The sequence below is a fragment of the Apis florea genome, unplaced genomic scaffold (assembly GCF_048593485.1).
Source record: "Apis florea isolate Af1SG1 unplaced genomic scaffold, ASM4859348v1 contig_3170_pilon, whole genome shotgun sequence".
Taxonomy (NCBI): Eukaryota; Metazoa; Arthropoda; class Insecta; order Hymenoptera; family Apidae; genus Apis; species Apis florea.
The window spans coordinates 2,755,505-3,043,862 of record NW_028256714.1 but is presented as its reverse complement, the minus strand read 5'-3'; the positions used below and the strand labels follow the sequence as shown (position 1 = coordinate 3,043,862).

General features: G+C 34.6%; 18 protein-coding genes and 1 long non-coding RNA gene across 40 annotated transcripts in view; 7 read left to right on the top strand and 12 right to left on the bottom strand.

Moving 5' to 3' along the window:
- The window catches only part of LOC100872292 (uncharacterized), a 6,056-nt gene extending 1,980 nt beyond the window's left edge, over window positions 1–4,076 (top strand). For 2 of the 3 annotated variants that reach the window (XM_086910391.1, XM_086910392.1), the window contains 5 exons: window positions 70–183; window positions 291–590; window positions 666–1,406; window positions 1,479–1,523; window positions 1,645–4,076. In XM_086910391.1, coding sequence (XP_086766517.1) covers window positions 70–183; window positions 291–590; window positions 666–1,406; window positions 1,479–1,523; window positions 1,645–3,683 — 3,239 coding nt within the window. In that variant the 3' untranslated portion in view covers window positions 3,684–4,076. Of the gene's footprint in view, window positions 1–69; window positions 184–290; window positions 591–665; window positions 1,524–1,644 lie in introns of all 3 variants that reach the window. The other variant, XM_086910390.1, reaches the window with a different exon arrangement.
- LOC100872410 (coiled-coil domain-containing protein 102B) lies at window positions 3,663–7,939 on the bottom strand. Of its 2 annotated transcripts, XM_086910398.1 has the most exons (8): window positions 7,813–7,939; window positions 7,039–7,163; window positions 6,058–6,779; window positions 5,731–5,956; window positions 5,412–5,621; window positions 5,074–5,321; window positions 4,887–4,972; window positions 3,663–4,811 (listed from the first exon to the last, which is right to left on the bottom strand). In XM_086910398.1, the coding sequence occupies exons 2-8, from the start codon at window positions 7,147–7,149 to the stop codon at window positions 4,789–4,791; spliced, it is 1,626 nt and encodes a 541-aa protein (XP_086766524.1). In that variant the 5' UTR covers window positions 7,150–7,163; window positions 7,813–7,939; the 3' UTR covers window positions 3,663–4,788. The 2 variants fall into 2 exon arrangements, 1 of the variants encoding a protein (XP_086766524.1); XR_015292632.1 differs by lacking the exon at window positions 7,813–7,939 and having other exon boundaries at window positions 4,197–4,811; window positions 4,887–5,002; window positions 7,039–7,498.
- On the top strand, window positions 7,860–10,864 carry NELF-B (negative elongation factor B). Of its 2 annotated transcripts, XM_086910397.1 has the most exons (8): window positions 7,860–8,311; window positions 8,469–9,034; window positions 9,134–9,301; window positions 9,390–9,515; window positions 9,602–9,871; window positions 9,944–10,228; window positions 10,316–10,516; window positions 10,606–10,864. In XM_086910397.1, the coding sequence occupies exons 2-8, from the start codon at window positions 8,591–8,593 to the stop codon at window positions 10,768–10,770; spliced, it is 1,659 nt and encodes a 552-aa protein (XP_086766523.1). In that variant the 5' UTR covers window positions 7,860–8,311; window positions 8,469–8,590; the 3' UTR covers window positions 10,771–10,864. The 2 variants fall into 2 exon arrangements, with proteins under 2 accessions (XP_086766523.1, XP_003692958.3); XM_003692910.4 differs by having other exon boundaries at window positions 7,996–9,034.
- A 104-nt stretch (window positions 10,865–10,968) lies between these two features.
- LOC100872526 (putative RNA polymerase II subunit B1 CTD phosphatase RPAP2) lies at window positions 10,969–13,545 on the bottom strand. Its single transcript, XM_031915987.2, has 6 exons — window positions 13,281–13,545; window positions 13,071–13,185; window positions 11,820–12,992; window positions 11,597–11,757; window positions 11,348–11,518; window positions 10,969–11,258 (listed from the first exon to the last, which is right to left on the bottom strand). The coding sequence occupies exons 1-6, from the start codon at window positions 13,337–13,339 to the stop codon at window positions 11,114–11,116; spliced, it is 1,824 nt and encodes a 607-aa protein (XP_031771847.1). The 5' UTR covers window positions 13,340–13,545; the 3' UTR covers window positions 10,969–11,113.
- Window positions 13,546–13,792: 247 nt separating this feature from the next.
- On the top strand, window positions 13,793–24,065 carry Not1 (CCR4-NOT transcription complex subunit 1). 2 transcript variants are annotated; one of them, XM_086910380.1, is made up of 14 exons: window positions 13,793–14,461; window positions 15,032–15,244; window positions 15,435–15,869; window positions 15,947–16,243; window positions 16,637–17,580; window positions 17,649–17,802; window positions 17,870–18,871; window positions 18,946–20,583; window positions 20,657–20,920; window positions 20,992–21,209; window positions 21,290–21,496; window positions 21,574–21,694; window positions 21,778–23,306; window positions 23,384–24,065. In XM_086910380.1, exons 1-14 carry the CDS (start codon window positions 14,360–14,362, stop codon window positions 23,460–23,462), a joined length of 7,203 nt encoding a protein of 2,400 aa, XP_086766506.1. In that variant the 5' UTR covers window positions 13,793–14,359; the 3' UTR covers window positions 23,463–24,065. The 2 variants fall into 2 exon arrangements, with proteins under 2 accessions (XP_086766506.1, XP_012340948.1); XM_012485494.3 differs by having other exon boundaries at window positions 21,574–21,700.
- A 41-nt stretch (window positions 24,066–24,106) lies between these two features.
- On the bottom strand, window positions 24,107–28,693 carry LOC100870862 (pyruvate dehydrogenase phosphatase regulatory subunit, mitochondrial). Of its 2 annotated transcripts, none has more exons than XR_015292631.1 (14): window positions 27,875–28,693; window positions 27,577–27,789; window positions 27,322–27,485; window positions 27,097–27,260; window positions 26,824–27,007; window positions 26,548–26,753; window positions 26,178–26,493; window positions 25,879–26,036; window positions 25,593–25,741; window positions 25,309–25,516; window positions 25,137–25,226; window positions 24,872–25,051; window positions 24,589–24,804; window positions 24,107–24,397 (listed from the first exon to the last, which is right to left on the bottom strand). XR_015292631.1 is itself a non-coding variant. In XM_003692915.4 (14 exons), the coding sequence occupies exons 1-14, from the start codon at window positions 28,120–28,122 to the stop codon at window positions 24,188–24,190; spliced, it is 2,691 nt and encodes an 896-aa protein (XP_003692963.2). In that variant the 5' UTR covers window positions 28,123–28,693; the 3' UTR covers window positions 24,107–24,187. The 2 variants fall into 2 exon arrangements, 1 of the variants encoding a protein (XP_003692963.2); XM_003692915.4 differs by having other exon boundaries at window positions 24,589–24,789.
- LOC100871416 (LITAF domain-containing protein) lies at window positions 28,514–30,981 on the bottom strand. 3 transcript variants are annotated; one of them, XM_003692919.4, is made up of 4 exons: window positions 30,835–30,981; window positions 30,183–30,327; window positions 29,945–30,101; window positions 28,514–29,862 (listed from the first exon to the last, which is right to left on the bottom strand). In XM_003692919.4, the coding sequence occupies exons 2-4, from the start codon at window positions 30,295–30,297 to the stop codon at window positions 29,757–29,759; spliced, it is 378 nt and encodes a 125-aa protein (XP_003692967.1). In that variant the 5' UTR covers window positions 30,298–30,327; window positions 30,835–30,981; the 3' UTR covers window positions 28,514–29,756. The 3 variants fall into 3 exon arrangements, with proteins under 3 accessions (XP_003692967.1, XP_086766507.1, XP_012340848.1); XM_086910381.1 differs by having other exon boundaries at window positions 30,746–30,856; XM_012485394.3 differs by having other exon boundaries at window positions 30,587–30,837.
- Window positions 30,982–31,291: 310 nt separating this feature from the next.
- Jarid2 (Jumonji, AT rich interactive domain 2) lies at window positions 31,292–39,259 on the top strand. Of its 4 annotated transcripts, none has more exons than XM_086910374.1 (14): window positions 31,292–31,374; window positions 31,612–31,639; window positions 31,730–31,822; window positions 32,041–32,210; window positions 32,356–35,941; window positions 36,108–36,333; window positions 36,417–36,569; window positions 36,651–36,849; window positions 36,938–37,086; window positions 37,163–37,472; window positions 37,541–37,947; window positions 38,026–38,124; window positions 38,199–38,501; window positions 38,598–39,259. In XM_086910374.1, the coding sequence occupies exons 3-14, from the start codon at window positions 31,737–31,739 to the stop codon at window positions 38,682–38,684; spliced, it is 5,775 nt and encodes a 1,924-aa protein (XP_086766500.1). In that variant the 5' UTR covers window positions 31,292–31,374; window positions 31,612–31,639; window positions 31,730–31,736; the 3' UTR covers window positions 38,685–39,259. The 4 variants fall into 4 exon arrangements, with proteins under 4 accessions (XP_086766500.1, XP_086766499.1, XP_086766498.1 ...); XM_086910373.1 differs by having other exon boundaries at window positions 31,316–31,374; window positions 31,712–31,822; XM_086910372.1 differs by having other exon boundaries at window positions 31,316–31,455.
- Window positions 38,761–42,350, bottom strand: LOC100871184 (solute carrier family 35 member H1). Its single transcript, XM_031915950.2, has 7 exons — window positions 42,093–42,350; window positions 41,581–41,809; window positions 41,294–41,508; window positions 41,141–41,213; window positions 40,819–41,071; window positions 40,544–40,719; window positions 38,761–40,444 (listed from the first exon to the last, which is right to left on the bottom strand). Exons 2-7 carry the CDS (start codon window positions 41,788–41,790, stop codon window positions 40,091–40,093), a joined length of 1,281 nt encoding a protein of 426 aa, XP_031771810.2. The 5' UTR covers window positions 41,791–41,809; window positions 42,093–42,350; the 3' UTR covers window positions 38,761–40,090.
- A 72-nt stretch (window positions 42,351–42,422) lies between these two features.
- Window positions 42,423–44,719, bottom strand: LOC147657361 (SOSS complex subunit B homolog). The gene is made up of 2 exons (XM_086910379.1): window positions 43,856–44,719; window positions 42,423–43,584 (listed from the first exon to the last, which is right to left on the bottom strand). Exons 1-2 carry the CDS (start codon window positions 44,309–44,311, stop codon window positions 43,351–43,353), a joined length of 690 nt encoding a protein of 229 aa, XP_086766505.1. The 5' UTR covers window positions 44,312–44,719; the 3' UTR covers window positions 42,423–43,350.
- Window positions 44,203–47,182, top strand: LOC100871301 (armadillo repeat-containing protein 1). Of its 3 annotated transcripts, none has more exons than XM_012485614.3 (5): window positions 44,203–44,298; window positions 45,323–45,427; window positions 45,486–45,821; window positions 45,908–46,117; window positions 46,200–47,182. In XM_012485614.3, exons 2-5 carry the CDS (start codon window positions 45,326–45,328, stop codon window positions 46,371–46,373), a joined length of 822 nt encoding a protein of 273 aa, XP_012341068.1. In that variant the 5' UTR covers window positions 44,203–44,298; window positions 45,323–45,325; the 3' UTR covers window positions 46,374–47,182. The 3 variants fall into 3 exon arrangements, with proteins under 3 accessions (XP_012341068.1, XP_003692966.2, XP_012341070.1); XM_003692918.4 differs by lacking the exon at window positions 44,203–44,298 and adding an exon at window positions 44,639–44,851; XM_012485616.3 differs by lacking the exon at window positions 44,203–44,298 and adding an exon at window positions 44,696–45,244.
- A 434-nt stretch (window positions 47,183–47,616) lies between these two features.
- Window positions 47,617–58,560, bottom strand: wnd (Mitogen-activated protein kinase kinase kinase 13 wallenda). 5 transcript variants are annotated; one of them, XM_003692916.4, is made up of 12 exons: window positions 58,219–58,560; window positions 54,980–55,146; window positions 52,412–52,686; window positions 52,147–52,333; window positions 51,870–52,061; window positions 51,307–51,733; window positions 50,974–51,200; window positions 50,588–50,906; window positions 50,115–50,509; window positions 49,794–50,006; window positions 49,529–49,724; window positions 47,617–49,454 (listed from the first exon to the last, which is right to left on the bottom strand). In XM_003692916.4, exons 2-12 carry the CDS (start codon window positions 55,117–55,119, stop codon window positions 49,335–49,337), a joined length of 2,691 nt encoding a protein of 896 aa, XP_003692964.1. In that variant the 5' UTR covers window positions 55,120–55,146; window positions 58,219–58,560; the 3' UTR covers window positions 47,617–49,334. The 5 variants fall into 5 exon arrangements, with proteins under 5 accessions (XP_003692964.1, XP_012341141.1, XP_012341142.1 ...); XM_012485687.3 differs by having other exon boundaries at window positions 52,147–52,330; window positions 58,219–58,358; XM_012485688.2 differs by lacking the exons at window positions 54,980–55,146; window positions 58,219–58,560 and adding an exon at window positions 54,161–54,615.
- Window positions 58,561–59,713: 1,153 nt separating this feature from the next.
- Window positions 59,714–62,044, bottom strand: LOC100871533 (tubulin delta chain). Its single transcript, XM_003692920.4, has one exon. The coding sequence runs from the start codon at window positions 61,674–61,676 to the stop codon at window positions 60,339–60,341; it is 1,338 nt and encodes a 445-aa protein (XP_003692968.1). The 5' UTR covers window positions 61,677–62,044; the 3' UTR covers window positions 59,714–60,338.
- A 1,388-nt stretch (window positions 62,045–63,432) lies between these two features.
- On the bottom strand, window positions 63,433–64,143 carry LOC147657360 (uncharacterized). The gene is made up of 2 exons (XR_015292629.1): window positions 63,844–64,143; window positions 63,433–63,746 (listed from the first exon to the last, which is right to left on the bottom strand). It is a non-coding gene; the product is annotated as an uncharacterized LOC147657360 (long non-coding RNA).
- Window positions 63,740–68,385, top strand: LOC100872726 (peptidoglycan-recognition protein LC). 2 transcript variants are annotated; one of them, XM_031916044.2, is made up of 5 exons: window positions 63,740–64,228; window positions 64,293–64,421; window positions 65,474–66,047; window positions 67,184–67,342; window positions 67,441–68,385. In XM_031916044.2, the coding sequence occupies exons 3-5, from the start codon at window positions 65,483–65,485 to the stop codon at window positions 67,956–67,958; spliced, it is 1,242 nt and encodes a 413-aa protein (XP_031771904.1). In that variant the 5' UTR covers window positions 63,740–64,228; window positions 64,293–64,421; window positions 65,474–65,482; the 3' UTR covers window positions 67,959–68,385. The 2 variants fall into 2 exon arrangements, with proteins under 2 accessions (XP_031771904.1, XP_086766491.1); XM_086910365.1 differs by lacking the exon at window positions 64,293–64,421.
- An 876-nt stretch (window positions 68,386–69,261) lies between these two features.
- On the top strand, window positions 69,262–77,335 carry LOC100871646 (transcription initiation factor TFIID subunit 4). Of its 3 annotated transcripts, none has more exons than XM_086910355.1 (11): window positions 69,262–70,968; window positions 71,101–71,854; window positions 72,087–72,299; window positions 73,626–73,742; window positions 73,861–74,193; window positions 74,584–74,733; window positions 75,125–75,387; window positions 75,489–75,655; window positions 75,741–75,871; window positions 75,995–76,177; window positions 76,276–77,335. In XM_086910355.1, the coding sequence occupies exons 2-11, from the start codon at window positions 71,141–71,143 to the stop codon at window positions 76,552–76,554; spliced, it is 2,550 nt and encodes an 849-aa protein (XP_086766481.1). In that variant the 5' UTR covers window positions 69,262–70,968; window positions 71,101–71,140; the 3' UTR covers window positions 76,555–77,335. The 3 variants fall into 3 exon arrangements, with proteins under 3 accessions (XP_086766481.1, XP_031771902.1, XP_012341054.1); XM_031916042.2 differs by having other exon boundaries at window positions 69,595–70,408; window positions 74,587–74,733; XM_012485600.3 differs by having other exon boundaries at window positions 69,595–70,408.
- A 4,409-nt stretch (window positions 77,336–81,744) lies between these two features.
- Window positions 81,745–120,360, bottom strand: twz (BTB/POZ domain-containing protein twz). The gene is made up of 6 exons (XM_086910366.1): window positions 120,271–120,360; window positions 120,111–120,193; window positions 97,350–97,433; window positions 96,630–96,833; window positions 84,523–84,728; window positions 81,745–83,808 (listed from the first exon to the last, which is right to left on the bottom strand). Exons 3-6 carry the CDS (start codon window positions 97,376–97,378, stop codon window positions 83,300–83,302), a joined length of 948 nt encoding a protein of 315 aa, XP_086766492.1. The 5' UTR covers window positions 97,379–97,433; window positions 120,111–120,193; window positions 120,271–120,360; the 3' UTR covers window positions 81,745–83,299.
- A 15,757-nt stretch (window positions 120,361–136,117) lies between these two features.
- Window positions 136,118–139,058, bottom strand: LOC100872963 (uncharacterized). Its single transcript, XM_012485680.3, has 3 exons — window positions 138,780–139,058; window positions 138,252–138,368; window positions 136,118–137,019 (listed from the first exon to the last, which is right to left on the bottom strand). The coding sequence occupies exons 1-3, from the start codon at window positions 138,838–138,840 to the stop codon at window positions 136,895–136,897; spliced, it is 303 nt and encodes a 100-aa protein (XP_012341134.1). The 5' UTR covers window positions 138,841–139,058; the 3' UTR covers window positions 136,118–136,894.
- A 2,355-nt stretch (window positions 139,059–141,413) lies between these two features.
- Window positions 141,414–278,465, bottom strand: LOC100871767 (discoidin domain-containing receptor 2). 2 transcript variants are annotated; one of them, XM_003692922.4, is made up of 17 exons: window positions 278,027–278,465; window positions 214,279–214,413; window positions 174,393–174,495; window positions 170,035–170,266; window positions 166,256–166,403; window positions 158,039–158,203; window positions 157,021–157,154; window positions 155,620–155,827; window positions 154,697–154,792; window positions 149,151–149,326; window positions 148,713–148,884; window positions 147,486–147,748; window positions 146,815–146,952; window positions 145,012–145,319; window positions 144,279–144,513; window positions 144,053–144,202; window positions 141,414–143,726 (listed from the first exon to the last, which is right to left on the bottom strand). In XM_003692922.4, exons 2-17 carry the CDS (start codon window positions 214,367–214,369, stop codon window positions 143,577–143,579), a joined length of 2,769 nt encoding a protein of 922 aa, XP_003692970.1. In that variant the 5' UTR covers window positions 214,370–214,413; window positions 278,027–278,465; the 3' UTR covers window positions 141,414–143,576. The 2 variants fall into 2 exon arrangements, with proteins under 2 accessions (XP_003692970.1, XP_031771800.1); XM_031915940.2 differs by having other exon boundaries at window positions 149,151–149,320.
- Between the last annotated feature and the right edge of the window lie 9,893 nt (window positions 278,466–288,358).

The window sequence follows — 288,358 nt, the reverse complement described above, 5'->3', positions numbered from 1 at the left end:
TATTTTTACTATTATTTACTATTATATGAATTAAATATAAAATGAAATATTTGAATAAAATATCTTTAGGTGGAAAATATGGTATGGGTCAAGCACAAAGTATGTCATTAGGTAATATTGGATGTGAAGATTGTCAAAAATATTCTGATGAAAATGCTCCAGATAGATATGTTCAAATTCCAGGTAATACATGTTAACTAACTTTTTATTATAATATAGATTTCAGATTACTATTATATGAATAATAAATAAAATATAAACATTAATCATTGAAATTAATATTATTTCAGCAACCAAACAATCAGAGGACACTATTGTTCATCCTAGTAAAATTATTCCAGGAATAAGCACTACTTATTCTGATAGAATACCTATTAGAGGTCATATACCTTACTTTAACAATATACATGGTACCAGTGGTATAACAACTTATCCTGGCAGTGTAGATGGTACAACAAATAGTAGAACAACTTATCCTGAAGGCGGAAGTATAACTTATCCAAGTGTGTCTGATACTATAACAGGTGTTGATGTAACTCATCCTGGAAGTATATCTGGTACTAAAACTGGTGATATAGCTTATCCTGCAGGTATATCTAGTACTCTAATTGGTAATAATATAATTTATCTTGAAGATTTATCTAGTATTAAAATTGTTGGCGTAGTTTATCCTGGAAGTGTATCTGGTACTACAATTGGTAGTAATATAGTTTATCCTCAAGGAATACCTGGTACTGCAATTAATACTCATTTAACTTATCCTGGAAGTATACCTCATACTGCTATTGGTAGTAGTATAGCTTATGCTGGAGATATATCTAGTACTATAGCTAAAGATAATATAGCATATCCTGGAAGTGTACCTGGCATTGCAACTAGTAATAGTGCAGCTTATCCTGGAAATATACCTAGTACTACAACTAGCGGTGATAGAGCTTATCGTAAAGGTATAGCTACTGGTGACATAGCTTATCCTAGAGATATACCTAGTACTATAAGTAGTGTAGTATATCCTAGTGGTATATCTGATACTACAACTGATAGTGATGTAATTTATCGTGGAAATGTACCTGCTACTATTAATAGTGGTGTAGTTTATCCTAGTGGTATATCTAGTACTAAAGCTAGAGGTGCTACAGCTTATAGAACTATACCTGGATCTACAATTGGAAGTAGTGTTTATCCTCAAAGTCTATCTGATGCAACAATTGATGGTGGTATTACTTACCCTAGTGTTGATGATGGAATTGCGCCTAGTACTATAACCAGTGGCACTATAATTTATCCTGGTAGTATACCTGGCACTGTAGCTAATGATGGTCATGGTCAAATTATAACAAATTCAAAAGCAATTGCAGATGCCAAAATTTATCCCACTGGACAAATACCTTCAAAACAATTCTTTGGTAAAAAACCTTACTTTATTAATAGACATAATAATATAGAAGAGAATATATATCATAATATTGGTTCATTAGGAACTTTACCTGGTCGTACTGCAATTGGAACTACAGATATTAGAGGTATTTATTTCATGATGCTATTTCATTATTTGATTGTAAAATCAAATAAAAAAATTTATACATTATTCACAAGAAACAAATAAGACAAATAGAGATATTATATTAGAAATTTCTATTACAGTTCCAAGTGGTGAAGCTTATTCGGGAGATATTATTCCAAAAACTACAGGACATTTTATAATAGATGATCAAGCAAAAGTTAGTGCTGATGGTAGACTTCAAGGATCTGATCGAAAAATTGAAACTGATCAATCAGGAATTTCTTATCCACATGGCATTGTAAGAATTCAAGCTCCTGAAGCAAGAAAATATCCCAATAGTCATACAGAAATACCATTAGGTTATCCAATGCAAGGGCAATATCCTAGGACATGGCATGACAATAGAGGAATTTTAACTTTAGGTCAAATTGATAATGGACAAAATATAGAACAATATCCAAGTGAAAAACAAAGTATCAGACAATATCCTGTTATACAATATCCATTAACTGGAGAATCTCTATCGAATATTAAAAAAATTCCTCAATATTATCAATCTAATACTGATTTACATATAGAAAATGATAATTCTGATTCTCAAGTATCTAGTTCTATAAAACAAACAGATTTAGGAACTCAAGCAAGTGCATCTGCTCAAGGAAAATTTGGACAAGGTACAGCTCAATCTCAGGTAACAGGTACTTATAGTGGTTCTGGATCATTCTCAGCTCAAGCTGGTAGTACTGATATTAATAAAAGTGCACAAACAGAAATTAATGGTGGTAAAGAAGGTGCTGTAAGTAATGCTCAAGCACATGGTGGTTATGGAAAAAGTCAAGCACAAGTACAATTAAATTCAGAATTAGGTGCTACAACAACAGGTGCACAAAGCAGTGGTTGGAATCATGGTACAAATTCTCAAGTACAAGCAAGTTCAAAAGGTGGAATGGCGGATGCTCAAGCAAACGGTGAAGGAAGTACTTCAAGTCAAGCTCAAATTGGTTTTCAACCATATCTTAAAACAGATGAAAAAATTGAAAAATACTTGAAACCATTTCACGGAAGTGGAACAGCTTCCGCTCAAAGTGGAACATATACAGGACAATCTCAATCTCAACTTGAAGGATCTTTTCAATATGGAATTACTTATACTGGTGCTGCACAAGCAGGATCAGGATCTGGTGCAGCAGCTTCTAGAAAACCATTTAATTTTAATTTTACAAATACTGAATTATTTAAGTCATTTAAACCATCTTATGAATCACAAATTGTATCAAAAAATGATAGTAAAATATCAAATATATCATTAAATACAGATTACAAATATAATCAAGACAAATTTCAAAGTTTACAGACTAGTTCTAGTTCTCAAAAAAAAGTTATTATTAAGTTAACAAATGATAGTTCACTAAACATTGTAAGCAAACCAAATCAATCTATTGAAAAATCACAAATAGATGATACAGTATATGATGATTATGAAGAAGAATATGATAGTGAAGATTATAATATCTCACCAATACAAACTTCAATAAATCCAAAAATTTCACAAATTTATACTCCAGAACAAAATAATAGTAATCATCAATCACAAACAATACAAGCATCTAAAAATCAATATAATTTTCATGTAAAACAAAATACAAATACAGCACAAGCTGAAAATATACTTCAATCTGGACAATCATTATCAGGATATACTATACCACATGGTTTTCGTGGCAGAGTAACATCTATAGCTGGTAATGAAACTATTGCTCATAACAATGGAAAATCTCAATCTCAAACAGTTTCTTTAATTCCAAAGGAATCAAGTGTGATTTATAAAATTAAATCACCCATTTCAGAAATCAGATCTCTTAAAACTAATCATGAAAAATTAATAGAAAATCATATTTCATCTAAAGAAAACCAAAAACATCAAACTTCCACAGAATATACAAAATCTGCTCCTAATATATCAATAAAACCAAGTTATTATACAATTACAAATAGTATAGCTGGTAAAATGGGTGATAAAAATTCTCCGAGAAAATATGAACATCGTTATTATACTAAAAGTTCAACTTGTGGATATTTTACATTTTCTTGTAATATTGTGTATGGTTCTAATGGTAGAACAAAAATTTGCAAGCCAAAAATGCCAACATATCCTGATGGTACACCTATGAAATGTTAGGTCAATAATGATCATTAACTTTGAAAATTTTTATATTATTTACAAAAACTTAATTTTATTTATAGATTATTTCATATTTTATTAATATTAGAGAAATTTTTTATTACAACTTAGATTACTCTCCTTGTTTATTTTTGCATTAATTTTATGATCATTCATATATCTTATGAATGTAATCATATTTTTACTATTTCTTTTACATATACACATATTACATATCATTTTTTATTGAGGTACTTGTATTGAGTGTTATATATTATAAATTTAATGTTACATCAATTTTTAATATTTATACTCTTTTATCAATAAAACATGTGTCAAACAAAAGATTCTATTTTCTATTTGTTTTCAGATATGAATTATATATCAATCAATAAATATGTATTGAATACATTTTTTCTAAATTCATTACAATCAAATATAAATTTAAACAATTTTTTAAAATAAAAATATTTTCTACATAATATAGATATATATACACTCATGATTTTTTAGACCTTATTTGTTAACACAAAAATAATAAGTATAAATATCAGGTATCATAGACAATACATATAATTTTCCATTATCTAACTTCACCAGTCTTTAGATAAGAGGCAAAATTTAAAATTACATTTATGATTTAAATTATATACATTATTTATATACATTAAGTAATAATATTTAAAACATAATACATTGGAATGTGAGTTTTTACAAATAAAAAAAATTTTAAATATTTATAAAAAATCTTTCATAAAAATATTAATTTTTTCATATTATAAAAAAATTAGAAAAAAATTATACATATAGTTATAATATGTAAAATTAATAAAAAAAAAATTATCTACTATATAAAAGAAAATTATATATAAATGTAAAAAAATATAATTTAAATAATAATACAATACTGAAATAGATAATAACTTTTCATTATTTAAGTTCAGTTATTAATTATTCTACCTATATATTTAACAAGATTTTATATAAAAAATAAATTTAAAAATATTGCTATATCAATTGATATATATATTTTAGAAAATGTAAGAAAAATTATTTTTCACATTCCAAATTTCATTTATCATTAGTTAAATTAATTTAATATAATTATTAAAATAATTGAATACTAGGCTTGCTGAGGCTCAAATTCTGAAACAATGTTTATAAAATATAATTATTATATTTATTAAATTAATATATAGAAGAAAATATATTAAAACTTACCATTTGTTAATTTACCATTATTGGTTGTACATAATTTTTCTTCAAGAGTCTCTCCTGTTCCTACACTAACTGTGTAAGAATCAGTACTGATAACAAATTAATTGTCAGTAACAATTCTATAATTTAATTAGACAAATATGGAATATATGATATATTAAGAATATTATTAGATATTTTTGTTACTTACCTATTTCGAAAATGTTCCAATTGTACATTAGCTGATTCTAATTGTTCTAAAAGATCTTCATTTGCTCGTTGCAATTTACGAACACTGTTAGTTGCAGCATCTACTTCATCTTGAACTGCAGCTAATTCTTTTTTCAATTCTTCTACTCTTGCTCTAACTCTTTTTACTTCTGCTTCATATTGTTCTGATCTTCTCATGGCATGTGAAAGTTCTGTTGTTTTTTGTTCCAAAGATTTTTTTAATATTGTCTAATAATTATTTAATTTAATTAGTATGTTTAATTACATATTAAACATCTATTATATTTAAAATATTATATTAAAATACATAGTACAAACCACATTTCTAACTAAAAATTCTTGTTGTAATTGTCTCGTATCATTATCTGATGTGGAAACAGGACGCGATCGTCGAGATTCTATTCTTTCTTGTAAATCATTTAATTCGTTACGAAGTTGTTTATTTTCGCGTTCTAAAGAAATTTTTTCTGTTTCTAAACGTTCTCGTTTTCCCCATTCGGCTGCATTTTCTGCTTGAAGTTTTTCTAACTAAAAAATCATATAATTATAAATAATATATATAATAATAATAAATAAAAATATATATGAATATTGTAAATATTGTGTGTATAATGCATAAATATGTATATTTATTTACTTCTGCTCTAAGTTCACACAAACGACGATTCATTCCTTCTCTACTTGAAGCTTCATCAATTATACCAGCTTGAATATCACTAAATTCAATTTGAAATCGATCTTTTAATTCAAGTAATTCTCTTGTAATTTCAGCTTTACTTTCCTCTAATTCCTCACACTGTTTTCTTAATTGCATTATTTCTGCTTTTAATTTTTCCATACCATGATGTAATGAATTTTTTTCTCTGTTAAAAAATTTTTAAATAATTTATTAAGTTTATTTATTAAATTTAGGATGTCAATAAAGAGTTCTGTATTAATGAATAATAATTTTTCATATTCTTACTCTCTTTCTGTAGATATAGTTTTTGTAGCTTCATCCAATTTATGCTGAAGCAATAATATTTTTTGTACATAAGATTCATCTGTACATGTTTGGTTTTTCTCTAAATTATTTTCTGTAGAATTAGAATCAACTAATCTCACAATATCTTTATCTAATGAATAAAGGGAACTATCTTTATATATTTCTACAGCATGCTTTGGCACTGCACCTTGTAATACATATTCTTCAATATCTCTATCTGGTAAAATATTATGGCTTGCTAAGCAAACATTAGATTCATCAAGTGAAACTTTACAAGAAAGTAAATCTTTTTGAGAATTTACATTTTCAGTTTGTTCCACATTATTATAAAATTTCAATAATTCGTTAATATCTAATGTATTTCTTAATTGTGGATCTGATTCTAAAACTGTAAAAATTTGTTGATCAAATTGTCCAGCATGTTTTAACAGTACCATATGTATTTTTTCCATTTCTTTTTTTAACTGCTCATTTTGTAATTCAAGTTCCTGACATTCATGTTTATAACTATTTGCATCTTTTACAGCAATTTCTAATTTTGCTCTAAGCATCTTTGCTTCTTCTCTTGCCATATTTCTTTCATTACGTACTTTACTCCATTTCTCACGCCAATTTGCAGTACAATCTGACCACCATCTCATTGTTTTTTCCATTTGTGCAGCTCGTGCTCTTGCTTCCTCAAGTTCTCTTTGTCGTAAAGCCTACAATATTATTATTAAACAAATAATTTATTACTATTTTATTATAAATTAAAATTTGTAAATTAAAAATTATAAATTAAAATTTATAATAAAATAATAATTATAATAAATAACATATTAAAATAAATATGTAACTATGTTCAAAATACTTGTTCAAAAATAAATTTAAATATTTTTAAATTTTCATATGCATCAAATTTAAAAGTAATTTATTTTTCAACAAAAATAAATTTTTGTAACTTAAAGATAAAAGTATTACCTCTTTTGTTTCCCATTCACTATCCACATAACGTGATGAAGATGGTACATTAATATCGTGTTCTCTTATATATCGTCGAGAAGATGTTCCACTAGTTGTTGATTGTGCCATGATAATTTAAAATGCTGTTTTTTTTATAAATGAATATATATTAAATGTAATTTATTTCTTCTTAAATTGGATCACTTTGCAAACTTATATTTTACTATCTTATATATTCACTATCTTTTGTATTCACATCATATTTATAATAATAGCAATCTAAATATAATTTTAATTTTTATATTATATCACATATTCATCTGAACTTCAGATTCTGAATTGACATTTATGTTATCTATATATAAACATATCCATGTATATATATCTATAGATATTTCGAGAGATAGAATAAATATACGTATTCTTTCTCTCCACAGACTTGACGGAGAATTCTTACAACGCACAGCAATCTACATGTGACGTCATTGAGATACAGAGATTAATAGTAGAGAGGAAACCATTGAGGTGGAGAAACGCGTTGCTTAGCAACACGATGCGATATGATGCCATCTAGTTGATGATACAATACACTATGTAGTACTATAAAATAACAGATAAATAACATCGATGCATAGCATTGTGAACTAACGCATTTCTTCTATTTTAATAGTTCTCTCTCTATTATCTAGATTAATAGCCAGGAGAAGATTATTTAAGAAAAAAATTAATATAGTTAGCATTAATCACTGAATTTTTGTAGATATTGTAGATAAATGAAAATAGGATTTATACCTTTACAGTTAGACACGATATGTAGATATAGAAGTGAGAGTGGATATGTCATTCCCTCGAAAAAAAATTTTTGTGGCAATGCTTTTAGTAGCCTAATAGTTACCAAAAGAAGAACGTAAAAGTTGTGCTCTGATTTTGATGTTCTGATTCTCAATATTTTATTGACGTCACGTATAAATCGATATAAAGAATTATCCGACAATCTTAATTCACATTTGATTTAAATAAATATATAAATTAAATATAATGTTATGTATTAAAAATAAATTATATAAATTAATTATACAGTGCAAATAAAAAAAATATAAAATTTAAATAATTTAAAGAATCAAACTTAACATTGCTAAATTTAAAATATTGGAATATGCAATGTTACACCAACAACTTCAAATTCTATATATAAAATTATATTAAAAAGCATTTGCAGTGATTCAGAATTATTTAAACAGCAAAAAATTATATTCAATAAATAATTTTATTTAAAAATGAAGAATATTTGGTAATAATATTTTTTATAATTATAAAACAGATCATAATTTTTAAGAAATTATATTATAAATTTATATATATTTCATTCACGTGTGCAAAATTATTAAATATAAACAAAATAATAATGAATACTGTAAAAAATAATTGTGAAATTGGAAATGGTTTAGATGATCTTGGTATACCTGGACAAGGTTTTTTAAGAGATGCCTTAACAAGTTGTACAGATCCATTAAAAGCAATTGAAGAATTTCAATTAGAAAATGGTATTCTACTTCCATCCTTAAGACCTATGTTACCTTTGCTTGATCTTCATGGAGTAAGAAGACTAGATTTTCATGCATCAGTTCTCGAAGAATTAAGAGAAAAATTAATAAAAAGAATCAATGAAATTGGGACAGAAAGAGCAGATAAAGGTTCATCAGGAGATAGAAGATTAAAAGAATTATTATCTAAAAGTTTTCCTGCTGTAAGAGTTACAGCACTAAGGCCAGTTGTTATGTGTATTTTAAGAAATACGCCACATATAGAAGATAAATATTTACGAGTACTTGTTCGAGAAAAAGAATTATATAATGATGCAGATACTGAAGTTAAACGTCAAATTTGGAAAGATAATCAAAGTTTATTTGGAGATGAAGTTTCTCCATTATTTAGCCGATACATTATTGAAAAAGAACAGATATTATTTGATCATCGTAATTTAAATAGTCTTTTCTTTATGCCTTCTCCAAAGGTATATTAAGAATAAATATTTATAATGTAGAAATCTTAATTTTATGATATTTTTAACAAAAATTAAATTTTATAAATTATATTTAATTTATATATTTAGGTAAGAAGACAAGGTGAAGTGGTACAAAAATTAGCACATATGATTGGACATAGTGTAAAATTATATGATATGGTGTTACAATTTTTAAGAACTTTATTTTTACGTACAAAAAATATACATTACTGTACATTAAGAGCAGAATTATTAATGGCCTTACATGATTTAGAGGTTAATTTATATATAATATTAAATTATTTATATAAATATTATGTAAAATTGATATATTATATTATATCTTAATATTCAATATTTTTAGGTACAAGATATTATTTCTGTTGATCCATGTCATAAATTTACTTGGTGTCTTGATGCATGTATTAGAGAAAAAAATGTTGATATTAAAAGATCCCGTGAATTACAAGGTTTTCTGGATAGTATTAAGGTATATAATAAAATTAATTAATATTTAATAATAAGTATCTTTTTATTTATTGATAGAAAAGTAAAATAATCTATAGTTTTTTACAGAGAGGTCAAGAACAAGTATTGGGAGATTTAAGTATGATATTGTGTGATCCATATGCAGTAAATTTCCTTGCTAGTAGTGCCATTAAAATTGCACTTCATTTGATAAATGGTGAAGCATTACCTAGAGAAAATGCAGTTCTTGTATTGTTACTCAGAATGCTTGCATTAGGTTTATCTGCTTGGCAAATGATTGATTCGCAAGATTTTAAAGAACCAAAATTAGATAGTCAAGTTGTAACAAAGTTTTTACCTGCACTTATGTCTTTAATGGTAAACTTGTTTATAAAATGTAATAAATAACTTCAAATAAATATGATAAAATAATAGCAATTTATTTTTTAGGTAGATGATCAAATAAGACAACTAAATTGTAAACTTCCACCTGATGAGAGAGAAAGTGCAATTGCTATAATAGAACATTCTGGTCCTCCTCCTGATGCTTGTCAAGCATATGCACAACTTTCAGGTGTTGCTGCTGTTTTATCTATGTATTATGCTTTACATGTAGGAGGTGGTGGTGGAGTAGGAAAAGGAAGAGGTGATGCTAGGGGTCTAATGAGAGTATTAGCTACTTTACCAAATTGTCAAGCACAACGTGCGTTTGAAGATCCCTTTTTACACACTTTGGTAAGCTTCAATCAAATTTAAAACTTATGTAATTATTAATAAGATAAGAAAGATAAAATTAAATTGCATTAAATTGTTTTTTTACAGGTATCTTTATTAATATTAAACATGGCTGATGAATTTTCTAATGAATCATTTTGTACAGTTATATTTGATGAATTTTTTCTAGCCGGATTAGGTAGAGATAATGTTACGCGACATTTACTAAAATTACTTTGGTACATTCATCCAAAATTACCACCAACTCGTCTTCATACATTAATGAAAGCACTCCAACCAACTAGTCAGGTAATATATGTTAATTGAGAAAAGAATATGATAGAATATTATAATAATCTTAAATATTTATTAAACCATATTAATTTTTATAATTTAAGCATAATGAAGCAGTACATAATCTTTACGAAGCTTTACGTGATAAAATTGGAAATCGTTCAACAGAAGATCAATTAACAACAACAGCACAAATGGATACATTAGGACTCGAATGTCCACCTTCTCCTCTTACTGGTGTACCTACACCATCTTCTTGTTCATTATAACTACAATATAATATATTATTTAATTTTATGTAATTTTCATATTATGTATTTTTTTGTACATTCACGAATATAACTTAACAATTTAATTTGTAAATGTGTAAATTTTTATTTTATATCTTATTGAATTACAAATTTAAAATAATAAAAAATTATATAATTTTATGTTTAATATAAATAATTATTAAAAAATTATATATATAAATTATATACAAAAAAATATATTTTTCATTTATATTTCATTTACATTAATAAATATAAAAATTTATATCTTCAATATATGCAATACATAACACATAAAAAATAAACATAATTTACATAGATTAATATTTATTATTATATATATTCAATCTTTATTATTAATTAGTTCCATTATTAATCTCTCTAAATAATTTGAATCTAATTTATATGACATTAAAATCATTGAAATATACATTAATGCTTGTTTGGTTGATAATAAATATTTCAACTCTGGATCTATCATACTCAACCTAAAAAAAATATGTTAAAGCATTAATAATTTATATAACAATCATATTTTAATATTATATTACATTTAACATTATATTACAATACTTGCATTTTAACAATAATAAGACCCACAAGAGTCCATTCGGCTGTCTTAAAAATAATATTTGAAGCAGACAATGAAAATGTATTAATTAATACTTTAATTAAAGTACTTTTTTCACTATTGTATACATATTGTGATAATTTATTTTTAGTTAAAGCATTAAATAAATCAGGTAATCTATAATAAGAAAAAAAATATATAAAATAAATATTAACATTTATGCATCTATAAATAAAAAATATTAAAAGATAATACATTTTATTAAGTTTATCTAAAAATATTCGACGTCGAAGTATTTTAGGTGCATGTGCATCTGTTAAAGGTAATACAGGAGTAAAATCATTATTTTGTTCAATAACTTCTGTACTATTTTTATGATTTTCTATAATCATGCTTCCTTTATAAAATGCTCGAACCTAAAAATAATAATTATATCAAAAACTATATATTTTTAATATAATTTTTAAATTTTATTTACTTTTAATTCCATTTTTTTTCCTTCTTCTTGAAGAATAGATAAATGAGGTAATGGTTTTAAAATATTTGCAGTTAAATCTATACAATCTTCTTTTTCATCTTCTATCTGTAATTTGTTCAATTTTTTACACAAATGCAAATATCGATCGTGTTGAACTATATTTTCTAATAATTGATTTTTAATATCTTCTATTCCTGTTAATAAAGCAATAGTATCTTTAGTAATCCATTCTTTTACATTATGTTCAATATGGATTGTAAGATTATAAAATTTATCTGATTTTTCTTCTTTAACAGAATTTTGTTTATATTTTTTATATTTATTTTGTTTTATTTCTTGTTTACACACATACATAAGATCTTTATCACTAGTAATATCATCTTGTGTTACAATATTATATTCTGTTACTGATATTTCAGATATTTCATCCTTTTCTTCATTTTTTATATTGTAATTTTTATTTTCATTTGAAAAAATAATATCATTATTTATATTTTCAGTATCTTGAATTATTGTATCTACTGTATTATCTTTTGAGTTATATATTTCTTTAACTATATCATTATTTATAAAGTTTTTAATACTGTTATCTTTTGAATTAATGGATACATTTTTTATATCTTTAGATGTTTCATCCAAATTTTTTGAAAATTCTTTGACAACATTAGGTTTTTTAGTGATATTGATTGTTTGTATATTTTCATTAATTTGAGAACTTTTTTTTATATATTCATTACATGCATTAAATTCTGAACATTTATTTAAAAGCATATTTTTTGTGCAATTATTATTTTTTTTTATATATTTATTTGTATTTTCAGGATTCAATATCATTTTTATATCTTTCACATGAATTTCATCTCCAACTACATTTTTTCTAAATTTATCTTTAGTTAATAATATTTGGAATTCTGGAATTTCTTCTTTATCTCTTAACCATAGAGGACTTGTAAGCATTTGTTCTAAAAGATAATTAGAAGCTCCATAACAATGTGAACTACAAAAATTTTTACGCCGAGTTATATCATAAACTTTGTTTTTCTTTGTTGATATGTGATATCGTTGATCTGTTATTGTCGTTAATGCATTATTACATAGCACATAACCACATAATTTAATTATGGCTCTTTCTTCAATCACATCTTCCATATGATTTTTATTAATATATTTTAACTAAAAAATGAATAAGTATTTTAAATAAATATTAAATAAATTACTCAATTAAAATTGAATATCAAAAATTATATTTACATTATTTAAAAGCCACTGGGAATCAATTTTTGATTCTAAAAGTTGTTCAACAATTGTGAGAGCTTTAGCATCACATTTTTTTTTTTTAATTATTGCTAATTGCATTTCTGCTTTACTTAAATAAAAATAAAATAAGTCATATAATTTAATAATATTTTATTCTATTATATTTAGATTATATTTTTAAAAATACTTATATAAAAATCTTACCTCATTTTTTTTTTTACTTTTTTTCTTTCAAATGTTTGATTTCTTATAAATATTTCCATTTTCAAATATTAATTATAAGAAAACTTATAAATAGAAATTTATATTATCACAACTTTCTTTTATATACTGATCTTAAGAGTTTCTTAGAGAATTTACAAATGAAAAGACATGCCTGGAAAAAGTTACAGTAAAAAATTCCTATCTTTTATAATAAAAAATTTAAAATAAAAAAAATAGTAGAATAATCAAAATACATATATATTATGTAAAATATTATATATATATTATATATATTATTAATATCTTCCTTTAAATATATAATATATTTTTAATAAATTTAAGAAATTTAAATATAAAATAAGTATTTTTTCATGATATTGATAATATATATAATATTTATATTATTGAATACAAAATCGCTATTATTACTTACTTTAATATATTTAATGTTAATTTTCGAACGCAATTAAACAGAAATTCATAATTTTATTCTATTTTGGAAAATATTTTAATAAATGTTTATTTACTAGTGAAATAATAATCATATTAAAGTTGATCGTCTTGTCACAATCATTTAATCAAAGACTAAACAAATTTAGTTGTTTTTTAATCGATATAATTATAAAATAAAAACATTGGTTTCACATATTCTTTATAATTAAATATATATAGATATACTTTATAACTATGTAAAAATTAATAATATAAAATATAAAAATGCAATAATAATTTTAGTTTGAATATTAACGCTCTCTAGTGATGATTTAAAGAAATATTCAACCGGTTGTCTTGTAGAGGTAGAAGTCTACCGAAGTAGATGGAAAAAGAGACCAGTAGAGTGTGACTGGTTGTATGGTGTGATCTTGAAGTAGTGTTACGTTTTCAGTATTATCTTGTTGTGCTCGCCATGACGTTGGTTTGAAATTGTATTTCAAAATATTAATCCCGATGTTGGTCGCAGGACTGTGCCAATGTAGTTTTCATGCTTTTAACGAGGAGAGAATCCGGGGAGGCAATTCGTGGATACCGAAGAAAGCTTCAAACACGTTTGAAGCTTTCGAGGTCGTATTCATGGAACTATGAACCTGGACTCGTTGTCTTTTACTTTGTCACAAATCAGTTATTTGGTTGCGAATTTAAATAAGAAAAATTTTCGGGACAGCTGCCAAGAAATATCAGTTGTAAGTAGAAAAAAAACCTGTTGTACTACTGCATCTCTTATGTCCACCCCTTCCACCTTCTATTCATCACACGCCGTCCTCGAAACAGCGCAATATGCTTTGTGAATATTATTATAAATTTTATTTAATTTTAGTTATTAAAATAGAGTATTTTGCTAAAAACAATAAATATAAATGTATATACAGATTAATAGATTTATTTTATAATTATTGGCAATTGAATATTCACGCGGCATGAAATACATCTTGAACTTAGCCTCTTTCCGTAATTTGTATGTGTTCCAACGTATTATTTCGAACGATGAAACTCTGTATATTTTTCAACTCTTCTTATTGAAAAATTATTAAGAATAAAAATTTAATTTAACAAATATATTTTTCAATATATTTAATAAAAATAAGAGCTCTGAAATATTTATTTTGTTCAAAGTTCAAAGTAATAATCTCTCATATTTTATTTTTTTACTGAACATATAATAATAATGTCATAGAAGTCATATTTAATATGTTTATTTTTATGTAGATATTTCATATATCACTCTATTCTAAAACTTTTTTATTGTATTATAGCTGGTGCAGTGGAAGGGTTTGGAGGCAGACAGACATTTGCTGCGCTCTTTACTCTCGTGCATCGACTTTTCAACAGGAGAACCTCCAGAATCAAGTGCAAAAGATTATTTTCAAGTGCAACTTCTAAAACAAGAGTGTACTAATCTTCTTAGCAAACCTTCTTTTATTTCTAATCTGTGCTTTGCTATAGATCATCCATTTCATCAACAAAAGGTTTATTTTATTTTTTATGTAGGTTAAGATTATATCAAAAGTGATATATGTATATTTGTATAGATTGATATATATGTTAAATATTTCTGTATAATATATCATTTTATCAAATTTTTTTATCAAACTTTTATCAAACTTTTATATATTAAATTTTTAAATAACCTTTATTAATTTTAATTTTATTTTTCAGACTTTGAATCCATCACCAAAGTTTTTTTTACGTTTAAAAAAGGTACTTGGTTTAACTCTAGTACAAGAAGTTGCATTTGCAATTGCATTATTGCATTCTGAGAATACTGAAATTCGTACATTAGCTTTAGAACACATACAAAAACAGCTGCCTGAATTGATAAAAAATTACATTAATTCTGAGACAAGCAATAGACATCACGAAGAAGGATTGCACGATTCATTGCCTGAAGTTCTTCATCTTATATTATCTCAGGCTTTTCATTCAGCCAATCAATTTGGCCTTTTATCTGAAGCAAAAGAAAAATTTCTCAAGAATTTAAGGCGCGATTTTCCCCGTGAACTGGTACCAGTGGTGCTAGCACCACTCTTGTACCCAGATAACGGGGAAACTCCGCAAACCAAAATCGAATTAAACATGGCTGTTAACCAAATGGTAATTAATTAATAGTAATAACTATATAAAATTATTATATCACAAATTAAAAATCTGTTATTATATGTGCATTTTAGGATGGGAATTCTCTAGTAGAATTGATTATGGAATTAGGATATGGATTTACTAGTAGTGTTGAAGAATGTCGTTCAGCTTTAGCTGGCTTAGGAGCTCGAGAAATTTCTCCAGCATGTGCAGCTAGAGTTTTAGCTCATATGGCACGTAGCTGTAATAATCTTGATGATGCTGGAGGATTACAATCATTTTGGAGTAATTCTGGAACTACACAAGATGCAAATAAGGAGAAATCAAGTGATAATTCCGCTCCTTCTACATGGAATATTGAAGTTTTTGTTCAAGCATTAAAAGAAATTGTAAGCATTAATTTTTTTGCTACGGGCGACTTCTCCGCCGCGGTGAAGTCAGTGAATTAGAAAAATGGTTTGCTACTCCGACTTCTGCTGAACGAGCCGCCGCACTAAAAATATGCATGGTGCTTGAGAAAGATCGTTGCTTTGACGTGTTTATTAAAAAAAAAAAATTGATAATAAAAATGAAATATTGATGCTACATTTCCAGAGAAAAATACTCGATGTGCAATAATTTTAATCGCTCATCATATCGTATAATACATGGCACCTTATGTAGAACGATTATAATCACTTATTTTGTACAGAGCGATTATAGTCGCCCGTAGTAGCGAAAGAGTTAATAATTAATATTCAATAATCTATTAAATTTTAATTTAATTTTATTATTAATTGCAGCAATCAACATTATCCTGGAATGAAGTAATAGTTAAATTAGATCATGCAGAATTCATTATTAAAGATAGACAAGGATTGAATTTATTAATCACAGGATTAAGGTTGGGCTTGCAACATCAAGGATATCCTCCAGATATGTTTCCTGTGGAACTTTTTTATCGTCATTGGGACAATGTAGAAGGACAGTTTTCTCTAGTACAACAAATTTTAAAGTGTCCTGATATATTTTGTTTTGCTGATTATCCATATCATTCTGTAACTGTTGATGTATTGAAAGCAGCACCAGAAAGTGATAGTAAAGAAGCACAAACTTGGAGATCTTTAAATGTAGTTGAATTACTCTTGCATATGGCAGAAAGAGGATTATATGGACCAGTTCAAGAAATATTTAAATGGCCCATTCAACACTGCCCTGATGTTCTTGTATTGGCATTATTACAGATTAATGCTCCTATTACTTTACTCAGACAAGAATTACTTAGTACATTGATGCCTATTTTTTTGGGAAATCATCCAAATTCGGCTGTTATTTTACATCACGCATGGCATGGAAATACAGTTAAAATAAAATCTATTATTATGCATGCTATGGCGGAATGGTATATACGTGGAGATCATGATCAAACAAGATTATCTCGTATTCTTGATGTTGCTCAAGATCTTAAAGCATTAACTCATTTATTGACTGCTCAATCATATCCATTTGTTATTGACTTAGCTTGTTTAGCTTCAAGAAGAGAATATTTAAAATTAGAAAAATGGTTGACAGATAAAATTAGAGAACAAGGAGAAGTATTTGTTACTGCGTGTGTAAAGTTTTTACAAAGACGTTGTCCTCAAGTTATGGGACCTGGTATAAAAGAAGATCTTACTGTACCAAAAGCAAGTCAACTCCCTCAAGAAACATTAACAACAATGCTTGCTTGCTTGCAAGTGTGTGCTGGGTATGTTGATTATATTATGAATATTTTTAATGTAAATAATATTTCCTTATTATTAATTTATTTTGCAGTAGTGTATCTCAAGAATGTTCAGAGGCAATAATGACAATGGTACAAAATTGTAGTCTAATGTTGAGTAAAAGTACAATGAATAGACCTCCTCCGCCAGGAGTTTTACGACATCGTGGATTGGAACCTTTTAATCCAGCAACTTTGGGAGGACAAGTATTGAAATTAATATAATTTTTTGCATCTATTTTTATTCTTAAATATATCTTACATAATTTTCTAGTTGTTTTCTTCAAAACAAGTGGATCCACTTGGAAATTTAAGTTCAAGTCTTGCATCTATGGGTTTGGGTTCCAGTCTTGGTCCACCAAGTAGTTCTGCATTTAATTTACCAGGTGCTCTTGGACCTTTAGTATCAGCACCTGGTTCTCCTTCTCGTCTCATGGGACCTTCCCCAAGTCCATTTCCGATGTTGCCATTATCTTCGCAATTACATTCAGGACCAGTTGGTACACAAGGACCATCTGTCTTACCTGGTAGTACAACGATTGGAGGATTAGGACGACTTGGGCCACCAACAGGCATTGAAAAAGCGAGAATACCTGAAACATCAAACTTATTTCCTGATATGGCACAAAATGTTTCCAAAGAAATTGAAGATGAAGCAAATAGTTACTTTCAGCGTATATACAATCATCCACCACATCCGACTTTATCAATTGATGAAGTTCTTGATATGTTAAAAAAGTTTCAAGATTCTGGTAGTAAAAGAGAGAGAGAAGTATTCAATTGTATGTTAAGAAACTTATTCGAGGAATACCGATTTTTTCCTCAATACCCAGATAAAGAGTTACAAATTACGGCACAACTATTTGGAGGAATTATCGAAAGAGGGTTGATTAATAGCTATATGACACTTGGATTAGCTTTGAGATTTGTGTTGGATGCACTTAGGAAACCAGAAGGCAGCAAGATGTATTACTTTGGCATAACAGCTCTGGATCGTTTCAAGAGCCGTTTAAAAGACTACCAAACATACTGTGAGCATGTCAGGGCAATTCAACATTTCAGTGAGTTCCCACCACATTTAATTGAGTATATAGAATATGGATTACAGGGGCAGGAGCCTCCCACGAGACCTCAAGGTCCAGTTCTCCCAAAAACTTTAGCAGCTATGTTGGCACCAGTTACTACGCCATATAAAACTATTACAACAACAACAATAACAACAAGTACTACTCAAGCGAAATCGTCTACGACTCCAACCACTTCTCTCTCAGCTAGAGTAAGTAAAAATATAATTTTAACAATCATATGTGCATTTTTATTATTATTTATAATTTCTTTATTTAATTTTAGCCTTCCATTGCTAATGCAACAAACATTGATACATTATTAGTAGCAACAGATAAAGAAGAAAAAATTACGACACCACCGGAAGCTTTACAAGATAAAACAGCATTTATCTTTAATAACCTTAGTCAACTCAATTTACAACAAAAATGTGATGAAATTCGGGAAATTGTCACAGAAGAATATTGGCCTTGGATGGCTCAGTATTTAGTAATGAAACGTGCAAGCATAGAATTAAATTTCCATGCTTTATATTCAAATTTTTTAGATTGTTTGAAATCGCCAGAAGTATATAAAATGGTTACTAGAGAAACATTTAGAAACATAAAAGTTTTATTGCGGAGTGATAAAGGAATAGCAAACTTTTCTGATCGTTCACTTTTAAAAAATTTAGGTCATTGGTTGGGAATGTTAACCCTTGGCAGAAATAAACCCATTTTACATATTGATATAGATTTAAAGAGTTTACTCGTTGAAGCATATCATAAAGGTCAACAAGAACTTCTTTATGTTGTTCCCTTTGTTGCTAAAGTACTAGAAAGTTGTGCAAAAAGTCGTGTTTTTCGTCCACCTAATCCTTGGACAATGGCAATTATGAATGTTTTAGCAGAATTGCATCAAGAACCTGATTTAAAACTTAATTTAAAATTTGAAATCGAAGTGTTATGTAAAAATTTAAGTATTGATGTTGGTGAATTAAAACCTGCACTTTATTTAAAAGATCCAGAAAAATTGCGAAATTTAGAGTATCAATTATCACATCCTAATAAAAAATCTGAATCAAACAACAATCAACAACAATCTCAAGGTCCTATTGAAGAATTAGTTGGACCTACTACAACTGGAACTATTGTTCCACAAACAGCTCCAGCAAATACAACACCATCTTTACCTACTGGTCCACCAGAACCGCGTTTTAATTATATGGATATATCTGTAACAGGCATTGCCAATATTTCTCAGCATATCACTATTAATAACAATTTGCCATTATTCCAAACACATCCACATTTAAAACAGTTTGTTCGTCCAGCTGTTGAAAGAGCAATTCAAGAATGGATTCATCCTGTAGTGGATAGATCAATAAAAATAGCTCTAACTACTAGTGAACAGATTGTGAGAAAAGATTTTGCGTTAGATCCAGAAGAAGTTCGTATGAGAACAGCAGCAAGACATATGGTTCGTAATTTAACTGCTGGAATGGCTATGATTACTTGCCGTGATCAAGTTTTGGCATCAATTAGTACAAATCTGAAACAAGCTTTTCTAACTGCAATGATGGGTACAACTCCACAGCAAAAAGAACTTGCAGAACAGGCAGCTAATGTAGTAGCTGCTGACAATATGGAACTTGCTTGCGCATTTGTACAAAAAACAGCTATTGAAAAAGCAATTCCAGAAATGGATAAACGTTTATTAAATGAAATTGAATTACGAAAAATTGCACGGCAAGAAGGAAGAAGATATTGTGATCCATTAGCTAAATATCAGGCTGAAAGAATGCCTGAACAAATAAGATTAAAAGTTGGCGGAGTAACTCCTCAACAAATGGCTGTTTATGAAGAATTTGCGAGAAATATTCCAGGATTTTTACCATTATCTGAACGAGATACACAAGCTTTACTAATGCCAAAACCTGTTACAGTATGTATTTTATGTATTATATGTATTATATGTCTTAATACATTACATTATTTAAAAAATTATTTTTTTGAAGGAGCCTGCTGTAACTGCATTTGCTGCTAATCCAGCCGTTGCAGTAGCAACAGCACAACAAGTCGCTGCATATGCAGCAGCAGTGAGTAATGATGAAGTTGGAGCCATGTTAGAAAAGCTTGCAACTGAAGTTGAAGTATTACTTGCTGCAATGGGTCCAGCCGCACCTCCTCCACAACATGCTGCCCTTCATAGTCTCTTAGAATCGATTATCCTAACACGGAGGTCAAGAGACGCTGGTGCTGCTATGGCATTACTTAAAAAGGTATATTAAAATAAAATTATATCGATAAAAATATATCGATAATTATAAAATTTATATATTTCTAATTTTAGGCTGTAGAAGGATTATTAGATGGCCCTACCATTTCTAGCGGCGTAGTAGATTCGGAAATTATATTACGATATAGAGAACTTCATTTACGCATTCTAAAATGTCTTCAAGATCCACGTGCTTATGGTATGCAATGGACAAACAAACACGTTACTCGATGTTTAACGGAATGTAGAGAAGAATTTCGATACAATTTTGAAGCTGTTGATTATCTTATTAGGTATTTTATTTTTCATAGAATATTATTGAATTATTAAAATTATTTGATTATGATCAAATAAATAATATTTATATTTTTAGATCTCATTTAATTAGTCTTCCACAATACGATTTAGCTTTGGCTCAAGCTATAGATTCTGGAAATGCTATGGCAACAGCATTTGCAATGCAATTGATGCAACTTTATTTAATTGATGAAAGACAAACTACACATGTTACTGAATCTGATTTATGTAATACAATTGAAATACTTGCAAGAATAGCTCATCATAGAGCACCACCTGAAGGGTGACTATTATTAATATAATAAAATTATTTAATAAAGTAATTAACATGGAATAAAATAAAATTTATATTTTTCTTAGGATTTTACTATTTAGACTGACAAGTTTAATGGAATCATTGCGTGCTAATCATGATCCAGCAGTATTAGCAGATAGAGCTCCTGCTGGTCCTACAGCACATATTCATTCTGGAATTCTACAGGTGAGAGTAAGTAAATTCTGCCAATTTTAAGGTATCAAGAACACACGTTTATATTTACAATTTATGTTGTTTGTTTTTTATAGGCTCGTGATTTTGATGATCCACCTGGATTGATGGAGAAAACAGAATATTTATTACGCGAATGGGTTTCAATGCACCATAACCCAACACACGCTCGTGATCCTACAAAAGCTTTTGGAATGTTTGTTCATCAAATGAACATTCATGGAATTCTTAAAACTGATGATCTCATAACAAGATTCTTTAAATTAAGCACTCAAATGTGCGTTGATCTGTGTTATCGTGCTTTAGCTGAGACAAATGCTGCACCATCAGTTGTTCGTGCAAAATGTTTCCATTCGTTGGATGCATTTGTTCGTTTAGTCGCGCTTTTGGTAAAACATTCTGGTGATAGTACAAATACTCACACAAAAATTAATTTACTAAACAAGGTTTTGGGAATTGTGGCTGGTGTATTACTACAGGATCATGAAATACGAGGAACCGATTTTCATCAATTGCCCTATCACAGAATTTTCATTATGCTTTTCCTGGAGCTTTGTGCTCCTGAACCTGTGTTAGAAGCAGTAAATTATCAAGTATTAACTGCTTTTTGCCATACGCTACATATACTTAGACCAGCCAAAGCTTCGGGATTTTGTTACGCTTGGCTAGAATTAGTTTCACACAGAGTTTTTATTGGGCGTATGCTTGCGATTACACCGCAACAAAAATGTTGGGGCATGTATGCGCAACTTTTAATCGATCTATTTAAGTATCTTGCACCATACCTTCGAAATGCTGAACTTGCAAAACCTGTTACTTTATTATACAAAGGAACTCTTAGAGTACTATTAGTCTTATTACACGATTTTCCTGAATTTCTTTGTGATTATCATTATGGATTTTGTGATGTAATTCCACCTAATTGCATACAAATGAAAAATCTTATTTTAAGTGCATATCCAAGAAATATGCGATTACCTGATCCATTTACACCAAACTTAAAAGTTGATATGCTACAAGAGATAGCTCATGCTCCTCGAGTATTAACCAATTTTGCGTCTATGATACAACCATTAAGTTTCAAAAAAGAACTTGATTCGTATTTAAAAGCGCGAGCTCCAGTTACTTTTCTTTCTGAATTGCGCAGTAATTTACAAGTATCTCAAGAAGCAGGTGTTCGATATAATATTCAGTTAATGAATGCTCTAGTACTTTATGTTGGAACACAAGCTATAGCTTTTATTCGCAGTAAAGGACATACTCCTAATATGTCTACTATTGCACATTCTGCACATATGGATATATTTCAAAACTTAGCAGTCGATCTCGATACAGAAGGTCGTTATTTATTCGTAAATGCAATTGCAAATCAATTGCGATATCCTAACAGTCACACGCATTACTTCAGTTGCACTCTTCTATACTTATTTGCTGAAGCTAATACAGAAGCGATACAAGAACAAATTACGAGAGTTCTTCTTGAGAGACTTATTGTAAATAGACCTCATCCATGGGGTCTTCTCATTACTTTCGTTGAACTTATTAAAAATCCAACATATAAATTCTGGACGCATGAATTTGTTCACTGTGCACCAGAAATCGAAAAGTAAGTAATTACAATTAATATATATGTAATTATTAATTTTTAATATATTACTTATTTTTTAACTTTTATTGTTTTAGATTATTCGAGTCGATAGCTCGATCGTGTATGGTTCAAAAACAAGTACAGCCCACTCCAGAACCGGAGATTCCAGAGTGATAGAATGCTTTATTTTTCATTGTCGATTTGTGTACAGTAAAAAAAAAAACATAAATAATAAGAATCGCGTGTAAAAAGTTGTTAATGTACGAATAGATGTACTATACTTTGGGCTTAATTTTTGGTGGATAGATATTGAATAACCGTATATTAAGTGTATCAATTGAACTAGAATAAGCGAGACTACTATGTTAATATTTTAATAAAAATATTGTTGCATCGATTAGAAAGCAACGAACATTCAACCTCACAAAACGTGTCTTTCGAACAGTGTACTTGAAACAGTGTGTTACCATGACATTGTAATATTATAGCACAAATGTCAGTATAATGCGTATCATAATGAAAAAGTTAAGACAACAAGGGTGTTCAAGAAGTAATAGTGAATTTTTGTAGGTTAAATTGAATATAAATATATTATGAATAAGTGGTATATTGAGTCACCAAAATTAATATGTTGTGCTATGTAAGTCATTTAGGGAGTACTTGCAGAATGTATGGTGCATTTGGAAATCTGTAATATAGTACATAATTACTAGTATACATTGATGTAATTTTTTAAGAATTGTAGCTATAAAAAAAGATAAAGCTGATTAATTAAAATGTGGTTTATGTGATCCTTTGCTCGAAATGTTAAGTAGTGATTTATAATTGTCACTTATTAAATAATTTATTAAACTTTATATACATCATTTATACATAATTCAAAATTTATATTGTCAAAGTTAGATAGCTTGTTGATCACGTGTTGCATGATAAGAATCCCTTTCCTTATCTGGGAATTTGGTTGGTAAATTTGGACTGTGTAAATGACATTTTGCAGGAAATTTTATTCCTGCTACATTTACTTCATAATCTCCTGATAATATATATTCATTCGTCACCTCTTGTGAGCGTCCTTGTGAATCAAAGTTTTGAACAAATCCAAGACAAACCTAAATACAAATTTATTACTTATTTTTACAAAAAAAATGTTTATATTTTACAATTTCTCAAAATTTACGAAAATAATAATAATATATGAAATATTTACTAATATATAAATTTATTAATTAAACATAAATCTAATATAAATACAATATATCATCTAATATCTAATATGTATATAATAAAATTAAATTTATACCTGTTTTTTGAATGTAAATCCATAACCTGTAGTAGTTGTCATTCCACAATATTTTCCATTTCTAAAAATAGGTTCACTACCCCAACACCATGTATCCAATTCAGGATCGTGATCATTTAATAATAATTGTACATATTTTCGTTTTACACCTTCTTCGCGTTGTTTTAAAAGAGCATCTCTTCCAATAAAATTTATTCCTTTCTATTAAACATATAGCTTTGAAAAATTAATACAAAAATTTATAAATTTATTTACAAATTATATAAATTGTAAAGATACCTACATCAAGTTTTACTCTCCAAGTTCGTCCACATTCTAAAGGAGTGGTAAAGGTATCTAAATCTTGACCCCAAAATGCATAAAATTTTTCAACTCGTAAAGCTCGAGTTGCATAGTAACCAGCATGTTTTATTCCATATTTAGCGCCAGCATCTACTAATCTTGTATAAACATGTAATGCAAACTACAAATGCATGATATATGAATCAATATTAAATAAAATAAAAATTACAATTTAAAAAAGATATTTCTTAAAGCATGATATTTACTTCATTTGGAATATATAAGACATAGCCAAGCTCTCCAGTATGAGTTAAGTTCATTGTACGTATTCCATTAGCAAGACCAACATCTAATTCCTTTTAAAAAAATAAATAATATATTTAATAAAATTGAATATGAATTATTATTAAAATTATTATAAAATTAAATAATGATTACCTTAAATGTAAAAAATGGGAAATTTTTTGGATTTAGATCAGTATCTGTTAATTCTGATAATAATTGTCTAGTAGCAGGACCCATAATACAAATTGCTGTATATGCTGATGTTACATCAGATACTGCTACAGAACCATCTGCAGGTAAATGACGATTAATCCAATATTTACATCGAGTTTGTTGAATGGTAGGTGCAATCATCATATAACTTAAATATCAAAAAAATAATTATATACTATATATTTTATATATATATATATATATGATTAATTTGCATAACTTACTGATTGAAAGCAATTCGTGCTAAACTACAATCATTTTCATAGCCTCCACGATAATTTTGTACACCTGTATGAATAATACTTCCTATTGGAACATCTACATCATTTGAACATAAGTATTGTAAAAAATCTACTACTTCCATTCCATTTGACTAAAACAACATATAAATTAAAATATTATTATAATCTAATTAAAATTTATAATATAGATATATTAGTATATATATTAGTATATTTATATAGATATATTTTTTATATATTTATATCTATTTATAATAATGAATCATACCCATAAATCAATTTTAGTAAAAGAAGAATAATCACTTAATCCAATAAATTCACGGCATGCAGCATATTCATTTGAAACTGACTCAAACCATGGAGGTTTACTAAATGTATTTGTGTATGCTACTTTACATCTTTGAAATCCATCAATTGTCTCTAAATCTGTATAGCAAAGTAATCTGTATAATAAAATCCAGTTTCTTTTTTTATAATACAAATACATTAATAAATGTTACTAATGTTAATATTTAAAATGTTATATTCATAAATTATATTTTTTTTTACAAAACTTAATAAACCTACCATTATCATCATTTAATTGGAACCAAGATGGTCGCTCATATCCCATTACTTGGCCAAATATAGCTCCAGCTTCTCGAAGTTTTGGATAAATTGGAGACATTCTTAAATTTCTACCAGTTTTAAATTCATGATGCGGATATTGTAAAGCATAATGCATTCCAGGAACTTCTTTTACTCGATCACGTAAAAATTTACGATTATTATGAAGTCCCAAAAAGCGTGATACATCTAATTCATATACATCTAAAGATGTTGAACCATTAACTATTAATTCTGCAGTTGCTCGACCAACTCCACCAGCCGCTGATATACCCACCTAAGAAAATTTTGTTATTTATTTATGAATAAACTTTAATTTATTTTCACTTACTGTTTTCATACCAGCAGCAATATAATAATTGCGTATTTCTGGTGCTTCGCCAACTATCCATTTGCAATCTGGAGAAAATGCTTCAGGACCATTACATAATTTTTCTAAAATTGCATTTCCTAAACTTGGAATTCTATAAAGCATTTGTTCAAGTAAAATATGAAAATGGTCCCAATCTTCTGGTAAAAATCTTTCTTCTGTACTTTCTAAATTAAAATTTATTTTATATTTTTAAATTTATATAAAATGAATAATAAATAAAAATCTGTAACTAACCAGGTATTGTTCCATCTTCAAATGCTGGTTTTGCAACTGGTTCAAAACCACCAGCTAATAAACTTCCATTATTTTCACGAAAATAAATATATCCATCTAAATCTCTTATAACAGGTGTCATAGGATCTAAATCATTAATTGGTTTTGTATGCAAATAATAATGTTCTACAGGATGAAGAGGTACCTAGGTAAAGAAAAATATGTAGAATTTAAATTATTTATAATTATATTTCTTTCTTATTATAAAAAGAAAAAAAGGAAAAAATATTTAACCTTTACATATGGTTCACTTAATTTGCCTACATTACGTGCCCAAAATCCAGCACAATTAACAAAATGTTCACATTCAATAGTACCATGATTTGTTTCTACAGCTTCAATTCTATTATTTTGTGTAATAATTTTAGTAACTTTACAATTTTCAAATATTTTAACACCTGAAAAGAAATTAAATATATCTTGTAATTTAATCATAATATGAAAGTAAAGTGTAAATACCTTTTTTTCTTGCCTCTTCTATTAGTGTTAAACAAATTTTATATGGATCTCCTACACCATCTCCTGAAATCCATAATCCACCAACTAAATCATCTATTCGTAATAATGGACATATTTCTTGTATTTCTTTTGGTGTAATTAAATTACATTCAATATTGTAGGATCTAAAAATATTTATATAATATTATGGTTTATTATAATTAATTATCTATAATTATAATAATTATCTAGTAATTACAGTTATTAATTACTCACATAGATTGTGCTTTCATTCGTTTAAATACAGTCATACGATCTCTTGTACGTGCTAAAGAAAGACTACCACATTGTTTCCATCCTGTTGATAAACCTTTCTCTTCTAATTCTTTATATAATGCTATGCTGTCTTGGGCAAGTTTAACTTGTGCTAAACTTGGCTTAAAAGCTCCTACTAATCCTGAAGTATGCCATGTTGTTCCACCTCCTAATCTAAATTCAATAATATATAAACATAAATTTTCATATATTCATAAAATATAAAATATTTTAAATTAAAACATATTATAAAATTTACCTGCCACTTTCTATTATAACAGTTTGAGATCCTAATCCCATAAGTGAAAGATGATAAGCAACTGCACCACCCATAACACCACCTCCACATATAACAACTTTTGTTTCCTTAGGAAGATCAACATTTTCATTTGTTTCTATAGTAGATTTTGAACTACTATGTCTTATTCTTTTATTACAATTATAAAAAACAAAGTTATCCCATTTAGTTATAAATTTATTACAAAATAATTTCGAATGATACCACATTGTTATAGAATATATAAGTATAAATCTAATATTTCTTACTAATATACATATAAAAACGATATAAATTTTTATATAACATAAAATTTATAAATTATCACATTTTTACTAAGGTTAGATTGTTACAGAACGCAAGACAATTTACTGCGATATTGTCGCTTCATACTTATTTTAAAATATCATTAAAGACATTAAAGACAAAATTTAAAATCTTAGTTAGAATTTATATGTTTTCATAAATGTAATTCTTATTAATTTTATTTAATATACTTTAATTTAAAATATGATTAATTTATCAATTTATATTTTATATTTATTTAAGTTGCAATTTTAGTTTTATATAAAAATAAAAATATAAAAAAATTGAAAACTTAATAGTCAAAAATAATATGGGTAATTCAGAAAATCAAATTTATTTCATTCATAGTAATATTATTTCTATAAAATACAATATTTATTTATAAAAATATATTATAAAGATTATATAATAATTAATTTTTGATTAATTAAAATATGCTGTGTATTTATAAAAAAAAATAAAAATCATATTATTTTATTGAAAATAAATATTTTGTACAATATTGTACTAACAAAATACTTTTATAAAATACTTTATAAAAAGTATAAATAATATTATATTAATATATAAGAATACATATATTGTATATTTATATTGTTACATTGTTATTTTTATTAAAAATTAAAAATGGGTATTAATTATATAATATGCAATACATCAATTTTATTTTATATTGACATTATTAATTAATATTATAATATTATTATTATATTTTATTTTTAAAATATAAACTTTTATTATATATTATATATTATAAAGTATTTATTTTTGTTTAAAAACATACAATTTTTAAAATCATTGTAAAAAAAAAACAGTAGTGCACATCATTTCCAAAAGATATGTATTTTCAATAATATATTGTTGTTAATATATTGTATATATATTGTGTATATATATATATATATATATATATATATATATATATATAGAATATACATACATTAAATTAAGCTTTATAAATATAAGATATAAATTGTATAAGTTCAATACTTTTAACAATTTAAAAAAATAGATTTTTAATTATATTTGCTGTCAGTCATTAATACGTTAAGTAAAGAAATATTTAATATAACATTTATGTATCCAACAAAAATACCATAGTACTCAAAATATTTTCAATTAAGAAATAATTTATATATATGTTACATATGAAAATTTTGTAATGTAATAATTATAAACAAAATTATTAATAAATTTTATAATCATTTGTACATTTGATTCAATTATTTTATATTTTTTTAATGAAAAAGTTTATAAGCATTTCAGCAAAATTAATCTTTAGGAACTTTTTCATTTAATATATTTAAATCCATATTATTAGTGACTTCTTTTAAAAGTATTAAGTATCAAATATATTTGTAATATCATATGCAACTTTGCATTGTGCATTTACATATCAAACTTCTATATGAAAAATATTTAAGTTTGATTGTGTGTATTTAAAACTTTAAAAATATTTTTTAATAAAGATTAAAAATTGTTTTATATTATATATCAATATATAATGCAACTTTCAAATAGTTTTAAAACAAAATGCAATAAATACTATTGTATTACTTTATCTCCTGTAACGTCCCAAATAAGCTTTACAGTTAGGACAACTATGATGAACATCCATACATTCATCAATACAGCATGGAATCAAACAGCATCCAAGCCAGCATCTGTTGAAAATTACATGAAAAATAACATATAAGATATTTAATCAATATTAAATTAATGAATAAAAAAAATAGTTCTAAATACCCCATTAATGCAATTACTACACCAGATATATAAGCAATCATTCCAGGTTCTGTTTTCGTTGTAGTATCAATTTCTGCATGACAATGTGGACAAATTGTATGTGTTGATCCTGGTCCAAGTGGAACAATTGTTGTTACTATAGTTGGTCCACTTGTATCTATAACAAATTAATTTTTTAATGTATACAATTTATCTTTAATATATAAATGTAATTACATAAAATAAAAATGAGACATACAAGTTTCTGCAGATGTAAAAGGACTAGCAGGTGGAACACCACCCACTGTTTGTGAATAACCAGGTGGTGCATATGGAGGTGATTCATAAGGTGGTGGTGGTCCAGTATTATACATGGTATATTATTAGAATTATTAAGTATCTATCTATAATTAAATATAGATATATATAGTTATATAATATGTAAATGAGAAACAATAATGAAATTATTAATGTACATTTATAATCCTAAGTATTTTAATACAAGTATTTAAATAAATATATTTAAAAAATTTCATTACATTATAATAAAATAAAATTTCATTACATCATAAACAAAATAAATAAATTTTATACAATTTATTATTGATTCATTTAGAAATATTTTCATACAATCAATATGTCATTAATAATAAAACAATTTACCTTTTAAGATTATAAAAAAACATGTATATTTATACTATTAAAATCTATGTTACATTATAAAATATGACTATTCACTAAGAACAACAAAATAGTTATTATATTTTTAATATCAATTGATTAATTGCGAAATTTAATGTCATAATCACAACTGACACTCACACATTCTAATTTATTATGTTAAGCATAACAAATGACGATAATGTTTCATTAACTTTTATCTAAAAGTAGTATATTATAATTTTTCCTACCTTAATAAAAAAAATAGTAAGTTATTCACTAATTATTTAAACAGTATATGAGTAATATCTAAATATATAATCCATGTATACAATTTTAGTAGGTTTGAAGTATAAACACGAAAAAGGTAACAAATATTTTTATATTTATATATAGATGGCAGGTCACAAGTTTCATGAACATTTCATTGAAAATAATATTGATTATTCAAAAGTTAAATGTTTTAATTTGTGTTTTATTTAAATTACTTAAATAAATAATCAATAATTAAATATATAAATATATATAAATCAAAATATTTAAAAAAGAAGTAATAATTTATTTTATACATGTTATTTTATATATTACTTTCATTGGTTGAATGTAATATGAAAAGTAAATCACACTATATGCAACGCAATGTATTGCTTGCAATGTGGATAAGTCTTGAGAAATCAATATCATTTTATAACGCATATCTATGTGTATCTAAACCATAGATCAGAACGTGGTATTTAATCATATTTGACACAATAAACAATCATTCATTCAGTGTAAAGAACAGATGTTAGGTGATTTTGTGTATCATTAATTCTTCATTATCTATCTGTTTTAAATGAAAAATATTTCAAATTATCTAAAACATTAAAAAGGTTTAATTATTAAATATTATTAAATTTTATATCATTAATTATTCGATATTAAATTTCAAAATTTTTTTTATATTATATATTTATTGTTTATGATAAGATTTATATCTTATTTCATGTAATACAGTATTTTTCAATATTTTTTAACTTTTTTTTTAGTTTTTATAAAAATGAAGATATTGATCAGGTAATAATTTAATCTTCTATACTCGAATATTAATAAATATATTTCTATCAATTTTTTATTATTAACTAACAGAAATACTTTTTAATAAAGTTAAAAAATGGTATTAAGTCGAAATGATAAAAGAAAAAGAAAAGAAGGAGATTTGGTGGATCTTATGGATCCACTCTCAGAATCTCCAAAGAGGTAAATACTTAAATATTTTAATATAACTATTTTAGTATAAAAAATATATATATTTCATACAATTATAAATATTCATATAATAAAATAATTTATAAATAAAATATATTTCTAAAATATACTTTTCAATAATTTAAAAGAATTTTTATCTATTCATAATAATTATAAATTATTTTATTTATTATTATTTTTCATTTTTTATATATATTTTATTGTTATAGGACTAAAGTACATGCACAAAGAAAATTTGCACAAGGTGCAACAACAGTTTTTAATCCTTCACATACTCCTATTAAGGATAAAGAAAAAACTAAGCCAGCAATTATAACAGAATTAATAACTCATAAGCGACCAAATACAGAAGATTTTTTGACATTTTTGTGCTTTAGAGGTTTTTAATTAATTTTAATTAATCTTTTATTTTATATTTCATATTAATTATAATTTATATATATTTGTATATCATTTATATATTTATATATATAAATCATAATTAATATAATTAATAATAATAATTAATTCAAATTTTTGTATAGGAACATCAATTTTACCTCCAAGTTTAAATTTTTTTAATGTTGGTAATAAAAAAGAAAAATTGGATTCTAAGCCAATACGTACTATGATAGATAAAAATATAACTTCAACTAATATATCTGTTGAAAATCAAAAGCCAGAATCAAGTCAGAAAACTACTACTAAAGTAAAACCTGTTATTGCTGATAAAAAGAAAGTTCCAAATACAATAAAAAAAAATATTTCAACATTTAAAAGTACAACATCTACTGTACAAGCACTTAAAAAAAAATATCAAGAACAGCGTCTTGCTAAGCAAAGAATTAAAAACAAATTTAAAACATCATGTGTTATGAGAACAAGATCTTGTACAGAACGAACATTGTTAAAATCTGTAAATAAATTAGCACCCAGAAAATTTTTACCAAGAATTGAGACTAAAAGACTTGGTTTAAGAAGTAGTGTACTTGCAGATAAAACAAAAAAAGGTCCATCAAAAGTTAAATCTATATCACCTAAACCAAAGAAAAAAATTATAATGAAACAAAAAGATAGTGATACATCAAATTCAGATTCTACATCTGAAGAAGAAGGTCCTTCAGAAAAATCAGTACCACAGATAAAACGTACAATTCAAAAAACTGTTCAGAAGAATATATGTACAAGAAGTAAATCCGAAATGAGAAGAATTACACGTTCTCATAGTGGTACAATTTCTCCAAAAAATCTTTGTAGAAGACCAACAAGGAAAACTAAAGAAGCAGCTGCAGTATATATGGAAATTCTGGGTCGAAAACTTGTAAGTCCTGATTTAGAAAATGACGATAATGTTTCTATGGATAGTTTTCCAGAATTACCAAATACACGTAAAATTTCTCAGACAGAAAATGAAGTTAAAAGTAAAGTAAAACAATCTATTACAAAAACAACTAAAAATAAAGATAATAAAATTTCTTCTATCCATAATACATCAAATAAAAGATTAGATAAAACTAAAACAAATAAAATTGCTTTTAAAAGTAAAAGATTAATAAGAGTCCATAAATATTGTGAAGTTGATAGTGATGAAGAATCTATTAGTTCCAATGGAACTAATAATACAAGACCTGTTACTAGAAGAAGTTTAGGGAAATTAAATAAACCTATAAACCGATATCTTAGATCTTCTACTAAAAATGTGACTACAAGAATTGAAATTGAAGATAACATAAACATTAAACCAAAATCTCAAGTTCAAAATAATTTAAAATTTAATAAGGAAAAATTTGTAATGAAGCGTAAACGAGAACAAAATATGAATAAATCATTATCTGAAAAAATTAATGGAATAAAACAAAAAGAAATAAAAAATACTGTAATTGAAAGTACAGATTCTGATGAAGAAACATTAGGTATGTTACTCAATAAATTAAAAAGAAAAAAGAATGATAATATACAAAAAGATATTATTAATAAAAATAATGATCATAAAGGTGAAGATAAAATTGAACAACCTTTAAAAGAAAATTTGATCAAAACTGATCTTTCAAAAATATCAGATGATGAAGAATCTTTTCGAGGATTTACAAAAAAAGCAATATCCAAAGTATTAAATTCATGTCAAACACATGTTAATGTTAATCTTCTTGTCACAAAAAAAACGAATGACAAATTAGAAACAACTAAAATAGAAGATGAACAAACTTCAAATGTAACTAATAAACAAGAAAATAAGAAAGAATTGTCAAATAATGAACCTCTATTAAATACAAATTCTTCTCCAATGATACATGTAACAGATAATCAGCATCAAAAACTTGAAAAAGATAAATTGGAGTTGCCTGATTTAATATCTGATGAAATAAAATATAAAATAATGAAAAATGCCGAAAAAGAATGTCATCATAAAACAGAAATTTCTTCTATAGATATGTCTTTATCAACATTGCATATAAGAAAAGAAAAAGTAAATATGTCAACTGAACAAATTGAAAAATGGTTGAATGAAAGTTCACTTGCTAAAGAAGAAAGTAAATTAGAAATGGAAAATGTATCTACTTTCAAATATGATGCTTGTGAAAAAAAAACTGATATATCGCATTTATCGATTTCAACAAAAATTCAACATTTGGTAAGACCAGTTAATGTCACACTTTCTAAACTAACAGAAAAGGCTAATATAAAAGATCGTATAAATATATATAATAAATATACCCCTATTATAGCAGGAGAATTGCAATCTGATTTAAAACAACACAATGAGTTATCTAATATTAATATTAATAAACATAACACAAATTTTAAAGACATAAATAAAGGATTAAATATAAAATTGAATAAAGATTCATGTTCTGCAGAAGAAGGTGAAATTGCATTAAAATCTGATCATGTTTCAGTAGATAATTCAAATGAGAAAAAATTATTAACAGAAAAGAAAACTATATTTCAACCAAGGAAACCATTTTTACCAAAAGTTAAAGAACGTAAAACAGTAACTCCTAATGCAAATGCATTTTCCCCAGAAAATGAAAGTAGTGTTTATGCATTTGAAAGTGATACAGAAGTTCCCGTTAATACTCCTTTTAGACGTAAAATTCGAGAATCTAATAAATCAAACACGAGTTTTAATTTATCTGAAACTAACACAAGTAAATCTGAAAATAATACGAATAAATCTAAGAATAATACAAATAAATTTGATAATAATGCAAATAAATCTGAAAATAACATAAATAAATTTGATAATTCAAATAAATCCGAAAATATGATAAATAAATCTGAAAATGAAACAAATAAAAATATTGAAAAAGCAAGCAAAAATAATTGTGAACGAACATTTAAAGAAAATTCCAATAATTCTTCAAAAAATGAAAATGAAATAATAGAAATAAAAAATATATCAAATACTACTTTAAATGTAAATAAATTTGAATTACCAAAAAATTTTGCAACTTTAGCAAATATACAAGTTTTACCACTTGATAAATTAACAACAACTTGGAGTAATGTAAATTGTAGTACATCAATAGCAGTACAAGTAAATCTTGATGATAATGTACAAACACAAAAACAAGTAGCAGAAGGAGATGTAAATCAACAAAAAAGTACAGAAATATCTACTCAAACTGAGAGCAATAATGAAAATGATGATGAAAATGATGGTCAACTATTTTATATACCTTTACAAGCTGTTACAAGAAATGGACCAAATTTAATTCAAGGACAGCAATTAATTCAAGGTGTAGCTGTAAAACTTGGTACCGAAGGACCAAATGGTCCTAATCAAAAAGTTCTTTTAAGAGCAAAATTAGTTACCAAACCTCCATCTTCAATAGCACGTTGTCCTCCTATAGGTACAGTGCAACCTACAACTCGTAGCCCACCCAACTCTACTCTTATAACAACTGATCATTCTATACCATCTACTTCTTCAAATATTACATCTATTGTTAGTACATCTAATTCTGAATTTCAATCATCTTCTCTAAATAAAAATGAAAACATACTACAAACAACAAGTAGACAAACTATTGGAACTGCATTAAATATAGGAATTGAAAAATTACCAAAATCCCCAAAAACGTCGAGAGAAAGGAAAACTTCAATTGATTCAAATAAGAATGGAAAACGGTAATGTAATTTTAATATAAAGAAAATTGTAATTTAATTTTCTTTAAATTATAATATTAATAATAAATATTTTAATAATATTAATAAATATTATTCTTATATTTTTTATAATAAATATTATATTATATTATATTATATTATATTAATAACAATAAAAAAATTTTAGATGCCAAATTAAAACAAAACATAAAAATTTTGAAAATTATTCTCCAACTAATAATGTAACATTTCCAAATGCAAAAGATGAAAATAACGAAGCACGATTAGTTGAAGCTCCAACATTTCATCCAAGTGAAAAAGATTTTCAAGATCCTCTAGAATACATAGATAAAATAAGACCAATTGCAGAAAAATTTGGAATATGCAGAGTTGTACCACCACCTAATTTTAAAGTAAAATTTATTGAATATTAATGGTTAAATACATATATTGTATTTATAAATATATATATTATGAATATAATTTTTTTTTTCAGCCGGAATGCAAAGTATCAGATGATATGCGATTTACAGCTTATAACCAATATGTACATCGTATGCTACATAGATGGGGTCCTAATGTAAAAGAAATGATGGCTATAAAAAAATATTTAGCTACACAAAGCATAACATTAACTCATCCACCTTGGGTAGAGTTTTATATTTATAATCTTTTTTCATATTATTTTATTTTATTTTTTAACGTATTTAATACAATCCTATTCTTATAGATTGGTGGAATGGAAGTTGACTTGCCTCATTTATATCAAACAGTTCAAAGTTTAGGTGGATTAAAAGAAGTTATTGAAAAAAAGAAATGGCAAAAAGTAGCTGATGGAATGAAAATACCAAAATCTGCTCAAGATCGTGTAACTAAATTAGATGATATTTACTGCAAATATTTATTACCATATGATACATTATCCCCAGGTATTTGTATATAAAATTAAAAATAAAGTGCAAAAATCTATATAATTTTTTAAAGTTATTTATCAATAAAATAATATAATGTAAATAGAGGAACGAGGTAAATTATTTGATGAAGTTGAATCTGAATGGATAAAAAGAGAAAGTAAAGCTCTACAAAGGCAAAATGCACCAATAAGTGAAAATGATGAAGAAGAAGATGATGATAGTTCTGATGAAATTGAGGAATGTATTGTAAAAGTAAGAATTCTGAAATTATAAATATTTACATAATTTGCAATTCTTTTATGAAAAACGTAAATTAAAAATATTACAGGGTAGAAATATGCCGTTAAATGCGTTTTATCGTATTGCACGGAATACACAACGTATGTGGTTCGGTGAAAATCAACGGTCTGGAAATGAATCTGAAGGTGCTTCTGCTGATGAAGTTGAAAGTGCATTTTGGAAACATGTAGCAGAAAGAAAACGACATGTTTGTGTACATGCTGCAAGCATTGATTCAAGTGGACGTGGTTTTGGATTTTCAGTTGCTAAAAATAGTCCATTTGCAAGACATCCATGGAACCTTAAAGTACTTACCAATAATGCTGGATCAGTCTTAAGAGCTTTAGGTCCCATAATGGGTATGAAAATATTTTTTTAAGCTTCTAATTATCTTTTCTTTTTATAAACGCTTTAATTTTATTTATAGGTGTAACAGTACCAACACTTCATGTAGGTATGTTATTTAGCGCATGTTGTTGGTACCGTGATCCTCATGGTCTTCCTTGGATAGAATACCTACATACTGGTGCTAAAAAAATTTGGTATGGTATACCAGATGAACATAACAATAATTTTAGAGAGGCTCTTTCAAAAATGGTTCCACGATATTGTAAAAATAAAACTATATGGCTACCATCAGATACAGCAATGGTTCCTCCAGAATTATTGGTTAGTAATGGAGTATCATTATGCCAGACTGTGCAAGAACCAGGACAGTTTATAATTGTATTTCCTAAAGCATTTACATCAAGTATATGTACTGGTTATGTAGTGTCTGAAAGTGTTTATTTTGCACAACCATCTTGGTTAGAGACTGCTGAACAAGTATTTAAAGTATGTAAATAATATTTTTCTACTTTTTATATTATATATTTTATAATATATCAAAATAATTCTAAGTAATTATTGTAGGATATACAAGATAGTTGTGAACCTTCAATCTTTTCATTTGAAAGATTATTATTTAATATTATTAATGACTCTAGATCTCATATAGAAGTATTAAAACAGGTAAATATTAAAGTTAATAACTCTTACGTAAAAAATATATTAAATTATATTATATTAATATATTATATTTATAGATTTTACCAAGTGTAATTAAAATTCGTGAAAAAGAAATAAATTATCGTAAACAATTAGAATCAATAGGTCTCACAAATAAAGAAAGATTACCCTTGCCAGACAGTGGAAAAAGAAAAAAAGGAAAAAAAGTGAAAGAAGATGATGGTGATTTTGAATGTGAAACTTGTAGAGCTAATTTATTTGTTTCATTAGTTAATAATTCACAAGATGATAGTGTTTATTGTTTATTACATGCATTACAATTATTTAATAGAAAAAAGCAAATTTTAAAACATTTTACTCTAATGTATACATACAATGAGGTAAATATGTCTTTTTTTTTAATAATAATTTTTTCAATAATATTCAAGTAGTTTTTATAAATAATAATTTTATTTAAATATTTGTTTTTTAAATAGGAAGAATTAAATGATTTGATTCATAAACTAGAAGAGAGGATTGAAGCCAAATCTAAAAAGACTAATCAAATTAAACAAACAAAATAACAAATCTACAAAATAATTTATTAAATTATATAGATAAAAATTATTTATTAATCTATTTCAAAATAATTATAAGAGATTTTTTGCATATATCATATTTATTCTTTTTGTCATAATATAATTGTATATAAAAAATAAGTTTGTTTTAATGATTTTAAGATGGATCAATTTAAATATTTAAAAAATTAAATAATCTTATGCTCATATGATAAAATTCTTAATTTTCAAAATAAAAAAATTACTTATATTTAACAATGTAAATCATACTTCTAAGTATGATATTTAAATATATATTTTCATGTGTTTTATTCTCATATATTATAGCGATAAATATAAGATATGTGAATACATACAACCTATGTTTCAATAATTATAGAAAATTATAGAAATATAATCTTATTAAATATTTCTTACTTCTTAATAGATGAATTCTACAATACTTGTTATTTAAAAATTAAGAAATAACACAATATTTATGTATGCAAAATTTATTATTAATAGTTTAAAATTATAAAATAAAAATTATAATATTCTCAATATGAGAATATATATATTAAATAAATTTCTTTGACAAATTATATCATTCATATTATTATGCAAATCAACATCATAAAATCAAATAAATATTATATAACATAAAAAAAATTTTTTCTTTAATTTATAATTATTTTGTATTAAAAATATTTTATTAAAATCACATATATAAAAAATGATTTATGAATGTAACAAATTAATCAATCATATATATATATATATATATAATCATACATATACATGTTTATGTATATTACAAAAAAATAAAAAATAACAAAATTGTCTCTTTATAAAAATTATGACTAAAAAATTGTTAATTAAATCTAGAATTTTTTTTTCACTAGAATTAATTTCATAAAATATGCACAGTTTTCATTTAATTTCAATTTACTTTATCTATTATTATGCTATTTTTTTCTGGAAGTTTTACATGTTTACATATAAGATATATATCATAAATAAGATCAATTGAAAAAAATATTATTAATAGTAATATATAATTATGCTATTTTTTGGCAAGAAAGTAATAACACAGACTATAAGTAAATAATTAAATAGTTATAATATAAATTTTTTTAAAATTTTTAAATTTTGTTTACTATACACATATTTATATCATTTGCATTTTTAAAATTTTTGTTTGAATGAAAAATTTTTTTTTTATAAAATAACATAAAAAATATAAATTTAGTGGAAATAATTTTGCAGACATAAATCATATTCTTAAAAAAGAAACATTTATGATAATTATTAATTAATTAATAATTAAAGTCATATATATAAAATATTTATACGAGAAGTATATAATTAAACATGGAATGATTTTTTTAGAATAAATAAATCTTATTAATAATAATAATATTAAAGTTTAAATTTTACTGTTCCCTACGTTGCAATATATTAGATAATACTTGAGTAGAATTCTCACCATGTTTAAATGTATCATCTTCATCTGAACTAAATTCTGCATTTAAAAGATTTGTTAATGATGTTGATTTTTGAGTTAATAAAGGTAAATTTGTATCAATACCATCTTCATTTTTTAAATTGTTACTTGAAAGAGAATTTACTTGTAATTCCAAATTTTCAGCTATTTTGTTTCTATTTGATAATATTTTTTGGATAGTATGAATTATGATTCCACAAAGGCACATTAATAATCCTATAAAATTAAGACCGCTCATTTGATCACCTTTCCATTCCACAGCTAAGATCAAAATACATATTTCCTAAAAAATGAAAGATTTTTATATAAATTATTATCATATATAAGTAAATTACACACACACACGCGCGCGCACACACACACTGTGTATTTTTTAACTTACTTTAATTATGCCAGTAATTGAAAGTGTAAGACTAGAAGTATATGTAACAACTAAAAATTCCATAATTTCCATATGGAAAGCTATAATAGCACTTCCAAATATAGCAGTTACAGTCATTGCAATAGTATGAATATTGTTCCAATCAGTATTTTTAAAATTATTATACAAACGAGGTCCTAAAAATAATATTTTTTTCTTAAAGATAAATTAATATGATTTTTAAATACAATATAAAATAATTAAAAAAAAAATAGTTATGTGTATTGTGTAAATACCTTCAAACCACATCATTACTGGTACAATAGGTAATAACATCCACAATTGCATATAGTACATCATATCAATTGGATTTTTCATTCCAAATTTAGATTTTTGCATAATTAATTGTGTCATAGTCCATCGAATACCACTTGAAAATGATGCTAAGAGACAAATTACAAATCCGAAAATTTCAAATTGTGTTGATTTATAAGTAAACATAAATAAGCCTCCTGATATCATTACTACAATACATGATAATGACCAAGACTATAACAAAATTATTATATATGTATATTTTATATTTATAATATTCATATAAAAAATTATTGTAATTACCTTTTTCTCTAATCTCAAAAAAAGTGCAAATCCAAGAATAAAAATGATAGTAGTTGATTTTGTCATTGTATATCTAAATCATATATTTCATTAACATTATCATATTTTATCATATTTTTATCATATTCTTAATGTAAAATAATAAATACATACAATGACATAGTAATTAGTGAAATTGCCCAGTTTGATAAACCAACATCAAGACCACTAGCTATGCCAACTGGCATAACCATTCCTATTATGCTTTGTAAAGGAAGTTTTAATTGCTGTTGTTTCTTCCAACATGCTTTAATGCATCTTATTAAAGCAGATAACAAAAATTTTAATAATAAATGACATATTACCACAGTAAGTGGAAAATGAAATCCCTAAAAAATAATTACATATGCAAAATTAAATTAGATAATAAATTTTTATAAATTATAAAATTTTTCACTTACGTATGTATTATAAAGCCATTGTACATAAAATGTTAAACCTACAGATAAGATAAAATAACAAAAAATTAATATAATAGTTCGAAAAATTTTTTTCCAAAGAGATATCTCCTTTTTAGATATATTTGAAATTTCTTGGACTGGTTGAAGAAAATAATCTGATGTATCATCTGCATCTTTTGCAATTTGATATTTTATATGTGATCTTGTCATATTTTGAAATAAATATAATCTGTAAATATAAATTTTTACAATATTAAATATAATATTATAAATATTATCATACATTATTTTTAAAAATACAAAAATAAATTTGTTTACTACATAACATAAATATGTGAAATAAATAATTATTAAATAATTTTTTTAATTTACAAAATATTATTTTTATTTCTTCTTTTTATTTTTCTTAATTTAAATCAACATTTTTAAAATTTATAAAAATTTATAAATTATGAATATTATGCAATGTAGTAAAATATAATTAAATATTGTAATAAATATGTTAAACGTACCGTATTATAATTCTTTAAATACATAAAAAATAGTCATAAATTGTTATATGTTTAATATTAGACATCTGTTATCAAATTATATATTTAATAATAAAACTAATCATATACTAATGTAGACAAAATTTTTGCATTCATTATGCAAATTTATGCTGTATTCAAAATTACAACAAGAACACTTAAAAGAAAATAAAAATTAAAATACATATCGTTATCACTTACTTCGATGTGACATACGATATAAGCGTTAAGCCATGTATAAACATAACCTAAATATTATTATTGAAAAACAAAAATATGTATACTACAATTTGATAAATATTATCTCAGAAATTTTCTTATTAGTTTTAAATTTATTTATAAAAAAAAATTATATATAAATTCTTTGATTAAGTTTTTTTAAAATTATTGATTTCAAAATAAACACAAATACTTAACATAATTTTACAATTAAATAATTAAAATTTATGCGTGATACATTTTTTTACTAAAAAATTTAAATCAGTTTTTATTTTATATATTAACATAAATGAAATATTATATTATATTAAATTACAAAATAGATGTATTATATTAAGTTATGAATATAAATAATATTAAATTCTTTATTTAATATTTTTAATAAAAATATAAAAAATTGATTTATTTTTATTTTAAAATATATTTTTATATGAGTTTTTTATAACATCAAATAAAAAATTCATACAAATATATATATTAAAAAATGTTTTAAAACTTATAATTTTTTTGAAAATTATTTCATTCTTATTTACTCAGTGTAAATTAAATATATAATATATAATATATAATTATTTTTTTATCTTATAAAATATATTTTAAAAAATTACTAAATAAAATTATTTATTACTAAACGCATTTTTTACTAAATGCAGATTATATACTCTATATATATTACATTCATTTATTAGCATAAGAGAAATTTGATATCTCTAATATGACTTGAAGACAAGCTCCAAATTATAAGGAAATTTATAAAATATAAAGAATTTAATTATATAAATAAAAAATAATTAAATAAAATATTAAAATATCATTGATGATATTATTTGTTACTTATTCTATTAAATTGGATTGTCTTCAATTCATGAAGATATATTCTAACGAGATTTATCGTATACATTAATTCATGAATATGCATATACAGAATTGTTAGAAAAACATTACAGTATATTACAGTTGACCTAAATATAATCGCATATTTTTATTACACATATATAATAAAACGTTTCTTATTTATATGTTATCTACGGTCACTGCGTCCACCATTTCTGTATCCCCCACGACCACGAGAATTAGTTTTTGTTGTAACAGTTGTTTTTGCTGTTGAATCACCAGAATATCTTGCAGATCCTCCTGGAAGTCCTGAAGTATTACTATTATTTCCATTATTATTTCCATTATTACTATTTCCACTTTTTGTTGTAGAACTACCAGATGTACCACTAGTAGGTGTAGTTGAATTACTTTGAATTGCCTATAATAAAATAAATTAATATTAATATTAATAAAAAATATTAAAAGCATATATATTATATTCATTTATTATTTATTATTATTTGTTATTAATAAATTTATTGCTAGCAATATTTTTTTATTTTCTAATTTCATATTCTAATTATATGTAAATATTTTTCTATTTTAATATATGTAAATATTTTATTATATATATGTGGGTTTTATTTGTTTAATAAATAAATAAATAGATATTTGATTAAAAAATACAAGTTTATTTGACAATAACATACTAATGGTTGTCTTGCAGGTTGACCAGCAATATTATTTGCATTTCCATTATTTGTAATACTATTGTTATTACTACCAGGTGGACCAGATCCACTTTGATTAATCATTTGTTGTGCTAAAGCAGGATTTGGTTCACTCATATTCAATTGTTCATTTATTACCATACAGAATTCTCCAATTTTTTGTATATCTCCATTTTTTCCTGAATATAATGTTAAACATTGTCTCCAAACGGATGCATAACCTTTTGTCAATCTTACAATATCACCTGGTACAAGAAGCTGTCCTGGCTCGTCCCAAATTGAAACATTCATACATGCTGTACCATCTGCTACTTTAAATGTTCGAACTTCGCGGTTTTCTTTGGTAATAGTAGGATGACCAACTTCCAGAACAATAAACACTACATTAATGTTTTTCTGTCCCGGCCGTATGTCTTTTATCAGTACGTATTCCATTGTTTTAACAATCAATATACACTTTACACTATTACTCTTAACGAATAATCACTTTTACATGTATATTTAAAAATACGTCAGATGTATGTTTTTACTTTACGTACTGTTTAATTTAACTTTTCTATTATCTTCAATATGCGTTCAATATTGTATACTACATCAATTTCTTTCTACCAGTACTTAGTATAACACTAATGGATGGAGTATTTAAGATATTTGTTTACGTAAAATAAGGAAGAAATTCATTAGAGAATTAATACGGGTGTTATGCTGTTGGTAGCTGGTAGAGTGAATGTCAGCCATCTTATTTTAGTACGTTATACAAACACTAGGTTCGCTACTGTTCAACAATATGCGCGTCATCGAAATAATCTGGCAGCAGCTGGTTGTAACATGACTTACCAGTGTTATTACTACATGAAGTAAAACTGATACATCAAAATATATATGTGTATTATGTGTATTTATACACATATATGATTATGTCACACAACTTGTGTATATATGTGTTTATATACAAAATTTAAATATACATTAAGTGTATGCATATATATAGATATACATATATTTTTCTAAAAAGCAACTTTATTATTATGAAAAATATATATTTTTTATATAAAAATTATATTTAAATTTTGATGTTATGCTATTCTTGTATTTTTAAAAATAATACAATTTTATATAATAATAAAAATTAAATTATTTCTTATTTAATATTATGTAGAGTATAATTTAATTGTAAATGTATAAAGTTTAACCTAATAAAGAATTTTAAATTTATCCTCTGAAATTTGTCATATCAGTTAAATCATAAATGTATTTCACTATCGTATAGCTCATGTTACAGTTATTAATCGTTTAAAAAAATAAAAATATTGACAGATTCTTTTAATTTTTATATCTATCAATGTTAATACAATCAGATAATTATAAGTAATAATAAAAAAATATTTCTTATTGTTTTTATAGTATTAATATAAAAATAAGTTATTATCAACATTACAATTTTAGATAATGGACGTGGGTGAATCTCTGGATCCAAAAGAATTAAAAGTTACCCTTGAAACATACAAAAAATTGGCAAATGATTTTGCAAACCATGACACAATTTTAAAGGTAATATTTTCAAATTTATTTATATTTAATTCTTTTTATTAACAATTTATGATTCCAGGATAAAACAGTTTTGTCATATGTAGCATACGTTTTAGAAGTACCAGATTTTGAAATTATTAATTTGAGTTTAGATATTTTGGAATTATTTGTCAAAAATGTGGATAACTATGTACATATAACCTCTACTTTTGGAGTTCGTGAAGCTTTAGATGCAATTATAAATAAATATAATATAGATGAACCAAAGATATCTAAACGAGCACAATGTATAAAAGATGATATAGAAAGAATGAAACCACCAATATATAATTTACGCAGCAGATGTCGAAGAGTTATAGAGCCTAAAAAACTAAAAACTCATGTAATAGTATTACACATTCAAGGTTTATTACCGGTATATTTAAATAATATATATGTATTAATTTTACGTAATTACTATTTTTATAAATTTAATATTCATGTGAATTATATGTGAAATAGGAAACTCGTGCAGAATTAGAAGGAATATTAATAAGAATCAATGGATTAGTTTCTCTTGTAGTTGATGTAGAACATCAACGTGTTACAATGCGTACTTTAAGTTATGTTACTGCAAAACAAATTGCAGAAGCTATACAAAAAAATTCAGAGAATATGGAAGCAAGATTAGTAACAAGAAATAAATACAATCAAGAATATCTTGTTAAATTGGTAAATCCATAATGGTTTTTCTAAATTTTAAGATTATGAAGTTTATTAAGAATATTTTATTAATAAAATATATTACTTAAAGATTCATACAGGAAATAATGGTGATACTGAAGATATGCCAGATTATTTACCTGAAGAAGATGAGCAAGAAAATGAAAAAGAGGGAGTTGTATCATTACTTACTGGATTAAGACAAAGTGCATCATCATTGTACAAATCCACTGCTGAATTTCTGCACAATTCATTTTATTGGTAAATTTATAAGCTCTAGTACAATAAATATTATTTTTTATTCTATTATCAATGAACAATTTAATAAAACTAGAAAATATTTGAAACTATAACTTTATGCAAAAATGTTTCTATTAAATTTATATTAAGCAACTTTAATCATTGATCTGATAATTTGATATTTTTTAACTTTTATTTATTTTATTATTATGTCAAGTTTATCTTTCATTATATTTAGTATTGTATAATATTTGTTATATCTATTAAAATAGATTAAATATACATTAAAAGCATAAATAAATTTAGTTTTTACTACACTTGATAATAATAGTAAATCTTTAATGCCTATATTTATTGTTTGTTTTTAATTAAACTGTACATATGTAATGTAATAAAAGTTATAATTGAAAGAAAAATGATAAAAATGTTTAAAAATTACAATATTTTAAAAGATTACTTGAAAACTTTTACATGTTCAATAATAGAATAAAAAAAATTATAACTAATTCGATAAATATGAACAAAATTTACTCACATAAATGTTCTGTGCTAAATATAAAACTGCATTAACACTGTAGAAATAAGAATTAATTTCAAATTAAGGTATATATTTTAATTAATATTAATAATAAATAATTATTTATAGTATATATTATGTATATTATAACATATATAAATTATTGTAAGTGGAAACTATTCAAAATGTTTCATTATTTTTATGTATTTATAGCAATTTTTCTTGCTTATAAGATCTTTTTACAATATTATATTATAGTAATAATTATAATATATATTTAATATAATAATATTAAATAATTATAATAATAATAATAATAATGTGTATATTTTATTATTAAAGATAGGCTGTGGAAATATTTATATTTTAATAAGTTAATATATTTATATATGAAGTAAAATCATATTATATATTTTTATTTTTCTTTATATATGTTAATTTTTTAATTAAATGAAAATTTTAAATAATATATTTCATTTTCAAACGTTAATGAATATAAATAATTAACACTTTCTATCTTATATAAAAGAACTTTTATTTTATTTTAACAAAATTATTGAATAACTTATATCATGCTCTTAAGATTTTTATTATTTTATTAATTAAACATTTTATTATTGTAAATCAATTATTATTGTAAATCAACTTTATTTATTTATAACACAAATTTTGTGTATCGCATTTATTATTAAGGAATAATAGAACTAATCAGTTTAGCTGCCACTGCACAAGAAGGAACAATTTATGCAACTACTCGCATAAATATAATAGATATAATATATATGATTATTATAAAGTACATCTTTGTATATCTTATTAATTACTTCGTCCAATGAGCACGTGTTAGATATATAATGTTATATCTTAGCTGCTATTTTTTTAAGTTCATATATTGTATTGTCTATATGTACAATGTATAATAATTGTCATTAAGGCAATTTGAGTTTCAAAGCAGGTACAATAGATGGATGCAGAACAGTACTTTGGACAATTGAGTTAACATATTTTAGTTTTGCATGTAAATACTATATACTTATTGTTATTCATTTAAAAGAATGAGTATGACTTTTACATACAGTCCAATACTATTAAGAGTTTCAGTTTGAAACTCAGACAACCTGCATTGTTTGTTTGACTACATTATAATATTACTTATATTAATTTTTTTAAACATAGTCATTAAATTAGATTGTTTCCATTTATTAATTAAGAAATGAAACAATAAAATTTGTGACATGTAGTACATTAATATATTTTATAATAAGATTATTGGTAAAAGTTTTAGTGCATCAAAAATATTTAATGACTTTATTGCAATAAAATTTTAATGCAATACCTCACGTTATTTATAGTTTAATTGTATCAGAATATTTGTTGAGTTGAAAAATTATTGTACTGATGTAATTCTATTTCCAATTACAAGCTTAATTATTTCATATTGCACATGACAATTAAATTTTGTTATTTTACTTTAATAATCACTATTTGGTATATTTTATGAAAATTGCCATAGGCACTTATGTTGTAACATTTATTTAATAATTGTCATTCCATTACATATTTTTTAAATCATTTTTGAAATTATGTTTTTCTAATACAACATTTATTATTTTATGACTTTATTGTATTTCTATATAAAACTTCTTTTCAAACTATTGTATAATATATGAGTTTATTATTTTTTTTTAATTGGTCCTACATTACTGTAGAGTTTCTTTATAAATATAAATGAATACAATTATTGCATTCATTGTGGAATGATTGATTCATTAATTGAATAATTTTTATTAATATATGAAATAAATGCTATCATTGATAATAAACTCATATTTAGGTGAAAATTTTATATTTACTAAAAGGAACTATAAAACAAAGTGAAACATAATGGAATGAATATTTTAAGTGTTAATTTTTTCTTTTTCGTATGAAAGCATGAGGTGCATATATTTACAAATAATACTATATAATAACATGTCATTAAACATGTTTTTATAAATTTTAATTTCTACTGAAAATATCATAAATCTATATCTTAATATTTTTCCTAGAAAAAATAGTTATTGATTTAAATGTCCATCTTTCTGTAGAATAATTTATATCATAAATAATGATAGAAAATATATTTTCATTAAATTAATTCAATTATTAAATTTGGATAATAAACTTCAAAAAAAAAAATTCTTTTAGAATGTTCTTTTGTTTTAGAATGTGTTTTCAAATTTTTTTCAGTAACTATTCAATATTTCGATAATATTAATCTAATATTTCATTGATAAATAATGCATTGCATCTAATATTTCATTAATAATAATGTATAATGCAAAATTAATGTACATATATCTAACATATCTTAAATTGATAAATATCTACAATATTTAACACAGGATGAAAACATACATTACAAAAATGCACTGGCTGTTAGGTACTGTAATATATCACTCGAAAATGAAATATAAAAAATTTGTTAATTTATACACTACTTTCTATTTTTAAATTTGCATCTACTGGTTGAGATGCAATTGTAATCTCACTGACTTCATCTGTTTCTGATTGACTTGATGTATCAGAAACATCATCTATTTCTTTTCTCTAAATAAAAATAAAAATATAATTTATTATATCTTATATAAAAATTACAAATAATAATATTTATTTTAACTTACCTTATGAGAATAGTGAATATTACGAAATACTCTTTGCATATCGGGATTACTTTCTAATGTGGAGGATTGACTGGACGGAGGATGTGAATATTCAGAAGTATTTTCTTCATCAGAAGCTAATACTCCTTCTATTCGTACTGTTGCATGTTTAAATCTTCTTAATCTACATCCAGGACCAATTGGTCTTCTTGCAATACTATAAAATAAATTCATTAAATTAGAATATAAATTAATTTGATGCTTTCACATTATATTAAAAGAATACCTTCTTCGTCTAAGAGAATAATTATATGTATAACTTGGATCTTCGCCCTCTTCATCTGACCAACTTTCTTCACATGCATCATCTTCACGATCACACAAAGTATCTATACTTTCAGAACAAGATCGAGTTTTACTTTCTGATTGTTCTTGTGGTGTATTGTTAATAATTATTCCACAAAAATGTCCAGGTAACTTTATAGATTCTTCTTTATTTCTAAAAGAAATTATTTGTTATTTCTAATAATTATTATTATTAAATTTTATATTTTTTAAACTTTTTTATTAATTTTATACTTTTAAATATATATATTAAATATTTTACCTGTGTTGTATTATATCATCACAATTTCCATTATCTATAGAAGAAATAAGACGATTAGCATTAATAATTTCACTAACTTTTCGGCCAAGCGTTTCTAGATTATCATCATCGCTACAGTCCTTTAAACGTTCATTTCCATTTGTACGATTTTCGTTTGAAGGTTCAGGACTGGAACATGGACTAGATTCTATTCTATAATGAGCTTCGGATAAAACTGAATTTCCATTTAAACACTCTGCTGCTTTATTTAATGATTGTTTATTAAGACTATTTACAGAAATCTTTTCTATTGATGGAATTGTTGTATGTTCAACAGGATTAAAATCAGTTTCATTAATATCCATTATATCTGTTTGTGTTTGATTGTCAACAAAACGTGCACATACCTCTGTGCTCTGAAAACAAAGATACAAAACATTCAGTGCTACATTTTTATTGAATAACAAATATATATTCTCAAATTAAATACATACTTTTCTTTCACGATGAGGACTTGATCGTGGACTAGAGTTTACACCACAACCAGATCCTACTCTGCGATGCCTATATTTGCGTTGTTTAAAACTATTATTAGGGGCTAAAATTGTTTCTGGTTGATTAGATTCATTTAGTTGTGTATACATAGTTGCTTTTATAGGACTTTGTGGACAATCTGTTGGAGATGGTGGAGTTGTTGGAGTAGATGATGTTGAAAATTGAGGATTACGTCTACGATGAAGTCTTTCTTGAGCTTTTAAAAGAGGATGTACAAGTCGTTTCTTACATTGCTTATATCCATTTTGTTGTTCTCGTCTAAGAAATAAAATATATTCATTATTTATTATCAATACAAATATTCCAATATAAATTTATTACTTACTTAATTACATCTCGTTCACGTTGTTCTAATTGCAATAAAACAGCACTTAATTCTAAATATAAATTGTTAGTGCGTTCAAGTTTGCGTTCATAGTGTTCTCGAATGTCTTGAGCATGTCTTAATTCATCCTCACGTCGTCGAATGAGATCAGCTTCAAATCTTGGACTGCTACAACTATTTGTCTGCATTTGTTTCATATGATCCCTAATTTCTTTTTTCCAAGATTGCTGTAATAAAAATAAAAATATTGATTATATTTTAAATAATATTTTAAATAATTTAAAGAAAAGAAAAATTAAACAAATTAAAAATTATTATTTCCAAAATTTTTACCTGCGTCTTAAAATAATCATCAGGTTTAGTACATAGTACTTCAACCGCTGCAATACCGAGATGAATTTCAATATGTTTAAAGGAAGGCCTATTACGTGGTTTTGCAGCCCAACATTGCTTTACAAGTAACCTATATCCTTCTGGACAACTTGCAGGAATTGGTAAATGAAGAGAATTATTGCCTACACCCCAAATAATTGCAGAAGAATCTACATCTTTATAAGGTATTTCTCCACTTAAAAGTTCCCATAATACCACACCATACGACCATATATCTACTTTCTCAGAACAAGGTTCATTTCGAATAATTTCTGGAGCCATCCAAGCAACTGTACCAGCAAAACTCATTCTTGTACTAATTTCATTCCATTCTCTGCTAGTTCCAAAATCACTAATTTTTACAACTTCTCCTTGTCCTATTAATACACTGAAATAATATATAATATTTAAAGAAAAAAAATAGATATATATTGCATTAACTAAATAAAAAAATTTATATAAATTTCATATTTTATATATATTTTATTTTATTTTATATTAAATTAAATGACACACACACATACTTTGGACTTTTAAGATCTCTATGTATAATTTTATGTGCATGAAGATAGGCCATTCCAGCAGCAATTTGTTTTGACCAGGATACTAATCTAGGTGGTGGAACTGGTTCACCAGCTCTAAGAAGATCATACAGTGGTCCATATGGACAAAATTCCATTATTATACAATAACATGGTGCTTGTGTACAGACACCTCTAAAAAAATAAACAAATTATTTATTTACAATAAATTATCATTATTTTATATTATATATTATAAATTATAGAGATAAAAACGTACTTAAATTGAACAATATTTGGATGATTTAACTTTCGCAAATGTCGAATATCAGTTTCACGTGGTTCCCGTACTTTTTTTACAGCTACAACTTCTTTATTTAATTTTCCACTAAATACTGCTCCTTGAGCTCCAGATCCAAGCCACTGAAGTTCACTAATTGATTCAAATGGTATTTCCCAATCATCTGCTAAAATAATTATAATTTTATAAATATAATGTTATTATATGTTATATTATATATGAATTTTATAAAAAAAATACTTACTTTGATGTCCTTTAATTTTTTCATTTACTGCTGCTTTTGAAAGCATAGTCCAAACTGGACGCATGCATCCTAATATGCCTTCTACCCAACTTGATCTTTGTGCATCTAAAGTTCCAGAAACTGGAGTGCATTTTGTTGCTGTTTCACTAGAATTACTATTGCTTTCCGAATTGCTATGATTGTTATTAGGTAATTGAGCATCACGTGAATCAGGAATAATAGGACCTCCTGCAATTCCACTCAACTGACCTAATTCTTCTTGGATACATAACATGCTAAAATAAATAATTAGAAACATTAAAAATAAATCATGAATAAAAATATGAAAAATATCATGAAAAATTATTAAATATTGAAGAAAAAAAGCAATTTTTTTTCCCATTTTTTTTCATTATTTCATCTTTTAAAGATGATCTAACTATTTCATTTATTTTTCATTTTTAATCAATGTATATATTATATATGATATTGATATTGATAGTGAATTACTGATATTGAATACTGAAATATTAAAAAGAATATACAAGAATTATAAGAAAAATAGTGCAAAGAAAAAACTATTAATATTATTTATATTAATTATATATATATATTCATTCATTATTATATATATTATTCTAAATTATTATTATATATATTTATTATATATTATATATATTATATATATTTAAATAAAAAGATTTATTAAAATTTATATTATTTATTAATTTAATATATATATATATATATATATTGTACAATACATATATTGTATATAAATGATATAATTAATAAAAATAAATTATTTAAACTATATTAATATTAAATATAAAATAGTAGATTTACAAATAGTGGATCATCTTTTTCAAATTTAAAATCATAATAATTGAATTTAGATCTTTACAGACAATATGATTGAAAAATATTTTTGATTAAAAAATTAATGAATTAAAATTAATTAAAATAATTAAAAAAAGATTTAATTTAAATAATACAATAAGTTAATTATATTACATTATGATCATAAATATATTACATATCATAAATATGATCATAAATATATAAATATATAATAAAAGTATATTTTATAGAATGATCTAGCATTTTTTAATGTTTTTATCAATTATATTATAATTTTAAATTTATAAGATAAATTTATAAGATAAATCTAATTAAAAAGTCCATTGATTATAACTTTTGTAATGTGATCACAACAAAGAATTTATTACATACATATGCATGTATAATCAACATCATATGTATATCAAAACATATCGTTATATTAAATCACAAAATAGATAAATATAACTGAAGCAAGTAAAATTAATGATATTAATGATAAAGAAGAATCATTAATTATTGGCATAAATTCTATAAATGATTTGTACACCTGTCAAACATATAACCTGTAAAACAAGTGGCTAAATAATACGATAAATGCAAATATTAATATCTATAATATACTAACATATCTATATATTCTGAAGTGTAATATATATCTTATTACTACAGCATTAGTGAGCAATAATATTTTGTATTTATCAAAAATGTTTAAATTATGTAATAAAATCATATCTGACAAAACTATAAATTCATGAAAATAATACAAATACACGTCATCTGATTAATTATAACATAAATATATGATAAATTAATAAATATTGTCAATACGACTTTATATGAATGTATTAGTGCGAGGACCAGATTGAAGTCGTCAACGATGGTGCCGTTATCGGAAGCGCATTCCGACGATTTGGCCTTCGTGCTCACCTCCTCGTACCGACATTCTTTGGAATGGCCGCATCGTCATTTTGTGTCTTCCGAAGGAAAAATCGTGTAAATACCATCGTATTATGCGTAGCATATGGATATAATAATCTTATCTCATGCACTGAGAGAAAGTGTCACAAAATCATGCCACTAATTGAACATTTACACAATAAACAAAAAAAAAGAATATGATAAAACTATGCAAGATGCATACGAGAACGAAACATATCGTAAACTAAGAAGTTCGTCGGTAGAGGGCTACATTTATCGTTTACTTCTAGATTCTAGATTAAACATCGATTAAGCGATATTGTTCGAAACTATGTATAGTATATTATAATTTAAAAATATTAAAAATTTATGATTATTCTATATTTTTCATCATATGAACAATTGAAATATTATAAAAATCATTATCAAGATATCATATATTAAATTAATTTCATAATAAATATATTAATTTTAAATAATACTCTTGAAATGTTTTATAGTGAGTAATTAAAGATACGCATGCGTAATAGTACGCGCGTAATTTAATATAAAGGCGAATATTTTAAATATTATAAAGTATTTATAGTGAAAATCAAAACTAATTAAAATTTATTGAATAAATTTTTTTTTAAATTTTGTTGCATACATTAAAAATTAATTGCAAAAATATAAATTATATATAAATTGGTAATAAAAAAATATTAGTGTTTTAATATATTATTTGAGATTATATATCTAATATTATTAATAATTTGACTCATTGTATAAGTAAATATTTTATATTATTATATAATATATTTAGTATAGCAAAAATTTTTATATTCTTACCTATTAGTGAATATGTGTGCTTCTGGATGAGAAGGTGACAAAACAACTTGATTAACTCCCGATGGCGCTTCTGTCTCCTGAGATTCAAATTTGTACATCTCAGGTTGAGACAGTGTCTCTGTTTCAGCAGGAGTGCGCATGATTTCTTATTTTTTTCTATTTCAATTCTATAACAAAATATATAATATGATAAATAATGTAATTTATGATCATAAATTTCTATTAATATTATTTCAAATAAAAAAATTGATTTTTATATGCATATTGCACATATATGATCAAAAGATATTTTCTCTCTACTTTACAGTACTATAAGAGTAAAACTGAACGAAAAAGACAAAAAACAAATAAGAAATCACTTAAGCTCTTTAATATAACATTGGGTTCAATGGAATGCCGATCTAGTAAGAGGCGTGGTATGTGACCGTCACATATCCAACAACTATAGATTTATTTTTCGTGCAAATTTCTTAATCGAATTCATTTCAAATCGAATTATATTTGAATAATTTTTAATCAACTATTAAAAAAATAATATAATTAGAAAAAAAAAATTAACGAAAAAAATTATAACGAAATTAACGAGAATGCAAAATAAAAGATTTAATAAAGTTTAAGTTATCTTAATAATAAAAATTTTGTCTCATGAGATATAACTTAAAAAGGCGAATATTTTTTTTTAATTATAAGACTTTTATTATTTAAAAATTTAATCAGTCTTATAAAAATTTCTATCAGATACTGGTTTAAACATGGCACCCTTTCGCGCTACAAAAAGGAAAAAAAGCATACCGAAGTTTTGTATAGTGAGTCATTCGTAGGCGTGCCTTGGATTAATCCTAAACACCTGTGCTGAAGTCTAGGTAAGCTTACATATTTAATACAACCCCCGAAATTCGGATCTTCAAAATGTGAAGATAATATGAATATAAAATCGTATAATATCATATTATTCTGACTAATATAAATACTAATAACTACTTTAAATATTTAAAATACATTAATATGTAATGTCTATATGCTTAAATATATATATCTTTTTATTATATGAAAAATTTCTAGAGATTTTCGCACTTTATAAAGTTATAAAGTTAAAAGATTTTGTTTAAGATTTTGCTAAAGTTAACAGATCAATATTATGAAAGAATAATTGTACTCTTTTTTTTTTTGAACAAACTCGTAACCGAAGTTAGGAAGAATTATATCTAGGATGTTCAATGATCCTATCCTGATTTATCGCTTTGCTGACCAAAATATCGTAATCTTGTATAAGATTATAATCGTGTATAAGAAAATATGATATAAATATTTATATTAAATATAATATAATATTAATATTTATTATAATATAAAGCCATTTTTATTAGATAGTAATTTATTAGTAGTTTATTATTAGAAAATAAATTTAATTATGATATTAAGAATAAGTAATTAATGCTAAAGTGATAAATTTAATAAAACTAAGAGAATATTACGTTAATTTTAATTTTTTATATTTTTGTTATACAAAGATACATGACTCTATTATATTGAGGAGATTCATTAAAAAATTTTATAGAATAATCTAAAAATATTTTTTAATATTGAGATCATGAAATAAGAGAAAAAAATTTTATATAAAACCAATTAAAAATAATTTAGGAAAATTTAGAAAATTATTTATCCGTCCGTAGAACGTAAGGAATGAATGTAATTACATTAAAGTAAGAAACATGAAAAAATATACATGATAATATTTTCATTATTCATATATTTTGTTGACTTATTTATATGAATACATACTCCTATTCGGACTAAATCTCCCTTGAGATGCAATGAGAGTTAGATGATAGAAGAAATTTCAGTTTCGCTGTCGTTTGAAAAACAAGAATTTATTACAATAAAATAAGCAATAAAAGTATGAACGAAATAGTAACAATATTAATTTCAATGATTTCAATGACAGAAATTTATTATAGGAATAATTAAACTTTTCTTCTAAATTCAATAATAAAATAAAAAAATTAATAATTATTGTATAATCTAATTAAAGACTTTTTGATCTAATAATTAAATCTAATAATTTATTAAGATTTATTAAGATAGATTTTAAATTAATATAATAATTTAAATTTATTATATTTATTGTATTTGCATCATTTTTATCAAAAAATTAAGTATTGTAAGTATTTGTAAAAAAAATTTAATATATTTATTATGTGCATATATACATATTTAATGTTCATTAGAATAAAATGTAAGTTTTACTGCACATCCTAGCGTTGAAATCACCCGATAAATTGAGTGATCGCGATGCTACATAGAATCAGTGATAGAATCAGTATACATATTATCTTAATATAAATTTAAATAAATTATATTTATTTATTTTACATATACTAAAAAAATTAATACTATTTTTTTTTAAATAAATGTGAAATGAAATTCAAAATATAAAGAATTCATTTATTGTAATATAATATATATTTTGTAGTATAATATATTAACTTCTATAGTATAATATGTCAGAACAATTCAATGATAAATTTCTATTAATTTCTTATGTATTTTGTATTAAAAATATACTTATTTGATATTATATTTTACATTTAACTCATAAATACAAAAATTGCATATGAATTATTGAGGAAAAAAAATTTTTTTTTTAAATTATAATATTTTATAAATATAAAATTTTTTACATAAATTAGATATTTTTTATTCTGCATACCAGTACTCAATTTTATTATTTTACTGGTTTTGAAAAATTTGGAATTTCATTTTATTATTTTGAATTTTATTTAACATTTAATATTGACAATAAAAAATTTTCTATTTCAATATGTATGAATTAATTTAAAAAACTTGTTTCAGTTTTGACTATTTATTTTTTATAGGTATTTCTTGTTTTTTTTCATTCAATAAAATTATGTTTCAAAATATCGACAGTTTGAGCCAAGTGACGCTATAATCTTTGAAAAAGACGCACGAAACGTGCACCACTGCGGACAGAATGAGATCCGCGTTCAATGCAGAACGATCGGGAACGTAAGCTTTCACTTTCCTCGAGAGACTTGCACAAGCGAGACACTATATCGTGGTTAGGGCGCACGACATTTGGTACGAAAAACTCGTCGAAGCATGAAGCATCGGATATTCGAATAAAGATAAAATAAAAAGTTTTATATTTGAAAATGGGGAAGAGGAAGAGTATGGGAGACACTTTATCGATTAAATTCAGACAACCCCTCTTCTCTCACCTTTATAAAAAATATCTGTCGACGATGACGGCGACAGTCGCAATTTCTTACGAAGTATCCATAAAGTTGTATCTGGCGCCATGCATTTGCAAAGTTTTTGCAAGTCTGAATCTAACACTATAAGCATGAGAGTTTTCAACTCTCTCAAGAAATGTATCTTTGTATTGTATGTCACAATAATCATGCAAAAATATACGTATACGTATTTCACTGTTTAAATAGTATCACTATTATATACGTTTTAAAGTGCAAGCGAGCTCAGAGAGCCGCGAATTTATTCCCGTTGACGGTCATGAAAACAACCCCACAACACCCTGACGCACGACGCGTCCAGCGGACACTAAACAAAATGGCGCGTAGCATCGTCCATGGCTTCGACACCAGAGTGCGCCTGCCTACAAATGTATAAGGACGATTATTCTATATCTAGCAGAAGGAAACAAAATAAGTAGATAGATGAACAGGTTCGTCTATTCAAACCACGCCTCTTGGTATTCGAGTCTCGTATACAAATACTATTGTGTGATGTATTGTACACAGATTTACAGGAATGAATATACTTAAGAAAATTTCTTTTAATAGAACATATTTTAAAATATATATATATATATATATTAAATAATATATTTTGATATCTTGTTTTTTATTATATCTTTGATTTAATTAAATAATTTAATTCTTAAATTATTAAAACATTTAATTAAAAATGTAAATACAACATAGATATTAATATATTGTATACAAGTAAATTTATACCAATTAATATATTTATAGAAAAATAGAATTGCAATTCTGTATAGCTATTAGATGGCGCTACTTTTATACATGTTATTTCTTTCAATCCCATATTATGAAAAATTGCTAACTTATTAAGAATACTATTTTTTTATTATTGAAAAAATATAAATATGTTGATTAATTTTATGTTAATTACATATATATTGATATATATGTTGATTATATATATTTTAAAATATAAAGAATGAATTTATAATCAGAAATTTGTTTTTAATATATATATATAAATTTAAATATCATATACTATATCAAATTTGAAAAATCAATATATTTATATGTATATTTAATTTTAAGATATTCAAATTAAAATATGCAGTGGAAGGTACAGCAAACAAATTTTAAACAATTGTAGCTGTATCTGTAACGCTTGACCGATGCTAGAAAACGATGTGGATATCGTTGTTTATATAGTATTCTCTACTGATATATTTTTTCTTTTTTTTTTTTATCTTTAGATAATATGTTTAAAACTAAAATCTTGAAATATCTTAACCATAATAGAACATTTTATTTTATTTAAAAATTTTCTTACTGATATAAAATTATAAAAAATATTTGAATTTGTTTATATAATATATGTAAATAGACTTACATAAACATATATATATATAAATTTTTCTAATTGTTTGTATTTATAATTTTATTTTTATTTATTTATTATTTCAAAAATCATATTAAACAATGAAAACGCAATACATTGATTATTTAATATAATTTTATTTAATATAATTAATAATTATAATTTTATTAATATTATTATTTAATTATAATTTCAAAAATAATACTGTATATTACTATATTTAAAAATATTTCGAAGAAATTTAACTTTTTGATTTTCGGAAAAAGAAGACAGAAGAATAATTATTAGTTCTTGGAAGTATTTTCTTAGAAACAACTAAGATTTTTTCGTTCTTCATTATATTCATCGAATTTGGCTGTCTCTTTGCACAAGCGCAAAATGTACTTTTTCATAGAGAAGGGATGTATATTACCACTAAAGACATTCTATTTTATTATTCTTTTTCTAAATTAAATTAAAAATCATTTTTCGTCTATTATCTTATTTTTTTTGTACTAAATTTTTTTCTTCTTATTGTATTTTTTTTATCATTGCATATATATATATATATTATTATATAATATCGTAAATTGATTGATTTTCTTATGACGTCATAGTTATTCTTTCATTTATGCTTTTAATTTTCAAATATGCAATATTATTATTTTAATTAATGTTTTTTCATTATTTTACAAAATCATAAAACTATTCTTTTTATTATAGAGTTAAAAAATAAAAAATTTAATTTAATTATAATTTATTATTAATCTGTATGAGAGACCAATTCTTTATATTCTTTTACAACATTTTCAAGCACTGAAAATGCTTGTAGAAAATCATCTTCTTCTAAACCAAATTGTTTATATTGATGTAAAAATGCAGAATGAATATAAGATTTCCAAGTTTTATTTAAAAATATATCTAAAGAATAAGAAGTTTGAGAATTATTGGTTATTAAAGCAAGAAATTTATCATGATTTAAAAATTTTCGATTTTGATGTAAATGAGTAAACCAATCAATTGTATTCCAGTTTGCATATAAATGTTTTTCTTTAAGTATATTTGTCATTATAAGATCTTGTTCTAACATTGTTCCACGTGTTATTAAAACATTTGATACTGAAGTAGCATATGTATGATGTATGGTATTACTTAATAAATTAGATGGCATTTTTAATTCAACATTAGTTAACTGTGAATTTAAATTTGGTATTCTAAGTGTTTGCTTTAAATGATGAATATATGAATTCCAATTATACATTGGTTCATAGCTTGTAGATGTTGCTGGTATATGTGGAGTACTTTTTATTATTGCTATTTTATATGAAGGATGACATGCTATTTGAGATAATAATGAATTTATGTTATGTTTTTCATAATTTACTGGTTGAAATGTAGCTAATAATTTTTCTGAAATAACTTTATTCATATCTTGTAGATTTATAGATGATTTTTTTAATAAACTAGTACATATATTATATATTTGTTCATTTTCAAATAAAATATTTATATCACTTTCATTGTAAAGTTTTGCTAAAGTTAATAATGTATTATAGTTTTGTGTACATACTTCACCAAATGAAAATGGTAATATTGTTGTATTAAGAATTGGTTTTTTATTATATTCTTCATGTAATAATTTTGTAATATAACTTCCAATACCAGATCCTGTTCCACCTGCAGAACTTAATAATAAAAGAAATCCATCAAAATGATCTAATTTTTCTATTTCTTGCCTTACACAATTTAATATCACATCACTTAATTCATAACCTTTTATTAAATAACCAAATGCCCAATTATTTGCACAACCTCCTCCAGCTTGACAAATTACATTTTTTGTTGAATATGTCCATAAATTACTTTTCTTATTATAAATTTTATTTATGACTTTTTGTTCTGTATCTATAAGAATTGCTCTTGCTAAACGGTCATTACTTTTAGATAAACCACTAAACCACCTATTAAATGTATCTTCTATATATTGATGATTAGTTTTATATGATACACCTGTATTTACACACTCCATATCAGTTGATATTTCTGAGAATAATGTATGCCCTAATTGATTTCCACATTGCCCAAATTGTATTGTAAGCATTATTAAAATATAATTTTATTTATTAATTTGTTATATTATTATATATATTTTTGCTCTTTTAATTGGATGTGCATATAATTAATGCACAAAAACACGTAATTTGATTAAAATAATTTATATTTCCAAATATATTACAAAGATTAGTACATTTAAATATTCATATTTTGTTTTAATAATAAGAATCTCTTTACTATAAAACTATTTATTTAAACAATAATATATTCGAGAAGTTATAAAAATTTATCACAAACAATATACAGAATAGAGCAGTAAGTGAATTTCATATTCTATATTCTAAAATACCAATTATGAAAAAGATTGAGAGATTGTCATAACCTTTAAAATATAGAGTGGCAATTTTAGGAACTATATTTAATCTAACCATTAAAGTTGGTAATGTTAATAGATATAAAAAAATCTTTTTTGATATCCCTATATCGTAATGTTAATTTACAAAGATAAACGAATATTATAAAAGTTTAAAATTCATTGATATGTCTTTGAATATCTCATTTAATAATTATAAAATTAAATGTTTAAGTATTATAATTATTTTATGATATAATAACGAAAATAAATTGTTGAAAACATAAAAACCCCCAATGGTATAAGGTTAATTTCGTTAAGTTTAATTAATCATTATAAAGATTATTTATTTATTATTATTTATTTAATTAATCTTAAAGAGGAAGTGTTGTAATAATAAAAAGAACATTATATATTTCATTTGTGCCATGTTTATGACTTCATTGCAAAAAGAAAAATAACAAATTTTAGAATAAAATTATAGAATAAAATTAAAATTAATTATTAGAATTAAAATTATATTAATATGATTGTTACATGACCAATTAAAGTAATAATTTTTGTAAATAATTTAATAAATTATTACGAAATCATATAACATGTGATAAAATTATTAAAAATAGGAAAAAAATTATGAATTATTATAACAATTACAAACGTATTAATTATTAAAAACACAAACAAAAATATTTTATTAATTTTAATTTTTGCATCAATTATTTTTATTTGAAATATAATTTTTTTAAAAAAATGTTTTGAAAACAATTTTATCGCGAGTATTCTTAAAACATAATTGAAATTTATCTTTGAAAGAAAATCAATAAAAATAATATATGTAACTTAAAATAAAAAAAATATTTTATAATTTTTTTTATGAAATTATAAAATTAGTTTTTAATGAATAGTTTAATGAATGCAAGATCATATTAAAAATTGATGAAAATGCTATTGATCGGAAAAAGATCCATAATAAAATATTACGTATTTTATTTTTTAAGTAAATAACATATTCTTTAATTATTTTTCTTTCTAATAATAACTTACTAAATATTTTAAACTTAACAAAATTCTATCATTTTCAATTATTTTTCACAAATTATTATTACATAATTATTTAAATTTTATTAGAAAAATTAAATGTTTTTTAAAAAATATATGCATTTCTACAAATAAATTTTAACAAAACTGAATGTCTTTTATAAATTGCTATAATTATTAATAATATTGATAAACAAAATATGAAAATTAAACATAAAACGAATATATAATATTTAATATAAAATTTTAAAAAATAATTTGTGTATTAATTTATAAAAAAATAAAAAATTCAAATGGAAATTTTTAATATAATATGGAAATTTATCTATTTATAAATCTAATATAGAGTATTACTATCATGCAAAAAAAAAAAAATATATGAAATGATAAATAATTATTGCAATGCGACGAATTATCATTATCATATCGTGTATAATTTAACGAAAAAATATTATGAACAAGTTGTACACTTGAACTCTGCAACCAACAGTTACAATGAAATTATAATACGATTATTAAATATACAAATGCACGTAGAATTTCTAGTTGTATGTGATGAAAATAAGATTTTGAAGAGTGGGGTTGGATACAATTTAGCGGCTTACTCAACAAATCATCAACAGTTCGTCATGACGACAAATCACAGACAGATAACGACATTGAAAAATTCTGTTTCTTTAAGTTCTTTTATTTTTTATTGATTATTGTTCTTCTTATCACACAGTGCTATAAAACAAAAAAGTTTTGCCAATTCGTATCTACTATGCTTGAAATTTTAAACACTCTTTTTTTATTTTTTTAATTTTTCAATGCTAGTGAGTACCGAGCTTTGAAATTTTTCTCCTTCAATCGTGCATGTAGCGACAGCCGCGTCCTTCGTAAAACTCGTTATACGTCATAAAGCAATGACGTAGAATTATAAAACGACAAAAGACGAAGCGAAGATTTCGAGTGAACTAACTGATATTTAACATTTCCGATTTGTTTACCTATGCTTGTGATGCACAGTAACGCTTCGTATATTTTTTTGTGTTATATGCTTTTATGGATCGAAGTTTCAATTGCGAACTTTAATGGCACATAGTGTCACCGGCATTAGTATCTGTGGTAGTGTTCGTACTGTGTAGTGTGATAGAATCATGAAATATGAAACGTATATTTTGTGAACAAACTTTCAAAGTCATAAAATTTGCGCATCGTATATTCTAGTAAGTATAATGTAATGAGTAATATAGCAGCAGTATAATGAGTAATATGTATAAACAATTTCAGAATTAAAAAATTTTGGAAGAATTTTCTTTATCGATATTATTTTTCGGAGTAGTGACAAGGAAAATTCATTCATAAAGACGCCATGTTATAAATTAATGGTGATCAAAAGCATTGAGAAAGTGATTGCAGGTAACGGAAATAATAATTTGTGAGATAATTTTTTTCTGATTTACTTGATATATGTTGAAAATCAAAATTCAAAATCAAAATTTATTTCATTGTATTTTCATACTTTTAATATTGTTATTATTAAATATTTTATTATTTTTTTGATTATAGTCTTCTTATAAATATTTTTCTTGTCAGATTTGAATTTTTTTAATTTCTCACATTTGACTTTTCATGACGTAAATTTTATTATATTTGATCTTTATTCTAATAATGCGATTAATAGCACAAGTAAAATGATAAATTACTTAAATAAAACATAATGAAATATAATCAATTTGTTTTGTTATCAAATTTTTTAAATAGAGAGAAAAAGATACGAATAGATGTAAAAAAATTTATGTTGTTTGTTAATTTGCAATTAGAATTAAAAATACCTTAATGATGTGAAAATTAATTTTAAATTTATGATTTTTGAAATGTAAAATACGATTATTTCTAAAATACGATAATGAATTCTCTAATTTTTTACTAAATAATCAAAAAATCTTCTAAATATTATTTATTTTATTATATTTTTTGTATAAAATAAAATATTCGCTTAATCATTTATAAAATAAATGCGAAATTTGTGAAACGATATACTTAATGTTCTGGATTACAATATATTTAATTATATTTATATTTTAAGCGTACGTTATACTGTTAATGAGAAACATCATTTAGATCACATCACATATTAATATAAATTGCAATATATATTAAGAAATATTTATATGTTTATCACTAATGTCATTATTTAACTTTCAAAATTAGATTTCTCATCAATGAAATCTTATGAATGTAATTAAAGAAATATTTTTTCTCTATCAAATATTATATTATATTTATTATATATTTTTTTTATCAGTATGTTATAATAATATATTATATATTATAATATATTAAATTGTTTTTGTTTTTTATGAATTATTACATGAATTCGTAAATAATAATTAATAATAATTTAAATATATATGTATGATGTATATATATTATTATAACATGATAGATAAACAAATTTTTTCCTACAGTGCGTTGGTATGGTGACATCGGTGCAACAACATCAGCGAACATTATCAGACGAGAACCAGGATAAAATAAGTAATATCTCCATTGAAGATTGTAACATTGAAAACTGTCGGAGCGAGATAGTGCACTCTGTCAAAGATAGCGCGGTCAGCGTTATTGAAAATGATAGCATTGCCGATTCGTCTACGCAGTGCAGTAACGTAGAAGATGATAATGACAATGAAACGGATATCGAAGAAGGAGATTGGATACCTGACTTACCTGTACCGGTATTTCAACAACATCAAGAAATGACAACCGCAGATGGTAATGTGATGTTACCTAATGCAGATATTTCAAATTTTGGAAATGTGCACGTAAAGAATTCGACTAATGTGCATCTTGGTAATAAGACCTTTTATAAGGGTCCAGTGACAATAAAACAGTTCGTTTATACGAACCCGACTTCAATACAGGACTTTGATACGGTGAAGAGCGATAATGTTATAGGATCGGATACCAACACATCTAACTTGTCAATTGCTAAAGGAGATTCGACTGCGAAGAACTCAATTTTATCACAAAATCCTGATCTCGGTAACGATATTTTTTTTAGAACTCTTGATGATGTTTTTATGGAGATTCGTAAAAACGTTTTATAATGGAGGTAAAATCCGTTAGGTTTTATTTGCATAATATAATATAACTTTTTAACTATTTTCTGAAATTAAATTTATGTAGATATTTTATACAGATACAACATTATTTTAGCATATACCTAGATTGCATTGTGTGTGTATATATATATATGCAATCTTTTTCATTTTTACGATGGAATTATAAGATAGATATTTTTTGAATGTACTGATTATTTTTTCATATTTTGAAAATTATTTATAAATAGTTAAGTATCTCAAATACTTTTATTTTAAATATATATAAGTTTTTTATTTTATCTATAATATTCTATTGGTTTGTAATGTTTTAATTTTAAATTATAATTAATCTAAATTATTAAAGAATATTTTTATGAAGATTATTTTTAAAAATAGAAGTAAAAGTTTCGAAAATGATCATTATCGGAAATTAACAGAAAATGCAGCTCGTTTTCATAAAAATAAGCAAAAAATATAGAATTCGAATATTTTATTTTAAATAAATTTGAAATCATCAAATAATAATTTAAATTTTTTCTAATTCTGTTGAAGTAAATTATATTTTATTTTGAAAAAAATCTGCGATATTAATATTAAAGTCAATAAAAGGTTAATGTGATATGTAATGATTCGTGTAAATTAGATCAAAACTATTTTATTTTCATATCATTTTAAAAATATAATATTTTTTATATTAATAATAAAATAATAATAATGTCTAATTTTTGTAATTATTTATATACCTAAATAAAAAGTATGTACTTATAATAATTTCAATCTTATTTAAGATTAATATATACATATGTATTTTTATATTAATTGATATGCAATTTTTTTTATTTTATTTAACATTACCCTTATATTGGCATAGATTATTTAGATATTGCATGCTGTGAATTTTATAAAAAAAATAATTATAATTATTTAATTATTATAATTATAAAATTTACGAAATACATTACATACATTTTTTAAGAAAAGATTAAAATATTTAAAAGAAAATCAAAATTATTTATATTAATAAATAACATATTATTAATATACTATTTCTTTTTTAATACTTTTATATTATTTTAGTAACAAAATGGTTGCGGACCTGGCGATATGCAGCGTTTTTGTGTATTCTAGCTTTAATTCTTGTAATTGTTATGGTCATCACCAGTATATATTTCACACGCAATTCTGCTATTCCGCCAGCCATAGTTTTTCCGGAAATACCAGATTCTTTATTCGGAGGTAATATTTATAATTCTTTCAATCATCATATTATAAATCAATTTAACTAAATAATTAGTTAATAATAAACTAATTAAATTATAATAATTAAATTGCAGATAAGATAAAAAATATCCGTTTCATTGAACGAAATGAATGGGGTGCTCAACCACCTACAACACCATTAATAAAGATGAAACTTCCGGTACCGTATGTGATTATAAGTCATACAGCAACACAATTTTGTAACACACAATCGGATTGTACATTTCATGTTCGATTTGCACAAACGTTTCATATTGAATCTAGAAACTGGTCAGATATCGGTTACAATTTTCTTGTTGGTGGTGACGGATATGTATATGTTGGTCGCAGTTGGGATTATATGGGTGCTCATGCATTTGGATATAATAACATAAGTATAGGTATTTCTTTTATTGGAACATTCAACACGGTAAAACCACCTAAACAACAGTTATACGCTGTGCAAAAACTTATTGAATTAGGAGTAGAAAAAGGGAAAATTGCGCCGGATTATAAATTATTAGGACATCGTCAAGTTTCTCGAACTGTAAGTCCAGGTGATGCATTATATAGTGTTATTCAAACTTGGCCTCACTGGTCAAAAGAACCATAAAAAAAATTATTTTTTTTGTATCAATGATATCTCGAATTTATTATTTTTTCATAAAAATTCCGATGGATATTTATTTGTTTGTATAATTTTACTGTGTAATGATAAAAATATTGTTTATTAATATATAATTTAAAATGTGACATTTTATATAATTTAATTATAAATGATATATGTTTAAATATATTTGATATTAAATTATTATTATTATTAAACATATTGATACATAAACATATTGATACAGAAATTGTTTTAAAAATTAGTTGAATGAATATATATAAAAGTTTTATATTTTTAATTGTAAATGTGATATATATTTTTTTATGTAAATAATTTTATATAATAATAGAAAAAATAATATATATATTGTAAAATAAAGAATTATCTAAAAAATATATAAAAAATATAATATAAAATTTTTTATTCTAAATATTGTTGTATATATATTAAATATTCATTCTTAAAAGACTTATTTTATAATTCATTACATTAAATAAATAATATATAGATATTGTAGATTCTATTATAATACGATATTGTAGATATATTATAATATTGTACGAAATTGCAGATATTGTAGATTCTATTATAATACTATTATATCATTTTCTGTAATTACATTAACAAAAAAACAATTCAATTTTTATGGTTAGAGGACGCTAAATCTTATCTTATAAATCATTAAGTCTTATTTTTAGTATTGATATATTTCGATAAAAAAATTTGTGAATATAAAAAAAATTTAAGTGTTTGAAAATTGATAGATTGGAACACATATCGTTTAAAGAAATTATTATTATTAACAATATTTTAAAATGAAATAATTGTACTCACAGTATTGAAAATTTTTACACATCTGCTTTTAAATATAAAATGAAGTGAAAGTAAATTCGACAATAATATCTAAATTCACATTTTAATATAATCAATCAATTTATTAAAAATTATTAATTTTAGATTAGTTGTTAAAAAATGTTATAAAGAATGTAATGACGTAAAAGAAAATAAGTTGGAGTCGATGGTAGGAACTGATGACGTGCAATGCAATACGATGGCGACACAAGCTTTCATATATAAGTACATGATTCGTGCATAGATTATGAAGATATTAGTACCATTAATTTTTGTGTGGTGTGCTTAAGTCGCTTTGACATATATAGTTTTATGTAATTTTAGGTACAGTAGGGAATTTTTCTCTTTTAAATTTTCGCGGTTTTCTGTAATTTTATGAAATGTGCTTATAGTAATATGTATCATGATGCATAAATATCAAAATGCATAGGTAAATATAATAAAACGATTATAATTTAGTATTTTTTAATTAATATTTTCTAATATATTTATAATAATTATTAAAATTTTTTTATTTATAAATAGTAGTATTATGTAGCTTTTTACATTAAAATCACTATATTTATTTATGATTAAATTATAATTTTATCTTTTAACATGCTTAATGTTTATAATTGATTTAATGATTTTTTTTTATTATTAAGTATTATTAACTATTCATTTTATATATTCATCTAATTCTTTCATTTAGAAATCTTATTTTCTTTTTTAATTTTTATTGATTTTTATACTTAATTATGCATTTTTTAATTTTATATATTTGTTTAAAAAATGTCTTAGATTTATTTTATATTAATATTTTTTTAATTATAAATGCTTTAAAATAAGTATATAACCTTAAATCAAAGTTTGTACACTTTTTTTATCACTTTGAATATTTACATGTTATTTTTATTTACTACAATTATAATATTTACGTATTATTTATAAATGAGTTTCAAGAAGATTGTGTATTAGATCAATTAATTAAAAACAATTAATTGAACTTCGTCTTCTAGTTTAGTTTTCGTTCTAATGTTATAATAAGACTCTTGTTACTAGCAAAACAGTATTGCCAAGTTTAACATCATGAGTTATATTTAAAGTATACATGTTTATAATTTTTCGATTTATATGTCAATATTATTTTGATATTAAAAGAGCATATTATATATGAATTTCAAGTTTTAAAAATAACTATTTTGATTGATGTGTTTTTATGTAGAGTATTGACAACCATATTACATAAATTTATGATACATGTAATATGGTCATAAATGCTTTTCTGATATATAAAAAGCGAAAAATTTGTGTCCGAATTTAAAAAAAGATTATTACAATTTTTTTATAATGGTGAAAAAACATTTATGAATTTAAATATTAGCAGATAGTAAACAAGAAAAGCCGCGTATAATTTTCAGTTGTGCTAGGAGGGGCAATGCACCATGGGAACAATTTGTGACAGGCGCATGCGCAGATCAGTTTACAGTTGGAGCTTGGAAGAAAATGGCGTCAGCTAAGTTTCTGGAGGAAGCTCTGAGCACGGACGTCGATGAATCCGCAGTGAACGCGATAGTAGGCTCCCTTGAAACCCAACTGGTAACATCGACGCCGGTTATCAAGTAAGTTCTGCGTCAATCAGTCAGCAGAATCATTAGGTGAACAGTGGTATTTCCAATGGAGACACCATCACCGCGGTACAGTCACAGAAACATGGGGTTGTGGTGCTGTGGCGTGCGGGTTGAAGGCGGCGAGCACTCGCGAGAAAATGCTCGTATGCTTGTCCCTCTGGTGGCGAGGATAGGAAGGGCCGTCAAAACACCCCCCTGCCAAGGGGTCTAAGGTACGGACCTGCCAGTAAACTTACTGACGAGTTCGCTGGCAGGCCCTGAACGAGACGATCTTCCTTTTCCCGCCTTCTTTGCTCTCTCTCCTCCTTCTGATTCCGCTCACATCGTATAAAAGTCAAATCTTCGTGAAACCCCTCCCAAAACCTTGGGGGAGTGGATGGCGGCTCCTCAACCACCTTTGCAAACAGCCGGTGAACGGCGCCACTTTGCAGACGCTGATTGCGCGCGCTTTCTTCTAGATTCTTCCAGATTCTCGTTTGCTCTCGTCGATTGTCCACGTGCCTTCATTCCCTTTTCACGCGCCGCAGCTTATACATATTCGCGTCTATACGGTCAGCTACTAATTTATTATTAGAGTTAATTCTTTGTACAGACTATTTAATAAATTATAATCATAATTAAATCATCGCAAGTCTCATCAGAAATAGTGTACTTAACCCCTCCTCGAACATGTGCATCCACAGGGTTTCAAACGGCGGCGGTGCTACTACAGTAAATAGTCTGATGAATCAAGAAGTTACAAAGTCCATTACTACGAGTACTCTCCTCCCTGTTAATGTGGTTACCTCAAACACAGTGGCGCCACAAGTTACTACACAACAGCAACAGCATACACAGTCAGCAGTCCCCCCTGCTGCTTATATTAATCAAGTTACTACGAATCAGGTGACCAGTAATCAAACAACAAATATACCAAGCCTTACTAAAACACATGAGCCTGTCAAGATTATCTATCCAACTGTTGGTCAAGTAATAGCAACCACAGGGGTAGCAAATGCAAATAACAAACTTTCTTTTCCTGCACAAACTGTTGGACAACTAGCCAATGGTACTTTAGGAATAACGTCGCAGGCAGTGTTACAGACAACATCAAATGTTTCTAATGTTGGTTCTGTCAGTGAAACAGGCAGTCAAACAGTTGCTAGTGTAAATAAGCAGACAGGTACAGCTTTGGTGATAAAAACTAGTGTAGCACCCAGTGGCATGGTTTCGGTTCCAATGTCTGTTCCTGTTTCTGTGGCTGGCAATGCAGTCAGCACAGCACTACAGGGTAAAGCTGGAGTTACATCTACAATAGTACCTAGCAATGTGCAAATTCTTAATGTTAATACAATGCGTCCTGGCACACCAGTGACAGGGCAACAAACAGGAAAACAAGTTGCACCTAGAGTAGTGATTGGTCAACATATGCTTGGAACAAGACCTGGAGCTCCAGGGGTAAGATATTTGTAGTTGATAAACAGTACATGTACTTTTGAAGGTCATGGTTATTCCATTAATTTGTATACATTATGTTTATTGGTTTTGTTATTTTGTTTTAAGAATATAATATATTATATAAAATATATTTTTTATAAATATTTATTTATTTATAAATATTTATTTTTGTTTAATATGCTATTGAATACTTTAATATATTTTAGCAAAATTTTATTTTTAAAATTTTTAGATAACATTACAAACGTTACATGGTCTCCAACCTGGAACTCAGGGTCATATATTATTAAAAACAGAAAGTGGGCAATATCAATTATTGAGGGTAGGGCCACCTCCAACAGCAGGTACACCTGGTACTGCAGTTACACCAAATAGTATAGCAGGAAATGCAGTGGTTGCTGCACCATCTCCAGGCACTACCTATCGCTTAGCCTCAGTGCCGGCTGTAAGTAGGCTGAATACACAGTTCACTGGCCCACCACTCGCCACCTTAAGAAAATCTGTTCAGGTGACGTCTTATACCTCTTACAAGACTCGATGTAGTGCGATAGTAGACTTTTAGTTTATGCTATTAGTTGGAATGGTGTTATTGGTAAGGCTATGTATTATGTTTATATTCTTTCATTCTGTCTTTATGTTGTTTCTGTTATATAAAATTTTCTTTAAACTGATTATACAAATATCATTTGATATGTATAAAAGAAATTTTATATTTATATACTATAACTTGAATTTGTAAAAGCTTTCAGTTAATATAAGACTGAAAGGTTTTATAAAGTATATAGAGAGTTTTGTTTTATTGGCTTATTTGTTGGGATGCCTTTTTATTGTAGAATTTCTACATTTTTAAAATGTGCAATTATTTTATTCAATTCAATGCTGTTATTATATGTATACATATTGCATGTTATATCGGTTAAGGGTATCATGGAATAATTATTTATTTTTTAAATTTTGAAAGATTATAATTAAAATTTGATACACATATTTTAAAATAATGAAACTTTTTTCATATAAATATGTAATTTTTATTTTTGTCTATCTTCACAAAATTTTATAAATTATTTTATGATTAAGTGATAATATTTATATCTAATATATTTATCATCAACAATAAGTATATAATTAACATCATAAATTCTTTATATACTAACTTTCTACTAAATTTTTATGAATTATATTTTAATAATTTAATATATGTATGGTTTAATAAGAAACAACTAAAGAATACTTCTTTAATAAAAAAGTTACGAGTCTGTATAAGGTACAAGTGCGTCTTTAATATATTGCATTTAATACATAATGTACTATATCAAATCATATAATTATATATATTTATTTTAAAATAATGAAAATAAATGAGAAAGCAATAAAAGATTTTGTGCTTGAAAAATCTGAAATTCAGCACGAATATAGACAAAGCACATAGTAGATTATAATTGTAGAAATAGAAAGAAAAAAGTCATATTATAAACAAACTATTTACAAATTTAAAGATAAAAGCATGCTATACAAAATTATTATTTGTAACAAATTTGCTATTTATATTTTATTTTTAGCAATGCTGCAAAATGCTTTGTTTTTGAATGATATTGTCATCTTGTAATTTATATAGAATTTTAAAAAAATTATGAATTTATAAATATTATTTTTCAAAAATTTTGTAAATATTAATCTTTTTAATGTAGATTTGTCAAATAAAAGTTTCTTTTTTTAAATAATTTTAAATGTTAAGAATATTATAAGAAATTTGTTCTTTTTATTTATGTAGACTGTGGCTGCAACTATTACAACAGCAACCACAACTCCAGTAACAGTAACTGCAGCTGTGTCAACTGCACCTACACCTCCTGTTACTACAGTTCAAACAGTTCAAACGCCTACACCAGTATGTATTAAAAAAATCATAAATATATATATATATATAATTTATTACTTATGTAAATTCTATTAATGCTTTTATTTATAATATATTAGTTTCATTAAATTTTATTTTTTATTTTTAGCGTCAAACTACAGATAATACCAAAGAAAAGTGCCGTAAATTTTTAGCAAACTTGTTAGAGTTATCTAGTCGAGAACCTAAAGCAGTGGAGCGAAATGTTCGAACTTTAATACAAGAATTAATTGATACTAAAGTTGAACCTGAAGAGTTCTGTGATAGACTTGAAAGATTATTAAATGCATCACCTCAACCATGTCTGATTGGATTTCTCAAGAAAAGTTTGCCACTTTTACGACAATCTCTTGTGACAAAAGAATTAGTCATAGAGGGAATAAAGCCTCCTCCAGCTAATGTTGTTTTTCCTGTAACATCTGCCACTCCTGTAGTAACACAGGTAAAGTTTTATATAATATTACAAATTAAAAATATTATTAAAATATAATGTTTATAGATATCATAGATGGATTATTTGTATGAATTACCAAATAGTTCATATATATTGTCATATTCATTAGTTATATATTAGTTATATATTAGTATTTACTATTTGAATAATATTTTGCAAGTAAATATTTACTTATTTTGATATATGATTTTTTATTTTGAAATATAAAAAAGAAATCATTAGATTTTTTATTACTATTCTAAGTCTACTTTTAAATTTATTATTGAAAAGTACAGATAAAAGTAATGTGCTTTTTACTAGTTATTTATATCATTCATTTATTTTGATTAGAATTAACTACTATTTGTTTAGAATTAATTTATTTATAATATAATTTAGCAGAATCAACTTAGACCGACCGTCTCTGTGACACCCACAACAGTTCCTGTAGCTGCAGTTACTGCAAGTACACAAGTAAGAGTAATGACTCCAATACCTGCAGCTACAACAACAGTCCCTAGACCAGCTCAGCCGGTTCAACAAAGGCTGGTAAGACATTTAATTTTGTTGCATTAAATATATTTAAATTTTAAATACATTGAATATATTTAAATATAAACTGTAGTGATATATATGTTTGATTTATATTTGTTCAAATTTTATAAAAATTTTTTTATTCATTATTTTTTTTTTAAACGTTTATTTTTATTATGCGTTTAAAAGACAACATGTACACACGCGTGTGCGCATACATATATTTAAAATTTTATAAATATAAAAATTTTATATTTTTATCTTTCTATGTAAATATTGCCAATTGTAAGTTTAATCAGATATATTTAACTACCATTAATCATTCATAACATAAGATTAAATGAATATTTAATAAATTATATTATAATGATTAATGATTATTATAAGAAATTATTTATTATTTTAGATACGACCTGTTACAACAGTAGTTCGTAGTCCTACAGGATATACTGTGAAATCAACGGTAGCCGTAACTGGGATTCGACCTACTGTTCCTACAGTTCAAAAACCACCTATTACAACAACTGTTGTTAAAACAGTTACGACTACAACGCAAGGCAAAACAGTCAACACAACTACTACTGTTAATAAAGCCATAGTGCCTTCTTTTGTTCCAAAGCCAATTACTAAGGAAAAAGAAAAAAAGACATTTTCATCTGCAGGATATACGTAAGTAATTATTTTTTCCAAATATAATTCGTTATCACGTTATTAATATTTATTCAATATATATATTTTTTATATTGCACGTATATTTTTCTTTTAAATAGGGGAGATGACGATATTAACGATGTCGCAGCTATGGGCGGTGTTAATCTTGCTGAAGAATCGCAAAGGATACTTGGTTCTACAGAATTTGTTGGAACACAAATAAGATCTTGTAAAGATGAAGTGTTTTTACATATGACGCCATTGCAACAAAGAATTAAACAAATCGGTATTATTTTTTATTAATCATTTTAATAATTATATAATATAACACATAAATATAAAGTTTAGATAATATAAATTTATTTTTTTAGTTTCTAATTATGGGTTAGAAGAACCTAACCAAGAGGTTGCAGCATTGATATCACATGCTGCACAAGAAAGGTTAAAAAATTTAGTAGAAAAATTAGCAGTAATTGCAGAACATAGGATAGATTTGATAAAGGTAAAATTCAAAGATTATAACAAATTAGATAAAAAATTTAATTTTATTCTAATTATTACTATAATTATTAACTAAATATTTAAATGGAATATTTAGAAAATAAATAAAATATAATAATTTTAGGTGGATCCACGTTACGAAGTAACACAGGATGTTAGAGCACAATTAAAATTTTTGGAAGATTTGGATAAGGTAGAACGTAGAAGGCATGAAGAACAAGAAAGAGAATTACTTTTACGTGCGGCTAAAAGCCGTGCGAAAACTGAAGATCCAGAACAAGCTAAATTAAAAGCAAAAGCTAAGGAGGTATTTTCATAATTATGGTCATATTTCCATTAAATATGATAATTAAAAAGTAAAAAAAATGTATAAGAAAAACTAATTATTCTTGAAATTTTATTTAGATGCAACGTGCAGAAATGGAAGAATTAAGGCAAAGAGAAGCGAATTTGACAGCTTTGCAAGCAATTGGTCCACGCAAAAAGCCTAAACTTGACGTAGGTGCATCTGCTAGTAGTCCAGGCAATAATTCCGGTTTGAACACTTCAGCAACTGGAATTAATAGACAAATGCCAATGAGACCACGTTTAAAGAGGGTGAATTTTAGAGACTTATTGTTTTTCCTTGAACAAGAGAAAGAAACGTGTAGGAGTACAATGTTGTATAAATCATACTTGAAGTGATGTTCTGTAAAGGGCAGGAACTTATGTGATCCGCCCAATTTCTGGCGCCCTACCTGCATGGTCTTGTGTGAGCTGGCCTCAATGGACCTTAATGAATCATGTAACGTTAGTGTACGTTGCGTTGTACAGTGTTTGATAAGTTACATACAATTCATTACGAATCACATCAGGATTCCACATACATTCAAAATAAGATTATTTCTATCATGTCGATAAGCTTCCCTAATGTAAATGACTGAAGGTTTTTTAAATGTAATATAATAGATTGTTCTTTATTTTTCAACACAAAATTGCATCATTGATGAAGAGTATGTGTATGAGCACATGCCTGATGATCAGTCTTGGGTAGTTTCTGTATGGCAAGGACATTGTATGATCATATATAAATGTTGTTATATGGTGCATGTATGCTGAATGAATGAGTGTACATTATCATTTATGTATATGCCTGCTGCATTGTAACACTTGACCTATACTTTTGGACACTGTAGCGCTAGTGTAAAGAGTGCAGGTTTTGTTAACATAGTAAATCGTATTTTTGCAAATTGTAATGTAATATACTGTGAGCACACTGTCCAAAAAGTATGGAATAATTTGTACAATATCTTACATATAAAATACAAAATAGTGATAATTTTAATGTTGGTACAACAGAATATAGCTACTCTCCATATAAGATGGAATTGTTATCAGTATATTATGTTGTAATCTACATTTTCAGTGTTTATAAAAGAATTAGCTGTTACGTTTTTTATTAAAGAAATATTTACAAAAGTAAAAATTACGGATATTTTTTCGATTAATGTTAATTTAATTATTTATATTTCCTCTTTGGAATTAATGCAGTTTTTGCTAATGTTCAAAAAAAGTGTGCTTCACATAATCAATTGAAAAAAAATTCAAAGCGTGTACCTGATTTATAATGTAAAAAAATTTGCTGCAGATGTACGTGGGTGCCTATTATCGTACAGAGTAATTAAAAAGATATCGATCTTTCCTAAATTGCTCATCACATGAGCATTTTACATGTGCCCGAAATAGATTTTTGTGGAATATTAAAAAAAGAAAAAGAAATCATTGTATATGTTTATTAAAGATATCGATGCATATACATATATACATATACAAGTATACGCACGTATCATTTATTGCGTTTAGATTTGATTTTTAATGCAATATTGGTTTAGAATTTTTTTTTATAATAGCTTTTGTTGTAAAATAGCTAATTTTGAATGATTTGTATTCATTCTTACAGATCTATATAGAGAACAAGAGATTGAATTTTCATCTCAAATGTATTAAATACTGTACACGATAACGATACCAGAAGCCATTGATTTTTATAAGCTATAGCTGTAATATAAATTTGATATAAGTTTGTTGACACAATAGAAATTTTTCTATTGTACTGTCATAGTTTGGAGTTTCAGAATATGATACGAAGTATACTATTTATTTTTCTTAGCAATCCATGTGAAATAGTTACTTCAGATTATCGGAGTATAAACACAAGAATTATAGAGAATCTAAAATAATCCTGATAATCTGGATTAACTGTGATTTCTCAATCATTTTCGTGCTTCCATATTTTTTTTTTGGAATGCACGATACATTTCTTGACAGGCATTCATAAAATAAAAAAAAAAAATAAAAATAAAAATAAAATATATTAAAAAAGGCACGTACACCTGTGAGTCTTCTAGTGTAAATAACGGGAGAATAAAAAGCGAGTCTACGTAACGTTTCAGTTACAATTACGTGAAACGTAATTGCTTCAACGGTTCAATATTGATTAAAATACGCGCACAAGACTGAATTGTGTAAAAGATGTTAAGTTAAATTGAACTATTAACATTAACTATCCATAGCGCTGATTAATTATGAGATGAATCAGTACAAAGGAAAAAGGAAAAAAAGAAAGAAAGAAAATTATTTAAAAGTGTAATAGGTGCAAAGTTATAATTGCAATATTGATCTCAACTATATAATTCTATTTGTTATTGCGTGCACCAAGAAACGATTGCCTTTTTATATATAAATATATAAATATATATATATATAATAGCAATTGATAAGTTTTTCATTACGAGAGCGAGCGAGCGAGCGAGCGAGAGAGAGCTTACAATTAAAAAAGAAGCGGATCGTTGAAGCAAAATTATTCGAATAAAAATGTAAATAATTCGTTTTTTTAGTAGTTATAAACTTTTATCGGAAAAGGCGCACATACCATTACTTGTACCATACTTTTTGCCGCGCACTTCACCATGTAAAAAATTTTTACTTAGCTGCGTGTTCCTCTTTATAATGATTGCATCGTTTTTTACGAGCTCGATATTGAAAAAAAACGCAAATTTCCGAAGTTAGTTATAATGTTCTCCTTACTGCCACTAGGTGGAATTATTAATATAAATATATAAATAGAAGAATGTATAAAGATACAAAAAAAAAAAAAAAAAAAAAAACAAAAAAAAAAGAAACCTAAAGTACATAGCAGTTTTGGTACAGTATGATATTTTTACAAATTGTAATTGGATAAGTCGTAACCGAGAGATAATAAAACACAAGAATAAGTTTCACCAAAGAATAGCCCGAATTGTTTATTCTTAGGCTACTAACTTTCTTTTTTTTCTTTTTCGTTCAAAAAAAATTTAATTTTTATGCGTGACATATTGAGTTTCTGCGAATAGGAATAAATTTTGTCTTGTTACATGGTTCAATTTACAGATATATTTTTCACGAAACTATGAAAATTCATAAAGTTTCGGGCTGTTAAATCTAAAAATCTAAAAAATTAAACGATATAATTTATAATATTAAAAGTATTATAGTATATTTGAGTAAATATTATTTTCATCGTATCATTTTTATCTGAATTTTATCATTTATATTTAAGACATCATGTTAACAAAAAAAAATATTTAACATATGTTTATATCGAATAATATTCTTTGAAATTGAATTAAAAATCCCATCAAAAAAATTGTAATAATCTTTATAACAATTAATGCAAAACTTCTACATCATTTAAGTTAAAAAAATCGCGAAAATACGTGGCAAAAAGGTCGATTATATAATAATATGTACAAGCGTGTTAAAATATACATCGGATTGTGATTATTCATCATTCGATCATTCCAAATAATGTTCGATATGGCGTTGTATTTAAAGAATTCACTAAACAATCGAATACCAGCGCATTTATTTTAATCACGATCATAAATTTTTTTTCTCAATTGTATCGAGTATCTTTAAAATTGTCAAAGATAGTTCTTCCATACTACAAATATAGTTTTGGTTTCCCTAAATAAATTCTATTATTTAAATATATAAAATTTATTTTTGCGATGTAAGAAAGTAATAGAACAAAAAAAAAAAATATTAAAAAATATAGATATAATATATTTAAAAAATAAATAAAGCAATAAGACGATGATTAAAGAACAAAGAGAATTAAAGCAGTTTTATCTTTAAAATGATTAAAAACTTGCAACGTTATGAAATTGCGGCAATTTTTGCGTATAGCAAAAAAGAGGTGATATACGTGAAAAATATTGTTCGCTTAGCCTTGATGCAGATATTAGTAGAGCGTTGCGTACCAGCGTATCCTCGAATTTCAAGCCCGTCTTCCATGTTGACGCCAAAGGCTACTTCGCCTCGTGTCGTGTATTGAAGGTCCTGGGACTGAGATGGCCCCGAGGCGATCCAGAAATGGAATATAATCAACATCGGAGCTCGACAGAGACGGAGAACGTTGGAGCGGGTGGTAAAATGTGCAATAGCTAGCGAGAGGAGAAGTAAGGATTTAAGAAACGAAGAGAACAGAGAGGAAAAGAGAAAAAGAGAGGAGGAGGGAGAGAGTAGAAAAAAGACGCACAATCGAGACAGAGTAAAAGGAAGCTTATGAATATATAGAGGGGGTGGAAGAAGTAGAGTTTTCGGTATGACAAAATAAAAGAAAGGATTATAAAAGGATTATAAAAGGGGAGAGGGCGGTGGAGGGGGAGAGGAGGGAAGGAAAAATATAAAAGATGGAAGAAGGAAAAATACAGGGCAGAGAATGATAGAGAGAAAAAGAGGGAAGGGGTTTTGTAGGGAAAAAGAGGAGGTTGTAAAGAGAATGACGGAAACAATAAGATAGAATGGATGAAAAGATAAAGGAAGGAGGAAAATAGAAGCGCGGATAGAAAGAGAGAATGAGAAGCGAAACGAAGCGAGAACGGTCGAGAGCGAGATAGTCGAAGGAGAGGGGGTCGAAGCGGAACGTTGGGCTCTCCGCTCACCAGGTTCGAGGGATGACAGCCCGCGGCCCATGCTACCCCGGGGCGTCGCGGATATTGAGTTCACGGTAACCATGGAAACGGGGCCCGAGGCAATGACGTTTGTGCGCTTTATCCCTTATTCCCGCGGTTACGTGATCAACGCGGTTCCGAGCTCTTTTGCTCTCTCCTGCTTCTCCATCTCCGCCTCTTCCTCTTCTCGTTCCTCCGCATACCGCCTTATTTCTCTCTTTATCCTAATACGAATAATTACGAAGGATCTATTGTTAGATGGATTTACAAATCTGATTATTACCTCTTCTCGTTCCTTGCTAATTACCAGAGATAGACAAGTTCTCTCTCGAGAAAATTATCGAAAAATTGGATGGTTCGTTGAATGGCATAGAGTGTAGGATTGCAGGATTATTTAAAAAACGAAACGTTGATTCGAGGATGCGACTTTTTATCACCGTTATTTTTATCTTTTGTCCCCGTTACGTTTAAAAGTGATCGGATCGATGGAAAGTCATCGGAGCGAAAGGTCAACGCGTAGGATGCACGAGTTGCTCGCAATCAGGTGGAAAAGTCGAAATCAGATATCGCGTAACCAATTTTCAACCTATTCCAGATTTTTGTGCCGGAAACGTTATTGTTGTTCGACTAATGGTTTTATTCCATTTGGTTGCTTTGCCAGATTTTATTTTTGCTTTCGAGACTGGACCAAACGCAGCAGATCTCGTCGCGACAATTTTTCTCCCTTGTATCTTGTACGTGTGCAGGTCGATACGAAAAACAGTAGTTATATTTAAACAACATTCGGAGATTCTCTCATATTCGTTTCGCCTATTAAATGGAACATTAAATGACAATTTCGTTCGGTGGAAGGGAAAGTGATTAATTTGTACACGAAATAAATGATGATCCTTTCTACTGATTCAAATTATAAACGTTTTATTTAATCAATCGAAACGATAATTAATCGTGGCAAGTGTGTTTCCTATCGAGGAAAGAAACTATTCTTTTTTAACGCGTTAAAAATAATCGAGACAATGAGATGACGCTGCACTTTAGCGAAGTCTCGAATTAAAATAAACGTATAAATTGTTCTCTTCTTTTTTTATTTTTCTTTTGTTGTAACGTTATTCGTCTTGTTTCTCTTCCATTCGAAGCCCATTTTTATCTTAATTTATCAATTAGGAATACAGCTTAAACCGATGAGATCAACGCGAATTATTTCGTTGTCCGAATGTTCCGCATTTAGATGTCGGCAATTTAAGTACATAGAATAATTATATTTATATTTATATATATATATATATATATCGATATAGATACACGTTTATTCGCGGTATTTACAGTAATTAGTATGGCATTTAAATACATATAGATACACCTTATTAAATAAAAAGCAAAGTAAGGAGCGGCTTACCAATATGCATAAGTGGGTCACGAGCATGCGTGATGATACGTTCGACGAATGCATAACTGCGAAAATTACGTTTGTTGGCTTTTAGATTCTTTTAGAAAGAATCGTTAATCGGTGATCCTTATAATCACGAATTTATCAATCTTTATAATCTTTCGTTACGTTATGCACGGTCGAACATTCTATAACTTAAATACGCATAACTCAAGGCACTCGATTTGTCAAATATTCGGAATTATCGAATAAAATTTAGCGTAAATTAAGTTCGATTACATTCCAAATGATTTCCAAAAATACGATGGCTAATCTCTCTTCTATTTTCAATGCGTAACACTCGTATCAGAATTGAAATACAATCGATTTTATCGATTCATAAGTACCACATAAGTTGTAAACATAAATATTTCCAATAAAATCGAACCGCACATGAACCGCGATTGGAAAATCTGGACGAGAATCGAAACCTTTGATCAAGAATATACCCTGCGAATTTCTTTCACATAATTGCCCCCCTTTCGCTCTCTCATATTATTTTTCAACGCTACGATCTCGAACAATCTCACGTTCAACGAGCGCAAGTATTTCACAATAAATAGCTCCCTATAAACCAATAATAAAATCCGAAAAACTATATCACAGAAATGTATACAAACTAATTGCAAAAAATAAATGAAATTTTTTTAACCTTCAATTCATTTATCTTTCATTATTTATCTCTCCTTTTATCCTTTACTATTAATCGATATCCCGGGAGTATAGTTTTAAAACAAATTAGAGAAAAAAAAAAAAACGATGGGGGAGCCGTTGAGTATCCCGAACGAGTTAATTAAATATACGCGTTATCCCTGACCGAAGGATCGACAGTCACAGTCACGATATCTCATCTCCTCAACGACGATAGATTCAAATCACGTCCGGTGTTCCGTTCACAATGAGAAGGGATCGTTCGTGACGGCAGTCTTCTGAATAAATGTCTCCTGGATAAATCTCACTCGGGGTCGTGGTCGCGTTGAAGGCAGCGCACCATCCTCGAGCTGGTCTTTCGCTGGTGCGCGGTGTTCCGTCAAGTGTTGACGGCTTGTCGAACAAACAGGTATTCCGAGAATTGTTGCCCCTCGACACCGCCACCGTTGCTCGCGACCACGCGAAATCCTGCGTTTAAAAGCCTGGTGATGGCCTGCACGGAGTTGAGCTTGCAGTACCCGTTCAACGGGAATCTGATCACGTGGCGCGCGTCCTGTTGGTGCCAGGCGACCCCCGATCGGGCGTCGATCACCGCCTGTGTCGTCTCGGGAAACACTTCGTCGAGGAGCGCTCGACCGCCCGACAGCATCACCCGTTCACCGAGATCCGGGCTGACGTGGAGGGCGACGCACTCGTAATTGCAATTTCCATCGTTGCCGCGGATCTTCTCGGAATCCCGGTTGCTCGGCACCGTTGTGCACCCTGTGCCGCGATTTCCTAATTGATTGGCCGGTGGGGGGCTCGGGGACGAGGAGGACATGGTCGTCGCGCTCGTGGAACCGTTCTTTATCCGCTCCTTTTTCATTTGCTCCAATTGCCTGCACATCGCTGCAACAGAACGAGCAGAGGGAGAGAGAGGAGATGAGTTCGTTGCGCGGCGCACGTATGGAAGAGGAGGTATCTCTCAAGGTTAACGTTTCGATTTTCCTAAATAGAAAAAAAAAAAAGAAAAACTAAGAAGAATCTCGATTCTCCCCTTTTTTTTGTCTCACGATCGAATTCCTGAATGTTTGATTAAAATATCACCCGATATACGCTTCTGTTTCCGTATTTTTTCCCCCTCGACGCGAGAAACGTCGATCATCGGCGAGACGTGATCGCGATCGAACGATATCGAGAGCCGATTGAGATTTTCGCGAGCGCGTGGCTTTCGTTTACTGGCATTTTAATGCGATCTTTCCCCGTAATGCTGCCGGTATTAATAGTTTAATGGGAGGAAGAATGATCCGAGATTCCGGGATCCAGATTACGTGATTTATCGCCGTTTTTTCGAACCATGATCTCTCCTTCTTTCTTTACAAGAAGCTTAAAGGAAGTTTGTTGGTCCGGTGTCGTGTGCTGATTTTTATACGAGATTATTGAGAGTAATAATTATAAGGCTCACGGGAATTTGAATACTTTGTTCCCGTTTTTAAGCTTAACTCAAGATAAAATCCCTCCTTTTTAAAATCGATGCCCAATTGGATGAAAATTAAAGAGTATCTCTATCGCTGGGTTACCGTATCGATCGAGGGGATGTACGGTACGATAAATTTCTCTTACGCGCGATGTCGAAGTATCGCGCTTCTTCCAACAGGAGATCCAGATCTGCGAAGTTGTCCGGTATCAGGAGACGGGAGTTTCTCATGAAGTTTAGAATGTGTCTGAACATGCCACCGTCCCTGTCGATGAAGTAGTGTTGCTTCAGGGAGTCCAGCACGATGGGGATGCTGCCGTTGAATAATTTTGCCAATCTCGACTCTGGATACCTGAAGAAAATAATTTGTTCTTTTAGAAAACAATATTTAATATATATTCCAATGAGCGTATTATAATATGCATGTAAACGAGGAAATCGGAAAGTGATTTCTTTTTATTCGCAATTTTATTATTGAAAATATTGTCAAATATTGGAAATATATTTTTCGTCAAATTCATACTCGAATACTTGAGAGAGGATCAATCAACGATTCGTCGTTTCATTCCGTTACGCGAAAAAAAGATAAACGTTCGAAAATATCACGGCACGACACGATTGTTCCGGATTTGGTTATCTGGTTACCTTTAATTTCACGATTAAAACGATGTCGTTCTTAACCACGTACACGGTCACGGTTTGTTATATCGCTTGTTGTTGAATCTCGTTGATCGGCTCGCTCGATAAATCGTTGACCAGTTTTACTTAAGGGTATACATACTCGTGTACACAGCCCGGTTCTTGGTCACCGATGGTTATAAATTACGCTTTCTTATTGAAGAAGTCGCGTTGAGGCGAGGCAGGTGCCGATATTTCGGTCACCTGCCAAAAACGCTTCGAGTTATTCGAAGCGAGACCGAGAGGTAGCCGCAGCTGTTCCAAAATTTTTCTTAACCAATTTATATATGCCTCCCTTGGTTCGACTTAATTGACGATTACTGGACGAGCCGGGGCCAATTAACGTCGCATTGTAAACAGGCTGTTTTGGACCGATGAAAAGTTAAATTTGTTGGGAGAGGAGATGGTTGGACGAAAAATGGCAGTTTCGATAAAATCGATGGATCGAAAGTAACGTGATTCGTCGAGTGATTCCTTTAACACGGTCGACGTGGCATCGAATATTAAAAAGGGAAGATATTAATTTTTGATGAAATATAATTTACAAGAAATATAATTGTAAAATGGCGAGAAATACAACGAAATTCAAAATGATTGATGATAACATCGATTGAACACAAAATCGTGTGTACAGAAAATTCTTTTTCATCTTTCGCATTTTTTGTAATGTAGAAGAATAGAAAATTTTCTTAACGCATACCTTCATTGAATGTATTAAAATTTACGAATCCTGTTTCACCAAGAAAAGAAATATTTTTATCATTTAATTTTTAACAATAATTCTTTAACAAATCATTCTGATTGATAGAAAATAATACATTATCAGTTGTATTATGTTGTAAAGTAACTCGTACATGAGAAGCGACGGATAATTTAGTTAGGAGCTCGTAGAGAAGAAGAGATAAACAAAGATACGATCGAAGTTGGATTAAAATATTTTCAAGATGGTTGATTATTACACGATTTCGATCGCTCAATCCAATACCGGATCGATTATCGACATCGGAAGGCTTCGAATTTCATCTCTTTATTGCGGCTACCATGCCGGAGGACACGGCCGCTATCATTTTCGTGAAAGCTGCCGGAACGAATGCCTTCTGGATCGTCCGGGATGGAGAAAGGTTGGACGTGGGAGGAATCGGGAGTAGTCGTGACTGGAAACGAATATATACGGGCCAAAATAAAATATAATAATAATAAGGAATGATAATAAGATTAAAATACAGATATTTTAATAAGTAACCATAAATCGATGGTACTCGCTTGAAGCATATATGTTACTGAAAAGTACCTAAAGATTGACCTAGATCAACATTGATGTTTAAAAATTTTTAACTTTTAATATCATAAATTTTTAAAGTTAAAATTAATATTCTTGGATATTGCTAGATCAAAAATTATCGATAATTTTGTAATCTTTTGTAATCGTTAATTTTATTCTATTTTATCTACATAATGCATTGAAATCGATTAAAAGCGATGTCATTGCATAATAAAAACTTTTGCGATAATTAATGTTTTTGATTTCGCATTGAAAGTGTGGAGGAAATGGATTCCAATCTTTAATAACGGTGATAGAACTGACAACGTGTATTAATGAGAGATATTCGAACGGATATGAATGGTCGAATCGTTTCCGGCTTAGGTTTAGAGAAAGTGGCTGGTGACATTTTCCAATAGGTTTCTAATGGAGGAGCGTCACGTTCTTGTTATGTTTATTTGCATGTCGTATCTGGGAATTATATCTCGGTGCAATTTATGCGTCTTATATTCATGATATATTTATAACGTTATGTTCAAAGAGGAATGAAGGTCACCTTGAGATGTAAAGGATATTTTCTCTTAGAAATGTCCAACGTATTTTCATCATATAACTCTTGCTTGAAATATTTCTTTCTCAAATAATTAATGACTATCGTCAGTCAACAAATCGATCTAAGTTTTTCAAATACTTTCGAAGTAATGCGATGTAATCGAAAAAATTCGTTCATCGAAATAATTCTTCGATTAAAAGTCGATAATTATCTAAAAACAAAAAAGACCTCCTCCCCTAACCCAAAGTTTCCAATTATTCTATTACGCACACCCTCCAATTTTCCAATACTTTTCAACCCTTGGCCCGATCGTGTTAGGCCGTTATCCATAGATAGATAGGTTTCAATGCATTTTTTCAATGGTACCGGCCATGTTCTTCTGCGTGCACGACCGAAGGTCGTTGTAATTTAGCATATAATAGACGAGTGCCCTGGAAAAAGGACGAGAGGGACAAAGGAGGAAGAGTGCGCTAAAGACGAAGGCCGCCGGGAGAATGAGCGCGAGTAGAGAGAGAGAGAAAGAAAGAGAGAAAGAGAACAAGAGCTGGAGAGCTCGGTTCTTCGTGTACCTCGATGGTGCGTTATGGCACAACGAGGGGGAAATACCGACGTAGGTATCCGGTGCCCCCTCAGGCCGGTTCCCATACCTTCCACGGCGATAACATATAATAACGACGGCCTGGTGGAGCCCGTGGGCGATCTGACTTCAGCGGGGAAGAGAGAGAAAGAGGGAAGATACCGCGGGGTAGGTAGGACGCTATATATATGCGTATACGAGAGAGAAAGAGAGAGAGAGAGAGAGAGAGAGGGAGAGACGGATGAACGGCATCTCTTTTACTCTTCCTCACCCTGTTTCGTACTTTTCGACGGTACCGCGAAGTCGAGAGCGAAGGATAAGAAGAACTCTCGAGAAAATGAAAATTCTGCGAATCCTTGGTGTTGGGAATTCTCTTCCTTTGGAAAAAAAAAAAAAACATTATCGAATATTAGTTATCGAGACGCTATGAGTTTTCAATTGAACATCTTTCAATTTGCTAAAGAAATTATAATGTAAGTTAATAGAAACGTAGAATTTCGTTCGTATTGGAGAAAATTTTTTATATAGACATGTATAATAAATAAGATAATATATTAATTCGTGTAGTTTTTGACGTTAATTGTATATCTATATTATAAGAATATTACATACGTATTATTTTTATATGTTGTGATATATATTTAAAATAAAAAAATATATTTTACATATATTTTAGTATTTTTATTATATTTTTTATTTTCTTTCCCTTTTTCCAAAAAATTTTCGTTCCTTATGTTTTTACGAGTTTCTCATATTGGAATATTTATATATAAGTTCCTTTGAGATATTTTTCATTAACGAATATATTTCTGAATATCATAAAATTTTCATTGCATTTCTTCTTATAAATTGTTTGTATTGTAATTCATATATAAATTAAACAAAAAAAGTAATAAAGGAAATTTTTAATACCGGTGGCGCCATCTCGCGTTTGGACGCTGGAAGCTTCGACTTGTTACTAGCATAGCAGGATATGCAAGGAGGTATTCGTGACGTCACAAGTAAAGGATAGCAATACTGTGCGAGAAGGATAGAGAAAACGTGCCACTAACTTTGGTTATGCGGCTCCTAATATTCTCCATTATATAAAAAAATTAATTAATTATTAATTTTCTATTGATAATTTCTATAATTTTGAGTTTGTATCTGAAAACTTAGATCTGAAAGAAGTTTCCCATATTAAATTTAACTCGAAATTCTTTCCAATTAATTATTTATTAATAATTAATATGTCATATGTCGGGCCGACGCTCGATCGATAAACAATACTTTTTCGTTAATTTATCATTACTATGGAATTTATTTCTAAATGTAAATATACTTAATTAAAAGATTAGTTCTTCTTCTATTTTAACGTATAATTTTTATTTATAAATTTGTTGTTATTTAAGTGAATAATTTGATTGTTTATTATTCGATCATAAAATAATGGGTTTGCACGCGAGACACTATTCGTAATAATCATTAATAAATAATTAATTAGAAAAAATTTCTGTACTTTTAAGCTTGCATCTCAAAGTTAGAACTTCAAACAATTTTCTCATATAAATTTTGATACGAAATTCTTTTTAATTGATTATTTATAAATGATTATTAGAGAGAGTGTTTCAGTCGTTAACTTCCACTTCGTAATCGAATGATATATAATCAATTTATTTTTTAAAACAACAACAAAATTATGAATAAAAATTATACGTGAATGTAGGGAAGAGAACAACGTTTAAGATGTATATATTAATATTTAGAAATAAATCTTGCAATAACGTAAAATTAATGAAAAATAGATTGCATGTCGGTTATGCGAACTGCACGATTGAGACATTTATTATTAATAAATAATTAATTGAAAAGAATTTCAAATTAGAATTAACGTGAAAAACTTCTTTGAAGTTTCCGGTTTAAGATATAAATCTAAAATTGCAGAAATTTTCAGCAGAAAAATAATAATTAATTAATTAATTTTCAATGTTATATTTCCGATATATTAATACTTCTGTCCTTCTCGCACAATATTGCTATCCTTCGACGCGTGACGTCACGAATACCTTCTTGCACATCCTGCTATGCTAGTAACAAGTCGAAGCTTCCAGCGTCCAAACGCGAGATGGCGCCACCGATAAATTCTTCTATTCATTTTCTTTAACTATTTTCTCTGATCAATAACCAAATTTTCCACACGTTTCTATACGTATACTTTATATATTTTTCTAAATACAAAAATACTGATAAGTAAAAAATGTAATACGAATAAGGAAAAATTTCACAATTAAATTTAAAATTTAAATTCAATTGCTCGCGCAAACACACGTTATTTCATAAAGGTTACATTCTCCTAATTCTAAAATTTCTCCTGAAAATATTCTCGTCCATCCATCGCTTACTTCCTCCATCATCAATTGTATCCTAGAGAAAGAAAGACGGGGCATACGTTGAAATGTAGCAAGCAAGATAACAAAGACAAAAGTAAAAAAAAAGAAAAGGAAAGGAAGGCGAGGCCGCCGATAGTGGTGGATATCGAAGGCGAGCAGTGTTGTGAGGGGAGGGGGAAAAAAGCGAGAAAGCACGGAGGGGAAAGAAAAGGGAGGAGGAAGAGGAGCAGGATGTACGCGCCGGCGGGTTTAAGCGTTGTTCTCTTCTCGTTGGGATCGGTAAGGGTGGGTGTGCGGGGGAGGAAACGGTACCAGGGGCGGAGGACGAGCGGCGTGATTACCCGGGGCGATCCGTTGGGCCCACCGACAGACCGGCCGAGGTCCGATCCCGGGTCAGATCCGCTCGCTATGGGAAAACGCTAAACGATCGGCTCACATCACTCAGATTCCTGCCCTGCTTTTGCTCCACGCGTACCTTTGCTCCATGCGTCCGTGCCAAAATCTGACATTGCGCGTCTGACGATCCATTCAGCCAATCTATCCCTAAATTCCAAAGCCCTAAACACTCTGTCGCCTCGATCGCTCGTAATTTGACTTTACTATTTTTTTAGTGTATTTTTTAGTTTTTAGAATCGATCGTGAATATCAATATCGGCGTTGAAATCGTGATCCTTTCATTCTCAACGAATGGAACACCTTAAAAATAAAATATTCGAAGAGGGGAAAAAGAATTCCGAGTATCTATCTAGAGATAATACCTGCCAAGGATTCCTAAATTTGTTTCCTACTTTTCATTTTTTAATTTTTAGAATCGATCGTGAATATCAACATCGATGCAATACCGTGAATTATATCTTTCGTGTTTTATGCAACACCTTAAAAATAAAATATTCGAAGAGGAAAAAAGAGGTTTCAATATCTATCGAAATAACATCTGCCAAGAATTTGTAAATTTGTTTTCTACATTTCATTCCGCTTCTTTGATAAATATGAGCACGATTCGTTTTCCTTTTGCCGCAAATCGGTATTTATAAGCTCGTTTCTTTGCTTCGGCACGAAAAATATTACACAACAAGAGTTGGTAATACGCTGATACGAGACACGGTTTAATATACACGCTGTGGTTCGATGCGCACAAGCGACAGTGGACTCGAGTGTTCGTTGTGCGATGTGTGTGGGTGTGCAAGAACGAAACATCTCGACCAATACAGGATCGCTTTGTCAGAGTTGGGCAAATTGCACGTGGTGGACTGAAGGGCGAGGAAAACGAGGAGGACTAGCTGGATCTCCATGGGATTGCCCGAGGGCGTTGCTAAGTCTTCAACAGGACTCCCCCCGGTCCGGCAGGATGATGGACGATGTTTTAGGGATTACGTGATACCGGAAGCGCAAACTAATGATCGGTGGTTACGTAATTTCTGAAAATGCGCCCAACAAGAACGGTGTTTTGCCTCGTTCCAGATCGCTTTCGGAATGGAATTTCCTTCGAAAATATTTCATCGATACGACACGATGATGGGGGTAAGATCTTTCCAAGACTCGTCGTGGAAATCCAAGAGAAAAAATTTTTGAAAACTTGGGTTAATGACGATCGAGTAGGTTTAAGCATCTTGAAATTTTAAGATCGATACGTTTGAAAGATATCTCGATCTAGAGAGATCTTAGAGAGATTTTGAAGATTTTAGAGTTCCAAATTTTATTTGGAAAGCCTATAAAAGTCTTGGAGATCTTTAAAATTATAAGATTCGTGGAGTTCATCAATTCGGATGAAACTGAATCGTTTCCAACAATTAGATCCAAATATTATACAATCCAGGCAATTCGTTCCATAATCTTGACGAAAATATAAAACTTTCGTGGATCGAGAATAATTTCATATATTTTACACTCTAATAACTCGAAGTAATCACCATAAATTTCCACAGGTATTATCCCGTTCTTGAAAATTCTCAAATTGTTCTTCTTCTCGCGTTAAACATCATAATATGATTGATATAACGTTTCGTCCGATATTTATGATCATCATCAAGCGAAAATAATTTTCCGTTGCAACATCCCATTACTCCTATAATATATAAACCGGTAGAATTCTCCGTCTAATACGTGCACGCGTCGTATTCTTTTTCTTTCTTTCTTTCTTTCTTTCTTTCCTTCCTTCTTTCTTTCTTTCTCCATCCAAAGTTCGCCAAAGTTTGATTCGAGAAATATTTCCAACGATGACTCGAGACCGGCGGACTTCTCTCGCAACTTGCCGATTGTAATCTTATCTATCCATCATCGCGATCATTATTACGGATCGCTTGCCCATTGTCGTTCGTTCTTCGTTCGAGCAGAGTATATATAAATCCTCGTAGGTGTCTCAGCTTCTTGGGAAATGACTATCTTCGATACGATCTCCAGCGGTGCCGTTACACGTCCACGATAATTTACCCGGCGTAAATCAATTTTGCGAGTAACACAGGGGAACGAAACTATTCCGCAACAGTTTCGATATAAACTTTTGCGAAATTGTGCGCACGAAGGTGTGTATATGCACGATTCTTATCCTCTTCCGTGAGAAAATAAATTTTAATACTTTTGAAAATTTGTTGCGCGAACGACACGATGGTTCGGAAGACTGAATTTTCATTTTTCTCTTATTGCGAAGCTAATAAAAACTATTGTATTTTTTTTTTTTTTTGGATAACTAGCTTTGCAACTCGACCAAAGTGTGTGAAAAATATATATATATATATATTTTGGAGCGCACTCTCCTTATAGATATTGAAAATTGACGATATGATCGATACGATTCATATTCGATTCTCCATGTATCGGGAGAAGATAAATATATCTCGGGAAAATTTAATCGGGAAAGAAATTATATACGATGGTATAATTTTCGAATATAGCCCATTAAAGCGATTCGATTCGTGGCGTTGACTCGTGTCTATCTATCCAGACGTTTTAGGCGCGCGATTCGGCGTGCGTTTAACGGGTGAAAGGTGTAACTTACTTATCATACAATGCGCCATGTATCGAAACGATCGTGACTTTTACTGCCTTTCGCTTATGCACTTTTTTCTCTCTCTCTCTTTCTCACCGTATGTAAAATGCATTCGCGCACCAGGAAGTGACTAGCTCGCTTTTGCAAGTCTAAACAGAGAAGATCGATCCTTTCATTCCCCTTAATCCTATTTCAATCAAACAACCTGTGCCTCGTTAAATTATTTAAATTTCCCCTCCCCCTCTAACAACCTACGTAACGGGTGTATTACTCGAATAAAACTTTCCTCCTTCATCAAAATCCTGCCGTCTTCTATCCACACACTTTCTACGAATCTTAATAAAACTATTTTTATTAACAACTCGAACATTTCGATTATCGTTCAATCGCTTTCTCTCGAGTCAACACGATCCAGTAAAAATTATTCTTCCCTGCGTTCTAACGAAAAATTTTTCTCCCTAATTTTCCTCCGCGAACACACAGGTTCGCTCCTTTCAATTGCTGCGCTGAGAATCGAGTCACAATCACATTTGAAATCGACATTTTGCTGCTGAAGAAACTTTTACAGCACGAACAAATAGTTGCGAACAACAAATGTTGATCGATTCGTGTAAATGACTTCTGATATAAGGCGATAAAGGAGAAACACGGGTAACACGGGTGGCACAAGCCATCACATCGTTTCGAAGGGCAGACCTTGTTCCTTTTTTTCTCTCCCTCCTCCTTCTCCTTGCTTCGATACGATCGAGCGGGCACAGCAATCTCGCTTTCGACAAAACAATAAGGTGTGCAAATGAAGGAGGGGGGAAGTGGAGCGAAGCGTGGCGGAAGAAGGAGAGGTTGTTCAGGCGGTTTTTCTATCACGATTGGTCTCGCCATCTTTCTCGCCCGCGACACTTCCATCGTTCCACGTCCGTTTCTTTACAGGTTAAAATTGGATTTTAAGGAGATCTCGTTCAATTGAACAGCGACTGAATTTCTTTTCTTCGAGATGACGATCCATCGATTGCGATGCTAAACTTTTCTTGCGCACAAATTATCACGCAAATGAAGGAATAACGAAGATTAGGAAATTTTTATATTTCCATGATTTTCTTATCTAATTTAAAATTTGAATTTAATATATTCGTATTATTCATAATTTGTCATTTGAATTGTATTAAATTAGGACAAAGGAGGAGAAATATAGTGTATTTTTGAAATGAAATAAAGATTGTCGAATATTCACATGGTGATTAGAAAACGAAGCCTGATTCCAGAATTCGATGCCCATCATAATAACAGACAGCAGCTCGCCAATTGGAATTAACTTTACTATTCCTTCGGTTTCGAGGATTATATTTATATCTCTTTGGGGGAAACTGGATATCCATCCATGTCCATCCAGGTTAGTTAGTCTACAGTGGATCGTAACGAGCATCGCCATGAATATCGTTGGATGAACAGTAACTGTATCGCGGTTTATTACTATATGGTTCACCGTGTTACGCGACTACTCTCGAAGACATGTAGCAAGAGAAAACGAAACGAATACACGCGATATATGCGAATCGAAATTTATTAACATCGATCGATGGTAGATTTATCGTTTATTATCGAGATCTGCCAGTATATAGTTGAGAAGATGAAAATTTTGAAAAGATTCGCACATTATATAGTATTTCTTTTTTCCTTGAATCAAGTGTTCAAATTTTATTACACCTTCTTTATGTAAAAAGGACGTTATGTTTTCATTATGTAAAACATGTTCAAATATTCAAGTAATGTAATAGAAAATATTTCGTATATCTTATTAATATTTATTCAGAATGTAGAAGAAACTATACCAGTAAAGTCGCTTTTTCATTCATCTCGATATCTCAATTGATCGTCGAGTTATAAGAATTCAAAGTTTACCATAGCGCTTAAGAGGAAAAAAGGAGCGATTTAGTGAGCTATATTTATTCCTGGAAATGTTTACTATGTCGTTCGCGTGTATTTTTCCAAGAATCGCGTCTGTCATTTGTCTCGTGTTTGGGGATAGGTAAGTGCGAGTCCATATAAGCGACGAAAATGGAGATTAAAAATTACTCTTTTCTTTACACGACGATATCTCGAGAACGGGAAATCGTATCGGAATAAATCGAAAAGCGTTTTAAAGTGGAGAATCTCACGATTCCAACGATCGTTCACTCGTTGACCGGAAGTCATTATCTTCGAAGTTACAACGATTCAAAGTTTTCCTAATTTTAATGGAATACAATTGGATTTTGGTACGATTAAAAATCACTCTTTTCTTTGCACGATGATATTTCGGGAACCGGAAGTAGTATCGGAATAAATCGAAAAGCGTTTTAAAGTGGAGAATCTCACGATTCCAACGATCGTTCACTCGTTGACCGGAAGTCATTATCTTCGAAGTTACAACGATTCAAAGTTTTCCTAATTTTAATGGAATACAATTGGATTTTGGTACGATTAAAAATCACTCTTTTCTTTGCACGATGATATTTCGGGAACCGGAAGTAGTATCGGAATAAATCGAAAAGCGTTTTAAAGTGGAGAATCTCACGATTCCAACGATCGTTCACTCGTTGACCGGAAGTCATTATCTTCGAAGTTACAACGATTCAAAGTTTTCCTAATTTTAATGGAATACAATTGGATTTTGGTACGATTAAAAATCACTCTTTTCTTTGCACGATGATATTTCGGGAACCGGAAGTAGTATCGGAATAAATCGAAAAGCGTTTTAAAGTGGAGAATCTCACGATTCCAACGATCGTTCACTCGTTGACCGGAAGTCATTATCTTCGAAGTTACAACGATTCAAAGTTTTCCTAATTTTAATGGAATACAATTGGATTTTGGTACGATTAAAAATCACTCTTTTCTTTGCACGATGATATTTCGGGAACTGGAAGTCATATCGAGATAAATAAAGAGGTATTTTAAAGTACAAGGTTCCACGTTTTTAATGATCTTTCGTTGAAGATTAGAAGACTTCTCTGTAGATTCGTATTTTCAGATTTATAGCGATTTAAATTACCAAATGAATAAGGTTGAATAAGGTTTAATCGAGTTTTCAGGTAAATAAACGATGATCAGTAATGTTTTTCGATTCGGTTACCAAGACTTTAGACGTCAAAATGGTCACGTATAAGATTAAAGCGTCTTCTTGGCGCAAAGCGCCGTTGTGCTTTCACGTTACGTCTCTTTTATGCATAAAGTGCACGAATATACCGCAAATAGCCTTTGGACACTGTCGGGTATGGTAACGGTGTGCCTGATTACGAACGATATGTTCTCTGAGATATTGCCTGCTACGAACATCCTGGAGCGTTGTCGATGGTCACGTTTCCGCGATCCGGACATCACGCTCCCTTTCTACTCTCTCGCCATGGAATTCTTCGGACTGTGGAAACGCTTTTCGCCAAGTCGCTTAATACCTTTGCTTTTCAGATAATGATTTAATATCTACATTACGAATGGCATCTTCGCGTTCATCTTTGATATTATATTTTCCAATAAGAAAATTCCAAATATAATAAAAAATTTTAAATATATCTTTATTGAAACGATAAAAAAAAAAACGATCGATCAAAAATTGATTAAATCAAGGTATTGGAAGGTAAACGTCGATTTCAACTTTCCCGTCGGAATGTTGTCGAACGTCTCGATACTTGGTAAAAATGTCTGTCTCGTATTCATTAATAGATTTCACTTTTCAGCGCGTAATATATTAAAACGTATCTGTTCGCGAACTTTCCACGATGCTAGGACCTTTAACCCCTTCGATCTTTATCATTTTTACTTTTAACGAATTTGAAAGGATCGCGTGCGCACTTACTTGGTCAGAGTTTCGAGCGAGGAGGTGTATATCGTTCCACCCACGTCGATGTGGACCGGAGCCGTGTACCTGGAAGCGGCTGCCACGCAGGGTATTCCGGTCATCTTCTGGTTGTAGGATGCTGCAGCCGGAGTCGGTGGCGTCGGTGACGAAGAATTGGACATCGTGGGCGACGTGGCCGGCGAACTGCTTGGCGACAGCAATCTGACAAAGATACTTTCAACATTAGCCACCATCAGGCCCTGTTCCTTCTACCGAGGAATTCGAAGCGTTTGCTTCGATGCTTTCATGAAAATCATGAAAGAGAGATTAGAGAATTTTTGAAGCTGTTGTTGTTTCGAAAAGGATGGGAAAGTGCTTTCTCTCAAATTGTTGTGGATATTATTTCGATGCGAATTTTCCAAGATAGAGATATTTAAGTTAATTTGTGATATTGATTTTGAAGAGAATTCTTTCGTTGGTTAATTTTTATCGTCCGTCGTTTCGAATTAATCGAATTGATTTATCAGTTTAGCAAGAGGAAAGATATTACACCGTTTTCATTATTGAGATTTATGCGTTCGTGAGCAATTCTCGTTACATGCCACGATCAATTGTGAGAGGTTGCGCAAGATCGAAGAATTTCAATTGCATCGAGATGTATCATTTTCTCCATGTTCCACGGTATATTAAGCGTTGATCTTTAAGAGGTAGGTATAAATTGAGCGTGGTTCTATTTACCTCATTTTAATTTGAGCGCTAGGGAACATATTGCGTTGCGCCAGCTCCGCCTTCGCCTCCTTTACGTCGGCCTCACATTTCCGTCTGCAATTAAAAATGATTAAAAACCTCCAGTATGCTCAACTCCTCTCGTTTCAACTTTAATTTCAAGAAATTAAATTCTCCACGTGGGGTTTGGATTCTTTTGTGCTAGTAGTGGAATAAAAATTCGCGGATTTCGTACAGAAATTTTTACAAAAATGACAAAAATCTAATTACAAAAATATATTATAAACTGTATCTCACATCGATGTCTCTTTTTTAAAACGAACAAATTCCAGAATTGTCCAGTCAAGAAACTCGATAGTAAGTTAAAAAAACGAGTTCCAAAACGCGATACAAATATCTTTCGCTTTAAATTTCGACTGATTATCTTTTCAACACGAATCCAAAAATTATTCCGGAAATCGATTCGAAGGAAACAATAGTTTAAAATAGCTTCTTCTCTCATTTCTTCCTTTTAAATATACTTATCGAGTTTTTTTCTCGTTTCAGAGTAATAAAAACGGAAAGAACGAAAGAAAATCCCCGACTTCCATTCATTGTTTTCACGCCGTAACGTATGCGATTCATAGCTTCAAACTTTATGACCGCTATTTATAAGTCATGAATATTAGAGAAGACAAAACGTATACTTGGAAATTCTTATGACTAATTGTATCTCCCATTTCATTCCTCAATTTTCCCCCCCCCCCCTTTAAATTTTTCTCATCGTTTCACACAATAGAAATGAAACGAACTAACAAAGAATACACCCGATGTATCCTTTTTATAGCTACTTCAGGTTTAAGAGCGCCGTTTAAGAGCGCGCAAGTCATAAGCAAATATTAAAGGAGAGACAAAAACTGTTAACGTTCTCACGACTAATTCTCATCTCATTTCTTTTCTTTACCGGTTTACACGATAAAAATTCGAAACGGATTCGAATCGTTTTTGACACCCATTTATTAATCACAAATGAACATTAATATAAACCGAGAAAATTGTTAACACCCTCGATTTTCTCCCCCTTTCAAACGAACCGAAATTTTTACTCATACGACGATAAATGGAACGAAAGAAGCCGATCCGCTTCACGGTGTATCGAGCCACGGTGAAGCGGCGGTTTACGGCCGCCATTTAGAAGTCAAAACAACGGTGCACAACGCTGACATTAGCGCGGCTAACTTTCCCTCTAACGAGGTCGCGCGCGATTTCAACCGGCTCGATTTAATTTATCGATCCTCGCGGTTGGTCGATGGCGACCAAAGCCGACCACCTAGCCTTCAGGTTGCATTGTTTTCGATTTTCGGCCGGAACGCAGCAGGCCCATTGGATACCGAAACCGTGGATTTTCCATATGTATTAATAAGGCAATTAACCGGGGAGGGAACAATGTTTAACGAGGGAAACCCTGGGCTGGGTCGGTCCGACGAATGAGAGAAAAGTGGAAGGGAGGATGGACGGTGGTTTTGGTGGACGGTGGTTCGCGAAGAGAGAGGTTGGCTGGATTCATTTCCAAGCTTGTGTACACACACATCGAGATCCTGGCCCGGCTTTGTTCCAAAGTACAGCTCCCGGTATCCTTCCGGTTTCACGATTTTAACGCGGTTTCGTTTCGAGAATATGCCGGGAAATTTTCGCTATTATATTTTAAAAATGTGAGATAGAAATAGGAATAGAACAGGGAGGGAGTATGCACGTAGTAAGTGCTTGCGTGGAGGAATTTTAAATTTAATCTCGCTATTTTTCACCTCGACGGTGAAGTGGCGGGTATTTTGGAGAAATTTTGATCATTTCTATCGTAGAAGCAATTATTTAATGAAATTAATATGGAGAAGGATAATAGAATAATTGGCGGAAGATGGAAACGAGGCAGCTTGAAACGAAATAGGGATTTTCATGTATCGTTACAAAAGTTACGGTGTTACGAAAATGAAATATGGAGCGCGCTGTTATTGGAAAATAAGGATACGTAACTGTAACTGGTATAAAGTAGATCGTGCATAATTTTGCTTCGTTGTTCGGGTTAGAAATACGTTTGGAGATATTTGAAAGCGTGAAACACGACGCGAACGAATTTATGAGTGAAATCAGGTTTACCGTTTCAGACTGCGTCTTATCAGAGATTGTAACTTAAGAGTTACACGGCACACTGTATCTGGATATTCGTTTTTCTACGTAATTAACTGTCATAATTACTTTTCTCATAATTAATTCAATACGATTGATTTGCCAAAAAAGTATCTTGACGATATTTTACTCATTTATTTCGTAAATTTTTCTTTACCCATTACTTTTCATCTTTGATTTTTCACAACACCGAGATCCCCCGTATTTCCTGTACATTTCACGATTGATCATGTTCCATTGACGTTTTTAAAATATTACTGCTGGGTTAACAGGTAACATTGATTTATCGTACAACCCACGCAGCAATGTACACGAATTCTCTTCTGTTTTCAATGCACTTCGTGTTTTTTTTTCCCCCCTTTCAAGCCATTTAATTCTCAATTGATCCAAAGCGCATTCTCTCCACGTCAACACAAAGAGAATCAGATAATTCCTACAATACAAAGAATCTTACTAATGCACACGTATTATTATCGTATATTTATTCAAAAATTTGCTCATCAAAAATTTTAATAAATACCGCCTCGTCCTCATCAACAACGTCAGATCGATCGATCAAAATTTCATCGAACACATATGATTGTATATTTTTCCAAAATCTACTTATCCATCATTAACCGTCATTATTCGAATTCCTATCCTGATTGAGATTAGGCCTTTGCCTCTCTCCCCGAACAATCCTCTAATTTTCAACTCGTAATCCTTAATTACCACATCGTCATCTCGAAATCTTCTTCCCACAGCAACGCACGAACACGCTCGTCAGAGACGAGCGCATCAAGGATACCGCAATCTTAAATCAACGGGGAGCAACATCATCCCCTCGCGTTCGAGTTCTCGTTCCACCTCTCTCTCTCTCTCTCTTTCTGCGGCATAAATCATTACACCGGTCCCCGCAACGTTAACCTCCGCCGTATAAACACCGATAAATACGAGACTGTGCAACAGTCGAGGGGGTATTAAAGGAAGGCAGCGGGCCGAGGAGCGCCATCAACCACGAAACTCGAGAGGCAAAGAACGTTCTCGTCGCCGCGGCGATATTTATTTTCAGCCCGTGAGCGGGCAGAGTTGCTGCGACGTCGTCGATGCAAGAGGACGACGAAGGTAAGGCCGAGGGGACTGGTTTTCTCTTTCCACCTCCCGCCTTATCCACCTCCGCTTCTTCCCCTCCTTTCTTTCTTTCTTTTTCTTCTTCTTTTCTTGGGGCACGAGTCGCGGCGTATCGCCGCGGGGACCACGCGATGCACACCGTTTTCGTTTTCTAGAGGGCGATCCTCTTGTCGCCGCCAACTTGAACGGGAGAAACGTGTCCGTTCGTTGATGAACCGGGTCGAACGATTGAATTTTTTGAATCTTTGAACGATGATCGATGAGCTCTGTGACGGGGGAGAATTTAACCCTTTGCACTTCGATGATGTCGCTGCGGCGAAATCTAAAAGCGACCTCGTATTTTTATAATTTTAAAATAATTTTAAATATTCTTCATTTTTTCGTGAGGCTTCAACAGTTACCCGTATAAGTTAAAGTTATTATTTAAAAAAGTAATTTTTACTTTTTGTAATGTTATATGTTTCTTTATGTTGTATTGCTTTGATAAAATTTTACAAAAAGTATACGAGTTTTGTTTTTACGACAAAGCAAGATTTTCAATCTTAAAAATTGTGTAAAGGATTAATAGTCGAAATTACGAGTGAAAGTTACTTCGATAATTTATCGTTCAAAACATAATAATAACGGGTTGAGATTATATGAAAAGCGGGTATAATAGCTACGAATAAATATAATTGCTTAAACTTTATTCGAAATTTTTAACTTAAGTTACTTTTTACAACGGGTTAATGAATCCCAACTCTGTTATGAGTCTTTATGTGGAGTAAAATTTCGAAAGGATGTATATATATATATATATATATGGTAAGGTTTTTAGCTATGTAGTTATATGATAATATAATAATAATTGTAAATAAACTATTTTGAAGGGAAATGCGACGAGTCATATGTCGAGCGATATATTCGTGGTATTGTAAAAGTTAAAACAAACTTCGGAAAAATTTCGATCGAGGTTATCAAGTTATTAAGTTGTAAGTTACGCAAGTTATGTGACACTATCTTCGTGTTTTCATCTAATGCAAACTCGAATTGCTTGCAATAAATAAATCTTTGTCGATATTTTTTTATATCAGAATCGTATAATTATATCTGGAATCATATAATCGATCATATATATATATATATTGAATATTCCTTACAAATAATTTTTGTATTTTAAATATTATATTAAATTGAACCGAAAGAAATCGATCGAAGAAGCTCTATAGCGGCAATAACGGCGATCGACCTTTGGATGCCTTTGGGCGATCGATTAGCATATGCAAATTCCATTAATATAGATACGCGTATGAACGTAGTTGTAATTAACTTTGATCATAATTGCACGGTAAATCGATCAGAAAAATTGTGTAAGAAAAGATCGATTCAACCAAAGCAGCGTTCTTTAAAATTTCTTCTTCCTTAATCCTCGTTTATGAATTAACCAGTATCTTAGAATTTAACTCTTTTAATTTTATTTAATTAATCTGGAGAGAAAGTAAAAGTGCCTTCTTTTTTTTTCTAGAACACTGTTCGATAAGGAATTTTTTTGATTCTTTTTCAAAAACCTCGCTATAAATAAGAAATCAAACGACGTGGAAGCTTGTGAAACAAGTTTCAATTCATTTTTACGAGATAATATAAAAATTACATCTATTTCTTTAATCTATTTCTATCAAAGATAAGCTACGTATCTGTTCAAAAAGAATAAAACAAACAAGTTTTAAAAATACAAACGTACGACGAGCATACATACTCGCAAGTCATTGTACAGGATTAATTTTCAATTTAAATTTTCGCCGATCAAGGCAATCTAATTGCTCTTGTTTCGATTGTCTGATTGGTTACCGGCTGTGTCCGCGTGTTACTCGCGATAAACGACGAACAAAGAGGGAGAGAACCAGTCGGAGAAAGCGAAAGAGCATCGCGATTTCAGTAACAGCTGTCCCGTCGCGTTGGCGCCTCCAATTGCAAAAATCAATCCGTCCTTGTTTTCTACGCGCGCGTGTGGGTAAGTTCTAAAGCAGTGTTGTCTAAATGCGCGTCATCGATATACGTGCAAAGTCGTGGGGCAAAGTCGTGCATTAGGATAATGAACATTCAGCCGCGGGGTTTGTGTGCTAAAGAACGTTTTTAATGTTCCTAGATGACATCTTTGAGATACGCGAACGATAGGAAATAAGAAAATATTTACACGCTGATATCCTTGGTAGTAAAATTAGAAGCTGAAAAAAAGAAAAAGAAAAAATGGAGAAATTTCACGCAATGTGTATTAATGTGTATTAATGTGAGTCGGTTGGTTGATATTCACACTATGCTTGGCTAGAAGAAGAAGGAAACGTGTGTAAAAAAAGAAATTCTTTGATACAAGGAGTGCAAATGAAGGCTTGAAAGAGCTTGTTGATACTACTACTTTACTTTAAAGTAAATTGTGGACATTATCATATCAGTTCCAATACGAATAATTTTCGAAAGGAATTAACAAAGAAATCGTAATTCGAGTAATTACCCAAATTTGCCTATACACCACTTAAATAGATCTTCTTAATCATCTTCGCTCAAAATTTCGAAGGATACTTGGCTCTTTTTTCTCATTTATCTTCGTTTTAAGCAAATTCGTAAATTTAATCTTGAAAAAAAAAAAAAAAACAACGTAATTGAGCTAATTCGAAAGGGAACTGTTTTTGGTTGATTTTCGCTTGTTTCCATCGCTATCGTTCGGCGAGTATAAGGATAAAATTACAAAAAGGTTGTTGTAGGGGCATTCGTAACACCGATACGTACAACAAGTGTGGACCCACAATTACGAGAAGATGGTCGTGGCCGCTTTGTGTCCTCTTGTGTGCACAACGGCGAGGCACCCCGCTTCAAGTGACCAGCCGCATGCACGTGTGCCAAGATGAGTATACCCCGGGGCCATCTGTGAGAAAGGGTCTAACACGTTCTGAGGACATGCGCGTGTCCTCAGCGCGTGTACGACGTCGCAAACTAGAAGTCTGCCGGTAAGTTTGCGTGGACGTCGTCGAATTACCGGGGGGCATCGCGGTATGCAAATTTCCCCTGTTGTCGGCCAATCGAGCACGCGTTTCCGCAAAACGTGTCGTTCCACGTGAAAATTCTCTCGAACGGGGACCGCGTGAAAAGTGATCGAGCGATCACAGTTTTTCTCAAAAACTGAACTTTTTTAAGCCCTTTCACACAGCTTCATTTACATCGTATTTATTCAAAAGTGTTAATTTAATTTCTTTACGTTTAAATCTTAATGTTAATATTTTTTATATTAATAAGATTAACAATTAAACAATTAAATAATTTTTTAAATAAAAAAGTATTAAATATATATGAATACAATTACTAATATTATAAAAGATATAAATTCAGGATGGCTATTTCGACTTATTCGTATAAATGGAGCTTCATTTTATTTTATAACAATATATATTCATATTGGACGAAATATATTTTATCATTCATCTAAATTAAATAGGGTACGAGGAATTGGAATTTTAATTTTTTTTTAATATCAATAACAGCAGCATTTATGAGTTGTTTTGCATTGTAAGTTTTATCATTAATTTTCAATCGATAACGTGTTATATACTTTTTCGTGGATTTATATCACCTTTTATAGGATGAATGCGATTCGAATCGAAGAAATAACGAGTATTATGTTACACGACGAGTGCAACGTGTCGCGGGTGTAATGTTTTCGTATTCGAAATTTTGGGCTAATTGGGATTCGTTGTCCGCCTCGTGGAAGAATCGACCGCGAAAATTTAATAGCCCGTTCGTTTCCTGCCCGTATGGATGTTACAATTCCTTTACACGCATGTGGGCGCATTGAGAAATAACGAGATTGCGGCGTAAATTGATAAAATCGTACAATGTTAATTTGGTCGGGAATTGGCGGATTTTCATTACGTGATTTCATTACGACCACTGTCGGCCTTCCACTGAATAACTTTCATAATAGAACGGTATTTTCGTGCTTGTTTACGTATTCCATTATCGATATTATATATCTCACAATAATATTATATTTGTTGCAAGATATCGAATTAAAAAACAAACGTGCCCTCATGTTCGAATATATTTCTCTCGTTTGGTCAAATTATTCGCGAAGTCGATATCTCCTGTCTTAATATCGAATCAAAATTATAAAAATACTCATCCTAATATAATCCCATGATTATTCTGATTCAATTTTATTACTAAAATCACTATCCGATGCGATTTCATAATCTCGAAGAGTTTAATCATTACGATCAAGAATTGCGGATGTTTGTGCAAAATCACAATACAAACACGGACAAAGACAGTTGAAAAATCAAAACCTGTTATTCACCGTGAATATCGTTATTTTTTACATCCATCCTAAATCCAAATACAATCGAATGTATGAGCGAATTAAGATTTCAAAAAAAAAATATTCATCGAAGCGTCTCAAAATCGTCGCAAATTATTATATATATATAAAAGAAAATTTATAAATCATTCAAGAGAAAATGGAAGCTTCGATTATAGATTACGAAAAGACGCGACCGATGTTCAACTCTTTCGTTGCACAGATCAATCGTACGTACTTGCACGCATGTAACGAGGAACGCGCGTTTGTGTCTGTTCGTACCGAGAGTCCGGGAGCGGTGAGGACACCGATGGCTCGGGGCCACGGCGAATGCAAATTCGAAAATGCCTCATTTTCGTTCGCGAATAGCATTATTTTAAACGCCTCGGGATACGTCGTGGTCAGAAGTCGGGACTTCTCCTCTCTCTGACGAGGCTACCGCGGGAACGGCGCTTCCTTTTTCTTTTTTTTCTTCTTTTTCTTCTCGAGGAGAGAACGCGGTGGGCACGGGTGGTCTTGATCGCGAGGAATAAGCGTCGTGTAAGCTTTCATTCGAGCGAGAACTCGAGTGGAGTTGTAAATAATAATTCTTCAAAGGGATCGGAGTCGTAAAGTTTTATCAACTTGAACAAGTAAATGGTCTCATAAACCGATGACTTTTCGTCATTTTAAAACGAATAATGTTAAATTCGTGATATAAAAAGGACGAATTTATTAAATAATTCGAGTAATCAGACGTATTGTATTATTATTAATACTCTCGATGATGCTTTTATTATTAGACTCTTAAGAAATATATTTATCATTCGTTTACGTATCCTTTGACGACGACGATTTACGAATTAACGAAACAATTCTCGTGACACACCTCTCTTTTTTTAAAGTTTAAACGTTTGAAAACATTTAAAAACGTTTGTCCGTGCTACGTTAACGCGTGCATCTGTTTAACGGTATGTTTCATTGACCCTTCGTGTTCGTAAAACGGCTATAAACGGCTTCACCTATAGGCGAGCTTTGCATCGCAAATACCCGTGGCTCATTAACTTCCTCTTTGCGTTTCGTTTGCATCGATTTTCAGTGGCGACCAGTCCCGGACCATCTGGTCTCGTTGCTCGAGAGTTGCCTCGCTCTTGATTCACAGCTGTTCTGAGCGTACAAGAGCCGCTTTACCGCGAGGAACGTTTCGATTGTGTCGATTACGATCAACAATCTGTTGTTGCCAATTACGTCCGCTCGCTTTCATGCACGTGTCCCGTGTTGGATTCCAAACATACTTTGTTTACTACGAGAATTTATTCGATTCACGTCAAACCCAATTTTTTTGCTCGATTTTTAAAATTGAATTCAATTCGAGGTTATATCTTTAATGCCTCGATACTTGTTTTATTATTTTTTTAAAATTTCTAAATGAATCGAAATGCGAAGGGATTTCGAGTTATATTTACAAAATACAACGATCTATCTCTTTCGAATAATAATTTTCTTTTTTTAATTTTTTTTCTCTCGAAAAAAATTTAGAACTATTTCAATTGTTGTTGTTACAAACAGTTCCGGCAACTATTTTCTAAAACTAAGAATCTCCATTTCGTTTTCAACGAGACCTCAAATAATCCCTCATTAACATGCTCGTATACTACGATTATTTCAACACACTATACAATCACAGCTTCATTAGCCTCCTCTAAATCCTGGGAAAACAATGGCCGCCACTTTCACCAAGTTGTAAAAGACGCGTTCAAACAAAAACGCCATTACTGTTAACCACACACCACCTCTTACGTCACCTCCAATCGTCACTCGCGATCGCTTTTCAGAAACGCTTCGCTCTATTCCCTTGTGCCTCTCGAAATTATTTCGTTCACCTCCTCTCCCCCCATCTTCCAATCCATCCTAGTAATTCCGGTACTCGGTTTCACAGAGTCATAAATTTTCAGGGACGAGGCACGCGACCATCGACAAAGGAAGAACGGGTTGGAAAGACGTTAACGACCCTCGCCGATTCTGGTACCAGTCGTAAGCGTCTTTTCAGAGAAATTAGTCGGCGTGAATCGTCGTTATTTAAGCTCGAACACCGCCCGCTTTAAAGCGAGTTCTGCTAATCTGTCACGTATCCTCCGTTGCATTTCCATCCGGCGATGAGGATTTTACGTTTTACACGGTGGCTCCAATTGAACAATTCGGCGATATTTTTTATATTTTCTTTTTTTTCTCGTATAATTTTTGAATCGCAAAAGATTTTCGAGGTTAGAGTAATATGTAAAAATAAGAAGCTGGAACGTAAATTGTATATTGATATTATTGATATTATTTTCGACATGCTTGTTTCAAAACTTAATTTCACTCTATAATCTCATTCCGTTATTGTAGTTTAGAATTAAGATCAAGTAATCGTTCGTTTCACGTTACAATTCAAATAGAGTTTTCCAATAATGCTTCTTATCTTTCATTTCCAAAACTGCAATTTTTAATTATTGCTGCTTTCAATACGACTGTTTTTTAAATTTCTGAATGAATATATACATTTTCTCAATCGTTATTAGATTTCAAATGTTTCATTAAAAGTTCGTATTATTATTATTATTGTTTAATTAATATTTTCATTCTTGAAGATCGATAAACATTTAGAACGTAATAAACAGGATATGGAAAAACTTGATTTTTTCGCAAAATACCATTGAATTTTTCTTGTGAATTCTGTTCTCGTGAAAAGTAGAGCGACGCGATTGAATTGTTCGTATTTTGTACGTCTTCTACGTGAATCAGCGACGCGTGAAAACGACCACGATTTACGTTTTTATGTTTCTCGCTTCTGTTCCTCGTTCACGTTGAAATTATCGTGTGATGGAACGAGAATAAATCGTGAATTCGATTAATCGAGTCGCGTATCGATCGAAATCTGCTGATTTTCGAAGATGGAAGAAGAGAATGGATTATTCTTAACTTGATAAACGAATTTTCGATGTAGCTGTAGTAAAGGATTTGGGATAAGAGTTTATCTTAAATGGTGTGGCTTTTATCAAAGAGAAAAAGCAATTGGACAAAATATTCCAGCGTTTAAATCCTATAACGATGATTCGCGTTTTGTCAACTTGAATGATTGGAGAACGAGATCGTGGAACGACAATTTTCTACCAGTTTGCGATGCATATAAATTTTTACATTTGGATGATTTGTTTTTTAATAAAAATGTAAGAAAAACAGGAAGAACGTGATCTGTTTATGCATTAGGATGATTCATCCTAATGGAGATAAATAAATAAATTCTGAATTATACACTTGTTAGAAGCTTATACAGTATTCAATATACAATATACAATATTCATATATTCATAAAATGTAATTATGTAATTTCGATTCTTTAAACTCTTGTGTCAATACTCGGATATTTATGCATTCTTTAATTACATTCCTTAAGGTAATATTTAAAATTTTTAATTTTCATTTTAAATTATATATAATTTTATTATCAGAAAATTATCGAAATCAATTGACTGCTGCTGAAAATCTCAGATTATATCTTGTATCGAGATTATAATATCTTGCATAAGTTATCGAATATTAACACAAGGATAGAAAGTCGTAAGAATAGAAAATCTAATAAAAACACATAACGTTTGAAAAACGTTTAAAAAATCAAGTCAAATTTCTACTTAAGCTTCGTTTCTTTAAAGAGCGTCCAACGAAGATTGTTTCATCCATCGATCCCTTATTTTTTACGATCACTCACTCACTCACCAGGATCCATCGAAGACCTTGACTGACAGACTTCCTGTTACCGAGCTTTCGTGCTGACCTACATCCGCCAGTTCGCGGATAGTAACTCGTTGGATTCGTTGATTGAAGATCGGTGATGGAATGGCAGTTATTACGGAGTTTAATAAGCGTCGGTGTTTCCAGCGAGATAGATGAAGCCTTCTTAGGTTCATCGTGCGCACGTCGGAAAGGATGTGATGTAATGAAGATGAAGAAGGGAGGAAGAACGAGGGGGAGGAGGGAGGGGAGAAGAACTGGATGGGAAGGTGTCGCGTGTAAAGTATGATCGCGAGGAGTCGAGGGGAAGGTTGTAAAACGACGACGATCATGCTGGATTATAAACGTTCCTTTAGCAAAGGTAATCGGGCAAAAGCAATTTTCGTTGACGAGCGGTACAAGTTCAACGTAATAGTCACTTCAATTTTTGGCCATCTCTATTCCTGTAAGAGTTACGAGTAATGTAATTCTACTTGCTCACTACTCGTTTCAAGTACTTCTTTATAATTCTTAATAATCGAAACTCGTAATTATTCCTTTTCAATCGTACATTATTTTTCCACCTCGATCGTAAGAATTCGCGAGACACAAATTTTCTTTCGCCAACCGAATGAAAAGAAGAAAGATATTTCCGTTCGAAATATGCGCACGTGCAACCGCGGATCCGTCACGCACGAAGGAGGTGGCAAATTCAAAATGTCAACGGCGACGCGGACCGTGAAAGGAAGACGTGGCAAAAAGTTGAACACGACGAAGGAAGGAGGTAATGTCACCGAAGGTGTAACGCGAAAGAAACGAAGAGGCGTTCGTGTATTCATTGCCCCGTCGATTATCCCGTGTACGGTTGCGCGAATAAAGAAGAGGAAAAAAAAAAAAAAAAAAAGAAAAGGAAGAAAAAGGTTGACGCGGAGGGCAGGAAGGTGGGCACGAGATAGAAAAGAAAGGAAAAGGAAAGAAAGAAAAAAGAAGGGGAAAAAAGAAAAGAAGGCGAAAGAAGAGAACGAACGAGGAGAGTGGCTCCTTTCTTTGGTGCATGAACCGTGTGCCTCGATAGCGGATGGTCGAAGCGCGTGCCGACCGGTTTGGCTTGCGCTCGTAGTTACCACGAACATTTATATATATGTAGGTAGTCTGAAATTTATCGATGCCACGGCCTGGCACGTAGTCTCTCTCATCCTTTCAGAGCACACGCCAGCGCTTGTCGCTTAATTCTCGTTTAGAGGAGGTTCAATTAAGCCGCGATACATCATGGAAAGGTAACAGCTATCGTTCTTCTATTAGGATGGATATGAACACGTTCCTAGTTGAACATCTTTTTTCGAGGTGCAAAATGGTGTACGCGCGAGCAGTTTTACAGAGATAATACGAGAAGCATTAAGGTACGACTTATTTCTAGTTTCTTTTTACTAGTTTTTTATTGTCTAATATTATTTACGATTGAAATTAATAGTTTATCGACTACCGAAAAGAAACGTTCTTATTCCTTTTTATAAATTTATTTCAATACTATAGAATTATTAAATCGAGTTAAATTGATTAACTATGAATTTTCTTTGTAGAATTTATATATATATATATATATATATATATATATATATATATATATATAACACGCGTGATAAAAATTGGTTGGTAGTTTTTAATTTTTAATTAATGTCGATAATATTGGCATATTGATGGTCCACTATCAATTTTATCCTTCCAAAACGTTAATCTTCTTCCAATTCCGAAGAAACGGCGACAAGGAACGCGCATAGAAAGCTCTAAACGTTCGTCACATTTGCCACCACACACCATCCTACGCGTTTCCTGTGATTTACGACACTTTCGCGGATAACTTTAATCGCGTCAACTCTATCAGGCACCGTGGATAATTTATCCCCGTCTTGTAATTTTTCCCCCGAAAAACTTAACTGTCCGCTTCGCCTACGGAGTATCCCTTTTATCGGCGAATAAATTCCTCGCGAGCTTTTACATTTTTCATTGATCGCGAGGAGCGTGCAACATATGTGCACATGTAGTTGCCGGCCAACTACGCGATGTAAATCTTACGGCGAGCGTTTCATTTAACATAAAAAACCGAACGTCTATGTGCACTCAATGTGTACCCTGCCGGTGTTCGAACGATCGATTACACGTTTTAGGGATCTCAATTACGCGTATCGGGTAAATTTTTAATATTGATATAAATTCAAAGATATATCGTATGTAAGAAATGCGACGCATTTTTATCTTCTCTCTATTTTTTTTTTTTTATTAGTCGATTATAAATAGATATTCACAATATTTCTTTTAACGAGGTAACAAATTCAGTTATTGAAGAAACTGTAAATTTAAACTTAACAAGTCGTCGGATTATATAAGCAGTCGCTTCGTTATTCGATATTTTCCAATTTTCCAAATTTGTCAATGAATGATTACTAGTCTCTACCTAACGAATACAAATTATCCAGACAATTGGCGCTGAACTATTATTACCACCATAACAAAAAAAAAAACGATCCTATTATCGCTCGATTATATCTCCAATGTGCAACGTGTTTCGCGAGCGCATCCTTAAAAAATCGATCGAACACGATACACGCGAAGAACACGTTTTCTCTACAGCGCCGATCGTATAACGAATTTTATCGCCAGAATCGGATATAATTCTGCCACGGGAGGATTTCTTGCTCGCGTGCCAACATCGACACAAAAGCGATGCCTTCTAAACGCTTGTCGCGAGCCGATCTCCTTTCATCCTCGAATAAATCCGCTCGATTTTTCGATCGATTCAACGTTTAAAACCGCGAGTGACAGAAGGTCTGAGAAGATCTTTCAGGTAAATATATTGTACAAAGTAATTCGAAAATTTAAGGAATGGTTCTAGAGATTAAATGTAAACAGTTTGACAAGTTTTTGAAAACATTTTGCTACATAATGTACAAGCAAAGATGTTTAGAAATATAAAAATGCATAAAATTATTACCCTTTTTGCCTTTTTAATAACATACTTCTTTGAATATTTAACACCGAACATATAAGTTTTTTCTCACATTCAATACGTTCTATTTGAATAATTGATTTACATTGAATATTAATTCGAAGAGTCTCGATATTGATCACTTTTTCTATCGAGTAAATAATTATCCCAGCAATGTAAATTTGTCAATTAAAAATTTGAAAACGTTAAAGAAACTTTTAAATTAAGCCTAACTCATTCATCTTTCGTATCCTTTTAAATTAATGTAATTAAAGTAAAAAGAAATCGTAAGAACGATCGATCATATTACTTATTTACATCTTACTATGCACAAAAGGATAACCTTAATTATTCCGTTACAACTACCATAACCATTTCTAATGAAACAGATGTCATCGTACATGCGCAACCACAAATCGTACGTAATGATTGGCATCATCGGATTAATCAAGATCACCCTGTGCATGTGTATCTACCTACGTTGCACCTACGTCGTTACTTGGACACCAAGTATTCATAGAGGCCCACGTAACAGGCCGAGAAGGCACTCCCGACACGCGCCAATGCGTGTCTTGCTCCATTTCATCCTCGCCTATTCCCACCACTTATGCTCACCTACTTACCCTACGAGACGGAAACTCTGACCGAGACGTTGGCGTGTTGTCGAGCCGCGGCCGAGATTGGAATTTCATGCAACACCGTGCACCTCTTGCAACACGCGCCGCGATTGACCAGCTGCGCTCCTATCGAGTTTGATCCTTTCTTACCTTTCCTAACTTTCCTTAATTTCGTGTCGTTCATTTTCGTTCATTTCTCTACCCGATGTTGCGCGCACAGTTATATCATCCATTGCTTTTTCGTTGGTATACAATGTATATGGGATACAAAATTTAGAGTTTTTTTTAATATTGTTGAAACAATGAGATACGTTGAATGGCACATGGGATGTTTCAAATTTGGGATACGTGTTTTTTGTTTGCAATATTTTTTTGATACAGTTTGTTGTGTAATTTGGTATTGGTTATATATAACGAATGGGTCGTACGCGTTATTTTATCGCGTTATTTTATTTTAAGGATTTTGTGAAAATATATATTACGAAAATATTCGTGATTTTATCTTTTATCTATGGTGGTGTTATTGGAAATTTAATACGTATATTTCCTTTATAAATGATATTTTTTCTCGTGATTTTTGTATCCAGATAAATGATTCTACAGTCTTTAGTTCTCGTAGTGTAAAAGGATTTCTTTTATGTAAAGAAATTCACGTTCACGCGAAAGGATTTACAACACCGATCATCGATTCAATTATTGAAGATGCGATTATTAATTATTATTATTTTATGAACGAATGAATTTTCTTAAGTTTCTATATATCATATACGCTGCTTTGTCGTTAAGAAATTTCATCATGAAATTCAAGTGACCGATGCAAGCGGTACTTTTTTTTTTCTTTTTATTACAGATAATTACGGATATTGCGTAAAAAAAAATTTTCATACGAATTTGCATTCTACGTTCTACATGTTATTTTATTACGTTGTGAGTTATGATATTTGAACAGTTTTTTCACAACTTTGCATCTCTACGATTCTACTTATGCACGCACGTTATTTCGTAGAGTTATGGAGTTTGCGCAAAGAGTTATTTTCTCTCTGAGAATCCATGTTCACGCGGTATCCACGGTATTCACGTGAGATGATTCTACTTACACGCGTGTTACTTTGTCTCGTTGGGGATTAAGGATAAAGGAATTTCGTCGTGAGAAGAACTTGGCGTCGCTTTATCGCTTTATCACTTTACGTTCAGATACTTTCGCGCGAAGAAATATCTTCGCGATTCTGTGCACGGATACCACTTTGCCGGATCGGATAAAAATGTGCATAAATTTCTTGCGATTCTTTTTCTTTTATTTTTTACTCGTGAATGTTATCCTATTACGCTTTGTAATCGATTTTTAAGATTTCTTTTTTTTTTTAAGATTTAAAAGTGTTTATTTATGATTCTTACAGATGATTCCGTAGATTTATTGCTTTAACATTAAATCTTGTATTCATTAATATGATAATCGAATGCTGTTGAATACTTGAATAAAAAAGTATCTCGTAAAATTTTCCAAAATTGGCTTGTGAAATGTAGTTTCAATTATTTTAAGTAACGATTCGTGATATTAAATTTTAAGAAAAAGTTCGATGACAATTCCGATGACGCAACTTAGATCGTTTTATATCGTTAAAGCTTAGAATCCCAACTATTAATGTTCGCGACCTAAGAATATTTTTACGCAAAGACATTTATTTATAGCTATTTTCCATCTTTACTTTCATTTCTCTCTCACCAACATTTCAATATTCAATATCTTTATTTATAACAAATTATTTTTTCCCCTTTACTCGCATTCAATACACTTGTGCACGTGTGCAAACTTATCGACAAATCTGTATCGCGTCGATATCTCAAACATTCTCACGATCTGAAGATGTATCCGTCCCGAGAAGCACAGTTGGTTAACGATCGTGCTCTTCAAACGGAGATACAATTTGGTGAAGATCGATGGATGTGGGAACAGTTGGTATCCCGATAGACGCGATCGTTGTAATTAATCGATTCGATAAAATGCATGAGGAATACCGCGCGGTCGGCGGTCTTTTGATTTTATTGCTTTGACGAAGCCGATGCCTGTGCGTTGTTAGACGGTACACACAGATATTTCGTTACGTGTATTTCGATCTTCCTCGTCCGAGGAAGATGGATCAATGGATGTACCGAGTTCGAGTGCATCGGCTACTGTAATTCCACAGACCGGTAATTTATTACGATTATTTTAATTATCGTTTTCAACGATTAATTAATATCGTGCTCTGTTCTCGAACCCGTTAAACGAGATACCGATCGAAAGTTTCATTAAAATCTGTTTGATTTGGCTCGATCATAAAATGTAAATGATGATCGATACAGTGGAATCAGCTTGATTAAAATCTCTCCTCGATTATAATAGCCAAACATTTCCCTCCATGTTACATCGTTACTTCTCCATCCAATATCTCGTTAACCGTCCGTTCCGCTTTCCCCTTTTCTGCAACGATTTTTCCTAATTTTTCTTCAATTGTAACCTGCTTTTGTAACAATTTGCGATAGAGAATAATTTTATCACGGTGATTAATAGGATTATGCGATAATAAATGTTAAAAATTATGGACTGAAAATAACACCAGTGAAACTTAAGAAAATGTCTCGATCCGAAGAATAATTGTTTCACTCGGTTAAACCTAGTAATTTGGATTAAATAATTTCTAACGTAGAATAAAGAATTTTTTTTCGTGAAATTGATATCGTTATTTTACATTACATATTCCGATTATTAGAATTTTACAAAAACAAATCCTAAAAACGTACATATAAATATTTCCATATCTACCTAAAACTTAAAAAGCGCCATCAAATAAAACAGTAAAAACAGTAAGCACAGCTTCATAAAACTCGAAAATTTCAAACGTTCGTTCGTTTCATCCTCCATATCCCGAAAAGATTTTTACAAAAAATAAAATCTTGAGAAAGTCAACCGCTTCATCGAATAAAATAAAACCCTCGTGTTTAGCCACGTTCGAAATTCGAAAATTTCCATTTGTACAAACACAGGTTCATCCCAAAGAAAAAAAAAAAAAAAAAATAATATCCTTTCTGCATAAGCACGATCACATCTCTCTCTCTCTCTCTCTCATCGAATTCGAAAGCTCTATACGCATACATATATATATACACACACGCGTGCATATATACATACACACACACACACACACACATATATATATCTCTGACAAGGGAAAATATTTACGGGAAAATTTCGCCGTGGGTGGGAGCCAGGTTCATGAATAATTTCAGTCCGCAGGAGACTCGTCAGCCGTCGGCCAGCCGCCCAGGGCGCTCGGTTCTAATTACGGCAACTGCAGAGCTCGTCTAAGCCCGGGGCGATCCCTCGGGTCAGTTTCCAACCCCCCCCGGTTTTCCTACCCCAGCACAATTTCCACAGAGTCCACATCCCTTCCACGTCCGTTCTCTGAAACGCTGCTGCCGCCGCCGCCGCACCCCTCCTTCCTTCTCCACCTACGGCTCCCTTCACCACCACCCTTTCTTTTGCCAACGTCGGTGCAACGTCGGCCGGGACGTGCATGGTGGCGCGGCAACGGTAACCGGTTTTCAAAAGTTTGAAAGCGTTGCCGCTCGATCGAGGAACATGATGTCGCGGAATAGATAGATATGTGTGTGTGTTTCGATCGGTGAACGTTGAATTTCCAAGTTTCGCGGAGAGAGAGAGAGAGAGAGAGAGAGAGAGAGAGAATTCGATTTCTGTTGCAGGTTTTGTTATCGTTCGATATCGTTGTTTTTTTTCTTTTCTTTTTTGGAGCAAGTGGATCTCGTTCAAGTCTACCATTCTTTTGGAAGGATAGTATTAGAAGAGGGGCGTAGGTGAAGAAATTTTTTAGATTTTAAATGAAAGGAGTTTGAAATTGTTGAACGGTTGATTGCGAAGATAAAACTACCAATTTATTTGCGAATGAGATTATATAATATATATATATATATATATATATAGGAAACACGAATTCTTTTAAACTAATAAAAGATTTTCTTAATGCCATTACACCCATCAATGATTTTTCATTACAACATTAAACATAGCACTCGACGAATCGAATGAATTTACATAACATGCTAGCAGACACTACTTTCTTTAGTACATAGTAATTTTTAGTCTATCCTGTATATAAGACGATGATAAACACAAGTTGGAGCCAACTCGTCAGCCCATCGCCGGCTTGTACTTTCATAAAAATTTAACTACTATTATTAAAACCTATTATAAATCAAACAGAATGTCCGAACGCTTATAATAAACAGAAAGAATATATATAAGAGAAAAGAAAGAAGAAAGGGAAAAAATGGAAATCGAAAATAATTTTACGACACAGCCGTTCGCTAATTAAACCGGAGGTGCACGGAGGCCATCGATTCTCGAATCTCTCTAACGCAGAATACACAAAACGTCAAAGCATCACGGATCGGTCGTAATTGAAAGTTACCCGATATCGCGATTGTCAGACTCGTCGTGACTGATGCGAGTCTCGCCACGGGGCTAACCGGATCTTCGTAGGAAAGAGCCCCTCTGATCGATCTATCAGCCGGATCGATCGCGCGGAACGGTTAAAACGAACAATATTTCGAGGTAACGAAAGTCCTCCGTTATTAACGATATTAAATGGATTGAGGAGACACGAGGAAAACACTTACGATCAGAACATCAACTCCTTTTTCAACCTCGTTTATTGTCCTCGTTTGTTGCATTTTGGCGATCCTCTCGAAATAGTTTCAGAATTTTAAACGGTGAAAAATATATATATAAAAGAGGAAACAGATCGATTTATTTCTTTTCGTTGCGCATATTTTAATTTGTCATATGGAATTGTTTCGTTCATCGCATTTTGGCGATTATCGGAATTTTTGGAGGTTTAGGAGAGGACGGAAGAACAAATGAACTATATCAAGAGGAAGATAAATCGTGACGATACACCGTTTCGTCATTTTCATGCTCCATGGAGGAACGTGCTTCCTACAAACGTGTTGCGGGCCACGGTTGAACCGTTACCTCGTTTTGTCACGGATTGCCACGGATTCCCGGATGACAGACCGGCAATTATTTCAGATAGCAGAGAACGTCTTAACGAACTGGAACGTTTCTTCCATAATTCGTCGCTTCCAGAGAGCGTAGAGCTTGGAATCTTGGACTCCGATACGGTTCGATCGCCTCCGCTATAAAACTCTCGCAGCGCCTCACGCGAGAAAATTTAAGAGCTCGTTGGTTATCGTAAATTTTTCTCCATCACGAAACACTTTCGAGCTTTTCTTACTTTTTTTCTTCTGCTTTTGGCTCTCTCGCTTCCTCTTTTCGCGTGTTTCTTTTATCGAAAATAATTGATTCCACGTTGAGTGCACGGGTTTGAGTGCAGTTAATGCAAACAAGTCACAAATAGATTATTCGTTTTTGTTTTTTCGAAATTTCAAGTCTGGATGCAAATCACGAATTTTTACGCGCCATTAAAAGAGAAACAAGTTTCCAATTGATCAACTCGATGAATTCATTTTGAAATAACAAATATTCGTCACGAATTTTTCTTTTTTTCATCGATATATTCTTCCATTATGTAATCATTCATATGAGAAATAATTAAAATATTAGAAAAATTATGACAAAATAAATATTAAAACGCTCGATAATCTTCTTGTTTAATCTCCAAAGGAGCATCGCGTTTGATTACACAAAACATAACACCGCACACAGCCAAGTGTCCAAAGCCTATGCAATTCCAGCTTCCCGATCTTCTTATATCATTCCTTGTCGGCCATTAATCCACGAAATGGGATAAAACGATCAAAGGATTTATGCAAGGTATATCGAGTTACTTCTTGGCATTAGCTCTCGAAAGCGGATTCCATGCGACACAATATGTCACAGTTGGAGAACGCGAGATGCATAATTGATCGCAAGCATTGTTCGATGAATGCAGGAATGCAGGTTAGAATTGAGCAATTTCATTGTGATGTTCTGCCATCCTATCGTCTCTGACCGTTGCCAACCCATCGTTTCTTTTATTTCTTTTTTAAAGTCGAGAGGTCATCGTGTCAACATTTCCATTTTTTTTTTCTTTTTTTCACGTTTCCTTAAATATTTTTCGACGAAGCAATATACGCTCATACGCGTTGAACGATAAACCAATAGGTTAATCACGAGGTTAATTGTGATCAACGAGATAAATGTTTACTCGTCATCGTTCGATGCATGATCGATTTATTTGAATCGAGTTATTACAGAGAATGATTTTGACATTTGATGGATATCAAGACGCTTAATTGGTGGATGGATTTATGTTTTCGGATATTGGTTTGTTAATTTATCGTAATTATCGATAAATTGCGAATGTTTATGCACAAATTAGGAAACGCGACAAAATGATATAAAATAATCATTATCGTATTCGAAAAATCTTCATTCTAATTGTATAATATTGTTAATAACGCATCGAATTTGCATAAACGTTTACAATCTAATACTTCGCGAATTAAAGATTAAAAACGATATTGAGAAAGAAAAATAGAGAAAAGATAAAGATTATTTATATAAACTATTCTGAAAATCGACGTGTACATATTAATTGTACATTCTATCGTTCTGTGTCAATTGTAAAGAACGAGGGAAGGTTGCGACTGTAGAAAGTTGCATAGAATTTCACTAAAGACGGGTTTAGCATTAGACGAGAGATTTAAATTAGTGGCTGATGAGGAGAGAGGCATGTCGTGCGTTATCTGCTAACTATGTCTAACTGGTAAATTCGCTGGATAGTTAATTGCCATGCAGTCAGCGCGAAAGTAAAACGATTGATTAGATAAATCACGTGATACGAAGATTGTTTTAGATCTCCAATCTTGCTCTATGGAATTTAATATTTATAGTCTCTCTTTCTCTCCTTTTTTAAATCAAATATTAACGTTACGACAACGAAATTATAAATTTAATAATGTTAGAATAACGTTAGGATATTTTAGATTTTGAAATACGAAATGCTTGCGTCATTATGCTTGCGTGAAATGATTTATTATTTTAACTTGTTTTTTCAACTTCTAAGGAAAACATAAGAAAGACATAAAACGGAGCATGAAATATATTTATGGATTTCTCTATTCTTTTTTTGTATATACCACAATACAATTCTTCACTATTTATGGTTATTATTTTTATTTTATAGAATATAATAAATGATAATAATATTATTCACAATGGTTAAGAATTATACAAGTGTCAAAAATTCAGTTTTCAATTTTTGAACAATAAAGAATTTCACGATAATTATTTGAAAAAGGAATTCTTTCATCGATTTTGATAATTTTTGAACAATTTTTTCCTATATAATCGTTGCTCGATTGATTTAATTTTCGAGATATATATTTTATTTTTGCATTTCTTGGATTTGGAGTATAGTAATTATTTTGATGAATTATTTTTGTTTCGAACAAAACAAAATATGTTATGTTTATTACCGAATCTACATCCAATATAATTTTTGATTGAATTTTTTATTCACTTTCGTTATACGTTATATTCTTAATTGCTTGTCATTATATGTTTACATATAACAGAGAATAAGATTGCATTACGATTTACATATACATATAAGAAAAATTCTACAACTAGAACAGCAATTTTTATTTGCAAATATCTCGAAAACTATTTGCAATTATACGCACAGGAAAAAATTGTTCAAAAGTTATCAAAATCGCTTTTCTAAATAATTTCACGACGACGAATTAATTTTTCTATAACGAATTCCACGCTCAAAAATTCCACTAAACATTTCACCATCGATTCCAATTTCAATATCCAATAAAAAAACAAACATTTCATCACTCACCGTTTCTGACACGTGGGCTCCAGGTTGACGGTTGTTCTCGCGTCCACGAGGTCCCAAAAAAAAAAAATCTTCCCGACTTCTCACTAAAAAAAAAAAAAAAAAGTAAACTCAACACTTCAACCGACACGGTGCAGGTATCGCGCAATAGATTGTCACGCACAGATCCACGTGGTCACAGTTCACGTGTTTTCTTTCGATATGTAAAACGAGCACGAACCGCACGTCACCGCAGCTTTAACAGGACTGAAGTGTGTTCGCCGGCGTCACCGCGTTCGCGCTACTTTCCCCACCACTCGTATCCCCACCACCTGCGGCTATCTCGACGTCAGCCTTATCCCCCTCTCCGCAGCCGCTCTCGAGCAGCCAGCAGCGTTTCCCGTAAGCGCTCTGAGCTTGCAATCCTCTTCACCCTCGAGGTCACCCCACTCTACCGTGTGTCAATTGGCTTCAACCCCGTGGACGCCCCCCGGTCAATTCGATATTCGCGGTTATCATCGTTACAACTTCCAACCACGTTCTCTTCCATTATTTCTCTATTCCTAACTACGTAAGATAAATGTTGGATAACTATTCCGAAATCCCATGGTCGAATTGAAATTTAATCTCGATTAGCAGCGAACGTTGCATAAGTACCGGTTGATTATTTTTTTTTTTCCAAACTACGAGGTTAAATTTCAATTTCTAACTACTGTTACCATTATTAATTAAAATTATTAATTAAAAATTTAATTTAAATCCAGACTTTCGAATATTCAATCTATCTAATATTTATTTATATATCTTAATCAAAATATGCCAGACATACGAGTGAAAAATCGAGTCGTCTTATAGAAAATAGATATATTATTCGATTCTCGTGGTACGTCGAGAAGAAGTCGATCGTTCGCGCAGCGGCGAGGATGAATAGCTTTTACGCGGTTGATCATCCCGTCCAATCTTTTACTGTTCTACTTTACTTTTCAGATGCTTATCAGACTCGATCGCGACGTTTACATCCATCATACGAGTTCGACGTACTACTTAGTTACTTACTTATACAACAACGTCCCGCGTGTGTAATTTGAACTCGATTCGCTCGTGAGGGAAAAGTGGGGCTCGGAGGGGGGCAACTTTGTTGCGATGCAAATGAAATTTAATCAACGAGAGAAACAACTTCATCCCGTTGCAACGCCTGGGGTGTCGCGGTCTCTCCGCGTTTCGATCCCTTAACCCGATGTCTAGCTTCTTTAATTTAGATTATCGCGTTCGTCATCCTGTTCCTCGTTCTATTTCAACCGAGATCCTGGATCCTTTTCCTTTCGGCGTCTCGCGTCCTTTTCATAACCGCCCCGAGCTCCTCTGCTCTTCGAGGAGGTTGATCTTCGTAGAACACTTGGACTTATCTAAGAATCGATATCGTTTTGTTTTCGCATAGCTCGTCGATACGTTCGGATATCTGGATCGATGTATACCGCGTGAAATTGTTCTTCTCTCGAGTGAAATTTTTTTTCGAAACGAATTATAATGTATAAGAAACATTGATTCGCGTTTTTCTTTTTTTCAAAGGATCATATATCATATTTATATAACACACATGATTTTAGAATATAATTCTCGCAATTTATTCATCTTCATTATTACGGACGGAGGATATCTCTAACCTCTTTCGATCTCTTTTTTATACGTAACTTTTACGACAATTTCTACAAGAAAATTGTATAAATATTTTAATCGTCGATTCATCATTGAGTTTAGTGTTATTATACATGTATATGTCGTATAAATTTTATAAATTTCCATTGTGCGAATAGATTGAAAACGTGGTTTATATATTTTATACAGAAATATAGAATAAATGCACGTGATATACGAAAGTACGTTTTATAAAAATTTCAATTTGCACAATCTCGTAAATAACATTCGAAACTTTAGAAACAACCATTCCACCGTGCACCAATTAATTCAATACAATTTACTTGAATAACTTCCTCTTAATCTGATCACACTAATAGAGATATTTTTTTCCTTTCATCACGAAAAGAAACGGGAAAAGGCGATAACTTAGCTCGCGAGGATTGCCACGATCTCGTGTAATTTTTCCACCTTCGAAAATAATTTGCTCGATAAACAATTTAGATAAACGGTTCTATCCATCTGCCCCCTTCCCCTCCCGTTTATTACCGCTTCCACTTAACGTTATACTAATAACAATAATTTGCGTATCCACCTTCGAGTTAACTAATGAGATATTTAGTATGCGCGGTATTGCCCTCCCCACCCCTCCCCCGGCCGTGCCCACCCGTTCATTTACCTTTTTTTAAGTCGGCCAAATGAGGGGAGCGGCGGTAATTGCACGCCGCGATAAATTATCCTCCCAAGAAGCATTGGACGTGCGCCATTACCACGGCGGGCAGGCGATATTGTCGCGTTTCGGAGTGATATCGGCGCGAATAAAAGGAATCGATGATTTCACGATTGAAATTACCGGTGCGGGGAAGTGAGTTGTCCGGAAGATTTATACAGGATCGAACACCCTACGGCCCACTCTATGTATGTCTTATCCCGGAAGGGGGTAATCTTCGAATTACTTCTTTTTTCACTTCTCTCGTTGCGAATAAAAACTGTCCGCACATCTTTTTTCTTCTTCTTCTTCTTCTTCTTTACCGTTCACGTCAATCGATCGAAAAATTCGAATCATTTTCGTGCGTATCGTCTATGAATAATCTGGTATCGGTTTTTCTTTTTGATTCTGTCTGTCTAGAATTCGTCGTCGAAATATCTCGTAATATTAACTTCTACAAATTCTTCTTGCCAAAACTTTAAGCACGAATTTCCCCCAAATTTCTCTTTCTCCGAAACGATGTTAATGTCCATTCTGAAACAAACAATCTCTTCAAACTTCTCCCGGACAAGTACGCTCGAAAAATCATACGAGGTGATGGGCGCATCATCATAGAAGAGACGAAAGACAAATATAATCGGCGGAGGTGGAGGGGAGAATCGAAGGTGGATCCGCGGCTGGAGCTTTTCCAAGCCGGCATGCCTCGTAAAGTTAGAGCTGGGGTACTTGGCCGATACGATTGGCCATCGGCCATCGAGAATAATGGGGCAGTTGGCGAGGGCCGATATAAAGGGAGGCAAGCCTCTCGGTGTCTGTCTGTCGTATTCGAGCCGCCCCGGGCTGAAACGGCCACGGCCGACAACATCGTTCCAGAATGCCCGGGGCACTTCCAAACCCAGCCGGACGATGCTGCTCGCATACGTAAACGCTAACTTCGTCAGGGACAAAGTGACGCTCTCGTGTATACGTACGTAGTGGACTGGAGGGGGAGGAGGGTTGCTTCGCCATTTCGAGCAAACATTCGAAATCGGTCGGCCGATCCGCGGCACGTTTTTGTCCACGGCTTTTTTTTCTCCACGCCGTTCCATCATTCGCTTCGGATCGAAGGGACGCGTTAAACCGGTGTCAGCAATCCGATTCAGCGACGACGATGATGATGATGATGCCATCTTCGTCAAAGAGGAAATCGTTCGTGGAAACGAGTTAAGCGATTTTTTTCAACGAGGAGATGATTGGGTTTGATGGTGGGAAGGGATGGTGGGAATGAGTTTTTGTGTTTTTTTCTTTCTTTTTTTTTTTGGCATAAAAGAGATCGAAGGAAAAAGGTTAAGGAAGGAATTTGATATAAAATTTGATTGTGCGAGTAAACTTTTTAAATTGAGTGTGTAGTATGTGAAACGTGTCCCTTTTTTTTTTTTGTTTCTAAGATAATTCGGGATGGATATAAGTGAAAGAAAGAGAAAGTTTTTATTTTATTTTATTTGAAATTGTAAGCCTTTTCTCTTTTTTGAATTCTAAGAGAAAAGTATAACGAACGTGCTTTCTGTTTGCGGTTTATCGTATTGCGAAAGATCTTAAATTTGCTTTTGCTACATCTGTTTAATAGAACATCGTAGAAAGGAGATCTTTCAAAGAGTACCATAAAGAGCACAGAGAACTGACGAGAGAAGAATTAATTAGCGCGAATAAAGGCGGTTTTGTATTAGTTTTTTTTTTTTTTTTTTCTACTTATCTAATTAAGATGAATGAGTCAGAGCGATTCAGAAATTCGTAATATCGAGTATGTCTGTGTTTGGTGTTCCAGATCTACTTGACGATCGATACTAGTCTTCTAATTGTAGAATTATAGAACGAATCAGAGTTTTCTACCTTCAATTCTTTTCTTTTACAAAACTTTTTCTGTTTTACAATCCAATATGTTATCAAGACTGCAAAAATCCCTAAAAATTTCTTAAATTTATTGTATTTAACTTCAACAAAATTCCCTCCAAACGTTTCTGTTTTTCTTTTCGAAATTCATTTCAAAATAAATCTCATCGAAAATTAACTCGTCGCATTTCACTTCATCGTAATTTCTTACTAACTTCTTCGTTTCTTTCTCCATCCATAAAAACGCAACGAATCGAGCGGATCGGTCTTTTCGAGCGCGAAGAGACGAATGTACGTTGAATCGTCGAATCAAGTTCGCAGTTGATGGATCGATCGTTCGTACGGGATCCACGACAGATCTCGTGGAAGGTTGCAAGAAGGGGAAAGAAAACACGATACGATTGCGTTATCTTTCTAATGGACTCGGGACGAGCACGGTTTACAGCTAGTTTTATCGGAATCGTCGTCGATTTATTAGCCATCTCTTCGTATCCATCTCTTCTCCCTCAGCCTTTAATAGATTTATGGGTTGTACATACATTCAGTTATTCATTTGTCCACCTGCTCGACTCCTTGGGGGGAAAAACTTGATGCACGGTTATGCACCACGTTGTAACTCGTTAAACTCTCCTGTAGTACTCTTTACGATCGCGAGTACATTCGTAAAATTAGTATTTATACGGCTTTGTCAATGATCCGTCCGACGTTTAACCATATATTTTTGGAATATTTTATTGAATGCTATGTATTAAACAGGAACTGTTTAAAGAAAATGAGCCATTGTTTCGTTTCGTTTCGAGCCATTGAGACGATCGTTTAACAACTTCCCACAGGAAATTATTATTCTTGTTTAAGAAAAACAAGAATCACTTGGAATTTTCCACTTGAAGAAAATTGAAAAGCAATCGAAGCCAATTTTATACCGTGTTATTCACAATTTTTTTTCACACCGTTTCGATCTAATCAACTTGCAACCCGTCGCCGTTAATTTATGCGTAATTACGCATAAATTAAAATTACCAATACTCGTCTCTCTCCTCGTCTACTCCTCGCGTGATGCGAGAAAAAGAAAAATCCTCTTGTCAAACTCTTCCATTGTACTTGATCTACGAGGAGACGGGTTATGCTCGCAACGAATGCGTAATTCTCGTTGTCGAAGATGACGAAGGGGACGAGGAAGGACGTACGCGCACGTACAACGTGGCGAAGTGCATTCGAAGACTACGTGGACTACGGGGAGCGGTGGAGGACGAGGAGGAGGAGGAGGAGAGTAGGAAGGCGCGGGCATAATGGTGGTGGTCGCATGCCCTCCGGCAACTTTCTTGCCTCGTCCGCGGGAGAAAAGCAAAGAAAAGAGACAGGAGAACGATGGACAGGACAGAGACAACGCGGTCGCGATGAAGGAAGATGAAAATAAACGCGATGTTTTTGTATCATACGATATATATATATAAGAAAGAGAGAGACCAGTGCGAGCCCGAGGCGTCCACCAGGATGTAACGAGGAGAGTCCGAGTATTGCCCGTGGCTCCATATATTTTAGGGAGAAGTGTCTCCCTCCCTCCTTTGCCCTCTGGTTTGGCCCTACGTGTCTTTGAAACGGGTCGTGTCGTGCCCGAGGCGAGAGAACCTCCTCCTCCTCCTCCTCCTGTCTCTTTCCTCCTTCTCTCTCTTTCACAATTCCCTTTCTTTTCTTCTCTTTTCTTTTTTTCTCGTTTTTCTTCCTCTCTCGTCCTTTCCCTCCCCCGTCCTCCTCTCATAGTTCTGCTAGAACGCTAGGGAGAACCGCGATACGAGTCCTCGTCCACGCGAGTCAAGGCAATTAAATCGCGTGTTACGTACGCGTTTCCTTTTTGCGCGCATCTCGCATTTGATTATGCGAATGCTGGTTGGAATTGTCATTTAACGGGTGTAAGACGTCACATTTACGGAGCTTGTTTTCCATATTTTTATTGGATAGCTTGTTTTTTTTCCCTTATAATAAAGCGAGCTACGTGACATCTCTCGATGTCCATTTTTTAATGCATCATGGAAAGAGAGAGAGAGAGAGAGAGAGAGAGAGAGAGAGTAGAAGCTTTGTCTTCGAACGAAAAAATTTTTCGAGGTCGAGGATCCAACTGACGTTTTCCTTTCTATTTGCCGACGTAACGACGATCATCGTGTTTGGGAGTCTGGATCGGTGGACCGAAACTAAAGACATCAAGTGCGAAGAAAGAGCGGAGAGGCCGAGTGCGGTTCGATCCCTTGGAACGCTGGAAATGGTTAAAAAACGTTGACAGAACGACTTCCAACGGTCCGCCCAATGAAGTCACGAAGCATTAAATCCGATTTGCAGGATACAATCCGCGAAGAGCATTAAAAAGTACCCCCTGCGGGGGACCACTGTCTCGAGACTCAAATCCCTTCTGAAATTTCTCTTCTGAAACTCGAAACGATATAAAATATTAAAGAGTGTAAAAACTCGATGGTTGTTTAACCATCTCCTTTCCTCGAGATCTTTTAAAAAAAGAAGGATCTACCAATCCAATCTTATTTACTCTTCATTTAATCGATATTCAAATCTATTTTGACGAATAAATTAGATTGACTGCACTGATTCGAAACTTAAGCATCGTTCCATTCACGGATACTCATATTTATCGAGCAAAATTCTATCCTACTCGAACATCCATCCAACCTTCCCTCCTCCTCTCTTTCCTCTACTCTCATTCACAGTAAAGTTTCCACGAGTTACTTCAATAATTCGTTCTTCAAAACGTAACAACAATAATAATCGGAAATAATCAGCCGAGATTAAATCGGATCGACCGATAATAATAAATCAATTATTTAACCATTTTAACAAGTAATTAAAGTTCTTTAACCAGAAAATTTTTTTCAACTTTTTCAACTCTGGGTTTAACTGTGCTCGCCCACCTTGACGCGCATCGACGGCGGTGCACCACGCTCCACGCTTTTATATACGTGAAAGGGAAAAGGAGGAAGGTGGCGAACTCTTTCTCTTTCTCTTCGGCTGGTTCCGTGACCTCTTGTGGGTGTATGTTTAACCTTTTCGATGGCAGTCGGCAAAGAGTGGAGTATGGTCCCCTCGCCTCCCTCCCCGGATACCGAGACTCCGACGATCACCCACGCAAGCGAATGTAAATTACCGGAGGCTGTGAATCATTTTGAGAAGATTCCAGACAGCCCCCGGGCTCCTTCTCTCCGAGTCTGCCTGCGATACCCCTTTCCCTTCCCCCCTCTCTCTCTCTCCCTCTTCCCCCCTCTTTCACCCCCTTCTTCGCCTTTTTCCACGTCCTCATCGGGAGTCGTCCTCGTTCAGTCGTCCTATTTCGTCCTCGTCTAGCCTTCGTCTTGGCTTACGTAAGGTAACCGAATGCTCCCTGAGAAAAGGCAGCCGGCTCCCATAGATGGCCGTGGGATGTGCTCTGGGCCTTAACTCCCACCTAGCGCGACCGGGGCCCCGCCAATAACGTTTATTATAACCGCCTTCGGGCCTCGATCTTTCTCCTTCGTCCTCACGAAACCCATCGCGGTGGATTCACGCTGGAAATCGTGGAATTCTTGAAAGCGGGGACAACCGAATATATATATCTTGATGAAAATAAATATTGTAAATATTAGATCGGATGAATCGTAAATTCGTTAAAATTAATTATTATCGAATCGCGGATGCTTGTTGCGGAAAATCTGTCTTTCGACTTTTTTTAAAATTTTTCTTGGATATTTTGTATGGGGATTCGTAGTGAAGATTTAAATTTTTCGATAAATGCGCGAATATTCGAAGTTTATCGATGAGAGAGTAATGTTACTCCTTCTAACATTCTGCTATGTGTATTTCAAATCGTGTATCGCAACTTTATTTTAACCTTTTGAGCGAGAGTGCGTGTACAATTTCGAGGTCGATGAACGATTAAATTCGTTCGGATACTCGAGCGTGAGTTTATGACTTTTAATTTGGGATCCTTTTCAGAGGAATTGAATTGACTACGTTTTAGAAATATGATAGTTACTCTTCTCGTGGAAGCTAAAGATTACTTACGATTTACCGCGCGAGGATCATGCTGCTTAAGCAGTTGGATTAGTGGAAGCCACGTATAAGTTTCAGACACGCCACCGTTCAGCCAAAGATAACAACTTGTCAGAACGATCGTGATCACGCTATTATATTAGACGAGAATCATCTTACCATACACATACACACGTCAAGATGAAATCGAGCGGTGGATCTCGCTTCCTCTTCTTCCAAGATTGCATGAAAAATTGCCACGATAGATCGGATCACGTGGAATCGTTATAAAAATTCTAATCCAAACCTAATTCATGCATGAACGAAAGCAAAATCCGTATAATCGCACGATTATCGATGGACAGGATCGGCGTGTAATCTTCGTGTTTCGATATTTTTTTTCTTTTTTTATTCGCTTGTCGCATTAACGATAATTTACCGGCCATTATAAAACGAATATAAACGGGATTCGCGAACAGAATCCCGGCATCTGTGCATTGTTATTCGCACGCGAGGATTAAACGAGATTAATGGAATTTCAACGATTTTTCTCGTCCCCTCGTTCGACATCGATTCCGAATCCGGTTTGATCGGGTTCTCCAGTGATGATATTCGAACTTGGGACGTTTGTCAGTTCGAAGGGTTAAAGTTGGCGGAGAAAGGCACAAGTTCGTTCGAGGTCAGTAAGTTTGAAAGTCGTCGGGTATCTCGTCTTTCTCTCCTCGATACTTTTCAATTAGTGGATACGTTCATTAAGACGAGATCAATAAGATGATGGAATAAATTATTCGTAAGGATTATTTATCGTACAATTTTTATTTTTTGAAATACTTTCCATTTGGTTTTATTTTTTCTTCTTTTTTTTTTTTTTTTTGGGTATGTCTGATTTAGAGAAGAAAAGATTCGTATAGATGATGATTAAATAAAAGCTGAAGCTAAAGAAGCAAGAATAGAATGATGGTGACTGAAATTTTTCTTTTTAAATATCGTTCACAGTTTCATTGGATCGATGCTGGTAGCAATATCCATAATCTGATATTTATAATCTGATTACAGCAATTCGATAGTATAATTCTATTTGTTAAATATCAATCAGGATGCCTTTCAAAATATACTATTTTGTAAAGTTTTCAATATTGTTTACAACATAAGATTTTCTGAAGAAATCTGCTCAAAAGATAAAATATATATAATCTTATAACATTGGTCAAGATATATTAACCAATATTCTCTCGCCAAATAGAATGTTAAATAAATGTTTAAACGCTGGGCTTGCGAGCAAATATAAAACGTAGAAATCGTCCAATTGATTTCTACGTTTAATACGTAATAAAATATGACGCGTACATAAAATCGTGGAACGAAGAATAGAGGAAAGTATTTCGACAAAGGGAACGGCCTATCCACGGGCGAAGAAAATTACAGTGTAATAACGCGGGTTTATTTTATCGTCACCGACGGCTATAATTCAATCCGTTCGGTGAGTTTAACGAGGAGGCTTAACCGCAATTAATCTCACACACTCGTCTAATAATTCTCCCATAACCACTCCATTAACAGGCACCAGCGGGCCACGCCGAGCTTTTAAACTCTGCCGCTTGAGCGCGCCTCGTATTTATCGCCAAGTATCCCTACGCGAGGAAATAAGATTTACTCCCGGCCGTCTCCGTCAAACTTTTTCGTTTTCCCGCCAACCGGACCAATTTATACACTCTACACGCACAACACAACTACACAAGTGGCAAAAGCAAGCAAGGAAACGAGCCGATCGAATAAACCAAAAGCAAAAACTTTTGTTACCAGTTTGTTAAAATGGACCGTGCTCGTTATGCCGCGAACTTTCACCCCCTCGGCTTCGAATCCGCGAAACCTGGCGTTTCGTAATCGCCTTGGCCGGTTACAGCACAGTTATCCAACGATGCAACTCGCACGACTAGATCCTTGATTTTTGAACGCATTTCCATCGTATTTCCATCGATCGATTCAGATGATCCGGTTCACCGATTCGATATGGCGATCCGACACCATATCGAAGGATCGTGCGGGTGGAATCGATAACTACACCGGTGTGATTAATCGGCTTGTCGTTTATTTCCGGATCGTTGCACGGTGATAGAACGATCGCGATTTGTCGATGAGAAGGCGAGAGTGAGCGCGACGAATTATTTATTTATTCGCTAATTTTTCTTCCCTTTCTTTCTCTCTCTCTTTTTTCATTTTATACAAAATACATTCGAATAAAATTGCCATTGATTCGAAACCGTTTTTTTCCCTTACAGGAGACTGAACAGGGGAGGGAAGGGATAATTTCGCTTCATTCGAATGCAGAGTTATATTAAAAACAATCGGCATGGAAAATACGATGATACCGGATCGCATCGGGGAGCAGGATATTAAACACGAGCGGGATCGTTGGCTCGTGCTCGATTTTTACCGTGGTCATTTTATATAAAAAAAAAAAAAAAAAACCGGCGGAAATTGGAAACGACGACACTCGTTTCGACGAATCCTTCCTCCCGTAATAACAAACGAAAATCGATATATTTTATAGGCCATCGATATCCATCGATTTTTAACCACCATACTTGCAATACTCTCTTCTAGACTAGAAGAGTGCAGAGGGACGTGGAGTCGAGGCGAAGATCGAGGGAAAGGTTGGCAAAGCATCCCAAGTTCCCTTTTCTTCGGTCCGTGAAGTCTGGTTATAGGCAGTTGGATCCCGCGGGCGACTCGTGAAGATCGTGAAGATCGAGGGGAGACGGTGATACACGCGGAGAAGGCGCTGGCCCGTGTTGGCTCGCGGGGGCGTTCGAGCCGTTCGAAGCGGTTGCACACGTCGCGAAAGGGAGAAGAGATAGCGGGACGAGGAGGAGAAGGAGGATGGAGGAGGTGGAGTGGCACGAACGAGAGAGAGAGAGAGACACGATGTGTTTCTGGAGCGCTCGAAGCATAGCTGAGAATAGCCTTCTCTCTCTCTCTCTCTCTCTCTCTCTCTCTCCTTCTCCCTTTTCGCTCTCTAGCTTTCACCTTCTCTCTCTTTCTCTCTGTCTTCTTTCTCTTTCGATAAGATTCGTCGTCCTTGTCGCGCGGCGGTCATCCAGCTCCCTCTTTCATCCGCCTCGTTTGCCTCTCACTGCAATTAGGGAATTGCCCGGGGTATCTCGCATTCATCGCAAATGCAACCACGCTGACATGAACCGCCGTGGTAAAAGTGTGCAATGGGTTATTTTCATGCATTGTTCGTGAAAACGCGACTTCGGCGAATTAGCTCGCTCCGAATCCTGCCCTTCTATCGCCGTATATTATGTTTTTCTTTTTTCGTGGGGTCGGATTGGATCGTTTCTTAGGGGGAAGTGTTGAAAGTTTCGCTTATGGACGCCAGATTCCCTCTCTACTTTCTTCTACTTTTTCTTTTTCGTTTTTTGTCAACGATAATGGATACAGAGTTGTACGTATTTTCTGTATACCTCTTTTTCTGCACAATGCTTCAGGGAACAGTCGAACTTGATGTTTCTTTATTATCTTCCTTCATTGATTGATAGCGTTTCAATATTTATTAATTTAACTTTTAAGTTAACTTGCGTAAACTTTGAGAACGTTGAGATTAAAACTGATTATTTGTACTTGATTGGGATGCAGTAATTCTTGGAATTGTATGTTGCAGTTTATTCGCGGTTTTTTGCAAAACACGAATTGACTTTTTTTTTGAGACTGGAATTACTTTAAACTGGTTTTTCTCTCGGTTCACAAGAGTTTCGAGAGTTTTTTTTCTCTTTCAAATAGATTCCCTTTTTTACGTTTTTCACGCAGAAATTATGTCTCGAAAGTGTGATCGAGGCGAATGAGAATTTACATCCATTGAGGTTGGAATTTTTCAGTTTGAAATCGTGATTGTGTCGATCGTTAATTATCGAGGAAACGCTTTGCGTGAGAAAAATATGATCGACGTGTCGCTGATTGACGTCCCTGATGACCAGCCAGACGCTCGAATGATATATCGCGATAGATTAACCCTTTCACAAGCGATCCGCGTTCTCCTTGACGAATCCATGTTAGTTGCATACGTGTACCGTATGGATAATTGCATCCAGACGAGAAATCATCGTTGGAAAAGTAAGAGATTTATTTATTAAACCTGCGACAATATTTAGAAAGATTTATTCTTCGAGATATTTTACAACTCGGACGATAGAATTTGAGAAGATTATGCAATTTAGTCAAAAAAATTCTGAAATTTTTAATCTTTTTTAATTTCGTTGAGCAGAGTTTCAATGATTCGAAACTAAAAGAAATATTATTAAGAAATGATGATATCGTAGAAATTATGATTAACGACGAAGAAACGTGATTTAATTAAAAAATTTGGAATCCATAAATTTGATTTCTTTTTGAAATTAATTTCAAAATTTAAAAGCAATATCTCTTTTTGTATGAAAATAAAAAAAAAAAATATTCACGAATAAAATATAAAATTCATTTTATTTTATTACGTTCCAACTATAACAACATTAACATTAAGAATTGAGCAACGAACAGTCGAAAAAGTAATTAATTAAAATTTCGAATAAAGCTTAACTTTAAACGATACTTTATTTAATATGCTCGAATAACATTTATTCGTAGCTCTTACAATTGATAACTCTTCGTACAAACCTCGTTATCTCCGATGCTTCGAATAATAAATTAGATCGAAATTCATTCGACAATATTAAAATTTTGCCCATCTCCGATACTATATACTTCCGTTTATACGAAAATTCTCTTTTATCCCCCTTTATCATTTACTCGATATAACCGAAATATTCCACGTATAACACCATACCGAAGAGACCCGTCCTTTGCCACTCATCCTGATTGACCATCGTCCTAAAAATAAAAATCCTATCGCGTCATCAATTCACTTTTATCCGAGCGAGACCACGCTTCTCTCCAACCCGTTTCTTTTCTCCCCCTCCTCCCCTCCAACCACCGCCCAAGCACCGGATGATCCACCACCCACCACCCCTGCGACTTTTTCCTCGACACCCGAGGCGTCGGTGGTGAGACGGCCGCGAAAAATGGTCGCGCGCGCCCAGGTACTTCATTAATATTTCATTTCGTTGCTTATCGTTACCGCGGCGGTGCAGCGGCGCGGAGGAGGGCCGCCTCGGGGCATCGTTACCCCCTCCCCCCCTCCCCCTCCCTCCACGAGCGGGCACACAAGGCGGGCGAAAAGGTGGAGAGGGCGAGAAAGAATCCGTGGAAAAGAAGGGAAGACAAATATAGAGCGGAGGAGGAGGAGGAGGAGGAGGAGGAGGTGCACCACCCCCGGAGCGAGGTCGTGGTGCACTTTATTACATCGAAAGACGGAACGTAGCCGCGGAGATAGTTTCTTCACCTTCCCCTTCCTTCCTCCCTCCCCCCCCCGCCCGCCCGCAAACAAGGACGAAGTTTCCGCGAATATAATCCTTGTTACCGGTCTCTACTGGGGAAACGACGACAACGACGACGACGACGACGACGACGACGACGACTTCCTTGTACGTCTATCGTTCCTTGAATCGTTCCACCAGTCTTTCGAAACTTGGCAGCGTTGGATGCCTTTGGATGGACACTGGTATTTCGAATGTGTTTGTGCGGATTCGTTGAATTATCGGAGTGGAGTTGCATAAGAATGTTTAATAAGGTATTCGCGAAGGAATGATCGTTTCTTGGATCTTTTAAACGCTCGAATGCCTTATATCTGATATTTCGAATATCTTTATCTAGACGGATATTGGTGTATTCAAATATATTGCTTTGAGATGTTCAATGACGTGAATATCGTATATAATATATATATCGTAGAGGTTTTCCATTTTATGACGCGTGATTCTTTTCCTTCAGAAAGAAAGAAGTTTTCCGATAAGCGAGATCTTGCTTTCGATTTATAGATATTTTCGATACTTTTTCGAAAAATGAAGTTTCGGAAAAATGCATTCTTAAATGGATAACGAACGACAAGAAGAATCAAAACTCGTCTAGAGAAAGAGAAACAACCAAATCTGCTCCACTCTACTCTACCAGAGAGAAGTAGAATGTTCTTGTTTAAAAACTGCGAAACAAGAATACGCGTGGAGAATCGAACGAATGCCAGGGGATGGCTGAGAGCGGATGAAACGAGGCGAAGGGCGGATAAACGGCGAGAAAGAGGAGCGAAAAGAAGAATAAGAGGAGGAGAGGAGAAGCAAGCGGTCCGTCGTGAAGTCGCCGCGGGGTCCACGAACAGCGTATTGTCTCGCCGAGCGTCCTCAGGGCACCGTGAATCCCTCCTCCTCCTCCTCCTCCACGGTGCCCTCCGCCCTTCGCCGGCTCTGGCCGCGAGGAGAGAGGGTGCACCAAGCTCGCCGCTATCTCCTCTCGTTTCCGCGCCCGCAGCGGAACGACCGTTGCTCCGCTCCATGGTGGGGTACACCTCCGCGTGTGCCCCCGGGGCCATCTTCCGTGCAACGATGGGGGCCAGGAGGGGACCCTCCTCCACCTCCTCCTTCTTCTTCCACGCTGCATGATTCCGCGCCTTCGCCCCCGGGCTAACCGAAACGGCTCTTACAAATGTGTATGTGTGCATGTAAGTACACGTACTGGCATCTGCCTGCAGCGCCCCGGGCAAGATATACCTCTTCTTCATCATCCTTCCTTTTCGTCGTCGTCGTCGTCGTCGTCGTCGTCGTCGTCGTCGTCGTCGTCGTCGTCGTCGTCGTCGTCGTCGTCGTCGTCGTCGTCGTCGTCGTCGTCGTCGTCGTCGTCGTCGTCGTCGTCGTCGTCGTCGTCGTCGTCGTCGTCGTCGTCTCTTCAGTCTTCTTTCTCTTCTTCTTCTTCCTCTCGATAATTTCTTTGATTTCTTCGCGTTACGGATTCGTGGTTGAAGCGATTCGAGAATCTTCTTGTCGAGGAGATTTATTAAAATTTGTGCACAGTGTTCTTCACGATGGGATATTTTATTAAGATTTTTGATGATTCTTTTGATAAGGTACACGCAATTTTTATTAGAGAGGATGAGAGGTTGAAGGGATCGAGTACTTGAATATCAAATATCGTTAGGTGTAAAAAGCACGCGTCTTCGCCATTTCTGGATATAGAGGAAAGTTGCTTTTGACCCAGCCAAGTGATCACGTCACGTCGTGTTATTTAGTATTTCTTGTCGAAACGAGAATGTTTGTTTCGTTACCTTTCGAAGAATTCCTTCACGGCGTGTTTCTATATTTAGTGTCACATGTTCCTCGTGTCTTGCCTCGGGCAAGGTATCTCTTCCTTCTCGCTTCTCCGCGTTGTAGCGAAGTATCCCCGCTTTAACCAGCTCGAACGATATATCCGCTCGTTACTCGTCGAGTCGCTTTACAACGTTCGTAATTCGCGTTGACGAATGCGTCACCGTTCCACGCTCTCTTATATCTCGACGAGCGATGGCCGACGATAGAGGGAGCCTCGGGCTATTCTTCTTTCTCGCTCCCGCGCCTCGATTCTTCGAGTGACCCTCCAGGGCTGACCAACACGACGCTAAATCTTCCGTGCGTGCGTTCCCTCAACCGTCGTCCTGCATTGCCCGCGGCGATACGTGCCTCCTCCCCTCCTCCACATCCACTTCTTATTTCTTCCTGCTTCTCCTCGCTCTCTCGCGTGCCCTTCCTTCTCTTCGAATTGTTCGCTAGTTTTATTTGGCTATGGAGAAGAATCGAGAAGAAGATTTTTTTAATTTAACTATGGATGGATTGGGTCGAGATGATTGATCGTGAAAGGGATAGAAAGAGGTTCGGTGATCTTGGTCTTTTTCCAGAAAGAAATTAATTATCAATTTCGAATGGTATTACAGAAGTGTATTATATACGAACGATTGTTCTTGGACAATTGATCGCTTTAAAATCATTTGAAAATTATTCAACTGTTAGTTACTTCGTGTCGTATTTCGAAAATTTGATCTTTCAATCCGATCAATTATCCAAAAAAATTACGCAATTAAATATATCGTTCAAAGATCAATCGATTACAAGCGTAAGAATAATGTACTAATTAAAAGAAACATTGTTTAATAATAACAATTCCCGATATGTAAATACAAAAACATCTCGAATAACATTTGATCGTAAAAAATTGTCGATCTCCTTCAATGATCTATCGAGGTAGTGTTAAGTCAAAAAGGTTTCCAGACCACTCTCTCGAGCACGCATGCTTTATTATAACAAACACGTTTTCCTGTGACTACGTTTCACATTTTCTCATCCACTGGAAACGGACGAAGCGAAGTGCATATTCGCGGAAGTAAACGTTTTCACATTTGCACTAATTTCACGTCCCAATTGCGTTTGTGTCGCAACGTGTTCACAATTATCAAGCGGCGCACGCCATTTTTCGTGTCGCGCTACAAACGTGTGCACACACGCGGCAACCATTCACCGTTGCGATTGTAAAATCAATTAACTCGCTTTTCTATCGTGTGCTACGAACAGATGATACGCAGCTCATAGATAGGGCACGAGTCGAGACTAATCGGTGTTACGTTAACGCTATTGTTCGGATGGTGGGCAGGCAGGCATCGCGTTGTTGCCTGTTTTTCTTTTCCTCTATTCACGGATTAAACTAACGTGCAACAGACTTTGTCGGATGGACAATCGACGACCGCATGACGCAGAAACTTGGTGCAGGAGTCCATGCACTCGCCTGCGAAGTGGTGGCAATGGGTTCTGTGCTCCGATTTCACTGTGAACATTGAAAATTGAGTACGTGTTTTATTGTTGCACAAAATCAAAGAAATAATTTCCATCGAGAATTTCAAGTTTTTGCCAATTATCGAAAGGAAGAGAAAAAAATAAAATATATATTTATCGGAAGCGTTTAAACAGATGTAAACACATTTCTTGATTTGAGAGAAATCTTAAATAGGAATAATTATTTTGAGCAAATGTTGTATCGAATTTTTCTCTTAAGAGTGATTCTCTTAGATTGCAAAATTAAGTTTTTGCAACCATATTGTCTCTTATAAATAACGTAATATTTATTAGCTTCAAATATTCGAAATATTAACAAAAAATACAAGGGGACAAGATTATTTCTCCAATGAAAAATACATAATCACCCGACGAATTATCTTTCTCGAACTCGTAACGTAGTAATAGGTTGGCGACATGTTTCGTGAAAGTGTGGACAGCGTGACGCATGAATTAACCGGTCGATGCTTTCGTTCTGAATTCACGCCATGCAAAAGTGAATCTCGAGAGCGTTCGATTTGGCACGGTAGAAATGACGGTGTTGCGTGTTGTGAAATTGCTATATCCAGTTTGTAACGCGGGTCGTTACGTTATCGTTACCAGGTTTATAATTACCTCCAGTATGTATTTTCTAACCGTGACCGGAATAAACGAAAGCGTTTCCATAACAGCTCTTTATCTTATCGATAAAAGAAATACTCGTGATGGAAAAACGATGGAAAAACTTTAAATCGAACACTTTTCAAGAACTGTTTATTAGGAATAAATAAATTCTCGATTGTGTTCGTTCTTCGATAAATTGATTCGTAATGAAATTTTTCGAGATTAATTATTGTCTCTTTTTTTTAAATAGAATAATTTTTTTTTGTATTTTTTTGATAGATAGAAAGTAAAGTTTTACTTTTTGACAGATTGTAATAATTTTTTAATAACACAATAAACATTGAATTTCATTCGTTGTGAACATGATGTAAGTCTATTTTTTTCTCGCGTTTGTTTATAAGTAAGAACGAGGATCGTTCAATATTATCTATAGAGATCCAAGTAAGAACATTTTATAAATTGTTACTTATTTATAAAACGAAAACTTTCACACTGAACTATCTATATAAATTATTTCAGTTTCTTCAATTCCTATTAAAAAATAAACATCGGAATAAATGTACCCGATTAACGATGAATAAATATTTCCAACTTAATCGTAATCATTTTGAACGAACTTACCAATGCTGCAACACGTGTCGCTCGATCGTGGACACGTAGCACCCACCACGAAATGCTCGCACTTTGTCGAATCGAGGCAATTCTCTTGAGGACATATGCTGTTTGCTGTCGTGTACTCTGTAAATTGGATGTTAACGTTATTATTGCTGCGAAGAATTGTTAAATAATTGACGATGTTTGGTACGATCGATTTCGATCGAATCAATAGAGTGAACGAAACGAAGGAAAGGTTCACCTCGCTTGACCGAATATTTCAATTTATCACGATTGGAAAGAGGGGACATTCGTTCTTCGAACGATAAAAAAAAATTGCGTAATTAAACAGATAAAGATCAAGATAAAGATCAAGAATACCGTGATTATCCATTTCTTTAGAATTATCACGTTTCTTGACTATTCCAAATAAGATAGATAAATATATTAATTTAAATTTAAATTTTGCTTTTTAAATTTAAAAAAAAAAAAAATCACTGTTGCGAAGACAATCAAACGAATCGATTCCACGTTTACATGGATCTTCCTTCTTACCGGCAGAGTGCAGAAGAATGGCCACGAGGGCGACGAGAAGAACGGATATGCGGAGCTTCATGTCGTTCGACAGAGAGAAACGCGTGCCTCTTTGACGGTCGACGATTCAATGGTGTCTCACTTTCCCGGGCCTGGCATTATATAAACGTAAGCGAGCAGCGTTACGCACACAGCCGCACGCGTCCGCCCATTTCGTCGCCGCGCATTTCATTATCTTCACCGAACGATGATGTACGCACGTCGTTCGCTTCTGTCTTGAAGCGGATCGATCCGCGGCGGTGATTTCCGGATCGCCTTCCCCTCCACGCGAATAAACAATCGTACTGCTCAAGTTAAACGAACGGATTAATGTTCAATGTTCTTGCGACAACGTATTCTTCTCGCAGATTTTGAAATTTCTTTTTTTTATTAATTTTTCTCTTTTTATACTTCTCTTCTCTATACGGAAGGTTCTTTTGATTAAGATTTCTTTATTATTGGAATAATTTATAAAATTACAGGTTTCTTCGTTTTCTTTGTATTCTCGTTAATTTATTTTTTTCTTATTACGTTTATAAATATATAGGTTTTGAAGCAGTTCATCATTTTTGTAATAATATAGTAGTTTCGTGGTATCAAGAGATTTGTTTGATAATAATTTCTTTTATAAATCTTTCGCGATAAAAATAATTGTCAAAGGTTGTTTGCGAAATTGAAATTATCACACATCGTACCAATTAGAATCTATAAAATTCCAAATATTTCCTACTCTTTCCTACTCTCCTTTCAATCTTTATTTTTGTTACAATAATGCAAATTTTATTTTCCATTTAACGCGATTCATTCATCAAGGATTCCTCGAGATTCCTCAACCTCGTCAAATTAAGATCTTCATAATCCGTAGAACTACGAGAATTATCTTCTCATCTCTCCAAGATTTTCACAACAATCTCGATGTCGAAAGAATCAACGCGCTTGGACCCGTCTCCAACTTTTTTTCTCCCACAACAACATCTCTCCATCAATTTTCCGGCCGCGTCGCCCATGATCCATGCACCTCGCCTGGAAAAGATTAACGAGCCTAGTCTAGACGCGGAGCAATGCTATCCGAATTGTGCCGATAAAAAGGTTTTACCGGTGATTTATGAGAAGTGGCGCACAGTTTAATGGAACAACCATCTCGAGGAGTCGATGGCCAGTGGCTGGTCGAACGAACGATTGTTCCGGCAACCTTTTTAGATATCGAAACCTTTAGCCGTTGGTGGTCGAAGGGGCAGGTGGATTTAGGACCTCTGAGATATCCGTGGTTCTTTAAGTGGCTCAGAGCCATTCGATGGCTTAAGCTAATGAGCTTTCTTCCTTGTGTAACGCCACACTTTCCTTTATCGAGGCTTTACGTACGCATTCGATAATACATCGGCAATTACGTCGAAATTATGTCGTCATACATCGAGACGATATGTATTTTCCCTTGCAAATTTTTTCGTATGTAACGACAAGACATATTCTTGTTCGCAAATTTTTGCATTTGAGAGTAAAAAGAAAAGAAATTTTCGAAAGTATTTTTTTTTTCACGAGTGTTTTATTCAACATCAGCGTTTATTAACGAAAAGTAAAATCTCGACGAATGATTTAATTCTCAAATGTTATTAATTCTCGCTATAATGCGAGACGTATTGTGATTGGAAATGTTTACGAAGAATTTAAGAATCGTGATAATTTCGGCGTAATATTTTTTTTTCTTCGCAAACTTTAACGAGGAAATTTACACGAGGCGTATCTTATCCTTTCTAGGTAAAGAGATAAATAAAATTTTCCTCGAAGTAAATAGTAGCGGCAAGCAATTGAACGATATATTTAGATTCGTTGGCCTTGTTGCCTTGTGATTTTCCTTCACGCGAATAGATGTTCGATAAGCGAATTTCATTCGCTCTGCAATACATTTTTACACTTCCGCGAAATGTTTTGACCAAGCGATACGTTTAAAAAATCAATAAATTGATGATTTCGGATGAAAATGAAATCATTCTTTCTACGAATACATATACGCTTCTTTTCTCATGTTTTGCTAATTTTAATTTTGATTAACGTTCAAAAATATCATTGATCGTATAACCTCGAAAATATCCAGTTATTTTTTTAATCGTTGCGTTAGCAATCGATCACTTTCAAATTTTGTTAAATCGTATTTCTTTTTTTTTCGATCATCGAGTTCTTATCGGTTAAGAACGTTACTATACGTCATACTTGTTCCAATCTTTTCTCAACTGTCATTATCTCAGAAAAATATTTCTTTTTATGCAATTCTATCGAAACAAATCGTCTCAATTTTAACTCGCAATACTCTTCAATTCAATTATATCCAATATTATATCCACTATAATTTTACAGCTAATATTTTTTAATTTACTTTAAAAGAAATAACACATCTTCTTACGATATTACATTGGAAGAGATCAATGATGCGCTCGTCTAAAAACTTGCAATCTATTTTTTTTCTTTCTACAATCCATCCTCTTGTTCGTGTTATATATATATATATATATATTACTTATCATTATCGAACGAAAGAAAAATAAGAATTCGCTCAATATTTCCAATACGTTTCCAATACGACGAAGAAAAAAGAAAAAAAAAAAAAAATTGCAGCCACAATCAGAAAGGAACACTCAGTACTTTATTTGTTAATCATTTCAACGTATACTTGAATCCATCTTAAGAATTACAGAAAGGTGCGCGCAGAGGGGGGGGGGGGCGGGAGGGTGGAGGGGAACGTTTGAACGCCTCACTCCGTTTGGCACTTAACCAACCAGCGAACCGCCATCCGTTTTCTCTTTGATTTCCTTACGATTATCAACGATGGGCTTGATAAACGACACAGCTCTGTGTTCTTCGTTCACTTCGTCACGATCACGATCGACGAGTTGGTTGCACTTGTCTCGTTCAAACGTTCGTTCTTCCTCGGAATTCGAGCGGCATTAATCGCACGACAACGATCTTATTATGCCTCGAAGGCGAATTTTCAATTCAAATACGCATCGTGAATGATCACCACCAATATATATATACGCCTTTGTTCTCATCTCAGTATGAAACGAAGCCAAATTGTACTTTCGACTTATTATATTATGATTATTATATTACGATTTAAACGTGGGAATACGTTCGAGAGTAGAAAAGAGGAGTATTTTTTTTTTTTTTTCTCGAGAACGAGTGTGAAAGTAAATAATCGAAAATCGTCTAACAATAATAAACTTCATTCTCAACGCAATAAACCAGCGAAAAATTACTTTCAAACGCGTTCGATACTCGTTTAACTCTAGAGCGAAGGTTGAAGGATTACTGTTCAGCCCGTCGACGTTTCGAAAGTTGTATAAGATATTTTTCATCTTCCACGATCATCCACGATGCGCATCCACAAATTGGGGAGGAAAAATGGTAACGATTCGCCTTCTCTCTCTCTCTCTCTCTCTCTCTTTGCCCTTAAATGGTTAAATCAAAGGAAGGAGCGTGATGATATTTATGCGTTTAGGTTTTTTGAAGAACAGAGTCGTTAGATCGGGTTTCAAGTTTCTACTTCCACTAAACAGTGTGAGGTCTCTCTCTCTCTCTCTCTCTCTCTCTCTTTCTCTTTCTCTCTCTCTTTCTCACTCGAACAGAAAGGAATACAATGGAACGATATAAGTACTTTACGCTACGTACGACGGGCTTTCGAATGTACAAGATAATTTCGGCAATTTCGCGAGGCTGGTGTCTCTCGAAGGTGTTACAGGTGTTTCTATTTTGAATCGTTGCGAAAATGATTGCGAACGATTAACCCTTGCAGAGGCATTAGAGCAGAGGATTAATTCTATATCGTAATTAACAGATTTAACAGTTTGCAGTGTTGCAACTCGAAAAAGAACTTTTCGAAAGAAAGTTTTTGACGATTTTTACGAAGACCAATTTTATCGTTGCATCGTTTCAATGTTATCTACATTGTTCTTAGGTAAATCGATACGTCGGTTAATTATATACCCTGAATTATTAACAGATTTAACTGCAATTGCAATTCGAAAAAATTTTGATTTTTACGAAGATCAATTTTATCGTTGCGTTATCTTAATCCACACGTTTCGTTCAGATACATTTGAGCGAAGGGTAAACACAACGTGCTTGCTTTCGAGCGAAATGTAGATCATTGAAGGGTTAACGTCGATTCAATCGGATTCGCATCACGGGTTCCTCAAGGTGAGCACGATCTTCTTTCGCGAAGGCACCAGCCGCCGCGAAAATTCCCTATCGTTTACCCTAGCATCGTTTATCTAGTCTCGTATGTACAAGTGGATAGACTTATCGGTGCTCAGGATCGCGGTACTCAGTGTTCGGCATACTGTACACGATATATAGCACTTTCAGTAGGAATTGAAGGACCGAGCTGACTAGAAAATATCAAGGCGACGTCATCGTCGAGCGATCGGGCAAAAATATTCCTCAACCGGGGAAATTCTCGCAGAAATTTTCTCCTTCCTCGCGATTTCCATCCTTTTCGATTTGCCCGATCGACAAGAGTCGAGAGATAGAAACGAGAGAACGGAAGAAGCAATTTTTAGATAGATTTTTCGCAATTTTTCCCTTTCTCCTTTCCTCCGTTAAAAAAAAGAAAAGAAAAAACTTGAAATTTGACGCGGCTCGCCTCCGCTGCATGCACTAAAACTAACGATTGTACACTTCCGGCTTCGTAGAAACGGAGATCTGCCCATTTTTGTCCATTTTTTCTTTCTTTCCTTCTTTTTTTTTTTTTTTTTTGTGTATCACAGTTAACCGGGACCCAAGTCTCTATGCACCAGGTCGATAGTCCGAGATTATGTTTTTCAGGAACGTGTAAATGTCTTTGAAGGTCGGCCTCGAGGTCTCGTCCCTCCGCCAACACGAGCACATCATCCTGTATACCTCTTCCGGGCACATTGTGGGCTTTGGAAGATATATCTGAAAATAATACGATCTTGCATAAACGAAGGTGAATTTCTTTTATTCCTATTAATTTCGCAATTTATAATTTGGCCCACAAAATTTCCGTATACATTTCTCGTGAAACGAGTTCACATTCATCATTCACGTCATCACGTCGACGAGGATGAAACATTATTCAATTCGATATTCTTCCTTATAAGCCTTTTCCACATTTCTCTTACTCCCTTTTCATACGTATTCAAACATAATTCGTACGAGAAGAAGAAAAGAAAAGAGGATGCGTGAAAATAAATAAGTGGCGCGAAAATCAATCGTGAAAAGTCAGAGTGAAGAAAGGATACCTGCAACTCGGCCCCGTAGTACATGTGTTCCGCGTTCTGTATCACCTGATCGTTGGTCAAATGCTGGAAAGGTTTCTCTCTGGCCAGGCTCATCACTTCCCACAGAGTGACGGCGAACGACCACACGCTGCTCGAGCAAGTGTACCTGTCCTAGAATCGAGAAACCGAGTTCATCTCCCGTCCCCCGATTCGACGAGGAATCACCTTACGTTGGAATCATTCTTACCAACAGAATGCTTTCCCACGGCAGCCATCTGATTGGCGCGGGCGGTCTGCCGCCTATGTCACTGTAATCCTTCTTGTAAAGGTCACTGCACATCGCTATGTCGGTCACTTTCACGGCGTAAGAGCGGCCCACCAGACAGTTCCTGGCCGCCAGATCTTTGTGCACGAGATTCTTCGACTCGAGGAACCTCATGCCCGACGCTATCTGCGCACCCATGTACATCAGGCAGCTTTGGCTGAAACGAGAAAGAGACTTTGCTCGAACATTCTTATATAAAATAATTGTACATATCTTCTCGTTTAATCGAAGCTAATTTGTTGATATAAATAATTAAAAATTCGATTGATTTTTAATTGAAATTTTCACATGAATCTTCTGAAAGAGGAAGCGTGACGATTGAAAATAAAAATGACAATTTCAAAAACGTACGAAATTCAATTTCCCCGTGAAAAAAGAAGAAGAAGAAAAACATTCCAAAGCGCAATAATTATCAATCGAGCAAAGGGACGCGGCGCAACAAGAATAATTTACGTAATCGCTTATAATCGGAAGCCGTATAACGCGGAAGCGGCATTAAGATCAATCAGGAACGCGACGAACGTGCGGCGCGTTGAAATTGCGACGCGAGAAACGAGCGCTGAACCGTGGTGCACTCGGTGAATTATCATCGGCTTCGATCCTGGAAAAACTGAATTTTCGAAAAACTGGTTGTTGCATCGAGGCGAATCCTCACCTAAGGGCCTTCAAATTGCAGCTTGGCCTAAGCGTTCCCGTAAGTGGCACACTGTACTGGAGATAATGGGCGAGATCGCCGAGTTCCGTGTACTCGATGATCGTCCATGGGACTGGTTCCACGGCGCACACTCCCAGGATCCGCGCCACGTTCGGGTCGGACAGGCTGGACAGAAATCGGACCTCTCTTATTTGGTCCGCCGTGCTTCCGCCCCGTATGTCGCCTGTGCAGGCGGGCACGCGAGCAACCACCAATCTTGGCGCATCCGCCACCGCGTCCTCTAATCCGACCGCCTCGCACACTATCGCCTGTGGACCGTTGAACAGAGCAGTTGAAACGCTCGGTTTCAGCTGATTTGAAGTGTACGCTTTCGTTTCTTTTTTTCCTTTACTTTTTACCCTTTGCGCTCCAACTCTCGGCCACCACTCGGATCGATGCGGCAATTCGAACAATATTCACGTTTGATTCTTTTTTTAAATGCTGTGTGTTTCCTAAGTTGTATAATCTTATAAAGTGGTTGGATGGTTTTTAACTGAAATTAGACCACGATCGAACCACATTTTCGACGTCGATAGACACGTTATTCTAAAAGTTTCCGAGTTTTGTAAGCATGGAATAAATGTAATAAAATTAGTTCGAGCGGAGATGAGTTTGATTTCTCGTTATTGAATGACGAAATTATTTCTGTTCGTTGAGAAATTGAGATGCAATAAGAGAAGGTGAAAAATAAGAATAATAGTGAACGTGAGAACAAGTTATTAGTTCGAGATGAAATTATTCGTTAAGAAATTGACGATAGGGAGAGAAGGGAAATAGTGATAAAAATAGAGATGTAGTATGAGAGAGCATATTATTGATATTTTATCGTGATAAAACCGAGAATGCATCTTAGTAATTACTTCATTAATTTAATATTCAATAAATTTTCTTTCTTTCTTTACGTAAAGACAGATAAAATTTTATTAAAATATAAAAGTTTTATACCTACGAAATCATTTTAAGACAACTAAGAAATTCATCAAATCGTCTAAAATCGTTGATTCGTTCGAGCGAAAAAGAGGAGTTTGGCAGGAGTGCAAAGGGTTAAAATTCGGATGATCGAATTTTATTTCTTCCCGCGTTAACCTCTCGTCTTGGGATCGGCGAAACCGGTTGGATTTTTATATAACCTTTTGAAACGTGAACAACGATCTTTCGAATTATGCATGTAATTATGCCGACGAGGTTTGGTAAGTGCATAGTTGGCGAAGCTTGTACGCAGCACGAGCGTTAATCGTCCAAGAGGAGGAGGACACTTTGCAGCTTCTTCGACTATCGTCGTGTGCTAATGCACACATAAACCGATGAATCCCGGAAGTATATCGACGCGGAAATCTGGGTGCACATCTTGTACGCGCATAATGTACACAGTAAATGCATTATCCCCGTTGTCGTTTCTGCTCGATGTTCCGCGGCCAAACTTTCCATGTAGTTTGCAGATGAACGTATTTATCCTTGCTTCGCGGAATCGTATTATGCCGTTCACATTCGTTGTTAATTATTATTCGAATTATTAATTTTTCGAAACCAAGTATCATATAATTTCGTTTATCAAATTTCCTTTATCCAATATTACTCTCTTCTCGTCACGTAAGATAAAACCACTCTTACGGGGAAGAACGCTCGGCTTACAAAATCGGGTCTGTCGCCAATCGAGATTAAACGTTCGTTACGGTTGACCACGAGAGATTAACGCAACTCGGTGGTTTCATCATCGAGAAACGCGATAACGCGAGATAACGTTTCCCAATCGTTTATCCATACCTCGCCGATGTTCCTCGAGCCAAGTTTCTCCGTGGTACGTAGGCACTGGCGCGGTATATTGGTCGGCTCTATCTCCTTGCATTTGTACGGTTTGTTCATGCTGGGCGCGATGTTCCAGCTGACGACAGGTGCGGGTATCTGTGGGAGCAACGCCGGATTTATTCGATATATTCTTCCTCCCAAATGAACATTTCTACGCTACTCTTTTCAACTCGAAGAGGAAAGTTAGAGTTTGCAATGTGTGTTATAGGAGAATAGGGAGTTGGAAGATTGGTTTAAGTTAAGAGACTTGCGCGTAGAATACACGCACAGAGAAAGATGAAATTTCGTGTCGTTAATGTTCTTAATGTTTCAAATTTTGTTCATTTGCTATTTTTATGATGAACGAATAATAAATAGATCGTGAATGAAACGATAATTATTCTTTTCGGACATTTTGAATAAATTTCTTCAATCTTTCTCGAAATCGTTGAAAAACAGATCCTCCGCCGCAACATCCCCAATTATGGAAATTCGATCCCTTTAAGACGACACTCCGTCCTATTCTATCCTCGTCCGATTTTTTCTTTTCTAATTCCAATTACTTTCATTCTACACGCGATCCATCTCCATTTTCTCGATTCGATCCGCGAACCCGATCGATTTTCATCTTGCTCTACCGTCGCACGAACCTTGTGCTTCTCTTTGGGCGCTGTGTGCCAGCGTTTCGAGTGGATCTGATCGACGTCCCGCTGCTGATTAGACGTGGCCGCGATATTGAGTTTCGCAGCCGGGCTGGTGTAAGTTTGGAGGGTCCTGTAGTGTTGAGAGTGGCGTGCGGGCGAGTTGGTCGGCGACGAGGAGCAACTGGGCGGACCTACGCTCGATTCCGCCCTCGTATCGAGTCGCACGCTCTCCTCCGAGACGTTCACGTCCTTCAGCTCTTTGGGGGATTCTTGAAAGAAATCGATTTTTATTTATTTACCCCTTTCGAGCCGCCTTTTCGGCCGAATATACGGGAGAGATTCGGTGTTTATTCTGTATCGGAAATTTTATATCGGAACACGTTCGAGGTACTTTGGAAAAAGTACATTTTCAAGAGCGCGGAGTCGAGGAAATTTGCAGAAAACGATGATTCGTAAAAGTTAAAGGGAATGAAAGAGGAGGTCTGTCTCTCTTCGTTCGATTTTATGATATTTTGGAAATTTTGGGAAAAAGAAATGAAAGGTCGTGAAAAGAGGAAAATAGGGAATATTTAAACGATATGAATTGGATCGTTTGATATGAAAATGTTAAAACTGTTCGATGTTATTTATTACGAAACAATTTCTCTAAAAATATCGCGATCATTTCGATTTCTCTTCTATATATTTGTACGCGCAATATTGCGAATCAATGTAAATATGTACTATTTTAATATAAAAAAAAAAAAAAAAGAAAAAAGGTAACAGTTTCTTCCAATTCTTTAATAAACTCATTTCATTTTATTTTCTCCTATATATACAAAAAAAAAAAAAATCTAATTTAATCTTTACAATTTCATTTCCCTCTTCCCACTCGATGTTCCGCATATATATATATTTAACTTTATTTAATTAAACATTTTGTAAAAAATTTGTAAACTCCATAAAGGCGAATATGGAAAGATTCGTTCGTTGGCCAGAGCCAACACGTCTCCTAAAAATATGCTCGATTGCTCTTGATAAGGGAAGATAGATAGAATGTATCGAGTGATCGAATAGTAGCAAGACTGGTGTGCACTTTCTTTGAAATTCGCTAGGCAATAAAGGGAATAATCGGATGGAGAGTTTAATTACGGGAGACGAGGATTACGAAAAAAAAAAAAAAAAAAAAAAATTTCATCAATGCTGCGTTGGAAACGAATGAGCAAAGGATGTTTCGTGTTGTAACAAACTCACCGGAAGTGGCCACTATCGCGTACGTAGATTTATACTGTGGGCTGACAAGGGGTGAATTGAATTGTTCCATTGTCAAAGACTCGTGCATACTTCCGTCCTCGGGCATGTCCGGCGATACGTGATTGGCAGTCTCTGTCAGCATTCCGCCGGGAGTTAAATTTAAGAGGAGGCCCTGAAAATCGAAAATTCGTTCGTATCGATCGAGCGAAAATATATCGAATAATTTAATTTCGCGTAAGAAGGAAGGATGAACGAAGTAAAAATTCTCTTTCTCTCTCTTTCTTTTCCTCGCGAAAAAAAGAGGGGTGGAGAGGCGAGGACGAGTCGACTCGCGTCGTATTAGAATGGTAAAGTTTGCTTGACTTTAAATGACAAATTAAAATCCGTGTTATCGGTGAGAAAGAAAAGTTTCGGCATATTTATGAGCTTGCCCCTTACCTTCATGTTTATGGCGAATCCAAATGGATTTTTCAGAACGGTCGGCGAGCTCTGAAGTTTTTGCCGCCGATTCAGAAGGAGAATAATGGCGAACACCACGAGGAGAAGTAGGATAATGGCGGTCAGAACACCTATTAGTACCTCTAAATATTCCTGACCCTCTCCCGCTACTGTAACTATGCCAAATGTTTCGCTTTAATGGAGAACGATAACTTATTCCTGTATCTTTATTTCTCTTTACGCGAATAAAACGAAATGAATTCTTACGATGCTTACCACTACTATTAACACTACTACTATTACTATTACGTAAAAATCAACGTGTGCCAAGTGAAGAGAAATGAGAATAGAAAAGATACAACGTTCGAATGTTTTGAAAAATTAATATCGAATAATCCTTAATTTTTCGTTCACATTCGATGAGATTAAAATCGAATGTGATAATTTCCAACTATTTTATTCGCTTCACTCAAGTATTGTAACTCGGAGCATTCGAAATCTATCGACTCGGAGTAGCGAATAATCGAATAATAAGAAAGCGGAGGGAATTCCGGTTAGTGGGCTGAAAGCGGACGAATTTTTTTTCCGTTTTATCGCTCGTAGGAAAAAGGGAGCGCGGAATTCATTCTTTCTTTACCCTTTCTGTCACTTAAAAAACCGTAAACATTTTATCGCGACGCGGCTAATCGCCCTTTCATCGAGAGAGAAAGTTCACGAGTAATGGAGAAAAGTTGGAGGAGGACGAAAAAACAGGAAGAAGAAGAAGAAGTAAAGGAAAGAGGGAAAAAGAAAGGAACAAAAGAGGACGAACGAGTAGGGAGAAGAAAATACGAGAGAAAAAGGTGGAGAGGAATAAGAAGAGAAATAAGAAGTAGACACGTAAACGTAAGAGGAGAAGAGTGAGTCGTTTGAAAAAGGGACGAGAACTTCGATAAACCGACTTTACAATGCGCCGACCTTACATTCTTCCAATTTTTCATGTCGGCCACTGTTTTATCGACCGAGCGGCTTGTGCCCCGCTTCGGAACGGAAGTGTGGCGTCACGACCGCCGGTTTTACGAGAGAAATAAATAAACGGAGGCCTCGCGTGGCGATCAAGATCTCAGACCTCTCGGCGGCCAGAGACCGATTTTCTTCCATCACCTGGCCTGGCACGAGCGAAACTGGGGTCTTGCACTACTTGCTCGTGTCCGAGCAATTTCGATTTTAATTCGGGAGCACAGGTCCCCGAGGACCCGTACGGCGAATCCAGCCAGAAAATTCGCCCTTTAAGCGACATCCTCTTTCCATCGATTTAAAAAAGAAAGGAAGAGAATGAAGGGAGACACGAGCCTTTTAACTCTTTTTCATTCTTCGTCCCTACCTTTTTATTTTTCGCTCCGTCCTCCTAGTTCACTTCTCATTCTCACCGTATTCCTCGAATTTCTTACCACTTTCTTCTCTCTCTCTCTCTCTCTCTCTCTCTCTCTCTCTCTTTCATAATACAGTCGTGCTTTCTCCTCCCCCTCGACGATAATATCAACAGGCCTGGCTTTGGTTGTTTCGATATCCCTCGCACCCTTCCATATGCTTTCCTCCAGTTTCCCTTTTCCCTCCTTTCTCACTTTACTCCTCGTCGTAATCCAACGCCTCCAATTTTTTTCACCTACGCCAAGATCTTGAAGATGGTTGGAAGATGGTTGGATTCTTAGCAAGGTGGTCAGCAACGCCAATTGTGGAGAGGAACAGGCGATTATCCGTTTAATTAAGCCACCTGTTTATCTAACCATCTTTACGGGGCTCAAGTTTCTTTCCTCAATTTTCCACTCACGCCCGATTAAACCCGGCTATTTTACATCGACCAACCACCAACTTCCCTCCCCCACCTCGATTCTCCCTCGTTAATCCCGCTCTTTGTCCAGTCATTAAGCTCTCCCCCCCTCCTCCCTCCCTCCCTCTCTTTTTCCAACCGCTCTTTTTCCTTCCCTCTTCCTCCTTCCTTCTTTTGTCTTTTGGGAAGGCAAACTTGGCCGGGGAAGTGTTATCCGCCACTGGATTATTCGAAAGAGCGTGCGAAAATGTTTGTCGAGAACGGGCCGGGTAAACGAGGTTAAATTTTTGCGGTCGCCTGTGCGGTTAGTCGAGGAGAACGCTTTAAAACTTGGTGATACACGCGTTGGGATAGACTCGTTAAATAGACTCGCCGATTATAAGTTTGTTTGAATTTGTTAGATTCTATAACATAAAGTTGTTCATTTTCTTTAAACGTATCCTGTTTCGATCGATTCTTGAATTAATCGGCAGGAAGGTTTGGAGATCAGCTCGAGAATTCTATCTAGAAATTTAGAAATTTTTAGAATTTGAAACTATCCAATCCAATGAGATAGAGCAGATGAATTGGTTTTGAAGTTTTAGCGATTCATCTTTCGATTCATTTTCTCTCGATTCGAAAATTTCATCCACTTCACTTATATATATATTCGAATACTATTCTTGCTGGTTAATTTTTTGTCCATTCAATTGTCTAATTAATCTCAATGTTAACAATTCCTTGTACAGAATATTTAAAAAAAGAAAATTATTATACTTCGTCTTATTTCACTTTACCTCTCGATTCGAGATTTTGTTTGTCCCATTGAAAGTATTAACAGAATTGTATTAGCAAATCACAAAGGCGATATCGATCCTTTTTCTTTCTTTCTTTCTTTCTTTCTTTCTTTTTTCTCAAGCTATCTCTTCCTTCGTGCAAACGAACAAAAACCGAGATTTCGCGTATGCTCGTTTCGTTACGACTCGTGTCTGCTTCTCTTCTTTATTTCCCCGCTGGATAATCGCGGCCACCGCCAAACCGGTGCCGTTTATCCGCGACAGCCGAGAGGAGCAACATTTTGACCAGAATTTCTGGACACAGAGAAAACGAACGACCCCGTTTGTTGTTCGGTCTATCAGGGACCTGTGTAATTAAGCCTGTGTCGTGACCACTTCCCGCCCCCTTCCTATTTGCCTTCGATGCTTCGCTCCTTTGCATACGTTTTCTCGTCAAGTGTACCGATTATCCTATTGTTTATATTCCCGTTTTACACGTGACACGAAATATCAGAGAGAGACAGAGAGAGAGAGAGAGAGAGAGAGAGAGAGAGAGAGAGAGAGAAGGTTGGCAATTTATTTTATCAAACGAGCTAATTTCTCGCTGTTTGCTCTTAAACGATCATTGTATCGCGAAAAGGGGGCGAATATTTTTCGAAACGAAGTGAAACCGAGTTTATGGTGGAAGAAAAAAAAAAAGAAGAAGAAAGAATAGAATGGAACAACAAAAAAAGTGACGGAGAATCGAACGATACCCGACATAGGAAATTTTTCTTCCATAATTGGAAATTCGATTCCTCAAAAAGAGTGCGTAACGAGTTTTCATAGAGCTAAAAAAAAAAAAAGAAAAAAAGAAGGGAATGGAAATAAAAAAAAGAAGAGAAAAAGTAAAGGAAGAAAGAAAAAAAACGAGGAAAAAAAAAAGAGAAACGTTTCATCGCGTTATGGTTCTCTAAAACTCTGCTTTTTCCCTGCTTGAATTAAAGCCGATGCATTCAGCCGTGATTAAAGTTTTCAGAACAACTGACGCGGCAAGGATGAACCAGTTTTAGGCAACATTCTCTCATTCATTCTACTCAAAAATGACGTACGATAAAAACTACGATAAAAAAAAAAAGGGCAATGTATTTTTATTGGTTAAAAGAGACGTTTCGAGAGTAATATCGTATCCACAACCCCGCCATTTTTTCTCCCTCCCTTTTTGATTCCATCCTATCGTGGTAAAAGAAAAAAAAAAAAAGAAAAAAAAAGTAACGACTCTTTTACCCTCGATGAAATCGATTTTCGCCAGGGAAATCGGCTCCAGTCCCTCAATTCTCCTCTTTTTCCACGAGTACCCTCTTAATCCGACTAATTGTTTACGTTACGACCAAGTTGCTACGTGAATTACAAACTATCCAAAGTTTCTTCGTTCGTTCAACGGTTCCACTTCGCGACTCTAATCGTATTCAGGCAAAGAATGGCGGCTTGGTTCCGTTGATGAAATTACCTTTCAGTCGGACAAACCTTACGTATTAACCTCGCCGTCAAAGAGGAACGAGAAACTTGCTCGAGTCGCATAATCGGGCGAACAAATTGGGCAATTGATTCTCAAACGCGATGTCGAGGAGGGTGTGAGAATCGGGACGATCTCTCCCTCTCCTTCCCTCCAAACGCGTAATTCGATTATTAATCTGGATGTTTAAACGCGAAGGAGGAACACGATGGATACGAGGAGTTTGATGGACAATTGGAAAATTCTGTTTGGATTGGCCATTTGCAGGGAATATCCCCGTTTTGAAATTTAAACGAATATCGTAGTAATCTTTGAAACGTATCATATGTTCCACTTGCACTCTTCCATCGGCCGCTTTCGTTGTTCTAAATTCGTGACAAGTGTTTTCGCCCTTCGCGAACGCGACTCGAGTCGAAACTTTGGTTTCTTTTGAGTTAAATTTTCTTTCTCTCTTTCTTTGGGATTAAGTAAAATTTACGGTATTTAATTAATGTCCCAATTCTTAATTATACGTTACACGAGGAGAATTTAATTAAAATTCAGTTCAAGATCGAGTTCGAGAAACGAGATTTCGTAATGATCGAATTAATAATAATAAGGTATTTCATAAATATCTCTTTGAAACGTGTAGGATGCTTCGAGACTTTTACTTTGCAACGCGTATCCCGTGAACTTTAATAACGTGAATTAATATACAAGTTAAGAAGATATGGTTATTATATATATATATATATATACTGTACGTGTAACAGTCTTAAAATGAAGTGCAACCAAGCGGGCAAATTTTAATCAGAGTGTAAGAGTCGCACGGTTAAAGGGTAAATAACAAAGGGTAATAATTAAGCGTGATGAAGTTATACACCTGTATTACAACCCATGTACACTCGTATGTACACCGTGTTCCAATTTCTAGGTATCAAACTTTCTATCTTTTTATACATATATATATATATTTATTTAGAATCTGTAGAACTATACTTTATAGGCAAAGTTTGGTACTAAAAACTGGAACACACACATATATAAAATATTGAGTTTTTATATATATGTGTAAAAGTGCGACTCATATTTTATATATTTACGAATTGTTCCAATTTTGCTCTTTTTGAACCTCCATGCGATTTAATGAGCTCAATACAAAGTAGAATCCAATCCACGTCTATATAACACAGTTTATTCCCTTTAGGAGGTTTCACAACCTATTCCCTAATAAAATATATCACACAAAGTTCATTATTCGAAAACTGGAACATTCTCTGCGCTTATTATCACGTCTTGGGAGGAGATTATATCTTTTCTCTCTCGTCTCGACGACGAGTTACGCTTTCCAATCGTTCGCAAAGAATCGTTCGGATAAATCTAAAACTCGAGCCACCACATGAATATGTGTGCACGGCATAGATAAGGATAGATAAGTTTCGAATGCTCCTTCGAATGAAATTGAGCTTGATACGAGTTAAATGGTCACCGTTGTCGAGTCACTTACTTGTCTGCAAATCAAGATCCACCTCGGAATCCATTGGAATTTCCCCGTTACCGACCTCGGATGCTGACTCCTCGGTCGTGTTTTCATAAGGATTCGCTGGAACGAGCACGTGTCTTGCTAATTAAACCGTTCCGAGTCTTTCTTAATCCCCAACAACAAACGCCCCCACCTTTTTCACCTTCCTCCCCTCCCAACGAAGGAAGGAAATTTGACCCGCGTTAAACGGATTACCCGCATTCGAGATAAGCTGTTTATTAATAAAGCTTCACGCGTGCCATTTTAAATAAGATGCTCGATATTTTTTAAAAGTCTGATTTTTAACGAAAATCTCTTTCGTGAACGTAATTGTCGCGAAAATGAAATTGCAAAAATTGTACGCTTGATTGTGTATACGTGAAACGAAGAGAAAGATTCCCGTGATTGATCGTATGTATCGCGTTAACGAGCCTTTTTTTCTCTGCCTTCGAATTCCCCGTTCGATCCTCCTGCCTCCGTGAAACTTTATTTTTAACGTGGGATTGGAAATTCCCCAAGGAAACATTCGCGGGAACTTTCGACTCGATACGACTGCAACTTTAATCCGAGGGACAATTAGAATCGATGCGATGAAATTGGAAGCGCGGAGATCAAATATTCAGAGACAAAGGTTTAAAAAGCTATCGAGAAAGTCACGCGTCGGTGGACGAAGGTAATCCGATTCTCGTTACCGCCTCTGTTATATCGAACCTCGGTGAAATCTCGCCACCCGTGAAATGATAATTAACCCACGACTCGCAATTTTTGTGGAGTGAACGCACGACCGCTCTCTGATTACTTAAAAAAAAAAAAAAAAAAAAATTAGGAGAGAAACTGTTCACACACGAGCTCTCTGTCGTCACTAGGCCCATCTAATTTCTATCGAACCGTTGAAAGAGGATACTCACTTCCGTCGAACACCACTTCGCTGATCATGATCCATCGGGCGGCGAAGTACAAATGTATCTTGAGAAATCGTCCTTCGCGCTCGTGCAACCCTATCGACACGTTTCTCGCGTTCTCCAACACTATATCCGGTATGTAGGAGTAGGACAATGGCTCCTCCTCGTAGGTGGCGCCATCTACGCTGAACCAAACGTCCGCTTTCGAGAATACCTGGGACGCACATAGAGAATTCCGATCGATTACGTCGATGAATGAGAATTCGTTCTCATCTCTCTCTATCTCTTTTTTTTTCTTTTTCGAATAATAACTCGTAATAAATTAAGGTACGTGATTAATTAAAATTAAAACGTGGGCGTGGATAATAATAATGGAATATCGAATTTCTCGGGAAAATTTAAATCGAAATTTCATCGGCACGAATGTAAGCCGAATAATATCGATGCACGAAAGACAATACGTTCGAAACGATAACGATCGGGAAATTAGATAGTTAATTAATTCAGGAACATAATACATTGGGCAATTCGATAAATTTAATCCCGCATTCTCCCTCTCGTTGGACGGCGAACCGCTTCTTCTTGTCACTTCTTCTTTCAATTCTCAGGCTTAGTTGAAATATCATTAACGATTAACGACGAAATTCCGATTAATTCTGGCGCGATGACGCGATGATCCACGTGGAGAAAGAGATGTACAGGGTTTAAAGGGGCGGATGGACCATTTGCTCGGCTCATCGTGCAAGCAATAACCGGTACTTAAGGCTGACTCACTTTTAATGGGGAGGCCTTTCAACCGAATGAAAGGAGATTCGCCCGCCATTGATATTTCAATGCGCGTGTTGCTCTCAACATACCGATTCTCGATTCATCGATCACAATTTGATTTGTATTCGAGAGATAGTATCCTTTATATCGGGGGAAAAAATCGAAATATCTTGGAAATTGTGAAACGGTTAACGGCCGATCATCATGAAAGAAAAGAAAAGATCGTGCTTCGTCGGATGAAGTAGCAAACCTTTCGTCACAGATATAAAGTTTTCTGGTTCTTTCAAACTTGCAAATACGTTCAACGCGACTATTGACATAATTAACATCGATTTTCGTAAATAACTCGTAGCCCCAAAAGCACGGTTGCCTGTTTCAAAGTTTACCCCTTCGATATTAGATCTGAGCGATGGTTTCCAAAACGTATCATCGGAACGGGTTTAACTTTATACGAAATTTTAAACTCGCGACTCTTTCTCCGATATAACATTCGATAATCGATCGGACTTGCCTCTCCTTCGCTATTTTTAATCGTCGAGCACAGATCCCTCTGGAAAATATATGTCTATAACGACGGCTGCCCATTAAAAGTTTTATCTTTTCGCGGGTTGGAGGAGGGCGCGTTAAAAGATTACCCACCTGAACGTCGCGGGAGAAATAATTATTGGTGTAGATGTGGACCGCCTCGAAGATCCAGGTCACCTCGAACTCGAACACGAGCTCCACGTAATCGTCAACGAAGGTGTCGCGCATCCAGGCGACCCATCCCGTCCCTGCCAACGAAAAAGTATCCGTTTCAAGCGGAATTGATTTACCGCGAATCCATTGCAGCGCGAGCCAACTTCGTTACCCTGGATCGAAGTTAAAGCCTGAGCGCCGATTGATCTATTGTTTCTCTCGTTAATTGAATTGATTCCGTTCGAAGTAACTTCCTGTCGATTCTCCCTCTCTCTCTCTCTCTCTCTCTCTCTCTCCCTTTCTCCCTCTCTTTGTTTTGTAAAGCGTCGTAGGTCTGCGTTTACAGGTGCTAAGTACCGATTGACGGCTCTCTCGAGCAGAGAGGAAACTTTAACTATTCCGATTGCGTTGACGTTTGGAGAATGTTTGGAAATTTTGAGATGAGCGAGATGAAAATTGGTATACAGAGGGTTCTGTTTTCTTTTGAATTCGTGCAATAGGGAATAATGATTGAAATCGTTCTTTGCGAATCTTATTCTAGCTTGTACTTGACTTTAATTACTTTTCTCGAAAATGTATATAATACCAGTAGATTCAAGGATGGCAAAGTTTGAACAAATTAAGAAGAGATTATTATAAGAATCCAGTTTCCAAACTTTCAATAACCAAGTTTGATTATTTTCCTCAAAAATGTTAATACCAAAAAATTTAAGGATGAACAAATTTAGATTCTCTACCCTTCCTGTATCTTTCTTTTAACAAATTTCGAGTATTACGCAGATCAGAATCCGGTTTCCAAAGGTTTTTCAGGGGATGAATCAATTTTTCTTTGAAAAAAAGATTTCTCTTATCTAATCGACGAACAATTCGAGTTTGCGTTCATCCCAAATACCACGTCGATTTCTCCATCCAGGGATATCTTCGAGACACGTTCAGTTTCGGCACTTAGCACCCCTTCTCGTGTCCACCCACCGATTACCTCTTCCATCTCCCATGTCCAGCCTGTAATTATCCGCGCCGACCTCTCCATCGATCAGCCGGCCTAGACCATCGGTCAACAAGTTGTCCTGCCTTTTGCCGTCGTAAGAGATGTCGCTCAGCTCGATCGTCGGGGATTCCGGTATGGTGTAGCTCACCACGCCACCTGAAACACAGCGGCCAAGTTTATAGTAGGTGGCGATGCCTCTTCTCCCTCCTTTTTTTTCAACAACAAACTCGAACAAGTTTGCTCTTGGACGAAAGAGGAAAGGAGAAAGGAAGGAGGGAGATTGTTTAGTCGGATGATGATGGAAATTGGTTTTCTTTTTTAATAGCAAGAGAATTCGATTTAATGCCAGATCTCGTGGTATAAATTCTTGCGAGATATTTTTGTGCGATCTAATAAATTAATTAGTGTAAATTAATAATCAAATTGTTATATCATTGGATTAGACTCGACAGCAATGTTGAGTTACAAAAATACAAAATTATTAATGAAAGTTTACAAATGATTTGTACGATTTATAAGTGATTCTTTCATAAGGCTTACAATTTGTAGCTCATAATTTTATCCATTGCTTTAAGCTCCTATAATGAAAATAATATTCTCGAAATAAAATATAACGAAGAATATATATATATATTCTAATAACGTTCAAACGAAAATATTCAACTCGTCGAGTAAAAAAGAATCCAGAAATAAAAATATCGCCTCTTCTCTCTGTGACAATGGATGTCGCACGATCGTCGTTAAATTTTGTTCACCCAAGTTCAGTTTAGTCCAGCTCGACTGTTTCGAGTTGAATTCGAGGGTGATAAATATTTCTTCGTCGAAGGGAGGAGGGAAGGAAAGTTGTGGCCGATCTGTCGGCCGATATGTTGAAGAATAATGGATAGATGTCGGGAGATTCGTTAGACAATGTGAAAAATTCCGCGATGAAAAAGTTTCGGCGAAAAGGATCGGCGGCGAGAAAAATTAATAATGAACGGCTCGGAAAAAAGAACGACTCGCCTAACTGCCCTCAATATTTCACGGTTTCTACGGTTCACGTGGATGCCGTCACGCGACGTGGTCGAGCGTGGTTGGCTCGCGAGGTAAGAAGGGAAATACTAAATTTTAGATTTCGTTTCTGTTCCGGATAGGTGTAAATTGGAATCGTTTCGCGGGTACAGAAAGTAAGTTCAATATTTAAACTGTTGTAAGCGGTTCGTCTAAACTTAGAACGATGCTTTGAAATTTGTGTATAATATATGCTTCTTTGTCCATCTCCAATTTCGATAGAAATTTTAATGGAACGATACGAAGAACGAAGTTCGTGAAAAGGGATATTTCTGAATGATGAATAGGGATTGTTCTGTGTGCATATATATAAATTCATTGATTATATAGAAATAATACACGAAATTTTTAAATGTGGGCAACAATGAATTGTACATTTTTTTTTGTACGATTACACAATGGTAATGATAATCGAGTACAATGCGTATTGTGTACTCGATTAAATGAGACTGAGGGATTGTCTCTGGGAACAATTAGAAAATAGCAGTTCCAAAAAACTGAAAAAAAAAAAAAAAAAAAATGAGAAGGACAAAATGAGAAAGATGTAGAGGAAAGAAGGGTTGTTGGAGTAGAAAGACGTGGAAAGGAGAAAAGGGAGTAGAACAATGAGATAAAAAGGCAGTGGTTTGTAAAGGCCTGATTGTTAAGTCCAAGCAAAGAATAATGAGACATTCTACGTGAAGAATATTAGCTACATAGGAGATACGTATAGCAGACAAGATAACAGAACAGTACAGATGAGTAAATAAGTTTCAAGATTCTTACCGACTATTAGTATGTATCTTTAATTACTTTTTTGTATCTTCAATTTAAAAATGTTAAAAATATTAACATAATTCCACAAGATCAAACATTGTTGATTCGACAACTTTATTCCAAATTCTCGTTTCTTCAAAATTTTGTTCCAAGACTAAAATTTTATATCAAGTTAAAGTTTCGAATGAGATCATTCGATAAAAATAAATAAAGAATCCTCGCTATTAGAATCCAAGGAATTTCTTAGCAGCAACCCGGTGAAAATCCATTAAGGATCCCGCTGCCAACTTCCACGGCGCGTGCATTAAAAGTACATATCCCGTGTTAACACGAGGCCGGTGTACACGCCGCCGTTACCGCGACTTCGCCCTGTAATCCGGCAATCCGCTAATCTAATCTGCGTTGGCAATCCTCGTCCCGGCCGCCGCACAAATTATTACAAAGTTTCATCGAGTGTCGTTAGAGCAATTTCCACGGAAGTTCGACCTCAAAGGCGAAGAGTGCACTCGTAACAAGTTTCCAAATCAATCCTCCCCACCATCTTGAACTTCAACCCGGGTCATTTTCAAAAGCCACTTTTCCCGAGTAACGAGACATTGATTATACGCGCCTTCTATATCTCCTCAACAGTTCGGATACTTTTGCCTGGTCAATGGCCATTAATATTAAGGAAACTCGTGAAAATTTATTTAACTCGTTGGGGGAGGAGCGAGGGTGTGTATTCGAAAGGGAAACTTCACAAACTCCATTGTTTGGCCATTTCGTTGTTCGCTCTTCTTCTTCTCGCGAGATATCGCGATAAGATCTTCTAACTCGTGAGATTTTCCGTTCGAAGAGATTGTTGATTTGTTTTAAACTTTTCAGCAGAGATAAAGCGTGTGATATTGAGAGGGAAGGGAATGATCAAGGGCAACGTCGAAAGCTAGGGACAATATTCAAAACGGAGCAATTTCGAGAGAAGTTACTAGCCTAGTGTGATATTACGAAGCGGGTTATAATTTAAGTAGCCTAATAACCAATATGTAAGAAACGTTATAACCCTGAAATTTAAACATATTTCAAATAATGATAACGATCATTAATGGGATCGTTTATTAATTACAAGTGAGACCAACCATTCCTCCTCCATACAGGGGATAAGCAATTCATGTTGTAATTCAAACTAACTAGTAACTAACCTACAAATATTACAATCAGAAAAATCTTTATTCCCTCGAACCGTCCAAAATCGCATATACGAAGGCCGACTATCGCTCAATTTCATCTACCAAACCACCGTTATTAATTTAGAAATATAGACAAAAACGGGGGGCTTGGGATATCGTTTGGAACACGCGTACGTAAAAGAAAAGGAAAAAAAAAAAGTCGCATTTTATATCCTCCCCAAAACACTAGCCTCGACGCCGCCGTTAAGATCTTGAGAGTATTTTAAGGGTATTAGAGGGGGAAAAGTGGGAAAAATATATGAAGGGAGGGGGAGGAGAGGGTTGAAGAATATTAATAAGAGAGGTGTGCAACTCGTTCTTCGAACTCGATTTCGAGAGCGATCTTTCGTGTTCGCGGTCGTAGGCCGTCGCAACGTTGTTTTTTTAACCAGATGTCGTGCACGGCCACCATAAATCCGCCATTCCCGCCCACCAAGCCCCGATCTCACACGCTCTGAACGCTTCTTATAGCGTGAAACCTCTCGTGTCGCCTATCCCCCTCCCTCACTATCGTTTTCCTTCCTCTTTTCTTACGCCCTCTCCTCCCTTTCCATTCTCTCAGCTCTTCGACATTAGCGACCCAGAAAAATCATTTATGCAAATGACCGGCCATTATACCGATATTGATATACCGCGGTGTTGTTGCCGCGCCACCTCACGTTTCCTCGCGCGAAATCTGTTATATCTGTCTTTTATTACGCGACCCTCGTTTCTCTCTCTTTCCTTTTCCCTCTAGGATTTTTATTTTCTTCGCAGCATTCCGAGTAACTAGTTCTACCGCATCTATTGCTCGTGGAAAGAAGTATATGTTCTTTGAAAGATACGTAGATTTTTAACAGAACCGATGCATTCGTGGAAATAGGCATCACTTCATCAAGTGAAGTATAAAATGGCGTGCCGCAAACATATATTTTTATTCGATCACTTAGTGTAATGAATATGATTATACTGTGTAGATCTCTCAAACGAACGTCTTCTTCCGTGAATTCATCATTCTTACAACATGTGTTGTGAAATTCATAGAACGAACGGAAAGAAAAGAGAAGAAGATAAACGCGAGTTTATTTTCTGAAAATCTTTTAGAATCTTCGAGGGGTTCTAACTCGAATCTTTCCCCAATCCCCTGCGAATCCTTCGACAATTTCGCATCGCCATTTAAATTTTTAATATTGCCGGGGAATGGTGGAGAGCAGGTCGAATCTTTTGGACGCCTTAACGATCTAAACCGAAAGCTAGACGAAACCTCTAGAGTTTACGGTTCGACGTGTTCTCCGATATCCCCTAAAACTCTTGGAACCTCGTGAAACCATCGACATCCGATGTCCTCTCAGACTACTTCTGAGATTCCCGACACTCTCGGGAATCTGAACCGTATCTAACTAGACCTAAACTCTTCGATATCTCTCCCTCGAACTTTATTAATCAGACGAAACGCTAATAGATCAAATATTTCTTCTTCCTTTTTTTTTTTTTTTTTTTTGGACAAGATACGAAATTACGAAGCGTAATTTTCAAGCGTCGTAGCGTATTAGATGTTTCATCAGAGATTGTATAATATAAGAGGCATCTGATCATATTGTTCTTTCCCAAAATGATCCAACTGTTATTTACTGATATTTACTTTTACACGATTATGAAAATTTTTATTATTTTTCTAAAAAATAATATCCTTTTAAGCAATATTCAGATAAATCGAATCATTCTTTCGTAAATATACCTGTCAAGAGAATTAAACACCTCAAGCTTGAATCTCCGTGTAAAATATTCCATTTCATATCTCGAAAGAGTTTTCACAGTAACACTGTGCGAGGTCGAAGTAGCAAAAACCAGGCACGTGTCTGAAAGCACGATCTCTTTAAGGATTTTTGCGACGTGGAAGCAAAAAAATATCGGCAAAAGCAAACGCGAAGGCACGCGACTATTATTTTTTAACTTATCAGCGATCGAGGTTCACGTCGTCGTCGTCGTGTGAAATCCGTTGCAAAAAAAAAAAAAAACTTCCGAATTCCCCTCCCCTCCCTTTTTCGTTCATTAAACATGTTTCTCGGCCACGTTGGAACGATTTTGCCACGGATATTATAATAACGAAAACAATTAACAATCACACGTTTCGGGCGCGTAAAAGTTTCCCTCTGTTAACAGCCGGAGGCGGTTTGAATTAAATTAAATTATGATTAAAAACAAACTCACACTCACACACATGCACATATTCGCGCAAGGACAACGATGTACGTGCGAACAAGGAAAGGTAAAAAAGAAAGAGAGAGAGAGAGAGAGAAAGAAAGGAGGATGAAAAGGGAAGGAAGGGAAATATAAAAGAGCGAAACGTTATGAGACTCCACTTCGTTTGACTTTTTTACTTCGGTAAATTAGAAAACACGGTTAGAAATTTCATTTTATGCACGCGAGTGTCACGGTATAGGGAGGGGGAAAGGGAGGATCCCTTTACGCGGTTACAGCTTTCCGCGACGAGGCGAATTATGCGAAATGAAACGTGAAATATGGAAAACGAGTCTTTATATATAAGCGCGCCGATTGTTTTCTCTTTGTTTTGATTGATATATGTATAAAGGTATGCGTTAAAGCTTTGAAAATAATACTGACCCGGTTCCAGAAGTGTCTCTTCTTTTTTTATACGTATAAAAATAAAAAGGGAAAAAAAAAAAATGTTCGAGCCGAAAGGGTAAAGAATATCATCGGTGAATCGCCAAGAGGAAGAGGCGCACCGGTTAATTTTGTGCTCGGCTGTGTAATGGCTGTGTAAGGTCACAGGATTCCACCTCTTTTTTTCGATATTTTAATTTTCTCTTTTTACTTTTTCTTTCTTTCTTTCTTTCTTTTTTTTTTTTCTTTTACCGGTACTTCTTGTATTCTAATAGTAGCTTTAATTAGTATTCATATTCTCTTTTCTCCACTCCATCCTTCCTTTTCCTCTCCCCCTCTCGAGTCGAGGCTTTATTTTAAATGCACCACCCTTCTGGAACAGTATATTTAATCTCGATAAATATGTCGGCCATAAATATTAATACCGGGTTTACAAAAAATATGGGTCAATTGATTCGTTCGAGAGAGAGAGAGAGAGAGAGATTCGTTTCTATTTGAAAAAAAAAATAAATAAAAAAAAATAAAAAAAAGGTTTAAAAACTAGTTCACTATTCTACGTTCTTTCACGTTCCGTTCGTTACACGCGATAATTCCATCCCCTGTTCTCGTGCACGATGCTCGATATGAAATATTAATTTCGAATTTGCCGCGCTCGTTGCACAACGTTTGCGTATTTATATCGCGTCCCTGCGGAGATTTTTTTTTTTTTTTTTTTTTTTAAAAAAAAGCGTCGATTCGATTGATTTCGCGAGTTATTGATTAGTAACTTTTAGCATGGAAAATTGAATTTGAAAATTCGAAGAGGCAAGAATTAGAAAAAAAGAAAAGGATGTATATTTTCGTCGCAAAGATGAAACAGGTATTTACTTTCCTTTTGCAACGTATATTTTCTTAATCCCTTCAAAGATTCTTTCTCTTTAACGATTAATAATAAAATAAATATCGATTCAACGTGAAATGGAATTAATCCTCTCCTACAAAATTCGATTCGTTCGAAAGACACGAATATCGAATTCTTTTTTTCTATTCCTAATGAAGCGGATATTTCGTTTAATCCACATCTCATTACAATGTTTTACACATTCGTCGAGGAGAACTTATCGATCACTTTACGCACGGGTCAAATTACGGATTCATTTTTCATTTCTGAAGAAGAATTCTTCTACTGTCGGGAAGATGATGTATCTTTCGTTTAGTTTTCTCGTGCAAGGACGTATATACATCACATATATACAAGGAAATAAACGTCCCCGTTTTAAGGTCGGTTTCCATCCCCGTTTATACCGCGAATCGAACGAAACGAAGCAGTTCCACCCTGGAATTCTGTCTTCCTTTCTTCCATGAAAAGAATTAGATGATATCGTTGTGACGTTCGCGGAAACCGCGGTGTCGCGCGAACTCGAAAGTTCCTCGAGTTGCCGCGTGTTGGCGTGACCGAGAAATCACAATGTTTCACGTTTACAATCACAGGGATGTTCGGACGAGAACGCTACTCGCGAGAGAATTAGATTAGAGATAGCATTTAGATTTTACGAAAAATTGTTTCAATTGTAAAAATGAATGATCGAGTGCGTTCTAAACGAAAAACGATATTTAAAATTATTATCCGTGATTTTATGCATGACGTTCCATCTATAGGGAATGATAGACGTAACGTATCTCTTCGTGGCAAACAATTTCTTATTTCAAACAAATTTTATTTCGTAACTTCATTTTCCCGCTCTCGATACATTCTCGCGTTTATTTCATACCAAACAAACTTTCGACTCAGAAGAGTTTCTTCTAATTTCAATATCCCGTTTTATCTCACCGTAGTGTCTCACTTTGAACAATGTTACTCCACAGTTGGAAGAACTCGGTCGTTTTCTCTATTATTAGACTCGTTTAAGCGGGATCGAAAACAAATGTATATATATATATATATAGAGGGGGTGGAGCAGCTCGATGAGCTTGCTCGTATAACGCAGTTACGAGCGTTAATAGGGCTCCGCAGTTGGAGTCCAACGACGGATTCCATTCGCTTCCATCTCGGCAACGGCTCGTCAAATTGAATGAAATCGCAATTTGGAAATTAATCGCCGGCTGTTCGGACGTTTCCAGTAGAATTGCAAATTTACACCGGCTTCACGATTCTTCTCCGTTCTTCCCGGTTGGGGAACCAACCCCTCCTCGCAATCTCGCGGCTGGAATTAGGTCGAAATCTGAATCTTTGATATTTATGGTCCCGCGACTTGGGAGAATGGGAATCTTGGCGCGATTTGTAGCGGCAAGGCTTTCTCATTCGTATATCTTAAGTTAAGAATCTTTCCCTTCTTTGAATATCGGAAACTCGATTTCGCGGGGCTATGTAAATTTCAAAAATTCGTATATTTATACGCGAAACATTTAAAATTTTAATATTCGAGAGACTTGAATGGAGTTTAAATCAAGCTCGAGAAATCAAAATTTCGATTAATTGAATATTCAAATTTTGAGTATTTATGATCCAAAATCTGAGAATAAAAATTCGAGCCTCCGTTCACATTCAACAATCGAAAACTCGAATTTCGAGCTTCTCCTTCTTCTTCTCGATAGATCGACATATTTCACTCACCCGTGTCCTTGCACCCCCTCAGCTCGATCCGAAGGCAAACGGTGCGCCTGTGCTCGGAGTGCGGCAAGATTCGAATCTGGGTGGCGAAGATCGCCGGCACCAATCGATGCGACACCACCGTCGACGTATCGGTATTCCCAGCCAGCACCTGCAAACAACCGTGACTCGAGATCCATTTTTCGCCCTCCCTCCCCCCTCCGATTAAACGTTGTTTAACCAACGTTCAACCGTGTTAATTAATGAATCGAAACGATCCATCGATGCTGCACAATGCTCAGCGGCCTATTTCTTTCGATGAACAAAGAAACCGTTTTTCTAAGTAAATTTCTAAGTAAATATTCGAATGATACAATTAACCGATTTAATAGATTACGACATTTGCGACAGGATTAATTCGGTTAATCCGTTGTTTCGCGAAAACAATTTTGCATCTGTATAATAACGGAGACGTAGAGGGCGTTGAACGCGGTTGATTCGCGAGCGGAAACCTAATGGTGATGCAGAGTGTATTGTAGGGTGTGTATATACCACGAACGGTCAAATCGACGTCAATATTAATCAACTTACCCGGGGAATCTCAGCGGTGGAGACCGGCGTACGTCGTTTAAACATAGATCATGATTGCATCTGCTCGAAGGTAATGTTACGGTTAATGCACCTACATCGGGGGATCGCGTAAATTATCATTTGAATAAACCTAAACATCTGCGGTTTCTGCATTACCGGTCGCATAAGCGGCGTTCGCCCGACTATTGGGTTACGATTATTCATTTTTCGAGTAATGAAAGTTTGAACATTTTGAAAAGTAATTCGAACGTTGCGCGTTTAAACGAAGAGAGATATTTTTCGACGGAAAGAAAAGAAAATTGACGCACGCGGTTGGATACGGGGAGCTTCGTATCGCTGTTTCAACGTTTTGAAACATTGATTTTATGTAAATTTGACATTTCACGGATTTTCAAATGGGGGTCCCGCTGTAAATGTAAATTTTATGGCGAAAAAATAAGCATGCGTCCGGATATTTTTGAGTCGAGGAAAATTGGTGACGTGTAATATCGTTAACATTTGTTGAATGTTACATGCTTCGTTAATGGCTGGCCATGTCGGAATTAATTAATATATTTAAATTCATTAAATAATGACACGTTTCGTTATATTGTCAATATTTCAACAGCGAGGTATAACGCGATCAAACAATTCTTAATTTTTAAAATACACGCTGTAAAATCGTTACAAGTAATATTTTTCTAATCTATTTCACGCTTTAGAATCGATTGTTAAAATTCTATCAAAATCAAAAAACTTTATGCCGCTATAATTTCAAAGATAGCCATTTTCGATCGGAAGCGGCAGACTTTTCCCTTCGAAACGCTTTTCGATTCATCCCGATACGAATTTCGGTTGATATGGTCGTGTAAAGAAGAGGGTGGTAATTTTTAATCGTTTAATATCTTCGTTCTTGTGTTTTGGTCGAATCTCTCCGCGCAGCACCTCGTCCCTCACTGATCTATATCAAACCCAAGCGAAAAAAGATAAAGTACGCTGGAAGAAGAAGTAGTATTTTTCCAAAGAAAAAAATGTAGGTCAGTGGATCGTGTCAAATTCTATGGAAACTTTGAACGCTTGTATCTCGGCAACCGATCGAGATATCCGGATGAATCAAAAAGCGATTTCAATCGTACGATTTCCTCCTATTTCTCGACCGCGTTTCCATGATAAAAATATCTCCTTGTGTTTCTTATAGAACTCAGAGAACTTTCATTTGTCTCTTTTCGCGAATGTCCTGATATAAAATATGATCGAAAATTAAACTATTCTCTCCGATTTTCCAAATAAATTTCAAAATTTTATACGACGGATTATCTGAAACAATATTTACATTTCTCTGGTCCTTGCTTGTCCATTTTATTTACGTGTCCTACAAAAGAGTGGAATTGAGAATTAGAATAGACGATACTACAATTCTTCTTATATTCCCCTTTCTTTTCTATCCCTATCTGTAAAGGCTAGACAAAGAAGAATAATTAGAATTCCGCCCGGAATAACGTGACTCGGCTCGTGCACACCAATTTCTATTTCCCTGGTAGAAGTGTCCGTCGGGTAGGATCGCGAAACGAGCCGCTTCACACGCTAGCGGCCGATAAATTATCGTTCGTTACAGACACGGCCGCCTATCGCGACCGAGATTGCTTAATTGGACGATTCCCGTGGAACGGCTCTTAATTATTCGACGATCAACCAAATGAACCGGCTTTATTTCGGATTTATTCGTCGATTTGAACGTGGAAAGTCTATTATTTTTTCTTTTTTTTTTTTTTTTTGAATTCGACCGAGTTGAACAATTGATAACGCAGTAATAAAATAGCAGGTAATCGAGATTGCTCGTCATATCCGGTAATGGTGATAAAATAAAAGAGTAACGATTCTCGTAATTCATTCTTCTCCCCAGAGAAGAATAGAGAGATGTTATAAAAATCCTTTCTTACTAAATTTAAATCCTCGTTTCGATAAAATATTCGTTGATACGTGTAATTATATCGCATTATACTCTGTCGAAACTTTGTGAAATCGGAACGAAAAATTCTTCCCTTTCTTAATAATGTTTCATCGTTCATCCAAAAATTTTCCAAAATTCTTCGTTAATAACTAAGAAGGGATGGAGCGTGTACACGTGTACTTATCTTCTTGGGTAGCGTCTCACTTTCCTCTTTCCAAACCGGTTCAATCTTTTCTATCGGTTAAAGGCTCTCGCGTATCCCGTGACTCGAATCGCCCTCGAATCGTCGACACCGGTGGAATCACAATAAGGCAGGGATCGAAGCTTTCCTCGTCCAACCGAGAAACTTCTTCCTCCATCAAAGAATAAATCACGGACTCGCCCTTTTGCCCGACTCCGCTCCTCTAACGACCGATTGTTTGACGATGGAATTTTCACGAGGAAATCAATGTCCAAGGCTTTCCAAGGCTTTATCCCTCCTTAATGACAATTTGTACCGAATCACGTCATCCCCTCCTTCGAATTCTAATAGAACATTACTCCGAAATTACCCCATATACCATTTTTTCCACGCTTCGTGTAAGCAATTCCTCGAATCTTCACCGACGAGGAATCCCGCTGTCACGCCATTACCATTACTTCGAAACGGATTTTCTTACAGGCAAATTTCTGAAATTAGATCTATCATCGAATTTACAAGCCTTTTCTCTCGTTAATGAATGGAAGAAAGGAAAATAAAGAGAGATATGAAGATGATTATTTGGCCAAAGCGTTTCTTGCTTCTCACGTTAAATATAGTATAAAAAATATTTTTAATCAAAGGAATTTTCACATCGATTCGAAATATTAATAACAATTTTAGGAAAGAAATCTTCTCAGAAATTTCTAATCTCATTCCCAATTCTTAGATTCTACGATATTACAGAGTTTCGCTTATTACTTTACTCTACCAAATCTTTAATAAAAAAAGAAAGAGAAATCTTCTAAAGGGATTCTAGCCCAATTTATTTCCTTCTCCAGATAAAATTACGAAAACGCATTGATTCCAATAAAATGTCAAATCACCTCGACCATAAATCTTATTCAAATCATCGAACAACTTACGATGCCAAAATGTTCAACAGCTAACGAATAAACGTTATTCCAAGCATTTTACATATCAATACTTAAAATACCTACTGAATTTTTAACTTTCTCACTTTCGATTAATAGAAGTCGAAATCGAGAAGATCATCTCGACCGGCTCGACTCACCTTCACTTTATCTTAAGATGACCACGTACCTCCTTGTTATCCCACCGCTTGTATCGCCGCCACTCGGCGAACCCGGGACGCCGATACTCGAGGGTATACTCCTCCACGTATTCCTGCCCACGGCCGTGATCGTAACGGCCCTGGCTCTGCACACCGGTGATCACGTGGGGGCCGGGAAGATCCACTTGCAGCCACTCGCGAATTCCTCTTTCTATTTGGCTCTTGGGGCACCACGCACCGCCCGCCGTCTCCTTGCGCAGCCTGTTCTCGTTTCAGAATTTGTTAGCGTTCACCCCGTTTTGATGAATTTTAATGAGAGGGAGGAGGAGGAGAGCTTCAAGGTCGGTGGACAACCAATCTCAATAAAGCGTACTTCAAGAGGAGGAGAGGATTCGTCGTATATGAATATTAATATCCGTCTCGCCACGCGTTTTATTCGATCCGCTTTTTTCTTTCTCGTGGAGATTTATTTATTTCTTTCGATTTTTTTTCTCTCTTGCGAAATTGTTCGCGAACGAGGGGAATTTTTGATTTTCGATTTTTCTTTTTACGGTAAATGTGTCACGATATATATCGGCGAATCACGTTCCATTCGTTTTTATTTATCAATTTGCGAGCGCAAATATTTGTATTTTACTCGTTTATCTTGTTTTTGTAATAATCGGTTAAACGAATTATACTTTTATTTGAATTAAAAAGAATTAATTCAAAGTATTATGTGTATACATATATATAAAAACGATAATTCGTGGATTATTAATTTTAAAATCGAAGAATCGAATTCAAAGGTTATTTCGAAAAATTCATTTAAAATTACATGGTTACCAAAAAAAAAAAAAAAAAAAAACAGAATTTTTCAACGACGTATCACGGATCATACATCGCCCGGCTCCCCCTCCAAAATGTATCAAACGCAGAGCCGAAATATATCCGTCGAAAAAGGGAATAAAAGGGAGAAGGGCAAAAAAAAAAAAAAAGAAAAAAAAAAGGAAAACAAGAATTGGTAAATTTAAAATTTTCGATCGCTCGTCGTCGATATTACGAATTGAAATTTGACACACATAGCGGCGCGCGTTGGTTCGAAAGGAGAGGCGGGGAGGGGAGGGGTGGTTAGGGGATGTGAAAATCAATTTTCATTCTCTCGTTGAAAATTTGTCCTCGTTTTCGAGCTGTCCGCCCGTGCACGGGTCCCGAAATTGCGCAATAATAATCGTAGCGAAAATGTAGCCACGCTCGAAATCTACGCTACGCGCCTCGATTCACGGATCGTTACGCCATCTCTTTTCGCCTTTCCATCGGGTTACAATTACCACCCGGTGATTTTTCATTCGAATCGGACGGACATAATTAATTGATATTATATTTCCGCTCTCACGGCGAAATGGACAGATGAAATGGTAAATAACGGGGAGGGGGGGAGGAAGAGAGAAAGGGTTCTCCATGGTTTTAAGTGGTCGATGGTCTGAAGTTGCACAACGGAGTCGATTAATTAAATTTCCATTATGACGTTCTCGTGTCGACGGGTGTTTGTCGATGCGGACGAATACAGACAATTGGAGGTGGAAAGAAATGTTAGTGTAACAGATTAGGAGTCCATCTTTGGGGAACGATATTCATTTCCCCTTTTGGAGGGGAAATTACCATGTTTTTCTTAAATTTTGACGATATCGATTATCTATCGCATGATTTTCAGAACGATATTTTTTGAGGAGCGAATGCGATGTTTTCGAAAAGTGTTGGTTAATCAAATTTGGTCCGTCAAATTTTTTTTTTTTTTTTTTGGACGTGCGGAGAATTTCACTTTGAAATTTGATTATTTCCATTTTCTCAATATTTCATTTGTTGAATTATCGTGTATGCGTGTAAAAGCGCTAATAGTTTTCCATTTTATACCCTTGTGTATTATAACACGAATTGTATCGAGCAACGAAAAAGGAATAATAAAAGGTGTTCAATGTAAGTATCAACAATTTCATTAAAAAAACGTCTGTAATTTAAATATTAATTCCGAAGAACTGCCAAATCAATCGAGGTAATAAATTTTTTCTTTCTCCTGAAAATGTAAAAAATATATATCCATTTACGTAATCCTCTTTAACACGTAAAATATTTTAAATTGTTTAATCGAATATCTGAAAAAAACTTCTATCCAAATTCTACCATTTTACATTTGGCGAACAAATATATACATTTCTCAAAATCAAAAAATTGTTAAATTAATAATCGTGACTGGAATCGGGGACGAAGTTAATGTTTCACCGTCTCTTTAACCCCCTCCACCCCTGTCCAGGCGCGGTTATAGTCCTCCGGCCATTACAGCATCGTTCGAACAAAGAAGAACAATTCACGGGGCCATTCGCCGGTTTCAAGAACTTCTTCGGTTCCGTGGAAGTGTACTTAAACAGCGAATCAGGGATTCCGGTTCTTTTCCACCCTCTCTCTCTATCTCCCTCCCTCCCTCTCCCAGTTTCGAACGATTCAACTCGTCCCAACGCTCGCCACGTTTGCTCTAAATCGAGCCAATGAAACTTCGCGAAACTTTTACCACCTATCCTGCCCAACTCGTGCTTCCCTACCTAATAACGAAGTTAACTTGCCGGCTGATCAGAGGATCCGTCCCTCTAGTTTCTTTTTTTTTCGTTAAGATACAATCGGCCATCCTTCCAAGCAGCCTTATCCATTAAAATCCTCTATTAAAACGTTTACAAACGCGGCAGTTCGTGGGGAGGAGGGGGATAGGATAAGTCGTGGGGGAACGAGGTTTGGATAAATAGAAACGTGGCTCGTGTTTGATCGCGTGGTCGAGTGGAAACTGGAGTAGATAGATGAACAGGAGGAACAGGGCTCTAAATGTGGGATGGTCTGTAATTCGTGGTATAAATGGAGCTAGGGAGATCCTGTGGGCCAAAGACGATGCTCGAAAGCTGAGAAAATCGAATTTCAGAAACCTGTACCTAATTTCTGATCAGGTACCAGGATGTATTTATTATAAATATAAATATAAATACATATTGTAAATTACTCGGTATTTATTTCGAATGAATATCGTTTTAAATTAAAGGTGAGAAAAAGATTTTGGACGAGATATCATTTAATTGTAAAATAGGAGGGAAAAGAGTAGTGATTTTTAATCTGCATTTTCTTTTGTGGAATACGAATGATGATAAAATAGAGCATACGTATTTGATAATTTGAAATTTCAAATATTTAAAATTGATCGATTTAATTTTACAGTAATTATTGCACGTCTTTAATCTCTTATACTTTTATAAATCTGAAAAATCTAATACACTTTGTGGAAGCGGAGGGGTCAAAGTGGTTGAAGTTATATTAAGGTATTAATTTCCCTCGAAGTTTTTAGTTTCGCTCACCCTGAAACTTCTCAGGCCCGTGAGAAATTTCAGTGAAGTTTCACGAAGTATTCATTATGGTGAAATGTTAGGTGTATCCCTTATGGATGGTAACGCCAAGTGTTCCGGCTGTCTGAACGGTGCTCATTTATAAGGCGTTTCCAGTGTCTGACCACGGCAGACTACCACCACTGAATACCGTTACCAACCAGGAACACGTAGAAAAGCTCGATTCCATTTTCGTTAAACGAAGAATAGGAACATTTTTCCTGATAATAATTGAACATAAATAACATTCTTTAATCCTTAAAGATTAATAATCAGATATTTTTTACCAAGAATCTTTATAAGACTATCGTTAATTTGTTTCATCAAAGAGACGAAGAGGTGCATTAATTTCAAGAAATTTGGAGAATCGAAGCTTCAAAATCACATATCAAATATTATTTCAAACATTTATATTTGTTCCATAATGATTTGAATAAATCCCATCTGGCCAGATTAATTTCACACAAACCTCGAACTTTCAATTCCAATTTTTCTCTGAAAAAAATCTACGACCTCATCTGGAACAAGATGTCCGTGTCCGATCGAATATCTCCTCCGCGTCTTTCCAATAACAACGCAATTATCGAAAGATAATATTTCTCCAACCCTCTTCCTGCTCCTCAATTTTCGTGAATGCGAAAAAGTGTGCCCCACTCTCCCCCCTCTGATTAATCTCAGACTTTGAACGCGCGATTAAAAATAAAATTGTCAAACGGAAACGGCGAAACAATGGAAATGTTGAATTAGCGCGAGAAATGGTGGGAGAAGAGAGAGAGAGAGAGAGAGAGAGAGAGCGAGAGAGACGAGAAGGAGGAGAAGGGTGTATGCACGCGTCGGTGGCGGACGTTAATGCGGAAAGCGTGTCTTTTGCCGGGGGACAGGTTTGATCTGAACCTCCCTTTTTTAGAAGGCGAGTTGAAAAGGCAGCCGTGGCGAGCATTTAACGTGGAGAAGGGTAACGTGGATCGTCGTGAAAGTAATGCGCTCACCGGCCATTTCGTGGGCCGACGTTCGTCACGTAGGACGAGGAGGCCGTAATGGCCGAATCCGGTATGTCGCCGGACTCCATCCCCAACGATTGATTGCACGTCCCTGAAACACACGGGTTTAATTGTGTTATTCAACCGGTATCAAGTCTTACAGTAAATAAGAGAGGGAATAAGAGATAAGGGTGATTAATATGATATTTGCGTGGGCAAGTTTTGCAGTTATCGAGTACGGCAGGTATTTATTGATTCTTACGAGAAATGGAATGGAGAAGCGAATATATTGGATATTCTGTGAAGAATTCGAGATCGAGGAATGAATGTTGGATAATTGCCAAGATCGGGGCAGTTATAGAAGTACATTCTTACGTTGAAGATAGTAGATGGGAGTGAAAAGGTATGGAGTAAAATGGAGAAGTGAATTTTGCATAAATGAGAAAAATTTGGCATCAAAGGTTATCGAATAGAGGTACGGATTCTTATTAGGTATACTAAATAAATAGATTACTTAAATAGATATATTCTTTAAACGTTCTTAGAATTATTTTAAATTTGCATTTGTATTAATGCATATATTCTAGGGTGATAAATAGAGATAGTGATTGAAATGTTGGATAATACTGGACGATTTGTTTTACAATTATCGTTATTTTTTCATTAAATATACGCAATTATATAATTGCACCTGTTCCATTCCTTTTTACACAATGGATATCTTGGTAAAAGAGAAAAAGAAGATAAGAAAAAATTTGAATATTTAATAAACTTGAAACGTATGTTCGAGTTTCGTAACATTTTCTACCAATTAAGCAATTTTCAATGAAATGCATTAAAAAAATTATAAAACGCGTGAATAAATATAATCATCGTAACGTTTCACTTTTATCAAAGCAATTTGTATTATCTGTAAAAAGATTATCTCGCGATACAATCATAATCCAATTACTTTATTTCAACAAGGCTCACTCGATAAATAAGTAAATTTCAATTCTATTAAATTTCAATAAACGTGTCGATGCTCGACGAACGAAACACGTTCGTAATTTCAAATTTTCCTTTTCGGTATACTTTGGAAGATAGCGAGGGCGCTGCAATCGTTTCTCGCAAACTTTTGCCACGGCAAAATGGCGACCGATTGTTCACGTGGATCTTGGTATATCCAATCGCTGCAAACTTATTAGTCCATCAGAAACGCCTGAATCGCGTTTCAATTTGCTTCAGATCCGAGTTTACTGCCGTTCGAGTGTAATCTTTCCATTAAAGTTTTCGCTGAACGATAAAAGTACCGGGCCCAAGATCGACGCGAGACGGCCGAGATTCAACGGCGAGAGATTAATCGGCGCGAATAAATTTACATTATCGAGATGAGGAGGATCGACGTGGATTCTTTTGTCGAGGATGCATTTTCAATCGCGGGCGAATTAAACGTTCTAAGAATAGGCGCCATTTCCAACGAGTGTCGAGCTTTTCTTTTTTTGAGATTTTTCGTAAATTTTAGAACGCACAAAGGAGAAGGGTAAGAAAATACTGAAAATTTAAAAAATTATTATCGAAAGATTGTCGTACGAGACGAAAAAGGATGATTCCTTGTGTAAAATTATCATTTTTGTCAAAAATGTGGAATGACAATTTTTGATACGTGGTTTCGTTTTCGAGAAAACTGATTTTATGAAATTTTGAACGCGTGTATTTAGAAATAGAATCGAAGTCGAACGAAGTTAATTGGATATGGTAAAAGGAGAATTCAGGACGTTGTTAATGTGATATTGTTTTAAAAATAAGAATAGCTATAAAGGGATACATTCAATAAAAGATTCTATCTCTGAATGTACGCGAACAAAATTTTGTATCGAAATATATTGTCATTCTATTTTCTTTTGCACGAAGATTCATCTACTATTTTTGTTACATGTTTGTTGTATGGAATTCAAATTGCGGAGTTTTCTGAAAAAAAGGGGTCTATATAAGATAAAATTTAATTACGTTGGAAGTTTTAAAAAACAAGTGATGCGAGAATAATTATGATAAAAATATTCTGTATATTAAATACGATGTTTTTCCAGAAAGTATATCAATTGTATTGTAGAATAAAAACATCAAAAATTGTTATTAATTTAATAACTTTAATTTAATGTTCGATTCAATTGAATTGATGGAACATTCAATTTTGCAATTTTAAATATTGAAGAATAAAAACATTAATAAAAAAAAAAATGTTTCCAACGAGATTCGTCCAATTTTGCAATTTCATATATTGCAAAATAAAAAAAAAAACATTAACATTATTTAATATATGTATATCTTTTTTAATATTCGATGTTACACGTTTTCTTTTGTTCTCGCTTCGCAATTATATGCTGTTGTTTTAAAAGATAATCGATAATGTGAAAATAATTAAACGAATGATATTAATATCTATATTTAACAAATATTATTATTATTATTTAATATAAACTCTATACGCTTGGAGAATATTAAGATTTGTATAATTAATTAATAAAAATGTAAAATCCAATATCGATGTTACTATCTTGAGATTAATATTTTCATGAAAGCTTAATTTCATTCGATTCTAATGGAATTTCAAATTTCGTAGAATTCACATATTTTATTTTATTATCAAACTTTTTGTTCCAACAAGTGAGTGTTCATTCACAAAACATCTCTGTTTATTAAACAACAGGTTTTCTGAAATCGTGTACAATAGATTGATCTCATAGACGATTTTTATTGGCTTCAGCAACCGTACGATCGACAGCACGCTTCCACTCGATTAAACCTTTCCTCTTTTCCCTTTCATCAACCCTCCTGCGGAAATCCTTTCGAGTAAGTTATCCCAGCCACCGTACTTCCTTTTTGTCGAAATAAAACAAATGATCCTTCCAATAAACATCCCTTAAGGAAAAACATAAACGAAAATTTCTTCTTATCGAATATCTTTCTCGAAATTGAAAGAGAAGAAAGATCTTTCAGAAAAGAACTCGGCGAAAAATTTTTATTCGGTTACAATCTGTCATAAAATACGTACATCTATGCAAGGAAATTTATTTTTCCACGAGAAACCAACTTTCATTTCTTCCTTTATTCTTATTATTTGGAACATTCGATAGTTCAAAAATTTTGTGTTACAATGTTCTACTTGAAGGGACGAAAATAATACGAAGAAAGATATTGTGGAAGGATTCCCCTTCCAAAGTGATATATTTCATTAATAAATAATAAATTTCTGCATATACAATCCGCCATTAAATTTACAATTATTTCATACAAAACAAAATTATCGTTATTTGTATACAGATATAAAAAAAAAAAACTGGCCGTATCTTAACCAACGTTGCTTTCCTCTCCGCAAAAATAACGCCGAATAAACGGAGCGACTCGACTCGAAATATTCCTATTAATTAATTCAACTTTGCCCACCTTTTCCCCTTTTCCAGATATTCCCTCCCCCTCTCTCCCAGTTAAATTAAACAGCGCTCAAACGCAAGTTGACATTTTTCCTCCGCGAAGAGAGAAGAGTTCATAAATGCGCAACTTGCACAGACGAAACGTCGGCTTCCTCCTCCTCTTCTCTCTCTCTCTCTCTCTCTCTCTCTCTCTCTCTCTCCTTGAAAACAGTAGTTGAACGGAGGTAACCGCCGCCAAACAAATCTGTCGTAATTCAAGGAAAAAACGCTGGCCGGAAGTTATAAAAAAGTTTCAATGAAAGCGGCGCACACCCCCGCCCCGGGGGGAGCCGTTTGTGTGCGAGGCAAGGGATGGCCCTCTGAATGGCATTCATGGGAACGCGCATACGTCGCGCATCGTTTACCGACCACGTGAACGCATTCAACGTAGTAAGCACCGATGTGCAGGAACCACGATCCGCCATTGCCGCCTCCTCCACGCCTCGCCGATTTTTGAATATTCGAAAATTTCGGGAGAGAAAGGGATGTGTAAGGGGGATTTGGTATTCCATCTTTTATCTTTAATTCGTAATATGTGTAATTATCTGCAAAGATCGTGAATATGGTTGGATTAATAAAGATATGTGGAAACATAGGAAAATTGGGGAACGCGTCAATTTTGACACGGTAATTTAACGCATTTAGTTTTCCCTTTGTTATTTTATAAAATAGCAAATTGACATGTTGGTACATTGGGAAACGAAAAAAAAAAAAAAAAGGAAAAATAGTAAAATAACGCAAAGTGATTGGGCAAATTGATTCGCCCCGAAATTGTATTTCCATATAATGCACGGCACAATGTCTGACCATAGGCGGGTCACATTCTACTGTCGATTCGCGTGTCAGTCACGTCGAACGTTTCTGATTGCTATTACAGATATTAAATTGGTCGGTTTGTTTACCGGGAATTCGAATCCATCGTGTTCGTTACGTCGGCTAGATTCGACCCTCTCGTTGATCTCTAATGTTAGAATAAATCGATTCTTATACAATTCTTCGATAAAAGATATTGTTAATCGTTCAAAATCTGTATACGCGTCCAATAATTAATATTCATCCAAATTCTCTTGCCTTTCGTTTACCATAATTACTTAAGTCACTCTACATCGTTCGTTAAACTCGGACAAAAGTAGAATCGCATATCACGGATATATCACTTCAACAAAATGAATTTATCGTAACGTATGAATTGATCGAATAAGCGAATACCGATAGTCGAAAATCTCGATAATGACTCGCAGCTGTCCAAATTCCAGTGGAAATGTTACAAGCAAAAACGTTTCATTTCCATCACCGCAACAGTTTCATGGCGGAAAACAGTGTCGGCAGGCAGGCACACAGTCGTCTCACACTAGTCTCGGAGACACGCTCAAATCACATAGGCGTTTGAACCACGACCAACGTATTCGTAGAACGATGCACCCACCCGTTTCACTCCCTGTTTGTTTCTGTCTTTCGATCGATGCGTGCCAAGCCAGCAGCACAACTATGTACAGGAATGCTCGAGTCACAGGCGACATAAAATAACGCGAGCCTCGAGGGACGTGGGCTATGCTCCTGACATTCGTGTTCGTCGATTCCTATGTATCTTCCACGCCAAATACCACACGTATACAGATGTACGAGGCGCATACACACGAGAGAAACACCGTGTACGCCAGAACACGGAGAGGAAGAGAAAGGGCGAAAGAACGAGACGGTGTGAGAGCACGCGACAATATCGTGCTCGAACATAAAGCAGTGGAAGAGGGACAGAGAAAGAGAGGGAGAAATGAGGGAGCAAGATGGCGAGAGCGCGCGACAATCGCGAGCCTCCTCGTGGCCCTCGTGTTTTAAAATGTCGACCGCTTTTGTGTATATCGAGGAAAATTTGCTCCTACGTTCGGGCAAATTGCGCAAAAGGGAGCGCCTCTCTCTCTCTCTCTTGCTCGTCTCTCCTCTTCTTTTTTTTTACGCGACTGGTTCCTTTCTCATCCTCCCTTTCTCGCCCTTTGTCCCCTTCCAGCCCCGTCTGTTTTTCTATTTTCGCCATCGCGGCGCCCTCTGTTCAACTTCCGCTCGCTTTCTCACGATGCTGCGATCTCTCTCTCTCTCTCTCTCTCTCTCTTCTCTCTCTCTTGCTGTTCTTTTGCTCCTTGATAGAGAGAGAGAGAGGGGGGGGGGAGAGAGAAGAGGAGGAGGGGAGAGGGAATACGGGCGAGCACCTTCCGACAATTTATTTTCTGTACTGAATTAGTGCGCTCTCAAAGTGGCTTTCTCTGGTCACGAGCGAGCGGAAATGCAGTCGCTACGCGGACCGCGATTCTTCGCTAATTTACGGTGCATTATGTCCGCGATGTAATTTGTTAGAATTATCTATTACACGTGTATGTGTGTGTGCGCGCGTGTGTGTATATATGTGTTTACTACGTTGAAGGGACCAATGATTTCACTGGAATTTCGTTTCACGGGTGGAATTGTTGGGGAATGAAAAAGGGGAAAAAAGAAATGGGGGGGGGGGGGAATGGAGAAGTTGAAGAAAGAAATGAATTCAATTCGGAGGAGAGGCGATTTGACGTTGCTTTAAACGGTTCTACTCTAGAATTCTTTTTTTCTTCCCTTCTTTCTTTCTTTCTTCTTCTTTTTCTTTTTCGTTCCCCTCTCCTTCGCCTCGTCCCCCTGCCCATTTCTAGCATGCGTTACCGGACCTGACTGGCCCGACTGGTCCTCCAGAAATGCAATTTCTCTTGTTCAACGGTTAAGCTTCGGTGAAAATGAGGACGCGGTTAAGCACCTTGGAATGATTTACCTCTCTTTGGATTACGGTGTTCCTATGTTCCAATATGCCTCCCCCCTCCCCTTCTATTTACTCTCTCTCTCTCTTTCTCTGGTTGTAGAAAAAAAAATTTATGTCCATTCGGGAAGTACATTCGTAACCTCTATACGTCATCCGACGATTTTTCGGATAAATCAGGGACAAGCTCAACTACCTCTTTTCGACAGACGTAAATCAACTCGCCAAATTATATCGACGTTCGTTCCCGACGTACTTTCGCCATTTTTTGTTACGACCCTCGTGAATAATGACTCCATTTCAAAGAGAGGAAGAGAGAGAGAAGGGGGAGGAGAATTTAATATATTCGTTCGATTATCATTCTATTTCTGGTTATTTTTTTATCCACTATGTAATTCCATCCATAATTATGATCGTTGCAATGTTCCAGACATATTTTCTACGAATTTTAAGTCTATTCTATGAGTAGTATGTACCCCGCATTGATCAGACGACGTTCCTCTTTCCGTTGACACAAGATCAGAACGTGAATCGGACGGTCCAAAATTAAAAATCGCGATCCATTCTATTCGAGAAGAAAAATAAAACGACTAGAAATTTATCCATTTACGCAATTTCAAAATCCAACGTCTTTCTCGCCGTTCAATTCGATTCACTTTCTTCAGTATCGCATAGAATACAAAATTCACGTGAATTCGTAAACTGAACCGCGCATTTTCAACCGATCTCTTAACCATTTCTTCTTCCTCCATGATCTGAACAACATTCTCTCGAGGATCTCGCGGCCGACTCCTCGTATCGAGTCGGTACCCTTTCCCCTAATTCGGTTTTCAATGGCCGCGGAATGTGTCTTACTTGCACACACACACACGCGCGCGCCCGGAATACCGTTCTTCGCGGTATCGTTGAAACGGGGCGGGGAGGGGAGGGAAAATCGGAGCGAGGGAAGGATCGCGAGACGTTTCATGGATTCATTGCGACACATTCCACGTCGAACTATTCGTCTTGCGAGTTGGCGTGCAATTTAGCGGGGAATACGACACCCGGAAATCCGGGCGTCCGCCCCCTCTTTCCCCCTCCCCCCTCCCCCTCCCCTTGAATCTGCGCGCGTGCCTCGTTCCTCTTCTCTGCCGCTTCACGCCTCTGCGGAATCGTGGACGACCATCGTGGTGGGCCAAACAGCGCGTCGAAAGAGGGGACGAGAGAGGGAGAGGGAGGGAACGGACGTTCCATTCGAGACACGTTGGTAGCCGAGGATGTGTTACAAACGACGATGTACTCGAATACTTTTTTTTCCTCCCTTTCCTTTTCTTCTTCTTCTTTTTTCCCCCTCCTTCTCTCTCGAGATCCGGATCAAAGGATCGGCACGTGTTAACTTTCCCTTCCATTCTTTTGAAAACTGGTAAAACCACTCGTTTCTTTCGGTTCTCCTCTGTTGCGCCGTGCGTGCGACGCCAAAGAGTATAGCCTTTGACGCGCGCGCGTCGTCGACGAATCGTGAAAACGTACGAGCGATCATTCGAAGAAGGAACCAGTTGGCATAATGTAACCAGCGCGTAACGTTCTCTGGAGAGAGAATTGTACAGTTTCGAAAATTTTACTCTCTTCTTAACCTTCCTTCTTCTTGCGTTCGATCGTCTCATCTCTTTTCTCCTTTGGAAGAAGAGGTTTTCCTTTATTCGTTATTTATGATAGAAAAAAATTTCCATATGTAATTCACCAGAGTTTGAAACACGTTTCGCGAGAAAGAAATATTCTTTTTTTATTTTGCAGTAATGTAATTAAAGTATTATGCGATGTATATTGCGTAAAGGGATTAAGACACGCTTTTTTGAGAATTTATAGAAAAATTCTAAAAATGTTCCCCGCGAAAAATCTGAATGATAAACGTTCCAACCGGCACGTAGAATGCAATGCGCATATACACAGCAGTACAGCCAACGTTAAGATAAAATTAATTAAATTAAAAAGCAAATTTTCAAATAATATATATATATATAAATATCGTAGTACCATATTTCCAAATAATATATTATTCTTTTTGATAAATATTTTCCGAACTTTACCCGAGGCGATGTTTCATCCAAAGTTTCCGGATCGATGGTACGCGAAAGTTTGTTGAAGTGATTCGTAATATCGAGATCGTAAGGAAATACACATATGGATGCGATTTGCTCTTTAATTAGAACGCCAATTTGAACGTCGACCTACTGGTCGAGATTCGGAAAGATCTCGTTCAAAGCGAAAGGAATATATCAGAGATTGGTTAAACAGACGGATGTTTACTACACAGATTCACTGATTAAGCTTGTTTCGATCCCACCCATATATGGATGGGAAGGAGAAGGATAGGAGGGGGGGGGGTCACGTTTATGAATCGTGTCGGGTATCTATGTATAATACATAAACGACCAGGCGCCTGATTACATGTCTCTCTGACGTCGAGACTATAAATACGAAGCATGGAATATATCTATATATATATATATCCATGCGAATAATTACACATCCTTGATCAAAAGTCTTAGGATGTTTATTACTTTTGCCTTAAAACTGGGAAGGAAAAAAATATGATAATCGTGAAATGTATAATAACACGTGGGAAAAAATTTGGTGGAAATACAATTGCGGACTCAATGGTATGTTTTCTACAACAACAACAATTCTCTTTCTATAATAACAAAAATTCGAAAATTTTAATATCGTAATCTCTCAGTTAAAACTATGCATTTAAGAAACTGTATATATCTTTAGCTCGTAATTGAATAATCTTGATTTTTCTACACGAATCTTCCATCTCTCGTTTAAAGCGAGAATTAGTATTCCAGAGGGATGATGGCACTCCATTATATATACAATATTCCAGAGTTAACGATATAATTTAAAGATGCATGCAATCTAAAATTCATAATCCGTTAAAGTTTTCCGCAAAAATTGAAATATCCTAAAATTTTTTTTTTTTTAAAATTACGAAATTCTACATCGCCTTCTACGTTCGAAAAATAGAAGGAAAAAAAAAGGAAGAAGAAGAAGAAGAAGAAGAGGGGGAGGGAAGGAAACGAGACAAACGACAGAATGAATAGTCGAACAGAAATTGCGTGAACGCTCGAATTTCAAAGAGAGAAAGAAGAAAGGCAGGGAGAGAAATGTAAAGGGTGAAACTTTCTTCCTCTCCCTTTCTCTCTCTCTCTCTCTCTCTCTCTCTCCCTTTTTTCCTTTTTTTTCACGCGACACGATGTTTAAAATCACAATTCCGCTCGGTGCTCGACGAGTTCTCCTCGAGGAAAATTGCATTCGACGAATGTCACTATTCTGTTCCACCACTGACGATCCAATGCGATTTCTCCTCTCAACCCTCCTCCGCCACTTTTCACCCTAAAAGAAGTTTATCGAGGCGACTATTCCTCGCGCATTGGTTGTGCGCGCGCGCTCTCTCTGTGCCGCCAACCAGCCTCTCACACGCTCTTCTGCAGGCTGCATTTTCTTAAAACTTCTCTAATATTTCCTCCTCCGTGCACCTCGTTAAAGTCTTTTTCCATCGGCGCGACGACGCCTCGTTCGCTCTCGTTGCGCTCTCGTGTTGACGAAACACTTGGCCCCCAGAACGCCATTAAAACTTTTCATATACACTTTCACGGTTAACGTGTACACGCGCGCGCCCCCTGTGTACGTATTTACGTATGTACGAATGGGGAGGAGATGGAATCGGAAAAAATAGGCAACTCGTTTCCCAAGCTGAAAAGCTTCCTTTAAACGTTTCTCTCCTCGCCTTTTCCTCGCTTGGCCAAAGTGCCGTTGCTATTGGAGGCAGACGAACGACGATCGAGGCATCAAGTGCTTCGATTATGTCCGCTTCTTTTATGTATTTATTCCTTTCGAATTGTATTTATCGTACCGATTTTCTTTTTTCTTTTTTTCTTTTTTTTGGATTATAGTTATATAGTTTCTTGAGAAAAATTGTTTCACCTCTTTATGGGTAAAATAATTTTTAATATTTATCAATCATTTGGAATCATTTCCCTTCATTTTGTTTCTTCCTTTATTTATAATCACATGGAAAATCTGTTTCGATTTAAATTCTACTTATGTTATATTTTTTAAAATATCAAGTTTTACAACTTTAGATTCACAACTTTAGAAATTTGGCTTTGCGAATTAAATTTTTATTACTTCGTACAGACACATATTTATTTTTCTTTCTCAATTAAATGTTAAACATATTAAATGCATAATAACAATATATTAATATTATCAATGATTATTAATTTTGCTCACCAACCAAACGATACGTTTCTCTGATTCATTTACGCTTATGCAATGGAAGTAGTCATCGAAGATAATTGGTTCAACACTGTTTCGATTCAAGCACAACCTGTGCGTGACCAAAGACGATGCTTTTGAGAACGAGTAATGGGTGGTTGGCCCGAAATCACGTAGCTATTGGCCAGTATGGGGGACATATTTCGTGGTTCAAGATGCGTGATACAAGTTCGAACTAGTACGCGACCCAACGTTTAAATCGCGAGAAAGATTGTTCTTGGAAAACCTGTCGACGGAATTGGGAAGTCGAGAGTATCTTTTGATAAGAGAGAGAGATTGTGAGTAACGGCACTTACCCGTCGGAATCGAACCTCGAGATTGAATGCACGCCTGAGTGGATCGACCATCTCTTAGCACGAGAGACTCCCACCCCCCTTTTCACTTCTTATAATTTCTAGCACGTACGTACGTTTTTTTTTTTTTTTTTTTTACTCAAAAGTTTTGGCACAGTTTTTATACTTTTCGATCAATTTTAGTATTTCGTATATCACGTTTTTCTCGTTCTTGTAAATTATTATTATTGTTATAAAATCATTTGATCGTTGCCAAAATTTTATTATTATTGGATATATATTTAATGATATTTTAATAACATTAATTTGATTGTTTAATATTTTTTTTTTAACAAATTATTAATAACGAAGAAAGAATTAATGATCAAGTTACCAAGAATAATAGCAATTATGAATTTTTAAATTATTTAAATTTTGTAAATCTTTTTTTTTTGTATTATCATATTCATATCATTATATTAATATATTTCAATTTTTAAATAAATAAATTAAAACATTTGTAAAAAGTCTTACTCTCGAAAATTAAATATGCATCTTTTTTATCTTCTAATCGATAAGATCTTCTTAACTTTATACTCATCCTTCTCCAGATCTATCTTCCAGTTCGAGTAAGAAATTGAAATTTCAACTTACACACGTACGCGCAGTCTGTCACGTGCTAAACATCGTTCTCAAACGACACGTGTTAATTCAACAAAAAAATATCTTCGAGATACTGGAGAGTAAACTTCTCTAATCTGATCGACGCGAGTGAGAAAAATACGTGGATATCAAACACGAATCGTGAAAATTTCACGTCCAGTGATCTTTCTACGAATCGAAGCTTCGTCTCCTCTTCTTCGAGAAATTCCCTCGGCTGCAAGAACATCCTCCGGGGAATTTGAGTAAGCGTGTGCATAGCGTTGCTCGGTCCACTCCGGTAAGCGTTACTAATGAATGAAAATCCGGATTGGAAACTTTCCTGTCACCCGTACCACTTACTCTCCCCGGAGCAATCGGCTTTGTCCGTTTCTCGGGAGAGGAGAAGACGAGACCTCTTCGTCCCTTCTTGCCACCCGCTTTCCTCCTGTTTCTCTTGAAATGCAACGTGTTTTTTCACGGTAGCTCGGCCCACCGATAGGAGGGAAAAATCTCACGGTGCAAAATTAAGCGTCCGAAAATGGTGGAACGTTTCTTTTTTTTCATTCATCGATATATAGATGCATCTTTTTAAAACGTGTTGTAATTTTGAAAAGTTTGATTTCGATTTAAAAGAAAAATTTCGAATTTCGAATTGCACGTGTTTGCTTTTTATCGTCTTAAATTTAATTAAAGTTGTAAATAGCTCTGAATGTGAACTATTCAGACACGAGTGTCTTCTTTTTCAAAAAAGAACGAAAGGATAGTAGTCACTGATGCGTTATAAACAGTATAATGTTTAAAAAATATATAATAGATCTTGAGATCATTAAAAGCGTACACATATTATTTTATCTTCGATTAAAATTTCTTCTATCTTCCTTACTACCTATATAGCCCAATGCATATGGATACCAATCGCATGAAACATGTATATGCATCTTCTATCGCTCAACATCTAACGTCTCAGACCAATTACACGAAACATCCTATATATCTACATATACATGTAGTATATGTTTGTCTCACTGAAAATTTATCTTCCACGTCTCAAACCATTTGCACGAAATAAAAATTCTTTTTATCTACCACTTCCATTCAATCTCTACGTCTCAAACAAAATTTACACGAAATATCCTGCACGTAGACTTTCTCGAAATGAAAATCCTTTCTATCTTCCACCGTTCAATCTCAGACTCAATTACACAAAACGTCTCGTATACATACGTATACACGTTTTCCTCGGTGCAAAATTTCTCTTATCCTTTACTTTATTTAATATCCTCATGTGCCTCGTCCTGCACACCACCATCCCCCCTTCGAACTATACAATCTTCCCTCTCTTTTCCGCATTTTCACGCCGTCCACGTTTCACTTTTCCACCTTTCGCCACACCTTTCGAACCGTCTCCTTTTTTATTTCGTTTGCTTATATCGCCCCTCCCTCCCTCTCCTTCCTTTGAAGCGATGGGAGAGTCGTCAGGTGTCCAGGCTATAATCCCATCCCCAGGTTGGAACTCGATCGGGACAACAGAGATGGCCCAAGGGTCGTGGCCAATGGCGTAGCAACGATTCCCCGAACCGCACTTGACCGCTCTTTTATTTTCCACCCCCGATTCCCCCCGGAACGCCGCCATCTCCCCCTCCCCCTCCCCCACCGATTCGCTAAAACCAGCCACCACGGGACTCGATCCCTCGGACAATGTGGGGAAAATTCCCTAGATTTTAGTTACGTCCATGCATCTGCACGGGGGCAGTCCATTCCCATGCAGGAATTATTCAGACGTTCGTTGAAATAAAATTTGCCGAATAATCGGTGGATTATTGGCGCTTTAGAGAAAAAAAAAAAAAAAAAAAAAAACGTTTTAACGTTTTGCCTTTGCTTTCGGATTCGGGGATGTCATCATCATTATCGTTTTATCGTCTTGTCGTCCTCTTCTTTGCTTCGATAAAAATTGTGTTAAAATAAATTAAGTAAACGTTTCTTTCGAAGGAATATTCGAAGATTTTAAGATATGGATTTTAAGACAGGGAGATTCGTTCGAATTTAAATATATGTTTGATGATATGTAATTATGATAATGTTATTAGCGGTGTGAGTCATAAACTGAAGCGAAAATTTCAGGTCATCTCTCGTGACGGAAATTTCAATTTCTACAAGAATTCTAGATCCGATCACGGCGACTATTATTGGATTAAAGCGAAAGGGGGTGATTCGATAAAAGACGTGACGCAGAGGGCGAAAAATAAGATTCGCTCAACAAGTCGTGGAACAAGGGAGGACGCATCGAATGTTTCCGAAGTGCAAACAATTCTAACGAAACCAGGGTTTCTTTACCGGGTCCTAAGACCATTCTTTATCCAACTTGCAGGATCAACTGTTGGCGAGTTGAAAGTTGTTCGGTCGGGCCAGGCAGAGTTTTAAATTGTTCTAATTTCTGTTTTCGAGCGTTAACTTCCAACGTAAAGTGAAATGCCCCATCTGGAATTCTTTCGCACGATTGCAAGCGTAAATGGCGAACTTCCGGGCGGATCGGTGGAAACTACGCCCGATTCCCACGAAGTCTCGAATCGTTCAACGATTAGCGCTCGAAAATCTTCGAAAATCTTGAATCGTTTAATCGAGTAAAAACTCTTGGGATAACCATTCTTTCGTTAATCGTTCGAAAGTCAATTAATTCACGATCGAATTTTTCTGCAATATCGAATATTTATTAAAATTCGACGACACGTTTTTCGAACCGATCTACGACCCGTATTCGTAGCGTTCGCAGGACAGCAGCGCATTCTCTCACAATATCCGACGATAGCACTCGGAAATGCACGTCGGCCATGAAAGTGCTCGTTTAAACGGGGCAATGGCCGTCCGTTCGGAAACGTTAACTCGATCCCGACGACGACGAGAATGGAAAGGAGGACGATAATGTGGACGACGAGAATGAAGTACCAAAAGAGAGTAGGAAGAAATGGTGAAATAGCGAAATAGCGAGGAAGAAATCGACGAGGATGCAAAGGAGAACAGAGAGTAAAGGATGATGCGAAGAATGGGATAACGAATAGGATAAAATGAAGAAAGAAAGGAAGGAAGAAAAGGGTAGACGAAATGGTCGATAAAAAGGATGGGTGACGAAAAAAGGAGGGCGAACGAGGGAGAAGAGGGCGAAGAGGGCAAGGAGGAGGATGACGAAGTCTGAGGCTCGTTTCCGTTTTTCACGTAACACGACTGGCAATACGACGAGGAGACAATCAGCCAGGCACGACGTGGCACCAACGTAGTCTATGTTCCAAGCAACTTTTCCAAGACGAAAACGCATACATATGGAGATACAATGCATGCATATGTATGTTCACGCGATTTCGCGTTCCGTATCACGTGACCGTGACACACGTACACGGTGTCGCTTTCAGAAACTACTGATGCTACTATTGCTGTAAAACATTCGTTTTTAAATACGTTGTATCGTTGCAGTTTATTTTCAACATATGAAAAGTGTTTGCACATAACAATTTTCCATCATATTCTGTTATTTTATTTTATTTTCACAATTTTTCTATAATCGTATGAAACAAACGAGTAACGTAGATCATCTCATAGCAAAGAATAAGACCAAAGTGTTTATACAAACAAAAATCCAACGAATTTAATTTTTTTACTTTCTCTGCTTTATAGGAAGAGGAAGAAATATATATATATAAAAAGGAAAAATCTCGTTCACGAGACATCTGCTACGAATTACTTCTCTCCTCAGCTTCAACCTCCTGACCCAGTCTCCTCGAAAAATATACCCCACTCGTTACGGGACACCCCGTATACACCGCGTATACGTACGAAAGAAACATCACGCTACCTGGCCGTATTTTACCCTGCAAATGGATGTGTCTGGGCCGAACGTGAATTTCTTACGTCTTATCGACTGCCGATATTCGGCGGGATATCGATGAATACGATACCGAACGCGACGTATAACCCGTGTATCCCTTCGTATCCGTGCTTCTCAGGGATTTTTATTATTCCTCTTACGTCCCCTCCCTTCATCGATCCCCTCCCCCTCCAGCCGTTTAGTCGCGTGCTTTCGTCCCACTTTGAGCGTTTCTCTTTATCCGATCCGATATTATTTTACGTATATATATATATTGAAATAAAGAATATAATATAATAAAGAAGATGTTGCGTAGAGATGCGCGTGTCGAGAGATCGGCCGATTCTTCCGGACGACGAATTTGCATGGGATCGTTGCGTTTTAAGAATGCAAATTTTTTGAATCTATGCCATGGAAATTGCGGGGTTGAAAGAAGGAAGGCCGGATTCGTATTATTACAGCGGGAGTTTGCAATTTAACGAGATTTCAGGAATTTATGCGAGGGGGGAAGGTTGCAAATCGTAGAGAGTGACACGGGTAAATAGGAGCTTGGCCAACTATTTTAATCGGGGACTATGATATTTTCACGACAGGCATTTATTCGTTTGAAATATTCGCAATATTCTTCGATTTTCTCCCGTATTTTTGAACATTTTATAATTTATTTCTTACTTGTATATGCATCGAACAAGTAGAAATTAAATTGTTTCTCGATCCGAATTAAAATGGATACTAAACGTCTTTTGTACGGGAAACACCTTGATGGATCGAGAGCATAGCCGAAGCAAGAATCAAGAAAACTTAGTTACGAAAGATCGAAACGATTGAATCTCGTGAATTTAAGGGAAGATTGTTATTTGTTCAATTTTGGTTCAATTTTAATTATCCATTTAATTTAAGGATTAGTTCGCGGAAGAGAGGAAATAAGTTGGAAAAATTAATATAAGATAGGGGAGGACATAGAGTCTCTCGGATTTCCGGCTCGGAGGTCTCGTGAGTTCGGATCCCATGAGAGGATTCTTCTCATTTTTCCTTGCCTTCTACGCTAATTCTAAAGTACAAGCTTAATCGTTTAAATTTAAGAAGAATGAACGAACTTTCGTTGGAATAACCGCTCGCAAGATTTACGACAATACAAGTTTGGAGGGGTGGGATAAAGAAAGGGGAGAAATATGGTACGCTACGAGCAAGAGATGAAAAGTAAAGAAATCGAAGAGATCGAAGACTATTATTTTATATTTATTCGTAACATTTCAAACGAATTTATGGACAGTTCAAATACGTTATTTTATAATCTAATTAATAATAGAATTATTACGTTTTCATTTTTAAAAAATTTTTGCGAAAAAAGAAATATATGATGCTTTTGATAAAATTAAAGTCGATTCGTCAATAGGATAGGATCGTGTATTTGTTTATTTATTTTTCGTTACGTTTATTTTAATTAAAATAGCCAGATATTTTTATATTTGTTTCCGCTATCATTGATCGAACTTACGCGTTCAATCGTTTTCGATGAAGCTATCGCCCTTTCACGATTCTTCGATCCGATTATTTTTTAAAATTCAAGATGAAGCGAGTTGATGCATTATAGCGCTGCGATTCAAAGTTCTTAACGAATCCCTACAAATCTCGACGAAGCTAAAAATTGATGTCACCGACGTTGAACGACCGAAATAAACGAACCTTTTCTTAATCATTCCATATTTCTTTCCATTCTCCTAAATAAAAAAAAGAAGTAAATAAAACGAAGAAATTTCTAACACAATCCCCCGAAATAATGGAAATCCACATCCATTTTCCAATAATCATCGATGGACGATCGTGTTCGAGAGATATGCATCTTATCATCAGTCCGCTAGCATGAAACTGTTTCCGGGCGAAACTGCGAGGGAGGGAGGGGCGGTCGAACACTCATTTAGGGGCGATAAATTAATCAACGATCGCTCGATCGTTGCCAATTGCCGGCTTCCGCAACTACTTCTGCCCAGGAAGTCGGAAATCAATCGATTTCGTTCCCAAGACCTGATTAACGATTCAACGATATGCAACGCGGCCAACTTCTCGAATTAAACGATCGACCACGCTTCCATTATTATTTATCGGGTAACGGGTCAGTTGCGTGGCCAGTTTCGAGGCTAGCTCGAAGAGTTTCGAGAAGAGGAGAACCTTCGAGAACCAGTTTCTACTAAGGGGCTTCGGCTCCTTTAGAAATTGGTTTATTGCTCGACGACCTCGTCGTCAACTCGGTCAAGTGGGTAAGTGTATTTCGTACTTGTTGCGGATTACCTTCTTTTTCTCTCCCTTCCTTTCTCTCTTTCGATATTTTTGCGATACATACGTGTATGTAACCGATTGCGAGGTAGTTTTGTCTTTTTTTCTTTTTTGTTTCATCGTCATTTTAATATATCAATGTTTCGTTCCTCAATACTCTCTCTCTCTCTGCTTCTTATACTTCGTATATATTCTTATACTTTCATATATATCGAAGAAACTTGTCACAAACAGGGACAAACACATAAAACGACACTTCATATTTTCCCTTCCTCCCTTTCTTATTAAATAAAATAACACACGAAATTATCCAAAATCTTAATCAAAAATCTTCATTCTTCTCGCTATGAAGAATCATCTCCTATCCTCGAACGCAAAAGGACGAAAATGACGTTTCGATCATCCGTTCAATCCCTCTCCACGAGCGCGAACGAAATCACCAAATCTCACCAAAGAAAAATCGAACAAATGCTTCAGAGCTGGCGGTCTGCAAATTGAAATGGACCTCGATCTCCTCCTCGAAATTCGAAGAAATCTCCATCTCTTGCTACGGTAGAGTTTCGTATTGCACGGAAGAGGAAGGGAGAACGAGAGAGAAAGAAGGAGAGACACTCTTTAATAAGAGAGGCAGAGGACGTTGGTCCGCGTAATTGTTCCCGGCCACTTTGCCGGAATATTAAAACCGGCAGCGGCATGGACCGACTTCTGAAGCGTCCGTCGTGACGGCGTGTTTATTGTAACGAGCGAGTACCGTCGTAAAGTTAAAGAGCCCAGGCTGAGAGAGAGAGAGAGAGGGAGGGAGAGAGATCTCTATTACACGGGGGAGGTTTCTCTGGCACAATGGAATTCCAGCCGCGGTTCTTGGCGAAGCAATTTCGAAACAGTTTTCGCCGGGGCAGTTAAATTTAAACAGGCCGCGGGTCTATTTTACTGTTGGGGTTATTAACGTTATTCGCGGTTAATTCCGCCCTCTTTCATTCAGACCGAGCGCGCATCCCCTTCTGCGTTCATGAATTCAGAGAGATCCCGCGAGTGATCTTCCTGTAAATAAGTGTATATATAATAATAATTAATAAATACACGCATGGGTATATTGATTTTTGGAGGTTTATACCAAAATTGGTATAAATTATTTGAATTATTTGTTACAGGTATAAGCAATTTTGTTATGGGGTATAAAAGTTCACTGAAATTTTATCTAGCAGTTGCCAGCAGTGTCACTATTCTGTAGTTGGCATCCTTTTGTTTGTTTTCGATCGTCAGTTGTTCAGTTGCTGTTCTGTAGCCCGACACTCACGAAAATATATCCATTCAGCTAAATCGGTATATTTCTTATTTATTGTTCACCACTGCATAACCAACCAACAAATTTAAATTCACCGATGGAAGGAATTCTATAGGGATGTGAAAAGAAACGTCTTTTTCGTCACATATACTAATCTTCAAATCTTCTTCTACTAGTATAGTATCTGGTCAATCTTTAAATTATTTCTAACAAATGAATATTTTATTTTTATTTTCTTTCCACAGCGGGTAGAGTAAAATTTGTGTTAAAATCAGTAGAACTTTTGATAGAAAGAATATAATCTGCAAGGTTTATTTTCAAATTGTTTCTAACAAGTAAATATTCCATATTCAAATCATAGCTCTTCTTCTACTATCATGTAATCGTCAGGATTGTCAACAAAGATTTGTCCAAAATGGAGATAGGCGGAGATCTCTAGAGATCTCTGTTGCCCCTGTGGGACAACCTCTTTCCAGCAGTGAACAGTAGGTAGAGTAAAGTTTGTATTAAGATCAGTAGAACTTTCGGTAGAAACGAGAAACAATGTTAGGGAACAAGGGAGAAAATAGAAAGAGTATAATCTGTATAACGCCTATTTTGAAATTGTTCCTAACAAGGAAATCAATATTTTATATTCAAATCATAGCTCTTCTTCTACTGTTACAGCGTGTGGTTTCAGAATTATCAACAAAGCGTGTAAAGAGGAATATAATCTGCAACGTCTATCTTTAAATTCTCCACCTTTAAATTGTTTCTAATAAGTAAAACCAATATTTTATATCGGTACGTATGAATTCTTGTTTTGGCCTCTTACTTAGTCCTTCTGGTGTGATGGAAATATCTTATTTTGCCTTCCTCGCTCGATTCAATTTAAACTTAAATTATTTCAAACAGTCCATCGACGACAGGATATCGATTGTAATTTACAAATGTCAACCGATATTTTTGTACACCAATATATCTTTTCTATTTATTTTCGTATCCAGAATTTCCAAAAATATTTCTCTAGGAATGTATAAATTCCTTGTATCTACGTATCTACATATTTCTGTTTCCCTATTCCAGCATCGAGGAAAATCACGAAACCAAAAAAAAAAAAAAAAAAAGAAAAACACCATAGCGTTGAAAATTTATCGTTTTCACCTCAATGAACGAATTTCTTCACTTAAAATAAATTGGTATGTTCTTCGACCATAATGATAGACGAATATTTACATTTAGGTCTTAACTTTAAATACCGATTAAACACTTTTTACTCTTCTATCTTTGAACGAAGCACGAGTTATAATGTTCGTGATTATCATCAGGAATGAATGTTGTTTGGGAGAAAAATTTATGCGATTCCAGTTTTTAAACAAGGATACAAAAAGAAACTTATATCGTTAAATAAGAATAAATACGTTTTTTCTTTCTCGAGGCAAAGTAAAATAAATGTATTCAATTGTTGCGTATGACAGGGATAGTTTCAACGATTCCTATACTAATGAATTTCGATCGATACTTTTATATGACGGTGTCAAGAAAAGGTGGAAATTTTTTAACACTCTGGAAGATGTTGTATGAAAAATTCTCGATAGATAGATTATTAAAAAATTAGCGCAAGGATTCGTTACGGGAAATTGCCAATTTTTGCCCTTTTTCTCTCTGCCATTTTCGTTTTTATTTTCGCCGGATTTAAATTTTACGTAACAATATATTAAATCGAATTTTTTGAAAATCCGAAGCAATGAATTTTTCAATTTTTTCCATCCCACGGAGCATACAAACTAATTATTAAAATTCTAATTATTAAATTCTGGCACACCAAAAAATATATTACGTTTTTTGACAAAAAAAAAATGTACATTATTTAACTTTGATTTAAAAAATAAATTTGTCCCAGAATGGAAATAAAATATAAATCATTGAGCAAACCCGTGACGACGATTATCTACGTAGAAAATATAAAAATATAGAATAATTAAGGAAGAAAAAAAAACAAATTGGTTAAATTGAATTTAAATATTCAAACATACGATGTAACCAATTCTATCCTGGCACCCATAATTCGATCATCGACACAAAACTTAAAGAGTTTAATTATCTCGTAGGGAAGAACGCGTTAAAACTTCAAAGGTGGGATAACGAAAGGGCTGTGAACGACTGTGGCTAGCGACTTAATCGATCGACGAGAACGGATTCACAAAGCGGAAAAACATTTCCGCTCGGAATGATTCCTGTTTGCCGAGTCGCTCTGCGAAGCGTGGCCCAATTCCACGGAAACCTTTTCGCCAATCGAATTTGCAACGTTTACACACCGATTTGTAATCTCCTGTTTACTCCTTGTTACGAGTTTTTCGTACGGAATTAGTCGTAGAATTGGCGCGGAACACACCGCGGAAAAGAGGGGGGAGAGAAAAAAGAGGGAACGACACGAAAACGAGGTAAAAGCAAGATGATGGACAAGCGAGCTGGAATAAAATGTATCGTTCTCTGACGTTTATGCGTTCTCGTGGTGGTGGTCGAATTTTGTTTGGGATAAAGGCAAGCTGATCGAATTGCACGGTTCAAACACGAACCGGTGTGTACCGAAAAAGAGGATTAGAACGGGATGAATCGGCGATGAATGCGGCGATATATGGAATCATTTTTGTCAGTAAATCGATTTTTCTGATTATCGACGCCGAGTGTGAAATGGGAATAATTGTCGAGTACAGTGGTTAATTTGTAATCTGGATATTTAAATCGAGAAATTGCAAGAAAAGAAAATGTGTGACATCGAAATTTTGATATTTAGAAAAGAAAGAGACGTTTGGTTGCGTGAAATTTAGAATTTATATTTTAATGAAGTGAAACAAGAATATCCATCGAATTAATTAATTTAAGGTTAGGATTTTTAAATCATAGAGAAAACGTGACTTTTATTTTAGTAAGTTTGAGAAAATAAAGAAATGTTTTATAACAGTGGAATTTAGAATTCCATTGAATTAGAATTGGGATAAAATAAGAGCAATTGTGCTAATTGAATAAATAAATTTAAGATCAGGTTGTATACGGGGGATTGTTTAAAATATGAGTATTTGAAAATTTTAATTCTGAGAAAAGAAAAAGATGTTTAATACGTGTTTGCAATATGGGATTTAAAATTCATTCTTCGAAGGTAGAATGTTACTTTGCACGCGCGGATGTAAATAAAAGAGGAAACGACCTGGAAATGCATTGGTTAAAGAATCAAGAGGGAAAATATTTCATCACGATAAAGAAGCTTATGGTTAATAAAATTTATTAAGAAGAAAGAACAATAACGCGAATAAAGAAATTTTATTTCTTTTTTCATAATGAGAACTTGGATGTAACATTTATGCGAATTTTTTTATATATATATATAAACAAAATAACGTGATTATAAAATTGAAATATAAATTATTATTAAGATTATAAATGTGAAATATGAAATTTAATGATACTATATTTATATGAATATACTATTTTCGTATCTATTGCCAATTACCCAACTTTAAATAAGTTCTTATTATTGGCAGTCACTCTACTTATACAATATTGGATATGAATCTTTGATATGAACTATAATAAATAAACAATTAATTTGTTAAGCATTAATTGTTGAATTATTTTTAAAAATTGTAGCTAGAAATCAGAATTCCTATTTGTCCCTCAACATGTACAATCTCTTACTGAGTAGACGATAATCTACTCTATAAAAAAAAAAAAAGAAAAAAATAAACACAAGCATAAAATCATCCAGAGCAACGATAAAAAAGCCTAAAAAGAAAAAGAAAAAAAAATACCAAATGGAAAACTATCAAACGGATGAAATGGAATGATGTCGATCTGCTTATCCTTTAAAAAAAAAAAAAAAAAAAAAGAAAAAGAAAGAAAAAACAAAACTATCGAACAGCACGGATGAAATGGATCGTCAGTCGCAGCTAATGTTTCATCACGTTCCGTAACGACGAGGTCTCGTTCTACGGTTTGCTTATCCCCAACCTCTCGTGTACACGGGGCCCACGCTCGTCGAACATTGGCCAATATCACGCACTGTTTTCCCAGTACGCGTCGGATACGAATTTACATATGGCTCGTGTAACACGCGTCGTAAATCGTGAAGTCGCGGAGAGAGGGGAGGAGAGAGAGAGAAAGAGAGAGAAAACAGGCCAGCATCCGGTTAACCCGGTGGATGAAAGTGGGCCACCAGTTATTGTTGGCCACCAGGATTTTTGAAAAAGTCCCTTCGACCAGTCATCGGTCTCTAAAAGCCGCATAAGCGTCGCCGTTAAATCCATTTTTCAACGCTGGTCGATCGACTGCCGTTGGAATTTTTTAACACCCTTTACCTTCAATTTTTTCTCCTCTTTCCTCCTTTTCTTCTTTTTTATATTTGCTCTTTCTCTCTCTTTTTTTTTTTTTTCAAAAAGTAAAACTCGCGCCACGCGAGTTCTATTTCGTTTTTTCCCTTTCTTCTTCTTCTTCTTCTTCTTTTTAGTCTTTCCTCTCCTCTTCTTTGGATGGAATCGTTTGGAGAACGCCGACCTGATTTCACGAGCTAATGGATGCAATGACGACATCACGAATCGGATCTAAAGCTCGAAAGGATCATACTCGACTCTCGAATGGGATCTCCCGTGTTATCGAAATGGGATATATTTAGGGATTTTTAGTGGCTGCAATGGGGCCACGATGAATCTTTCACACAGATATTTTAGAATATTCTCTGTGTCGTGTCGTAATGTTGATACGGTTAGAGATTTTGCGGATAATGGCACTTTGCGATCCACGAGAACCACTCGTGGGAGCAATGAGAAATTGTAAAATTGGGCGTATTAGAGTGAAAATAATATATATATATATATATATATATATATATATATATATATATATATATATATATATGAGAGAGAGAGAGAGAGAGAGAGAGAGAGCTTTCAATAGTCCGGATTTTTCGTGTAAGATAATTTCTGTAAAATAAAACTGTGATTTTTTATTACGATTAAAATAAATATAATAACAAATATAAACATAATAACAACGTGGAGAATAAATCCTTGAATATTCTAAGCAGAAATTATGCTGTTAAATTCGTCTGACATTCTCGATAATTTCGATACAATTTAATTTAATATTTTATTGATAATTTCTCCGGTATTGTAGAGACTGCATAAACAAAATTTATGAAATCATTAACCGAATAAACAATAATTAATTGGTTTCGCGAAATCATGAAATCAAATGAATATTAATTAATTATTTTAGAAATTTACCGATAGAAAGTTATCGAATATTTATAAAACAAAATTTTTCCTTTCAACGAAAGAAAGAACGCAAGTTTTTATCATTTTAAAAATTGAACGAATAAACTTTTATATACATTTTGGAAGAAATACCACGTCGTTCAAAATTTTGTACGTGTCAAACAAGGATCCTTTTAAACAAGTGCTTCGTAAAATATGGGAAATGTACAAGCACGATTCGCTCCGTTTACCTTTCATGCGTCGTCATTAATCTTTGAATCTTGGAGCCGAGACAATTCTTATCGTTCTTAAGCCACCCTCGAGCAAATTTTTATTCACCCTTAGGGGTGGTCGTAGATTAATCCTACGACCGATATCTTTCCAAATTTTCCCGGACACCTGGTTGATTCACCGCTGCATTATGCCGGGACACGCACGCGACGTTTCCCCTTCTGTTTCTTCCACGACACCCGATCAAATATTCTCGAAAATATATTGGTCGAGAAGAGGGGAAGAAATTTTTTATCCTCGTATTTTTGCCTCTCCATTCTCCTAGTAATCCTGCCAAATCTTGCGAGAGCATTCTCAGCATTCATCTGTATGTATCGACATTTCTTCTTTTTTTTTATTAAGATTATCCTATTGGCGAATATTGGATTTAGATTTCGAAGTTTTATGCAATAAATATATTTCACATATTTTACACGAACGACGTAAGGGAATAACTTTAAAGATAATAATTTCTAGACTTCAAACGAACGAAGTCGATCATTAGAAGCAATATTTGTTATTGATTTTGTTTCAAAATTTTTTAAAACTTTTTATCAAATTGAACAATCTTCGAAATTTTGCTTTTGAAATTTGATAGTCCATCGCACGTCCATTGCATTTCTCTCGATATGACAATATCGATTACCACAGAGAAGCATCGTTGTAAAGCATTCCGCATTACTTTACGATAAAAAATTTCTCGTAAATATTAGAATTACTTTGGAATCGAATCTTAAACGAAACGAAAAGGATTTTCATTTCAAACAACCGGGAAGATCACGAGTGGAAGCTATCGTGTACACCGGCTGTCTATGAAATTCCACTCGCAACCCTCGACGTCTCGTCTCATTATCGTCGCTCGAGACGAATATTACATCCCTAATAAACCTGTAACCCGATACGGAAACAGGGGCTTCCCGGTTCCTGGCTACCCGTTTTTAGCATAGATGGTGCCGCTTTCAATATTCCAACGGCCGTCAGACTGAAAGACTCGCGATGACATTGAAAGCAATGTCATTGGCGGAGTGACAGACAGACTTCAGACACTTTAATTAGAAGCGCGTAGCTCCAGGTGAAATCGGTAGTCGAAATAATAATGGGCGGCGAGAGAGGACATATCGATCTCGACGACTAATAGGCATCACCGTGTTGATTACGAAGTTGGAAGGAGCGGAATGAACAAAGTGACAGGAAACGCCATTCCGGAATGGCTTTTCAATGTGAAGCCTCCCTCGATCGATAATGTCGGATCGCAATCTTCTTCTTTTTTTTTTTCTTTTTCCCCTCCCCCTCCTTTCTTGCGGTTTTAGGAAAAGAAAAGGGAGGAGAATTATCTTTGTGACAATTTTTTACTGTATGGAAAGATTATCGTGGACGATGTCAAGTGATAAAATGTGAAAATAATATGGGAATAGAGATTGTCGAAGAAAGGGTATATATTATAATATTCGAGAAAATCGTGGACAGAGTTAAATTTTGAACGAAGGATATAATCGTTAGCTACTAAAGTAAATTTTTGAGATTGATGTCCATTGTGATATAGAAACTGATATGGAATAAGGGATGCCATGTATGAAATCGGAATTTTGATAGAAATACAGTCTTAAATCATCGAATTAGAATTTTCATTATCTTTCTTAACGAAATTGACAAAGGAATAAATTCGAATGGTAAAAAGAACATTTGAGAGAATTATGGGCAAAGTTAAATTCTAATAAGTTTAAGTTCTCGACGATTGAAATAGGATTGCTTAAAGTTTTCGACATTTCTTATTAGTTTTGAAAAGATGTATGAATTCTGGTGGCAAAGATGTTATACTACAATTTGTTATTTTCAATGCTTGCCTCGATTATATTCGGTTCGTTGGTATACGTAGAAATATCTATTTTAATTAAATTCCATTGCAATTTAATATTTTTCATTTACGTTGCGTCTAATATTTTTCCACTTTTCCAAGATACGTTAAAATATTTCATTTTCCACGCGCCTTCTACGTACTTCAAACGAAGTTTTCTACGTACTTTGTAAAGATGTTTAAAAACAGTCTAATTTATTTGTAAAACAAAAATCGCACAAAGAAGATTATAAAATTTCAGTTCTTTTTCGTACATTAACTAAAAGAAGACATCACAGTTTTATTAAAAAAAAAAAAAAAAGAAAAAGAAAAAAAAGAAAGAAAAAGGAGAATTTCCAAGACTTTTAAAGTGTATTAAATCCAGAGATTTTTTTTTTTTTTAAGAAAATTCTTTCATCACGGATCCATTAGCTAGATCTTCGCTCTTTCATATATTTTTTACAAACTTTCACATTCATTCTCCCTCTACATTTTCCCTTCCATCCCTTTTACCTTTGCAACACGTGTCAAGGCACGACATCGCTTTGCCATTCGACATTTTCTCCTGTCACTCTTTCATCCTCGACCGAAGAACAAAGATACGATTACACCCCAATTCCCCGTGGCTGTCAACGAACATAACGAAGCTTTATCATATTCTCTCTCGAGTCTTCTTACATGTAAATGCCAATTAACATTATTCGTGTGGAAGAAGCTCAAAGATCTCGACCTAGCCACGCACACGGTGTCGAGAAAATAATTTGTCCAAATTTTGACATTTTCCAAGAATCAAAGAATTCTCACATCTTCTATAGATCTTCCAGCAAATGATTCTTTTTTAAAAATCGTCAAAGACAATTAAAATTTCTCCTTTTCTCTCTCTACTATTATATAACGTGTTTTTCTAATCCATCGATTAGGCCAGTCAAGATCCGTATCCAAAGTATCCGTTTACACTACTTTTTCACCCTCGAGAGAACAACGAAATACGATGGCAAAGTTTGGCCAACCTGTTTCGTTGACGCGACCAGTATACGAGCGACTATTCGATCCTCGTTTTCCCTCAAAACTTTCCATCGCTCTGCGTATCTCTCCTCCGTGTTGCTTCATTGTTTACAGTGTGACAGGTTGGTGTAGCTAGATGACAGCACGTACACGTGACATCGTATGCATCGCGGGGGCGGGACCGGCGAAGATGAATATTCGAGAGGAGAGTGGAGCGAAAGAAGAGGACGTGATATGACGAGGCTCGACAAGAGAGACGAGAGGCGAACTTGACGCGCTTTTCACGAGCCAATAAGAACAGGGACGGGGGAGCATAATGGAATGCCGGAAGAGAATTTATCTTTACCTTTCCTCCGTCCTCCTGGGGAATATTTTACGTGTCCCTTTTTTCTCCTTCTTCTTCTTTTTTTACGAGTTAAGCTTAAAAAGTATTTTAATAAAATACAAAAGCGAGACTAGGAGTTGTTTTCGTGTCGAGGAGTTTCCCTCCCCCCCCAATTTTTTTCAATATTTTACAAAGTATTTTGCACGCGTTCTAAAACGCGCGGTTTAATTTTAGGCCTCGACTTATCTCGAGCCGAGCTCGAGTAACTTTACTCGTTATCGAGTTCGTAATTCCAACACGGATTTCAGTAATGGAAATTCTTAGTAATCTCTTACGAGCAACGTTATCTTTATGGTTCGAACAAATATTTGTATCGAACGAAATTCTGCATCGAATTCCGAATTACTTCATATCTTGGAAATATCTTGGAAATCCTTTTTTTTTTTTTTGACATTTCGTTATTATCCATCTCTGTATCTCTCTGTATTCGATCTTTAATTTAATATTTATACAAAATCATTATTCTTCGGTAGGCAACGCTCTCCTAAATGCACGACAACTCTCATCGTCACCTCCTTTCAGCCTGGTATAAATCCTCGAGCAATCTCTGCCGTGTCCTCGAAAACTTGAAAGAACAATAGCGTCGCGAGCGGATCGCGTCCTCGCGGCTCGTTGCTCCCAAGACTCTCGTCTCGCTTACGCTCATTAGTCAACGTTGATTCCTTTTCTTCCGAAGATGCTTCATTGTTTACAACCCGATTGTTCCGCCACGTATAATATCTCTCCCTCCGCGAACACCAGGCGCGAAAATGGCCAGGAAAGAAAAAAGAAAAGAAAAGGGAGACAAGGGAAGGCTAAACCTAAGGGGATATGTAAGTGAAGAAAAGGCGAGGCAAAATCGTGAAAGGATGAGATGAGATCGTAGGAAAGAATAGAATTGGAATAAAATAAAATTTACATCAAGATTAAATAACTCGAGAAGAAAATAAAAATATGAGTATACGTTTACCCAGTGAATTACCTAGTGAAACGATAAGATGTTTAAAATTATGAGAAAGGGGAGAATAGAAAACTGGAATAAAGTGTATTATTAATGATAATTTGAATAAAAATAAAACAAAGGTTCCTGTACTCGTTGAAATAAGTTACATATGCATGCATCCATTCAACCGAATAATGTTTCGTTCGATCATCGACTTAAACCCATCACTCGAATCCTACATTACTCGAAACACATATCGGCCTGTGTATCATCCAACTGTCTCCAATTAATAACACATAAGAAATTAAATATTCGAGAAAATAGAGAAGAAACCAGCAATACAATATGAATACACACCCAACTTATTTCAGAAACGACAGGCTCGATAAAATTGCGGTATAATTAGAAACGTATTATTTAAATAAAATCGATGACTCACGCAATACCGAAACTTGATAGATAACGTTTCACCCGATCACTGACTTAAACCCATCACTCGTAGATATCGCGACGCGTCTGTAGATCACTCAAGACACGTATCCTTGTGCCAACGTGCATCAACCCCGTTCCAAACTAACCACGTAAGAGGTCAAATATCCGAAAAAGGGAGCCAAGAAGAGGGAATCAAGAGGGACCAGCAAGATAATATAAATACACCTAACTCTCTATCAGAAACGAAACGAGGTAGATACGGGACTCGATAAAATTGCAGAGGACGGGGAAAAGCAAAGAAAAGGAGGGCAGAAAGAAAGAAGAGAATAAGCGGACGGGTAGAACGAGTACAGAATAGAATGCAATAAGATGAGACTTACATTAGTGTGCGCTACGCGTCGTAGAATTGACGTGCTCCTTATAAAGCCGAGGGCGAAGGATAGAAGACGCGAACGAAGAAGGATGGAACGAAACAGAGGCGCTTTGGTCGGGCGAGAGAGATAGTAGAAAGTAGGAAGGCACGTCGTGGCTCCTGCACGACGTGGAAGCCCGATTGTTCTCCGCAACCGACTGTGTCTCATTACTTCGAATTGGCTGGCCGTAGACAATGCCACCTGGTAATACGGTTATCCGGAAGATGGTTTTCACCAGCCTCCTCCTCATCGTTTCGTCGTCCAACCCCCCTCTACCACCTTCTCAGACCACCCTGCATAGAGTATAAATCTTGGAGGAAAGGGACGCCTTAGAATCCAAGAAGACGGTTCCTCGGGAAATTTTTAAAAAGATACTTTTCAAAAATTCTATTTTTTTTTTTTTTTATCTATTGCGATTTTTCTAGAGTTAAATTAAGAGGATAAAAAGTGAGTATAAGTCCAACCTTTCTGCTCTCAGACTTGCATGGACAATATAAATTTTGAACGAAAAGGGTGCTTTAACTTTAGAGAGAGAAGGTTGCTTGAAAATTTTGAAAAAGACATTTGTACAAAAATTGTATAGATATATATTTCTTTCTATTTTTTCTTTCTTTGTCGTTATCTATTGCGTATAACTATTTCTCTAGAGTTAAGAATTAAGAGGATAAGCTGGGCACAAGTTTGACGGTGAAAGAAAGTCGGAAAGATGCTGACAACGGGGGCCATCGCCAACCAGCAGGAAGGAGATAAAGATCGAAGATTAAGCCGCGATACGAGGCGAAGAGATGACCCAGAAGATTTTCCAAGATGGTTTAGCTAACCGGTGATTTCGATCGGTGTACGTATGGTGGAAATGGGATCGTTCCTTTTTGTCGTTGGTCTTTTTCTCGTGGATAGGGGAAAGAATAGTATCAAGTCGAGGCAGATCGTTGCTTTCGGAAAAGGTTCGGTTTTTTTTGGAAATGGAGGAGTTTTCGAACAGACATTCGGGTGTTAAGGGATTGTGGATTAGAGAGATTAGTCTTTCAGATTGTAATAAAATATATCTTAAATTAACGATAGAGAATATCAAGTTTTGTATCTGCTATCCTTGCTTTTGAAACATTTTTCCTTTTTCTTTTTTCCATACAATTCTCTCGAGGAACGAAAACTTCGTTGAAAAATTCGCGTATTCGATAATTGAAAAAAAAAAAAAAAGAGAAAACTGGCAAGTTTGATGTTATTAGAGTAGGAGTAGAAAATAAACACTCGATAAATTCTCGATAAGTTTGGCAAGAATCAAGCGATCGACGTAGGAATCAAAGAGATCGTATAACCCGGGACCAAAGCGTGATCTTCATTTCAAATCAACCGGTTCGCTCGGGATATTACATCGGATGGAAAGTTTAATAGGCGAGGATAGGGAGGGGGGGAAGAGGGGGGAAGGGAGAAGAAGCGAAATAAGAGATCCGCGGAGGAAGTTTCTCTCGACGAGGGAGGAGATGAGAATCGAAGATTAACCGACGACACGACTTTGGATCGGACAAGATGACGTTTCCAGCTCGGCCTCGCTTCCCTCGGCTGCTCTGCATTTCAAATCCGCGAAAAGCCGGCAACCTTCTCGTCACGGACGGCCGATTCACTCGGCCCGGACAGCCCCTAGTTTGGGCAGAGATCGATCGATTTTCTTTTCCAATAATCTATCGTTACTTTTCTTCTTTCTTTTCAATTCTGTGTCGCGCAAATTGTTGGCTCGAAGAAAGATGTGCCTCTTTGGCAACGCGATCTTGATTGTTTCGTTTTTTCTTTTGGAACAGGTGTGATTATTTCCTATTTGATACTGGATATAATATAAAAGAAATTGGGATCGAGATTAATATTTAATATGCACGCTTGTTCAAGTGTGTAATACGAGGTGTACTTGTGCATGTAAAAATTTATACAGCGAAAATGAAATGAATTTTAAATCAGATTTGATACAAGTTACTTTAAGAAACTTGTAAGTATACGTCGAGTATGATTCTCTTCCTTCCAAGATGGATATATTATACTAAATTCCTGTTTCGAATCACTTTTGCGATGCTCCCTATGAATTCCATAAAAATAGATTGAAAATTTCTCTCGAAGAGAAACACAGCTCTCGAGCTTTCTTCCCTGATTCCCTTCGAGATCCTCGAGGGCTCTTTGTTGTTCCCTTCGTGCACAGGCATATTTTCTTCCATAAGCAACGAGCGTTCGATATCCTCGAAACCGTACACGCATCTCCAAAATTGCTATTTTTCCAAACCCGCGCTCGATTCGAAAACTCGGATTGGGGAAAGGAGTTCCGTGGAGAAACTCTTCCGCGTTCGAGATCGAGAGGTTGGACGTTTCCATCAGAAGTTGCTCGATGGAAGATGCAAGAGAGGGAAAGAGAGAGAAAAAAAGAGCGGAGGAAAGAAAAATAAGAGGGAAAAAGGGGTGACGAATGAAAGGGGCGAGGGATCTATACTTAAGTCGAGAAAGTTTTGATGAAATCGTGGTTAAATTTCAATGAGGGAAAGAAACAGTGAAGGAAATCGGTTCGAAATTTAATCGAACGCGAGGAAGAGGAGTAATAGACAAGGAATAGATCGTTAAGCATTATCCTCCTATTGTTTTATGCAAACGCAATAATCTCTGTAATTGCTCTAACGTTTGTGCATATTCAATTTATTCTTGTACGAGAACACTCCTGTTCCCCCGATTATTCCCCCTATTATGTATATCGTTCTACATTGGAATAAATTAGTTCAGATGGCTTTTATTTAACATTTAATCTCCTCTGTGCAACAACGAGATTTCTTCTTCTCTTTTCCTAATCGAGAGTAAAATAAAATTTAATCACCATCACTTGCAATTTCATATCTATCAATTTTAAATACTATTATATTGTAAGACAAACTTTAAGAGTATGCTTATACTTCAAATATTATAAAAAAAATTTAAAAAGATTTAATGAAATAGAGGGTTAATTAATTAAGAATTTATGGAATTCATTCTTATACGCATAATCAAATTCAAAATTTTAAATAAATTTTAAATAACTAATAATAACAATAATACAATAATAGTAATAATGCATCGAAAAAAAAAAACTTTCTCATTAATTTTCTCGCAGAAGCATATCGAAATATCTCGCAGAGTATTCTTCAGAATCCATGAATATTCAACAAGATGAGTTCGAATCGTCTTTGAATTTTTTTACTATCTTAAAAGCGCAACGAAATCTGCATAGAAATCTCCCCTGTTGACCAATTTGCCCCAGTTACCGAACTTCTAACCAACGTTAAACGTCTCGACGGCCGATATATGGCGGCGGCTCCTCGTCCCGAGGAACGTGTATATAGATATAGGCAAACGTGAGGACGTTGAGAATAATAAAATGGCGGTTGTCAGGTCGTAGCCGAAGAAGAAGAAGCTTTTCGCGATCCTCGTTCCGGAAATCTCGTAATAAAGTGTTTCATGGGATATTTACGACAGCGTTTCATGATTTATTTATGCGATTTTATTGGAAAATTTTAAAGCAGCCATTCGCTCAGATTGTGATTCCGCGGTCTTCACTTCTCGATCGTATAAAAATACTGGGCTCCTTTATTTTTAACAAATCGTATTATCGTTAATCCGCAATCAATATAGGAAAGTTAATTTCGAAATTAAATTTAAATTCGATAATTTCCCGATTTTCCAGTTCCAATTCTGATCATCTAATACGATGGATTTTATTTTTTCTTTTTTTTTAAAGTTTATTTCATTCTTGAAACAAAATTTCATTAAGGATTGTTCCTCTCTATGATTTCGATCATTTTATTATTATTAAACTTTAAAATACCGAATTATATAAAGTAGTTTTGGTTTCAAAACTTATTTTACATTTATGGAGCGGAAAGCAAGAGACGATTTCTCGTAAAAGACGAATAAAAAAAAATTTTCTCAAACTTTCCCAATCGAAACCTCGTTAACGGGAAAAAGTTTAAAAAAGAAAAATGTAAGAAGGACATCATAAAAATTATAAGATCAACTCCACTCGCCTGCATTATATTCCTCCCCTCCTTATTTACCAACACGTTATCCATCTTCCAAACTTTTCACATAATTAAATCCTCGTACATCAACAATCTCGACCGATCTCTCTCGCTATCCCGAAACGAGGAAAACGGGTACAACACCGCGTAGTGGAGGCCGATGATTGTTGGATCCAAATTTAAATATGATGCGTTAACCACCACGATATCCACGGTTTTTTCCTTCGGCACGAGGAACGAAGGACGATCCCTCGCCTCGTACGTTTGCTCGAGTGTGCACAAAGTAATCATTTCCCCGTCGAACAATAGCCACCCTTATGCATGTTTCAGCAGTTGGCCGGACCCGGGTGGACACCTTTCGACCAAGTCGAAAGGGAAGGAGAGGGAGAAGTGAATGGAGGGGGGGGGGGGAGAGAGAGAGAGATAGGAGGAGACAAAGAGAAAGAGCAGAAGTCCTCGACAACGTCTCGAGATGGTAGCCCGAGTGCGTCCTGTGCTTGCACTTATCTTTGTGCCACTGTTTACCCAACCACCAAGACAGACCATTTACCATAACGAGGGAAACGGAAGCTTGGAGCAGAACTCCTTAACGCCCGGCGAAAGCTTGCAACAATGGTTTTGTCCGACCTTTCTCTCCCTACCAAAGAGAGAGGCCTCTGCCTTCCTTCTCCACGCGCTCCTTACCTACCACCTACCTCTCTCGCCGTATTTTACACGACCCTTCCGTTTGCTCGTCACACCGGCTCGAGTTCCTGCTCGAGCGACGACCGAGGGTGTAATCGCGCTAATCTCTCGCGGATGTCGCTTTTTAGTGGCGAGAAATCGATTACAAGAATCGCGTGATCGAGATCTTTGTTATGATTAGGGCGTGTTGGATTCGTTTGTCTAGTAAAGTAGGATTATTTTATTAAGTTTTTTTAATTCGACAGTTTTTTTAGAAATAGAGTTTATTTTAATTGTAATCCTTCGAATCGAGATCTCTATTTTAATTAGGGAGAGTTAGATTTGTTTAATAACGGATTCTTTTAGTTGATTCGATGGATTTTTAGAAATAGGGGTTACTTTATCCATTTGTGAAATTGGATTAACTTGGCTGCCAATTTCAATTGCGAGGGATCCATGGTAACTTCGTCAAAGAAAATAGAATTTCGATCTTTTTGTTAATTCTGGTAAAATTTCATTTGCTGGAACCACTATTCTTTCTTACAAGTACATTTTCTGTCTTCTAATTTACTCTAATTCGTATGGCTCGCAAATTTCAAAACATAAATTAAAACGTTCCGTTATTCTCTCGTTTGTAGTATTAATTCGTAGTGAATCGATCGTTGCTTACAATATCTTCGATACGCGAAGAATTATTCCGTTTGCAAAATTGTTTCCAAATATTCGAAATATTTTTATTCGTAGTAATTTTATAACGAGCTCTACCGCACATATAATTCCAAACTCTCTTCATCCCAACAAATTCTACGATACTTCGAGCCACGATTCTACGGTAATTGCTCTCCACTCGAGCGCAATCCCATATTCTCAATATTCGTGATGCGAATGAAGAAGGGTGATCGGTTGATTGCGAGTTTGGTTACCCCCCTTTGTCGATCGAGTCCGTGGACGTGGACAATCGACCTCTCTATTGCCTCTCTGAAGAGTGATCGGAGTGTCTTCGATGGCGAATTCGGGAATCGATGAGCATCGAAATGGGGCGACGTTGCCCACAGCGTAAACAGCGCGGCCGAGATCGTGGAGGAAGAAAAGCGTGAAAAGCTCGCGTCGTGACAAACGAAACACTTTCCGCTTCGAAAAAAATCCGGAAACGGTGACCTCCGCGTTGTCTTTTCGATCTATCGTTCCTTTGCAATTACTTTTTTTGGCAATTAGGTCGGTGAAATCTACCTGGAACGATGGGAGGAGGGAAGCGGATTGTTGGAATTTGAAAAACCTGCGCGCTGCTTCCAAGGATCGATGCATCGTGCGGATTGAGTTTTTTTTTTTTCAGATCCAATGAAAGCGAAAGAAGGAGGAAAAAAATTGAAAAATAAGATCGGAGAGGATAAGTTTACGCGATTAAAGAGTTCGTTCGAAAAGTATGCGAGAAAAGTTAATTTTTATTACAGACGAATTAAATGAGGATGGATCAAATGATGATTCGTGTATATTCGTGGAAATCGTGGATCGATGTTGGATTCAAACTGTCTTCTTTTTTGCAGCAGCAGCAGCAATTTAAAGTTGGAAGTAACGTGGGCGAAAGTTAACAGTTAATCCTTCCCCTTATGATTTTTTTAGTAGCTATTTAAACGAAGATCAGTTGCTATGCAGTTATTGTTAACGTTAGCGCAACCGGCTTGTAAATTGGTTGTTTAAATGGCCATCGTCATTGAGATAATAATATGAAAATTAATAATAATGATACATTGCATATGTAATTTGTTTTTAACAATAGAACATAACGTTTGTAACGTGTATATACGTAATTATACTACGCGATGATTTTAATTAAGGTAATAATGTGAAAATCAATACAAATTATGTACACAGTGTATTTAATGTTATTAATTTTTAATAGATAATTTTTGTCTCGAGAGCAATTCTATCCTCGATACAGTTGATTATTAAAATTAATTATGTTCTAAAAATGTTCTGTCAGCTTTTAAGTTTCAACAGCGAAGAAATTCCGAAATTCGCCATTTTAACGGGTATAGCGTTAATAATTCCCAGCCCCACAAATTGAAACTCAAGAGTTAGAGTCGAAACTAAACTTTCTTATGAATACATTTTCTCCTTATGGAATTGAAACTGTAATTTCCACCACGAGTGTGACTCGATATTATAAGATACAGAGATAATATTCCCTTTTAGAACGCGCAGTTACAACGAAAGAATGGTGAAATTATGATTAATTAAAAATAATTTTTATCGTATTTTATACCACGATCTCGTTTCACAACGATCGATGTTATAATCTCGGAATCGTTGCAGCTAGCTATTCAATCAATAAAATAATAAATTACACAATATGAAAAATATATCTCACAAATTTCCTCAATACCCGATCAAGTTATTATTCGCTTCCATTAAAATTATTTTCCACCGCAAACGCATCAAAGATTCTCTCGCTAAAATTTCATCCACTTCAACGAATCTCCCCGAAAACCTTGCGCACGCGTTTACATCCGTTTTTATCCAACATTAATCCCCCGGAATCATGCCGTTCCTCTTCCACCCTCGCGTATTTATCGATTCATTAATAACAAAACAGAGAAACGTATCCACGTACACCACGGTGGAAGAAGCTTTTAAAATTTTCAAACAACCATTCCAACGGTTACACCGTTTTCACCGAGCTCGATCCATCCGGTCCAACCGTTAATTCTTTTCTTTCCGGATGAAACTAAGCCGCCCCACCCTGTAACCTTTGGTCACCATCCTCGTTTTCATCGTGAAAAACCCCTGAAATGTCGCGCATTCGGAAATTTCAATAAAAATTCAGGAATGAAAAGAAGGGGAAGAAGATATCGGATATTGATACACGCCATGAAACTTTTCCAAAAAAGATGAAAGGGAGCTTTTAACGCATCCAGCCCTTTCCTTTTGCATGCTTCACAGGTTTCACCAAAAATGTTGTAATCAATGCGCACATCCGTTTTTGATTTTGCTCCTTCTTTTACAACTGTTTACTTGTCAAAGATTAACGTTTACATTATTAAAGAATCTTCTTTGATGCCGTGTTGAATCTGTGCTAATATGATTATATTCGTGAGTATTACCTGTTTCACTGGCAAGAAAGTTATTCAAGGAAGATTTTAATGTTTCGTGATCATTTCACGCGAATTTTCTTTATCGCGTATTATTAATATTCAAAAATCATTATATCGACTTTTTCACGTTTATTACTTTTTTACTTTGCCGGATGGAAAGTCGGGCGTATGAGGGGCCGTGGAATACGAAGTCTCGGGCACGTATAAGGTCTGTTTTATGGGCGACTGGTAAAGAAAAGTTTCGAAGGTTTCCAGGGAACGTATACGGAATTTCTTCGATCCTCCAGGTGGCGGAGGAGCGATATTTCAGGTTTGTGATGAGAGGCGGCTGGATGCTTCTTTACCCCGCCGATATGAAAATATCGATAATCTTTGAAAAGTTGGTCCGCCATCCGCGGAATTCATGCTTTCTAAATTGCGGGTAAATCGTTCCCGACTTTCGCTACCCGATTTCTAATTTATATATTTCCCCAACCTTGTCCCACGTATTTCCTCTCGTGGAATAATCTGTACAACATCAATTTTGATCATCAATTTGGATCATTTCCCTCGTAAGAACTTTATCACCTTCAAACCGCATTGACGCGCAGTGAAAACTTTTCGTCTCTCTTCTTTCTCATTCTCTTTAGAACTCTCTTTTTGAGTTACGACCAACTATCTCTAATTTATATCTTCACAACTTGTACTTATATATATAAAAAGAAGAATATTTGCATCGTCATCAATTTTTATCACGAATTAAATAAAATTTCCTCTCGCAAGTAACGTTCTTCGAATTATCTCTCCAATAACTCTTTTCAGTAACGTCACTAATTTATATCTTTCCACAAGTTGGATCGTGTATAAAATAATTCTTAAAAAGTCACCACCAAAAATATAGAATTATTTTATCAAGTGTCAATTCGATACTTTTTAGAAATAGAGTTTACTTTGTTATACATTTGTGAAATCGAATTGGCTTAACTTGCTTGCCAATTTCAATTGCGAGGGGTCGACGATTTAGAATCTTAAAAATTATCTGCAAAATGCGCAAAATACAATTCTTCAAATCTCAATTTTGAACCACGCGCCATATTGCCGATAAATCATCCCTCTCCTTTTAAAAAGCCACGTCGAGGTTTTCCCGGAGGGTGGCTCGTACGTAGCGAACCCCGGGACATTTAATATACATAGAACGGCGACAGTGCAATCGATGGAACTTGCTTATTGGCAATTTGTCGAGTGGCGTGGGATGGGGGATCGAGTAACGAGGAGGTTGTTTTCCGAAGACTAGGAGGTCTACTGCCACCATCCCTCTGCCTCACGGCGTAAAATTGTCGGCCATCGGATGCGAGGATCAGGAGAGGGTTGCGAGAGGCGTCTTTCCGCGGGATGCAATTTATCCTGTCGCATTAGATTCAAAATAATTGATCCCCGGGGCTGGTGGAGGGAATGGCGAGTCGTTACTTTCGACCCGGTGATCATGGCGCCTGTTTCCAATTGGCCACGAGGAAAATAAAAACTCCGGTTCCGATGAAAAATTTCTCGAAGGTTCGGCAGGGGGATGAGCAGGGTTGGAGCGAGGTTGGCTTTGGAGCCTTACAATGGAGAATTGGTTTTCCGTGGTTGGAAAAATTTCGTGGAAGGAAAATTCGTTGGTGGATTTTTCGTAGGTTCGAAAAAAGGGTTTTTCTTGAGAGAAGATCTCGTTTTTCGAAGATGCTCGAAGAGAAGAGAAATGAGCAGTTGTGGAGGGAATATTATTACTTGTGGTTGTGATAAATGTGGATTACTGGTATCCAATGTAATTATATGTTTATTTATTTATTTACTTTTCGGATATTCAGGTTATTACATCTTTCTACAGATATGGGAAAAACGTATTCTCGGCGTAGAAGTTACGTCGTGGAGACTCATCTTTGAAATTCTCAATTTCACTTACAACAAATGTTTTTCGCAATAGACAATCAACAATTCTTAAAACACTTGTAACCGACGTGCGATAATTATATACATATTTGCACTTTTGTTGAATAATAATATACATAATCGATAATTGTAATCGAATTTCCGAATTAAATCTGAAAATCGATGAAAATTCCAACCTTTCGTCGAATGATACGTACGTATACATACATACACGTATGATTCGATTAATCGACGATTCGATTTCCATTAGATAGAAAATTAAGGAAACAAACGTTATTCTTGAACGATATGCAATTTCTCGATCAATTAAAACGGTCTGTCAATCATCCTCGAATTCCGTCCACGTGTCACCCAATTGATCAAATTCAACATCGATGTATCCCTCTTCCCCCCTCCCCCTCCTTCCCTCATCCCGAACGAGCCGCGCAAATCTGGCGTAATAATTGAATCCGGTATCAAATTTCACGACGCCTAATAGATATTGTCAAAGATAATGCGTTCCGCGACACCACCGCGCGAGGAGGGCCGCGTCGTTTAAAATGAAATTTGTATCCGCCCGCTTTCATATTCATGGTCTATTAAAATTCCCCAACTATAACGTGTACATATATATATGTGGCTGCGGGGAAATGATTGAAACTTGAATAAAACAGGGACGGGATGGATAACGGGCTATTCTCGTGTGGAATTTGTCTAATTAATAATCGCTGCATGTATAGTAGTAACGTGTGCTGCGCGAATCGTGATGCGAAATGCGCTTGAGAGCATAATTTTGTGTGGAATAGAAATTAACGAAAAAGAAAAGAGAGAGAGAGAGAGAGAGAGATGAAAGGTCGAAGGTACTCACGCATATCGAGTGCTCGAACATCGCGACTGGGCCCGAGCAGTGTCAGTAGCGCGCAGAACTTGGCAATTATTGGCAGGCAATCAGTCTTCATGGTCGCCTAGGTGCGGTGTCTTCATGGAAGCTCGTGGCAATCGCCTGGAAACACACGAGGGGAAAAAATTTACTTTTACAAGTTTTCGGGCCGAGCTCGGTAAAATTACTTTCTTCCTAGAGTTTCTCACTACTTTCTGAATGTTGGTTGCTTGGCTTCTTCTTTGATCTTCTCTTTTTTTTTTGTTCCTTTCTATCTTCTTCTGTTTTTTTTTTTTTTTTTTTTGGAAAATCGCTCGAATACACGTCGTGCCATGCACGTGGTGGAATTAAAAATTGTCGGGGAAAGGAGAGGGAAAGAGTGAAAGAAAATTGTCAATTTTAGTTAGTTCCTTAAACATATTTATCTCGTGATGAGATATATTTCTGTAAAGAAATATAATGAAAGTCAATCGTTGTTATTATTATTGATTGTATTAAAATCAATGTTACAAAGTAGAACAATACATATCCTAACTAAAAATTATCATGAATTATTGATTCTTTAAATATCTTTATCTCTAAGTGAATTATTAAAATTACTACAAACTACTCGAAAATGTTGTAGGAAAGATCTTAACGGTCTATCGATAATCGAGCATCCTTCACTATAATAAATCATGTCGTCAAAGTGGCAAGGTATCCGGCTCTTTTCGAAATAAATAGCACGAGAATAGCTCCCAATATACATTACAATACAAAATATCTACATTGATCTAGGCATCGTCGATCGTGCCAGTCATCAATCTCTCCAAAGATATATCTCATCCCTCCTTTTTCATTCCTCGTCTCGTTTTCCCAAAATCGTTATCGTTTCCTTCCCAATTTCGTTTTTTGCTTCGTCTTGAACGCGTGTGCATAAACCATCGAACAATTTTCACTTTTCATAATGATTAAACAAGCTACTCCATTTCTCGTAATTACATAAAAATGTGATAAAATAAATATGATATGTTTGTCGTTCAATATTAAATGAAATATTAAAAAAATCTATTTCTATTCTATAAAATATCACTTTTTACATACTATTACAAATTACCAATATTTGTTTTCTAAACATTGTTTTTTTAACTTTTAAGATACGATAAATTTTCTATTATTCTCACTCGTCGTAACATCCATACATTGAAATAAATAAGAAATTTCCATTGTAAAATATTCTATTATTGGAAAGAATCGGGTTTTACGATCTATCTATGCTTCGTTATATTAAATAATGAGAAAAATGCAACGAATTCACACTATTGTTATAATTAATAGCCACAGATGTCTATGCGACTATGTTCCAACGCTATTCAAAGAATTCAAGTAAATTCAAAAATAAAAATAAATACGGCCATCCATCAAATGTTAGGTGGAGATTTGGGAAGCATCGTCGGTAGAGAGTAAAATTTTCAACTATCGTGTAATTCCGTAAGTGAACGAGGGTGAAAATGGAACGGGGAAGTTGATCGACTCACGTTGGGTAAAACCACGAGCGATTCGCTCGTTCCTTTTGCTTGGCACGCTGCTGGTCGACCAGTCAGCCTCTCGGTGGTCTCTGTGGTACGTGTGTCGCCTGAAGAAACACAGGGAGGGAGACTGATTCGAGTAATCGAGTCCCCGCTCAATTAGCCTAACTTTGCATTTTTGCGTTCCTGTGTTTGGACGAAAGGCTAAGAGAAAACGGATGAGGGAAAGGGTGGAGTTATTTGTAAAATGGGATATCTGTTAAGATCTCGTCGCTATCGTTCGATGATCCATCAGAGAGAAGAAAAGAGGAGAAAAGAATCGAACACTTGTCTGGATAAAGTAATTAGTGATGCAATTGATTATGATTAAGAATGCTTTTTTCGTATATTTGAATTTCTGATGGCGATTGCAAAGAGTTGTGAAAAAAAATTTGAAAAGTGCACGACGATGATTGATAAAGTTTAATTAAGGGTAAACTTTGGTTGAGATAGTTATAAAAGATTCGAGAAGTGTAAGATAAATTTTTCTGAAGAATCTGTAATATTTTTCCAAAGATATTTCAGAAAATTCTAAAGAGTTTTGACCCGTCAAAGAATATATAATTTTTGAAAATTGTTAATATTGTATCTTAGAGATTTTGATAATTTGTTTCATAAATTTTTGGGATTTTTTTTTTTTTTTTGGAACTTCTAAAGTTCCTACATCTTATGGATAACCGAAGGATCTCATAGATCTTCAAGAGTTTCGATATCTTCGATACTTGCAAACGTCTAGACTCCTGTAACTCTTGGAACACTGAAATCACCGCAAACTATCGAGATCTCGAATATCCTCCGGAAACCCTGGAGACCACTGAAACCCAGCCAACATTCCCGAAAACTCTAGAGACTACTGGATCCTTGTAACCATTCATTTGCAGTCTCCTTTAAAGATCCATACTCAAATACATCTATTTTCATAGATCTGGAATCACTTTTCACAAAGTTTCTTCTTCGATATCGTTCACGTTTCAGTTTAGCTACTAAATGAATTTCAATCAAACTTTTTACAGATTATTTGAGAAAAAGTTCTTTTTTTCTATCAATTAATTACAATAGGGAATCGCATTTACATAGAGCATCAAAGAGTCACATCTTTTAAAAATATTTTTGCAATACACTTTGAATCATTTATTGCTCGCTGTTTTCGTATTCGACGCATCGTATAGAAAATGTCGATTCTCCTATCGAAGCTCAATTACGAACACGATAGAACAATATTCACCTCGATTTTTACAACAGATTATTTAAACAATGTTATATTATAGTAACTAGATTTGTACACAATATTAAATATTCTCATTAACGAGTTACTAATTGCAATTATAACAAACGTAACTGCAATTATATCACTGAACACTGCCTATTTCATGAGGATCCACGTTATGGAATATTTCGTATAGGCGGCCCTTTTTCGTTCTATCCGCAAATAATTAACCACGCTCAACCACGATTGCCTTTTCACGGGTTCGATGAGCGATACACACATTTCGGTTATATATTTAAAGGAGGCATTGCGATATCGATCGTTCGATATCAATGCAATACCTCGTTATCCATTATCGACACGTTCATCCAAGTGCTTTCCATCCAAGAAATTTCCCAATATGATATCGCTATACTTCCACATTATGATACGAACGCTCGTTCTTTCCGCTCGATTTCATACGTTTAACCTGTTCACCTACTCGATTTTCAAGATTATTTTTTCCCATTTCTACTTTTCCTTTATTTCTTATTTTTAATACCTTGACATTCAAACTTTAAAATTGTTATTTGAATTTTCTTAGTAAATTATATTATCATTTTTAACACAAATGCAAAGAAGTTTAAAAATTATTCGTGCAAATTAAATTTCAATCTTTTCAACAATGTAAAATTTATTGGAATCCTCAACATCTCAATTTTTCCCCCCGAAAAGGGGGAGAAAAACTTCAAAATTTTAAAATTACGTTTCGAGTAGAAGAAATTACTCAGGCACGAAAAAGGCCTTACGACACCTAAAGGCCTCTGAGAGCCTTAATTCTAATCCCCATCCTTATATACGCTTCTCAAAATTTTCCAGCGGTTAAAAGGAAATACAAGGATGGAGCGAGGGTTAGCTAGGCGTGCAAAAGGGAGGAAGAAGTTTCGCCGTTAAAGGCAGGACAAGAACGGTTCCCGAACGAAATTTTTCGAGACCCGGAAGTAGTTTCCAAGGACTTGGACCGTAATGACGAGGACTGCGCCCGGGTCAATTCCTTTCTGCTGCCGTGGCGGAATACATTCGAGGTTTTATGGGCCAGCGAGACTCGCGGATTGTAGCTAACCGAATGCTCGAAAGACAGCGCGGAGCCTCGAACTTTGCTCCGACGAAAGAGCAAAAAGAGAAGGAGTTTTCGCCATTTCCAAAATTTCACGAATTAAATCGAATCGACGTGAGAATATTTCGTGGAAGAATTCGATCCGAGGAACGGAAGATTTATTTAACTTCTGGCCGAGTCAGAAGTGTTTTTAGGCTTCGTTCGCAACGATGAACGAAGAGGAGTGCTCGAACAATGGTTGGTTGGTGGGCGTCGATGATCGGATAATTTTGTATCTACGATTGGATGTAAAACTCTTCGCGTGACTCGAGTGAGTTTAATTAATGAGTCGTGTTATTGAAATCAACGAAAAGTTTGGTTCTCGATGAAATTTTGTGCGAAAATGTGATGAGTTCACAATGGAGTATTTTTTTTTTTTTTCTCCTTTGATGAAATATTATTTTGAGAACGGTGAAAGCGGCGGTTACAGTTTCAATTGAAAATACATCGATGTATTTTCGGGTTAGTTGAAATTGCGTTTGAAATGTATGGGAAAAAATGGGAACTTTGAGAATTGATTTCAAAATTTCAATTGACATTTTGGATTACGATACATTATGTTCTACGTACAATTTGGAAATTTTCGATAAAATCGAAATTTTTTTGGCTCGCGCGAATTTCCTTCCAAATTGACAGCGAATGAGGATTACGTGTATATACTTTCGTGTACGTATCAAATTTCAAAGTTTTCATTATTTACCTTGGAAAGTTTTCAATCCGAGGATTTAGGAATTTCAAAGATCTAGCAGTGGATGAAACTGAATATCTTACTTTAAAAAAATTAGAAAGAGGTAGAGAAACGAAGAAAGATGTGTTCAAGGATAAATAATTAGAAAATAGTCGAGAACAAGCAGAAAGGAATTCTGAATATAAGTTTCAGATATTTAATCGGAATAAAGTAAGAGTTATAATATAATTAAATCATAATTATTATTAATTATTCTCAAAGTACGTTTGAGGGTGAAACTTTCAACTCTCAACTCAAAGTGACTCGAAAATAACAGTTGCTCTTGAATTACTAAGAAGAAATGACTCTTGAGAGTTGCACTCGAAAGTATCCTGCACTGCCCGATTTTCATTCTCGAAATAATTAATTGTCCACAGTTTTATTTTCAATTATATAGCCAATCTCTTAGCTGTACAAAGATTGCAACGATAAAAAAATCCTTAAAAATTTTCATCATTTAACATTTCATCACGACACTGGCGTCATGACTATTAACTACTAGTTAACTACTTAATACCTACATATTCGTCTATTTTACGCATTTCTCTTTCGATCACTTATTACTTCTGCTTCAATTCAAATTATCACATTTTCCTATATAGAAAAATTATAAAGAAATATCTTGATTCTACCTAATTTTGTTTCTCTTCGATCGATTATTATCAAGTCTAACCTCAACTCTCGAACCAATTCTATTTATACTGTTGTTTCGTTCTAGATTTTTTTTACACCGTTCTACCATATAGTTCTCCAGAGTTCGCGACTCCAGAGACTGAGAGAAGCAACAGCTCGCCGGGCATATTCGTTGCACCAACCCCATGGAAATTTTCACCGGAAAGTCCGTTAAATGAAAATCGACGAGCGCCCAGGGGTCAGGTCGCGGGGGGTGGGCCACTTGAAAAACAACACAGCGTCGTTTCCCGACCCTTTGAAATTGGGTTAATTAAAACGCACCGTTTGCTGATTCGAACTTTATCTCTCTTTGTAATTTTGAAAACCAATTCCATTATACCCGCCGGTTGCCCCAACTTCTTCCTTTTCTTTTTTTCGCCCCTGTTTGCCGGGGGTGCATTCCACCCTGTTGTGGATCCGCGCAGGAGGGAAATTAACCTGGGAACGGTGGTCCGGCCCACTTTGCAAAATTATTTCCCATCGAAACAGGTATCGAAGAAGTTGGGTCGAAACTTTTGAAATATTATATTTAATACTTCTTCAATCTTTGCTCAAGAGTTTGTATTTTATTTGTGTTGTAAATTACCCGTTTATTTGAGTTTCGGAAGCGAGCTTACCTCCCCCTATCATTGCTCGTCATTTCGTTTATGTTCAAAAAAAAGAAAAAAAAGGAAAGGTTTTAAAATTTAAGAGACACTTCTTCTCCTTTCGTAGATAACTAATAAGTATCCTGATAAGTATAATTTAACAAAAGTGTGTGTGAATTGTAAAAATATTAATTCTTGCATGATGTGTTCGAGTTGACGTAATGATCAATGCGATGTAATTAATAATAGGATGGAATAGCTCGCGAGTAGATTTAAACCTCGACTGAATCCCAATTTTTCTTCGTGTAAATCGTTTCGAGAAATAAGTGTACATGTTCGATTGATCCGCAAATACACACCAAAGTTTCTATTTTTCTATAAACGGCGGAATTACACAGAAATCAATATTGAACAAATTTCGTAAGAAACATTCCCATGCCGCAATCTAACACACGATCTATACGAACGTACAAGAAGTTCCAAATTACAGAAATAACCAAGAAACGTCAAGCAACGAACGAATCGCCTCCGAGAGAACGAATCCTCCTCCCCGCGCTGAATATTACACACACGTGACTATAAATATCCCCCTTATCGGCCACATTCCCAAAACGGTGTTCTCCCGCGGTTAAATTCCTTTACCTTCCTAGACCCCCCTCGGCAAATTACCCTCGGCGCAAAGTGTAATACATTCTCGGTGGCAATATTGTCCCCGACAATCGAGAAATCGAAATCGCGGGATATCTCGTGTCGTAGACGTGCAACTCCTTGGGGAGTTCTGGAAGGGCGGGAGGACAGCCGCAATGGAGGAGGAACACTGCCTCTCGAAATCCTTCTCGCTCGTGGGGACCTATCGTTCCCCATTATCGCGTACCCTGCGGTTTTAAGCTATCGCGGAGGCGTAAGAAACCCTTGCACCCTTCCGTTTCGGGGTTGGAATGGAACGTCCTCGTCTATGCCCCGTTTCCCTCCTTAGATAACGACCGCCAAAGTATTTTCGCCGTTTATCTCCTCCTTCCACGCGCGACGATGCGTTCGACTCGGTTTGAGCGAGTTTGCGCTGGTGTCAACGACACCACCCAATGAATTATTCGAAGATACGGTGATGGAACGGTTTGTCGTTTGCGCGAAATTGCGGAGTGGACGGAGAGGCAGGTTGGTTGGCGTATGGATGGCCGCGTTTGAAGAGGTTTGAAAATTAACGCGGTGCTGAATATTATGGTGTGCATTCGCCCTATTGTTCGAGAAGGGAGGGTATGATTTATTATTAGAAGGTTTGTGAAATTGGGATGTTGCTCGATGTTTGGAAACGAGGAGAGAGGAGAAGGATATTTTCGAAATTACCGTTTCGATAATTGAAACGGGGACGAGAAAGGTGTTTTTCCCTTTTTTGCGTCTCTCTTTTTCATTCACAGCGAAATAATCCTACTTTACGATCACTTGGCACGGAATAAAAAGAAACGTACGTTCGTTCGTTCGAGGCTGGTATAATAACAATCACATATGCATGTTTACCCGCGCCACTTTCAAAGTCAACTTGTCACACGTGGCGCACGTAGTGGTAATTTTAAAAATTACTCCTCTCACGGCTGCGCGAGATTAATAGAACGGCGCGCGAGTGTTGTGCCCGGCTAAACTTCCGTTTTATCCACGCATCTCATCCGCGTTTTTCCCCATCAACGCGTCCACACTTTTTTTCTTTTTTTTTACGCCTATTTCATTATTCCTTTTTTTTTTTTTTTTTGCTCCTACCCCTTTTGGGGTTTACAGCAGGCCCGTCACCGGTGCATTTCTCTAATTCCTCGACCTCTCCCGCTTTTCAACATTTGCATGCACACTCGTGCTCCATCGTCTCGCTATCGTTTAACGATATCGTTCCGACAGCCTACTCGCGTTTGTCAGCGTGGCCAAACAACCGGTCAAAGCTGCATGGATATTTTCGTCAAATATTTTCCATTTCGCTTTTTTCTCCCCTCCTTTTCACTCGTCTCGTTGCCCGTTTTTGATCGGCCGCCTGCGGAAATATCAATGTTATTTTCTTTTCCTTTTTTTTCGAATGACGTGTTATTTTTGCAACGACGATCAGCATTTTTGCAACTCGAGCAGCGAAATTTTCACGCGTAATCAGATCGAAGGAATGCTCGAAGGTGGATGACAAGGATAAAGGATCGTAAAGTTGAAATATCTTTCTACTGTGATCGATAACTTTTAATGACGATCCCTGGAAAATTTTCATCCCGATGCTTGTTCCATTTTATACGCGTATACAATTTTTCAGAAAATTTCCATTTTCTCTAGGAACCGTGTTTCGTGAGACACATGGTAAAATTTGATGAAACGAAAACGAAACAATATACACGGATATATAATCGATTCCACGATTCTTCGAGATTCCTCCTTCGTACGTTTATCCGTCCAAGTACTATGGACAGTTTTGTTCTCCATGCCTCCTCCCCCCAGCCGATTAAGGGAACGGATGGAGCGAGGCATTCGTTCGGTATCGTTCGTCGATGTTCAAGTATTATCCGTTCCGCCGTATTCGAAGCTTTGCAAAAAGGAAGAAGGAGTATCGATAAGCGATACTCTTTGCCGATAAATCGTGACTGTACGAGATGTCGTTGCGAGCATGGGCATCATTTTATCCCAACTATCTGTTTCGTATATACATATTTGTCGATAAGAAAATGTCTTAGAGGAAGTAGCCAATCAGAGAGAAACAGAGAAAAGAAAAGATTATTTAATTTTATCAATTGTAAGGAACGATATAAATAAATTTGAGGGTGAATTTCTGAGAAGAATCAGTCTTTCGAGAATTGTTCTTCGTTGGTGGATATTGGAAATTATTTTTCCTGATTACTCGCGACAAATATTCGTAAAATTAAGGAGGTATCCGAGAATTGTTTCACATTGTCGAATGTCGATAATGTTGATTTTTCAAACGATCTATTTTTTTTTTTCTTTATCATGTATTTTATAACATCATTTCGCATAGATAGTGGCTTTTTAACTAATATTGTATCGATAATCAACCGACATTTATTTCCAGTTGAACTGTTCACGAAAAATCGAACAAAAGTTGTATCGAAGAGAACTTCAATTTAATGTCATATCATATTTTAAACGGAATATAAGCGTACTCTTTCTTTCCTTCTTTTTTTAAAGGAAAAACGAGGAAGAAGAGGATAAAAATAGATAGAAAAAAAAAAGAAGAGGAGAAAACAGAAATCGAGAGAGGGAATGGAGAAAAGAGGCGACATATCCATCCGCGAATCATTGTTTCGATTAATTAATCGGCACGAGGTTCGGTGTTTCTCGTTATATCTCGAGAGTGCTTCCCCCGGAGTTTCGATGGTTTTTATCTCCGTCCTCTTCGCTCTCGTTAAAAGACAGGCCACTCGTTACCCGCGCTTTTTATCGCGCGAAATAATGCAATCGCTGCTCGATTGTTTTCACGACGACGACGACGACGTTTAAAAAAAGGCGGTGAGCGTTTCGCAGTTTCCATCGATCGTAAACCGGCGTACAAGTAGAGCGGACCGGAGTGTGTTGCGAGCAGATATCGACTCGAGCGAGGAATTTAAATTAATAGTTCGGGAAAGTTTGAAGCATCGAAGAAAAAGTTCATCTCAATTTCATCGTAATTTGATTAGAATTATAATTGCAGCGATAGATGCACATTTCCTTAGGAAGAAATTTTCAATTTATCTCGAGAAAGAAATTTGCAATTGTTTGGCATCTTTCACCTTTACGCGAGAATTTTTTTTTTTAATCGAGAAATTTGGTTCTTGTAGAAGAATTGTGAGTTTCGTTACGTACTTCGTTAGATTTCATCGCTCGTGAAATTGCATAGGTTTGCGTTTAGCTCGCTACCTAACGCCCCACCGTGGAATGTTCCATACGCGCCAGTAATTACGCCGATGAGGTGTTAGCAGTTATGCGATTCGCGAAATTATCTCAGAATCTCTCTCAACTTCGCTATTAGAATGATTTCGAATAATTTTCGAAACTCCTTTGATCTTTGCCTTCACAACGATTCCCTAAATCGTTTCAAGAATTATTTATTTAACTGTAAAACTCTCATTAAGTATTCTCGTATATTTTGCTAAATCTTCCGATGAAAAAAGTTTTCAAATTATTTCTCATATAGAAAGTATACGATCTTCGAAGGTGAGAATTTCTCTTGAAAAATTAGAAGGAATAATTTCTCCTTAGAACGACAAACAAGAAATCCGTTAATTTTCCAATTTTGTTAACGAATTCACTACAATATTAATCAACTCTCGATCCATATCAACCTTTGTTTCAACCCTTCATCTCTATCGTCAACCAAAAATAAATATCTAAAAAAAAAAAAAAAATTCAAAACTCATCCGCAATCCGGAATATAATTCGAAACGAGGCCGGGTTTCGAGCCGATTTCTCGCAAGGTGGCGAAGCTCGAACGAGCAGCTCGTTAAGCGATGAACGCGTGGCTGGCACGCGATGCACACCGCGATGCTAATGAAGTCCCCCGCCATCTAGCAGCCCGCGTGTTTCACGCCGCCGACATTGTCGGCGGGGGCGTAGAACGGATGCAGGGACACGCCGTTCGGGTTAACCCGGCCTCGCGTGCACAATTCTCTCCATCCGTCCAAACTTTCCACGACCAATGATCAACCGCGCGTCGCTTTGCTTCCATTTCGCGTTCCTCTTCTTCCTCTTCCACGCTCCAGGATGTGACGCCATCTCTTTATGGTGGAATTTCGAGAAATCTTTGCTTTCTCTTTCTACAAAGCTATCGTCTTATGTGATGTTTTAAGAATAAGTTGTTGTTCGGATTGTTATTATACTTTTTTAAATAAATGATATTTAATGTACAAATGAAAACGACCAATGAAAACCGCGCGTCGCTTTGCTTCCATTTCGCGTTCCTCTTCTTCCTCTTCCACGCTCCAGGATGTGACGCCATCTCTTTATGGTGGAATTTCGAGAAATCTTTGCTTCCTCTTTCTACAAAGCTATCGTCTTATGTGATGTTTTAAGAATAAGTTGTTGTTCGGATTGTTATTATACTTTTTTAAATAAATGATATTTAATGTACAAATGAAAACGACCAGTGAAAACCGCGCGTCGCTTTGCTTCCATTTCGCGTTCCTCTTCTTCCTCTTCCACGCTCCAGGATGTGACGCCATCTCTTTATGGTGGAATTTCGAGAAATCTTTGCTTCCTCTTTCTACAAAGCTATCGTCTTATGTGATGTTTTAAGAATAAGTTGTTGTTCGGATTGTTATACTTTTTTAAATAAATGATATTTAATGTACAAATGAAAACGACCAGTGATCAACCGCGCATCGCTTTGCTTCCATTTCGCGTTCCTCTTCTTCCTCTTCCACGCTTCAGGATGTGACGCCATCTCTTTATGGTGGAATTCACCTTTTCCTCCTTTTACAAAGTTATTGTTATCGTCTTATGTGATGTTTTAAGAATAAGTTGTTGTTTGGATTGATATTATACTTTTTTAAACAAATGTTAATTAGTGTATAAATGAAAAATGAAGTTGTGATCAGTGGCTCTCTTTCGATTAACAATTAAATTAAGTCGTTGGTTGAGTTAACTCGAATGGGAGTCGTTTGTTTCGTTGGAACATCGTGTGTTGTTAATAGTAATAGCAGTAGTAGTTTGGAATCTACCTTAAGATAGATCGAGCAGATCTCTGGTTAAATAACCGAGAAGCAGAAATGCTCGTTAAATAACGGATAAACAAGGTCCATCGGTTTTCCCGTGATTAGCAAAGTTAAGCTACCGTCGCTTGCTACTCAAGTCTCCTTTAAAAACAGTAATTTCCAATTTAAAACTTGAACTGAATACTGAATCCGAGTAATCGAATTAAAAATCGATATAAAACGAACGAATAAATTCGATGGACGAAGATACTTGACCTAAGATTAACCCTTCCGCTACGGGCGACTTCTCCCGCTGAACGAGCCGTCGCATCAAAAATGTGCACGGTGCTCGAGAATGATCGTTGCTTCGATGGTGGATCGTTGAAAGAAAAAATTGACGAAAATAAAAATATCGATGCGTTTCCAGAGAAAAATACTGTGTAATAATTCCAATTGCTCGTCGCATCGTGCAATACGCAGACCGTTTATAGTCTCCTGTAGTAGCGAAAGGGTTAAGAAATAAATCCTTACCAATTTCCAACACACATTTTTTCGAATATTTTACATTCGAAAAATTTCTTCCATTTCTTATTTTCGGTATATTATTATTTTTCGAGAAGCATCGTATATAAAATTCAAAGAAAAATTCAAAGAAATCTCGACGCAATCGTCAACGAATTCCGCGGGCCGGAAGGTATCTAATAAATCTGGGAAGAGAGGAGGAGGAGGAGGAGGAGGAGGGGGAGGAGGAACCTCGTTAAACGCGGAAAGCTTCTTTCCGCGGAGTTGAGAAGCGGGCGCTGGTGTAAAATTATTTTTTTTTTTCTCGTTTACAGAGAACAGAGAGGAGAGAGATATCCCCGGTGTCTCTTTCGACGAAAGATCGTCGTTTCGAGATTGGCGCGAGTTAACACCGGTGAACTGGCGATTGAGTTGGCGGAGGCCAAGGCGGCGAGACTCTCTCCCCGCATTTATCGAGCTTCCACCGAGCGTAAATTGACAACAAGGGGTTGTTGACCTTAGCTCAACCTCGGGATTATAGGATTTTAATCGTCATTTGCGAGCTTTCCGAGTCAATGAACCGGTCTAACAGGCCGGAAAACATCGGAGAGGCGCTTTGAGAGCGATCAGAGCCGCGTGCGATAGTTTGATAGTTTGTCGATGCTCGTTGACGCTTCCCTTCTGATTTTCATCTTCCACGAATGTTAAGCAGATGTATTAACGCGATGTTTGAATAGAAAATTTATGGAATTAATAATTGAAGGAAATATGAGCTACCTGAGCTTCTTTCGGCTTCTTTCAATCGTGATCATCGAAGTAGGTAATCCAGTGTTTTGTAAAAAAAAAAAAAAAAAAGAATTACGAAAGGAAATTATTACAGGGTTAATTTTGTTACAGACAGATGTAATACAAAAGTCGATACACAAAAAACGTTAATTAAGATCTATTTATTAAGTTATAATATAAGCGATTGAAGTTTGAGCGAAACAGAGATAGAGATTTCAATATTTGTGAATTCTAGCAGTGAATTCTTAATACTGATTTCTTTTAATTTCGTAAGTTTGATTTTATATTTCTAATTTAATACGAAATGTTTGAAGCAAAAAAATTGATTACGAATAGAGGGGAACGTTTCAAAAATGGTTTTTCATTTTTCACTTAAAATTATAGAATCTAGAGTAAAATTGGGCAAATCAAGAACTTGTCACAATTATTTAAACAACGAATAAATATTGATCGATAAATGATTTTGATTTTCCGATCTGTTTATATTTTCCATCTTCAGAAGAAATGATTAAGCACGTTAAAGCTATACTCAAACGCATAGATTCAGAAATATAATTGCTTATTGGTAATTGGTTTGGTTTCTGTTTAGGATCTTGCAGATGTTGCACGCATATATTGCAAGTGTGCAAGAGGGAGACTATTACAGAATCTGTTTGCCGTGTACTTGGTGTGGTCATGTACGAATCAATTTCGATGAGAATAACCTCTAATTGGCCCTTGATGCGATGAACATGTATAAGAAGATGCGTTTATTGCTTCATAGTCGTGTTTAATTAAAAAATAGTTTCATTTATATGCAAATTGACTTTCTACTATTTTTATTATTTTTCCTTAATTATTAAACACAATGAATTACTTTAACTTTAAAATTTTGTGTATGTGACAAACAATTTTTATTAGGCTTAATTCAATTAATGATTATTTAAACGATGTTTACACACTTCGCGCCAGCAGAATTAACGTTGGATGATGAATAATTTCTGTTCCTGAATTGAAGATTATTTTATAAACAATTATAGACACGAATCCAAAGAAATCCTTGATATCTTTCTCAAACTCGTTAAAAAAGCAACACGTTTATGTTATTTGATGGACAATCCAATACGCAAAATTGATCGAGAAAAACCCATATTAACCAACGTAGCTATTAAATTCATCCTAAAAAAAGAGAAGTGGAATATATACTGCAAGCCGAAATCGTTCCAAGCTCTCGAAACGAGTGGACAGACAGGTAGCAAAATAATAGCTAGTTAAACTATCAATTGTTATCGATGATCCATCGAGGCAACGTTCGAACCGATCGAAAGTCCTCTCGAGTCCCCTTTAATTTTCCATATCCTCGATCGAAAATAATGATAATTCCAAGCAGAACTCGCATCTCGTTCATTGACGAGCCGTGTAATCAGCGCGCATCGTTCACGCTAATTATCGTTAATTAGCGATCAAAGCGTTCCTCTCGTGACAGTTTCGAGAGGTGTAATCGTGCTCGAACACTCTCGTATCGGGGAGGAAACATGTCGTACATAAATTCCATCCATCGTTTTTTTCTTTTTTTTTTTTTCTTACCGAACCACGTCCTCGCGAAATTCGCGTGATTCGTGCATCGCATCGTTTCGTGTCGCAACGGTGTTAGAGGGCGACCGGAAGCGACGTGTAATTCACTGGAATTACGTTTAATCATCGACGCCGTGTCCTAAAGATCCTGGGACACGATAATGCTGGTAATGACCGATGAATATTTTTCTTCTTTTTTTTTTTTTTTCATCGTCGATTCATTTATTTTCCTATCCGCGAGAAAATTCGTGCTGGGAAATTCTTTCGTGCGAAAGTTTCCAGCCCGATGCGTGTAACTGGCGAATTCGATTAATTTTATCCAAAGAGTGCAGGATTTTGAAGGATGGAAAGGAGATGTTGATTAAGCAGTGTTTTTGATTTAATTTGATAAATGAGGTTGATGGAAGGTGTTTGAGTTTCGTTCTAAAAAAAAAAAAAAAAAAAATTGATCGCACGTGAGATGTTGGTGGAATTGATTAATCGTGCAAATTGATCGAAATTATTTTACTTTGCGAATTTCGTTCGAAAAGTGGTGAGTACGCGTGACGTAATTTCTCGAGTGAGTAAGTAAGTAAGTAAATTTTCCTGAAGTCGAGGTTTTATTAATGACATCGAAAGATCGAGGAATTCTTAATTCTAAAAATACGTTTGAAATTAAAATTTCTTCGTACAATATCGCTCCATAAATCGTTTTATCCATCGATTAGTAGATATCCTAGATTTTTATTTTCTTCGATTCTTACATAAATTTTCTTCGTATTACGTATAACAAAACGAAATAATTGAAATTCACTATCGATAAAAATAATATAACTTGGATCGAATTTTTAACAAAATACCCGAAAAATAAAAAAAGTTCTCTCAAATATCTCAGGAATAATTTTCAAATTAATCTTCAAATTAACTCTTAACTCTAATAATTTTACGTACAATAAAAATATTTGTAAAAAAAAAAAAAAAAAAAAAAAAGAAAAAGAAATTTCTCGCATTCCCCTCTCGATCAAATAATTCCGAGGAATAATTTTCAAACGTTGGCACATTCTCTTGCTCAACATCTCCTCTCACGAGGCGAGTCGTTCGAGTTCACTGTTCGTTGAATAGGGAACGAGGAGATTCAATTTGTTCGGCCAAGTTGGGACGTTTTTCAGAACGGTTGGTTGGCAATGGCGGCGTATCGACGCAGCCACCGGTGTCATTATCGTTTCCACCGGCTTCCAAGTAGTATGCATAAGTTACTATTCAGGCAACCAGTTCAAGGAACGCGCTTTTCGCGTCATCCCTCGAAAAACGGGGAATTTCCCTCCGGTAGGGGCGGCCATTGCGATAAGATATGAGAAATATGCTCGCCACATTTTCCCTCGCCATTGTTGCACCACCCCTCTTCCACCTCCTCCTCCCCCTTTTAAACGATCCTCCTTCTACGAAACCTTCTCTCTCCATCCTGTGTATCCGCGCCTCAAGATTTCTCTTCTTCGCAAAAACTTACTGTTCCCCTCGATTCTCCCGGAATTCGCGATTTACGAGATAAAAACGAGTGGTTTCGGTTTCGAGATCACGTTCGACGATAACAAGCGCTAGTGGAAAAAGGGGTTATTCGATGGAGAGGAAGATTAGCTGGGGGATTTACATATCTTGGGGAACGTTTCGAAAGGGTGGTGGTTTTTCGAAGACACGAAGACGGAAAAGAGGATGGTGTGCGATTTGATGTGCGCAACAAGTTCTGCAGAATTGGGGGGATGATCGAGTAGAGGAGAATCCAATATTCGAATATCGTTAAATGGGACGCACGATTACCCGAGCACGTGTTTGGGGAAAATAAACAAACGGTATCTACGGTTCGAATTTGGCGTGTCTACGTGACTGAACTTGTACGCGGTAAAATTGTAAATCGGAATGGCAGTCGGTACGGACAGTCAATAGTTGGAATCTACTTTTAGAAGTAGGGAATGATATGAATAAAAATGTTCCATAAATGTGGAAACAAAGAGACGAGGAGAAATAAACATTTTTCGCAACCGTGTTTTATTGTCGACCTATTTAAATCAATATATTTATATCCTACATTTTTATAAATAACAGAGTAACCGTATCGATTCGATTCGTATTCGACGAGTTTCAAAGACTTGATTTCACCGAGCACAAAACCGATCAAAATTACGACACGACGTACGCCACGAACTAATTAAATAAAATCTCGATCCATCCAAATCCAAACCAAAATCATATCCCATGTAATCACTCGATTTTGCGTCGAAATTTCTTCTCGACAAATGGAAAATTTTTCTCCAATCGTTCCCCATCGGCGTGAAATCCGCGCGGTATCGCGATATCGTTGGCTCAGGCTTGATCGGTCGGCCTTAATTTTATTTAATACGATCCACCCTCTTAATTCGACTGTCGTCAGCTCGTTAAACGGTAACGTTATGGCTGGCAAACTAGACGGTGCATCACGATAAGATTGGCCGCGCGAGCGCTGATTGGATACAGGATCTAGACACGTAGAGGGAAGAAGATTACCGTTAAGGTGGCTGCCGAGGAGGAGGTTTGGCCCGGGATTTGGGTCGATATTAATTGAAGCATAGGGGGTAAGGTGGATGGCGGGATTGCTTAAGCGGAACGTTTGATAGCCGAGCGAGCTCTCCTGCAGATGAAGCGTGCACCATCGTGCTCCGGCTGATGACGCTTGATGTTACTAATTTTCCAGCCGTGTCTGCACGAGCGCAGACATCCCGACCCGAAGAAATTCGGTTTAATCGTCTTCTGGTTACAGGGAAAATAGATCTTTTTCGTGTTGTAAATTGCAAGCGTGTAGGATTCGTAGAAACGTGTCTTTGATGAGAATCTCTGGATTTTGCGGTTGTCATAGAATGCTAACGTTTCGCGGCCGGCAATTAATTTTATCGCGCAAGCGAATAATTTCGAGTGTCTCGAAACGTAGAATGATGATAGTGTGATACATTTAAGATGTTTAAATACAGATATCTAAAAGTTTAAGGGGTAATTATCTTATAAATCTTCCAAAGAATGTTGTCTAAAGAATGTTAAGCAGCTCGAACGATATTATACAATAATCTTCCAATCTATTATATTAAAATAATAATATTTACTCCAAGTCATTTATATATTATTATTTTGCATCATAATATCAAAAACTTCGAAATTTCATGTAAAAAATACCTGCATAAATTCAAGAATTTTTTCATCAAAACAGTTTCAGAAAGTAGAGAAAATTATGCCATTGAAGTTGCTTTTTGATTTATCTCGATATCTCAATCCGTTGTCGAGATATAACCATTCAAAGTTTTCATAACGCTTAAGATAGCGCGGAGATTATGAATGGGCCGCGACCAACTGACCTACATTTTTTCCTGGAAATATGCGTACTACGTTCTTCTAGGAATCGCGTCTGTCATTCGTCTGGAATTACGATAGGTCAGTTAAGTGAGATAAGGTGCGAGTGGTAGATCCGAGTAAGCAACAAGGACGGAGACAACGAACGATTAAAAAATTACCTTTTCCTTTACACGACGATATCTCGGTAACCGGAAGTCGTATCGGGATAAATCAAAAAGCGTTTTAAAGGGGAAAGTTCGGCGCTTCTAACGGTTGCTCATTCGTTGACCGGAAATGGCTATTTTCAAAGTTACAGCTAATCAAAATTTCTCTAATTTCAATAGGATTCAATTAAGTTTTAAACGAATGATCGAAAACTATCTTTTCTTTACACGACGATATCTCGGTAACCGGAAGTCGTATCGGGATAAATCAAAAAGCGTTTTAAAGAGGAAAGTTCGGCGCTTCTAACGGTTGCTCATTCGTTCGTCGGAAGTTATTATCTCAAGAGTTATAGCGGTTTAAAGTTTTCTCTAATTTTAATAGATCTTGATCAAGTTTGAAATTTGAAGATACGTGATTGATTATGTTTATTTTTGGAAAAAGATTCTTAAAAGTGAGTCCTCTGATGATTGGAATAAGATACTATATATATATATATAAAACAAGGAAACAGTTAATGCTCCTTCTTCACGCGTCTCAACGCAAGCTTTGCGACCCTCGTGAGAAGTCAAGCATCAGTCCAAGATCTTAAAACGTGTACAAGGTTCTCCTCTCTAAGTAAAGGAGAAAGAAAGTGCGGAAAAGGCGCGAAGTATCAGACCCTGAGAGGAGTTTGAAGTGTGCCCGTATCAAAGGGAATAAACTCGGTGCAACGGAACCCCTTTAAAAAAAAAAAACAACAACGCGCAATCCTCCATCTCGACGATCATTCTTCCTCGAAACGCTAAATTCCCGGGCATATTTCTCCCGATACAAGGCAAAAGTATCCCGGAATTGCATCCAATTCGGTTGCATTAACCGTGTTCCATTTCCACTCGTGTCTACGAACATCAAACAATGAGCACGCGTGTGTTGCGCTCTTTGAAAACAAAAAAAGGAAAAAAAAAATATAAAAAGAGAAAAAGTAGAAGGTAGCAGGGAGACAGAGCAGAAGTGGAAAAAGAAGAGAAGAGAGAAGAGACCTCGCGGTTTAGAGACCGTTGTGAAATGTTGGAAGGGATGGGGAATAAAAAAGGAAAGACGAAAGGAAGGAAGGAAGGAAGGAAGGAAGAAAGGAAGGAAAGAAAGGGAAGAAAGAAAGAAAGAATAAAGAAACGGGAACACGGCTTGCTGCAATGCATTTGCAGTCCAGGAGCGGCTTTTGAAATTCTGACGCTTCGTCAGTTCTCTTTGGATGCATTCGCGGAGTGGCATTATCGTCGTTGTGGTTACGAGTGCATCGTGCGTTGGCGCGCGCGCCCTCCGCTTTGCTCGCCACCTTTTCACCCCCTCCTTCTCCCACAGTTTTCCGTCTAGTTTCGGCTTCTGACGTTTCATCCGCGGCAAGTGGCCATCGCGTGCACAGCCTCGTGCTTCTTTTTAAGGACCACTCGCCGCAAAAAGTCCATCGTTTCCCTTCCTCTCTCTCTCTCTCTCTCTCTCTCTTTCCTTGGACGGCTGTTCCAACCCTTTTTTCTACGCTCTCCACGGCTCGAAGAGAACACGCACACATACGCTTTCGACCGAGATGCAGTCTCGCTTTTGCATAATACTTTGGAAGGGAAAAGCCGATAGTTCGGCTTTTCGAACGTTAAGCGATCGCAGCTTTTACTGGAAACGGGGGGAGATGGAGGGAAATAAGGGAAAATATGGAAAACAGAGTCGAGTCGGGAGAGTAGAATGATCTCCAAGTTTGCTCGAATTTCAGAAGTTTAACGGCAAGGATGGATCTGAAATTTACGATTCCTTTCGAGATCACGAGCTTCCTCTTAGGGATACGCGCGTTGGTAATTAATACTTTCGGAGAACGTAATTACGAATCCTCGAAATGGACGGGATGGATAAAGGTCGGAAGATTAGATCTCGAATCTCTTTACGAGCTTGCCCCTTGAAAAATTCGTCGTATCCTTTCTTTCTCGAGAATTCCTCTCGAAGATATCGAACGTGTGAAAAAATAAGCGACTTGTTGATTGGTTATGCGGTGGTGAACGATAAATAAGAAATATAATGATTTAGCTGAATGGATATATTTTGGTTATACGTGAGTGTCGGGCTACAGAACAGCAACTGAACAACCGAAGATCGCGTATCGAAGATAAACAAAAGGATGCCAACTACGGAATAATGTAACACTGCTTGCTGTTTAATAATAAAATTATAGATAAAATTTCAGTGAACTTTATACCCTATAACACAACTTATTCAAACTTTAAACGGTTCAAAGTTTTAATTCGTATTTCGATTTCCAAATTATCATTTACGCGACAACGATTAACACAGAATTAAGAAAAAGTAATCAAATCACTTTAAGTAATTACTTATTGCTCGAACAACATTTACTCCTTATTATATTCGATCCGCTAATTTCCCCACGAATCTCGACTGCCGTTTGCCGTTTGCAATTATTCCCAATTATTATTAACGTTTTGCACGGCATAATAATAATATCGAAGTAACTCGCGCAAGTAACTTTGCCCCGCAACTTCGACATCCAATTGTAACTGCCGTTACCGTTTCCCTCTCGAAATCAAAATTTACACGAAGACCAGCTACAAAGGAACCTCTTCCCATTTCTCAAATCCGTACTCCCTCCTTGCATCGTTGTTTCCTCAACGTATGGTCGAGCATCCCTCTCTCCTCCCCCTCCTCTCTAGCGACACGTTTACGCGCGAATTACACGGAAGAGCGGAAACGAGGCGACGGGAGAAAGGAGGAACGACTACGACAGCCGACCCACGTTACCGTGTCGATCGCACATTATTTACGCTCGATCGAGCACAACACCGCCACGCTGTTGCCTCTCTCCCACTCGTTTCTCGCCTCCACGCACATCGGCCCCGCGCGTAAACGCGCACCTGCCGTTCTATTATCTCTACGCCTGTGCCCAGAGACAATGAATAAAAGAAAGAAGGGAGGAAAGGTCGCCGGCACGGTCAACGTTCTTGAAAACGAAAAATCCGTGTATAAATATAGGGGCCGTTAGACGGTTTCCCTAACGAGGCCCATCGATTTTTCGCATCGCGAAATTCGATAATCGGGGAAAACTCGGCGAGTTGGGGAACGATTGGTCCGCGTTAATGGCTCGTGATCGCGGATTTTATCCGGTTATGGGAATGGAAATCGAATTTCAATTGTTATTCTTCGCGTTGATTTTCGATAATTGGCGAGAAGAGGAGATCGATGGAGTTGGTGTAATAATAACGTGGTTGTTACAGTTGTTACAGGTGTTGGTTAAAATTGTTGATATTTAACAATTGTTTTCGAAATTCGAAAAGGAATAATAAGAGCGAGGATAGGAAAAGTAAGGAACGTTGGTGATGAATTATTGTGAGCAGAGTGTTTGTTGTCTGGTAATAATAAAATAGGTATTTTGTAATTGGAAGAAGGGAGGATTTCTTCGGGCAATATCCAGTACAACAAGTTTACGAATAATTGAAAATTACGTTGCGATTAATTAATTTTTGAAAAAATCTTGGGCAATTTTCTGTTTGATCGAGGACGATTCTAATTTTCCCGAAGCAATTTTCAGAATAATCAAGGGGTTAAATCAATTTTCGAAACAGACCCGGCTAAACTTTCTTCGCGGAATTACGGAAATGTTCCGAACTTATTCGAATCACAATTACATTCTCGGGGAAGTTGGTACACGTTACAACTGTCCCAGTTGGAACTCTAAATCTTCGTTCGCTTCAGCACACTCGCCGGGAACCAAGAAGCTGTTCGTTCTATTGCATTACCTATAACATTGTTCCCTTCTTTCGAATAATCTAACCGTGTAATATCAAAGGTATCCTCGAGAAATTCGTATCACAAAGCCGAGTCCAACATCCACGCAGAGTGGTAACTCCAATTTATCCGTACTAACCTCGCTTTTCCATTCCTCTGTAATTGCCAAATCCAATTTAATTGGAACCTTTTTATATTTCTTATTAAAGAAAATTGACATAACAAGAATCATTTGCTAACTATCCCTCCAATAATTCATCATCGTCATATTTTTCATATTTCTTATTATCCAACAAACTCCGATAAACATCTTTTCCCTTTAATTCAAAAAAAAAAAAAAAAAAAAAGAAAACAGACCTAAACCTTTCCTCCAAATCTTATTTTTCAATAAGAATTTCCCAAACCAATTTACCAAAAGAATTTCAAACATCCTCGAGTCGTGACGAAAGTTAGCCAGAGTTGCACCCTTCGAAACATCATTCCCCCTCTCACTATCGTAAATGGCACGAGGCGATTCCATCGATGGGAAAAGTTATGGGGGACGGTTAGTTTCGCGATAATCGGTCGCCGCCAGTGGGCCAACCATCTATCCGCCCTCCCCGCCCCGCCCTAACGCGATTCATCACCACGGCCACGATAATTAGTTAGCGAGAGGGGTACCTCATAATGCGTTTAATTCGTATTTATACGAGGAAACCGCAGCCAGGCGAACGAGAGCGGCCGCGAAACGGCGCTCTATTAATTCCATATCTCGCGCGGCGGGCTAGGAGCGCAGCTGCGGTTCCGATAGTCCATAACGCCATTCATTCTGCGGCCATTGGCAAGCTGAAATGTTTACGTACGATCGAACCACCATTTGTTACGCGATAAAGTGTCCGGGGAAACTTGGCGAGGAGCGTGTATCTAGGACGATTGGGGATCGTTGATTATTCTTGCGATTTTTTTTATTTTTTTCAGGAACAGAGTTTATTTTTTAACGAATTTTTTTATCGAAGATGATAGAATTCGTTTTATTATTAAGCGTTTCATTCTTGGGGGAGAAAATTTAAGATGAACGTGGATCGTGATACGATTACTGTTGATCTGTTTGTTTTCAATATTCGAATGAATAATGGAATTTTTATCAAGTATTGGAAGAATTTATTATGCTGTAGAATGATTATTATTGGTATAACGATGGAATTCACTTTGTTATTAAGTATTGGAGGAATTTATTTTTCAGGGAAAATCAATAAGTGATAGAATTCGTTTTGTTATTGAGCGTAGCGATTCTTAGCGAGAAAATTTAAGATGATTGTTCTTGTGGATCGATTATTTATTGGTCTTATTTTTTAATATTCGAACGAGTGGTGGAATTTACTTTATTATTAAATGTTGAGAGAACTCGGCGCGAAACGTAACCCAGCATTCGCATGAGTGATAAAAATCTACATTATTAAGTATTGAGGTCGGTCGATTCGCAAGAAAATAGAGCAGAATGTTTCCAGAGAAGAGAAACTACGATGATTATTTTTTGATGGCCGAATACGTTTTTACGAAGCGAAGCGATATTTTAATATTCGAACGAACGCGGTCAAATCTATTTTATTATTAAACGCAGAGGACCGACCGAGGGAATTTATCCACCATTGTAGAACAAGCTTTACTTTTTAATGATCGAATTTTTCCTGACAATTTTACTTTCTGAACAAATATAAAAAAATCTATTATATTCAAATCCTCGTTAATCCCCTTGTATAAAATTTAACATCATCGAGCCGAAACATCATCAACAACACCGTTTCACCCTTTTAAACGACTAATTCTCGCGCGACTCGTACGGAAGAAGAAAAAAAGAAAGGAGCGGTTCGCTGTGTGACTTTAAATCAACCCCCTCGCAAAGCTATCGGAGAAACCACGGAGCAGGGGGAGGAGAAATCGTGCAGAAAGCGATTGGGGCTCGTCCCAGAGAGCGATTAGAAGCGTTCAACTGGGGATTAGGGTGTTGGTGGGGGTTGAAGGAGGTGGCTTTTTCCGGTGGCCCACTTTTTACGGCAATACAAACACAAGCGGCTCCAGTTCGTGGGGATCGCAAGGATCAAAGGGTCCTTCAGCACCCTCGTTCCCCTATAACCACCAGGCCAGGCGGTTAAGAGGTGGGGGTGGCGGTGGTCTGCCGGCGCTCCACCGTAACCACCGCCATCGCGCCACCGGTAAATTATGTAGCATAATGGCGAGAGAGAGAGAGAGAAAGAGGGACGGTTGAACGTCGAGAAAAGGGGGTAAGGGATACCTTTCTCCTGCTTCATTCGTCAATGTCACGACCTATCTGGCCCGTCCTTTTCCGAACCACCGCCTTCCTACGTTTAATCGAGCTCACTAATTTGCCTGTATTTATTTTTAACCCGACTTTTGTTTCTGCAAATGTACCGTGAATTAAAATGTAGGTGGCCACCCTGTGATTCGTTGCCGCGATAACGGAACCGCGAGACGTTTATCAAGTAATAAAATAGCTGTTTCAATGGCTGTGCGTCTGTCCGTGGCTGTGTTTGTGCGTCTACGCTACCAGAATTGGGATTTGTTTGGTAATTGTTTACCGATCTGACGAACGGATAGAATATTATTTGGATCAGAACGCTAATGTAAATTGAAAATATGGTATCGAATATATATATTTTGTTGTTGATAAAAGTCGTACAAAATGTTAATCCTTATATTTCGAGACCGTTGAAATCAGCGAAATGTATCCTTTTTTTTGTGTAAATAATTCTCGAATATTTGTACAATATTTTTGTGGGTAATAAGGGATTTATCGATACTTTTTTTTTTCAATTCGAAAGCGGCAGAAACATTTTTTCGATATTTGCGATACGCGTTTAACAATGCGACAGAATTTACAAATTGCGGAACATTTTACCCGATCCACCCTCGATCTCGAACACGCCCCCCCCCCTATTCGATATTTCGGTTCACGGAGGGTTAATTAACCCTCCCTGCGCGTTTCCATTGAAAGAGCCGAGTTCTGGATTGATTTATGATCCCATCTCGCGATTTTCTCCCGGCCACGCATCCGCGTATAAAATCGGGCGCGATGATTCGGGCCGCGAAAAAATATGGCCTCCTTTAAAGCGTGAAAGTCAATAAATATTAGCAGTTGGCCGTGGCTGAAGTTAATTTCGGCGGTGGATGGAGGAAGTGTTGTAGGGGGAAGAAAGAGCCGAGGAGAGAGTCACAAAGGGCGGCAGGGATACCTCTTCCTGTTTCATTCGTCAATGTCACGAAGAGCTTCCAGTCAAAGCGTTGCTCCCCCTCTCTCTAATTCTTGTACTGACACGTTTACTAACGAAAGTTAACTGTTCTCGATTTGTACTTACTTTACAATTAATTACCATATATTTTACGAATATATATTTTTAATTATACACAGGGAGCAGAGACACGTTCGTTTCATCCATCATGAGTTTCGAAAACAATTTTGTTAAATCGATATCGATAATCTATCGTTTTCTCACTTTCTGTGCCGTATTTCTTCCATCCTTATTTCATCTTTATTCGAGCATATTCGAAGAAAAAGTTATCGTTTATTGGATGAACTCTTTTTTTTTTTTGTTAGTTTAGCTTTGTTAGTTTTCAGTTCCGTTTTATACCTTCTTGATTGTAAGATTTTTATGGTTTAATGGATATTTTTCAAGTAGGCTCACGTCACAGCGCACTTGGAATGCTTCACACGGAAAGTTTCACACGAATATTTTTCTCTTTCTGGATCTACTCTAACTTCGGCTATAACTCTGTCGTGCTTACGTAACGTAATATATCTCTATACTATGGTTCTTTTACATCTTATCCTCCTCCTTTATCGAGAGGGGGAGGATCAGAGTTCTTTGCTCGATCTCGAAAAATGTTTAATTTAATTCGTTTCTTGATATTTTTTTTTTCTTTTATCAATAATTCGAATCCGTTTTGTCGCTCTATCCATTCTCTATCGACCCATCTTCCACCCTCCATTAATTCCACGTAACTTTCCTCCAAGGGTGTATTATATCGATTGCTTTCGTTTCATTCCGCCCGAGTTTCGCAGCGGAAACTTGCTTGTTATTTTTTTTTTTTTTTCGTGACCTTCCCGATGATTTATGCCATCCGGTTATGGCTGATGAAACGACGCACGAACAGGCCCGACCTTGGTTGATAACGCGATGTAAAATGACTTCTCGGTCGGGACTATTAATTTGGAGATTCGAGAAATTGACAGCGGGTGATGGATTATGCTTTTTTTTTTTTTTAGAGGGAGAAAATTGGTACAATAGAAATGGTTTTGCAAGGATTAAGTAATGGGATTAAGTTTTGATAAAATATGTTAAAATTAGGAAAAAGTTTGGATAATTACAAATTTTGAGATCGATGGAAGATTATTGTAAAACTTGAAACATTCTTCTTTAAAATATCGTATAAGGAGATTGTTAATCGTTTAAATTTTATTAAAATTAACGAAACTTAAAATAATTTCGACGAAAATAACTTTCAATCAGCAACAAACGAACGCTGATTAGAAGCGCAGAACCTTTGAAGTACTTATATCATCGTCCGAAGAAGAAAAAGAAGTAAATAATTAATTCCAACTCTCGATCTCCCCTCGTTCACAAATTAGAATAAAATAAAATCACGAAAAGCAATAATGAAATTCAATTTTCCCACTTACATCCCTTATTTTTTTTTTTCAAATTTTCCTTTTACAAAAAAAGAAAGAGCACTCACACGAATCTTTTTTTTCACGTCACACGACCACTACGTCCCATCTCGTTCTCCGTTCACTCTGGAAATCAGCCGATGGATCCTCGATGGATGGAAAACCCGCTGCCAAATTCAAGAGAATACGTTATTAGCGGTGGCGCGAATCGCCAACGCCCCCTTGACATTTTATACTCGCGCCGAATATTTCCCGACTGGCCCACGCCGTTTCCATCCGAGGTTTTATCTCCTCGTAACGATCGAGCCGAGGGGAGGGAGGAGGAACACGAATTCCCGCGTTCGAGCACGAATTTTGCTCGATAGCGATCGCGTTCACGCGATCTCGATTTCCAGCGGATTTTGCACGGGGGAAAAAATCGTGGCCGGGCCGATTGAAAGAGAAAATTCGCAGGATTTTGGACGGTAATCTCTAGTTCATGAGCAAGTATTGTGCCACTCGTATTTGGATTTATCGCGAATGAAATATTTATTTAATTGAAACAGTGCTCTCTATTTATTTGCGCGAGAGTATTTTTTAATTCCTTTTTTTTTTCTTTTTTTTTTTTTTTTTAGTATTGGAAAAATTTATCCTAGTACCCGATATAAATGTAGTGTATATATGTATATAGTATACAATTGCAGACCTCGCAATTTTCTTTTTAAGTTGTTTTTGCTTTATCCACTTCGTATCTGGTCGAGATAAAGTAACAACAATTTTAAATTATTTAGGAAACGAAAGAAACGCTAGCGGCATTTTTCTTTCGGTAAATCATATTCGTGATGGTCGAAACACGTATCACGCAATATATATATCGCGCATTAAGTATTTAACGTCCAAATAATTCAATACACCGTATATAAATTCAGATACAACGCCAAGACGTTTATACGAGGCGAATGGTATAGAGTTAATGGAAGCAATTGAGCGCGGCATGAATAGAAGGAACGAGTCGCTAATGGAACGTAACTGAAGACGTACAATGAACGCAAATAGAACTTTCATCCTCCCCCCAGAATCGACCTTTTCGAAGATGACTCAATGACACCGGATTACGATCCCCTTTTATCTCTTATTCACTACTCTTTTTTTCTTTCATCCTGCAATATCTTCCATCTCGTCGAAATCGTATTTACCGTATTTATCGTATTTATTGACGAACGACGTCGGATCGATTAAAATTTCTCTCCTCGCGCGATAATAAACTTCGATTATAATAATAATTCCCCAGGATTTCGAATGGGTTCATTTATAGGTTAAAATCATTGGCTGCGATCTCTCCTCTCCTCCAACCGTTAATTATGGCCACGCATTCCGGGGAACACGCGTCCACGTTCCTGCGTTTTTTAATTACGCGGCGGAAAATTTCGAGCGGCCATTGCACGTTTCCCAGCGCGAGAACCGTGATTAATTTTCGTGGAATGAAATTTCTACGAGCGTCGAGACGTCCAGGTTTTCGGGGGATCGTACCACGATTCGTCGATGACTTGTTTCGTATTTATTTCAATGATCGAGACGAATGAGCGAACTGTTCCACATCGATCGACGTACGGTCGCAATTTTAATAAAGAAGTTCGAACGAAAGTGCGAGTACCTCTTTTTGTTATATCAAATGATCCGAAGAATGTTTGGAAAATGCTCGAGTTTATCTTAAAGTTAATCTGAAAATGAAAGATGACAAGAATTCGTCGAATGTCCTTTTGTGAGACAGTTTTTGAGACGACTTCCTTTTTGCATACGTGTTCGGTTTGCGATCATATTTTTTTTTTTTTTGCATTTATCGAAAATCAATTCGAATTTTTGACGTGCCGCGATTTAAATTTGTTTTTGAATCGGATCTAATCGTTATTGAATTTCGCTTGAGGTTTCGCGAATAGTTTTATCCCGTCGATTGTACGAGTGTAAATATAATTTTGCCGGGTATATATGGGTAAATAACGGTTCTCGTTGGGTTACGTTGAGTGAATTTCGCGCAATGCCGACTGGGATGCCTTTGTTCCATGCGATAGCGGTTTCCATGCGTGCAAGGAGTAGCCTCGAATATGGTTGAGGCGTTTACCTTGGTGGTTATTCACCGAAGGAACCCCTTAACCCCTTTTACGATTATGTTGCTTTGTAAGGGGTTGTAATAGATGGTAGGAATTAATAATGCATCTCATGGACGTGATCCATATGTATTAAACAATATATTTCCTCGTGATTTGTGGCTACATTTTCTCTGTCCTAAGATTTCGCAGTCGTAGAAGGAGAAATTTATTATATTCCAAGCTCCAAGTGAAATATTTTATTGCATTGGTAAAGAAATATTACATGTACGTTATTAAGGGAGAACGTATAATTTGTAATATGTATCCTACTGTGTGTGACAATTAAAAATAAATTTCTCACTATCGTTGATATTTATACGAACATGATTATTACGGACAGATCCTATCGTCAATTTATCTTGATTAATAGCAATTGTATGTAACGTTTTATCAAATTTATCTGAAAATTATATCTGAATTTGACGATACAAATTTTTTTAACAATATCCTGTTGGATACAATCTTGATTAAAGGCCATTGTATGGTTTTATTTATTTGTTTATTTCTTTTTTGCCAGAGGAAGAATGTAAAAAAATAATTATCTCATCCTGGCTTCGATAAATATTGATTCGTTATTCGTTAAAAATTATTCAACCTTTCCAATTATGTAATTTAATCCATAAACTTTAGAACTTTATCGACATCACTCTCGCCGATTACGAGCTCGTTTGTTTTTCCGCTCACGTTCCTCTTTCTCGCTCCTCCCTTCCCCTTTCTCCCATCCTTTTTCTCCTCGCGTAATTAATTAAGAGAGTAATATCAGTAAGTAGGATGCCACGCGGTTTGCTCCGCTCGTTTACACGGACGTAATCAACGAAGATCCGTACAAGTTCGCCTGCAAATTTCTTTTGCAATGCGAATTCTTTTGCACAAAATTATAATTATAATTACAATTGTAATTTATCGAGTAGATAGATTCGTAGGTCGAGTATATAGGACATGGAAATTTTTATGAACAAATCAAAATGATGCGTCATGTTCAATTCATTTGTAATAAATTAGTGATATCAGTATAGCTTTTCATTTGTTGCAAATTCTTGTAGTATCAACCAGAGTCACAGACAGATCGGTATTCAATTTAAAAATACCAATTCTCAATTCTATTTGAGAAAGAAACATTTCAAATTTCTTCTACAAATCTTTCGAATCGACCAAGAACCACCCTGTTCTGCTTCCTCCCAAATTACTGTTCCACCGTGTATAATACGCTCGTATCTGCGTACCATGCCGCGCTTGCACGCGAAATAAACAGCGGGGGGGTCAGCTGCAACGGCGGATAATAAATTTCCCAATATTATTTTCTCGTTCGTTCGCGTTTTTTACCCCCCCCCCCCGAAAATTATTGCACTCCTAACCCCTCCTTTTTTTCTCGGCCAGCGGTCACAGTTGGAAATCGCGCCCGCCATTAGAAAACCCTCTCGAAACGTGTTTCTTGGGATTTTTAACGCACGATTTCCCAAATCGTTTCCCCACCCCTTGTCGTTGAACCGACCTTTAAGTTTCACGACGCCTATTATGCAGTTACGAGCTCGTTAATTTTTCCCCGCCCCAACACGCTTCCGCTTTCATCCTCGCCCTTTCCTTTCCCGTGTAATTAATTTCGCGTTGGTGATCCTGCTAGAAACGAGCGCGAACACGCGCGTCACCGGCTGGATCGAGATCGAGGGAGGGAAATGTCCGTGTTTGTACCCGTTTTCGACGACTCGTTGCGCTCGACGAGTAACCAAGAATTGTGATACGTTTGCCTCGTTTCTTAATTGTAACGAAGGATAAGATTTTTGTTTTTTGTTCGAAGGATAAAATTTTTGATTCGTTCTAATACTTTTACTTGGATTCTTTATTCGAAATCATCAGGGAATCGAAAGTCAATTTAGTCAATAGATTTGGAGTACAGTGAAAGTGCTTTGATAGTATGAACGAGCATTGTTTAATTGTTCATTCGTATGAACGTTTTTGTAATGTCATATATGTAGTTAGAAACGTGCATTGTATCTATGATTTTATTATATAGATTTATTTCACAGCAAACGTTAAATGGGGAATCTTTTTGTATCTTCTTTTCCTTATACGTCAATCGAACGGGAAAACACAGATACTCTTTGAAAATTATGTACGATACGTTTGAAAATAAATTTACAAACATCATTCTTGGTGTAGAAATTACAGTTTCAAGATATTTCGTTCGAACAAACGATATTCTAGGAACACGAATTCCTTCTTCTTTTTCTTCTTCTTCTTCTCGTTTTCGTTACGTTGGAATAACGACGGGACATTGATATCGGATGCAAGTCAACAAAAGAGGAGACGTGGCGAAAACTGGAGCAGTTCCACCCAGATTTCAGAATTTTTTTTTCCCCTCCATCGAAAAATTGTTCCGCGAACTCGTTTTTTTTTCCCCAACCTAGGATAGGATTGTTATCGGACTTCTTACCTCAGAAAACTGGCACTGCGGATGACGGACGAAAATTGAGGTTTCGACGAGAAAAAATATTAATCAGGGATAATGTGGAACAAACGTGCGTAAGCACGGGGAAAGAAGAAGTAAATAGCCATAACTTGGCAATAGAGAGTCGCGACGTGAGTTTCTGACGTGAATTAATGGCCCCAGCGGCCATCGAATCGTGGTGCCGCGTATTTCGTTCACGATTTTCACTGTTCGTAATGCCACCGTGCTAGGAATATTTCGTGTCCCCTGTTATTGTGATTTGTTTGGCGTGGAACGCGGTTCCGCGTACGTCGAATTGAAACTTATTGGTGTTGTTCGCGTGTTATCCGTGAGTTTTATAATAAAAATTGCGATTTCATTATTCCATTTCTCGAAAGTTTGTAATTCATAATCGATACGCTTCGATATATCTCTATTAATATCGTACAAAGGATGAATTCGATTATCGATCATCTCGATTATTTTTCTCCGGTTGATAAAAATTCATATTTACTTTTGTCGAGGATAATATGATTTAATAACAACGATTTAATAATTCGTTTTTTCATATATATATTGTAACATTTTCTTTTTATGGGATTTCAAAGAAATTCTCTCCGTTATCACAACTCGCGCTCTGGTTATCGATGTAAGTGGATAAAAATTTTGGAAAATGGTATATACGTGTAATCGAAAGAAAATTAAACGTGATGTGAAAGGTGATAGAACAGTCTCCTTCTCGAAACTTGATAAGATCTTCAATTCGTCGCGTCTCCAGCTTCCATTTAACAAATATAATCGACTCGTCAGATTGAAATTTTAACCGAGTTAACGCGCCACCGACTACACCATCAACTTCACAAACGGTTACACAATTCAAAGATTGGGGAGCGAAGGTATCGGATAGAACGGTGGGAACAAAATTGTGGAGGAACGCGGATAACGAATTCCTGGGACGACGACGAAGCTGGGACGAATCGAGTTTAAAGTTTTGGACGAGCCCCCGCGAACGTTGAGCGCGTCTAACTAGCGTTTAACTCCCGCGATGCCTCTCCTCCTCTTCCGCCAGATTAGAGCCGTCACGAATGCATCGAATTAGCCCGTCAATTTTCGGGGATGTAGTCAAACTCGCGACAAGAATCGAGTTTACTTCCGTTTACACGGCGAAATTTCGAGATGCGGTTCGCGAGTGCCTTTTAATCGTGGAGACGAGATATTCCGATTACAGCCGACTCTCTCGTTAAACGCGCCGACTCGTCGTTTCCGTTCGATGCGAAAGGGCGAAGCGATTAAGCGATATTTTTACGAAATATCGTGCGTCTCTTCTCCTTAATTGGAAATACGAGTTGAAGAAGAATTTTTATCGGCATCTTTGTCGGTGAATAAACAGTTATCGATAATTCTTAGGCGATTTTCACATGTTCTGGGATATCAATGGAAAATTCACGACTGTGATGATTTTTTCTTTTTTTTAATATTAAGTTTACATCTTTCAATGAAAAAATCATACTAAGAGGAAATTCTTCTTTGAATTTTATTTGTATGATACGTATTTTATAATTCATTTGTAGGATGTTCTTCGTATATTTATATATTCGATTCCTGATAGTACCACGTCGTCGTGTCAATCCAAAAACTAGCTTTTTACTCTTAACCGTAACAACACGAAGCAACGTGAATCAAATTTTGAAAAGAATTTCCTTTCCAGGATTAAATTTTTGTTGAGAGATATAAATTTAATATTTAAAAAAAAGAAAAGAACAATCACTTGCAAAAATCGAGCAATAACGGATTGAAATAGGATGGAGCACGAAACGACAGTAAAATATTTGTTATCTCTCGTACCATCCAACGTATCGAAACAAAGTTCATTTTTAGCTATAAAATCAGAACCGACACGATTCACACGATCAACACGCTGCGCGACTTCGATCAAGCAAAACGGTTTCGCAACGGTTTTTCAAATTTTTAAACCGACGTCTCTTCGAAATAATCGCACAGGTATATATCGATTAGGAAATTTTTGACCCGAGTGGAACGAGTTCAAAGTTGTGACGGATCGTTCACGTTCACGTTCAGGTGAAACTTCAAGTTTCCAGAACAGACAGCGCTTTAATTCGACGTCGTTTCGTAGCCTATCGTCGTCGTTCAGTCAGTTTTCCAGTCGCGTCGCGTCTTGGATCAACTCCAATTATCGACTTTTATTTCGTGCCTTAAAATAACAATCCCTCGTCGCTCTTCGTTTATCGGATCTCTCTCTTCCCCACCCTCGAGAATCCTATTAAATTTTATAAGACGTTCATACACACCCTGTTTTCTTTCATTTCCCGTTTTTACGCGTTAAAGACAAAAGTAATTTAAAAACTAATTTTTATAAATATTTGCGAAATATATCAATCCCCGATATCGATGATTTTTTTAATAAATTGCGTCACGCCCACTTGTTTATTAAAAAGTTAATCATCTTAACCTCGATCTAAACTCGATCAATAAATCATAATAATTAAATAAATTTTTGTTTGTTTGTCGATTTGATCTAACGAAGAAAAACGAAGAAAAAACATTCTTGTTAATAATTTTTTTATTGAACGAGAAAAGAAAAGAATTTTCTGATTTTGACGAGATATTAAAAATCCATATCACGAAAAGTGTCGTCGCGTGGAATAAGAACGGATATTTTACGACACAGGTTCGCCAGTTTCGAGAATATTTAATGACATAAGCGTGGTTGGTACGAGTTATTGTAGTTTATTGCGGAGGAACCGCTCCGAGATTTAATAAGATTCTTTATGGCTTCTCGAGGTCAACGCCGATTGACTTATGACCTCCAACATGAAAGTTTACGACACGGATAGGAATTTCTAATGCGGAATAACGGGGCGGAATATTAAGACAGTTTCCAGAGGCAACCGTGAAATTTGTACCAGCAGTATACTAAATTTTCTTTAATTTCTTCCGTGGAATTGGGCAAAAATTGCGATATGCTTCAAGAACTCTGGATCTCCGAAATAAATTTCACAGTTGAATGCATTGAATCCTTGTGATTATATCACATTATTTAAAAGAAAATCTGATTTAATTATCGCTCGTGGACAATTTTTCACGAGTTTTCCATCTGAATTTTATCATTTAAATCGGAAACCGTTTTCTTAATTTCGCTTAACATATATATATATCTAAAAAAAAAAAAAAAAAAAAAAGAAAATAGATTATTCACAAAAAGAAAAAAGTTACCACGAAAATCTCACGTTAAAAAACAAAAATACCAGATTCCTGCGGCACGTTTCCCGTTCTGTTTGACGTGAGATCAGCGGCCACGCGAAACATCGAATTAGCTACACGTCATTTTCCGCATTAGCCGATCGCTGGTAGACGCAAATATACGTTTCGACTATGGCCGCATACACGAACGCCCTCCACACACACGCACACACACAGTGCACAGCGCACAGCATGGCGGGACCGCACGTCACGATCGCGCAACGTGTTCACGTATCGAGATTTTACAGGCAATTAGGTTGTCGTATCTTTCGCGGGGGAGGGGGGAATCGGTGACGTTCGTTTCGTTCGCGTGTTCGACTTTTTTTTTTCGTTCTCTCCCACCATTTCCTCTATTTTCCTCCCTCTTTTTTTCACCTTTTCGTATTTATTTTTTTTTCTTTCTCTCTTTTTTTTCCCCTCCCCCTTTTCGGTTCCCCACATCGCGATTAACAATTTATCGAAAGCCGTAAACCGTGAAATAGATCGTCGGTCTTCTAGAAAATTGCTACTATACGGTGTATTCGATTGAAAGTTTTGTTTATACGCGTATCGCGAAATCTGTTTGTCCGAGGAACATGTTTTCGCCGCACAATGCAGTTCCGTTTGACACGCGCGGAAATCCCGCCGAGGAAATTGAACAAATCTCGTAGGCGGCGCGCAGGGTGCGGCAGGGGGAAAAATTGAAATCGCCCAACCACGCGCGCTCCTCGTGTTACAAAGGGGATTCGCGTGTGATAGTATTTTTTTTTTATCTCCTTTTTTCTTTTTTTCATTTATTTATTTATTTATTTATTTTCGGAGGGACGCGCGCAATTTATCAAATTTGTTTGAAAATGTGTGGAAAAACTCTTTTTAGTCTTTATCCCTCCACGGAATATTTGGATATATTTCAGATTGTGCTGTGCAGGGATAATTTTGTCCCTAGAGGAAGTGAAGTAGGAGAAGTTGTTTTCTCTGGTATTGGAATATATATTCTTTCCAGAATCATTAATATTTCTGCAACCAGTCACCATTTCATTTCTATACTTCGTAGCGGCACGAATTCTTTGTTGCTATTATTTTTGTATTCAACATTGTATTTTATTACTATACGAATAAAATAATTAAAAATTTCCATGTATATTAGCAATAGTGGATTTAGAAGGAAAAAAAGCAATTAGAATTATATATAGAATCTAATATAAATATATAAACGTAACATTTTCCTTTGCAAAGTTTCATTTCCCAAGTTAACGAGTTATTAAGAAAAAAAAAAAAACATTGTTACGAAGTGTAAAAATTAGTTTATCTTTTAATCTCTATTCTGTTAAAATAAACTCAATTCAAAAAAAAAAAAAAAAAGAAATTAAATGTACATTCGCGATACAAAAAAAATTATTCAAAAGTATTTTCGCCAAAATCGTCGATTCATCGAATGAAATCATCCATTCATCCTCTCCCCTTCAAAAGTTCGCCCCCTCCTCCCCTTTTTTTTTTCATCGAATCCATCCGGCACAACGGATCCTCTTTAATCCGATGAACCTAACTGACCGTCGTACGCGGAACAGTCGGAACAAACCGGATGTGGAGGTTGATTTTACGAGCCACTGTATAAATGTGCACAGTTTAAAACGCGAAACCGATTAAGAGGAGCCTCGATCCTGTGTATACTTTGAAACCGGCTATTCCGGTTTACCGGCGTAATTTTTCCCCTTCAATGTTTATCTCCAAATCTATTTTCTAATCCAGTAAACTTTATCGATCAATATTCACTTCCAACCTGCTTTCCCGATAAACTGTCGTGGATGCAGGCTCGTTTAGTGTTGCAACATTGACAACAATTGTAATATTTCTGTCAGATTGTGTTTCTTGCTTCGTCTCTTCTTTGTCTCTTTGTGTCCAAAAAGAAAAAAAAAGGAAAAAGGAAACGTTAGTTTAACACTTTTAAGACTCTTGCACGTCACAAGGGAGGAGAGAAGAAAGTCCAGAGTTGCGTTGATTAATTTTTTAAAGAACGAGAAAATTTCGGCAGATCAATTTGGTGGCATCAAAATTCGACGAATAATCCAACGGAACGTTTCATAAACACGAAAGATTTTGTGACACGTTCTTCTCCTTTGTTGAGATTTGTGGCGTTAAGAAATGGGTTTTCACTGAAAAGAGCGGTGTTCACTGAAGAAAGAATAAAAAAAATCCGACCAGATAATACTCTCTTTCTCTGTCACGGTTCAACGAGCAAAAGCTCTTTAATCGAGGGAAAATAAAAGGAAGGCGAATCAATGATGCACGTCGAACATTGTGGAACGTGGGAAACACGGATGGGAGGAGAGGGAGGGTGTCTCTTTATGAACGGGATCATCGAATCGTATCCTCTCGACGCCCCAAGTCTCGATTGCGATCCAGCCTTGGATTCAGCTCTTATCGCTTTTATTCCTTCGATGGCGGCCGAGGAATAAGGGATCGATTCGACTGGACGATTGTGATTCTTTCGCGGTCCAAGTTGGATATCGGTGGCTGATAGAGCCGCAGAATTCGTGCCGCGCGCGGCTTGATTGCACGCCAAAGATATCGGATCTATCTTCTTCCTTTTCGGTTCGAAAATCGGGAGGAGACGAGGCGAGAAAGAACGAGATCTCTCTCCACACGTGGCTCATTTCGATTCCATGTTATTCTCGTTCGTTTATACGCAACGAATGTTTCTTCGAGGATAGGCGAGATTTACGAGGACTCCCGCGATGAAAGAAGAAAAGGATTTTTTCGAGGGGGATTGAACGAAGAAGAATCTGGAAAATGAAATTTATGAATGAATAAATATGGAGTAGTTGTAAAAAAATATCCTCTTCAAGCTATTATATATAATATATCTTCTTCCGTATGATTGATTCTAATTCAACTATATATTAATTTTATCCGAAATATCGTCGTGTCTTTCACTAATTAATTCAACAATCTAATTTATTTACTTTAATAAGAATGAAGGAAAAATGCGACAACAAACGTTGTATTTTCCCTCCTTCACCGATTTCAAATTCTAAAAACGTATCCCCTTCTTCGAATTCCGTAAGAAACGGAATCGCGCGAGCATGGAATCTTAGAATATTAAAAATAATTCTCGCGCAACGTCGTTTCCTCTCCTTCTCCTTCTCCTTTCAGATCTCCGTGAAAGAAATCCGCGGAGAGATTGGGTGTGTAGGGTCGCATAGCTTCCTCCCTGCTTCCCTTCTCTCGTCGCAATTAAAGGGAAACGATTCCTAATGCGTTTACCCCGTCAACCCTTTAAAATTTGCATTTAAACATTTCATCCTTTGGATAAACCGTGGCTCAATGCCCGGTGTATATATATATACATATACATATATATTCCGGGGAATACGTAGAAATCTGAATTCCTCGGATGGTCCGCTCAAAGGGCCCCGGTCAAAAAGGACGAAGAGAGAGCTCTTTTCACGGAGCGGAGTAATCCACTAACGGCTGATACCGTTTCAACAGCCACAGACCGCGTATATACCGGTCCCTCTGAGCGTATTCTATTAAATGCACTAACTCGCAAGACAGTTTTCGTTCGAGGGGGAGAGGAGTCTTTCCCTCTTTTCCCCGCTGAAATTCAAAGAGGACGGCCCAGACGAGCCGATCCAGTCTCCTCTAAACACCGTTGTCGATTCAATCTAATTTCTTCCACACTTTTCTTCCTCCTTCTCTTTTTCTCTTCTTCTTCTTTTTCTTCTTCTTCTTCCTTTTTGGAAATGAGCGTGGAACCATACGCGCAACGCCGCGTTCTTTCTCGCCTCTTTCGGCGTTTCCTCTTGAGGAATAGGCATCGTTGGGATTAATTTTCTTGAAAATTATCCGCTCTCTTCGATGGTTTCAATTTTAATCCTCGAATGGAAATGGGAATTTTATTATATTATTCGTTGAAGGTATGTAAAAATGTTGAAAACAGGAGCGATTTTGATACAATTAGGATATAATTAGCTTTTCTATAGAAAGATATGTAATAATTTTGAATATGCCAATTGATGGGTATCTTCGTACAATTTCTTCGAAAAATGGGAAAGTTTCAAAAAGTTTTCAAAAATAATATTAACTGCTTTGTATTCCAAGCAATTACACTAGCCGTAAGAGTGGAATATTCGGGCATCCACGTGGTACGTTTGGCTTTAAAAAAAACAGAAAGGGTTAATTAACATCCCTTAAAACCTAGTTTTAAGATTATAATTGTAACCGAAAGGAAGGAGGGTTGGAAAATAGGAATTGGAAAGAAACGCACAATTGGACGCGCTTTTTCAAAGGGCGGCACGGCCTTTCGGGCTTCAAAATTACGTCGATCCGAAATTATCATCCGGCCAACCGTATTTTCACCGTATTTTCCCAATTAATTCGAGAAAAGCTCGTGGCGTGGCAAAAACCCGCGCAGCAAAAAACTTGTTCCAACGAAAAATATTATTCAAATAATATCCTACAACGGAACACATTTCATTTTTCAACCCCCGGCCGTTTTTGTTCTTTGTTTATAACGATTTCTATGAATCGGTGTACCGTTACCGATGCAGCGCAGATAAAATGTAAACAACATTTCCGCCCTCATCCTCCCTTATTTATTACGTTTATGCGCCGCCTGATATATATTTATATTATCATTTACATACTCACCTCCCCACTTGTTTTCTCGTTCTCCCCCTCCATAACGGAAATATATATATATATATATGTATACACGCCCGACTACATTTTATTCATAATTTCGGACCACGAGGAGAAGGGAAAATCGATGCGAAACTCAGATTACATGCGCGTGTACTTTCCATCTTCCGTGATACACATACACGCGTACACACATACGCATCCTTCGTATTCCTTTTCTGCTCTAGTTTCATATTCAAACGATTGTAATTTAAAATACTTTTCATTATATAGAATGGGGGAAGATTGAAATCTTAAAAAATTCATGACTCGGTGTATATTAATCTCGGCAACTTTTCATAATTCTTCCGATCCCTGAAAAAGTGTTATACGTATTATGCAAAATTGATATTCCCGATAAAAGGAGATAAAAAGGTTTATAATAATGTTTCGAACATTTTTTTCTTTTATTACCGTTATTTTGATCTATACGATCTATCGTTCGTTCGTTTTTTGGGATGTAAATATATATATATATTTGTAGATATAAAAGAAGAAGTCGGTCTTGGAGGATAGGTTATCGGAAGAAAAATTTTATAAATTTCTTTTTTTTAAATCCAATCAAATATGATCGCAATTTCAAACATTTTTAAACATTTTTCCGAATTTTAACCGGTTCGAAGATTGATAATTGAAAACTTTTGCCAATCATTTTGATATTACGCCAATGCGCGTTAATAATTGATCCATTTATCTCTGCATTGATTACACCCTTTTACCCTTTTCATTCAAAATTAATATCATCGATATTTTACTTCAATCTTGTGTATCATTCAATATTTTCACTTTACACCGAAACTGATTGAAATAATCGAAAAATCGATAACTACATTAAAATACGTACTCAAAAACGTGATAAATTCATTTATCACAAAACAATTTATATATTCATAACAATTAGGTCAACGTTATCATGTTAAATAAAAGTATCATTTTCGATTCTAATCCCGTATTCAAGAATAAGTTCATTCCCCTTTCTAAAAGATCAAAATGGCGGTGTATCCATAAAACTCACGTACCTGATAAATTCATTTCATCGCAAAAAAACACATTCGATCCGCGTGGGACACTTATATAATTAAGTCAACGATATCATTTTAATGAAAGTAGCATTTTCGATTCTAATTCCCCATATTCGAGGATGATTCATCTCCCCCCCCCTGGAGAAGATGAAAATGGCGGTATCGCGACGGGCCAGTCACCGTGCCGCGTCAATAAAGCTGGGAATTAAGTTAATACAAATTCTGGGCCGATTTCCGGCGAGGTTTCGCGATTTGAGTTCCGCTGCTGCCGCAGCGAATCTCTAGATTGCTAACAAAATTAAGTCTCTGGCCGAGCCAATAGTTTCGCGTCAGCCCCGCGGTGAAATATTTCTCGCTCGAGATCGACCGCTGAAAACGCCGAAGGCCGAACGAGCAAAACGAAAGAAACAGAGAGAGAGAGAGAGAGAAGAAGAAAAAACCAAAGAAAACGGAATTAAAACGAAGAGGAAAGGAAGAAAGGGAAAACAAAGGGGAGAGAGGCTGACGCGGTGAAAAAAAAAAAAAAAAGAAACGACGAGGCATTAGCGAGGCGCGATTCCGGCGGCACGGTATTCAGCATTTTTCAGCGCGATGGATATCGAGTTAAATTTAATGCAATTTCACGTTACATTATTCCGATAATCTTATCGCGCGTCATTGCCTATTGGACTTATGGAAGGGCTTTTATCTTCCGCCCGCTTGTACCCGCCTCCGTCGGTTCAGTTATCGCATTATTTCGCGCCCGATAGTTATTAATCGAATACCGATATCGAAGCCCGAATAAATAGAAACTTCCGTTGAAATTGGAATTATCGAGCCGAGCCCGCGCGTTTTTCGCGTGCCCGCGACAAGGAATCGCGATCCTGGCTGCTATTTCTTTCTTCTTTTTTTTTTCTTTCTCTTTTTCTTCTCTCTTTTAACGATAGTCGATCCAATCCGTGCCAACTCGAAGGGAGTTTATTATCGGATTGAATTATTCTTCGAAGCAACGTATGTACGAGAATATTTCCCGTTTAGATTTTTTGGATAGATCGTCGTCCTTCGATATATTGTTGTTATTGTTCTCTCTGATGGAGAGCAAAAAAGTTTTGGAAAGAAAAAAAAAGGGGCGTTTTAATATCCAACGAACGATGCGGGTTGGATATCGTTGAAAGGAATTATATAAAGCTTAAACTTAGAGACTTTTAGAATTAATGATTTTCTTCTACATAAATGATTCTTTTATGGGAACAACGTTTTTCACCTTTTCCTGTTCTTTATGAATCCTACGTACAAAAAGAAAGTGGTAATTAATTTATAAAAAAAAAAAAAAAAGAGTATAAGCGGTTGCATCGATTAAGGTATTAAAAAAACATGTTTTCCACCTTCGCATTTCCTTTCCACTCGGTTTACAACACCTCCTTTCGAAACCTTTAACTTTTTTTTTACCTGAAACTTTTATTTTATTAATAACAACCCCAATTTAAATTGAACGACGATAAATCGTGACTCGACTTATCCTGTTTTCGACGCAGGAAACGATTTCACAGGGGGGGAGGGGGGAGGAAGGAAAAAAATCTTCTTCGCTTTACCCACTTATATCTACAGATTCCGATGGAAGTGTCTTTTGTATAAAAAGACGGATAAAGAAGATATCTCGCTCCCTCTACTATTCAACCTTTTATCGCGCCATTAATTTTTAATACCAAGCGATAAGATAGTACTTTTGCCGAGGAAACAAAATGGCAAACATTGTTCTTTCCGATTGCGCGATAAAACTTTGAACAGTAGTCTCTCTCGTCTTTCCTTCTTTTTCTTCTTCTTCTTTTTTTTTTTTTTTATTTACCTTTTAAGATCGTCGGATTATTCAGCTAAGAGTTTAAAATTTCCGACTTTTCCCCCGCTTCGATCGTGCCAAGTGGATCACGCGGATCGTGCTCTTTGTGCGGTGGCCATTGCCGTTGAATTCGTTCCCGGGCAAAGTTGATATAACGTAACCATATCGAGACCATTTTACGCTCTCCCAGCGGATGCAACGCGTTATCCGATCGTAAGGAAGCTGGATGCACTCTCCCAGTCTCGCGCATCTCTCTTCATAAATCCTGACCTCGATGTATTGATGTATGAATGCGAGATGCGAATCCATTAAATCAGAACGGGATATCTTCTTCTTCTGGAACAAGACTAGCGGTAATGCTTGTCTTATCTCGTGTTTGCCAATGTGAGATCGTTGTTGAAAGATTGCCTATTCCAATAATTGATAAAATTAATTTTTCAATATTTCTTTGAGCGTATTTCTTCTCTATATTTTCTCTTTATTTTAGATCAGCGAAGTTCATTCTTAGAATTGTTTTGCCGTTATCTATAATTTGAGGCCCATTTAGTTAGAAGTTTTCAATATTGCTCGCCAATGTACATAACTTTATTCTTAGAATTGCTCTGCTTTCAGCAAACTAGCTTCCTCTTTAACTTTGGTTTTAACATTATCTATTTATTTGCTTTGAGCATATCCAAATGCTTTATTCTCAGCATCGTCTACCGCTCTGAATATTTTCTTCAGTTTATTTATAAGAGTTCTATTTCTTAGCACTCTATCCTCAGCATTACTCGTGCTTTCTTCTCAATATTGTTCAAAGCTTCAGCATTGTTAAAAATTTCGATCTTTATTATCTATAGCATTGTCCCCTCAGCTATGTTGCCCACAGATAGCTCTAACCTTGTCAATGTAATGTTTACAAACAATCAATCATCATTATTCCAAGATGGATCCGTGATTCCAGTTTTTTTTCTATATTTTCGCGCAAATAATATAAACAGACAGAGAATGAAAAAAGAAAGAAAGAAAGAAAGAAAGAAAGAAAATATAACGCCAATTATTCTTTCTAGAAGAATTCTTTTTCGCGAGAAAACAAATATTTACTTCGATTTACGTTGAAGTCGCGAGGTTGTAATAACATCTTCCCTCCCCCCTCCCCCTCCTTTCTCATCCTGTTCCACTTTGCTTTTCATTATTCCCGATAAAACTGTAGATCTTGGTTACAATTTCACCGGTATCGCGTCAAGTTAATCCTCCTTGACTCGAGTAAATGGCCTGTTTATCTGTGAAATTGTTCGAATATAGCCGGTATTTGCGGTCCCAAGTATACCAGTCCAACGGTGAAATTGCGAAATAGCTCGCGATTGTGTCGCGAGAAATTAAACGGAGGATTAAAAGTGTAGGGAGGTGAGACAGAGAATTACAGAAATTTTGTATTATATATACTTTCGAGATGAGAATCCGCGAGAAGAGGCGGGGGACTCGTAAAGCTGAAACTCCTCTAAAACCAGCCATTAACGCGTTAACCCTTTTTTACGAATAAATTCCTTCTTCGGTCTTGTTAAGAACAAGTTATTAGTATTAACGACTAGCCGACGTGGCTACTTCGTCTTTTCGTGGCTGTTATTATGCAAAAAGAAGAAGAAAAGAAAATTCTTCTTTTCTTCTCGAAATTTGTCCCACCAGTTAAGAGCGATAAAAAAATTCGCACAAATTCTCAGAAAAATTTCCCTTGATCATCGAATCCAAATTCTTCTCGCTCGTATCAACTTTCCTCGACAAAATTAAGCTCAAATCTAATACAATATTCGATATACCTTTTTATACGTCACAGCGAAATTTTTTCGATTTACGTTGTTTCGTTATAAAAAAAAAAAAGCTTTACGAACAAAAGAACTATATTGTTTTATAAAAAAATTGGAATCAGATCGAATTGAATTTGTATGGGTTTGTATCAAAATAATTGATTCGTTATACGCTTTACGTATCTAGGCCGTGAATGGCTATGGTACTCAACATCTCAAAATCCTCGATAAGATTAACTCAACCCAATACGATACACATTCGTATATATATATATTCTCGTCTCAATTCACGACACATAGAAAATGGGAACAAAGGAAGAATCTTCCCCCTTTCTCCCCATCCCAAGAACAATTCCACCCAAAAATCCCATTCAACCTCTCATCAACCATTCGCAATCATCCACAGAATCAAACCTCTTCATCAATGCCCGCATCCTCTCGACGCGCGATTCCGGTGGAAAGTCTGAGCAGACCAGCTACGTTTAATCAGAAACTACCGGCGGCCTCTCTCCCGTATCGGCGCCACGGACCTCGCCCCACGAATCGCCAGCACCAGGATGGTCCACCATCCAGCGAGAGGATGGAATCAACGCCTGGGGGCGTTTGGCCGTTGGCCAAGGAACGAGCTGACGAGTTGGCTGCGCGAGTATCGCGCGGCCACGTCTCCGCCACCGATCCTTTATGTCCTCGTCGCCGTTTCCAAGACTGGAAACAGTCAGGCATGGAATAATCCCGACAGCAATTTGCCGCCGTTCAATCCTCGGCCTCCGTCTCGCTTCGACTCGCGCCGATTCTGATTGCGCCCTCTCTCTTTCTCTCTTTTCGGGAGTCGTAGGTTTTCTACTCGATGGTTGGATGCTTTAACGAGGCAGACCGAGGGGAAGGAGGGAGGGAACTTCGACATCCTCGAGTGGACTCGAAAGTTGGTTTTAAGCCGTTATTAACGGATGCGTGTGGCTTTTGATGGTTTGACCATGGCTCGAGATGCCAGCGACGTTTCGATTCGGTGTATGTGTGTGTGTTTTGGGCGAAGGGGAATGTTCGAGGGTGATTCTGGAGAGGAAGATGTTGTCAAATGTTCGAGATCGAGAAGATTTATTATTTTTGTATTCTGTTTTTGGTTCTTAAGTCTTGAGAAACGAGGTGGATATTTGTACGTATATCAAAGTTCTTAGAACCATGTTTTAAATTTTATTTCCGTTTCATTTGAACTTTTTGTATATCGAGTGATTTTCTTCCATCTCGTGGATGATGATTCACGATCTTCGATCGTGGAACAATTTTATTCTCATTATCTCGTTTATCGAGAAGAAACGTTTGTCGTCTTTGAGATGAAACATATTTTTTATTCTCAATTTATATCTCAATCTTCGTTACACTATTCATTCGTACGGTGAAAGAGAATGCTCTTTCTGGCTGGGTCTTTATCGGCAAATGGAAAGTTGCCTCTCGAGATACAAATTAGATTTGAGATTTATTAGTCGCGGGTAGATTGTTGTCTTTGACGAAATTGTAGCGACGGGGGGATGTTTGGATAGGTGTTTGATAGCGAGAGGATGGTGTTGATTAAGCGTAACGATTGATGGGTTTGCGCTTGGTCTCCGGGCTGGTTTAATGGAACACGTTCTAAGAGAGCGAGCAGGAATTAGATGCCATTTGATTTGATACGGTTAACACGAGTTCGTAAATTGAATGATTGCGAATGTTTAGAGTAATCGTCGAGTTCAATTTAAAAAATTGAGAGGGAAGGAGTCGATGCCTTTTCTATAATTCATTTATATAATTCTATTCGTGTCTGTTTGATTAAAGATTTTATCAGAAAAAAGTTAAGTTAACCTAAGTTTTTATGCAAATGAAAATTTTTCCTTTTAAAAATTTATAGCATCAATTTTTATTCTCTTCATCTTCGTTTCACATTCTCTTTGAAAGTAAATTTACAGAAATAGTTGTGAATCGATTTTTATCGTCGAATCAAAAGAATTCTTACTTCTTTCCTTTCCAACAAATTTGGAAATAAAACAATAAGTAACTCGCTTCGAATTCTATTATTAATTTCACAATATATATATATATACACTTCTCCATCATATATTCTCCATCCTCGAGAAAGGAATTCATAAAGTAGCCAATGGTGGCTTGGTACGAGTCCAAAGTATTAATCACGCTCGATCTAACAATCGCATTGGCATGCACCAACTGCAATCGTGTCTCCTATTGCAGTTATATATAACGTTCGAGTTAGACTCGGCCTAAGTGGATCTTAACGTATCATTGAACGATCTTAACGAGGCAGACGAGCGTTTCCTGGGGAAACTTTGGTATCCTCGAGTGCACTCCAAAGTCCATCTTAGACGGTCATTAACGGATGCACGGTGTAATGATACGTGCTTCATCCGTGCTGATCCTATGAATGACGTCTCCGCCTCACAACGCAACGACCAATAACAATTAACAAGCAACCGTGGCGGTTTCAATGGCCCGTATGGGTACTCGAGTGGTAAACACGTTTTCAAAGGCAACGGCGGTCTTAATGCTCGAACGTTGCACTGTCTGTCTGGACGGTAGAGAAGGCAATTGAACAGGATCGTTGTAATTGCATGAAATGGCATTAAAAATTTTCCAACGACCACTCGGGATGGGGATGTTTCGTTTCGTTTGAACTCGAAGAGATGAAAAGAGAGAGAGAGAGAGGAAATGTTAATGTTTTTTTAATTTACAATTTTAGATTTTGTGAAAATTTCTCTCACATTTTCCATGGAATTTTATATGGAATTTTCGAAGCGACGTTTAACTTTATTCAAAAGTATTCTTCATTATTTTAAATTGATCAATTCGAGTGGACCAAACGTAGCTTTTCCTATGCATTCTGGGCAATAACAATGTGTTGCAAACATGTTGTATGCAGACACGTGTGCGCGCAGATACGTTTCTAGATATCTGTGGAACAGTTGACAGTATTTAGTAAGATACGCAACATGTTGTAATATGCTGCTCAAGATATAACAGTTCGCATACAATATTCGCGAACAATGTGTGCAGACTGTGTGCACATTATTCCTGTATTCCGTGTATTGTTATACGCGTCCATATCTAGTAACAGAATGCCGTTGATTATAGATCATCTTCAAACATCAAAAAAACTTGTGCACAGACACGTATCCAGAGTATATGATTATATCGTCGAGTGATAAATATTGATTTCTGAATGAAAATTATATAAAATTATATCAAATTTTTCTGATCTATTTTTCAGATTAAAGAAAAAGTGAAAACTAAAAGTGCATTATATTAAATATTATTCAATATTTTCATATATTTATGATTTATAAAATTTTGACGAAGAAAGAACAAATGTTTCTCTTACTGAAAAATAAGAATATATAATACAATATTGTATTATTATTATAAGTATCCTTCAGATTCGAAAAAGCAACATCAAACATACCTGCACCTTTACCAAAAATCTGACTTAATTGCCTGTTACAACAATTTTGCTGCTCTTCGCGGATTCCTTAAGAGTTGGAATCACAATATTTATACATTTTTTATATATCGATTTTTTATTCCACACTAATTAAACGCAATGTTAATTTCTTTTTCTTTATAATTACAACAAAGAGCAGTATCGTGAATTCCTAAAAAATTAAATCTCTCGTCGTGTAAAAATCGTGAAAGGAATAATTTTGCCCAGTTTCCAATTCCTCCCTCGAATCACTGCGTGTTCCGATCGAGGAAAGTGATAAGTTGGGAAATATTTACGAGGAATAACGATCGATAACGAGGCTAAATAACACGAAACCCCCGTTAAGAAGGAGCGCGAACGTAATGGGCAGCGAGATGGGTCCTGGCTATAACGATTTCATCGTGGCCTCAATATTTCATCCTACGAATCTATCGTGCTCGAAGAGGGGCATCGTGGAGTAACTTTAACGAGCCAATCAGCCTCGCAGCAAGTTTAGCATTCCCGAGCGAGCCCGAAGGGTATCTTGAAAGCCTTATTACCGCCACGGTCAGCCTGTTACGGCCCCTTTTGAAAATCCGATCGGTTCCCCGAACAAAGCGTATCATCCAGACATCAACGACACTGTGTATCGAATTCCATCATGATTTCACGGGAAAATCCATTCCTCACCAACCCGATATCTGACTTTAATTTACCGGCTTCTGTATTATTAAGGATATTGGTTTCTGCAACTCTCGCGCGAGCATCGTGCAATATCCTGTTAGACACATGGCCCACACCCGTACATGCTATTCAACTATCGGAGATATTAGTCCGATTAAGCATCCACGGACCGTTGCCAAAACTGGCCGGCTATCGCTCCATTCGAATCACTGTACTTGTGCCTTTGCAGGGGATAAAATTCCTCCTTCGTTTCGAGTCGGTGTTGTCTCGGTTGGGAGGGGAAACGGATGCTTGTTTGTCGTGGAGTTATAGGTAATTGTGTATAGGATCGAATCTTTGCACTTGGAGAATCAGTTACGAGTTAAATGCAAGACCGGCTGATTATTGGGTGATTCGAATCACTGTGCTTGTTTTGTAAAGGGATAAAATTCGTCGATTAGAGATGAAAGAAAAAGGCTGCTTGTTTATTGTGGATTTATAGGTAATTGTGAGTAGGATCGAACGTTTGCATTTGAAGAATCAGTTATGAGTTAAATGCAAGACCGGCTGATTATTGGGTGATTCGAATCACTGTTCTTGTTTTATAAAGGGATAAAATTCGTCGTTTAGAGATGAAAGAAAAAGGGTGCTTGTTTATTGTGGATTTATAGGTAATTGTGAGTAGGATCGAACGTTTGCATTTGGAGAATGAGTTATGAGTTAAATGCAAGACCGGCTGATTATTGGGTGATTCGAATCACTGTGCTTGTTTTGTAAAGGGATAAAATTCGTCGTTTAGAGATGAAAGAAAAAGGGTGCTTGTTTATTGTGGATTTATAGGTAATTGTGAGTAGGATCGAACTTTTGCACTTGGAGGATGAGTTACGAGTTAAATATAAGATTGGCTGATTATTGGGTGATTCGAATCACTATACTCTTTTCGTAGAGAGCAAACTTGTGTTTGAGAAAAATGTCTTTATTGTGGGATTTTAAATGAATTGAATATAGTGGTTTTATATTTGGAAGATTGAATGTAAGTAGAAGAATTGGTTGGAAGAAAAAGTACAATAATTCATTACTAATTTCTAGAAAATATAAAATGTGTTTGAAATTTTAGGAAAGTTCTGTGAAAACATTTCTTGAGATTCTAAAGGATATATGTAAATTTATTGCAACGTGTCTCTGAATCTTCGTTCAAATTTCTTTTCATTTCATTAATGGAAATAATCATTCTTAAGGTGTGTTGATGTTCTCATTCATAACATTAAAATAGTTTAAGATTTCACCGTATACGTTTCTGTGTTCACCGTGAATCCAATTAGAGTTCTATTACATGTATTACAATTTTCAGGCGAAATTCTATTATTTAGCAGGAGCTAGGAGGAGCTCACGTTTACATTAACGTAAAATTGCCCTAGAATATATTAATAAGATTTCACAATGATATCGCATCTCGGTAATGAAATTTTCCGTATTCCATCGTGAGAACAGTTCTTATTATCGCATTCTCAATTCGAGGAAACTTGAACAAATTCACATGAAACATGGAATATAAATTGAACAGCCATAAATTCTTCTGAATTTTTTAAAAAATTCAAGAAATAAACGAAAATCCATCCGGAGACACAATATATATGTCGCATCATTTCTAAAAAATTTGATCGTTGTTAAGTTTTTTGTTTAAAAAATAATTATTAAAAATAATAAAATTATTGACCTGTAAGGTATCTCTCTAAATGATTTGAATTAAAATTATATAAACTACTTTAATTTTGTCTGTATATTTTTAATTAATCGCAACAAAAACAAAATAAAAACAATAATAAAGGATTCGAGTAATTCTATGATCGTGAACAAATCTTATACTATTCGTCACTTTCCAATCAAGGGTGAAAAATCACCTTCATCCCTCAACCATTACAGTTATCTAATTTAGCTTCCTTGGATTTATACCCTCTTTTTTTAATCTGAAAAACTTGGCCAAGAAAAGGCTGTTTTCGCGCAATTGAGAGGACAGAAGAAATTAGAAAATCGATTTTTAAAACGCGAAGATTCTATAAAAAGTGGAAATAATTAATGAAATGCCCTAGTTTCGAGGCAACCGTTATAACGAGAAACAATATTAACAAGAATAATAACGAAAAATTATTCCCATTAGTAATCCATTGCATCTCGCAATTATTAATATCTCTTACCTTTTCACTTTAAAATAAATTAGCCAAACATTTATAATAAATGAAAAATATAAACATCCTTTGAACCGCTTTCTTTCACTCCCCAATTTTTACCTCAAACTTAAATTTCCATAGAATATTCCACGTAAAATAACATTAATCGTATGAATACTAACAATTAACAAAAAATACACGTTCCAATAACAAAACTCCAGAAAATTGATGATTCCACCCCTTTTGGGGCTATTCTCGATTCAGACTTCAAAATAAGCTTCAAAGTGTTCGACTCAAACTGCGATTGTAATTCTCGCTTCGAACAGTTAACTCGCGGTATAAAGCGTAATCGAACGGAGCAGAAGCAATGCTCGGGGATGCGTTGCTTCCCTGTGCTAATCCTTTCATATTCGATTCCTCGTGTAGTGCGGAGGTTGGACGAGGGAAGGATGAAGCGAAAAGGGAAACGAAAGGGGCCAGCGTTAAAGCGTCGAATCCAGGAAATCGGATCGTGGCGGAGGGACGAAGATGGACGATTGTTCTCTGCACTCGACGCGTGAAACGAGATGCGAACAATCGAGTGCGAAAACGTCGATGTATAACCTTTTGCTGCTCGAAAGTGTCGGCACATGATTGGGGCCATTTTTAATTGTTGAAATAAAATATTGATATTATGTTAACGATCGTGAAGGGAGATCGTGTTGTACAAAATTAATGATTCAAATAATTAATGGTAATTTTGTAATTCACCGTTTTAAAGGGATTACAAAAGTGTTGTAACAATTGTTCAAACGAGAATATAAAGTTATATAAAGTTGTGTTATCAAGTTCAATGATAATTTTGCTTTATATAAAAGTAAAGTTGCGAGTATGTAGACAGCAATTGGTTATGTATGGAGCATTTTCAGAATTTCAGTAGATATTATTTTCGTTCTTTAAAATAGAACGGAATTTCAGGCTACGAAATATATTCAAGTTTCAATGCTCTATATTCCGTTGTGAAAAAATATTTCCAGACGAAATTGTGTGCTAAAAACGTGAAAAAAAAATGATAAAAATTTGAGGATTTGAGTATAAAAATCAAAGAAATTTTTTCACCGAAAAATAAATTGTTCCTCCGTAGAATTCATATATTCATATTTCTTCAAGATAAATTTTCTTGTGAGATGATCTCCTTTTAATTTTTAACCACTCGTTCATTCATTCGTTCATTTCTACCTTCCTTTTCGAACGGATTAAGCTTCCTTGAAGAGACGGATCGCCTATTTACGGATGAATTTAAATCATCGAATGTTATTTTGCCGATCGAACACTGAAAATTTAACGACACGCTCGAAATGTTGCGGTATTTTTCATCATGCCCTTTTGTATACCTATCTCCCTTCTTTTCTCTTTCTTTCTTTTTTTTTTTTGTAATTTCATGGATGGGTTATCCCGCGGATTTTAATGCCTTTCAGTCTCTGAGGTCGTTGCTGTAATTGTCGGCAGAGTTGTGTGCACATTTTTTTGTCTTTTCCATCTCTTTCCCTTTTATTTTTTGCTAGTTGAATGGATTTGAAATTGAGGTTTTAATCGCGAGCGTTAACCCCCCATCGAGTAAGATTTGTCCTTTTGTATTTTAGATTTCAGAATTGAAAAAAAAAAAAAAGGAGTTGCGATGAGATATTGCGTTTTGATCAATAAAAACGTGGAAAAATAATGATTGGAGGCTTCTCTTTTGCAACAGCGGTGTCGTCATTCCGGAAATTCCGATATATAAATTTATCCGTTCCACGATACATACAAGGAAATATAATTAATGCAAATATCTAATCTAAACACGTTCATTGTCATTGTGGAATTAAACATTCGTCAGCACGAATGGATATGATTATCGATCGACAAGTTTTCTTAAAGTATTCGGGAAGTTTGAGTAAAAGATGGATACTTTATGGATCTGTTCGATTTTATTCCATCGAGATATGGAAGATAAAAATGAAGCGAAATTACTCAATTTTCCACGGATTAAAAGATTAAAAGATCGAAGTATAACCTATTTATCGTTAAAAAAATTTACGAATCATATGTTATGAAACATATTTTTTCGAAAATGGTTTGCGTATCGAGTGTTTTTGAATAATATAAACTCGAATATATATTTATTTATTTATCACCCCCGGAGAACGAAAATTAATCGAATAAAAATAATTTATCGAATATCATACATATACATATATATATATATATACACGCAATTTTTGTTTCGAAAACAGTCGTTACATATCGAACGGAAAAATCCAATCATTCGTCGTCGTCTACGTTCGAATAAAATATTTCCACGAGCGTATGAATCGTTCATCGGCAAAGTGGAGTGAACGATGAATTTTTTAAAAAATCGATTAATGGGGGACTCGGTCTAATGCGGCCGGTCTAATTCGCAAAGTGCATTTTACCGGCGGGGGCGAAATATTTCGATAACGATCGTCGATGACGTCAACCCCTCTATTAATTGTCATTTGTCGTAGTCATTTGTCACGAGGAGGGGGGGAGGGGGAGAAATAAAAAACCGAACTCTAATCGCGTAGCTACGTGTCGCGAATAATGAAAAAGCCCGGCGACTTATTGCTTCGAGCCGGCTCTAATGAGCCAGCAAACCGAGCTAATCATCGACCTTGTTGATACTGAAGGAAGAACTCGAACTTATTTCGAAAAAAAAGTCTAATATAATCTTGATAATGATTTTGTGGTAATTCTAGCATTCTTATGATTCTAATCTTAACTTTAGGATATTCTAAGGATTGTTTGGAATTGAACAGAATATACGAAATAAAATAAAACGTTGATTCTAATTTTAATTTTAATTCATATCGAAAGATATATTCCAGAACAGATCCCGAAGAAAACTTTAATATTTGCATTACATTGCATATGCAAACTTCAATGCAATCTATATGAGCGTTTCAAGGAATTTTTGGAATATGGAATAGAGAAATAAAGCGTGAAATGTATTTTTGACGATCGAAATACACTCAATGTTTACGATTGTAACTTCGGTCGTTGTAATTTCGATTGCCAAAGTTTTATATTATTTTGTGTTTCATTTCTGTTTTTCGAACGATCGAATATACAAGTATACAGGTTAGGATCACACTTGCGTTAAGATTATGTTTCTTTTCGGGATAATAGCGCAAGTTTTGAAGTTTTCTTTCGTGAAATATAAAATCTTACTTATGGAAATTGCGCTATTGCTAGAATTGCACTATTATAATTACGATCCTTAATAGAAATTTCTCTTAGGAAATTGTAAACTGTACAAGATATAAATATAGAATGATATTTTGTTAAATAACAAAACTTATCTCGAGATTTTTCCTGGAACGCGTAAAAACGATATGCGTTGGAACCAGTTTTTCAACTTTTCGAAATAAAGCCTTTGAAATAAAACTTGAAATCGAACAGTGAAAATTGCCTAAACGGAATTACTCCTACTTTTTTTTTTTTTTTTCACAGAAACGATCCTCTTCGTTCATTTGGATAAAACCAAGTGGAAGAAGACTCGCGACGTTAAAAATCGTTGGAGGCAAGCGTACCGCGACTCGACGATAACGAATGAGTAATATTAAGATAGTTTGTCCCATCGTGACGTTTATATTGCCGATGATAAAGGCCGGAATGTGGAATACATTGTTCGGGCACGGCTCGAGTGGAAAGAGAATCGCGCAGTGGTTAAGGTTAAACATTGATCAGACAAGGGAGAAATGCATATAGTTTATAATACTTATAAGAGATATTATGGAAACAGAGACCCTCTTGAAACGAGACGAATTTCAAGGGGATACTCTTATCGAGCTTCTTCGTTTCGCCTTTAACTTGTTCAATCACGTATGAATTAAATTTCATCACATCGATACAGTTTTATCCGATTACCTCTTATTACAATTATCGATCTCAAACAGTAAGTAATAACAACGCGTTATTATTATAACATGGAAATACTTCGTTGTATCGATCGTGCAATTAATATCGATCACTGTAATCACGAATTATAATAAAATACGAAAATAAATTATACTTTATGTTTCATCACATGTATATATTTTTCTGAAAATTAACGATCATAATTATAGATTTCCACAAAAATATATATATATATACCTGAGACGTTTTTCAAGATTAACAAGAGTCAAATGTAATCGATACCAATCACGTCAATTACCAATTTCCACAAAAATCCAATTACTCGCGATATGAAATTGAATCCGTCGCTCAAAGGAGCGGCTCTTCGAACAAAAATCAAGTAAAAATCGTTTGAAGGAGTTTTTTTCATTGCGCTGCGTGCCCCTACTTTCAGCGAAAAAACGAAGTGAAAAGGAACAAACGATCGCAGAAAGGGTGACGTCAAATTGATGAATACCGCGAAAAGCGTCGAAACATCGTTCCCAGTGTATCGATTGACGCCCGTCCCGTTTCTTTCTCCCGTCTTGCCGACGCTGAATTTTATTTATGGGGCGATAAATTTGCCGTTAATAATGATCGGTCGGAATTGTAAATCGACGAACGCAACAGATGGGATTCATTCGTAAGAGTCGTACCACCATCTTGCGGATAAACGTATCGTCGAAAGAAAGTTTTCAAGGTTTTCGATTCTTGATCGATAAAGTGATTATTTTCTTCGGCGTTGAGGCGGATTAATCTATGATTCCTTCTTCCCTCTGCATGCGTTATACACGTATATATTAAGGAAGAAATTCAATCGAGTTAATTTCATCATTTCAATTTATAAATGACGAGGTTTCAGATTTATCTTAATTATTTATTTCGTGAAATAAATATCAGATGAATTACACTAGACGGGGGAAAATATATTTGGACGATAGAATTTAATTATGAAATAGTACGGGAGAAGGTTGCAGTATATTATAGTCTGATTAGTTAGAAAGCTTATCCGAAGAATGTGCCGGTGGATATTTAAAATATTCGTGATATTCGTAATATTCATAATGCTTGTGCGCAGTATATGTGCCCAAGCGCAAAGAGCGAAATTTAATATTGTGTCGTTTATACGATGGTAAAAGTGATTCTTCAAGAATACGTTATGCGAGTGTGCGACACTTCGTTCTATCCAAGTTGCACGTTGTTGGCTCGGATAATAAAATTATACGCGAGTTCAATCTTTCATTTTCCATTCCTAGCTAATTTTCTTGAGGATATAATTTTTTCTCAATTCGTAATAAAGTTGCAAATTCTACGCACGAAGAGGAGAGACGTAAATTCTTCGAGAGAAGATAAAATTGATTGGAATTGCCAAACTCTTTTTCAATACAATATAATTTATAATTGTACGAAAGTTTCCTTCATAGCAGATTATTTTTATATAAAGATATATTATAGAGAACAAGAAGATTTAAGATATTTCAAGGATACTACTAATACCTTCCTCGAAACGATCGTCCAATTCGAAACGAAGCGATCGAGTAATCGCTTCGACGATAAACCTCGCCCCATAAACTCGCACGTTCGATCGTTCTGAATTACTTAACGCTCGCTATCGTTCACCACGAACGGGATAAAGATACGAGCACGCGTGGAATACGTCCTTTGCCACGATCTTATTTCGTTTCGATCGTGTGTTATTAACGTAATATCAAGTTTAATAAAAAAAAAAAAGAAAGAAAGGAAAAAAAAATCACATTTCGATTCCGTAACGATTCCTCAGCCAAGCTGGCACAAGGCGATCGTTCGCTTTTATTACGGATGTTCACCACGGATTCTGAATTTGAACCCGCGTTAGAGCGGTTTTAGAGCGGCTTCCAGGGTGGAGAGCGGTTTAATCAGTTAAAAGGAAAGTAATGAACAGCGGACGCGCTAGAGCACGAGCAACGCACAGATGCTCCTCCACTTGGCGAGTTTTTAACGCCAAGGAAACGTTTGAAAATCTGGAAAATCGAATATTTATTACGTTTACTTTTTCGAGTTGGGTTGCTTACTTAGAACGGTTCCTAAGATTATCCAACTTAATAAATCAGTTGGATGATCGATGCTATTTTTTTTCATACTTGGAAAATGAACGTCATTCGAAAGTTAAGAAGGATTTTGAAGTGAAGTGAAGGTTGGACCACCACTTTTTATTTCAATAAAATCAAATAGGATCCAAAGATCGCGTCTGTGTTTCTTGAATATCGATATATTTACAAACGATCGTAAAAAGTGTCAACAACGATGATCAAAAGAGCTGTCCGTCCATGAAAATTTCGAGAAGGCGTACATTCTTCGACCAAGAACAAAACCATTCATATCAAACAATACGTTGCTTTATTTCACGTGGGGCGGTTTAACGCGCTTTAAGCAATGAATTTTAATTAATCTGCGGGATCGTAGGAGCCGCTCAACCTGTCATTGTTCCCTTGAACATTATTTTTCAATGACTAATTACGTACGAGGCTCGTATTAATTATCCCCGATTCTCGTTGTTGCGTTGGCCGCAAATAACCGCGAAACGAAAATTCAGTTCGGCCATTCACGTCGAACAATGTCGGGAGAAGCTTCGCCCACGTATATTGTGCCGGATCGAGTAAAAAAAAAAAAAAAAAAAAAAAAACTATGATTAATCGTGTACATTTACAACTCGAAAAAAATAAAAGATGGGGGAGAATATGCGTATATATATACACACAGACGTGTTAGAGAGCGTTTGCTTTTTATCTGGATTCGGTCGAATATCTCGGGATTAAAGATATGAAAAATGTTTTTGTAAAAATTGCTTGGCATTGAGGAATACGCATAGATTTTTCTTCCTTTCTTTTTTTAGACGAGCGACATATTAAACGGAATTATATAAATTTTAATACATTAATCGACCCGACTTTCTCTCTTCGTCTTGTTGTTGCAAGAATTACGAGAGATATGGAGAAATCATCGGTTCGAGAGATAATTACTGCAAATTTGTATAAAATCTTATTATATCCATCTTGAGGTACAATAATTCTTCCACCACGAATAATTCAATACCCTTTCTCTAGTATAATAAATTCTTAAATTCTGGTCTGAAAATAAATCCCTTCGTCGAGATCTCTCCACCGTATTTGTTATATACCAAACCTTATACTTTTTCGAAGAACGTTTTATTCTCGTGTATATATATATATATCTTTAATCCTTATTAGTCGGTGTAGAAACGTAGTCTGACCGACGCGTACGCAGAAGGACAAAGCGGCGGATAAGGAAAAGAGAAGAGAAGAAGAAGAAAAAAAAAACGAAGGCGACAAAAGGAGGAAAAAGGGATGGGTTTTATTTTTATCAGTTTTCCAACCAGCCATATTTCCCAGTGAAATTGGCCGGGAAACTTTTACGCGGTGGCCGCGTAATATTGACCTCTGGTTTGTTCACACGTAAATAAATACGATTAATCGTAACATCGCGCCGAGACTTTTTCGTCGTTTCGCCTCTCGTCCGAAACATCGCCCTTTTATAAATCATCCACCCTCCCCCCTCTCCCCCGCCCTAGTTTTTGATCGCGTGATTTATGGATCAATTGTTTCGCGCTCCATTCAAACCCAAGTGTCATTGGACCGCCGTCGGACCTCGGCCGGAAGAAGAATGACGTTCCAAATGAAATTCGACAAATTTCGACGGGGGACAACGTTTCGATGATTTTTTTCTTTTTTTCCTTTTTTTTTTTTTTTTTTTGATAAGTTATTCGACTCCTTCGTGTGAAGGATCTTGTAAAGGTTTTGCCAAGATTTCTGAGAAATTTTCCAAGATTTCATTTTTGATCTTCCGGAGAGTTCGTTGGATTGATTTTTTAAATCAGAGAGATTCTTCTTAATTCGAAGAGATTTAAAATTTTTAGTTAGGTTTTTCGCGTTATTTAGATTCACATTTTGGAAATTTAAATGTAACGATAAGTGAAATGATAGAAGGAAGAATTTAGAAGAATTAGGAATTAATAATTCGCTCGACTTACCCACGATGAGAATGATGTTTATAAATTTTCATGACGTTATAAATTCTTTGGACGTTATAAATTTCTAAATAATTAACAAGCTACTTGAAGCTACTTCTTCTAAAATAACTCCATAATTGTATTTTTTGTCACGGACAATTTTTCTTTTTTTTTTTTTTTTTTTTTTTTCATTCTTCTATCCAATTTATCCTACAAACATTCCATTAATGAAAGATCTGAAGGCACTCCTCTTATTATTTTTTCTCTGCAAATTTTTAACAACGTAATAAAATCAAACTTGGGATATGTAAAATTAAATAAATGTTTAAAACTAACTAATTAACATCACATTATATTCCCTTCGATCGACCACAATTATTGGATTTAATTTATTCGAGAATATCTTCCGATTAAAAAATAATCTTCCCAAATCGATACATTATTAGATTGTATCAATGACCAAAATATGATACTGTTGATCAAGGACTCGACAAATTCAAGAAGACGAAAAATTATTATTCAATCGATATTACCAACAATTTATATATCCAATTCAATATTGATGAAATAAGTCAACTTCAAGCTTCAAATCGACAAATATTACTCAACTTGTCATCACCTCATCATTCTCTCATAATCTTTCACAATCTTGGATAATTGGCCATTTAACGAGCGACTCTGGTATTTTTTAAAGTCGAAATAAGCAATGCCCTTTCGCCGACTTTAAAGCCGCGCAGCCAAAGCAAATTTCGCGGCTTTGAAAAGCGGCGCCAATTCCGGCCGGATATGCAATGAGTAAGCGATGCGTGAACCCGAGTCGCGGCCGGAAGCAGAGCCTATTTGTATTGCTCCACCGCAACTATAGAGCACACCGCGCTAATGTTAGGCGTACGCAGCGCGTTTCTGAGCGTGATTTTATCGCCGCGGTTTCGAGGCCAGCGTGGTCGCCATTTTTAATCCCAACGCCCTACGCTCAATTTCGTGGCCATTGCGTCGATCGTCGTCGTCGATTGCGAGCTTCGTCGTTTTGGGCCCCAATCTTGTCAAAGGGAGCAATTGTGGTCATTTTGGAGTAGCGTTTCGTTCCATCGCAATTTTAATTAATAATTTATAATTTTTATAAATTGTAAATCGTCTGCTCGTTTTTGGTAATTTTATATAACGTGTGTTGTACATTTTATCATTGATATTTTTCTGTGGTACTGTTATGAGTGGACTAGCTTCGTAAGGGAGTAGACTAGTTAAATTCGAAGCAAAGATCGAAGATGGAATTCGTGACAATTTAGTTATTTATCGTGAAAAATAGGTACAGATATCCTGAAATATTCTATCGGTAAATGCACGTTAATTTAGTAATAGTAAATTCGTGCATTTTGCACGATGTAAGTGTAGCAATATGATTTTCTACGATATTGTTACTGCGCACGAGGAAAGCCTCGTTAACATCGTGGATGTTTACAGCAGCGATAGATACGTTAAAATTTAATCTTCGAAACCTGTGCCTCGTGATTCTTCGATTATCGCGATCATCAACTCCGCTCGTTCCGATAAATATCCAAAATGTTGAAGCGTAACAGCTATTTCCTCTCTCGTGCATCGATTTGCGTGTCCCGAATCGATACAATTTTAGATCCGATCGCGCATAGGTGGAATTTTGGAAAGTTCCAAATATCCATGTAAATAAATAAATATCCATGAAAAGAGTCGTATAGATATACAGATGTTCAACCTTTATGTATGATCGACGTACACTTTACGTAAAAAGTAAGAAATATAATATAAAGTGTTCGTTATAGGTAATAAAATATTTTTATTACGATCGTATTGAATTATAAGTGAATATTATGTTTCCTATTTCTTTACGTAAACCATGATTTTTATAACGATCGATACAATTACAATATTCGCTTGCAGCCAACATCGTACGAATTTATTCATATTTTTTTAAAAAAATTATCCATTAATTTTAATTCATCTCAAAAGCGAACGATTAGTTTGTTTCGGTAAATGCAAATATATCGTATCAATCACCGATACAGGGATCGTATAAAAAAAAAAAGAAAAAGAAAAGTAGGAGATCATGTATGATCAATCGAGTTCACGTGGAATCATATCGTAACCGTATATCGCGAACGTTAGCGTTTTGAAAACGCGTGTCGCCTCTCTGTTATTGCTTCTGACTCGATTTAACTACCGAATTTATACGGGATGCTTGCTATATGCAAATGGATGGCGCGAAGCTTCGAGCTTTTAATCGTGACCCGACCGGCTTAACCACCTAGCGAATCCGACATTGAAACCATTTTCTCGTAATTCTGGAGAATCGTCAGCCTATATCCACGACCTAACCTCGATCATCCCCTCGATCGTGAATCAATGCGATCATTCCTTGTGTTTTTTTGTACTCGTTTCTTTTTTTTTTCCTGAGTATCCTTCACTCCGTTCATTTAAATAAAAATTTGAATTGAATACTCGATAATACTGGATAATTATGTGCATGTTTTTAAGACTGAAATTAATGGACCAAGTTTGTAATATTTTGTATTTTATCGACGTGTTAATAGTGCTTTTTGGTGAAATTAGTTTTTAAAAAATATTAGTTTTTATTCGGGCGGCATATTATTTTAATAATTGATTTAATTTTGCTCGACGATATTTTATATTAATATCGCGCGAATTTCGATTCGAATTGACAATCCCGTGACATCAACGATAAAATTACCAATTATACGTAGGTAATATAAATTATTTAAATTTCAATAGCTTCGAATTCGGATAATTTTAACGGAATTAATTTTAAAAATCGATTAATCAGAATTAAAATCCTTATTTCGAAACCAAGTATTGTACACCGAGTTTTCAATCGAATCTGTTTAAAAGAAAAAAAATTTCAAATCGAAGATTATAATTCCTACCCTCTGCAACGCGTCTGCATCATTGGGTTTAACAAATTCTCAAAGATCACACTCGAAAAATACTCGTATAAAACCAATTAAAATCGAACCGAAAACTTTTGCACAATCCCCATAAAAAAATGTAAGAACACGCAGTTTGGAAATACATACAGTTTCGTTATTCAAAATGAACCGTTCGAATCGAAACGAATTAGCTCGCGACGTTAATTATATGCGCGTTTTAATTCCGGATGCACGGGCCTGATTGCTTTTAATTAAATTTTAATTCGATTAAAATTTGTTGTAATCGGCCCACGCCGTGCAAACTCGTCCTCCCCCGTCGTCCAACCATTTTTTTTTTTTTTTCGTTCGTAACTTTTCGCTCCGTTTCGGGATTAAAGCGAAAGTTTTCCCGTTTGCCTTCGAGCGATACGAATATTTCGTTGTGCTCTCGAGAACGAGAATTCCATAACTGAAGTTCGTTTATCGCGCGTATCACGCGTACGATCGTTCCGTGTGTTTATATCACGAGGCGAAAGATTTCCGAGAATGTCGAAGGAGAAAGGAGGGGGACGGATATCAACGGATTTCTCGATGCTACAGACAATGTAAAACCGCGTGTATATTCAAACGGAGGGAAAAGTTATCGTTGGTTGGAATAGTAGTTTTGTTGGATACATTCGGATATTCAGAGTTTTTCGCCTGCACCGAAATTCTCTTCTTGCGGGCGGATTTGAATTTTCGAAAACCGTCGCTCCGTGTAAGAGGGCCGAGATATTAAAGATAAATCTTGCGGAATAAATAAAGGGGTTTGCATTTTTGAAAATTTCGAATATATCTTCTTTTTTGTTTTTAAAGGCTTTCAAACCTCGCATCGAATGTATTTTTTGAATACGATCGTAATGCGAGAAATATTATCGACGATATTTCGTGGAAACGTAAGTTTCTGTTTCCAGAGAGAACGCATTATTTTCGAAATATTTAAATAAAATTTCGCGTGCTCGGGGAAATACCGTGGAATAATAGAAGATGGTCGGAGGAAGAGAAATCAAAGATCACTCCATCTCGTTCGATTCTGAATCGAAAAATACAATAATAAGGATCTCGAGAAAATTTCATTTAAAGATCACACAGCGTAACGTAATTTTTTCTATCCCTTTCGAACGTTTCAACGATCATACACCCTATAAAAAATTATCCTATAAAAATAAAATATATACCTCTTCTTAGGTCTCCAAGAATTAACACGAAAATTCATTTTTCAAACGAAAATCCTGGATCGATCCACGAAACTTTTTCCACTCAATTAAATCAGTCTGCATAATTACAAATGTTAAACTCACCCAATCCACCGATCCCCCAATAAAATCTTACGTATTTTCAAACGATCCCTTAACCCTCCTCCTCCTGTCTCATCCTGTAAACGCACGCGAACCGAGAAATGCACCGCCGCGGCCAGATTCTTACATGCAAAACGGTTGGTGGCGATCAACGGGTGGAGGGGCCGCGGAAGGAGGATTGAAGGTGATGGGCAGAACAGACGGCGAAGCTTGGCCACGAGGCATTCAACGAGGCTAACTCTATCTCGGCAAATTACATTTCCATCCCGGTGCGTGATAGGTGCAGCAAACATGCCCGTCAACGTCCGACCGAGTTTCTCCCTGATTAGTTACACTCGACGCACGGATTATATTTCCAAAGGCAATTAATTAACCAACTTCCTCGTGAGTCGTGCGACCTGTCACGATATATATATATATATGTGGTGGAGGGAGGACAGCGGCCGGTTGGACGGGACAGGGTTTTGGAAAATGAAATTTCTCAGCGGCCCGCTTTAATGGAAACTGTCGCCGAAAACGTCGGGATAAAGCCTTTCTGATCGACACGATTGAACTACTGGTTTCGATGCACTCGAGACGAGGTCTTTCTTATTTTTCCGTGAGTGTTATTGTCAATGGGTGATCAAAGGGAATCAGTTGGAAGCAGTTTGTGTGATTGTCGCGTGAATGGTGGTTGAAAAAATTATTTAACAATGTTCAATCTATTTTCTCCTATCATTTTTTTCTTGTATTATGTTTATACTATTTTTATTCAAAAATTATAATATTTTTAAGTACCTTCACATTCTTGATTATCGACAAGTTTTCTAAGGACGAGTTTGATTATACCAACATATTCAAAAGTTTCCATCCCGTAATGTCGAACCTTTAATAATCCTAAATCCCGTTGAGTATCAAATGTTACTTTAATATTTTCAAAGAAAATTCCGAGAAATTTCGACGAAGGGAAATTAAAACGTGTCCCTGCGCAAGATTTCCCCGGGTTCCCGCGTTTCGGGCCAGCTTAACGTCGCTGCAGGAAACATCCAAGTTTCCAGTTTTGCTTACACCGCGTGAAACGTGGAACTGGAATTCGCGGATAATTTTCGTCGATAAATTTATCGAACAAGTAATGCGATAACGCATTATCGAAAATGCATATTCCAAAACCTCTTTGTCGAGTACAAATAGGATAACAAAACTCTCGAAACGATTATTCATTGATAATAACTTTCACTCTCGATATAGTGTCCATTAACGAACGATAATCTCCGAGAATTTTCGCTCTAAAACCGTGAAATTTGCGCTCTTGTAGCGCAAGCAAAGCATACGATGTAACCACAAGTACAGATACGTTTGAGAATAAAAGTCTCGTTTTCAAAATTAATTTTCGTACGCGGCACTAAATACAAGTCCAATTCTACTTTACAGCTTAAGTCGAGAAGGAATGGGGAATGTTGTTTCGAAACGACGAGCCACGGATATCCCGCAGCGGCGAGCGAATAACACGAAAAACGAATATCGTCCGTGATAAAGTCGGCTCGGCCGGCCAACGGTAAACTACTCCACTTGTCGCGAGCATATTGCATACAGGCTGTCAGCTCGCGTTACGCGTACACGCCAACGCGATTACCTCGGTGGAAATATTTCACGATAACCCGGATAGGGTTAAACGAGAGATACCATTTAATACACCGCGTGAACATTTTGTTCAGTTTGCGTCGCGTTAATTATGACCGCGTCAAGGCTTGCCGATATATTTCCGTTGTACGTATACCGGAATGGATTTAATTTCGCGTCAACACCGCGAATAATAACATTGATCGATACATTTCCCTGATCCGTTTACCTAAAATTCAAATTATCCATTTAGAACAACACCGATATAAGTCTCTTTGAAATTTCTCCATTGAAAAACTTCGATTGAAAACTGTTAAAAGAAAAGGAAAACTCACCCAATCAAGTGTCTCTAGCACAGCTGTGGAGCTGGCCGATTGTTATCCTCGATGGTAGCGCCTCGTTGCACATCCGATCGCCTCAAGATCGTTTCCCGAACTCGCATCGAGGTGTAGCCGATCGAACAACCATCTCCTCGTTGATCACCGAGTCCTTCCTCATCCCGTTCTCTTCACTTCGAAACAAACTCGGTCGGAACACCGTCCGCCGCGACGTCACACGTGATCGACTCGATCCCGTATATCCACATAAAAGGTTAAAAGCATACGAGTGACTCGCTTTTATTTCCACGATAAACACGACCAACGATACGAGAGGATGCGCGCGAAGGAAAGGAGAGGACGTTCGCAAGTAACGAGAGGGATGCTCGAGCCCCGAGGCAAAACAAAAGCAAGACAGAGGGAACGACGTTACGCACGCGGTGGCCAGTCGCAGACTGAACTCGCGATCCGCGAGTAGCATCGATTTCGGTGGAGGGGGAAGAGACTACCTGCCGTGAGTGGAAGGGAGGGGGATGGAGGGAGGATGGAAGGGCGGACGAGGCACAACGAGAGGAGCAGTCAACCTATACGCGTGTCTAACGGTCGCGTTGGACGAGAGCTTATTTCGCTTCGTGAGAGCTGCTTCAGAACTAGAGAGAGAGAGAGAGAGAGAGCGTAGGCGTGAGTGTACATTCCGTCTGGTCGAAATGACGCGTGGAGACGATCGTGAAAATATGAATAGAAATTTTAGTTCTTATTTGTGTGGAACTGTATTATCTGAAAAATTGTATTTGTATTCATGTGAGATTCGAAGGAATTTGTCAGAAAAAAATAGTTTTAGAATTAATATTGAAACGAACCGGATGTTAGTCCTAGTCCGGATAATAATTCTTTTCTATTAATCAAACGAAAAATATGGAATCAGGTGGATTTTCATGTGTGAGCAATTTAATTTAATCAATAGATTCGTGTAAGCAGAGTCATATGCTTCTTCATCTAGATATTTTTGCACGATTAATGATATTAATGAGTTATAATCACTGGGTGGTTATTTTATATTTTTTTAAATTTGTACGATCAATAAAATTGTAATTTAATTACGTTATTATTAAATTTGTTATCGTTTTATAATAGTTTTTATATTAATATTTATTTTATAGATTGATCTCGCTCTCGTTTTTTCTATCGTTTGTAAAATATTGTCAGACCTTTTAATTAAAGATTAAATAAAAATAATCCTAAATAATGGAATTCCCTTTACAGTCATGAGCTCAGGAATATATACTTTTTTCCCTGACAGATTGCGATGAAAAAGAACGAGTCACAAATTGAATTAACTAGCGACAAGTTAAATTAATTTCCTCGCGAATTTTACAAAAAGTCTCACGCTAATTAATCAACAGTTTTTATCATTTTACCATACAATAAATATCAATGCATTTCTTACGTCGAAACTTTTCTAAAATATCTAATACCTATGTGCTACAAATTTCAATTTTTATATCTCAAAGCAAAATATAACTATTTTTCTTGAAAGGTAGTCCAAACTACCTTTCTGCTTTTGGAAAGAAGGAAGAAAATTTCATTTTTCGGCGTGGTACGTATGATTTACATCAATTGCCAGTGCATACAAAGTGTCGAAATTTTTACAAATGAAATTGAAATTTCTCTTGAAGAGAAATTCTTCTCCATAATTCCGATATTATTAAAAAAGATCGAAATACATAAATAATCCGAAATGTTAAAAAAAATCGATCGAATAAGTAATAATCCATCAATTCAAAATATATACAAGTCTCAAAAGAGAATGTCTGCAACGAGAAATTTCCAATTTCCTTCCGCGGATTTTCAATTTTCCATTGATTTCCGGCAAAAAACAAATCGCGAAAAGAAAAAGAAGAAAAAAGAAGAAACAAAATCAAATATTCTCCAAAAAATACGCTCCATCGTTTTATCGTGTATATAATACAACTACTGCTACTTTTCGCCAAAAAAAAAAAAAAAAAAGAAACAAGAAAAAATCCACCGTTACTTTTTCAATTTACAACAAAATCGATTCTTGATCGATTCCACCGCGTCGAAATTCGTTCGGGTAGAGTTTCGGTGTGCTTCCAACGAATCTCGCTCTTCCCCTCCTCCTTTTTCGCCTTTCCTTCCAATCTTAATCCACGTGTCCTCGAGCTTGTTCCCCGATTCCCGCCAATATCGCCTCCCTCGATTGCATTATTGCGCGCTGAGATTTCGACGGGGAATCTCGTTTGACAGAGGGCCTCGGCGAATCGGCTCGGCCATGTTGTTGTTCTCCGGTGATCGGCAATGCTTTTGCAGCTGATGGCGCGATTATTTTGTTTCACGGCTCGACGTTTTCGGGACGTTTGATTGGCGTTCTGGACGGGCTAATGAACGGTGGCGTTGAAATTACGATGATGATTGCGAAATAAAGTGAGTGAGATTCGTTGTTGATATGGTGAAAATCGGGCGGGAATCGAGGAATAATTTAATCTTTTCTTCTTGTTGATTTCTTTCTCTCTCTTTTTTTCTTTTTTCTTTTCGAAGGAAATTTTACGAAAGGATAAGGTGTTTACGATTATTTTGAAATACGGATTTCACGCGTTTCAATGTGCATTGGCGGCGAGCTGTTAACTAGGATCATTATTCAATCGTGTAACTATACCGTGGAACGTAGAAATCAATTGTTATTAATTCGGGGCATATTGACACGTAGTGTGTGGCTTTTGTTATCCATAAACACAGAGAATTTCGAGGTGGCATTGTTTTCGAATCAAATATTATCCGAACCTATTCAGGGATAATTTTTAATAATTTTTCGATAGTCGGAGTTATTTCATTATTTTTTGTAATATTTTATTTTCTCTCTCTTTTCTTTCCGATTCATTGATAATATATACGATTTCGATGGAGAAAAATTATTTCTGAAGTATGCAAAAATACGATATAAAATGTATAAATGTAACTATACAAATAGTAGAAACTTAATTTGGTAGAAAAATTAATTCTAAAGTGGATCGATTTCGAATCGATCGAAACACCTTATTTATTCTATTTTGTTAATTATGAATCATTTTTCACTTCTCTTACTCGCTTCTCTTTCCCCCCACAGTGAAAAAGTATCGAAAACTCGCCGCTGTTGTGCGGTTCGTGTTATCGACGATTCTGGAATAGTTTGACGAAAGGTCAAAATCTCAGGAAACCGTCCGTGATAAAAATCAGAGCGGCGTACCAACGATTACGCGATTTTTCTTTTTTCCTCTTCTTTCCTTTCTTTTGTGCCTCGTACGACTACTACGTGAATTTAATTAACCAAACCGAAAGAGTAGAATTTCTCAAACGATCCGTTAATACGTTTGCTCGATTGGAAATTTTTATCGATAAATTTCTCTTCGTTCAGTTATTCGATATTTGAATTGCTTTTATTCTCGTCACTTATGCGAATTGATCAATTTCATTAAGAAAAATTTGTTCGTAGAATCGTAGAAATGTTAAATATCAATTTACGCATTTTGGCAGGGAGATTAAAATTTGTTGAGAGAATCGAGTCGATCGATTCTCTCAGCGCTTCACATATTACGTTACGGAATGAAATCTACAAGTTGCAGGTAATACCTACACCAATATCAATTATTTCTCTCGCGAAAATAATAATTTTATTCGTGAGAATAAAATCGTGATGAAATTCTCCATTTTAAAAATTCCAGAATCACGAAATAATATTAATTTAATTTGTATACCATTTCACTATTTTCAATTCACTATTTTCAATCGAAGAGGATTCGCAACAATTTACGCGTTCCTCGAAACGATGACGAAACGATAAAGAAACTTTACTTCGATTTTCATCGTTCGTTTCAATCAACAACCGAAATCGAAAAATTGTCGAGGCAAGATACAAATTATTCTACTCGATAAAATTCCTCCATCTTTCTCCCCCCTGGGAACAAGAATTTTTCTTCCTTTCGCTTCCGTTTTCGACGCGGGGGGGCGATCAGGGAGGATCCCAGGTACGCGTTGAATGGTGTGCTAATGCTAGGGTTGGCCGGCTGCGATTGTCGATCGACGCACGTCGCCGACGATAATCGTCGATCAACGACGGATTCAACGTCACGCGTGGTCGACAAAGGCAAACAGCGGTTGTCCGTGATTCGTCAATCCGTTTGCCAACGTTATTACGCGATCACAACGATGAATAATCCTTCCGTGGTTTCGCCACTTACCGAGTCACCTTCCCTTTTAACCTGCCCTCTCCATCCATCCTCGCCTTCTCGAAACAATTATATACATATCTCCCTTTTTCCCCCGCCAGACGATGAAATTGCATGAAATTAGATTTATATTCGTAGCCCGTTTCAATTGCTGTTTTAATTTATTTCGTATTTAAATCGTTGATACTTATATTAGGTGTATTTTTTTGATGAATTTCTATTCGTGCATTTTTTTACACGATCATTAAGCAATTACGAAGAAGAATAATTTGTTCGAATGATTGTTATTAAATAATGGCGGAATTCTTTCCGATAATTAATTATTCTCGCATAATACGAGAATATTGTTCTTCGTATTGAAATATGAAATAAAGTTTGAATCTGAAACAATTTTTCCAGACCCGTCTTCTTCTCGGATTAAATTTAAAAAAAGACAAGATTAAACTGCGAGTCGAATTTTTCTTACGTTCATGTGGAAAATATAATTTATAAAGATCACGTTATAATTTCACCGGAAATATCCACTCTCTTTCCGTTATTTTCCACATAAATATTCAAAATCTTGGAAGATCGAATCTGATCGTTGAAAGTAGACCCAGCAGATTTAAAAGAATTAAATCTAAGAAAACAGGATCGATCGCCCCAAGAAAATCTTCTTCCTTCCTCCTCTCGACAAAAAGCGGATCCACTCGAATCAAAAGGGGAGATTAACGGTTTCCTTTAAATTCCACTCACCACAGAAGATACACTCGACCAACGATATCCTCTCTCTTATTCTCGGATATTAAGCGAATATTAATTCACCAACGAATCCTTCCAACGAGCCCCAATTAGAGCAGCCAGAAGATTTGTAATCCAACATCGTCGATCGATTATATCCTTACTCACGAACGCCTGCCCTAATTATTTTGTTCGATCGTAATTTCTGAGAATAAACAAAAAAAAAAAAAAAAAAAGAAAAAAATGAGATACTTTTGCTCAATCGTTTAAACAAGCGACGAGATCTCCAAGTTTTACCCGTTTTCACAACCGTGTCCACAACATCACGGTGTTCGGTCACGCGTGAGAGTCCTGTGTTGTTCACGCGCGTGTGAATCCGTTAAAAGGACCCGGAGGAATACGATATTGCGAGGAGATTTTGGGAAAAAGGAGGAGAAGGTATAGCCGGCCGGTTCCAATTAAGCTTCTGGACAAATATTAGACGGATAGAGCTATGTATCCCTGATGAACACGATCCTGATGGGACGCGATAAATATTCGTGATAGATATAGATGATACGTGAACCTCGTTAGACGGGGGAAAAGGGTGATGATGTTTCCTCGGGGAAGCAAATATGATGTAACAAGTGTGAAAATATTGGACGTTCGAGGAAAGTATGTTGTTTATTGTCTACAGAAAATGTGATTCGTTATTTTTTTTTTTATTTTTTTTTTTTAAGTAAGTGATAAATTAAAAACACGAAAAGTTCAATGTATAATATATATGTAAATTAATCTAATTCGAAATATTCTTCGTTGCGAACAATTAACTAATCCATAAACACGTATACCAAAAACAAATTATCCTTTTCTATTATATTAATTCGAAAAATTCGAAACTATTTTTATCGATTACTTCCCTAACTTTTAACTTGTTCTTGAGAATGAAGAAAGCGATAAGGATAGACCAAGGATCTAAATTGGCGCTTAATAAAATGGAAAGGGAGGGCCGATCGATTAATAGACACGCTGATAGAACCGATTGCCAGGAACAAAGGTTGAAAGTCTCGAAGATTCCGTGGCTGGACGATATAATTAGCCGAAGGGGAGGAACAAAGGGAAGAAATATCGCGAATGGAGAACCGGTTCGAGATTGATTATCATTTGAAGATCGTCTTCTCGTCACAAGCGTTCGCGGATTAAAAGCTAAACACCATCCATTATTTCAAGTGAAAGAGAGAGAGAGAATTGTCTTCACCTACCTCGCCCTCCAACTCGTTTCTTCCGCGATGTTTCTTCGCGCTTTTGTTCCAGCTGCTCGGCCGTCGATGGCCCGTGAACACAAAGGAGGAGGTTGGACGAGTTTCCTTCGAGGATCGCCAACTTCATCGTCTCGGGAAGAAGATTATCGCGTCGACGATAGCCTCGTTATCCTTCGTCTTTGGTCGAGGACGCGCGGACATTGCCGCGGCTTAATTATTTCTCCACAAAGCGAATTAGAATTTCGCTTGCTTCCCTCCCTTCTCTCTCTCGAAACACTCTGACACGATTGATCGTCGATAAACACGCGAGGAACAATAAAGGCGGCCTTGAAAATTCGAGAACACGAACGACGTAATACGACGAATAATAATCGTATGGAAAATGAAACGACGAAACGAAATTCGTTCGTTCCTGGTAATGTATAATGATTTTTGTGGGTGGAGGATGCGATTGTTTGCTTCTTTACGCGCGATTAAACGTGAAAGTGTGTTATTAGCGTTTCAAAAGTGTTATTACAACTTGTGATCATGTGTACGAAAGTATTTATTGGCTTAGGAGATAATTTAATTTTAATTTTAATAGAAGTTAATGTTGCATATTGTGCTTTTTAAAATGAGAATACTAAAATTGATAAATTGTTGTTACAATTTTCTCAATGAACGACAAACACTACGTTTAAAAATCTGTCTAAAATATTTCTTGGAAGGAACAAAAATAATTTTAAATACATTTATTCTCATAAATCGGTGGACAAATAGAAATATTCAAATTGCATTTTCCACGAATATTTCGACGAACCATTGACTCGTTGCTGTTCTACGACCATTATTAAATAGCTTTTATCGAATCGAAATTAGTTGTATTTCAAGTTGGATCATTAACGTTTGCGTTCGATTTTCATTCGTGCGACGGGCGGAGCAACAGTTTCGAATGTTTTTCATCGGAATATAATAGTAACGAGGGGGTGAACGATCTTGCACGAATAAATCATGCACAGTACGCAGCGTGTAATCAGGCGCATAATTCTCGATGGAAGGATCGATGGAGGAGATGGGCGAACACTGACATCAATTAGACGTAATGCGAAGAAAATTATATACGTAGCGTCGACTCGTTCACTCGGGATAAACGCTTTTACGGGGCAATTGGGCTTTTGCGATTTACCGGCATCCTGGGTGCATTAAAACTTAGACGGCCCCGTTTTGCACACGAATCACGGAAGAATAAACGCATAGTTGGGAATATTTATTACACCAGGTTCTGTGTGTATCGATGTAACTTTGAATAATTAAACTTTGAATAAATCGGAATGGATCTCGGCGAGGCTCGACAATGAACGTTGATACGATTGTTAATTTTCCAGGGTAGAATCGTACGGGAGATATTTGTTTTTCGCAAAAATTCGTTCTTACCGCCAACCGATTTTTCGTTGATTTATGGATATATGTATCGACAACAAAGTTTCAAGCGAGTAAAGATTTATCGAATGTTTCGGTAGAATCTTTGTTAATTGGACGATCGGTTAATTTCACCGTCACGATATTTATATAGATTTTAAATTTCGTATTTACTTATGAAATCTATCATACGCGTGAATGATATACAAAAATAAAGAATTGAAATAGAAAACTTTATACGATCCGGTGTAAATATAAATCGAAGTCATTTCCTTTCATTATATACAAATAGGGGCATTGATTCTGCACGAATGAATTATTAATGCAGAACGAGTAATTGTTCGATGACGGGATCTGTCGTTTTATTCAACGATAAAAAAAAAAAAAAAAGAAGGGGATGCATGGGAATCAAAGAAAATTCATTTTTGATGAGAAAAAATTGGAAAGCGAATAGGCGATGCAACGCGATGCGATTCATTGGTTGGATTCAACGTTTGGATAAAATATACGTACGTGTAAAACGTTATTAATGGCACAACAAAGGATGCGTGTTTCGAACGAAACAAATTTCCACCCTCGTAATATCGATCAAACCGCTATGTCCCCCACTATGATCGTACGTGTCTCATAACAGCATGCTTCTACGATCAATTACTCTATCCGGCACAATAGGTATGCCCTTCTCCATCTTCGCTACATTAGCAGAGAGAACACAACACTGTGTCATTAAGGAGAGAGGCCACGCGTCATTAAGTCATGCTCCCGTATCAGCAACCGTGTCGGATAAAATATACCCCGGGGGTATTTATAACCGTGACGTAATTTTACACGACAACAAAGGGGGATAATATCGTGACGCTTTGAACAAAATTCTCTTGCTCTTCCCTTGCGGATCGATTTCGAACGAAAGACGCGATAGATTAAACTCTGGCGGAAGAGGCACGACCAGCAAGAATTGGATTCGAAATCGAAGTGGAAAGGAAAATCGGCAAAACCATTTTGGACGTGATCCAAACATCTTTGGAAATCTGGATTTATGGGCGATGAGCCCGATAATAATGATAAAATGATAATGATAAAAAGTTAGGAGAGTTATATCTCTTGCACGAGATGTCATGCTCGAATTTAGCGCCATTTGAAAATATTCGATTTTCAAAGTCGCGATAAGGTGGCTGCATTGCGGTCGACCGCCACTTTCTTTTTTTTGGAACGAAAAGAATTCCGATCTTTTGCCAAATCTCACGAGAGTTAATACGCAATATTAGAATATTTATGAATATAGGCAAGGTCTTGTGGAAAAGGCTTGACGAAACAAATAGAAGAAGCATTCGAGTACGAGGATACTTCAATTTGATCCGAGTTTACAGAAGGAATTGGGGGGATCTGTTATTTCGAGTGTATTATGATATAAAAAAATAACGAAGAACGATTTATATAGATAGAATTGGGTGTGTAAAGACGGAGTTAACTAATACGCACGGGATCATAGGATAGCTTTTGCTACACTCGAAGAGACACGTTAAATGGCACTTGATCCGTTGTGTCTACTACGAAACGTAATCCAGAGATCTTGAGATTCTCGAGTCACTATGATCATGATATCCAAGGTAATTCGCTCAGTTGTCAAATCTGAACTGAGCAACTTGTACTGTGGCCAAGATTCAACAAGATTGGTGTTGTGGAATTCAAAGAGGGAAATCGTAGGGAATCATCTCGAGAAAAGGAAGTTCCTTAAGGTCCATCCTGAAATTCAATATTCTTTCGATTGAAATTAAATTCAACTCGACGAGTTTCGCCCGATTGGATTTCATCGAATCGAAGTTTCAGACAGTCTGAAATAACCACTTTGTCTTCGACGATTCCTCAAGGTCGTGCGAATCGATATAATTTCATCAAGTTCGAAATTCCAAAATTTAATTACAATTTATATTACATTACACGTTGTATTCACATTATATTATGAATGGAACAATTATTTCAATTTATCCCTTATTTGTTCAGCCTTCCTCGTCGCACGTTTCTCCTGATATTTTCTCCTCGCCCGTTACGGTTTAACAAACGAAATTTGTTACACGTGTCCCGGTAGCGTGGTAGCTCCTAAAGTCCAAACAAGTACTCGTTTATCCTGGATTCCAAACGCTTTCCGTATAACGGAGCAGGTGGAACAGCTGACATACCATCGCTTGGAAGACGGGATCCAGGAAAGTAGACGAGCTCTTCATTATTCAAAGCTAAGCGCGGTCATTGGTCATGGTGCTTGCTGTTCCTTCCAATAAAATAGAAATTTCACTACGTTTTCTTTTTTTCTTTTCTTTCTTTTCTTTTCTTTTTTTTTTCACATCAACGAGCGTTAAAAAGTCATTTAGATCTCGAAGAAAAATCGTCGAGCTCGAGAAGAAAATTCTTAATAATGTGGACAGATATTCGTGGATATTAATGGATACGTGTTTCAATGATGAAATTGATGTTAAATATAATTGGCGTTGATCGATAGGTGGCGGTTCCAAGCGGTAGAAACGGTAAGTCTATCGTTGAGTACACTTCCAAACAACTTTCTTACGCACTCGATCGTACTCGATTAAAAATTAATTTCTTCATTTTATCGATTAACAAACACCTTCATTACGTATTAAATATCTATCAATACACCGATTGAGAAATAATAAGAACGATCCTTGCATCCAAAAATTACACAAAAATTTTCTTTCGTCGTAAAAATCCAACGCATCGATATCTTATATCCGAAACACGGGACAACATTGTTCCCTTTT

Excerpts from the sequence above, each read along its gene's own strand:
- LOC100872726 (XM_086910365.1), top strand. The coding sequence starts at position 65,483 with ATGGTGACATCGGTGCAACAACATCAGCGAACATTATCAGACGAGAAC. Across the intron at positions 66,048-67,183 it reads ATCACAAAATCCTGATCTCG|TAACAAAATGGTTGCGGACC; the intron begins GTAACGATATTT and ends ATATTATTTTAG. Across the intron at positions 67,343-67,440 it reads ACCAGATTCTTTATTCGGAG|ATAAGATAAAAAATATCCGT; the intron begins GTAATATTTATA and ends ATTAAATTGCAG.
- wnd (XM_003692916.4), bottom strand. The coding sequence starts at position 55,119 with ATGCGCACTCCTGCTGAAACAGAGACACTGTCTCAACCTGAGATGTAC. Across the intron at positions 52,062-52,146 it reads CCAAATATTGTTCAATTTAA|AGGTGTCTGTACACAAGCAC; the intron begins GTACGTTTTTAT and ends TTATTTTTTTAG. Across the intron at positions 49,455-49,528 it reads ATATTCACTATTCTCATAAG|AGAAAAGAAATAGATGATGT; the intron begins GTAAGTTAAAAT and ends ATTTTTATTTAG.
- LOC100872410 (XM_086910398.1), bottom strand. The coding sequence starts at position 7,149 with ATGGCACAATCAACAACTAGTGGAACATCTTCTCGACGATATATAAGA. Across the intron at positions 6,780-7,038 it reads GTGAATGGGAAACAAAAGAG|GCTTTACGACAAAGAGAACT; the intron begins GTAATACTTTTA and ends ATAATATTGTAG. Across the intron at positions 5,622-5,730 it reads TGTGTGAACTTAGAGCAGAA|TTAGAAAAACTTCAAGCAGA; the intron begins GTAAATAAATAT and ends ATGATTTTTTAG.
- Not1 (XM_012485494.3), top strand. The coding sequence starts at position 14,360 with ATGAACCTGGACTCGTTGTCTTTTACTTTGTCACAAATCAGTTATTTG. Across the intron at positions 14,462-15,031 it reads GCTGCCAAGAAATATCAGTT|CTGGTGCAGTGGAAGGGTTT; the intron begins GTAAGTAGAAAA and ends ATTGTATTATAG. Across the intron at positions 21,497-21,573 it reads CATAGAGCACCACCTGAAGG|GATTTTACTATTTAGACTGA; the intron begins GTGACTATTATT and ends TATTTTTCTTAG.
- LOC100871184 (XM_031915950.2), bottom strand. The coding sequence starts at position 41,790 with ATGACAAGATCACATATAAAATATCAAATTGCAAAAGATGCAGATGAT. Across the intron at positions 41,509-41,580 it reads AATGGCTTTATAATACATAC|GGATTTCATTTTCCACTTAC; the intron begins GTAAGTGAAAAA and ends ATTATTTTTTAG. Across the intron at positions 41,072-41,140 it reads TTTTGAGATTAGAGAAAAAG|TCTTGGTCATTATCATGTAT; the intron begins GTAATTACAATA and ends ATTTTGTTATAG.
- twz (XM_086910366.1), bottom strand. The coding sequence starts at position 97,378 with ATGTTCCCTAGCGCTCAAATTAAAATGAG. Across the intron at positions 96,834-97,349 it reads AGCGCTCAAATTAAAATGAG|ATTGCTGTCGCCAAGCAGTT; the intron begins GTAAATAGAACC and ends TATCTTTGTCAG. Across the intron at positions 84,729-96,629 it reads TCGCTCGAAACTCTGACCAA|GTATCCAGAGTCGAGATTGG; the intron begins GTAAGTGCGCAC and ends TATTTTCTTCAG.
- LOC147657361 (XM_086910379.1), bottom strand. The coding sequence starts at position 44,311 with ATGGAATACGTACTGATAAAAGACATACGGCCGGGACAGAAAAACATT. Across the intron at positions 43,585-43,855 it reads AACCTGCAAGACAACCATTA|GCAATTCAAAGTAATTCAAC; the intron begins GTATGTTATTGT and ends ATTTTATTATAG.
- NELF-B (XM_003692910.4), top strand. The coding sequence starts at position 8,426 with ATGAATACTGTAAAAAATAATTGTGAAATTGGAAATGGTTTAGATGAT. Across the intron at positions 9,035-9,133 it reads TCTTTATGCCTTCTCCAAAG|GTAAGAAGACAAGGTGAAGT; the intron begins GTATATTAAGAA and ends TTATATATTTAG. Across the intron at positions 9,872-9,943 it reads CTGCACTTATGTCTTTAATG|GTAGATGATCAAATAAGACA; the intron begins GTAAACTTGTTT and ends TTTATTTTTTAG.
- LOC100871301 (XM_003692918.4), top strand. The coding sequence starts at position 44,816 with ATGTGTTTATATACAAAATTTAAATATACATTAAGT. Across the intron at positions 45,428-45,485 it reads ACCATGACACAATTTTAAAG|GATAAAACAGTTTTGTCATA; the intron begins GTAATATTTTCA and ends TTATGATTCCAG. Across the intron at positions 46,118-46,199 it reads AAGAATATCTTGTTAAATTG|ATTCATACAGGAAATAATGG; the intron begins GTAAATCCATAA and ends TATTACTTAAAG.
- LOC100871416 (XM_003692919.4), bottom strand. The coding sequence starts at position 30,297 with ATGTATAATACTGGACCACCACCACCTTATGAATCACCTCCATATGCA. Across the intron at positions 30,102-30,182 it reads TTTTACATCTGCAGAAACTT|ATACAAGTGGACCAACTATA; the intron begins GTATGTCTCATT and ends AATTTGTTATAG. Across the intron at positions 29,863-29,944 it reads GTAGTAATTGCATTAATGGG|ATGCTGGCTTGGATGCTGTT; the intron begins GTATTTAGAACT and ends AATTTTCAACAG.
- LOC100872526 (XM_031915987.2), bottom strand. The coding sequence starts at position 13,339 with ATGGAAATATTTATAAGAAATCAAACATTTGAAAGAAAAAAAGTAAAA. Across the intron at positions 13,186-13,280 it reads AAAGTAAAAAAAAAAATGAG|TAAAGCAGAAATGCAATTAG; the intron begins GTAAGATTTTTA and ends TTTTTATTTAAG. Across the intron at positions 11,758-11,819 it reads GAAAAAAAATGGAATTAAAA|GTTCGAGCATTTTATAAAGG; the intron begins GTAAATAAAATT and ends TATTATTTTTAG.
- LOC100870862 (XM_003692915.4), bottom strand. The coding sequence starts at position 28,122 with ATGTGGTATCATTCGAAATTATTTTGTAATAAATTTATAACTAAATGG. Across the intron at positions 25,742-25,878 it reads TTACTAAAATTGATTTATGG|TCAAATGGAATGGAAGTAGT; the intron begins GTATGATTCATT and ends ATGTTGTTTTAG. Across the intron at positions 25,227-25,308 it reads TCCCATTTTTTACATTTAAG|GAATTAGATGTTGGTCTTGC; the intron begins GTAATCATTATT and ends TTTTTTTAAAAG.
- LOC100871646 (XM_012485600.3), top strand. The coding sequence starts at position 70,293 with ATGGCGTCAGCTAAGTTTCTGGAGGAAGCTCTGAGCACGGACGTCGAT. Across the intron at positions 75,388-75,488 it reads TTTTCATCTGCAGGATATAC|GGGAGATGACGATATTAACG; the intron begins GTAAGTAATTAT and ends TCTTTTAAATAG. Across the intron at positions 75,872-75,994 it reads ATAGGATAGATTTGATAAAG|GTGGATCCACGTTACGAAGT; the intron begins GTAAAATTCAAA and ends TAATAATTTTAG.
- LOC100872963 (XM_012485680.3), bottom strand. The coding sequence starts at position 138,840 with ATGAAGCTCCGCATATCCGTTCTTCTCGTCGCCCTCGTGGCCATTCTT. Across the intron at positions 138,369-138,779 it reads CATTCTTCTGCACTCTGCCG|AGTACACGACAGCAAACAGC; the intron begins GTAAGAAGGAAG and ends TCCAATTTACAG. Across the intron at positions 137,020-138,251 it reads CGACACGTGTTGCAGCATTG|TGAAATCGGAGCACAGAACC; the intron begins GTAAGTTCGTTC and ends CAATGTTCACAG.
- LOC100871533 (XM_003692920.4), bottom strand. The coding sequence starts at position 61,676 with ATGCTTACAATACAATTTGGGCAATGTGGAAATCAATTAGGGCATACA.
- Jarid2 (XM_086910374.1), top strand. The coding sequence starts at position 31,737 with ATGGTATTAAGTCGAAATGATAAAAGAAAAAGAAAAGAAGGAGATTTG. Across the intron at positions 37,473-37,540 it reads AGCTTTAGGTCCCATAATGG|GTGTAACAGTACCAACACTT; the intron begins GTATGAAAATAT and ends TTTTATTTATAG. Across the intron at positions 37,948-38,025 it reads CTGCTGAACAAGTATTTAAA|GATATACAAGATAGTTGTGA; the intron begins GTATGTAAATAA and ends TAATTATTGTAG.
- LOC100871767 (XM_003692922.4), bottom strand. The coding sequence starts at position 214,369 with ATGAAGACTGATTGCCTGCCAATAATTGCCAAGTTCTGCGCGCTACTG. Across the intron at positions 149,327-154,696 it reads GGATCTTGATTTGCAGACAA|TTACAGTAGCGGGAGAGGGT; the intron begins GTAAGTGACTCG and ends CATTTGGCATAG. Across the intron at positions 148,885-149,150 it reads GATTCGCCATAAACATGAAG|GGCCTCCTCTTAAATTTAAC; the intron begins GTAAGGGGCAAG and ends TTCGATTTTCAG.